Consider the following 222,488-nt stretch of genomic DNA (forward strand, 5'->3'; position numbering starts at 1 on the left):
TAGAATAGTTTGGGTTGGAAAGGACCTTTCAAGGTCATCTAGTCCATCCCCCCCTTACAATAAGCAGGGACATCTTCAGCTAGATCAGGTTGCTCAGAGCCCCGTCCTACCTGACCTTGAGTGTTTCCAGGGATGGGGAAGTAGGACTGTTCTCTCCTGTTCCTGTTTTCTGCTAACAACACAGCGGTGCATCGCATACCTGGATAACACAAGTTGGGCTCTGTCAGAAAAGAGCTGCCCAGATTAAGGGCAGCTGCTTAGGAGATGCTAAGCTACCTAGCACACCTTGTAAAACCCAAACTCATCTTACGCCCTTCTTTATATACTGTCCTCACATCTTTATCAGCTCACATTTTCCTGAGAAGACACTGCTGCTCTTAAAAACCTTAAGGTTTTAAAGAAAGCATCTGAAGGTGTCCTCCTTGTTAATTAATGCAGGCATCCCTCATCCCTCTCCTGTTAGCAACAGGTACCAGCAGCAGAGGCTGGGGGTTTGTCAGCTAGTTTACAAAAAGGAGGGGAAACCCAACGCGTGGGAGATGTTGGTGGCTCAAGTCTGCTTGGAAGGGCTGGACGGACAGACGGACGGACGGACAGACGGACGGCAACGCTAACTCTGCTTGGCCCCGACACCCTGCCCGGGGTCAGCAGGCAGCGGAGGAAGGTGGTGGGGTGGGATGAAAGCCAGCCCTTACACCAGCCAGCCCTTACACCAGCCAGCCCCGGGACGATGCGGGCAGGGGCCGGCTGCCCCCGGGCTCTCGCCCCGTGTCGGGCTTGGGCTTGGGCAGCGGGGGCAGCGGCTTCCCTTCGGGGAAATCCCCCCGGACGGCAGCTCCGGTCCCCCGGGGCTCCGGTTCCCCCCTCCCGCCGCGGAGGGCGGACTCGCCGCCGCAGCCCGGATGCCGCCGCCGGTTTCCTGGCCCGTTTCCCGGCTCCGGTACCGCCGCTTCCTTTGGGTTGCCGGCGGGGGAAGCCGGAGGAGGGGGAAGAGGGGCTTCTCGTCCCGCCGGCTTATTTTTTCCGGTCGGTGCTCCAGAGAGGGAGGTGGGAAGAGCCAAAGGCGGCCGTACCCCTTCCCCCCCCCCCCCCGCCCTCCACTGCAGCACATGGGAAGCAAAAGTTTTCCTCCTCCTCCTCCTCCTCCTCCTCCTCCTCGTCGTCCTCGTCTCTCCCCTCCGCCGGTTCCCCTCGCCCTCCGCCCAGGCGACCCGCATCGAGCCGTGCGCCGGGCCGGTCCCCCGGAGCGGTTTGCGGCTGCGGGATGGAGCTGCCGGCCCCTCGGCTCTTCCTCTGGGACACGGGGGTCGTGCTGCGCTTCTCGGCGATGGGCGACGAGGAATAAAACGTTGCTGGAGTGTCTTCGGCTTCTCTGAGGGCTGGAAAGGAGAGGAGGCGAGACTTTGATCGCGTCTTGCAGAGGGATCTGCGAATTTGCGGAGGAAAGGGGCTGTTGGGGGGGGGGGAGAGAATCCGATGCTTTAGCAACGCCCGGAGAGGCAGAGTGCCACATCGTTTTGCTTCGGCCCCATCATGGGGACTGGCATGTGTTCGAGGAGGCAGAAGGGGCTTCTGCAGACCGGCTTTTGCCTGGTGACTGTGGCATGTTTGGGCTCGGGAGTTTTCATGTACAACCACTTGCAGCAAAAGGTGCGGAACGCTGAAGCCCTGGCCCAGAAATACAAACAGCAGCAGGAAGCGCTGTCTGCCCAGCTCCAAGGTGAGTGACCTGCTCTGTCCGTGTGTGCGCACACACGCTCAACTTCCCTCTCTCCCAGTATTACCTGCTGGTGTTTTTGCCGCACAGCCCAGCCACAAGCGGGGTGCCTTTGCGGAGCGAGGTTCAGCTTTTGGCTTTAAAGAGCTCTAAGAAGATGTTGTCGCTTATTTTCTCCCCCCCCCCCCCCCCCCCTCCTCGTTGCTGTCTAGAATTAGAATAGCCTTGAATCTGAATTGCTGCTCACAGCAGCGAGGGGAACGGAGTGTGCTGGATTGGTGAGTTCAGCTGCGTCACATCTATTCCATTTCTTCTCCCTGTAGTTCCCTTTGGCCGTAAAGACTAGTCCTATGTCATTCTAAATGCGAAGCAGTAAAAAATGCAAACAGGACTTACGGAGGCTGGTTGGGCAGGCTCCGAGATGTGGAACCACTCTCCAGCCTGCAGGAGCGTCTGTCCGGAAAGTGAATAGAGAGGCAAAGGGTCCTTTAGTAAAGTTTGTCGTCATACTGTCTACTGCCCGTTGCCTTTGCAAGGCAACAAACCTATCATCTTCTCAAGAGATTGATCTGTGACTAGAAAAGTCTTGCCAGCTTGTTTGGGTCTGATTGATGCTGCGGCGGAGAGCTCCCTAAAATGGGGGGAGGAGGAGGAAGAATTGGTTTTTCTGAGCCTGCTGACCAGCACTTGGTTCCTTTGGCAAGAGCTGCCAGAAGATGGGAAGACAAGCATAATATGTATATTCCTCCTGCCCCTTTTCCCCCTCATTTGTCCTCCTTACATAAATGTCAAACTGTGGGAGAATGACATTTAGCCTATGGCGAGATCTCGGTAAGGAAGGCTGAGAACACATTACTCCATTGCAGAACTCTTATCTTCTTTGTCTAGTCTATCATTCTAGCCTTACTGCATCTGCCAAAGCTGTGTTTCCAGCACCTGTCACTAGATTTGGAGTCTTTAGAGGGATTTGCTGAGCTCCCTGTAGAGAGGTTTGGTGGGAATCCACTCTTTGGTAGCCAGCAGTTGTGTGTGTAGCGCTGGGGGACGGGTTGGTTCTGGAGTGCCCACAGAATGAATTTTATGTGGACCAAATATTGTTTGCCTGTGGTTCTAGACTCAAGGTCAAGAGATTCATTTAACACGTCCTCTTCTAACAAGTGGGTTTAGATTATACTGTTTACATCGAGAGCTCTTCCTCAGGCTAAAATCAAATACGGGGTATCCGTTATGAGCTCTGTTGACATATCCAGTGACGTTGTTTCTATAGCCTGTATTGCTGGGGAATTCTGCAGATCTGTGACTCCAACATATGTGCCTTTTAGGGTTAAATCTTTTCCGGTGTTTTTGCGTGCAGTGTTGTGATGCAAATGTAACGTTGTACATAGGCTGCTTGTGCTCAGGGCTGTGTATTTCAACTTGTAAACTGGGAAAGCAGAGCCTGGTGTATGTGTTTTGTTTGTCTCTCAAGGAAACATGCTTTAAAAAAACAATCTTGTGAATAGATCTAGTGTGTGTATAGGTTCACTGCTACTATGTTTTGTTTCCATTTCTTCTTACTCTATCGCAAGGCAGTGAAACAGCTACGGTTCCTAATGTATTGTACAGTCCCAGCGACAGAGATTTCCACCTGCATCCTGTGTTTCTGAGATGTAAAGATCAGCAGGGCAGAAGAGAGCCCACATTCCTTTCTGGTGTGTCAGTATCTCTTGCTTCTCTTGGAGAGAGGGGCTGGTTCTTCAGAGAATAAGATGACAGTGGTAGCCTCAGGGAACCCCAGTTTGGGGAACAGCAGGCTCAAGCAAACAACTGAGATGGGCTCATAATAGTTTTTCCACCCAAATATGTTTGAATAGCAGAGCTGTAGCCTGTTGCTGGGGTTTCTAACCCTCTGTCAGTCCTCCCATGCCTAAATACAGTTGTTGCCATGGATACCCTTTTTATTTTGAGAAGACACTTACTCGTCCAACAATTTTAACAAAGGCAAAGCTTCTTTTTGGATTTGGCTGGTGGGAGAAGCCTAGCGATTGGCAGATGGGAGCCATGTTCATGGAAGTCTTAAAGTGCAGGGGTATCTTGCACGGACGGCCGTGGCTCTCCTGCTGTCGTCTTCCAGCGCTGCTCCCTGCGGTGCTTTGGTGCTGGACACCGGAGAGTTGGGAGTCTGGGCTCTATCCCTGCCCCTCTGCCGGCTTGTTGAATGACTTCAATTGCCGTGTCTTCTGCATCTGATTTCTGTCCTTCCAGCTCTACAAAAGGAGGATGTGTTACGCTGAGGTGGGATTTAGTACTGTTCAGTGCTTCAGGTGTGTCCTTTCAGCTGTCAAGTATTTCCTACCCTTCTTATATCCAAGTACAATATATGGTCAGTGCTTCTGGTAGCCTCTGTAAATAAAGCTTGAAAGTGTAGGGCTGGGCGAAGAGTTGAATGAAAAGGAAAAGCGAGTGGAGGAGGGAGCAAAGCTGTCTTGAAACCAGCACTGCCTGTTCCGTGTGCTGGGAGGGCTGGGAACTGCACATGGTACAGGGGGTACTGGCTGCCTGCAGGGAAACGGATCTCATCTACTCTTTTAAAATAAGAGCAAAGCAGCTGCTGACTTTGCTGTAGGGTAAAACACATTGTGTGAGAAGAAGAAAGGGAGGTATTGTTGTGTGTGTGACCTTGTCCAACCTCTTGCCTGGTGGTTAGTTCCCCTTGTCCCGGCCAGCTCTTGCTGCTGCCGCCGCAGAGGTAGCCATTTGCTGTGACCCAGTAGACCCTCTTTCCGTATTGTGGCCCAGCTGGAATCCAGGAGGAAAATCTGCTTGGCTTTTCTGTCCCTCCATCTCTTCTGTTTCTGCTGCGTGGGCTTGGAGGTATGTCTGAAGGTGCATGAAGACACCGCGCCAAATACTGGGCTCTCCCTTGCGGGCTGTGATTTGGGGGACTCTGGTGCTGTGTCAGGAGGCTCAGAGGGGATTAGAGACGCAGTCTGGCAAGCTGTGACCTGGCGTGCACTTCAGATGAATCTGTTCTGTCTCGGCCCCCACCCCATACACGTGCCATGCTGAGTTATGTAGCAGGTGGCTTTAAGTGGAGTGTTGCTTTGCCACCTCCCATTTTCCGTAGGTGTGTGCCTGTATATGTATGAGCATGCTGCTGCCTGGAGGTTCTGAGTGAAACCAGAGAGATTTTATTTTGGTGAGTTCACTAACAACACTCTTGGAACAGATGGGAAACAAAGGGTGCGTTTATAGTACCATCCACTTGTCTGACATTCCTGATGTGGCCTGACAATGGCACATCAAACTGGTGTCTGGGACGGAGGAATTTTCTCTTGCAACAGGCTGCCTTTGCACAGCTGCTCAGCATGAGAATGCAGCACTCCTGTCCTCACCATCGGGTGTCTTTTACCCAATCTGCCTTTCCTTTGCCATCTCTCTGGATCGGAGACGGGGTATGATGAGTCTGGCTTTTGTTCTGCTCCTCTTGCTCTGGCTGATTCTTGAGCCTGAGTGACTGGTGCCATGGGCGATTAGTTGTGATGTGACTGGATGGAGACTGGCAGGAGTATCTGATGCCCCTAAAAAGGAGAGCAACAGAGAAGAAAGCTTTTTCTGGGTGATGAGAGGGGAAGGAGCATGGTACAGTCTGGAAGTTAGTGTTGATCTCTGTGTGCTGAGAGCTGCTTGGAGCTGTGAGCCACGGGCAGTATGACGACTCTTTCCACAGTATGTGCTTATTGGCATAGAAATGGCCTAATGAACTATGCAACGTGTGTAGTTTTTGCAGAACCAGAGCAGCAAATTTGATGCTCCTGCTGCCTTGCTCCATGAAAGCAGGGAGCTAGCGTGCACTCGTGGCTTTCCCAGGCAGGGTAAAATGAAACCACTTGAACAGGAGGAGAGTAAAACCTGGGACTGTTGGCAAGACTGGAATCACTCTCCCTGTATGGATCTCTTAAACTCTTCCTGGCAGATGTTTATCTTGGTACTCTGGGGTATGCCAGGCAACCCCTTCACACAATCACCCTGTTTCCTGTGGTCCATTAAAATGAGAATGAGTCTGTGGAAGGCCTGACCTGTTCTTTCCCAAAGGCAAGGCACTGGAAGGGATTTCATTGTTTCAGCAGTTCAAGTTCTGCATTTTAGCTCATTTGGCAGCAGGTGACAGTGCTTTAGTGCTGATTTCTGGCTGAATTCCAGCCTGGATTTAGACACTGACCACCCTCCATTCTCTCTTGTAGTTGCAAATTGTTAAAGACTTCCTGGCTTCCTGTCCTCTGAAGCTATACTGTGCCATTTTGGTCTGCTAAGTTGTTGCTGCATTCCACCTCAAAGATCAGTAGAGAGACTACTTTATGCAGCACTTGCTCCTTTGTGTAAAGCTGAACCCACCTTTTCTGGGCTCTGGAGACCTGGAGGAATGGCAGGAGAGATTACAACTTTTTTGTCTAGTCACTGGAGCTTACTTCAGCTTATCTTCCTTATTAAAAAAAGTGTTGAGAGAGCTGGATTTTGTCTTAAATTTCTGAATAAGCAGTCTATGATACGGAGCTGTTCGTGAAGACTCATCTGCTTTGTGGTGCTTGCATTAGGGTTTGTGGTTATGGGTGTTAGCGCAAGCCTATTGCTATTGATGCTTTCCTGTGCTTTAGTTTCCCATTTACTATGTGAGATCAATAGCACCTGGTAACTTGGGGTCATCTAAGCAGACTTTTTCTACACAAAATAGTTATTTACTTGCCAGCTCCTGTGCTGAGAGCGCTTGGCTTTTTGGAGTGAGGCTGTAGCTGTTCAACTTGCCTCCTGTGGTACCCGGTGCACTTTGCTGTTCTGGGTGATGGAGCAGAACTGTGCTGTCAGTGGGGCTGGTCGCTGCCTCCGTTGCCCTGGATTCTTCAGCTGCAGGGACCTGGAGAGGTGGGTGACCTGCCTGTGTGGGCTGAGTTTCTAACCCTGGTCATAGATTCTGTTTTCTTTCAGTATACTCAGGTTACTAGTAAACAAAATGAAATGCCTACAGGAGAAACTCCAACGTGGGGAATTCCTCCAAGCCCAGAACCACTGAGGCAAACGCAGACTGGAAGCTCAGAGTACCTGAAAGGGCATGGTAAAGCCTGTGAATTGCTCGGCATCCCTAATAGTCCAGCAGCCATGACTTTTCATTGCTGGTGTGAGGTTCCCATCGCATCAAAGACTTGTCCTCAGGTGCTCCGCTAGATGAGACTGCAAGAAAGCGAGATGCTCGTGGCAGAAGCATGAGTGCCCAAAGCTCGCAAATCTTTTGGGAAGTGGCTGATGTTCTCAAGATGACAATTTCGTTGAACAAGGCTTTTTAGCATGTAGTGAAGAAGCACCCGCAGCCTCTTGTGTGCTTAGCTGGGCTGGGGAAGCCCTCAGGGTGATATCTGAGTAGTCTGGTGGGAAAAGTGTTTCTAAAAATAAAGCTGTCATGAAGTAGACACTTGGACAGCTGCAGTGATGGGCTTGCTGCTTACCAATGTGCTCAGCGGGGGAAAAAGTCCTCCCAGAGGGAAAACAAATATTTCTGCTGTAATGGTTTGGAGAATATGGTAGTTTCCTCACTCCAGAGGAAAATATTAATGAAGTGGCCCAGCCCAGGGGAAGCATCTTCGCCATTGGGATGTCTGCCTTTGTTAACCAGGGAAGGTAACAAAGAGAAGGAAGGAGATAGCGTGGCTGGTGACAATAGGAATTCCTGACCTAGGACACTGGTCCTTCCTGCTCCCTGAGGGAGTTCAGAAGTGACAGAGGGAATTAGGTGGGTCAGGGCAGAGAGCTTGGATCCGAATGTATGCCTGGGGAATGGCTCCTCAATCTGGGGTGGGACAGAGCTGGCACATGATGAGCCCAGGCTGGCAGACCCTAAAACATAGTCCTTGTACCTGCAGTGTCTAAAACCAGTCTAGTCCAGGAAAAGCCAACTTGTCTGTCTTGTCCTGCTGAAGCCTGCATTTCAGTATAGGAAAAGTCACTGCCTGGAGGCACTGAAGTTGCTCCAGGGGGGACAAAGGGATACGGAGATGTTTGGATTCAGTTTGTGTCTTGAAGCGGGAGCCTCAGCTCCAGCTACCCTCAGTATCTAGGCTGGTTGCCTACCTGGCTAGCTGGGCTAGTGCCCCCAGAAGGCTTAGGAAGCAGTTGTGCTACAATTGGCAAACCCCTTAGGATTCAACACTTTACCATGCCTGGCTTCATGTATCGCTGCTTCTTTTTCCCATGATTCGCTCAGGCACTCAGCTGTTGCTGGAGATCACTGTAAATATTAACAGATCCACTGCTGGTAAACCAAAGTATCGCAAAAATCCCAAGCTTGGACCTAGCCAATGTCATGAGCTTGGCTTAAAAAGCATGGAGTTAAACCATATGGAGGTTCTTTTTCGGTGCGGGAAGGGCATTTCCAGGTGGGAAGAAAAACAACAGTCATTGTGAGGGTCCTGATAAAGCCACCAGACTTGGATTTGTTGTGATCTAACAGAAGAGAAATATGCAATAGTGGACCAGGCTTTTTAAGAGGCTGGATAAAATTAGACTGTACTCTCAGGTCTGCCCTGCATAAAGTTGCAGGGGGATGTGGCTCATAAGGGTGAGGAATGCATCCCTTGAATGCCCAACTTTGATTAAAAAGCTCTTGAAGAACGGTCATGGCAGCAGTGCTTTGCTGCCTGGTGAAATTACAGTCTTCCATGCGCTTAGTGTAATTAGGAGACCTGCTGTGAGGAAGACACAGCGTAAAAATGTAAGAATAGTTGCCATTTTGCAATGCAGAAGGAGGAGGTGAGGCATAGGGAGGCTGTGGGTTCTGTGGAGTTCTGAAGAACTGGGTGACTTGAATTCCCTGCCTGGGGAGAGATGGGTGGGGCAGCAAAAAAAGTGGTTTTCTTTGGGTTTTTGTTTGTTTTCCTTCAGGGGCTACAGAGGTGTCAGACTTGCAAGGAATGGGTTAGCGCTGTTTTATGCATGCAAATATCATCCCGCTTTGTTCATTCTCCTGGAGAGTGCTCATCGTGGCACGATTTGCCCCCAAAGATACTGGCTCTGGAGGCAAGTTTCTTTCATTGCCCTCCCGCCCCCCGAATTGCTGCCCAGTGCCATTGTGGCATGGTGGCAGTCTCTGTGCAGAAGGGATGGAGGAGCCTTATTGCAGCTGAGTGCTGTGACTCAGGGAAAGCTCTTGGTTAGCATTCAGACATCAGAGTGGATTAAAATTGCCATCCATCAAGAAGCTTCTCTGGCACTTTCATTTGTCATGTGGCTGCTGTATGAAGCAGCCTCATCCCTGAAGCAGCCTCATCCCTCTCCCTTCTCGGCTCCTGTGCAGAGTACAGATGCTTTTTTGTGTGTAATGGGAGAGCGAGCTGCTTGGCTCACTTTTCCTTAGTGGCCTGAGGGCCAGCTAATGGTTGGGTTGTGGAAGGGGAGAAAATGTCTCTCCCGCATGCTGCTGATGCTTTTACAGAACAGATGACCCGGAGGGCTCTGGCTACCTTGAGCCTGGTAGTGGGCTTGGCCCTCAAATATACAGTTTAGCCACTGGCCACTAAAGCCAGCTCTTGGGCTTTGCAGCGTAGACTCCAAAGCAAAACCTGAGTGCAAATACTCACAGGATGACAGACTGGTGTGTCACATCAGGAATATCCATTGTCTCTAGTCCAGCTGTCCCACCCTGCTCTAGACCTTATCTTTTCACAGTTGACAAAGTGCAAACTGCTTGTAGCTGGACCTGACGCTTTCATTGTTTAGGACATTGGATATCTGCATGTATTTCAGGACTGTTGATTTGCTTGGTCTGGATTTTACGTGTGAACTACTGTATGCTTAAGCCCAGAAACCCAGGGTGATGCAGGCCATTGAAAACAGGAAAGGCTTTTTTGCCCAAGTCTGCTCTCTTGGGCACTTTCTGGCCCAGTCCATGGCAGAATTTAAGGTCCGCTTGTGCCCCTGGTTTCATGACCTGCGAGAAGCCTGTTTTAGGGGAAAGAATACGTGGGACGAAATTTCAGGGTTTATCTCATGCTTTGCCTCTTTCTGCTTCCGTAGTTGTGTATGAGCACAGATCCCGGCTAGAACGATCCTTGCAGAAGGAGCGAGGGGAACACAAGAAGACGAAGGAAGGTGAGTCTCTTGCATGGATGGCATAGTGGTGGCCAGCCAGGCCTCCAGCTGTCCTGTGGGGAGATGTGTGTGTTGTACCCCGAGTGTTTTCTGCCTTCAGGGCCACGTGTGGATGTTACTGAATGTCCCTCAGGTGAGACTCATCCCTGGTTTGTACTTAGAGAATAGTTAACTGACTTGTCCAATGCCCATGGGCAAAAGGTGCTGGGAGGTGGGTTCTGTTCTCTCATATTCCTACATATGTTCTCAGTCTGATCTGTGAGTAACAGTACCCATGAGGTGGTGCTTGAGCACTTTAAGTGATAGCTAAACCTGGCACTAGACCATGCTTTTTCCTGGAAATACATAAACTTTCTTATAAAGGCGATCTGAAGATGCTGAGCTCTACAAGTGCTTAATAATATTAGCATCACTGCACTCCGTGTCCACTACATGGACAATACAGACTGATTAGATCCTTTAAAGTTGATGTACAAAAGTAGATACCTGCAGGATATTTTAAGACCATGAAATACAACAGGAAGGAGAAAGCTAATGGATTAGCTCAGGTACCTTTCAGTGGAGTAGTGTGCTTGGATGTCAGACCCCTTTGCACCTGATTGTTGTTGGCAACTTAATAGCTTGGTTTTTAACTTCAAAACTGGTATGTGGAGTAACATCATTATTCCTTACCCCTACATGCACTGTGTTTCTGGAAATGCTGACAGACAGCATCCAGGTTTGGCTGTAGCAATGTGGCTACATAGCTAAGGGAGAAAATGCATTTCTGCCTCTTTCATTTATTTGGTGGGGACTGACTGAGAAAATGAAGCATCCTAATAAACGTTATCTCGTCATGGGACCCTCCCGTTTTAAGAAGGTGGCGCACATGAGATCAGCAGATAAGTTCCTTTTGGTCTCATGGAAGCTTTGATTTCTCTTTTCCAGAGTCATCTCTCATTTCAGAGCACCCCAAATCCTTACACGGCTTCAGTGACATCAAAATGTAGCTGTTTGTGTGCTGAAGTAGGAAGTCACCAATGCACTTGCCTATAGAATGGGAAAGGAAGGACATTTGGGCCAGATTAGATGGGTGGACAGCTCTCATGGAAAATACCACCATCCTTCTGAGAGCATTGCGTAGAGTCTCCTAGCAGCATCTGCATTCCAGCTTGTGGAGTTGCAGCCTTTTGCTCAGCAAGGGGCTGATTCCCATCTTCCCTCCCCCAGCAAAATATAAAGCAGATCCTTGTTAAATTCCAGCTCATTAAATTGTCTTCTCTTCTTCCATTTCTAGATTTTTTAGTGTATAAGTTAGAAGCTCAGGAAGCTCTCAATAAGGAGAAGGTAGGTATGGTTTATTCCTCAGAGTGTGTGTGTAATAATGGTAAAGATTTTTCCAGTACCAGCACAGTCAATGAGGCCAGTGCTGCTGTCTGGAAGGCATGAAAGACTTATGAGTGTGTATGGTGCAAGATGAACTTTGGCTGACTCCACCTTGCAAGGCTGTTGGCGTGTAAGGATTTATTTCATTTTAGGGAAAGACTGTTGTGCTAGAGCCATTCTGCCTATTCTCCCATGTGTGATCGCAGAGTAGATGACTTCATTGTCAGCTCCCGGTGTAGCAGGGAGTCCTGTGCTGCAGTCTGAAAAGGGAGTTGCCGTTTCATGGTACAGAAGAGTCCTGGGGAAATTGAATGCAGGGCACACCACAGGGAACATGGAGAAGAAAGACCATGGTGTTGTTGGGGAAAGCATATCCATTGTTTTCTGTCTCCGGGGACTGTCAAATCATTTCCACTAGCCTGTGGACTTCTCAATCGGCAGGGAAAAGAAGGACTTTTCAGTGAGCGTTAGGAAGAAATGCATCCCTGGGTTACAGTCTGTCCTGTTCACTTGAAGTTATAAGGCTGGTTTTATTCCTTTCTCAGAGCATCTGTTGATGAGATGCTAGAAAAGAGGAATTGCTTTTAGCCTGCTTATCTGTGGGTGAATGTCATCCTGTTACAGAAAGAAACTCATGGATGAATATCTGAATACTCCATGGCTGGGCAGCTCCCTTGCAGTTTGTGCTCATTTGCGGGTAATATTTCATACCATATTGAGTATTTATCGTGTAAGTTAAATTGTGGGTTGTAGTGGAAATCTCTGCATGGCGGTTAGTTTGCACTTCCGTGGTGCTGCTTAGCGTCTCAGCCACGTTGCTTTAAGCTACCCAAGCAGAGATCCCAGCAGATACTAGTAAAACTGCATGTAATGGGAGACGCTGCAGCATGTTCCCTCTCAGGTGCCACTACTGCTGTGGGGACTTAGCCTTTGAGCACGGGTGGCTGGTGGCTTTCACGCCTGCTGCGTTGAGATGCTGGTGCTACAGTGAAGAATGGTACCTTGTGGACAACGGGGAAGACCGTGACCCTTAACAAGGTGTAAGCAGATTTGTTAAACTGGTACAGAGCCTTCTGTGCACACATGTAAATCCCTCTTTGCTGCTGGTTTGTGTCAGTTGAGCTTAGTTTGGTAGCTGTACCTAGTTACAGGAGTTTGCTTTAGGCTTACTCAATTGCTTAGTGATTAATTTTTTTGTTAAATGGTGCAATTTGTGCACGTAGGTGAAAGCCTTAGTTCTGGTGCTGTCTGCCTCCCCCTCAGCTGCTGCAAAGAGTGCTCAGCCTGCTTTAGCAGGGGGGGTTTACTGTGCAAAGCCCTTTCAGCACTGGGCCTGTCCTAGAAAAACAACAGAAGACTGGGGAAAACTACTCTGAATGTGAATCAAGAGAGTGCAATTAATTAGCTGGTGGCTAGGTTGTTTTGAAGGGGTTCTTTTCCAGCCAGGTTCAGGCTGCATGTTCTGCTGGTCACCACCTTGGTAGGCTTGTTCCCAGTCACCGTGCGTGTGCCTGTGTGTGTGAAGGGGCAGCGGGAACTTGTTGTTGGTGCAGTGGCTGGGCAGGTGCTCGTGTGTGTGTTTCTCCCTGCATTAAGTTTTTCTGGGATCTAATGGCACTGTTGAATCTTTTTCTTTCCAGCAAGATTCTATGAACAGATACGGGGCCCTCAGTTCCCAGCACAAGATACTGAAGGTAAGGGAGGAGTCTGGTTTCACGTACTCACCATCTGCTGCGTGTTAAAGAATGCTCCCTGGATGGAGAGTTGGTGCTTTCGCTTGCCGGAGATGCCTAGGAGAGACCAAGGGTTTCACGCAGCTACTGCCAGCACAGAGGGAGGAGACCACACAGTGGTGTTGATCTACATTCCTTCCTGACTATTCAGGTTCATGGGAGTTTCCTATTTATTCTGTTGGGCTTTGCATCAGATTACAGCCTTCACCTATACCTCATTTCAATGGTAGTCTTTGTGCACTTTATCGCACAGGAGTTCTGTTGTTCACCGTGTTCTTTTCTGGGTCTTTTAGTGTGAAAATGGGTCTATTCATTGTAGCTTGCCCTTTGGGCTAATACAATGTATTCCAGTCCATGTAAGAGGCTCAGAGGGGGGCGGCTTACAGCATTCTGTAGCTTATCGCATGCTCTACCTGAAGCATATCTTGATGTTAAAGTTTGCTTTTGTTAGAGCAATGCAACTGTGGCTCGTGATGGTGGTTTTTAAATGTTTTTAGTTAGAGCATTGGCAGTGAAATGGTAATTTAATTCTGGGATGTAGAAAGAGGGCTAGGTTCCAGCAACCCGTAGCATTGCTGGGTTATATTTCCTGAGCAGAGTTGGACCTCCAGCTGCCTGGCTTTTGGATTCAGACTTCGGGAAAAGGGAAGTACAGTTCTGTCTCTTGGGTATTATCTAGCACTGTGGATTCTGGGAACGCTTCTCAATAGTAACGTTCCTCTTCATAGCAACTGCAATCTGAGCAGAATGCTCTGGTTTGCTTGTCTCAAGGGGACAGTGAGAGCATTTCATCCTGGCTCCCTTTCTCTTGCTTCCTTTTATTGGGGGGGGGGAAAAATCATCTGTTTTTTTAACTACATTTACAGCTGCTGAAAGACAGGCCAGCCCTTGGGACTGCAGAGTGGTAGATTTCAGCCCCCCCCCACCCTGAAAAAGCAGTATGCAACTCAATTCTAGCTAGTTATGAGACTGTGAGTAACACTTCTGTTACTGGAGCACAGATGATAAATGCTTCCCACTGGTAGCATCTTCCTCAGGAGAAAGATTGCTGCCAGCAATATCATTACCTAGGAAGTAGACGTGTAATGCTGAACAGAAGCAACTAACTCTGCTAAGCTGGAGGTCCCAAATATGACCAAAGACTTCCATGAAGCCCCATCAGCATATCTGGCTTTGGAGTTTCTGGCCACTGCTGTCGTTCTGGTATGTATTGAAGTCATCTATGTCTGATAAACATCTGCAGCTGGCACACCAGGCTCCAAGGGTCAAGGGGCTTGACTTTGTCCAAAAATACCAGCTGCGGTAGTTGCCTGTGTCTGGATTCCTGCTGGGGCCAGGCTTCATCTTACAATTCCTTTTGTCCTCTTGAGCGGAGATTAAAATTTTTTGTTAACATCATTCTGCAGAATGCATCCTAGCATTCATGAATAGGCAGGCAAGGAGGCGGGTGGCTTTGAACAAAAGATTTTTGACATGGACTTCCTGAAACTGCTGGAACCTGGAAACTTGCAATGAGGTGTGCCCTTCCTTTGCTTGTGGGCTAAGCATCTAGTTACTGATTCCATTTTGTACAATGCTATCTACAAAGCTGCTTTCTAAATCATGGCAGAAATCTGTGGTTTTGAGGTACTCTTATTTTCGTCTTTCTCTTTGCCTGCCCCCCCCCACCTGCCCATTTCCCCTGAGACCTCAGTGAGATAGAGCTACCGCATAGCTGATGCATCTTGGGCACTATGTGTTGTCTGAATAGCAAAGGGAAGGTGGGATGAGAGGACTTGCTGGCCTGAAGTCATGCAGCTGAGTTGAAGGACTCCTGATTTTTGAAAGATTAGCTGACTTCCCGAATGATATGATTTCCCCCATATTGCGGTGTTGGGCACGATGGGTAGTGGCACAGAGTGAAATGTCGTGACAGCGTGGCCTCTCTGTATGCCCTCACCCCCAGCTGCATTTGTACATGATTTGCACAACGCTCGTGTGCTGTGTCTTGCAGTTTCTGCTTGACTGAGTAAAATGATATATCTATGAGGTAGAGAAAGGAATGACATTACAGTCAGACGGGCAGCTCTGGACATGAGAGGTTCCTGGTTTTCTTGGGGCTGTCAGCATAGCTAGCTTTGGTAGAACTGACTGGCTCAAAAACACTCTGCTTACAGTTAAGTTGCTTTTTCTGAAATATAATCATATGTAGCATGTTCCAGACCTCCTGTCCTGCAACTACAATAAAACAGCATCTTTAGATTCCTCTGGAGGTTTGCATATGTTGGTCACAGCCATCCTTAGAAAATAGCTGAGTGAGGATGCTCTGTGTGCTTCATGAGCTGGACCGGGCCTCAGGTGCTTTGTGTGACCTTGGTCAAGGCACTTATCTCTCTCTCTTCTGCTTCCTGCTGTTATCAAAGGATGAATATTCTCTCCCTGACTGTGAGCAGTCTGGGGACACACATTACGTACATCACCTGCCAGACAGAATATGGGCTAGAAATTAATTGACCTGAGCTGATGAGGACTTACAATTCCTTGAATTGCTTAGAGTTTCTTGTTAAAATCAATTCTCACTTGCTAATGTTGGTGGCTTCCGAGGTGTTTAGTATCAAAATTATTTTAGGGATGTGGTTCCTCTGCAGTGCTTTTTGCTGGTGGCTCTTATGAGAACTGTAAGTACCTAATGTCTTTGAAAGCCAAAGCAGGAATCTTTTATTCTCTTTATTTTCCCTCCTAATCTTGTGATGTGATTAACCTGACATCCTTGTCTCTCCTCTTTGTTCTGTCCCTGGGACCCCTCCGTACCAACAGCTTTTTCCTCTACATTGCATGTATATTTGGAGCACAGTTATTTCTTTCCTTTTAATGGAGGATAATTGCTTCAGGGGGGAATGCCTGGGCCACAGATGCTTTGTTTTACTGGGGATAAATGCAGTCATCGATAGCATTTAGAGGTTTGGGTTTTTAAAAAAAGATGTGTTTACAGGAAGGCTGATTGAAATTGCTGCCTGAGTCCTGAGGAGCTATTGTATGGAAGGGCCAGGGTTCACCTGTGAGCCAATCAATCTGCATGCATAATTGGTGTTGACAAACTGAATGTGGAAGGACTCTATAGGTTACCATGGGAACAAAAAAGGAGGTGAATTCTGGTTCAATGGGTCTGAGCAAAAGGATGTCTCAGAATGTTTTGTTCTTGGCCTCTGCAAGAGGGGAGGGGAGAAGAGAACAGCTCTTCAACCCACTTCTATCTGATGAATTCTTGGCCTGCTCGAAATAGCCTGTGGTCTCGTGAGAGCCTCTTGCTATCCTGGCATTTTATGCCTGTGAGTCCCATGTTCGTATGGGGAATGTGGGTTCTCTCTAGTCTCACTATGTGAGAAGATGTGGTGTCCTTGCAAAAGGTCTCCCTCCTGTTCTAGCAGCTTGGAGTGGCGGGTGGGAGAACAGCCAGGCTATGGGGAAGCAAATGAAGCAGAGAGAACTACCCGAGTGTTTAGGTGTCTGTGTGTCCTACGTGACTAGCAATACCTGCACGCAAAGACAATGGGAATTAGACCTTAGCCCTACTTAAAGGTGAACTACTTCTGTAAAGCAATGTGCAGACTGATGCTACGTGCGCCGTGGAAGCTATCCTTGCAGGTAATGTCCTTCAGCGTGTCTGGGGCTCCGGAAGGGACCTTGGATTTGTGCAGTGTTCCACAGGCGTTTGGTTTGATATCAGCAAGTATTATAGCCTGCGTTGCTCTCGGAGCAGGGTGTGCAGGGAAGTTGGGAAGGAGTGGTAGTAGTTCTTGGCTGTGTCCCAGAGTCTCCATCTCTTTTTCAGGCAGGAGTGGACTTGCTGCTACGTTCTGCTTCCAGTTTAGTGGCTTCCAAGGAGACCTCCCAAACTGCTTCACAAAGCAGAGTTTCACTGGCATGTCACATTCCTCCTGAGCCACTGAACACAAAGAGTATTTTATCATATCTGGGATTTCTAGCTACCTTATTGGAGGAACGAACATCTTTTCTGCCTCCCCAAGCAACTTATTAAACAGAGGCACTCGAATAGCACTTGGCAATAGCTAAATTACTGTTCTTCTCCTCGTACTGACTCTTTGTGACTTCTTTTCATATTCAGAACCAACATGAAGATGTCAAGAAGCAGCTGCTTGACCTGCAGCTGCAGCACAACAGCTTGAAACTGGAACATCGTAAGACACTGGAGACCCATAGCCAGAAATATGCCCAGCTGCAGCAGGAGAAGGACAGTGAAGTCACAAACTTGCAGGGTGAGTGTGATGGAGAGCTGAGAAAACACCAGGCAGAGAAAGGACTGAAGAACTGAATTCAGGAGAGGACAGTGTTTCTTCTACAGGCCCCCAAAAGGTCTGCAAATACTGTAGGAATGTTTCTGTGTGACTGTGTGTAGTGCCTTAGCCCTTCTATACCTCAGTTGGAGCATTGTCCTACCTCAGGGTGGTGGTGCGGGAACAAGGGCAGTGTTAAAACTGGCCAGGTGTCCTGAGATTTCATTGAGGGGAGGTGAGAGATGCAGAGCAGGCTACCAAGCAGCTTCCCCATGCAAGGGAAGCTATTGGGGCTCACAGGTGGTGGTTTTGGGTAGGAAAACACACCACAAAAGCCTCTGGCTGCTTGGGCTCTGCAAATGCATTGATCAGGCTGCAATTGCATGGTCAGTGTAGGGTCACAGAGGAGGGGAACTTCCTTTTTTGTTTTTTTGTTTTTTTTTTTTTTAATAGCCCCACGGGAGACTGTGTGACTTCGGGTTTAACCATACTTTGAGTTCTCTGGGGTTCAGAGACCCCTGCACTGTTATACTGCGTGGGGCATCCCTGGCTTCTGTCAACACCAGCACTTTTGTGGCATTATTTTAAAAGCCTAATTGACTTTTGATGGCTGCTTGCTCTTACTGCAGCTGCTACTTAGCTTATTTGTGTAGAGCCAGGTAAGATAACAAATTATTGTGCCAGATGCTGATTGTATTCAGACTGTGAAACAGTCCATGTACCAAGGACGTCACGCTCAAAATGAGTAAGATAATCCAAAAGTAAAAGGCATGAGGCTAAGGTAGAGGTACATGCCTGTGGTTCCACAGTAGGCTGGGGCAGAAACAACAGGTTCATCCATCAGGTAATACTGCCTTACTCTATCCTTTCTCTGGTGTGTGAGTTAGTGGAGATGCTTTTTGTGGCAGATAAAACATTGTGACATTTAGGTATCTCATCTATTTCAATATGTATTTTCCACTTCTCTGTACACTTTTGACAATGGAAGCCAGTTTCTATACTACTAGAATCCTGTAAATGCTAACATTTAAGCTTGGGAGCAAATTAAACATACTTTTTGTAATTAATGGTGTAGGTTTATAAAATAAATTTAATAATGCAAGTATTGCAGAGAATGCTGATCCCCTTAATTCCCAAAGAGTAGTTTCTATTTAGTCTGCTGTTTAATTAGATTGTGGGGCTTTTAAGGTTCACATCTGTTCTTACTTGGATTAGGTCTGGGAGAGTGAAATCTACTGATGTTTTGTTTGGGTTTTTTTTCTCTGATCAACAAAGCCCTAGTATCTGATGAGCACTCCTGGGTTAGAAGGGGGGAATTGAGCACAAGCAAGTGAAACCTAAATATTTATTTGTTTCTCTTCTTGAAATATGCCACCCCCAATGAAGTAAGAAAACAAATTCTGCCAGAGGAAGGAGAATAACGATCAGAAAAACAATTCAAACAGGGAATCTAGTCAGGAAGGTCAGCTTAAGGCTGAGATATTAATATTCTCTGTCCATCTTCCCAGGCTACTGTTCACTTGGTGCTGTCTCTCTCCTGTGCTTTAAGCTCAAAGCTGGCTAGTAAATCTTCCCTTAAGTATTGGTAACCATGCCATACAAAAGAGCAAGACAGTCTCATGAGAGGTGGCAAAGACAGGGAGCATTGCTAATGTCTTATTTTCTTTCCTTATGTTCCACCAGTACTTTCTATATATAATGTGCCCTCAGGAGGCGTGTGTTGGAAGATGAGCCTCTGTCAGTGAGTATAATAGAGAATAGAAGATGTATCTGAGCAGTGGACATGCTGAGGGCTGTTAAAATGGAACGGAGGGAGTTTTGCTAGATTCAATTGCAAAAATGAAACCCTCACGCCAGGGATGCTGGAGGAAAGCAGGACCCCACTGGGAAGTATAAGGGATTGCTTTCACAGGTGGAGCTGGGTTTGGTAGCTCCTCTTTGGTGGTCCTGGTTGCTTTACAGCTTTGGGGCAGCTCTCAGGTTGGCGGCATAGCTATCTACATGCAGAATGTGCTGGGATCTGGGGACGATGCAGCTGTTCCGTGTGACCCAATGGTTGGGGTATCTGTGCTCTGTTCCTGAAATCCCTTCTTCTGGAAGTGGTTTTTGAATGCTGGTTAATGTGTCATGAGTATATGCTCAGATAGCTGAAGCTTCCTGGTCTTGTTAACTGGGGCCTGTTTAATCCTGTTTGCCTCCTCCCTCTACTCCAGGCCCTCTCCTGCTGCAGTATGAACTAATTTCTCCTCTGCTTTATAGGAACTGCAGTCTATTTATGCTGTATTTCACACCCCCAGCACAGCCTGTCCTCTGCTGTGCTCCCCCACGCTAATTCTGTACTCTCCATTTTTTTTCTCATCACACACTGGCAGTCTGCTCTGAAGGCAGAGTGATAGTTTTGATCTTTGAGCTTCTGTTGGAGATAAGGACCCTTTAGTTACAGCTGAGATTTTCTTCCCATTGACACCAGTGGTAAAACTCCTGATTAGGTCATTGGGACCAGGATTTCATGTCTGCCATGCTGGTGGTAGAGGAAGGACATACAATGGTGTGAAGGTTTTGATTTCCAGTTTCTGAATATGCTTTGAAAACCTAGATGTTACTGAGGTATTGGCTCAGTGAAACTGCAGGATTCTTTTGGACACGTCTCTCCCACGCTTGAGATGCCTTTGGTTCTCTTGAAGGCCTGGGGGAATGTCTGTATTGTAGTCAGAGGTCTTAGCACTAGCGATCTTGTGCTAGCTGTCACCTAGCCTGGCCTAACTGCCTAAATGTCCTGTCCCAGGGATGAATGTTATAAAAAAAGATATACCACTGTAATCAGAAATATCTATAACGTTGAGCTGAAATCTTGCATGCAATTCAGCCTACAGCAAAGTGACCATCCTGTTAGGGGAAAATTCCCATCCTTGTCCTGGCAGGTGCAACTATGTTTGTAGAGAAGTCCCAGCGCATGCAATTCTAGTGATGTTTTAAAGGAGCTTCAAGATCCAAAAAAAGGCTGACTTTTTTTGACAGTCTTTTGTTTTATTGGAGGATACACAATTATATTCAAGGCAGTGAAACATAAGTGCATTGTGTGTCTTGTCACTGAAGTACTTAGGAATGTGCGAAGAGCTTGAAAGGAGCCCAACCTGGGGGCTGCAAGGCACAAGCTTGCTACTTAACAGCATAGGAATAAATGTGCCTGAGGACCAAGTTGTCCTGTGATTGCTTTCTGTAAGTGGGTTGTGGGTTTTTTTGTTTGTACCATCCTTTCAAGAGGCAGCTTCCCTATGCAGTAGGAGGGAACCTCCTTACTGGATCTGCTGTGGGTTCAGGAGACCTGACAGACCTCTCCTGTAGTTGTTTCTCAACCTTCCAGTTACCACAGGTAGGGGCAGTGACCACTGCTTGCTGCTTTCCCTGCTATTCAGCTGCAATGGGTAAGGGAAATGAAGAAACAAATATCTTGCTCTGATAGCAAGCACAGCAAGAGCCTGACCCTGATAGCAATAGTTAGCAGAGACACTCTGGAGAGGAGAAAGTTCCTTGGATGGTCAGGACTCATGAGTGCTGAAAGGAATGATGATTCAGGTTTGTCAGTGTGTTTGGCTAGTCCCTAGCTAGTGCTCCACTGTAATTCCTGGGCTCGGAGAGATCGATGAGGTCAAGAGGAATTTATGGTAACGAAAATAGCCCTCTTGAGCAAATCTCTTCTTCTCTTGCAGATACAGTCTTTAAACTCAGAGAAGAGAGCAAGCTTCTTCGGAAGGCCCATCAGGAAGTTCACTCTCAGCTCCTTAATGCCCAGGTAATCAACAAGGGGGTGTCTGTGGCTGCACAGGACAATCTTTCGCTGGGGTCTGGGTGCACCATCAAATATTCTCTAAATTTATTATTTATTATTTATTATCAGCTGCATTCCAGTGTGGTCAGTTGCCTAAAACAGTGCTGGTAGGCGCTGGTAGTATAGATGCATTCCGTACAGGTAAAATTCTCCAGCCTGAAATCTGTCCCAGTAGCTGAAAATACACGTATGCTACACAAGACACTGTGGGTCAAGTGAGCATGAACCAGCATATTCCCAACCATGGAATGCCTCCTGTCATTTATCTATGTCTCAAATACTTCCACCCTAAATGATGATGAATTGTCTCTGTTTATGCCTATAAAATTAATTGCAGAAATAGCAAGGTAGAGGTGCCTTGCCTAGCTTGCTGAGACTACAGCTAGACACTCAACAACCCTGGCACAAAGGTCCCTTTCTGCATCTCCCTGTGACGCCTTAGTAGAGAGGGAGACCTATCAAATTTTGGAAGGAGCTATGTAAAAAAGAAGTTAGTGTTCAGTAATAAGTGTTGGAGCGATGCTTTCAGAGGCTGGGGCAGATGTGCAAGTGGTGTTGGCTTAAGACTAGAGGGGCAGAAAAGCACTTTTATGCAGGGAAGAAGAAAGTTTTGTTGATATGGTGTTGTGCTCATGCTATGGAGATGGTGTGAGGCTCTTCAGCGTGCTGGAAGTCCTGACCTCACAGAATACTGCTCACCCAGCTGAAGCTGGGAGCTCCCAGATGACTTGGGAGAAGGGAGGAAGCAGCGTATGCTGGGAGAAGTGGGAGGACTTAATGTCTCTACAGTGTGTGTCTGAGACTCTTGGCCTGAGCCAAGACACAAGCAGCTCTGGAAGTACACTTTAAAAGTCAGGTTGCAGTCTAAATTAGCCTTTTCTGTTGTTAATTAACAGTCTTCTGTCAAGCACTCCCTTGAATTATAGGATAAGCCCAGAAGCAAGGAGCTAGCCGTGGCTAGGTGCTGTTGACAACTGATTCTTACCCTGAACTGGATGCTGAGCTTGAACTAGGCGGGGGGGGGGGGGGGGGGGGGGGTAGTGGGTTTTGACTTCTACAGGATTGCTCTTAAGTTCTGACCTGATCTGCCCTGCAAAATAGCAGGCACCAAGTGGCTCTAGGGCATTGCAAACTTCACAGATAACTGGTTGCTCCAGGCAGGAAGCCCAGGTTACTGACATTGCAGGCAGCTGTCATTTCAGAGCTCTTTGGCTCATGTCAGATGTGGTTTGAGGGGTCTCAGGTGGACAGTCAGTGTATTTGACTTGCCTGCCTTCATAATCATGACTTACCACTGAATGGCTTTTTTACTCTGCTCCTCCACGTGGCTAAGGCAGACTGGTAGGATTCTCTGCAGTGATACTGCCTGCAGTGATACTGCCCGCAGTGTACTTGCTGGAAACTAAACAAAGACTTCTAGTCTCCGTAGGGGTCAGTCCAGCAAGCCCATACCAAGAAATTGAAACAGCGTGTGATTACAAGCTTCTCGAGTGCCCCTGGCAAGCCTACATTCACACCTCCTGCTATCAAAATGGATCTCAGCCTTCATTTTTAGGCCTCCTGACCAAACTTTTGAAGTAGCTGCCAATGTCACTGCTCTGTAGCTTGTTCTCAAGCAACATAAGAGATCCAGTCAGCTCCCAATCTCATACAGGCCTCTGCCATTGACAGCTTGGGTCAATATCAGTTGAGCAAAGGTGCTCTGCTTGTTGTTACATATTTCTACTTTTGTCTTGCTGGGTCAATGCTGAGTGCGTTTGCATCTGGCACGCCATGTGGGACCAGTCCTGAATTACTCTTCAGCGGAGTACCCTTAAAATGCTATTCGACTAACTGTGATGCATTAGAGAAAGCAATCAGCAGTTCAAGTGTGCAAACTAGCACATACTCTGAAATTAAAAAAAAACTTGGCTAGAGATGGCTGAGGCTACAAAGTCAAGCACTTGCAGACTGGAAAACAGGGTGGCAGTTTTTGTGCAGCCAGTCTTAACTTTTGGCCCCTTCAGTGTTGTGACCAACGGGAAAAGTAGTTTGCAAGAAACAGCTCGCTGTCATTTCTTGCCAAAATTAAGAGAGAGCAAGAGTAAAAGGATTTGCCCTGGGTGTGGAAGACACAGCTCAGCTCCCCGCTCTGAATGTACTAGACAGTCGTGTAACAAAGTTGTGCTCCAACCATCTGTCTGACTGCTATTTCTGGCTCTTACAGAAGTGGCAGTGGTTGGTTCCAATGACTTCAAAAAATACTTTGGACCTTTGTGACAATGAGCCTGGTGTTAAATCTTGGTTTTCTGTTCAGTTTTCTGATCAGTCCTTTGTAGCGTCTAATCAGTGTTTCATAACACAAAGGTGAATGGAATTGCATTTGCCTTCAGTGAGGCGAGATGCCATACGTTAGAGCAGACACCCACAAGGGCTCCCACCTTCTTTATCAGCACTGCAGTTCTTCACTGCAGTGTCGATTTGCACTGAGTATCCTGTTGTTGAAGTTTAGACGAGTAATTTGCATTCTGGACAACATGTTCATTTTCCAAGGATTTCACAAGCGCAGCCTGCAGTGGCTGTCGTATCAGTTGGTCTGCCAGGTAAAATGGGGCACGGTGGCATCAAGTGATGTATGCACAGCTTGCTGTGATGGGGTGCAAACAGCATGTGGGAATCTGTGCATTAAGGCTAGTCTAAAGCTTCTTTTCCTCTGGGCTGACCACCTTAACAGGCTTTTGATGGGTACAAGTTTTGCTTCCATCTGGCTTGTTCTGACTGGAAGCAGTCTCTCACTAGCTAGAGCTATATCCCATGAACTGTTCTTGGCTTCCTTTTCCTTTCCTCATTCCTTTTATGTTAGCTTTGCTGAGTGGTTTTATTGCGTTTTGTTTTTTTAATGTAATTTTAAGGTCAAATTTCAGGGGGAAGAACTGAAGTCAACAGAGCCTGCTCAGGAATTAATTTCCTGCTAAACTTGCCTTGCTGCTTGGAAGCTTTCCTGCTCTGTCCAGTCCCTAATTTGGTCCATTTCCAGTTACCCTGGCAAGCATATGAAAAGCTCTTCCCCCCTCACTTTCCTATAAATAACTGGGGTAGGAGTGGGGAGCTTTTCCCGAGTAGTTTTTCAAGCCCTACTTTTCAGGGTTGGAGATGGAAGAAATAAGCTGCAGTAGAGAGAAAAGTGTCGCATTTGCATAACAGTCCAGGAGAATCAATATTCATTTGTCTTGCAAAGTAAATTGGATTGTCAAGTAGGATTATGCCAATTATTGTCAGCCCTGCTGAGATGAGCAGGATGAGGAGGAGAAATGCCTCCACAGGAATAAAAAAAAAGCTGACCTGAAGGTACATGTGTGTGAGGCACAGGAGGAGAGGGAGTCACACCTAATGAGACCCAGGATGCAATTCTTGTGCAAAGGCAGGAGTTACGTCAATGGCTCATGCACTAAATAACATTGGGCAAAGAATCGGTGTCATGGGTCAGCACTTCCAGGGTAAAAGTATGCAATAAAATAATATGCAAGAATGGCAAAGGGGGAATACAGAATGTCCATGAAATCTGGAGGGAAAGCTGAAGACTAGCTTGGGCTTGTTGTTAATGGTTGTGGATTATCTCCCGCCTTTCATATATATAAAATAGCTTCTTTAGTAGCGTATCTGTGCTGAACAACTGGCCACAAAAGAGTGGTTATTCTCAGCAAGGAGTTTAGCCCTGTTATTGTGTGAGGCTTCTCTGTACCCTTCTCATCCCCTCAGGCCCAGATGGAAGAGTTCAGGCAGCTCAAGGAAGCTCTACAGAAGATGCCAAGTTTCAAAGGAGGAGGAGCTGGGAAGGGGCAGCAGCAGTTTCAGGTGCCGAAGGAGCAGCCCATGGTGCCAGCCAACAGCCAGTTGCAGCTCGTGAGGCAGAAGGTGTGGTAGTCCCAGAAAACCCCAGGGAGGAGAGTTCTGCAGGGCTTCTGTGGGTTTTCAGCATGGGGCTTTGAATTGGAGGGAGCTGAGCTTGTTCCTTTAGAGTTTGCTGTTGTCCTTTCTTCCTTGCAGGTTTTTCCAGTCAATCAGGAGAATCGCCCTGTTGGGAACCCGGTGGCATCACAAGTCTCTGGGGTTCAGAAGCAGGCAGACGGCCCTCTGCTGCAGGGCCAGAACTTGTACAGTAACGATGGCCCGAGGCCACAGGCTAATGTGCTCTTTACCCATCCAGTCCCACCGCAAGATGCCAATTCGCTGCCAGATGCTATGCCAGCCTGGCCAGCAAGACGCGAGGATGGCCATGTGATCCGATTCACCCGGACCATGAACAGTCTACCAAATGGGAACCCAGTAAGTTCTGCACACTAGCTGCTCGTTTTGTGTAGCCCTTGCTTTTGAAGCTCAAAACTATGATATTTGTAATGACATGCATATGTGCATTCCACTTCCCTGATGTGGAAACTGTCCTGGCCCTAGGTTTCAGACTCCTGTGCACTCTTTAAGAGTTTGTGGTTTAGTGGCTGGGCTCAGATTAACAGGCTAGGGTTCTTGTTCTGGATCCTGCCAGATCTACAAAGAGTAAATCATAAAAGCAGCTCCCCTGCCTCCTGGTGTGATTGAGAATGAGCTTATGGAAAGCAAATCTCTAGAAAAATGACAATAATTGCAGTGTGGTTAGACTATAATTACAGTAACTATTACACTGGCAATGTGTGGGGTTTTTTTTTAGAGGTGGTTTTGTTTTTCCTCTTTTCTTGGAGATTCACCTACCCAAGACAAGCTTGGGTCACATAGGATCCAAATTATTTCCTCTTGGCTGTGTGGAAGGAGAAGAACCTCTCTTACTGCAGGCTGTCTGGAGAGAACTGTAGATTTGTTCTGGAGCACTGCTGAATCTGTTGTTTTTTGATAAAGGATTTGTCTGACCCATAAACCTGCCCAAATTCAAAGGACATCTGCAGGTATCTGATGAGATTAGGAGCTTGTGTATATCCCAAGCGTATGCATGTGTCTTCTCTGCAGGATCTAAAGATGGTGATGCGCATTCAGGTGAAAAGCAATGAGGAAAGCCAGGCTCCTGGATTGTCACTGTCTGATCTGAAACAACCCTCTGCAGCAGAAAAACCTCAGCTGCCAGAAAACCACCACTCTACAGGGAGCAAACAGGTGCAAATGCAAAGGTTGGTGGAACAAAACTCCCTTCTACTCTCAATGTTGAGGCTGAAAGGTACCATACAGGCTCATCCCTGGTCTCTTTCTTTTTGTGTTTATTGTGGTTTCTACTTGCAAGATGGTTGAAGAAAGTGTTAGTTATTTGTTCCACTGTCATCTAATTCTTGTAACTGAATGTTCTTGCCAGGTCTCCATCTCAGCCGAAGCAGAAGACTAGTCATGTTGCAGGCAATGTTGCGTGACTGAATGCACAGACTGCTGTGGGTGCTGTGCTGACAAAAAAAAAAAGGCTCTTATGTTATTGGTACATGCTCTGTAGGCTGCCTTTCTGTTTGAACTGTTTGGTGAAGTGTTTGTGTGGGGAGGAGAGAGAAAGAGGAGTTACTGCTGAGTGAGATCAGGTCAGCACAGATTTCCTACTAGCTAGAGGAGAGGGTGGAATGGGGGAGTTAGTTCAGACTTCAAGAAATCTCCTCCCTTTCAGTGATGGTGACTTAAATATCCTGTTTTGTTTAGCAAACTGAAGAAATTCTGCAGGATGGAAGCAACCCATCTGCAGCAGCAAGGGTGGCTAAAAATTCCTTCAGTTTCTATAAATAAGAGGCTTTAAGTTGTATATTAGAGCTGCAACTTGCTCATTTTTTCCACTAAATAATCTGCCAAGCTCTGCAGGAACAACCAGACCTTGAAGATCTGAAAGCTTCTCATCTCCAAGGTCATATGGTAATCTAGAAGCAGCAGGCAACCAGCCCTAATTAGGTACTACAGTTTTTTCTGGTTTTGCTTCTCTGTATTGTCTCGTCCATGTTTTCTTTCCTCCCAGGGAGTGGAGCTTGGGTTCCTGTTGCCAGTGCACTTCTGAGGTATGCTAGGGATTTTCCTTCACAGAGCCTGATTAGAAAGTGAGAAGTCAGACAGGTCTGAGCCCTGTGATCCCAAAACTGTGGGGTTTATCCAGAATGGGGTAAAACAGTTTACAGCGATAGTTTATGCCAGAAGTGAGGACACAACCAGAATCCATCAAACAGCCCAGGCTTTTGTCCTGTCTATGTTCCTGCATACCTGCATTTGAGATGATGTAGTTTATATCAACTTCAGCTTCATATGGAGAAGTCAAACCAATTCAGCCATATCAATAAAAGGGTCGGGGTTTATAATAAAAGACCTGGAACTGGTACAATCTTCTGAGCTTAGCTGAAACCTTGGTATTAAAATTCCCTGCAGCTTGGATCTGTTGCTCATATCGGACATCCTCAGCACAATGTGTTCTCCAGACCTGTTCTTGGGGTAAACGGGAGAGGAGAGCTCTGGGGAGGGGAGTGTCTTGAAAAGGGCAGAGGTTCAGAGAATGGCATGAACTTACCCGTTCCATGCAGGTAACAGAAAGGATAATTCCTACAGTATGTTATTTGTATTGCTGTAGTACCTGGGAGTATAGTCAGGGACCAGGATCCTGTTGTACTGGATGCTGTACAGGCACAGGAGAAACTGTTTACAGTCTCAGCAGCATTCACAGAAGACTAGTCTGTTTTGTAAAAGGAAGAAAATGAGACTGCAATTCATCAAAGTCTGGCCATAATCCAAAAACTGACTCTGAAAATAGAGATTCCTCATTTAACTTATTTATCTTCTGTGTGTGTCCAGGTCATACCTGCTCAGTTTACTGGATCAAACAAGATTTAACTTCTGTTTTATCTGTAGAGGAGACTTCTGGATTTCATTCTCAATTCAGTCTGATCCTACCCATTCTTCTCTGCCATTTTTGTTCGTTCACTTAACTTGTAATCTTCCCAGGTCAGAGATTGTGCTTTGCATATTTCTTTAAAGGGCAATGTCCTCCCAATACTGCTTTGATAGATAACATCTACGTGGACACACACAGTAACAGCACAGAGGATATTCTGCCTTTTTACAGGGAGGGACTTGTATGGGTGTAACTGAAGGTGAGGGTTGAAGTTGTGATGGCAGAGTGACCTTTCCTCAGCTATGTAGAGCCTAGTGAGGGTACTGTCACGACTCAAATAGAAAATGCAAATAGTGGATTTGTTTGGCAAATACCTTCTGAAAGGACAGAGATCATGGTATGTTTGGTGTGCTTTTCTTTTCCTGGATCTATCATCGAGAATTACTGAGCAGCTGGAGGCTGTTATTTACACTGCATGAGATTTGTGATAAGGAGTGCATAAACCAACTTTCTCCAGAAGGTGTCAATGCCAAGAACAATATCATGCCGCAGTAGAGTACAAAAGAGGCCATGCATCCAATGCCAAGAACTGTTGCATTGGGTGGCTGAGACCAGCAGATTCCAGATGAGCTCTTGATGGCCAATTTGCATTTTGATGGTTTTATAATGGAGAAATCTGAGCTGAAGGCTGGGTTATGATTTTTCGTACTGAAAGTTTTGTGTGGTGGTAGTATGCTGGCATTAAAAAGCTGCTAAAGCTAAGGCCACTTGTCCTTTCTCAGCAGTTAAAAACTTAAATGTCTTAAGTAGACTTTAAAATCTCAGCTGGCTCACGTAGCAGGACAGGCTAAACTAAGCAGTAATCCTGCTTGAAACTGGTGGTAGCTTACTCAGATTAAAAGTTTGTTTCAAGTGCTTTTGAGAGTCCCTGTTGTTGGGATTTTATTCCTTCCTTTACCCTTTGTTTCTGAAGGTGTCCCTGAGTAAGGATATTTGGGAAGAAAACATTCCTTGTGAGACAGCCCTGCCTTCTGGGCTTTTCAGGGGTTCACTCAAACCAATTTGAAGATAGTCCGTTTCTTCTCTGACCTCCAATTAATTTCCGTGCAGTGGAATGGTGTTACTAAGTACTCTGCTGCAGAGTGTCCAGCTGAGTATCCACGTGAGCTGTGCTATTGCTGCAGGCAGAGGAGCATCAATGAAAAATGTGTTGCATTTGGCATATACCTTGATATCAAGTACTTGTCCCTCTAAGGCACTTCTGTTGAGAAGGAAGCAGACATAGATATTGGTGTAGACATCAGCAGAAGTGTATCTGAGGTGGACCCATTACAGAGGAAGGTATTCCTGACTATGATCTGCCTGAAAACGGTTGCCTGAACTCTCGCAGATAGATCTGTGTATGAAGATTGACTTTTCAGGTCAGCAGATGGATGAAAAAATTTGGGGGGGGGGGGGGGGGGGGGGGGTAGGAAAAGCAGGAGATCATATTGGAACATGGCTTCCCTCACTGAATGAAGAAATGAAACTTTTTCCCATGTTCACTTAAAAAAAAAAAAAAAATCAAAACAGTATGTGAATGTTTCCTTTCAACTAGTTCTATTTTCACTGTTTGGGTTCGTACAAGGGACAGATGCATGCTATGGAAGAGTTTTATAAACAGATGCTGGTTAAAGTATCCATCCCAGTTGCAAAGCTTCCTAAAGAGCATGTAGCTTTAAAAAAAAATTATCAGACAACGGAAACTGTCAACTTTGTATTGCAGCTTTCCTGTTTATTTTGAAAGGGTTTTTTCTCCTTGTAGGCAAAAATTCTACAGTTTTACTTTAGTAGCATCTTCATTTTAAATTAAGTTGGAACAGTAAAGAGGATTTACGTTTCTGATATTTCTTCAAAAACTTAGATTTGTGTATTTAGGTATGCATGAGGCATGAGTAAGTATCTGTTTAGAATTGGAGTTAATTGCTATGTGGATATGTTACTGTATCATATGAATAATATTAGAGCAGTTCTACAATAAATTATGTTTACAAAGCATAACTTACTTTGTAGTTATGTGGCATATTAAATGTTCTTTCAAGCAGATATCACAGTAACTAATGCAATCTGCTAGTTTTGCCAAAAAGTTAAATTAGGACAAACTTCTGCATGTGTTGGAGTTTTTTTTCCTTGGCTTGCCGTTATGGAATAGCATTATGAAATATCTCTTGATATACTGAAGCAGGGGGGGTTCTGTTTTGTTTTGTACCCTTGTTGCAGCTGGAAAGACATAGTTAACAAAGTGAATGCCCAGATGGATGAAGAACAAGTGCGCGGTTACCCAAAGAGCCTTCGTTTTGATCCCAAGCCTGGGCAAGAGATGCAGAAAGGCAGCCCACAGCCACCCAATCAGAAGAGAGGGGAAGAGCATCAGATAGCTGTTCAGGAAGGCGAGAAGGAAAGGACAGATGATGAGGAACTCGAAATGGGTATGGTTTCACTAATCCTATGCTGTACAGTACTAATTTGTCGCTAATCGAGGTGGGGAGTGAGAAAAGCTCTCTGCTTGTGTTAAAGGAAAACCTTACAACTCTAAGTATTCTTGTGCTTTTATTGTCCTTGGTCAAATGAAAAGCCTAGACAGTTTTCCATTTTTGTTCCCTGTTGTCCTGCATCCTCACACGTTCCCAAGGTAGTGGACTTAAAATCTGTGTAAGTAAAGTCAATTCTTCTTTCATTCCTATGGGAGCGATGGGGAAAATGTCACTGTTTTTTAAGACTTGATCGCAGTGTCCCATAGGAATTAATTTAGTTTTTTTAGAAGTGGGTTTTCTAACTTAGAGCAGAAAATTTCCCAACTGTCCTTAAGGGGCTAAAAGCAAATAAATTCAAGGGCAGCTAGATGTATTTGTTAGTCAGCCAAGAGAGCACCTACAGCTATTTTAAAGTCTAGTAAGTAACTGCATTTGGGCAATTAGAGGCCAGCTCTTAGAATAGTGTGTTAGAATTCCTCAGTCTTCTGATCTGGATCTGTTCAGACCCCTGTGCATTGACTCACTCTGCTAATAACTGGTTGGGAGAAACATTTGATTTAGTGTAAAGTTCATCATCACACCATGAAACCAGCTAGTGAATAATCCATTAGATGATGCATGTGAGGGCAGAATCTTTTCTTTGCCTCATTTTCCAGGTGAGGTTTATCAGTTGTTGTGTGAAACAAAACAGCTGTAAAATGACTAGACCTTTCAGAAAATTACAGTGGGTGGGTGGGGGCTCGGAGCACTTACATAGGTCCAGTAACAAAGGGAAGGTTGATTTAATTGCAGCTGTATGTCTACAAGTGTAAGAGGGAAGCTACAAACTTCCTCTGGAAGCAAATAAAGACGACATCAAAAATGTATTGCAGTAAGCCAGTCAGGCGGTGGAGAGCTAAAATGGGCTTTCAAGTAGAGGTGTCAAGTCTGAGAATCTGTGCAGAGATCCTCTGCTGTGCTCAAGAGGCCAGGATATACAGTGTGAGTACTTTGTAAACAGATTTCTTTGCTGCAAACAGACTCTACCATCAATTTCTCGTGCACATGTGGAAATAACCCGTAAGATCTGGAAGCTAGCTAGTTACCTTTGTCAAAAAGAGACACTGAAATGTAGATATGACTAATGCTAATTCTGTATGTTGCTAGTCTGAGGTAGAATGACTAAGTAGGTGGCTTTTCATGTGGCTAATTTTTTGCTGCGGTCTTGAATGCATTAAGGCAGGGAAGCTGGGAGCTGAGATTCCTGTGAGAATCTCATTTGAAATGCTGACTTGCATCCTCTTAAACGTTATAAAGATAGTCTCAGCCTGGTTTCTTGACAGTAGGTTTTGGCTCTGGATTTGGAAAAGAGGAGGGATGTCATGGGGCAGAGATGAAGGTCAGTAGTTCTAACTGAATCTTGGATCAAAAGGCTGAAATCACCCAAGATGGGTGATTTCCTCCCAGACTACTGGCTCAGTTCACTCTGTGCACGTAAGTCCTCCCTTCCAAAACAGCAACAGTTAGGTACCTAACAGCTAATGTGCATACAGATGCCCGCTTGGAGAGGAGGTTCGGTATTCCTGTGCTTTCCCACAGCTATGTTTAGCTGCTATTTCATGTTTTGCTGACCTGATTTTCAGCAAGTCCCCTTAGAGGAACTGAACTAATTGGTTCACATCAAAGTGAATTCTACCCTGAAAAGAAAAGGCCTCATTGCAGGTATAAGAGAGCGTGAGGACCAATAGCCCTTGACCTCTGTGTCCTAATTGGAATTAACAACCAAAGTAATGACTCGACTGCCCTGGCTGTGCTGCTGTCCAGTTGGGAACGCTGATGTCCAGTTGGGAACACTGCTGTCTCACAGGCTCCTTTAATGTTTTTTAGGAGAAGCACTCAGCCTGTGGTGAGTGCCAGAGCTGGGACATGTCAGAGCCATATCCAATTCGGGGTGAGGATTAGGCCTTTATTTAGTTGAAAGCAAAGGCTATATTTTTAAAAGGCTGTATTTTATTTTTTTTTTTTTTTTTGTCTCATTAGTACTCCTGCCCTGACTGTCCCTTTACCTGGCAGAGGAAGCCTGCCTTTTGTTCTTGTCAGCAGCTGTGTGCCAGTGAAGGGGAAGGTGGCAGCGACATACTGACCTGCCATGGTCAGTTTCGTTCCCGGTGATGGTGTGACCAGCTGCATGGCTGGGTTGCTGCTATAGATGCTGCCCAAACTTAGCAGTGGCATGAGGGAAAGATGCATCTTAATATAGATTAGGGCCTGAATTCAGAGCTGGTTTTTGTCTTCGTATCATATGTGTATCATTCAGTAAGTTACGGGCATGCTTCAACACGTACTTACGCTCCAGCCTTGGGGACAAGGAAGCAGTTTGGGCAGCTGTAGGAGCGTTGTGCTGCTTTGCCCTGAACTCTTGCAAACAGCATTGAAGAAGCATTCCTCTAAAAACTTCAGTGTTGAGACAGATTCCTGCTTGGCATAGAGTTAATACAGCTGCTCCCCAACAAGTGGGAATCTTAACTGGTGACACTGACTTTTGAGAGAGTACACTGATAACTGTCCCTCTTCCTTGCAGATGCAGGAGTGATTGAGAGAGAGGAGAATTTGCATTCTCAGAAAGAGACTGTTGCCCAGGAACCAATGGTAAGTAATGCTGTTATCTGGATGCTAACCCTAGCTCTGAATAAGAATCCAGCTTTCCCATTTAAGTCGATGCTTTCCCAGAAGTTTCTATAACATGCAATTCCAAGCTCCTTGGTTCTGGAGGGATTCAGAGGGATAACAAAGACTGGGGTTTTTGTTTTTTAGAACCACTAACATGCTTGTAGAGAGGTGCAGCTGAAGTGCTACAAGCCAGCACGTTCTGCTTACTGGTGAAGGCGGCGAGCCTTCTGTATCCCAAGGGGATATCCTGCCTGGTATTCATAAGAGGCTTTTCTTGTCCAGATGCCAGATGATGCTGCAGATCCTGCCCAGGATCCCAATAACCAAGGTGAGGATGAGTTTGAGGAAGCTGAGCTGGAGCGACCTGACTTTGAAGAGAAGGTGGGAGGTTTGGAGAAGTTCAAGGAGCCCAGCGTAAAAGAAGAGTCGAAGGAGAAGCCACTGAAGGTGACTGACCTGAGGGCAACCAGCAGGGGCCAGGGAGAGATCCCCAGCTATGAATGGGGGGAGGCAGAGAGCTTAAGGACTCAAATCAAAACATCACGTTCCTGGATGGATCCATATCCCACTGCAAGGATATGGCAGGCAGGAGAAACCTCTTTGAGTGCGAATCGGTGGGTTGGTCAGTACCAGAACTTGTTCTGGCCCTGTCCTCTCTGCTTGTTGAAGTCATCCCTAGCATTTGCAGCACCTACGTGGCTGGAGAGACATTTTATAGGAGATGGCTCGCTCCACAGCTATTATTGCAGAGGCCTGTGTCTTCAAGCACTTGAGAGACCAAAACCAGAGACAATAATATGCTATGCTTGGGGTCTGGTCGGTGCAGCCATTGCTGTTCCTGGGGTGGGTGTGCAACAAGCTGTTGGCAGCAGTGACAACACGTGAGAACTCTGCCTCTTTGTTTGCCTGCTTGCAGATGGAATCCATTTATTTTGCAAAGTGCTGCTTGCTGTCTGAAGCCAGACTCTGCATCAGGGAAATGTTAGCTTGTTTTGACAAGCAGCTGAGTGTTGCTTGTTTTAAAAAGGAGTGTTTTATCTGTCAGGCTCTAAAATCATGATTAATAGGAGGTTTAAAAAAAAAAAAAAAAAGAAACCCAGGCCAATGAAATCAAACAAGAAAGAGATGCTGGCACCAACAGAGCAACACCTCCTTAAGATTACTGAAAATGTGGAAAGAATTAGTGACATAAATACCTGAGTTTCACATAGGGCTGTGCTGTGCTCCCTAAAGCTCCACCCTAAGTAACTTTTAGATTCCCTGCGGCCCTGGAACTTGATGCAACAGAAGCATGTGCAAGGGTCCTGGCCCTGGGACCCTCCTGCTGCAGGAGAGGCCTCTCTCTCCACAGGGGAAGGAGCTGGGCAGTTGCTGCCAGCAGGTGAGAAGACAGACTGGATGGAGAAAGTACAAATGGAGTCTGGGTTGCCTCATGGTCTCTCTGCTGACGCGTGATTCCTACTCTGTAGCCCAGTCTTCCAGACCTGGGGCTCTAATACAAGAGCTGTATCCTTGGCTGGGAATGGAAGTAGGATGGGGCACTGTCAACAGTGTCTGACTTTCTGTATTTTTCAGGATGCTGGCAGACCTGCCAAGCCCAGGGAAGACCCAATGGATGACTATCAAGAAGATCAGGAGCAAGAAATTGTACGACACCAAGGTTCTTCCTCTTTTCCTCTCTGGTGTGATTGTTTCCTGGGTATGTTGGTAGGCAGGAGCTGAGTATGACTCAGCTTTTGGGAAGCCAGATGTGAGCACTGACTTCAGTTTTGTCTCTGCCTGCTCAGTGAGTTGGATCTCCAGAACAAACCTAGAGTCCACATACCTCTGCTTCCCTTTTCTTTTTCTGGTGTTCAGAGTACCCTTTATGCTCTATCTCCCTTCCTCATTTCTTTCTGCATCAATCTGCAGCAGTTGAGCTGTGAGATGCTTACCAAACAGCAGCTGGGGTGAATTACAAGCTGTGCCAGTGCAGCTAGACAAGATCAATATGTGTTTCTCCAAGCATTACCCTGGGTTTATTCCTGTGGTGAGAAATTCACTGGGAGCCCTGTAGTCTGCTGCTGCACAGGTCCTACTGGGTCTAGCCTGTGTCTGTGGAAGAGCTGGGGAGAACTACACCTGTGCTTTGAGAAGGGTCATTGGGTTACAGCCAGCAAGTCGAACAAAAGTATGGGTGGCAGAAGAATGTGATGTCCCACTCCTGAAGGAAGTGTGGGAGGTGGTGCGTTTGGGCCACAGTTGCCAGGAAGCAACTGCTCCTCTATTTGGCTGAAAACGGGTATTATTGCTGTGTCGCAGAGCCCCAGGACTGCTGTAGTCAGTGACAAGTTGGCATTCCTCTAGGAGAAAGATTGGAGGCCACCAAAGATTGAGAGCACGAGTACTAGACAGGATCACCTGGGGCCTTCTGGCCCATATAGGTAGAAATGAAGGATCCTCTTCCAGTCTAGTTCGTCCTCTCCTTGCCCTTTGTGAGTGGCTGCTGCTGGCTTTTTCTGCAGTTTCAACATGATTGCTGAGGAATTGAGGGTTTGGGCTGCCTGCTGGGAATGAAGGGAGTGGGGAAATAAGGAGTGGGCAGAACAAAGTTGATGTCAGGAGCTATCCTTGCCCTGTGTAGAACCTGGCTTGTATACTGGATAGTCAGACCTAGAAGTGCCAGTGCAGGCTGTGCTGACTGCTGCACGTTACGGGTGGGATTTGTTACACAGTTTTAAATGTGGTGGATGTAGGATATCTTCTATTCGTGTAGTAGTAGCAACAGGCGGAGATCTTAAAATGGCATTGTAATGCCAGGATATTAAATGGGCATAAAATGAACAGGCTGATCATGGCAACACAGGCTTCTTACCTCTCTGTCTTGGCTAAGTGACTTGCCAATGACACCTAAAGGTCCCTGGCAGAGATGGATTCTTCCCTGTTTCCCTGAGTTTCCCAAGCTGGGCCGGTATGGTAGAACAGCTATATTGAGAAGCAGCACGGTGCGCTGCTAGTTAGGGTCTCCTTTTCCAGACCTTGCTGATTTTTCCTTCCTGGCTCTGTTCCCTCTGCACCCAGGAGGATCATGGAGGTGAGGTGGATGACAATGATGACCTGGAACTTGTCCAAGACCAGAAGAACCATGCAGGCATACAGAGAGCTGATGGCAAGAGGGATGACTACTACTGAAAGATGCTGAAGGAAAATGGAATATGCTAGGAATGAGGGGATGGGAACTCCTCCTGGGAACTGGCTCCTGTATTAAACACTGCCCAGAACACACAAAGGCAGGAGGAGATAACTGTCTCCGCAGGCACTGAACAGGGTGCTTGCAAATGTGCATTACATCTACATGTGTGGGGCCATTGCTGCCTCTCTGGTCAATAGCATGGAAGTGCTCTCAGACTGTAGGAATGATTTTATCCTGCTGCTTTTCTTAGAAGCACTTTTTGATTTATTGTGTTCTTCACCTTCTTGTTTTCCCTATCCCCTCCCAAGCTGGAGACTTTCTTATTTTTTTTTTTTTTTTTAACCCCCTGGGCAGCGGAGGGGTGCCTGAACTTGTCCTTGGACTGACTGGACTGATTGCTAATACAAAGGAATCTGTCTTCATAAAATATTTTGCTCAGTAGTGTTTCTTTAAAACATCCTTTGCTCCCATCAGAGTGAGGTGGAGAGGAAGTTAGCCTGCTTTTTGTCTGGAGTAATGCAAGGGTGATGGCTAACCATGACCACCAACAGAAATGACCACGTGCCAGCCAGTGTATGTGTGTGCATGTGTGTATATGAACAACTGGATCCTCTTCCTTGTGCAGAGACCCTTCCCAGTGACTCAGAGTAGAACCCTGTAGAGTTCTCCTTTCCTTGGCTTTGAGCTCTGACTGTCCTGCTGGGCTTGGAGCCTCCCCATCTAATGCTGTGCATCTTGTCTTGACATTGCTGCCGCACCCTGGGTTCCAGGAGATGTGGGCTGGCCTGAGCTAAGACGGGCTTTTCAGTGATGGTGGCAGGGACTGCCACCAAGAAACAACTGCATCCTTGCAGTAACCTCTGCAGGTCACCAGCTGTGGTGAATGAAGTGCTTCATGGCACAGCTGCCAGTCCCTCTAATGGGGTATTCTTTTTACTTTGTGCAGCATTTCGGTGGTGTAGATGCCCTCAGTGGGACGTCAACAGAGTCTGGGAAGGGCCAAACTATCCACTGCTTAAAGTTCTCACCTGCAAGCAGCAGGACGGGAGCAGACATTCATTTCTGTGATGAGTGTGTTTGCTCAAACCTTACTACTATTCCTGATGCAGCTGCAGCATCCCACCACAGCTGTCCCTACTCTGCCCTCCTCAGGCTTTTGGCAGAAAGTATCAGAGCATATCCCAGCCTGCGTCTGCCTCTCAGACCCGTAACCTCCTCCCTCCCTATCTTCCTGACATACACTCAGCTTTTGGCACCTCCCTAGGTGCCCTAGGTTGTTCAGGATTCCCAAGCAAGCATGAAAGGCTTGCTAAGGATGAAATCTGGTGCACAGGAGGGGAAAAAAAAAAGTAAGGAAAAGTATTCATGATGGTAGATATGAAGGAATATTTGGAGCCCAGCTAATGCAATTCTATCCTGTTCAGCTTCTTTCCAGTCTCCCAACATTTGACAGGGAGCTAAGATAAATTTTGCTCTTTCTAGACAGGTCTGGTTTTTAATCATCAAGTTGGGGTATTTCTAGTGTTCTGTTGATCAGTAGATTGAAACCTGTGGTGCTTTGCTTAGTCTCCAAAATGCATCTTGCCTGACCTCAGATAGAAAGAAGGAATGAGTCAGCTGGAGTCCCCTGGAATTTAAAAAGGAGGCAGCAGAAAGGAGAATGGGCTTAATCATGATATTGCAAAGCCTGGGAGCTGGTTTAGTCATGAACAGGGCAGAGCGCTCGCATCTCCTACCTTGTGCAAGACCCATGCATCTGAGCTGTCTCCTGCTTCCTTGTCACCATGTCAGAAGTCCTGGACTCTGGGTCCTCATTTGTCAAATGCAGCTTGTGGTTGAATGTTGTGACCTGATAGAAGATCAGAGGAGAGACCTTTGTTCCCTATTTGAATTACTTAAGCTTTTTTGTAAAACCTTTGTTTTGGGGCATATTTTGTAAGCACTTTTAGACACTTGGAAAAACAATATTTGTCTCCCAATAAGCTTGCTCTTTTTCATTCAGACAGTATTGATCTTTTTCTTCCACTGGTTCTAATGGAGCTTGAAATTAACATGTCATAGGACTTCTTGGTTCTTTGTTTTTGTTCTGCTTGTGTTTCTTACCAGCACAATCAGCTGTGCAAGTCAAACTGTGGGGTAGACTGGAGTAGTTAATGTGGCTGGTGCTCTGCTTGCTTTGTGTGGAAGCAACAAGAACTCTGCTTTTCCAGATGCTGCCCTTTCTAGAGCTACAGCATCAGGTCAGCTGGATGGTACTGCTGGTTATTACAGAGCCCAGTAGAATCATGTTGCTAGGACCTCAAATACCTGATCTGCTGCTTGCTGAAATTGGGGAGGATGTACTTGTGCGCCGAGACCACAAAGAGCCCCATTGCAACAGTTTTGAACTGTGCCTTCCAAAACCATGTGAGAATACAGAACTGCTCACAGGTGAATACTGATGATACTAGCTTTTGCGAGGACATGAGAGAGCTCCTGGCTACAGAGTTCTATCTGCAGCCATGCCTAGGCACCTTCTCTCAGCTAAGTTAAGAAAGTCAAAGATGGAGCACCCCAGCCACAGTCACTGTAGAGCTGTTGTCAGCAGCAGTTCAGCTGCAACTCACCACTTAAGATGAGAAGAGCTTTCTCAGGCCTGGAAAGGAGCATTCAACCTGCAGAGCATTCTCTGCCTTTCTTCTGTTTCTCCCAGCTTTCTCCTGGATCAGAAATCCGGGAGTGATCCAGCTCCTATTTAAATTAAGCTATTTCATTTGAGAGCTTCAGCAAAACCCCCAATTTATAAATAGTTTTTTGATCTTTCCATTTTGTATCGCTACCTAGAATACCCTGCTTTAAGTGTAGAGGTATCCAGGCTTCAGTGTGCGCACAGATCTCCAGAGAAGATGAATGCTGTTCTAGGGGCTCTGTACTCATCCTACTTGGTATCTTTGGGCAAAATTTGTGGGCAGAATAAGCAAAGGTGCCAGAGTCAGAACAGCAGCCAGAGGCTGTTCCAGGGAGTCTAGGATAAGGTCTATTAACCAAGTAGCTCACTGCAAAACTGTTACGTGGTTTAAGATATCCAAAGTGACTTGAAATGGTTAATGCTGTGTTAGTGCTTTATATTACCAACCTTGCTGTATGATGTAAGACTTCTCAGCCTCCACCGTCTGCTATAAATAGCACATTCAGAATAAGATTAGCTGGAGCTGCAGTTATTGGTTCAGATACACATCCTGATCAAAAATGCCTCCAATTCTCAGCCGGGCTAGTAAGATGTCATTGTTTCAAAGTTCAGTGCAGGATCAACGACCAACACAGTCTGTGGCACGAACTTCAAACCTGCATGCCCAAGCTGCCCCAGTGAGATGTGTAGTACAGCTATCTGTCTGCTGAATTTCGTTCACGCCTCTTCCATGCTTCTCTTAGCCTGTGACTGTCAGAGTATGTAAGTTCAGACCTTACTGGAAGTGAATGAAGTGCTGGAAATAGAACCCCAGTGGGGGTGAGACTGCATGCTGATTCAGAGAGACTGCAGGAGCTATTTAAATGAGGGGGCAAATTCTCTGCTTTTGCATATCTAGGATGAGTAATCCTCAAAGTTATGACTTGGAGGGAGCTGTAGCAACTCAGCCCTAAATGTAAAGCTCCCTGCTAGGAGAATGCTTTAGCAACCATATGTCTCATGCTGCCCTTAACTGAGAACTAAGCATCTCTGCTCTAGGGATTGTCTGCCCTGGCTGTATCCAAGACTAAAATTAGCACAGTGTTGCATAAATTGTTAGCTGTGAGTGGTTAGTGCTTCCTTGTCTGGCCTATAGCAAGTTGCCCCCCGTTTTAATACTAGGTTCACTGTTTTCCTCTAACAGGAGATGAAACAGGAGACTAAACCCAGCGGGAGAGAACCAGAAAAGCAGAAAATCTGTGGTGTTGGGTCTGTCTGAAGGCCTATAAAGCAATATGGGATGTTACTGATTTTGGTATGCTGCCTGGGGGTTCACAGCTTAAAGCAAATAATAGTGTTTTGCCGGAGCGGCAAACTGTTGAAGCAATATGCATGAGAAGTCCAGGCTGAGTTTTATTGCAGACTGGGGCACAGAAGAAGGTCTTAGGAAACAGCTGGATTACTAAGAGAGCAAACAATGAGAAAAAGTATTCATATGAAGCCAGTGCTGGCAGACTGACCAAGCCAAAGCATATGTTTTTGCTTGTCTCTTGGATAAATAATGGTCTTTTCCTTAGAGACATAGTGCAAGGCCAAAGGACGCAGCGCAGGATAAGGTATAGTTAACCTGTAGTGTTGTTACAAATTTTTTTTATGGGTTGCTCTTTTATTTTCCTTTGGACTCCAGCAAGATGATGTAGATTAGATTTCTGTAAACAAACATATTTCCAGGGTTCACATGATGGCAAAGTATTAAGTGATTTGGCCACATCTTCAGCCAGATGATGAGAATTAATAGTACATTCTGTACCCTTACAAATAAAGGCATGGATGAGGAAAACATACGCATATTGATCAGTTAAATGAAATTTCTATTTAACGAAGCCTACTTCTCTGTAATCAACTTCTTACATGGAAACTTGTTTAGGATTATTAGGCTTGTTCATTTACATGGCATTTTTTAGGGGTTAAAATGTGACAATCTAATAGGAGTTTAATGAGATGTTTTCTGTAAGACATCTGAAATAGTTGGGAGGAGAAAATGCCCTAAACCCTTGCATACCATAGGTGTGAACTGTCTGCATATCCTCAAACCAAGAATGTCCTCTCATTTCTAATTATATATATATATGTCTTGCTTAAAACTAACAGCTGTTTCTAAGGATGACTATTGTTCAGATTCTATATAGTTTGAGTGAGACTGGCTGTTGTAAAACTTAGGGATTAAATATGAATCTAGCCTAGACTGATGGAGTATAGGCCTGCCAGGGAAGGAACATCCTTCAGTGCTCATTCCTTCTTTGCACCTTGCAATAATGTATGTCTTTTCACCTCTGCCTACATCTCTCAGTGCCATTTTACACTTGACCACTTCTGGAGTGAAGCTTGCTGATTTTGCCGAACTCTGTGCTGCTTTAGTATTGGAGAATATCAGTATATGTAGAAAAAACGAGGTAGGCTTAAGTATCACTGACAGGAGTTAGGGTGTTCTATAACCTTACATTCATGTGCCTGAAGAAAATCTGGAAATCAAAGGAATATGTGTTTAGTCAGATGTCTGGTTATAAAGAAGACTGTGTGTCTCCAGTACAAGGGTACGCCTGTAAGCCAGAAGGTCTGAGGATGACAGTGATGGCACAGGGATATATTCAACAGCTTTCATCATTGTTTAGGTCAGTTCACTGTTCCATTCAACAACGAACTTGTTCCAGCCTATAATCACAGAACCAGTTATTGTGGTCATGCTATGTAAACGGCTAAGTGAAAGTCAGTATGCAGGTATACTACTGCCTTACCTGAGTCAGAGGTTCAGGACTCGAACCCAAAGGGAAGAATATGATCATCTATTCCAATTCCTGGTAATTTTGGCAGTCATTCTGGGAAAGACATTTGAGGAGGCTTCCACAGCTTTCCGTGAAATGAGGTATCTCTGCTTAGCTTGTTTTTCCCTCTTCTACAACTTCAAATGCAAGTGTGGAACGAAGCCCAGAGCTAAGCGATGTGGCACATGCAATCAGGTGTCTTCACTGCTGTGCCATTTTCCTTTTCTGTCCCAAATGCCAGACCCTTCTGTTGCATCTCTCAACAGAAGAAATCAAATTGCGTTGCAGATCATAAGCAACATCAGAGGCTGGTGCCAGATCTCTTCCCTCGTCACTGAAACAATGACAGCTCTGGAGTGCAATCTGCCCTTAATAGTAGTTAGGAGAACGGCACAAAGTTTAAGGAGGCAAAACTTGCTTGGTTTGGCTCCAGCCATCTCCTTAACACCCACACATTTTCCAGGAAGGGCTGTCAGATCTTCAGTTTTGCATCCTAGCCAGAACTTTCACAGGTAAGTTTGCCTCAGCCACCAAGAAGTGCCTTCAGCAGCACAGCACCTCCTATTGTTCTGTGATAACCAAGTGTTTTCTGAGGAGAGCAGCCATTACTATGACTTCAGCATCCTTTTCTATGCTGATCCTGTTTTTTTCATTGATTCCTATTGATACCTCTTGGTATCAAAAGAGATTTCTAGCAATGTTCTATAGGCTAGCAGACGCCCTCTCCCCCCAACATTAAATTTGGTTAAAAATTAGATGTGGAAATAACTTGTAATATTTGGTACTGTTGAATTATGTTTAAAGTGTTCCTTAAGAAAACCATATACTTTAAAAAGGCAAGTCTTCCAGACAGGAAAAGGTGTCCTGGTATGAGACCACTTGGTCGTGTTGATGTTCAGTGCATCAGAAAACAAAACTATTTAAACAAGTTCCACATTGCTACAAATTACATTTTGTATATATTCAAGTTAACACCTTCAATGAAGTCCAAGTTGTATGATTCGGGTTTGGTTTTTGTTTAGGCTATGAAATAAAAATAGGCTTCAGAATCTTATTTTTGTTATATTTTAAGCTTATATAAGTCAATAAACACTTTTAAAGAAAACTTGCATAGTAATCTGTAGATCTTGTATTTCCAAATAGGTAACACAGTGAAGAAAAACTACACCCATGTTTTTAGGCACATTTCTGTGGTTTTTAACCATGTAACCTGATAACTGTTGTACTTTACAAGTTAAATATAGACAAATGCTTATGTTCTGCTATAAAAACTGGAACAGGACATTATGTAAAACCTGACCAAAACACAAAGCAAATAAACCCCCGCAATTTTTTGCGTGGAATGAAATCTGCAACTCGGAAAAGACAGGACTTAAAGCAGCTTTTTACCAATTTAACTGTTCAAGAATCTTCAAACATTGCTTAGGTTAAGTATGTATTTTTTATTATTGTTTCATTAGAGAGCCTTTGTTTCCACATTTGGACAAGTCCCTACTTTAGTGTAAATCTTTCAAGGTTGTTCAGAAAGCAGTACGCTGTAATGCTACGACAGGGCACTGCTCTGTCTCCTTCAGCCCTCTTCTGTGCTGCAAAATAAAAGAGCTGCCTTGAGATCAAACGGATGGACTGTGGGTTGGTCCTGCTGCAGCGAGGGAAAAATGGCATTTGTTAGAAGACAGGAGTAAGAGAAGTATCTTCTTCCTGTGGCCTGACAGGCTAGCGTGCACTGAAGATCCACAGCTTTATCACTGCTATCAGCTGGCCTCCTGGGGGACTCACGGCTTTCTCCCTCGATTACATCCTTGCCGCGTTTCTCTGAATTTCTGGTCTCAAGGGGTTAAAGCAGCCTCGGTCCGCAGACATAACCATTAAAAAAAAAAAAAAAAAATCCACGTAACCCCCACGTCTTTGAACGAGGTCTGCTTCACCTGAAGAGGAGCCCTGTAACTTTCCCCAACCCTGCCCTCGACCGAATCTCTTGCTGGCAGCGAGACCCCGGTGGCAGAGGCACCCTCCCGACCACCGCTGTCCGGCATTGAACCCGCCTGTGCCCCGCGTTCGCCAAATCCCTTGGGGACGCAGCTTCCCCCGGGGGCCTGCGCGGAGCATCCCGGAGCGGCGGCGAGCCGGACAGAGCTGCGCCGGACGGGCACGCAAAGCCCGGGGCGGGGGTGGGGGATGTCAGCCGCCCCCCCCCCTGCCGGCCCTTACCGGAGGGGGGGGGGCGGGGGCAGAGCAGCGGTCGGGACCCCCGAGAACCGCCCGCCGGGGGCTGCGGACCCCCCTCCTCCTCCTCCTCCTCCAGGCAGGCACGGCGGGGTCGGGTCCGCGTCCTGCGTGCGCTGCCCAGCGCGGCGGGTGCTCCGCAGCCCAGCGAGAGTTAACGGCGGAGCCGGCTCTCCATTGGCGGCCGGCGGAGCGGTTGCGGAGCCCGCGTTTATAACCGGCGCACGGGGCGCCGCAGCCCTCCGCCGGCACCGCGGCTGGGCTCCATGCCGCGGCAGCCGGCATGCCCAGCCTGCTGCCGCCCTTCCTCGCCCTGCTCTGCTTCGGGGCGCCGGCTCCCGCCCTGAGGGGACCGGCGCCGCCGCCGCCGCCCGCTTCGCCGCGGCAGGCCGGGCCCGAGCCGGCGGCGGAGGAGCCGTGGTGCCCCTACAAGGTGGGGACCGAAGGCGCGGCGGGCGGGCGCCTCTGCTTCCGTCCGCCGGCCCGCGGCTTCCAGTGGCGTCGGCGCGTCTCTTCCGCGCCCACCGCTCTCCTCTCTCCTTGGTGGCCACGTGCTGCTCACCAGCGTGCTGCCTGCATTTGCCGCCTCGCCCCCGCCCCTCCTCTCTTCGCGCTCAACTGCTCCTGCTGACCCCTACCGCTCCTTCCCCTGCGACTGCTAGCTGGCGCCGCCCCCTCCTCGCTGCCCCGAGGCGCACGGCAGCGTGCGCTACCGCCTCTGCCTGCAGCCGCGCTACGCGCCGCCGCGCCCCGCGCCGCCCGCCCAGTGCGTGGAGTTCCGCGTGGAGCCGGCCGCCATGCGGGACATCGTCGTCGCCATGACGGCCGTGGGGGGCTCCATCTGCGTCATGCTCGTCTTCATCTGCCTCCTGGTGGCCTACATCACCGAGAACCTCATGAGCCCGGCCCTCGCCGGGGCCGCGGGCGCCGCCGCCGCCCCGCGCCGCGCCTAGCCTTCACCCCTGCTCGGCCGGGGACCCGGAGCGGGAGCGGGACCGGGACGGGCCGCCGGTTTGGCCGGCGCCGGGCCCCGCCCCGGGCGGGGAGGGGGCTGCGGAGCCCGGCCCGGGGACCCCCGCGTCCGCCGGTAGCGGCGGCGGTGCCGGTTCTCTTGGCAGAAGCGCATCTTTGCAGCGCGGCCGACGCCGGCTTTCCAGCCCTCTCAGGGGCGGGGGCGAGGTTTTCCAAACTCTTCTCGCAGCGGTTTTGCCCAGGGCCTCATTCGAAGCGTTGGGCGTCTGGGGTTTGCCTTTCCAAAACGTCCGGGATTTGGGTTTGCCTCAGTATTTGGAGCTCTTCTTCCTCCTAGGGCGGCTTTCCAGCCTGAGCCATACGTGGTTACTGAAACTCATGGGATCTCCGTGGATTAAAAGTAAACGATGGCAAAGGTCCGCAAGTGCCGGAAAAGCGGCTGTTTTTAAAAGCAAGCGGCAGATCTTACAGAGGGCCTGTATGAGAAGACTCTCCAGAACACCCTCATTTTAAGCCTATGCCTAAATCCCCTTGCTCTTAGACGCGTGCTTGAATTCTTTCCTGAGGGGGAATGTTGTTTGAAGTCTGTGGGAGAGCAGACCGGTGGAACCACAAAACCCATAGCTAAGTGCGTGTTGGATCCAAAGCCCACCTAAATCTCGTGACTTAAGTGGGTTTTGTATCGTGCCTTACGCTGTTCACAAATTCTGGGACCTAGATTGGCCGCTGTCCAAAACGAGAGGGGTTTTCTGGTCAGCTCGAGTGGCCGTCGACATCCTACGCTGACTAAACCTGCTTTTCTCCCTTTAGAACTGTCATATCGGTAGTTTCCACAAAGAACAATGCTAAAGGGACAAATTTAGTATAAAAATGCCATTTTGTTGTGCAAGTATGAACCGATCCCTAATTACAAAATAAGTACACTGTAAATGAGCACCATCACTGCCCTCTGAAATCCCATCTCTTAGGAATGCTGTGTGCACCTACACTATGGTAAAAGCGTTTTAAACACAGAACTCACTAATGTTGTAGCCGAGCGTTTTGAGCATAGGAACACTCCTTGTTAACTGCTCACTCAATGCTGTAGTAAGTAAGGTTTTAGCCATATTCTAGTATTAACTATTGTGCCTTAGTGCTGAGAATTTGTCCCATTTATATTGGTGTAGTCCTCGTAGACAACTGTATCTCCCCTAGTGTTTTTGTCTCTGAAACTAGTGGTTGTTGGTTTGTTTGTTCGGTTGTTTGGGTTTTTTAAAAAAAACAAACTTAGGCTGGTCATTACTTGAACTTTAATATATACACAAAATAGTTACCTTCTGAGAGGTATTTATTTAGTGAGCTAGTTTTTATTTAGTGTTGTTTGTATGTAGTTGACTGCTGTAACAGAAAATGACTTTATATCACTTAAACTGAGCACCTAAAGCAAAAGTAGGGGAACAGCTCTTCTGTAAAGGGGTATTGCTATTAAAATACATCAGTTTCATATGTGATCTGTTTGTGTAAATGTTTATCACTGGTGAATGACCCATACGCTTTTCTTTGTGAAAGTAGTTTGTGAAGTATAAACTTGATAGTAGAGGGTAAATATAGAAAGTATATGGAATCCTTAATAAAATGCAGTTATTTGTACTAGTCATAATCCCTTCAATAATTTGAGAGTGGCTGAGAAACTGAAGGTCTATATTTCATCAGGCAGAAATACCTTTTATTCGTTTGTTATTCTTGCTTTGTTTTCTTTCTCACATGCAGCTGACTCTAAATTTAACAGTGTTCTCTTTTTATTAACTTGCTTATGTGCTTGATTTAAGCAGCCTGACAATATCTAGCATCACAGTAACAGGAAGATGGTGTCATTCATTGATATTGAAGGACAATGTCATAATTTTTTCTTTTTTTTCTCCCTAAGGAGATTGACTGCTCGAAGAAAAGGTAATCAGTTTTTAAGAACATTAAGACAAATTGTATCTAGTGGTTTAGTTCACAGAGTAAATTTGGGTCAGACGTCTTTTAAAGGTTTCAAGTCAGTCTTTCCTGTAGCTAGTTCTGCACAGGACTATTACCGTTTCACTGTTTTTGTATATCTCTGTCAGCTTCTGTCAACCAGTATTACTGTTTTGTTCTTCATCTTGTCGTGAATTTCCAGATGTGAAAATTAAATGTATAAATAATGAGCCTTGTACCACCTTGGCATTGACCTTAATAAATTAAGAGAATAATGAAAAGACATGAAAACATCACAAATATTTAATGGTTCAAGATCTTGATTGACTCAAAGTGAGCAAATCTGCCCAAAGACTGGTCATAATGATATTCCATTGCCTACTGTAAAATTATGACAACATTAATGGGAGAATGAAAAGAGATTTATTCTCTGAATACTTGATTTTTGTTTATTAGAGGTTTAGACTATAGGATCACAGGGTGATTCAGGTTGGAAGGGACTTCTGGAGGTCACCTACTCCAGCTCCTGTTCAAAGCAGTGTCAGCTGTGAGATCACACTGGGTTACTCAGGGCTGTATCCAGTGTTGCCTTGAAAACCTCTGGGGACAGAGTGCCCAACCTCTCTGGGCAAGCCATTTTGCTGCCTGAGCTCAATCATGGTACTGTCCATAATTGTAAAAAAAAAAAAAAAAGGCTTGGGCTAGAGAGATCATCAGGTCCAGCCTAAAATATTCTTATCAAGCAGGTCACAGCACCTGGTACAAGGAGCTCATGATCTACATGCCCAACAGCAGGGGGAAAAGAGGCGCAATACTCAGCCAGATATGAAATTCTGTATGAAAACTCACTGAGCCAAAGCCATTCATTATGGTGGCCAGGTGTCTTTGGTTTTGAATATAAATGATCCCTATTTGAGCTTTAAATGAGCTGCCCTTAGCTCCTAAATCCATCTTTGTTTACCAATTCAAGCAACTTCATTTTGTGTGCAGCCAGCACTGTTCATTGCGGTAACGCAAGTCTGAGGAAACCGAGCACCAAATTTAATTTGCAGTTTTGCATGTGACTATCTTCAATAAGACACCTCTGCAGGCATTGATAGGATACAGTTAACCTGCTAAAACAGCACCCTGTAGATACTACAGAGATGTTATTTGTAGTCATCTCACATCTTCATGCATCTGTCTCTGTGGATTGCATTGCAACAGCATGCTGGGCAGAGGATAGACAAGCAAGAGCAAAGTATGTAGAACAAGAATGTAAATCCTGATGGAGGAAATTCTCTAAAGGTTTATTTTTATCGTTTTTTTTCTTTTCCATGCATTATAAACGGGAAGTGGGAAACAGTATCTCATAGTTTCTCATTCATTTTCAGTGGATTAAGTTTTAATTGGACACATCTTGGTGTCTGGAAAAGAAAATCAGATTATTCCCAATTTCATTTTGTGTGACAAACATCTGCTGACCCATTGATAGCTGTGGGTTCTTTTCCTCCATCATGAGTAGAGACATTTCTTTTTGGCAATAATGGGGAAAATTACACGTACATTGACTTGATATTAATTTGACTCCCACAAGACTGCACGGTTGAAGAAAGCTTTATGCAGTATTTGCCGCAATTCCCAAAACATGCAGAGTACGCTGCAGAGTTATAATCAACCCTGGCCTGTCCAGGCATCAATAAAGAAGTGGCTGATTTATAACTGCCAAGAAGCTGACTGTTATGCACCTAATGCTTTGGGAAAAAGTGGAAATAGCTTCTAAGGCAACTACACATTCTCCGTATTACCATACAACTACCTGGGTATCAGCCATGGTATATACCATGTGGTACACTCTTAGGTGGTACGTAGTCTTGCATTTATCTGGTAATTTCTAGTACAAATACCAAGCCATACCCATTTCTGCAGGAGTTAAAATAGTATATGCTTGTTAACAAGCTTTTTTCCCCTTGCCCTGTGCTAAATGTGAGGAAAACAACTGTTTAAATGTGAGCAGCTCAAGCTCAGCCTACCCCAACTTTGAATCTTCTGGAGAAAACAGTCTGTGTCTCAGGCAAAGAATCTCTCTTAATTCCATTATGATATTTTTTTGTGGTACATAAAAGGAAAGGCTGCTTGGCTTTATTTAGAGGTGCAAGTGGATGTTGGTATTTTGCTTCCATGGAGACCTGGACTTGCAGTCTTACAAGACCGCAAACTGCTGCTTTATTTTGCCAGTATGTTCCAAAAGAAAGGCTAGAAAGAGTGGGCTGAAAGGAGAAAAAGTGGCAGATAACAGATAACTGTGTCACATTCCTGTTAAAGGCTTAGGAATTATAGCAGTGATGCTTGGATGGGGTCTTTTGCAGTTTTAGCCTAATATACCCTGACTGGTATTCCTTCATCATAGATCTGGTCACTGCCTCTCCTGTCTTTACAGATTGTCTGATCTCATCTGGGAAAAAATTTCCCAAACTGCTTTTTTTCTTTTCACCTGAAAGAATGTGATTTGATGCAGAAATTTTCATATCACGGTGTTTGGTTTGTCGTTTTAAATTCACTGACAGTATTTTCAGCCTGCTTTAGAGACATGTAAATGATGGCATAGTGCAGTACAGTATTTATACAATGTGCCAAGAAAACCCCTCCAAAAGCGATTTTGGTGAAACATTTTCCAGAGGAGATCTCTGGGCATTGACCCATAGACCCTTTGTAAAAGCAGACATACACATTCAGATAATTACTTCAGTACCCAGATATCCCAGAACTACCAGATGATTTGCAGGGTGCCTTCGCAGAATAAGAAGTAACAAAAGAGCGGGCATTGTAGCCAGCGGGGCAGGTTTAGCAAAAATGGCTGAGAGGAGACCCAAGGCAAGAGGTTTTTCCAGAGAGGTCTGAGCAGAAATATAGACAGGTTTCAGCGCGGAGGGCAGAGGGGGGAAACATGGTCGGGCTCTGCTGAAGAGCAGCGAAGGAAAAGAAGGAAAAAAGTGTTTTGCTGGGAGGGAGGCAGGCGCTAAGGAAAGGAGAGGGGAAAGGCTTTTCTCGGGAAGCGCTGAGGAGGGAGAGGGGACGCGTTTAGGCGGGAAACGCTGGGTGCCAGAAGGGCTTCCTCTGCACGCGCCGCGGCGAGACGTGAGGCGGGAAGATCTGAGGAGAGGGGAGCGGTTTGCCGTAACGGCTGAGGGGAGGGAGAGGGAAAGATTTTGTCGGAAAAGTCGAGGGAATGGTGAGGAAAAGGCTTTTTTTTTTTTTTTTTTTTTTTTTTTTTTTAATGGGAAATGCAAGAGAAGAGGGGGAGAGGTTTTTACCAGGACGCGCTATGGGCGGGCGAGGCTTTTGTGCAAGGTGCTGAGAGGAGAGCGACGGGTTGTGTGAGCGGATGCTGAAGGTGCTGAAAGGCGGAAAGAGGCTCCGCTGGAAGTGCTGAGGGGAGGTAGAGAGAAACGATTTGTCAGGAAGCGCTGGATGTATGAGGGAGGAGACGTTTTGTAGGGAAATGTCAAGGGGGTAGTGGGGAAAGGCTTGCTGAGGAAAGCGCTGGAGGGAAAACGCTTTTGTGCGAAGCACAAGGGGAGGGAGGAAAGAATTAGCTGGGAAGCACTAAAGGCAAAGAGGGGAAAGAGATTTGTGGGAAGTGCTTAGGGGAGAGAAAGGAAAAGCTTTTCTCAGGAAGTGCTGAGGTGATAGTGGGGAAGGAATTACTCAGAAAGCACAAAGGGAAAAAAGTCTTAATGGGAGGCAAAAAATATTTTAAGAAAGCCCTGAAAAGAGAGAAAGTAACCCTTACTGTGCAGGCAGAGTCCTGCCTCACTAGGTGAAGTTCAGCTGGGCTGGGGAATAGAGTTGTTTCTTCGTTGTCCTGATCTTGTCTCCTGTATTTCTCTTGCTCCCGGTTCCCCGCTCCTGCCATGCAGAATGAGCAAGACGAGGAAGGCTTTGGAGAAACTGCAAGCAACGAGCGAGAAGAATCTGCAGGCTGTTTACAAGGCCAGTGATGCAAGTCCCAGAAGAGGGAGGAGAAGAACCCAGGACAGTGGCACTTCTCTGAAGGTAGGGACTGGGATGCAGATCCGCATTGCCTGTTGCTCCCGAGCCCTTTTGTCACCCAGAGCAGCAAGGCCTCTCTGTAAACAAGGGCTGTGGTCTCTGCTCAGCTGGCATTTTGCCGTGCTGCAGCTCTTCGTGGCCACTGAGAGTGATGACCCTGTAAGGAGGGTTGAAGTCACCATGCTGCCGTCCGTCTTCTTGGGGAGAGGGAGCTCCTGAGAGGCCTGAGCCATAGGACCGCCCAGTAAATGGAGTCCCGGTCTCTGCACCGGTGGCATTATGCCACGCAATGCCAGCCTGCGTAGCGTGGCTCCCCTCTCACTAGGGTGGAAGCTGCGAGCTGCCTAGTTGTAGGCCCTCAGTACCCTGAAGGCAAGAGCCTGCTCTGTAATTGGGGTCGAGGCATCTGTCTGCAGGACTTCAGGCCCATGTGGCAGCTAAATTTCAGCAGGGCTCACCTGTAAGTCAGGTGCGTGGCCCGTGGCCCAGCTGCCTGTTGCTCTGTGGCCTCGGTGGTACCTTGGGCCAAGTGCCCACTCTGTAATCGGGGTCGAGGTGCCAGCCTGCGGGGCCTCATGCCTGGGTGGGAGTTATTTCTTCAGGGACCACCTGTACCTCAGGTATGTGGCCCGAGTCTTCACGGCCTCAGTGTGTGCCATGTGCTGCACCTGGAGAGGAGCTGTGAAGACCTCTAGGGTCAAAGTATCGACCACCTCGCGGTAGGCTGGATGTAGTTTTGTGCCTCTCTCCCTTTGGGAGGCATTAGTGTTTGAGATTGGCTGGAGCTGGTGCTGCAATGAGGTCTTTTTTCTCTTCTGGACCACACACGTCTTGAGTGTGTGTTGGTATGTATGGGATTGACTCAAGCGTGGTGGATTGCTTTTTTGCATGTTTTTGTTTCAAATTGTTGCAGTATTAGCTTTTGATGCTTCACAGAAGCAGAGAACAAGAAATGTTGTGCACAGGAACCAAAGGATCCTCCTGTGTTCCTCCCAAAGGGCATTTCTGTGGGTACAGACCACATCCCCTTGCTGCTGGGGAGAAGGCAGGCTCTTTATGAACGCCCTCGGCAGATACTGAGGTGTGACCCGCCAGTAACCCAGGAGCAGGTCAGCCCGCTTTGCGTATTGCGGCCAATTGACGTTACACTTGGCGTGCCAGCGCTGTAAGGAGCATGCCTGGCACAAGCCTTACATTTAAGGGTTGTATGCGCATGCAAGACTTATGTCTTTGAGCTGACTGACCTCCCCGTAATTGGGGCTGAGGTCTCTGCCCACTGGGCTTCATGCCCAGGTGGCTATTTGCCAGTCAGCGAGACGGATAAGAGACAAGATCAGGACATCAAAGAAACAGCTCCATTCCGCTGCCCAGCTGAACTTCACCTAGAGAAGCAGGGCTTTCCCCACCCAGCCAGTGTATGGCCCAGAGCTCAAGCTCTAAGGCCCCCCCCCAACACTCTCCCCTTTCTGCTTCTCGGTGGGTCTTTGGGCTCCCCTTAAGGCCCCCCGCTGGATGACAGACCCACCAAGGAACTGGCCTGGCAGAAGCCCAGCTCCACGTGCAGCCCGGGCACCTGCTCCGTGGTGCCCTTCAGAAAGTGTCCGGGGGAAAAAAGGAGGCTGCTGGTGGGCAGGCAACATTCACCCAGGCCTGCTCCACAGACCATGGGCTGGAGGAGCTCCCGCCAGGGCCTCCCCTCCGGCCTGCCCGATGATGCCCTTATCAGCCTGTACTGCAGAAGCAGCGTCCTCCTCCAACAGCGTGAGAGGCTTGACGCTGGCCGGGAGACACGCAGGTGGGTTGGAGTCCAGTGTGTGAGGGCTGGACCTCTGGGCACTGAAGGCTGGGGAGGGGCCGGGCAACAGCATGCGGGAGAGCCTCACCCCTCAATTACCCAGGAGGCTTACTTTGCAACAGGGCTTGGAAAAGTAGCCTCTCCTCAAGAGAGGCTTCTGGGAAGACATTTTTTATTCTCGTGTTTAATATCTCTTTTTGTATCTTTATTTCCTAACTCCTTCTGTAGATTTTATTTATGCTTTGTAGACATCAAAAATGATAAAACACTTTTTCACCAAGAATAAAACTTTTTTCTTGGTCTCTGCACCAGTTTTATTTTTTTAAGATGGTATTCTCCTTTTGTCTCCCTCGTGTTCCTTTTTTGGTGTGATTTTATCTGTCTTTAGTCTTTGTCTTATTTTCTGTATTTCCCATATTTCCTTTTATTCTATAATGTAGCTGCAAGATCTGTGTGAAAAAGTGCGTGTAGACGGTATATCTTTCATAACTGTCTCTAGTTATCTATGAGAAAAGTTCCTGAGATATATTCAGCTAATTATTTTTTCTTATGGCCTGTTATATTCTCCTTCCTTTAACCACTGTATTCCTGCTGTCTCTGAATTTTCAGGTTATGAATTTTGTCATTTTTTCATTTCCCCACATATCCTTTGTTGGACCTTGTTTCTCTAGGGGTACTTTTTAAGAGCAAGCAAAGGCATGTGAGTACTGGGACCAATGTGTAATTATCTTAGGTCTTTGTGTCCCAGATTTCTGCTCTATTGTAATAAAAAATTTCCTGGGATAAACGCAGCAGGAGATGGTTATTTTGGTTCTTGCTTTTGGCATATATATGTCCTAAATTCTTCTGCCCTCGGTAATCTCACGTTTGCAAGCATTGTGTTTCGAGTTGTTAATTCCAGCATACAATAATATTAAAGGTATATCTGGAGCTCTTGTCTTTGGAGCAAGGTTTCTGGAAATTGTTTTATAAAATAATTGTGGGCATCTTAAGGAAAAGCTCATTTGTAAATGTCCTATCAGATATTCTTTTGTTATAAAGATTTTTCATTTTTGTAGAAAAAGCAGGGATTTTTCCAATTTAATTTTTGCTCTTTAATCTTAATCACTTGGATAGTATTGTTTAGGAATTTGATTTTTATTTGCAGGCAGTATTGATCTGTATGATCCTCTCTATCTCATAAAAATTCTTTATTGCCATTCTCTTTAGAGGCCTAAGTCCTACATAGTTACTTCAGCTCTCATTCTTCTATTGCCTTCCTGAAATGGAGCTGGAGTCATATTCAGTTAAGCTTCCCAAGTACTTTCAGAGTTTCGTCTCTCTGCTGACCAGTTTCTAGTGATCTATTTTACTTAATAAATCTTACAAGGGTAGGACTCTCATTTCTGTCTTAGACCAAATAAATGGCAAACTAACAAATACTGAAAAGAAAATTAATGACAATTAAATAACAGTTAACTGTACTATCTTCTTTAACAGTCCTTGTATATAACGCTCGCATTATATTACAAATTTCCTATCATCACAGGAATACATGGCAAATAGCTTGACCTGCTGTGTGCAGTCTTGATGGCAATTTGTCTGGCCTGCTAGAATCATGACACTAATTTGGTAGAGTGTAACTAAACATGTTTCGCTTGTCAGCAACTCTATTGTAATTGCTCCAGACAGGACTGAGATGGCACTTTTAAACTCAAAGGGTATGGCTGACACAGGAGTGGAAGAAGAGGGCTAGTGCATATGGTGCTCTGCCCATAGGCAGCCGTAGCGGTAGACACATCATCTGTCTTAGGCTGCTTTTGGAATCTAATTTGGATGATGATTCAGAAGATTGCAGTTAGATGCAAAAGTTTCATATGAAATGGCGGTCAGAGGAAATTTTTTGTGAGAGAGGAGAATTCAGAATACCTGAAGTTAAACACTTAAAATGAGTATTCCCCTGAAGATTAAACTTACAGTTACAGAATAATAAAAACTTTCCCTTTCTGATATTGTGCAGTGCCACAAAAAGGGTAACCCCAGAGGCCACACCACCTGCAACCTGATATTGATGAATCTAAATCTTTATTGCCTTCCCCACCCTGTGAAATGTGCATTCCTGATATGAAGCATATCAGAGCTAAAGGGAAACTGATCCAACTTCATGGGCAGAGCTCTTGGAGTTTCTGAGGTCTGTGTGGAGTGATGACATAAACAACTATCTTAGGAACAGACTGGGCATGTAGGCAGCTGTTCCCACATGGTAATCAAAAATTTTTTATTTACACCACTAGTTGTTTCATCTTGTATTCAATGTGAGGTAGAAAGAAGATGAGGCCCCAGCTGCCATTTTAATATAGTTCCAAATTTCGTAAGTAGTTTTTAAGACCCCGTCCTGTAAAATACTCATTGTCCAATGGCTATATTGAATTCAGCAAGAACATAAGATGCTTGTTCCCTTGGCAGGAAGCACTTATCATCTTGATGGATCCATTTAACTTGCACCCATTTTAATATCAAATTGATTTTGTCACAGAGTTGCTCTCAGATCACAGTTCATAGTAGGCAGTTGATAAGAAATTCATTCTAGCTGTCTGAGACCAGATAAATAGAGCTAGAGGGCTATGAGAAAAAGTAATTTCCAAGCACTTATCCTGGCTGTGATGCAGCTCGGGGCCTATGCAGCCAAATCTGGCACAAAGTAGCATCAATGGAAGATTTTTAGTAATGAGCATTCTTTCACTTTCAACATTTTAGAATTGTCAGGAGCTGGGGAGCAAGTGTCTGCTTAATACAATCTCTCTTGTTACGACTATTCACTTCCCTCCAATTACGTTGATCATAGTGGCACCAAACAGCTTCTCAGCTCCACTTCCAGCAGTGGAACCGCTAGGGTAGGACCTGTGACAAGATGGACGAGACTTGTGCTTAGAGCATGTGGCCATTGTCTTGGTGTCCAATTTTAACAGACAACTTTTGTACTTGGAGTCTATGCACATTCAAATTGGAGTTGGTTTCCTTTGTATTCTGCACTGACAGCAAAAATGTCCTTGTATACTCCAAGAGATAAGCTTGCACCTCACCAATCTGCTAATGTCCTCTCACTGTTCTAAAAGGACCTTTTCTGGAATGAAGAAAACATCTACATCCTGCTGAGGCCTTGGTTTCTCATCTCTCCTAGCTGTCTCATTGCTCAAGCACTGAAGAGTACTGGAGTCAGCTGAAACAGTGCAAGTAAACCCAGGTGGGAAAGCACAATGACGTGGAAGAGGGAAAAGATGACGAAAGTCTCAGAGGAAAATGGAATTGGTCTGGGCTGAGCAAGGAGTGCCATGATCATTTTGACCTGTATGTGAGCAAAACAATCCTGAAATCAGTGTATTTTACCAGTCAGTGGGTACATAAATAACTCCTAGTTTTGGTCATTCTTATTTGAACAGTTTTCAGTAAAAGCGTGAATTAAAACGCAGAATTCCGCGATTAAGCATAACAGAAAGTATATGTCTCCTCATCTTCACTACAGAGTCCTCAGCACAGAGTGTTCTGTGCACAGACATGGAGATGGGATTGATCCAGGGTGCCAGACCCAATTTACTTCTTCTTAGGGGTGATTCAGTTCTCCATTCAAACGCTTTCTTTCGTCCGTGGTCCAGCTCAGTGGACTCACTGCAACATTTGGCTGCCACCTAGTGCTGAGAAAGAAAACTAGCCAGAAAACTCTGCTTTTCAGGAAAAAAGTGATTGCTTGAATCACATTCTTCTGAAAACAAAATAATGGAGTATGTAGCCAGGCAAATGGGAATTATATGGGTGTGAAGTATGGAAATAGGGCATATTTGGGAAGACCCAAGACCTGACATTGCAAATTTGGAGTAATTTCTTTCTGGATGTTGGAAAGTTGCCTGTATATTAAATAAGACAGGGTTGTGTAGCAGCTGTCAGGGGACTTGGAGCTGGGGGTGATGAGAACGTCTCACCTGTTGTGGTCACAGCAAAGCGTTGCTCTCTGGCATGCGTAGATGAAACCTAAAGGCACATGCATACGTGTACACGTGCCTCAGACTCTTCAGAACTACAGCTGTACTAAATAGAGAAGCTGCTGTTGCATTCAACTCTGAAAGAGCCACTTGCTTATACAGTAACAGTACGAGGCCACGGTTAGTTGTGAAAGCACTAACCCAGACGGGTATGTCATCGGACATTTTCTACACCCCTATGTTTATGTTTAATTCACACGAGGGGTGTGGATGTTTAGCCAGGAAAATATTGTATACGCGTCCTTGTTTACAGTAAAGGAGAGCAGCACAAATCCACAGCATGTGATGGTGATTAATAGCGAAGCTGGACCTTTTCTCACAGCTACTCCCTGTTTTGCATTAGCCCTCCCTCCGGCAGTTTCATTCGAGTGCCTTTCCCTGACTCACGGTTGCCCCTAACGTTGGAACTGCAGCAGTGGAAAACATCTGGTAGCTGAATAGTCCATCAGCACAAAAGTTTTATCATTTAGGAATAAAAGGCTGTGTGCCGATAGCGGGCTCTCCCGTGGGAAACCAGAAGTTGGGTCAGAAACAAACCGTTCGCGCAGCGCCGTTTCCAACCACTCGCTCCTCTTGGAAAACTGGGAAACGCAGTTGGACGGGAGGAAATAAAATTGTGCCGGGCTTGGCTCCGAGTCGCCCCGGGAGCATCCGTGACTCTTTGGTGGCTTTTCTCTCTCAATAAGCGGCTGACGAGTTAGGTGGTATTTGTAGTTTAACAGCCCGAGCAATCAGCAAGATTCACGAATTCATGCTAAACGACTCGTTTCTTGTGTAAACGCTCGAGCCCTTCCTTGCGGGCTGGGCCCGCCGGTGCTGCCCGGGAGGCCCCGGGAGAAGCGGTTGTTGACTGAGAACAACCCGGGCTGGCGTATGCAGAGGCCCGACACACAGAGGGGCGGTGAGGGGCGCGGCAGAGACCACCAGGGTCGCTCCGCTCCGGGGACCGGCCTCTCGCCGGGCGAGAGCCGCCCGAGCCGAGGACCGGCACCAGCGAGCTGCGCGCCTCGGCCCCCGGCGCGCCCGGCCTCCAGCTCTATGGCTGGCGGCGCGCTATCTCCTCCGCCGCCGCCGCCCCGCCTCTCTCTCGATGGTAGGCGGCGGCCTCCGCCCCCTGACGCCCGCTCCGCGGTTGGCCGCGGCGGGGCGGCGCGGCCCTGGTGACACGTCCCGGCACCGCCCGCCGCCGGGCTCCCGCCGCCATTTTGTGCGAACCGCGGCCGGGGCCGAGAGGGTTTCGGAGCCGCGGGGAGGGAGCTGGGCTCTTCCCTGCGCCGCCATGCCTTCCTCGCCGCTCCGCGTGGCCGTGGTGTGCTCCAGCAACCAGAACCGCAGCATGGAGGCGCACAACATCCTCAGGTAACCAGGGCCTGCCCGACCCCCCTCTTCCTTCCTTCCTCCGCCCGGCGGCGGCGGCGCGGCCTGGCCCAACGCTGCCGGGCTCCGCGAGTGCGTCCTAGGCCCTGGCGGCCGCCTTCCGTGGCGGGCCGCCCCTCCGCACCGCATCGCGGCCCCTTCCTTGGCCTCTGTAAGTGCGGACGCTGGCTGCCTTGCCTGCCCACTCGACTGGGCTGTCGGGGCAGCGGGGCGCCGCGCCGGCTGCGGTCGGAGGCCGTGCTGGGGGCCCGCACCTGACCCCGCTAGGCCCGGAGGCCTGGGGACCTCATCCTGTCTGCATCCTGTCTCCTCCGGAGCCTGGCCCGGGCTGGGTGCGCTGGAGCGGCCGGGGCGGTGGGGTCTGCTCCACCATCGTTGGCGGACCTCGGGATCCAGTGCTGCAAAACACGAGCTGGCGAATTCGACAGGCGCAGAACAGCTCCCGTGTCTCGGCATCTGAAAACTTAAATGCTCCTTTTCTCTTTTTTTTTTTTTTTTTTTTTTTTGTTTTGTTTCTTTAATGCATCTGAAGACTGGAGCCGCTCTGTGCACTGAAAGGGAGCCTTTTCCTGTTGCAGGAAAACTGGACAAAGTGTTTGGTTCAGAATGTTAAATGTCTTTGAGATTGTGAGGGTTTATCTACTTAGCACTGCAAGTATTTTCAGCTTGGCTGAATTCAGAAGGGGAGATGGGAGACTGGGGATGGACTGACGGACAGGAGAGACCTGATCTGCCTGAAGTCATGTTCCTAAATCTTCCCTATGCACTGCAGGGACACGATGAAGGTTTGGGGGTTTTTTGTTAAAGTTATGCAAAGTAACACTTGCGTTAAAATACACATATTGCTAGCATAATAAGCCAAACAACTACGTGTAAATTGTGTGCTACATTTAAATCATAAACAGCCACCTTGAAATGAATAAATAATCGAAGCATCTGGTCTGGCAGCCATCTTACTGTGAGCAGCATATGATGCTGTTAATGCTTAAACTTGGCATCAGATGTTACCTGTGGCAGTTCTATGAAGACATGATGTTACCAATAGCTGCTTGGGGGGGCTGCTATTCTGTTGTTTTTCTGCTAATAATACTGGAACTGAGTTTTAGTTGAAACCTGAGTACTAAGGACAAAGTTAAATTTACTTCTAATGTCTAGCCTTCCTCTCTGTTTTTGCAGAAGAAATAAATCACTTCTGGTGTGACTGATGTTCTTGTGGCAAATGTGGCAGGGAAATGTTATTTGAAAGTCTCTTCTCCCTTAAGATTTTAATTAAAAATTAACAAAATATATGTATTTGGAAAATGTTTATTTTCAGCAGCAGCCTACATAATTATAGCAAGAATAGCGTAAATGGTAAAATCGAGATGAACTGCTGATGCTGTTCTAAAGAAATAACTAGCCCATGCAATGAGAATGGTCATTTGCCAGTAAACTTCACGAAAATGTCTGCATTGGCTCAAAGCCAGTCTGATTTACCAATGCAGGGTAATGTCTTCCTCTGTGTTGCACTGCAGTTTGAAAGAACACATGATTAAAAGAGGAAGAAGAGTTAGGAAGAAATTTAGGTATTATGAAACTTAAAGGTATTTTGTTAAGGGATTACAAGACTTTAAAGGATACAAATTCTATAGAACTGCAGGTGACTATTTGAAAACAAAGCCTGGAGTCCAGTCTTCAATGTTGAACACCTTAATGAACATACATAAACAGTGCTTTGTAATGTGTAGCATGAAATCTTGCTGTAAGTGTTTTATACAGGCTTTTTTGAAAATATTTATGCTAGGAAATGTATAAAAATGAATTTTTTTGTTGAAGTGTTTGTCTTGTATTTGAGTCTTTTAGATTTTTGTAATGCTGTAAGTCAGGTTTCAGAATTAACTTCTCTAGTCTATTCAGTGTTTTAATGAATTACAGGTTTTAGTTAATCCAAATTTTTTGTGTAGAATTTTTATCAGTAAGTGTGCTTTTTCCATTCTTCAGTTTACAGAGAAAAATATCTATCAGTAAGGCAAGCTTATTTTACTTTCCAAATGTTAGGCCTACTTAGTGCCTACTAAAAATCGAACTTAATTGTATACTACTTCCTTTTAAAGCAAATTTTAACTTTTGATGCATTTGCAAAACATAAAATTTAGCCCTCTACGTATAACATCTAGCTGAAATGTTCCATTTACATGGTATGCTTTTCTTGGAAGCACCTGCAGTCCATCACTTCTTGCTTTTATGTTTCTTCTTGGTAGTTTATCCTTTTTAACGCATGAAATTTTGAAGTGGTTTAAACAGGCTTGATTTAACATCTTAATGTACTTACATTTTATAACATTCTGGTGTTCTCTCTCTTTTGGACTCAGAAAAGCAAGATTGTAATACATACTTTCTTTGCACACTTCAACAGTTTGGGGGGGTGGGTGTGTGCTTGGGTTTATTTTTCTTTCTTTCTTTAAACTTAATGTACTAGGTAATAAGAGTTACCTTTTTTGGACACTTACAAACTTTTTTTCCTTTTAAATTGCAGTGGTTCATTCCAAAAGAGTTTGCAATGAGTCTCACTTACCAACCTGAATTTCTCATTCATCCTTACTGTATTTGATTTCTCTGTGGTGCCACTTGTGCTTCTGGGAAGCAAATGCATGCATTAGATCTTTTTCATATCTGAATAATCAATCTATCAGTTTGTACTGTTATCTTGGTTCAGTATAGTTTCCGTTTGCTTTGTAGTGTGCATGCATATTTTCTAATTAACCAGGTTTGAAACATTTTGTTCTAATCTTCCAACAGAAGTCAGACTGAAGGTCTTTTGAAGTTTGTTGATAGAATAGTTACCATCACCATAGGGGTATGCTGAGACACTAAAGCAAAGGGGAAAGAGGAAAAGCAATAAAGACTATGCAGAAAGACATAATCTTTCCTTAAAAGCTGTCAAACTGGATATCTGTCTGTAACCAGTCCCTAGGTCAAATCTTACTCATCTTAAATTTCTTGCTTTTACAAATATAATTTGTATGTAGGTCGTGGTTTGTTTTTTTTTTTTTTTTTTTTTTTTAAGCCATAGAGTGTGCAGACTTAGGCCATGGTTCTCCTTCAAACATAGAAGACGAAGGTGGAAGGGTAACACTTCTCTTGCTACCAGACTTTATTATACAGCAACTTCAATGTTTCCGTTTGGGTGTATTTATTTGGCAGTACCCTGATGGCCTTTAAAAGGAAGTTATAGTTTCAAACTCTCCCAGTGTGTAGGAGGTGCTCCGGTGACTTTGTATTTTCAGGCTCCTATGGTAGAGATACCCTATCTCAGGCTCCTGAATTCAGGGTCTCAGTGTTACTCCTGATAATGAAAACTTGTAGGATGCTGATATGTGCTTAAGGTACATATATGTTCCTTTGTTTTAGGAAACTAAATATGTTAAGAAATTAGCAGTGTGAATATGAGATAGTCTTAGTGGCAGTGAACAGATTTAAATACTGAAACCCTAGTAGCTGAAACTTAAATTTCGTATTGATATTATGATTTGTAGTTCAACGTTGACCATGTAAGAGAACTGAAGTTGCACCCTTGCAGTTTACATAAATAGCTAGTCACAGCTTCTGTCAGCAGTTAAATGCAGTGAGGTGTTGAAATTTGTAGTGCTTAATTTAAGAAATCCTAAATTGTATTGGTAAACCATCAAGAAGAAGGAAATGTTTAACATTTTTATATTAAAACCCTTTCATTTGACAGCTTATCAGTGATAATGCAAATTACAAAAAGTTGTTAATGTTTTAATCAAAGTTAGTTAACAGTGCTTGTGTTCCTGCTGTTCCACCTGTGGGGTGGGGTTTTGGGGGGTTTGGGTTGTGGGTTTTTTTAATATTGATTGGATGGCCTAAGATGTTTTTGAAGTGGTCTAGGAGGAGAGCACTGTTGCTAGTTATTTTCCTGCTACATGTTGTGGAAGGGGTTGTATTAAAATTAGTGATTTGTCCCCTGAAAATATTTACCACTGTGAGTGGTAATGCAGGATTTATTGCGTTTGCTGTAATGTTTAGTGAAACTTATTACTGGCCGTTGGAAGAAGAGAAGCTGTACTGTTACGACATTACAGTAAGCTGAAAAATACCTTAATGTAATAAGCACGTGTGAGAACCCAAGATAACAATGAAATGGAAGAAAGGTGTGGATAAAAGTTCATGTCAATCTGCATGGATTAATATTACTTCTCCTCTCAGTGCCTGAAACTGAGTGTTAACAACTCTGTTGTGTGTTAGTGCTTTGTTAGTGTAGTCCAATGTTGATGTCTGCTTTCAGCAGCAGTTGTATCCCAGGTGAGAAGTAGTATTTGCAGTGAGCTCTGAGATTCTTCGGAGGGAAATGGAATGACTGTTTTCAGGTTCTTCAGTTAAAAGTCTATAAACTCATGGGCACATGAGTGGTGCATGTGATCTCATTGTAATGAGCTTTGGACTTAAACTGAGGGGAGCATACTTGCCGAAAATGAGATCTGTATACTGGCTTATATTTGTACTTAGTATATTGATAGTTTAGATACACTGGTCTTAATAGTATTAATAGAAACAGCTTCCTGAAATTTCATAACATTCACAGGTCTGCTAATGTTTAAGCTTCACATTTTCAGAAATCAGTGCTAGGATAGTATATTAGTATATCTTACCCTTCACTGTTTATGGTAAACTTGAAGCTCATTATTTTCCATCTTCTGGGTAGTTTTATTAGGCCAAGTGCCAATACTACATATATTTCTTGTAGAAGATGTTCATTGTTAAAAGGCTGTGCTACATTACAACAGATACTTGATGACTCGCTAAACTAGATCTGTCCAGCTGCTTAATAAAAGCAGGCTCTGTTAAATAATGGTTCTGTGCAGGCGTTCTTCCCTCTCCCCCGCCCTCCAATTGTTGCAAGAAATGTGTTGAAACATTTTCAGAATATTTCATAATAGTACACCTGGTGCATTGTTGTGGTTTAACCCCAGCCAGCAACCAAGCACTACGCAGCTGCTTGCTTACTCCCCCTTGGTGGGATGGAGGAGAGAATCAGAAGGGTAAAAGTGAGAAAACTTGGGGGTTGAGATAAATACAGTTTAATAGGTAAAGCTAAAGCCGAGCATGCAAGCAAAGCAAACCAAGGAATTCATTCACTATTTCGCATCAGCAGGCAGGTGTTCAGCCATCTCCAGGAAAGCAGGGCTCCATCATGCCTAATGGTTACTTGAGAAGACAAATACCATAAGTCTGAACGTCCCCACCCCTTCCTCCTTCTTTCCTCAGCTTTATATGCTGAGCGTGACGTCATATGGTCTGGAATATCCCTTGGGTCAGTTGGGGTCGGCTGTCCGGGCTGTGTACCCCCCCCAACTCCTTGTGCCACCCCAGCCTGCTCGCTGGTGGGGTTGTGTGAGGAGCAGAAAAGGCCTTGGCTCTGTGTAAGCACTGCTCAGCAGTAACTAAAACATCCCTGTGTTATCAACACTGTTTTCCACACAAATCCAAAACACAGCCCCATACTAGCTACTATGAAGAAAATTAACCCTAGCCCAGCCAAAACCAGCACATGCATAAATAGTGTAAAAACTGTACCCTCTAGTCTCAAAGCATGAAATTCCATGTGAGAAATGCATATTCTGGCTGTTCAAGGAAGTAATTTTCAATGGGTTCTGTGCATTAGAGGCACAAATTTTTGATGTGTGGAACTTCAAATGAAGATTTCTGTTTTGCTTTATATGAGATCGTGTGAACTTGAAGGACATTTCTTACAGTTGGAGATGGGCTTCTTAATGTGTGTGACCCAAGTAGACCTATTTCAAAGAATAACATTAAAGGAAAAATTAAAAGTTAGGAGGAAAGCATAGAAGAAAATACTTTTCCATCATAACGTTACTGCTTTGCAGTAATGTGGGAGAGAAGGAAAGAAGGCAGAAAGTGCAAGGTGCCAAAGCACTATTTCTCAGTTAGTTGGTATTAAAATTCTTAGCAAAATAGCTTCAAGTGGTAGATATAGAAAGGAAAGAAGAAGGGTGAGACACCTGGAAAAACATAAATTTGAAACATTAACATTTTAGGACTGCAGTTTGTACTGTACATGTTATGGCTCTCTTCACGTCCAGCAGAAGAATAAAAACTTGGGTCTGGAAGTATTGCAGGGAAAATAAACTAAATGTAACTGGTGCAGTTATGAGTCACCGTTAATGTGATGGAGGGCTGGGAGGGGGAAAGAATTGCACTTTTTTCTACTTGTATCCGTTTTCAGTCATTAGTCCTTCAGAAAGAAGCAAAAAATCATCATGTATCCTGTCTGTTTACAGAAATAGGAACCTATAAATAGTTGCTGGAAGAAAAAGTGTAGTGAAGCAAGAAGAGAGAAAGGAGGGGCTGTGTTCCAATAGGACAGATTAAGGGAAATAGCACTTGATAGTTGCATAGCAGTGTTTGAGCTTGGGGCAAAGCTTGATCACAGTATCTCCATAGAAGCTTTTTGGATCACTTCAAAGACACCGTTTGAAGGCAAACATGCACTTTGAATTGGTGTCTTCTGTTGAATTTCTTTGCTGTCTTGTATGTGAAGACCAAGGAGTCAAGGTGTGACTCTTGCATTGGTTCCCAGTCTCCTGTTTGCTCTTCTCAGAAGAAGGCTCTACAATTATTATTTTTTTTATTTTCAGGGGAGGAGAGGGCAGGTGTTGGGTTGTTTGCTTGCTTTTTGTTTCTGTTTTAACGTTCACTCTACTCAGTCTCTGCTAAATCATTGAAGCTGAAAGTGTGAGTCCTTAAAAAAAATGAGATTAAGCCATGGTCTTGATGTGTTTCAGAAGTTAGATTGTCATTATAAATTCAAATGTTTCAGCATTCTAGACAAGTGGCAGTATTTTACCATGTAACGTTGTCCATTGGACCACCAGAAAACAATCTCTTTTTGGTGCTGTTACTCAACAAATATATTGTAATGTTTCTTAACATTACTGAAGTATTTGTTGAGGTTCAAGTAGGTGTATTTAGGTTAATCAGAAGTAACATTTTGGCATTACCCCTAAAGACAAGCAGGTTCCTGCCTCTTTTTTTTTTTTAATTATAATTATTAAACAAGAAGTTGTTCATAAGAATGGAATGAAGCTATCCCTTGCTTATCCAAGAGTTTTAGGTACCAGCCAGCAGAATATCTGCCCCACTTCTGTAAAGGTAATTACACAGTATGTTTTTCAGTCCACTTGAGAAAAGTGCCAGGCACACAAATGTTTGTACTAGGCTAATTAAATTACACTAGAGGTAGTTTTGGCAGCATAGTGAGGGGATTAATGTAGTTAGCCCAGCAACTTTAGCAGAATGCATAAGTGTTGATCTGTTGGTATTGTTACTTACTTTCTTATATCAAGACAAAACCATCTCTGCCTATAGTGTATTGTCCAAGAGTGAATACAGAATGCATGCTTGTTGCAAATCCAAGATGCCTGAAAGCATGAAAGAAATATCCAAAACACTATGTACTGTAATTCTAAGAAAATTTCATAAAAAATGTTAGTGCTCCTTTAGAAATGGTGTGTGAGTTTCAATTGTGACTGCAGTTGTAACTGCAAGGAAATAAACACATTGGGTATGCTTGGCAATTTAGTTGATAAGAGTTGCCCAGCTGTTTGGTTGTGATTTGGCTGATCACCAAGAGGTGTTTTTAAAATTCCGTATGTGTTCTTCAGCACTTTGGCGTTTAATGTCCATCCAGTCTAATCATCTTTTCCCCCCCTCTTCCCCTCTGTCTTTCAGCAAACGAGGATTCAGTGTCCGATCCTTTGGAACAGGGACTCATGTGAAACTGCCAGGACCAGCACCGGACAAGCCGAATGTTTATGATTTCAAAACAACATATGATCAGATGTACAATGATCTGCTTAGGAAAGACAAAGAACTGTATCCCTGTGGCATGGCCTTTTTAAAAAATCCAATATGGTTCATCCTTGAAAGGTGTAATTCATTATTTGGCATTATGCAGTAGGAATATATAGTTGCTTGACTGGCAAACTTACTGTTTTAAGTTTATAGGAGGTTTTTTTTACAATGGGCCTCTAATGCTCCCTTGTAAATTGCTATTGAGTTACAATGCACACATTCAGAATGCTCTTTTGTAGTGTGTTAACATGTTTAGCTCTTGAATGAAAGCACATTAATACTATCACAGATTGTCCATTACCTCCACTGCACTGTGGATCGTATTTTCTCAGTGCAAAGACTGTCCTGATATTGGATATGCGAAGAGCGACCACCTCGACATTAATGTTGTATTTAGCTCAGACAAACTGACAGGTAAGGTTTACAGTATACTTTCTCTGGGAGAGAGGATACCTTTCATTAAAGAGTTCACCCTTCTCAATGAGAATTTCTTGATACACGATTTGATCTGTGCACTGAAAAAAAATAAAAATCCTATAGTATATTATGAAGAATGGACATAGGAGAGCCCAATAACGTATTTAGTCCTGGAGAGCAGAGGTGATCAAGGTTATGCACACTACTTAAAACCATGACTAATGTCAAACTGCATGATTTTAAAACATCTATATTTAAAGTTGATTTTTTTTTTTTTTTTAAGAAAACCCAGAAACCTACAAAAATTAGGGTACTCATTCTAGATATTCTTTTCTCAACAAGGGATGTGATTTTTTTATTATTACTTTATTTTAATGTTAAATATGAAAGAGAAAACTTACCCTAAATAAGAGATTCGGTATATGCTGAATTTCTACTTAAAAGATAGAGGACCCTTTAGAGTCCCTTTAGAGTATCCCCAAAATTAATCTTGGGAATTTAATAGAGCAGTCTCTGCACGTTTTAGCAGTATAAGTTTGGTTTTTTTTTTTTTTTCCTAAAATCTTGGGTATGGTCATCTGAAGATCCACCAGGAGTATTAACGTGGTTTAAATGTCTTAGTTGTACTCAAACAGCCCAGTTTTCTTGCATCTTTTTGAAAAAATTGGAATAAGACTAAACAGGTTGTCAGAGACTAGAAAACTTGGAATGTGGTAGAAACCAGTTCAAGCTGTTACGAAGGAGTCAGCAGACTCAATAACTTTTTGAAAGGTAGCTCTGCAGTTGTTTGGTAGCACAGATTATACTATGGCTTACTACTGCTACTCAGCAAATTCTTTGTTGTATTTGCTGACCAGAAATAGTAAATTTGAGCTCCCCAAGACCCAAGAGCGGCAGCTTCTTTTGCTTTGGGCATTGAAAGACTTCTGTTAAGGGCTGGGCTGTTTGATTAAAGCTATACAGCACAGTGAGAACTGATTAAACATCGGAATACCTTTCTGCCTGGTGTTCCACACAAATGGTATGCCTTGCAGAGTTACTGGTTTCCTAATATCTAATTAGAGGTCCTTTTTTAAAAAAATTCAAAATGTAGGGTATAGTTGTAATGAATCACATGTGTTATGTGCTGGGTTTGTTTTTTTTTTTTTAATCCCTCTGCCTATAGAGAAAAGGAAAATCTTGCAAACCCATCTTAATGAGGTATGCCATATCTTGATTAAAAAACATTTGCTTCAAAAGAAATTATTTGGATTGAGAAATAATTTTAACAAGCACTAATGACTTGTAATTTCCTTGTTGCCTTCCTCATTGCTGCTGTACTGAATAGAGCAATGCTTTAAGATTAAAACCAACAGAAAGCCTACCTAGTCCCCCCCATTCAGTTTATTTTGGAGTTACCGTTTTGGTTCTGCTCTATGCTGGAGATGGTTGCTGTGTTCCCCAAATGTCATTTAAACCTTTTCTCAAGATAAAAGAAAGCAAGTTTAAACAATAGCCATTGCAAGGAAAATATGGCAAGAACAATTGCCTCTACATCTTTGCGTTTTTGATTCTCGGATAATGTAAATTAAGGTTTTTGGAGTGAAGACTGTTAGTGCATAAAGCAACTCCATTTCCAGAAATGGGTTTTGAGGGTAAAGACTTTTACAGTAACCAAAACCAGACCTACTCTCATCAGAGTTGTGGAGTAGTTTTTTGTGAACCAGGGTCATGTGTACTCTCAGGTTTTTTGGGTGAGCATTGCTTCATAGAGGTGATGGGCATGCAGACATTACCTGCTGAAGGGTGGGAGGGCCTGCTTTTCTCATGGGCTTTGAGTGTAATTGTTATGGGGAAACAAAAGAAGGTGTGGTTCTTCATATGATTTAGCTGCTTGTTCTGTTCCCCAGCCTTGCTTTCATCAGCTAAGTGGAGATGATCATCATCTGTAGCCTTTCCATGTGGTTTGAAATAGTGTATCTTGGTGACAACTGTCTGCTTGTTCCCACATTCCATTGATGGGATGCATGCAGTGTCAGTGCTCAGCGTTCAGTACTGCATCACTTAGGAGTGATGTCCTTCCTCCAGTTCTGCATGCCAGCAGGGGTCCAAAGCATTATGGACGCTAGATACTTAGGGAAATTGTGGCTGTAAGGGACTTAGAATGTTCTCTGGCCAGCCAAGTAAATTACCCCTGTTTCAGAAAGCTGTAGTCTCAAACAGAAACGAGCTGCTGCAGTGTTGGACATCAGTCAGAGCAAGGTTAAAAGTGTGTTAGAGTGAGAAGATCCATTGAAACTCTCTTATTCGTTTGTGGAAAGGGGGGAGAACTATCAAAACCCCACTCTGCAGAGACTAAAAGCACCTTCATTGCGGCTAATTAGTGAAATACAGAGCATAAGCTTACATACCTTGAAGGCATATGTTGAATTTCAGAAGCACAGAAATAAGGGATTAATGGGAGTCAGGCATACAGATTCAGTTGAGTAGGTGGTTACAGTATAACTAAAATGGAAGTACTTCAAAGCTTTTTAAGATGTGGTAGTTAAACCTTACAGTTAAAGTAAGTACCCACATCTACCATTACATTTTTAGAATATAGCATTTAAATTCCCTGAGTCCTAATAGAGGGCTGCGACAAAATCATTTAAGGATGTTCTGAATGTGGCTTTTGGTTGCTTTCTAAAATATTACTCTATTATTTCTAGGAGAACAATAGAGAGTTCTACTACTAATTTGTAGGAGACATGACCATGGTCTACGGTACCTCTATGGGGCTGTGCAGTGTAGTATAGATACATTACCTTGCTGTATTTGCATGTGTAACTGGACGTCTCAAAGATGAGCCACTATGATTACTTGCCCCTTACAGCTGTGTGAAGGGGTTTAAGGACTCAGTTCTAATTATATGGTGGTGACTTTAAAGATGAAACAAAAATAGAGGAAGACTGGTGAGCCTTGCCTTCAAGTGAATGCAAAAACTAGTCAAGGATGAAACTTTCTAAATGCCAATTTCAGTCTGCAGCAGCAATTGATTTTATGCCCAGGGATAGGAACTGTTCAAGTGGGAATTTGACCAAAATTCTGCAGCTGTAGCTCCTGGGTTTTTTTATCAATATTAACTGACTCCATGATTGATTGTTTCTTTCCCTTTCTCAACACTGATGTATCTGTGTTCCTCAGATGGAAGATACCTAATGATTTCCATAGATCAGTTTCTTTATTAGAATTTCTAGGCAGCCTACCTCTACTCTGCAAGCTTGGCCTCCTGCTCTGTTTCCTACTTTTTTGACCTCTCCTTTTAATTTGACCTGCTCTCTAACTGTAGATAGTATTCCAGTTTTAGATCTGTAGATGATATAAATTGGGGGGGGGGTCAGAACATGTCCTCAAGAAACTACTAAAGGTGTACTTCAGTTAGCAAGGAAAATGTTTCGGAAATGAAGAAGGAAAAACTGGCTTGGTACGTCTCACTCAAAGACATAAAGATTCTCTTCTGTAAAAAAAAAAAAAAAAAAAAAAAAAGAAAAAAGGTAGTGATAATCTAGGTGATTGGGATCTAGTTTTTTCTCTGTGAACTCCCTATTTAAGCTGGATAGCCATATGGTACTTTTTGTGCTGTTGCTGATGTGCGGTGGTTGGTTGGTTTTTTTAATAGTACCCTTCATGTTCAGAACAAGTGGAACCGGTTTCTTCTGCTATATACAGACCACTTTGCCAGTAAATATTCGCAGCATTATGGTCTCCCCATAGCTGACACTTATCCTTGGTTTATCTGCCAGTCTTCCATCTGCCTAAGAAGATGTGCTCTATTAACTGGTAAGATGCATTGTGGTAGAACATCAGTAGAGGAAAATGTGGTGGCTTTCGAGCAAGCATAGGCTTGAGTGACTATGTATAGCAGTTCCAGAATTGAAGGGCCGGGGGGGGGAATCTGAAGCAGGTTCTGGCATGCACAAGATCTTCACAGGGTCTAGATGAACAAAGCTGAAATCTTTATTTCCCTACAGAAGATGGGGAAGGCCAATGGAAGTATATGAGCTAAATTGGCTTCACTAGAACTGTGTAGGAGAAAGTGGGGGTTTTTTTTTGGTTTGTTTTTTTTTTTTTTGTGCCTTTCCCAAAACTTTTCAGTCTCACTTGAGACACCATCTCCTGTGCCCATGAAGAGGAATAAACACAAAGAGGACTGGGACTAGCTGAGAAGAGGGGGCATCCAGAAGCAGTGAGGCTATATTGAGGAATAATTTTTCTGTCTTTGTAGGGTGGTAATGGAAGATCCTTTAGTGCTGAAATCTTAGTCAGACATCACTGCAGTTAGGCTTTCCTTGCAGAAAAACTGCATTTCCTGTCTTGGAGTCAAGCTTAGCTTCATGGGACGGTACAATCTGAGTATTAATAGTCATCTCTTCCAGAAGGTTTCCTCTGCTCTCCCTTAACTGGAAGAAAGGAATCAGTTTCTTGTGCTGTGTCTCTGAACTGTAGTAGAAAGTTACTTGGCATCAGCCACAGAATTGATAAGCTGACTGCTGAAATACTGCATATCTGTTGTAGTGTGTGTTGCTGGGTTCTGCTCAAGGCAAGAAACAGAATTTCTTGTTGGACCATGGTCAGACTATCTTACAGGTCAATGGAAAGTCATTCTGTATTCAGTCTGAAGGGTGGAGTCAATAAGAGATTAATATTTTTAAATTGGGGACTAAAACTGAAAAGAAATTGTCATAACACACCTAATAAACTAAAATTCTGTAAGTATGCAGCTAGTCCAGGATTACATCTACCACATTTTCCCAGTTAGGTGTCGCATATATTGTGAGGATAGTAGCATCCGTTTGTTACAGCCTTGGTCTTAGTTGTTTAGAATTCCAGGGTTCATATAGTCAGATTCTTGAGAATTCTTGTTCTTGGATCAGTTTGCTCTAATGTATCTACTTAACATTGGAGTAAACTCATGTGGAGAAGCCGGTTAGTAAGTAGTGGCTTTAGTCCATTTTCTTAGCCTGGTAAATAAGGGAATAGATGTAAGGATTTTGATTTCTGATATAGTTAGTCTAGAGCATAAACCAGAATTTTTTGTCTGCGCTTCACATCTCTCAATTTGGTTATGTAAGACCTTCCTTCCATTGGGCTTACACTTTCATTTTCTTGAGAGATGTGTAGTATCAAATAATATCTTGGATCTTGCTGCTGAGTTGTGTTTTCCCACTTTCAAAAAAATGGCATATGATACTGATACCCAGATGATTCATGGCTGGAGCTGATGACTGCAGGCATTGATAAGGAAAAGCTGTTGGAAGAAAAGTTGGCAGTGACAGGAATATCTTGCTCTAAACCACTTCCCCAGTTTCTTTTGAATACCATTTGTTTGTTGCAGAAACTTCTGCCACCTGTAACAAAGCTCTAAGATCCATAATACTTGAGTAGTAATTCCTGACACTTCTGGATCAATGAAATACTCTAATACATGGAGCGTTTATATTGGACCACTTTACTGGAGGCTGTACAAAGCAACCTTGAGTTGTTAATGGGGAAAGTTACCACTGCATGGGTGCACAGGAGGACTAGTGAGATCTGCAGAGCATCTGCGCCCTGCTTGTTGGGGCCTTGTAGCTCAATCTTGAGGAGTAACTTAATTAAATTCCAGTTCAGGTAAGCTCTTTGTGCATGTATTTATCTTACATTTTCATTTGGTTTTCTTCATGGATTTTGAACCGATAAACAGTCGTCAGCTTCTGTTCTGAGCTCTCATTCCAGTGGTCAGTGGGGTAGTTTCTGTATCTCTGTAAACCACTTTAGAATGTTTTATTTTAGATGTGTTTGGGGTTTTTTTTTTTTGTTGGTTTTTTTTCCATTTTTTTGAAGCCTGACCTTGCAAAAGCTAAAAATGGTTGAAATCATGGCCCGGTGCCTGTCAGTGGCAAAACTTCGGAGTGCAGTGCAGTGCAAGTCTCTCTTTCTTAATGTGTCTTTCAAACTACTTTAATACTCCTAGAAATGGAGGGAAGGGGTGAGGATGGAGAGTAGTGTTTAAACTGGATTTGAACAATCTTTTAAGAGGCACATTTCTGCAAATCTATATGCTTCCAGCCATAAGCTGAGTTCCAATCCCTTTTTCTCCATGAAGAATCATAAGACCAAAACACTTCACAGAATCTCAGGCCTTTCAAAGGCAGCAGTTTTCAGGACTTTTTAGTTTGGCTTCTGATCAGACTGCCATTAATCTTGGTTTCATTCACATTAAAAAGGAAGTATTTAAAATTATTATATATTTGTATGTTTTATATATTTTTTTATTATTTAAATATTATTTCCTCTGTATTTGAACTTCTGGGACACCGTAGGAACTACAGACTCCAGTATAATATTAAATGTTTTTCAGCATATAAAACATCCTCTGCCATTCTGTCTGTCTTCTAGGTAGTCTTTGGAAGGTTTATTTCCTTAACCAAGGTGAGTTCTGAACAGATCCTCTAAAGAATTCTGACTAAAGGATCCTGTCCAAGGCTGATAACTTGTAAAAATCCATTTAGAATTTGAGTGATTCCATTAACTGTTTCAGTCATAATGTATGAAGTCTGTGAATGAACACATATGTTTGAATCTTTAGGTGTCTTTAAAAGGGCATTCTTGGAAGTAAAGGTGACACTTGGGTCTGACACTTCACATATTTGAATGGATGTTAAAAATAAGGCTACTTTAATGTCTAGCCAAAATATGTCCTTGCCGTTTGCTGGCCTCCTGAATGTACCATGCACAATTAGCATTGCTTAAATATGTTCTGCTGCATAAGAAGATCATAATGCATTGGCTCTGTTGCTTGTGATGCAGCACAGGAAGCTTTCATAAGTAGTGTTAGCAGTAAATGCAGCAAGACGTTGTTTGCTCTTTGCATAGCTAACTCCTTAGCATGGGTTTTCTTTGTTTATAGACTATCGTCTTTGTAAGGGGCTTTATATAAGGGTAAGTAAAAAATTTTGCTGTTTCCATTCTTGGGCATTTCCTTAAATCTTACCTGATCCTGTTGTAATCTGTAGTTGATAAAACTTAAAAGCAGTCTGCAGCATAAGAATGAGCATAGCTATGTTTGGTCCTAGTTTGGCAATTTCATCCCAGACTTGAATGAGGGGAGAGAAGTGACAGTGGACTACTGTTTCTTGCCTTGAAGAGGTTACCTCAGATTTAACACAACTTCTGTGCCAACGTAAGGGATGCTTATACATATTTTTTTCTTATATTGACTCCAAGCCAATTTCCATCTTCAGGACAGTGACTAATTTCTTCAACTAGCATTAGTTGCAAGAGAGTAAAACCTCTTTGCCTGACTTCTGGGATGTTAATGCCATTTTTCTTGGACAGAAAGACAGTGGAAACATTTAACAGATGGACTGAAGGTATATTTCCACACAAAGCTTGCAAAGATACGTTACCCCTTGTTCTTTGCTTTTGTATTTGTAACTAAAGATAAGGAATTTTTTGCCAGAGCATTTCATCTTGCAGCATTTTCTACTTAAAATTCCTATATGAAGTATTAGTGTCATGTCTGCCACCTTTTAAAATGGTAGAGCTTTTAGGTATAAATCACAGTTATTTCCATTTAGGCAAAGCTAGCATTCTCTTGCTGCCAGCATTGCTTCTTACTAAAGCTCCAAGTTAAGCAGCTCTGTCTAATTGAGTCTTGTGAAATCATAGCTTCTACCTTTACTAAAGCATCTAGAAACTTGCAGCAAAACCAACAGTTTTAGAAGATAGCTCTGAAAAATGCAATTGTGAAGAAAGAAATTTCATTTAATTTACTGGGAAGAAATAAATCTTCATAGGTTTAGCAATTAATTTTAATGCTTTTGACTCTAGAGTGATCAAGTTATGTTCTTGTAAGACAAACCTTAACTCTTTTTGGTATCGGAGAGCAAGTGAAAGTTTGATGCTTCATCATTTTTGTTTAATGACTCTGATCTTAAAAATTTCTCAATACTGCCAGAGATACAAATTGTAGAAATTGAGTGAACTATGCCAAATTTTTCTGACCATCTACATCTGAGATGGCTTATGTCACCCGCTTCCATGAAGCGTTTTGAAAACTCACTTCTGTGTGGCTTGCCCCATGGCCACATACTGTGGCATAAAACATCTTTCAGCGACTTAGAGGAGCGTTTTGAAAACTTCTAACAGATAGAAATGAAAGATTGTTTGGAAACTTTGGATGCATTTGGAAACGTTATCAATAACCCACATCTTGATGGAAGGAAGATCAGAAAAATGTGAAAGGTAAGAGAAATCTGAGTAAGATGGCCATTGTTACCATTTTACCCTGGTCATATTCATTGTACTCTTAAGAGTATACAAGAGTGTGTGCAGGCATGTGCTTCAAGCATTGGCAGAATTATTTGGATCACATCGTTTTGTGAAGGATAGCATATATCCTTCTATGTGTTTCAGATATAATTGTTCTGGCACTTGGGGATCCAGGTGGCAGATTTACTCAACTAGAGTAAATATAGCAAGGTTTCAGCAATGGACCAACATACAAAGAAGTATTTAGCAGCACAATTTAGAAGTCTAGCATGGGAATGGCAGAAGAGGTGTGTGCCAGTTTCTTACTTTCCATCTCGGTAGAAACAAGTTGTCTGACGCAACTGTATTTATGAAATCCCACTCAATATAGAGAATAGTTGCTGGCATGGAATTCTTGTTGGAAGATCTTGTTCATGTATTCTGCTAGTGTACGTGCAAGAAGTGTCTGAAGGGCTTCATATCCCAGATAGAGCTCAATCAGCCACAAGAAATTCATATACCTGAAAGCTCTTTTCAAAAAAATTCCACAGTAATCTTCTGAGAGAAAGTCAGCGAAAGAGGGAATCTAATATAAATAGAAATACGCATTTAGATGCCTGCCTTTCCCAGATGTGATGCTGCTACTTTATGGTATGCTTATTTTTGACTGATTTGATACAAGGTAGCGAAAGTAGTGTTACAATCTGAAGTAGTGTTAATTACTGAAGTCTGTCTTCGGGGGGTGTGAAAGAAATTCAGACTACCTTGCTGCCATATACCTCTGATGGGCATAGCATAGATACATTTCAGGAAAAAACCCAAAGTGATTAAAGTACTATATTTTCAGAAGATAGTGAGTTGGGGTGGGGGTGAGGGGGAGAAGGTGTTCTAGCTTTGTTGCTGCCCGGTGTCAGAAATGGCAATCTTCAGGATCTTTAGAATTTAATGCAAGAATAGAGACATATTAATGACTAGTGTGAGAAGGGCTTACTGTGAGAAGCGTTTACCCAAGGCACACAAGTTGTGTGTATGTAAGCTTTGTAAAATTGGTTGTTAATCAGACTGTGGGTTAACCACATCCTTCTGTTCTTCAGTATCCTGTTTGTAGTGTTGCACTAAGGAATGTTTGCCGCAGACCTCATCCAGCATGATTCTTGCTCTGCATGCTGCTGTTTAAAAGTGGTCCTGCTGACTTTATGAATGTGTTCTCAGGTTTCCCAAATGTGTTAAATGAAATGGCTTAATTGATTTAAGTTTTGTAATACTTGCGTTTTGCCTTATCCGAGTTACTCTATCCAGCTATAACTATTTAGTTGAAAATTGCCTTTGAGTGTTACAGTACAAAGCAATGACAAAAATGGAAACCAATTTGAAAATAGTTGTTGCCGACCCTGTTTCTCTGAGACATTAAATGGAATGACTAATGCTTTTCTCACAGACCTCTCACAGCTGCCTGAAAGTACTTCCCCCCGCCCAGTCCTACGACATTTGCTGCTCATCTTCTGAAATCTGGCACTTGTTTCTAAACCTGAGAAGAGCATCCAAAAGTAATGTGTGATACTTACGAATCCTCTTACGATTTCCTCTTGCTTGCCTACTGGTCCTGATGATGATTTCTGTATTCCTTTGTTACATGTCCACGTCACGTACTGGACTTAGGAGTAGTTTGAGCTGTCTTGCCAAGTGCCCAAGACACTGTAGATTCCAGCAATCAAAATCAAACTCCTCTTGAAGTACACATGTGGGTGAAGTGCATAGTCAGCTGTTTGATGGCATAGTCAAACATGCCCCATCTCTGAAGTTATCTTGTGTTCTGTCTCTGGTATCCTTGTCTTTCTGGTAGTCCCTTCAGTATGTCTGTGAGATCCTTTCTCCAGCTCTTTGGCAGTGGACTTTGCCATTGTGCCTGTTCTTTTCCCCTTTGACAGCTAGTATCTGTCCAGTTTCATCCTCAAATATAGTTTCAGCTGTTCAGCACTGACAAGTCATTGTCTGGCACTCGAGTTCTAGGCTAAACTAAAGATTTTTCCTTCTTTCAGTGATGTGTGGGTATGTAGCCCTCAGCTCAGCCAGACTTGAGGAAATGAGCATGGCTAGCTTGTATTTGGACCAACTACTGTACGTGTGCTCAGTTGGATTTTATCTGTGCAGCTTGTAGCTTAGAAATGCTATGTAGTTGTCCTTAGCGATGAAAAATAAGTGACACTTCAGTTCTTTGCAAGTCATTAATGCTGGCACAAATGTTATCAGAAATGTTATTTAACCCAAATTAGTATTTTTGTGATATTTTTGGGATGGCATATTCTCAGTGTTAAGACTATAAGTTACACAGTGCCACAAAAGACTTGAGCAAACTCTGGTTTGTACGAAAACCACACAATTTCAATTCCAGATGAAAGGCAATTTGCGCTCTGGATGTGGAATGTAGGCAGTTCTTGCAGTTGTAATCACAGTTGCTTGGAAAGTAGAATTCGTAGTGCTGATGCCTGTTTTTAGTCTTTTATTCCCTGTAAAAGGAACTGATTCTGAAGGTGCAAGAAGGTTGGGCAGTCTCACCCCCAGACACACTTCCTTTAAGGAAATGTCTAGTTCCAAGGCGTTTTGCTAAGCAGTGTTTAACACAATGTATCTTCTTTTTATAATGCAGATACTAATAAATAAATTAAGATGATAGGGAAAAGAGACCTGCAAATGCCATTCATACTAGTGTGAGAATGCTGTTTTTTCACAAAGAAGAATTGCAGAATTTGAGTATGATGACAGCTGCACTAAAATGAATAATCAGCATGTCAGATTTGTTTGAAGATGTAGAAGCTTTGGGTGCCAGCCATTACTTCAAAGATGTTTTTTTCCCTAAAAAGTGTGTATACATTTTAGCAAATGTAGTTTGCCCAATTATGTTTAATGAATTGGTCTCTAGTATCTTTTAGATGACTATGTAATTAATTTATGTACCCCAAAACTTTCAGCTCAAATCACTTGTAAGTTTCATTTTCAGTTTCACCTGGGAGTTAAACTTACTGAATACTTTGATCAGTAAGAGATCATTTTTCTTTCATCATCCAGGATTTTAACTTTAAATAGGTCAATATATTGGTATATAAATTGTATAAGGCAACACTTAATCTGAGTTTAGTCATCTGCAGACCAGTTGTCTTGATGGGACCTGGCTGGATGCCTTTATGCCAAGAGGAGAGGAAGGGGTATTTTTGATGTCTCTTTTCGTGGAGGGTGGAAGAATTAAAACAGAGTAGCTAGGCTACCGATACAGCAGATTCTTTTTCACCGACTATCAAGGAAGACTTTCTACCTTGATGACCTTAGATGTAGATGTTTACATACAACCATCTAAACCTGCATGGTTGAATTCATCTAAATTTCTTCTTAAGGTATGAAAAATACTTCTGAAGGTAAATTGCCCGGGTGCAATGATTACCACCACTAAAATGCAGCTCTATAAGCAACAGTGGTAAGAAATGAAAACAAAGAAGCCTTTGTCTTAAAATGCAGCACCATGTGCTGAAACATGAAGAAGTAGGCATGAAATTTAGTTTTCTTGCTTGTATTTCTTACATGGTGCTTGGTATCCAGATGGTGTTTTAGAAGTTCTAAAATACTCATTCCTTTATAAACATGCAACTTAGATGGCCTGAGGTGGTGGTCATTCCTGTCTATCCATTCCTGAATATCAAGCTCGGAGGTTGAGCTACTGTTGAAATCTCCTTGCTTAATTAATCGGGCATTCTGATTGCAGTTGGATGCTGAGCTCTGCAAAACAATAATTTAGTGGGAAACAGAACTCATCTGGCTGTGTCCAACTCTGATTTTAGTCCCGTTTTCCTGAATTTCTCATTCAGAATTTTGCAGTCTTGTTTTATATCTGAGATGGTAGGTGGATGCCCCATCATCCTAGTTACTGGGGAAGAAACCTTACCATTAACTAGATTTATTCCCAATGAAGTTAATAGCTATTCTTGATTCCTACTGCTCTGGGAAAAGAAGCAGTGATCTTGTACGCTGACAGATTCGAATGTGTCTACTGTTGTACAGTGTACCTCTCAACCTTTAACTGTCTGATCTTGGGTTTTATCAAAGCCTTCTGTTTTTTCTTTGCTAATATGTTGCTTTTTGTCAACCTCAAGTACAGGTTCTCTAAACATAATCCATAATAATTTCTCTGCAGACTAGTTGTTTTCTGTACCCTGTATCTCGCCATATGCTTTGTGCCCTAACAAGAGTATCTGTTTTTATTTAATGCAAATAAAACTTGGTTTTCTTACGTAATTTTCTATAAGCTTGTTTGGTGATAAAAATGCTCAAGTTACAGCCAGTACATTATTGTAATCTTGTCTTCTGTTTCTGAGCTTGCTTGCTTCTTGCTGTCCTCTTGTGCTTCTACTTGAGAAGTGTATTCGACATAAAACCTTGAGGTCTGGAAGTGATGGAAGGTCTAAGGCTGGGTTGGGTGTGACACATAGATAGCACTTCATATTGGGGGGGTGAGGGGGGCAGAATTCTTGTTAATGGGAAGTCAAATCTGATGCATTTGGCTATTATTTTAATGCAGATTATTTAGTACTCTTTCAGGTGCTGGCAGTCCACTTTAATATTAATGTATTGGGGGAATTGGTCTCAATATGTAGTTCTTTAGGGAATATGCCATATTTTATCCAGGAGCTCTTTTTAAAAAAAAAAAAAAAAAAAAAAAAAAAAAAGTACTGTCTATCCCTGCAGAGAAACTCCATGTCACTTTCCTACTAGATTCTGCTGTTTGATGTGAAGAAGAGAATGCCTAGACTCCCTTTAATTCTTCATAGACAGATTTACAAGTTGTTCTAAAGACCATCTTTAGCTTCCTAAAAAGTGGGCTTCTGAAATAGAACTTGGAATAACTGCTGTTCACAAGTGTGGCTAAACAGAGGAATAAGTATATTGTTAACAGGCGTAGATGGGGAGATAGTGCTACATTTTGAGTCAATAAAAAAAATTAATTACACCATGAGTGATTTTTATACAAGTGTATGAGCATATTCAGTACAACTTTAACAGTTACAAAAATACAGACCAGACCCTGGAAAACCTAAGTAGGAGAGAGTGTAAATATGCAAGAGCATGTGCTTGAGTGTTTTGTTTTGTTTTTCTGTTAATTTTCCTAATACCTGAATGGAGTAACGTGTAGCATCTGTAGGAGAAATTTTTATTGTTGTCATTGTTCTAAGTCTGCCTGTCACTTCTTTTTAACATGTTTTACCCAGCTGACCTCTGTCAGAGGTAATCATCATACAGTGTTAAGGGGCTGACTGATATTGAAAAAGCTACATGCATTTTTTTCCCTAGATTTTTTTTTTTTTCTTAATGAATTTCCAGCAATAGTTCTCACAAAATTATAGCCAGAAATACCTTTCAGGTTTGTAAGGATCCAATTTCCTAACAAAAACAGCAAACTACATTTTACTGAATTTCATAGTCAGGTAACCACCAAGTTTTTGTCACTCTATTCAACTACACAAGAAACACTATCAGCAAAACAGGACATTGGACACTTGTGAAGGCAATGCAATTGTTATGGTTACCTTTCAACATGGGAGTGGTGTATCTGGACATTGAAAAACAGTATTCTGGGATAGGGAGAATTTTTTTTTTTTTAGCCTCATTGTAGGTTTTATGACATACAATGCCAGTTTGGGGAGGTGAGAGCAAGGAATTACTCTAATCATAAGCAATGTGTGAAGATAATTATGAGAATACATTGAACAAGAAAACACTTCTGCTTCTCAGGATTATCTGCGTTATTCTGTGGATCTTCTCCCATATGCCACTTTCACTTTAACAAGAGTGCCTGTTCACAGTTTCTACCAAGACTTACTCATATTTTGCAAAGTGGACCTATTAAACAGTTACTTCAGTGCAGCAGTGGAAGATGGGTAAAACCAGCAGATAGACTTTCAGTTCTGTAAAACCTCTTCTGGGTATTACTAGTGTTTAGGGAGAATAGTTTATACAGTATCTTTAATTGAAATTGCTTTCAGTAGGGACTTTTGGAGAGGACTTGGCAAACTCAAAACATTTTGGTATTTTAGAACTTGTAAACTACCTGGGGGTGGGGGGGAAGGCATTTAGAGAGGATATTGTGGATCATTGGTATTTTCTTTGGTGGTGTTGCACTGAACAACTTCCTGTGTCCATGATTTTGCCGCATAATATTGGCAAGAGGGTTTGAAGTGCCCAGTTCAAAGCAAACGCTTGCATGAAAGGACATCTGCAAAAGCAAACACCAAATGTGAGAGAAGAGAGAGAATGCATCAGTATTTCTTGCTGATATTCAGGCAGTTGGTAGAATCTGCTTGTTCTTGCTTTGTCAGTGATCTAGGTTTCCGAACAAAACCAGACTGACCGCTGTGTGGTCTGTTAAGTACAGCCACCGCTGGCTATGCTGTGCCGAAGAAGGGGGGGAAGAGACTGTACTGTCTTGGCTATATGCATCTTTCAGTTACTGCTCATAGCTAGAAGTATTCTCCAGGTCCTGTCAGTGGACAAGTTACTGATAAACTGATTAGAGGGGTAAAGGATGGTTAGCTATGTGTATTGGGCAAAGACCTATCAAATGGATGGTAAAAGGCATTTCTGGTGTCTATGATGGGAATTTTAAATTTAGGTAGCAGAAGCTCTGAAAGCTTTAGGGGTTTAATCTGAACACACACACACACACACATAACTATTTTTTTAAAATACATGTGTATCTTCAGTTCATTGTTATGGAATGTTCTTAAGTAAATGGAGAGAATGCACAGTCAGTAACAATAGAAACAGCTGGGTATAGCTGTCTCCATAAGAATGAGCAACAATGCTGTGTCTATTGGAAAAACTCAACTTGTATTGCAACATCTTTTTATATCAAGTCTTTCCATTACTGAGTTGTCATGCATAAATTTCATTATGTTGTGGATCTGTTTAGCATAGTTACTCCAATAAAGGTGATATCTGAATTGGACTCGCTGTAAAAATGTGATGGATTTACTATACCGATAGTTTGCAGTAGGTGAAGGCCTCTTAGATAAATGTATGCATGTTTTGTTGACTTTCTGAGCATGGTAGTGTTAAGGTGACTGCTATGGCCAGACAACAGCACTGAAAGTCAGGTGAAAATTCTGTGAGTACCTTCTGAAGAAGTGACTGCTGGAAAGAAAGAGCAGAGATGCATAGGATAGGGAGCATGGAGTCGAAATCTGTTGGAAGGAGAGCAAAGTCTGAGTTAAATGATTCAACATCTGGCAGTATAGTGGAAACCATTAATAAGTTGTAATATCTTTGCGTTCACCTAAGCTCATGAAGAGAGAGAAGCTGGGTTATGCTTATGCATTGAAAACAATCATGCAGATCACATCCCCCTGCTTGCTGAAAGGATGGTATGCTGGTTTTTTCCAGGTGAAAAAGATTTCAGACGACCAAATATGAAAGCGTCATGAATCTTAACTGCTTGTTTCACCCTCCTTTTATAGGCAGATGGGCCCTTGGAAAAAAAATAGTTGTAAGTTGGCAGCAGAAAGCTCGACTCCATAAAGCAGAAAGCTTGACTGTGTGGGTTTTTTGCATATGCATAATTCTGTCTCCAAGCTCAGTCAGGAAAGCTAGGGGACAGATGCCAGCAACATTTTATCCTAGAAAGGGGGGAGGGAAAGAACCCAAAAAAGTGTGTGGGATGTTGTGGATTTTTTTTCCTTGAACTGCACGATGTAGAAATGAGGACTATAGAGCCCAGAAAGGGCTCACCTTCAAACTGAACAAAGCAATGCAACCAGATGTTTACAAGTATTTTGAAAATGGCTGTTGCAGTCATTTTTGTGCTCTGCAAATAACCAGAGGTCTGAAATGGCTACATTGAAGTGGATTTTTTCCAAGCATGACAAACCCAAGGAGACTTTACAGGGGTGCTGTGAGGAAGCAGTGGCTGCTGGTGTACAAGAGCTGCTTGTGAGATAGCTTTGGGCTATAAAGGACAATTCTTTTAATTACATAGGGATAAATCTTTTGGGAAAGAAGAGTGGTAAAAGGCTTGGGGGTGACCTGAAGAAATGCAGTAGAAGTCAGTTGGCTGAGAGAGAATTGACAACGTATATTTGTGATAAACAACATATTATTCAGTTTGTGATTCAAAATTGAAATTTTCTTTAGTCAAGTAGTTAAAGTGCAATGATGCAGACGTGTAAGAGAACTGAACATTTTTTCCATATAAAGTAGACTCTTACAGGTAGAAAGATGGGTTTAATTCTTAATACAGCTTAAACACTTGAAAGACTTAAAAGCTTTGGAGGCCATTTGCTTGAAAACTGTGTTCAAGAACACTTTGAAGCATGTAGATTAGCAGGTGCAGATCTGGCTATCTAGAGCAGTAGGACTTGAGATACCAGAGGGCAGCTGCAAAAAGGTAGACAGAAAGTTCTCGGTCTTTTGTGGAACTGTTCTCTGAAAAGAATTAAGGTACCTGCTAGGTATGTGTATGACCTTTTTCAACAAGGAAATAAGCCAAGTTGACCTCTTACAGACTTGCTACTAATGATGGAATTTTTTTTTTTCTCAGAATCCTTCTGTTATCTCAAGAAATTATAGACTGTTATCCTTACTGCTATTTTGATTTAAAAATATATACTTAGATGGCTAAAAGTACTGCTGCTTCAAAGCAAGGAAGAGATGCTTCAGTTTCCAGGCTTTCTTATTTCAAACTTTTCCTGGTATTCCTAATTTACCCGTAAAACTTTACCTTCAGAGGGAGTTTGGTTTTAGTCAAGTGAGCAGATTTATGTGACAGTCAATCCTGGTGCGCTCCTAATGAAACTGCATGTCCCAGAAGGCTGAGAAGACAGTGGGATTAGTGAATCCTGTCTGAAAGGGGGATACAGGATGTAAATTTGAGCCTCAAGGTTATGCTACCAGCATAAATATAGCTACCAAGCGGCATGACAGATTCCTTTCACACAGTGACTGAAGTTCTGACAGGCATAAAGTCAGTGGTGTTCTTCATTCCCATTTATGTATCTTGGGATATTTTTAAGGGATTATGCTTCCGTGATTTATTCCACTTTCTTTGGAAGTTCAGTTGCATAAACCTGAGGCCTGCGTAGGACTTCATGCAGATGTGCAGTTGACACTAGAAACGCCACATAATTGACTTTCAAGATAGAGGCCCCTGGAGTGAGGGGCAGTGACTTAAGTGAATGTAGGACATTCTGCTCACGCAAACAGCTAAGTCTGTGTGTTCCAAGCATTATAGATATAAAAATAGTTGCCCAAGAAAAGTTGTCCTTCTGAGGAACTCAGCTTTTGAGGGCCTTTTAAAGCTGTCTCTGCCATTGTACTAATGACAGTGGCAGGTCTCTGAAGATCAGAAGCTGCATGAATTACCCTGATGGGGATCGTGCTGCCACCTTAGGAATCTATTTAGTGGTCACCAATCTTTATATTTGCAAACAGAAAGAATCTAATTTTAAAGATACAGTTATAATTTAACGTGTACTGGTCATTTTCTCAAAAACATGACTTTTCTTAAAGTAAAGGTACTTAACTCAAGCAACTTCAGATACACACAGAATGGGATTTTACACATGTTGGACAGAAATAAGAGAATCAAGCCAAGACCAGAAAGATTCCAGAACTGCAAAGATGTTTTTGATTTGATCCTAACGTGTGAAGAAAGAGTCTATGATCAAGTAGTAGAAGGTAAGGAACTCGAACTGATAAACGAAGTTAACTTTGAGTGCTTTTTTTTCCCCTCCTCCCTGAAGTCTTTCACAAATCTGGAAACACATCTGTCTCCTCTGACTACTGCTGCTGGAACACCAGCACGGACAAGAGCTTGCAGTCCATTGATGTAGCCTTTATATATCAGAGAAGTGATGGCTGAACACTTATTTCTAAAAGATGCTGGTGTTGGCAGCTGCACAGAATGTGTATGTATAGCAATTTTAAGGGCTGACATAAGGAAATAGCAAGCATGGATCTAGAAAACTAGCAAGTTGTACACGATGAGCATTTTTTCACCCTGGGTTGATGGAGACGCAAAGTCTAAGCTGCCTTCCTTATGCAACTTCCCTTCCCTTCTCTGCGGAAGACTTCCTGTGACCTACCAAGCAGTTTATCCACAATAAATACCTTCTGTACAGGTGGAGAAACTGTTCTTGAGTGTGGTTAACACTCTGCAAACGTGCTATGGCTTTGCCCTTAAATGAGTCAAAGTGAGATATGCCAGAAGAATCTCAGTTGGGGATTGGGTTCTGCATGAACACAATGCAGCAAGCTTGATGTGAACTCACTGAAAGTTATGGGCTTTCAGCAGTGACTCAGCTCCTGGGCTGAGAACCCTCTCTCTGGAAATGCCGGATACAGGCTTATGTGAGGTTTAAGGTGTTTCCTTCAGGTTGAAAGACCAGCCAACTGAATTAGTATCGTACACGTAATTTAAGAGGCTGCTGCCTTGCCTTTTCAGTCCTCAGTGGTCATGCACAAGCAATACAGAGCACAACACATTTGGGCTTTTGCAAGCTGAGCAATTAGTGTTCTGAATGTTTAAGTGAAGTGTTTGAAATGTATTGGTAAGTTCTGAGAGCATCTGCCCTGGTACTTGAATGGATCTTCAGCAAGTTCAGCATGTCTCGCATAGAAAGCAGCTTTCACCTTAATGTTTTAGGTGAGTATCCTGAGGAAGGGAGGTGAAGAGCAGCCACTTGCTAATTTTCTAGTTGTGCATCTCTCAACTTCATGGTAATGCCCTTCATAATTGACCGATGAAAGGAAGAAGACTTGAGTGCTACCAAATGGCTCTAGATGTGAAAGCTGAAATTTTAAAATGGAGGCCTCAACAGGTTTGCCAAAATGAAGTTGCCGAATGGGGTTAGGAGAGAACAACTTGTAGCTTAAAAACTGTGTGTGTAATAGGAAGGTTACGGGAGAGAGGCATAACAATAATGCATGGGTGGATTAGTAGGAAAAGGATGTTTTGGTTTTCCCCCTTCACCCCTTGTTAACAAGTGGCACACATTAAAGCTAGGGTTTTTCTAACGTGACTATCAGTGCTTAACTTGTAGGAGTTCACCTTGCAGTTTAATTTTCAGAGTGTCGGATGTATAGTGGTTGGTTTTTTTAAAAAAAAACCAGGCAGTTAAAACTCTGCAGGTGAGGAAGCCCAAAATCATTCTTGACTTTTGAGAATCTTGATCTTGGTCTTTAAAGACTGTCAGAGTGAGGTGAGCAGTAACTTTTCTTGACCAGGTCAAGTAAACTGTCACGAACCTTCCACAAAACAGAATTCTTTTGTTTCCAAAATCCATCTCTTATTTTAAAAACAAGAGGGACTATTGTCTAAGACAATATTAAATAAACAATTTTCTAAAAACAAGTTTGGGGAAGGCAGAGGTGGACAATGTCTATGTATATTTAAAAATCTTACGAATACTCTGTGTAAAATACGATACCATTCCACCCAAAGTTTTGCTGTTTCGTGTGTTTTGTTTTCAAATAGATTTAAATTCCAGAGAACAGGAGACATGTCAGCCAGTACATGTGATCAATGTGGACATTCAGGATAACCATGAGGAGGCAACCCTGGGTGCTTTCCTTATCTGTGAGCTCTGCCAGTGTGTAAGTAGAGAGGGCTCGTTGCCTGTGGGTACCTTGGACCCAGCTGACTGCACAGGGTTTGGGGTTTGCTTAGTACTCCTTAAAGGTGCTGCATATTGCACGCCTTAAGTACAATCTGTGTCAAGAGACGTAAGTTTCCAAATTCTTGTGGTTGTTTTTGGAGCTGTTGTGCAAACATGGTTTCTGAAGTGGACTCTGTGCATTCAAACCCAATGCATTCATAGCTTACGTGGAAAGCAGTATTGCAAAGCGCTGTGCATAACCATTACACATGTTGAGCCCATACTCAAAACACTGTTTATGGCAAAAAACGTCCATTTTGAAAGCAGTTGTAATACGTGGGATTTAGACATCAGAGTTGCATTCTGAATCACGATATACTTGGAAAACATCCTATGTAGGTGTATTTCATAGTACCACCCTGTTGTGTGTATGATGTGGAAGAAAAAAAATGGTGCTTTCTGTCATCCATATTCAGGGGCCCTAGCTCTTGAAGTAAGACTGAAATAAGCTGCGCTCAAAACAGTCAATGTAACTGTGAAGAGAACAGAGAAAGGATCTGTGTCCTTTTACAGCGTGCAAGTTGATGAGTTCACCTATTCCAGTGTGGCAACAGGCTTTTTTTTTCACTCCAGCCTGTGTGATCTATTCTGGTCTTAAACCTTTCCAGATTCAAAAAGCCTAAGAGAGTTCAAGGACTTGAAATTTTAGCCATCTGTTCAGTGTGCTTGTAGCTATTCTGAAGCTTCCATTTGTTACCTAGTGAGGAGGAATGTTGCCTACTCAACAAAGTATTAGTTAAGTGCCAGTTCAGTGGGTTGGAGAAGGAAGGATATGCAGATAAACATGATGCAGAATATATGTACATTTGGGAATGCTGGGAATCTCAGTAAAGCACCCAGTGCTGCACTATTTGGTACAGCCTGCTGGTTTAGATTTCACAGGAAGCCAAAAGCATTGAATTATTACAGTTTTCTAAACTATATCATATCCTTGGAGTCCGGTTGCTTAGTATTTTTTCTCTTCTAGATACAGCACACAGAAGACATGGAAAATGAAATAGATGAGCTGTTACAGGAATTTGAAGAGAAAAGTGGAAGGACTTTTCTTCATACTGTCTGCTTTTATTAAAGCACATCTGTCTCTTAGGCCTTAATACAGATGAGGGAAGCATGTGTTTAAAGTTCTGATTATACTGTATTTTCCTGGAAAATGAATATTGAAATTTTTTTGTTTCAGAACTCCTTTTCAGTGTCTTTTTGTTTTGTTTCAGGTATTCTGTCACAGGTAGGCAGAGATACTGGCTGGGGTTGTACATATGAGATGATTAAAAGTATACACAAAGGCCACCTATTTAAAAAAGAAAATCAAGTTTTTCTTTAAATCCTACTTTAATTATTACAAGTAGGTTTTTAATTATAAAGAGAATGTTTCTTGAATATAAGTTTATAATGTATTTTTCCAGCTTACAAATTTATTTTATTTCAGTTGTGCTTTTTTTTTTTATTTTAATGTGACAGAATGGCTGAACTATGTGAGGATATGAATGGAACAATGAAAAACGAGTATCTGTATATTATTAGATATAAAGTTGGAAGCATCCAATAAAAATGAAAAACCTGTAAGTGTTTCTGTTTTCAAAATGGAAGCTAAGTAAGTGTGACTGTTCTCTGTGAGGTAAACCACAAAGTATCTGAAGCAGCACGAGAATGCTCATTCATCCAGAGTGTCTTGGAGAGGGTAGTGACAGCAAGAAGATCTTGGTAGGAATCAAAAGACCCGAACTGTCCCCCTTGTTCGGAGAGGCTGTGTATTTGGGCAGCTTATAATGATTTTTGATCCTGTGTTGAGCTAAAGTGAACTGCTTCCCCTGCATGAATTAGGGCACTACCACGAAATCTTTTGGGATCTTAATTGCTTTTGAATTATCGTGTGTGAGATTAATAAGACCGTGAGGCTGTAACTGTAGCAGTGAGGGCCAATTGTATATATGTCTTCTGTAAGAAAGATGGGGAGAAATGACAAACTCCGCTGTCAACAGAAATAGTTTAAAGCATTCTTTTTAACTGAAGTATGTCTTGAATAGCATTTTCCTCCCATATAGCAATAATAAACGTGTTTGTCATGGCTCAAAATCCAGAAACAGAGTACGTGTATACAAACAGAGCAAAAGCTCAGACTTCTGTTTGAACAAACTGATAAAAGTGAAAACAAACCAAATTATTAGAAGTTCAAAATGTGAATGGTAAAGTGTTGCTGCTTACAGGCAAGAGAAGATCTTGAAAGTTGTTCTGTTAAAGGAACCTGTAAACGTGTTCGAGCAGATGAGGTCTGTGTGCTCTTTAATACTTGGGTATGTGAGGACAACTTTATAATCATCATGTTGAAAGTGCAGTAGCATGAAATGGGGTTTGAGCTCCTGGCTTCTTTCTCATTCTATCACTGCTGTCTGACAGCTCACATGGACTGCCTAATTTTCCTTAACTTCACTGTTTTGCACATGCAGGAAGTTAGTGCTAAGTACTTTCTCTCAATTTAGGGCAATGTTACCCATCAACGCAGACGACTTCAGCTGTGTATGTGGTAGGTCATATGGCAATGCTACTTAACCTCTTTCAGTGAACACACTCACTTACATTAAAAGGTATCTGCTCCACACCTGAAAACTCCAAGTCTGTATCTGAAAATACTTCTTTGCAGTTGCAAATCTTGAAGTCTGTCGAGTCAGGTCCCCAAAGAAATCTTATACCTCTCTCTACTCCTGGGATCTGGGGGTTGACTGTGGTTTCAGCTGCCTTGTGGGAAAATGTAGACCTCTGCCAGCTCAATCTGTGTCCTGGACAGTGTCCAAATGGGTCATCGCATCATACTTGGGTCCCAGGAATCTTTAATATTTCTGAATTACCTGTGCTGTTTTTCTTGTCTGTTAAAAATACTTAAAGCGAAAATTTTTTGGAGAATGAATGAATAGATCAGAACAATTAGGGGATGGGGAGTTCAAGCAGCAGTTGTGATAAGGTTTGCAGAGTGTTCGTTTTCTGATTAGCTTGTCCTGTCCCATTTTGATTCTGGAGATTCTGCATTTGAAGGATTTCATTCAGCCTCCTCTGCTTCTGCTCATTTGTCTGTCTGATACCATCGCTTGTTACCATGGGGATATTTACAGCCAAAGGAAGAAGATGATTCTGAACTGCTTTAGTTGATCTCTTTAAAAAGACATTTCAAGCAAGCACGGTAGTGAGTATTTTGAGCAGAGTTTTCCTTCCCTATACAGTATCAGTACTGAAGTCTGCTCTGTGGTAAGGTGAAACTTGGAGAGCATTTGAAAGTGTTTTCTACTTTCAACTTAATTCATCCTAAACAGAGCTCTTTGTTGTTATTTTATTGAAAGGCAGTAAAAACACAAACAGGATGTTTTAACCCGTGTTTTGTGTGTATGTGGAGATTTACAGCAGTGTCCTTTTTATTACATAAAGATTATACTTTTCATGTATGTAACTGGCAGAGAATTCTGGTTGCTGTAGTGGTAAGTATGGATTAATTAGTAGAACTTCAGTTCACTGCATCTCTTCAACTGAACTGAGAAGCCTTGGTCTAAAAACGTGATGTAGTATACAGGACGTTACAGAATTGTTCTTTCTATCCTAAATGTTCTGTTCGTAAGCAAAAGCAACACTGGGAGCTGGCCATTTGTGATTTGTTTATTTACCAACGTGCAGATGGATGGATGGATGACTGACCTGGATGGACAGGCAAGTATTCCGAATGATCCACAGTCCAGTTCAAAGTATTTCAAATTTCTGTGAGTAAAACTTGTTCTTCAGCTAAAGCTGTTCTTACTCTGACATAGTACTTCTCATTTAACTTGCAGGTTAGTGAAAAATGTATGCATTTATATAGTTACTTTGTCTCCATATGCTTCATTTGCATTGCAATCCACCATGAAGCTCAGTTTGTACAGGAATTTTATGGGGTCCTAGTCTTGTTTGAGAGATACATATGTTTATACACACACAAGTATGTATGTAGGTATAAAATAAACTCTGGCTAAACACAAGGTCAAAGTTACTTTCTGTGTCCAAAAGAAATGTCAAGAGAAACTTTCAGTTTAAAGGAAATGGGAAAAATAATGTATTTTTCCTTTAAGAGTGGGGTGGCATATATATGATGATGGTGTGCTCTTCCCTGCCTTGTAGAGACATTGATACTCCCGCTGATGAGCATCAGTGCTGAAAGATGGTCCATTTCTTTTTAAGTCCTGTAGTTGGCCTTCTTCCTGTTTAACGAAGGAAAGCAATGAAGGGTTAACGCCTTGTGAACGCAGACTGCGAGCGTTCCCAATGTGGCTGTGATGGGAGATTTCTGCTGTAAATGAGTTTTCAGCTATCTAGGCTGTTCTCCCAGTTTCCATAAGGCCAGCAGAGGTGGCTTTAAAATGCAGATTCCTCCCAGAGATTTCCCCCCACCTTTCTAAATGTAGTGATCATGTTTTGTCAGCATTTCTCTCACTTTTTTGACTTTCTATGAAAGGCCATATTGATTAAGGAACAGTTGAAGTGCGTTTATACGATTTTGCTCTCTTGCTGCCGTGAAGTTGATGCTACTTCCTGCGTGGGCAGATCTTTGCGGAGAACTTCTTGAGGTTTCCATCGCTCACGTATCAGCCCTCTGCAGATCCTATCCATAAGGCACAGAGCAGTAGAGCCCTGTTCAGTTCTAGTTTGCAGCCTGTTTTTCTTTCACGCAAGTCGCTCTCGATTTTGCGTCTGTTTTCTGTGTTTCTTGTCTTGCTGAAGGCCTTCGTAACATCCACGAACATTCTTCTTTCTGTCAGAGCTGTCAGCACATCTTTTAAATAGGTTTATAGAAATAAAAGTTTGTGATTAAAGAGCAATGCCTTTTCTCCCCTCTGCACTGCTGGTGTCTCATCCCTGAAGTTCTCTGCTTGTTGGCCTGCCTTCACTTGCCTGTAAGGCTCACCGCACAAAGTAAGGCAGATAACGCAATGGGACTGCATATGGTGGAAAAGAGCATTCTTCCCTAGGTTTCCATATTGCTGGATCCGACTGTGCAGAGATCAATGATCCTAGCTCGATTTCCCCAATGCAGCAGCCTAATGAATTTGTTGCTAGGCAGATTATTCAGCTTCAACTTCTCTCTCTCATACATGTAGAAGCTTAGGAGAAAGTATCAATAAAGACAAACGCAAAATGCTTGTAACAGCGCAGGAACTATGAAAAGAATGGGGGAACAAAAAACAGCCAGTGGAGTATAGGGAGGGTATAGGAGAGCTGAGTGAGTTCTTACGGTAGAGAAAAAAATTAAAAAGGAGAGAAATGCTAGCTGTAGTTGTTGTTAGACTCTTCTATAAATTCTGACTTGTGTGTGCACCACAGAACGCTGGCTGAGGTCTGTGCTTCCTTCAAGAGGAAAGTAGAGGGAGTCAGTTCCTGTGAATATGACTTGTGATAATATTCCTACCTGGGGCTGCATACTCACAGGGCAAAAAAAAAAAAAAAATCTGAGGTGGCTCTGATACAGGTATCTCTGGTCTTTTTTATCATCTTAGCCGGTATTGCTGGCATTTAAAAAGATATTTTATACGGAGGGAAGGGTACGTTCACTGTATGCCCTCAGGTGCTGAGAACTAAAGGAGGCTGGGTGGCAGTGCCAGGTCACGCAGCAGGTTGGGTCAAAACAAAGGAAAAGGCAGTGGTCACTTATCAGGGACTGGCCAAATGCTGCTGAGATCTTGTAATGCAGACCGTGGACTTGCCTGCGTGAGGATGGTGGTGACAGGACGACATGGGACTTGGAAGCTGAACAGGAGCCACAGGTAGTGTGGATGCTTGTTTTCAGAAAGGAGCAGCTTACTTCTAGCAACGTTAAAGTGAATAGGAACAAGTTTAACAAAACCATTGCGGTTGGCAACCCGAAACTGTCTAATCATCTGTTAGCACCTACATTAAAAAGACAGTCTTCGCTCATACAAGTATAATGTCGCTTTGCTCAAATAGAGTCAGTCCCTGCTGCCTCTTTTCATTAGATGGAAGTCAGTAGAGAAACTCTTCTTGGCCTTGTTTCCCCTAAACACGCAGACGAAAGGCCAGCGTGGCTGAACACTGCGCGTGGCCTCGGGTTGTTCTCGAGTCTCTAGCTAATCGGGCTGCGAGCAGCCAGGAGTTCAACGTGTGCTAGCGCGGAATGGCGCAGAAACGTTGCTGTTGGTTTGTTCCCGCAAGAACAGGCGGTCTGTTTAGGTCTGCCCCGGTTTGTCTCCGGTCTGATCCCTGCCTTGGCTGTGCAGAACTCCTCATTTCCACCGTGAAGAGCTGCTGCTTGAAAAACTCTTGAGTCTGTACCAAGGCTAGGGAGCGAATCTAGAAGTAGCAGGGTCAGGAGGATGGGACAAAACAAGCTTTGCAGGGTCCAGCCACGTCTGGACGTGTTGAAAATGGGCCAGCAAGAACAATGAGGAAACCTGTTTGACTGACGCTGCAGTAAAGCAAGTGTGAGATGTTCCTGGCTGCAGAATGGCAGATGTCACTTGGTACTCCTGCCAACTGAAGGAGGCTGAAGTGGAGAGAGGAGAAGGAATTTCTGGTATAATTCCGTGCCACAGAAGATCATTGACTCAAACGTTCTGTGAGGCGACTGCATTTAATAAAGACTGTGATAATTTCATGGCTGCTATCCACATTTGCAGCCCTGTGAGCCTGTCACGTTTAGTATAAATCCTGTACTCTGCGTAGTGCCAGTGGGTGCAAGAAAGGACCCTTGCGCTACCCTGTATGTTAGCACCATTTTGCGCAGGACTAGGCTGAAAATGATCAGAACGGTGATGTTTAGAATCCTCATCAGCCAGGACTTTTGGTCCAAAAGGACGACAAGGGAAGACGGCTCCTCTGGAGCTGGGCTGAGAAATTCGTCTTACACCCGAGTCAATGACAAACCCTTTGCTCGGTGCCTCAAGGCCAGCTGAGAGCTGACCCAGCCTAGTTTGTGGGGATGGCTGGGAGATCAGAAACGTCGGCTGATGGCCAGGCAAAACTTCGGTTGCACAAACCGAGGCTTGTCTTCAGATTGTCTGTTCTCTCCTGTGATTTTATTTGGCCGTTACTTTAAAAACGCCAATGTTTTCTACAACTAGCAGAGTAACTAGCTGCATTAGCGCTGCGTTACTTTTACCGAGGTCTGCATATAGATGGTAGAAACCATCTCCTAGCTCAGTAAGAAGTGAAAGCAGCTCAGGGCAGAGGGCTGTTGAGGAGGGAACGCTGATGGGTTGGGCAGGATTGCAGCGAGAAGCGCCTTTCCAGCCTTGCTGCTCTTTTGCATGAAGTGCCTGGCTTATCAAATGTTTCATGTGTGTGGTTTAATTTAAAAAAAAAAATCTGCAATGCAATCTGTGCTCTAATTTGAGGACACCATTTAGTGATTTTAATTGTGTGACAGTATTTTAGTATTTTCAATACCCAGTAGTAGGTTAATGACTGTTCCTTGAAGAATGGAGTTTATATAACACAAGTCATTACATAAGAAGGCTGATTGTGGCCTGAGGAAGAGAAGGAAAACAAATATGCAAGAATGCAAAACCCAGAACGAGCAAAGTCTACTTTGATGTCCCTGCGAAGCCTAAAAAATAAATGATACTTGGGTTCCAGCAAGGTGAAACTAACCCTGAGGAAGGCTGAGGACTTGGAGGTGAAGGCGCTGCACGACATAACAACCGTCAAGCTATGTGCTGCCACGCATTTCCCACGTGGTGGCTGTAATCTCTTCCGTTCATCCAGATTGCACGGTTTACATTAACAAGAACAACAAACAAGCGAGAAGGCAGAAAGTTATTGGCTGGTCACTTCTTTTATTTTTCCCAGAAGCTCCTAAACATGGCCTGAGTTGGACTGCCCAAATAGCACGGTGAAATAAAACCGTGGGCGAACCTGAAGCACGCACGACCTTTCGCTCGGACCTTAGATCTCCGGTTTGATAGACCGGACAAAGTTGTAATTTTATTTCTGTCCCCAAAATGAGTGGGTCTCCTGTGTCTGCATCACCCCAGGTTTTCTTAGGGGGGACTGAGTCCAGGAGAGATACTGGTCAGAGGTGGGAATTGCTGTTGCCACAGCACAGAGCGCAGGGGACCCAGGCTGACCTGGGGCAAAGGGCTGGGGGGAACCCCCCCTGGTCCCCAAGAGGGGCTGTCGCTCTCCCAGTGGGAAGCGCGGGGGACTTCGGGGCTCCCATCCATCCATCCATCCATCCATCCATCCATCCCACCAAGGGCTGTGCCCGGGCTTTCACACTGCCCGGGACTGGGGAGGTGCTGGTGGTTGGTGGTGGTGCTGGGGGGGGGGGGTCCCGTCTGTCCCCTCCGGGATGCGAAAGAGGACGGGACCGACCCCCGGGGATGGGGTGGGGAAGGATAAAAGGGCGGGATGAGGATGGCGTGTGGGATTCAAAAATGCGGCCAAAGCGCCTCTGCCGGGGTTCTCCGCTCGGGAAAAACGTGTGGCTGCCAGGCGGGGGGGGGGGGGGGGGAAGAGAAGCCCCGCAAGGGCAGATCCGCAGAGCTGTCGCTGCTGCTGTCGCTCGCAATGAGCCGCTCTCGGAGCGGAGCCTCCCCACGTAGGTAAATGCCCGGGGTGGGGAGGGGGAGGCCGGCTTTGCCTGGGCGCATCTCCCCGCTGCAGCCCGCATCCCTTCCCGGCCCCCCCCCCGGTGGCAGAACCGAGGGGCTGGGACCGTGAGCGGGGCGGGGGGGGGGGGGGGGGGGGCTTCCAGCACGGAGCCGAGCAGCGGGGACACGCAGCCCCGAGCCGGGAGGGTTTGGGGTTGGTTTGGTCGGGGTTTTTTTTGGTTTTTTTTGGGTTTTTTTTGGGGGGGGGGGGGGGTGGTTTGGGGCTTTTTTTTTTTTTTTTTCCTCACCCATCGGGGGGGGGGGGGGATTTTGGGGAGGGTCGGGGAAGAGGATGCAATGAGGCTCCCCCGGACTGGGTGATTTTTACAGCCTGCCTCCTCCTCCCCCAGCCTCTCCCCCCCCCCCCCCGGTTTTGGCTGGCTCGCTTTCCAGTTGCTGCATGAAGGGCTGTGCTTGTGGCGGTGTGTGCCCGCTCCCGGAGACGTGGCGCACCTCCCTCGGCTGAGGCCGGGGAGAGGCCGGGGGAAAAGAGATTTATTTTTTTTATTTTTTTTATTTTTTTTTATATTTTCCTTTTTTTCCCTTTTTTTTTTTTTTTTTTTTTTCCTACCTGTCACGTTTATCCTAGAAAAATAAAAAAATAAAACGGCCAGGGCGAGGGAGCCCGAGGCATCCCCGGCACGGGGGGAGTGCGTGTGTGTGTGCGGGGGGCTCCCCGCCGCCCCCCGCCGCACCGCAGCGTGCGGGCACCGAGCGCGATGCGCCCCGGGCTGAGCTCTGCGGAATAGCGCGGCCGCCGCCGGGCTGGGGGCGGACGGACCCGACCGCTGGCAATTCCCTCTTGATGTCCATGAATGCAAACACCATGATTTTCATGATCCTGGGCGCCTCTATCGTTATGGTAAGAGATTTTGCTTATTTCCCTCCTCCCCCCCCCCCCCCCCCCCCCCGCACCGTCCCTTAGCCCGTGCACCTCTGTGTGTATGCGTGCGTGTGCATGTGTGTGTGCCCCATTAAACACCGAAGATTATTTTCTTGACGACTGCTTCAGTCTTTGGCAATCAAACTAGAGTCAATGTTTTATTCCATCATCCAGAGTTGACCAGATGCCTTGGTTATGGGCTCTTACAGGCAATAGCTTGCTTGATGGACATGAATGCGTTGTTGGACAGATTTCACAATTACATCTTACCGCATCTGAGAGGGGAAGACCGAGTTTGTCACTGCAACTGTGGAAGGTAAGTTACCCGCATAAGAGCTCTCTCGCCTGTCCCCCCCAGCCCCTTCCCACCTCATCTCACGGGGAAAGGCACAGCGAGGTGGTGGCCGGCGGCAGGGTGCTGCTGGCTGGACTACCATTTTTGCATTCTGGCTGTGTCTCACCTTCCTCAGCAGCTCCTGCATGAACGCAGGGGGGGTTTTGTTTTTTTCCGGAAGAAGAGTTTTCTGTGGGCCTGGAAGTCCATTTTCCTTTGTGTGCATGCTCGTGTCTCTGCATCTGCAAGCCCTGGGAAAGTGAGTAACTTTCATTTAAACGCTTGTCATTTTGCCTTTGTTGTCACCGGGCTGCGTTGTTTCTCGGCGCGTTCGTGGTCTGGGTGTTGCGGTTGGTGGCTGTGTGCCGTAAACGGAACGGGGTTTGGAGAACCGAGAGGATCTGTATCCAGGAAGGAGTGGTGCTGTCTAGGACAGTGTCACTTTGAGGCTTTATAATCTTTGATCGGCTTTTAATTCTCTGTGGCTTTTCTCCCGAGAGTTGTAATGATGCCGGACAGAGCACACCGAGGTAGCCGGTCTGTGCTTTTGTGGAGCGTTTAGGAAGCCGAGGGCGTCGGGGTGGCTTCTATGCCAGGAGTAACGCCTTTGCTGTGTACAAGTTTATGACTGGACAAATACCTACCTCTCTCCAGGCAATGCGTAATTCTCCTAAACAACGTAGCACTTCGGGTGCTCAGCTCGTAACCGGGCTTTGGCCGCGCTCTCTGTTAGAGCCTGGGGACCGGGTTCCGGGGAGGTGAATTTCTCTCTTCCCTATGGGACTGCTGTCAGTGATCCTTATCCTGCCTTCCTAGAGGCCTCGTTCCCCTCCCGTGCCTGGTTACTCACTGCCTGCTGGAGAGTTTCTTGTCTGTGGGGGAGTAAAGCAGCGTGAGGCCGTGCCAGCTAGAGGACATGCCGGGGGAGCCCTCCCCTGCCACGTCCAACGTTTAGGTTGAGCTTTCCTCCTCTCTGAGCTGCCCCTGGAACCGGCTGCATCCCGTCTCCGAGGCGTCACGTTCCTCCGGCGTCCCTGGTGTGGAAGCTAAGCTGAAACTGGGATGTGCGTAGCTTAACGAAGGGAAACTGCTTTGCCCTTCCACTCTGCTTCGTTCGCCGACGGTGATCGTTACCTTTCTCCCGACGGTTCCTCCTCGGATTCCCGTGGCAAAACGGCAAAGCTGGTACAAGCAGCACATCCAGGGCCAAATCCAGCCTGGCCCTGAGCGGTCTCGTAAGCAGAGCCTAAATACCCGGCTCCTTGGGCACCTCTGTGTTAAGGTCAATTGGGAAGACTCTGGACAAGAAACGTCCACGGCGTCTTTGACTTGCTTTGGGAGGGATTGGCTTTTTCTTAGGTGATGTTTTGCAGCCTTCCCAATGTTTTTCACTAGTTTGAGAGTTTTCCTCTGCCTTTTCACCCAATTTTTCTTTTTTACTTGTCACAGCTGTGTTCAGTGGTGGTGAAAATTGGCTGCTGGTAACAGACGTTAACATCATCCGGAGTGACTGAGGAGTGTCAGGTCTCACTGGTGGTGTTGGCAGAGTGTCCCTTCTGCCCAAATCTGAGAAGGTGGCAGGGGCACTCCTCTCTCCTCTGACTGTATGGCTGCAAAGATGCTGTTGAGGCAGATAAATTAGCCGTGGCACTCTCCCCAGACAGAGTTAGGTCATTTCTTAGAAAGTGCACGAAACAGCTTCCAGATTGTCAAGCGTGGATCTGAGAGGAGGCAAAAGGCAGAAGTTTACCAGTTGCCTTAGGTATGTAGGAGCAATGGCTCTCGCCAACAGAAATAGCATACCAGTCTCCACTCCCGGGCACGGGCTCTTGCCGTGCGCGAGCATCGGTTTCAACGTGTTCGTGCTCTGATGTAGGAGACGCTTGCACAAAGCATCCCTATACTATGGGACCGTGTGGCCTCATGCTTTAGTCTGTAATCCTCACCTGCTCTCTGTGAGCTCTGACCTGCTGCCTGAATGCCAGTGTTTCCAGTTCTCCCATTTAACAGGCAGGTGATGCCGAATGCGCCTTTGTCCTTTTTGTCAGCTGTCCAAGCGCTCCGAGTGCAGGCCTTTAGTGCACATAGCGTGAGCCACAAGCAATTCTGCCTTGCGCCAGGCAAGGATGCATCCTGAAGCATGCTGTGAACGGCGGTACCAGGGATTGATAAAGGGCTCTTAATTTGCCAATAACCAAAGGGAGTCCTTGGAGGAGCGAACTGGCTGCAGTTCAGTGTGTTGCAGGGAGGAGTGGGGAAAATAAGTAAATGTTGCAGAAGTGGAAGGGAAAGAGGAATTGGAATAAATGAAGATTGACGTGCGATAGGCTGAGCTGCTGCGATTACCGGTTTTGCCTCCTGCCCTGGTCAGTCACACCAACTAATTCATTCAGAGACGTTTTCCTTCGGCTCTCCTATCCTGGTTTTATCCTTCCTCAGGGTATCAGAGTGAAGCCCTTCCCCAGGAATGGCCTACCACATCCTAAGCACCCCAGGCTGGACCGTGAGTACCTGGCCTTGGGCATCCAGCGTACAGCAGGACGTGCTCTCCAGAAGGAATCAGAATCCGCGCCGAGCTTATGTCAGCGTGAGGGGCTGGCAGCTCTTGCCTCGCTGGTGACGGCTGTGGCCAGCGAGGGCTGACTCTGTGCGTGCCGCAGGTGCCGGCTGAAGCCGGGCACGCCGGGGGATTTGGGGGCTCCCACGCCTCTTATGTCCCACCTCATCCCTGCAAGGCTCCGGGGGAAAAAGCCCAGACTTCAGCCCTCGGCCGCTCTTTGATGCTAGATGAAGTCCCTGCCGCTCTTTGATGCTAGAGTGCCCTTCCCGGCCAGAAGACGGGGAAGATTTTCAGGCAGCCCTTGGCTTTCGGCTCCTGGCTGGGACCAGGGCAGGCGGGAGGGCCAAAGGCAGACGTGTGTCGTTAGTGCCTCCGCGACCCGGCTCTCCGCTCCCTGGGCAATGGGATGGGAGCCTGGCTGTGTTTCCAGCTCCCTCTCCTCACTCGTTTCTATCCACGCTTTCTGCTCCCCGCGGAGGGGCGGCTGGGACGCGGTGAGTCTCCCTCCGGTGGGTTCGTTTCTGGTGGGAGGCTGGCAGGCAGCGGCGTGAGCCATTCTGGGGGCTGTCCCAGGCTCTGCCCACATTTTGGGGGCTCCAGGCTCATAAGAGTTGCCTGGGTGCACGGCCAGCAGGGCAGACCGTCCTGGCTGTCTCCTCAAAGAGCCCGTCAGGTTGCGTGGAGGCTTGGTGGCTGGGGGTCTCGCCTCGTGGGCAGCGATGTGTCTTTCCCCGGACTCTGCCCTTTCTCCTCGCCACGGGGCAAGGAGGTCCCAGGACAAGCGAAAGGGAGTGCTGGCTTACGGCACCCTGCCCGCGTCTTCCCGAAATGCCCTCTGCCAAACCTAGCCTCGTTTCCTGCAGCGGCGGACTGTACTTTGGTTTTTTTTTCCCCACGTTCCTAAGCCCCCGGTGTGTTAGCAGCGACTGGGGTGAGTCACTGGGGTCAAGACATTTGGGGAAGAAAACCAGCCCCGTCTTCAGGCGCTGCTGAACACTGGACGCTTGGCACTGCTAGGGCTGATCTCCACCCTCGCTGTGCACACCCCCGTGGGGGTCAGGGTCACTGGGGCTATTTGAGGCTGAAGCTGTTGCTTGCCGCTTTATGCCAGGAGCAAGGTAGCAATTTGTCGAAGTGACCTCGCCATGCCGGGCCCTGGCAGGTGCTTTTCAGGTCTGTGATGGCAGAAGGGAGTTGTGGCTTCTTGCTGGACACAGCAGAAGAGAGAAGGTGCTTGTGAAGGCTGTGCCGTGCAAAGTTTTCCGTGACTGCCGGTGGCGGCGGGGACTGGACCCCACGGCTGCGCGGCGCTGGGAGGTAACGCTGTTTGGAGTCACACGTGCGAGCCGCCCTTCTCTCCCGCCCGGTGCAACGAAGCAGGCGGTCGAGGCCGATGCGTATTTGCGGTCTGTTAAGTGGCAAACATCCACCCAGCCGCGCTTTTCGGTCTGAGCCAACCCGGGCCGGACGGTGCCTTTGCCGTAGGAGTGGTCCTGCTCCGAGAGCCGAGACGGATGCTCCTCCGGGCTGGGAGCGGGAGCAGATGTACTCATGTGTGCAAGTGGGGTGTCACTGTCAGGCTGGACCGGTGCTTTCCCACTCAGCTGCCCTTGCTGGCAGCACTAGAGCCAGGGAAGGCAAAGCTGCCAAAACCCCCGAGGCCAGTCAGAGTGCGTCTACAGCTGTTCGGTGGGAAAACGGTCCTGCCAGTTCCCTGGGAAGGGAAGCTGGTGTAGTGATGGTGCGTGGAGTGAGAGCATCAGCAGAGAGACGAGGCTGGCCCTGGTACCTGCTACTGATACGGAGCCCGCGCAGACACGCCTGCTATGACGGGGACTGTTCTTCTCTTAACATCTGCCTTCTTGCCGGGGGAAGAAGGGGTGACAGCCACATTTACACTCCTGCTGGCTCCTGTTGATGCCATGCGGGAATGTGCCTGCTGGAGCGGATCCGTGGGGGAGCTTGGCACTCTCTGTCCTCAGCATGTGGAGATGTTCAGGCCGTCCAAATCATTATGCTTGCATGCAGGCAGCCCAGCCCCTCTGGTCCTACCTCCTCGGGATGCACCGATTCCCAGGAGAGAGCAGGGCTCTGGAGGGCCGCGGGAGTGTAGCGCTGCCCCAGTCCGAATGTCTCTGTCCCAGCCAGTAAAGGGTCCGCTCTGGAAGCAGAGAGCTGGCAGCAGATCAGGAGCCGGGTGATGTCATGCAAAGGAAAAACACCAAAGGGCGTCCGTGGAGGCAGGGTGAGCTGGAGAGAACAGACCGGACACCTGCGTGGAGCAAGGACCCGTCAAAACAGCCTGGGGGCCTTGGAAGTTCCCCGCCTGGGAAAGGACAGGGACCTCGGGAGCTCTGGCGCGTATTCCCTTTGCCACTGACCTTCTGAGTGACCTTGGGTGAGTCTGTCCTTCCCAGGCAAAGTCTCTCCCCGTGAGCGGGGTTGGAAAAGGACGGGGAGGAGTGTCAGCCTTACCTGAATGCCAGTACCCTGCAGCAGAGCTGGGGGCCCGGCCAACCCTCAAGTCAGCTCCTCCTGGCCGAGGGACACTTCAGCCCTGCTCTCACGAGGCTCTGATCCAGGAGGGAAAGTCTCAGGGCAAGGCTATGCCGGAGCTCTCCCGAAAGGCTGGCGTGCACGGAGACGCTGCAGAGCAATGGGCTGCTTCCCAGGAGAGTGGCTGGGCACGGGATGGGAAAGCGTGAGGTGGCTGCTGGCTGGGGCTCTGCCCCGATGCTGGGGTCCCTGGCGGCACCGGTGACCCCGGAGGGTGGCCGGTGGCGCTGGAGCAGCGTTGTCTTGCGGCGGCGTACGTTCCAGTGATGCTGCTCACTGGGGTCTGTCGGTGAGGGGCCAAATGCTTCCCTCCGCACTCAGAGGAGGGACGGGCCGATGCTCGACCCAGGCCAGCAGCACTGCTGTCGGGAGGGACACAGAGAGTACATTTTTGCTCTGTTTCCTCCTTTCCCAGCCCCTCTGGAAAAGTCATGAAACCTCCCTGTCCCCAGATCCTCTGTGGAGGTGCTGGGAGCGCTCATTGCCTAGCGCTGGAGACCACCGGGGCTTCTTGGGCTCCTGGTAGCCGCTACAGTGCAAAGAGTCCCGGGGAGACGTTTTCACCCGTGCCAGCCACGCCAGTCTGCAGACTGGCTTTGCCGGCAATCTGAGAGGTGCCGGGCTGTTTGGCACGCTTGGGGAGAGGCTGCAAGGTCAGACAGGGATGCAGAACAGGGATGCTCTTTGCATCCCTCTAGCTCTGCTTGCAGCCCCTGTGTAGGGCATGCCTTGGGGGCTGGCCAGCAAGGCAGGACGAGCCGTGTTCCCCCAAATCCTGCTGCAGCTGGGGATGGGGAATGGGTCAGTCCAGCCAGGCTGTGACAACCGCAGCGTGAGCCTGGGAGATGTGACGTGTCTGCTACCGACCGAGACTGACACCCGCCCGGGAGGGAGCCAAGGCGAGCCAGAGCATCAGTGCGCCGACATCCCCAGCGGAAGGGTGAAGTGGAAAGCGTAGAAGCAGCGACGGGCTCTTTGCATTTAAAATGACAGATCGGTGGCTCTTTTGTAAAGGCTCCCGTGCTGTGCTTTGGCTGCAGCAGCCAGCAACACACGCAAGGTCACTGGAAGGGACAATAGCGCTTTGGGCAGCTCTGTAGTGAAACTTCCCAGCCACGCTGGCCAAGGCTCTGCTCCAGCCCGCTGCACTGCTTGCCCTGGGAGGGAAGACGTCTTCCCCCTTTGTCAAAAAGACGAGGAAAGGGGACAGGGATGCTCCAGCTCACGCACACGTGCACAGACACGAAGCTCCCTTAGCGCAGCAGCTTCAGCTTCTCACCTGAAGCGGGGTTACGTTTCTTTTCCTACGATTACATCTCCTTCCCGTGGAAGCTCCACCGCATCCAGGGTGGGCATGGCTGTTAGAGGTAGCGCGTGATTAACCTAGTAGGAATAACTCGGCCGGGATCTGTTGCGACAGCTGATACCAGCTTGAACTGCCCAGGAATTGGCCCTCGGGTTATTTGGTACATCTTTTTCTTGTAAAGTAACATGGTCAGGACGTGGGTTTACCTTACGAGGACCACAGGTACTTGGTGACAGCTCTCTCGCAGCCGAGGGTGCTGTGAACCCCAGAGTCCTCACATCCACATCAGCTGTCTGACTGCTGGCTAAGGTAACGCAAGGCTGAAGGAGACTTTTCGTCTCTTCTCAAAGGTCTTTGGTTGGTGAAACCGGCACTGACGGGAGGGTTATGTCAGCCCCCGGGCGGCCACGTTTCTGAAAACAAGGTCTGGCCAAAAGCATTTGCTCTGAGGAGCTGCCCTGCCAGAACGTGGGCTCCAGCACTGTCTGCCCTCCCTGGAAGCGCGCTGGCGTGGAGCTGGTGGTGGCTTGCTGCACCCACGTTGTGCTCATCTCGGAGGTGATACGTTCCCTCGCTGGATCCAGCCCCCAGAGCCATCCAGGCCACGTTCCAGTTTCCAATTCCCTTGATATGCGGTGGGGACCCTGGACCTTTGCGCACTATTAATAACGTGCTGTGCTGATGTGCCGGTGTCTCTGAATCACTCCTGTCACATCCCCAAGGACTTGAGCTGCAACAGAAAACTTCTGGGGGTCTGTCCCTGTTCTCCTCCCGATCTCAGTGGCACCACTCAGTCCCGTCAAGCCGAAACAAAGCATAAAAGATCCCTGCAGCCCACATCTCTCAACTGTTGCACTAGCAGGAAAAATTCATCTTCCCTGAGCCTTTCTAAAGCCTTTCCAGAAAACTCTGCAGAGTGGAAACCTAGCACTGGCATCTCCACTGCATAGAACTATTTTGGTAACTCAGGGTTCCCAAAAGCTGCCTGGAAGGTAGCAGTGCAGGGTCTCATGTGCTTTCCTGGCATGCTTTAGTGACAGGAGGCTTTTCTTTGAAGGCAGTTTGCACCTGGGATCCAACTTTGATTTCTGGTACTTGGAAAGTTACGTTGCCACATCCAGATAGGTCAAGGTTTTTGCTCTCTGTTGAATTTTGCCTGTCATGAATTGTCTTTGGACTTCTTGGTGGCTCACCGTACAACAGGATTGACTCCTTTCTCGCCTGGGCATGACTGTTCCGCAGCATTTCAGGCTGTACAGGCAAAGGGCTGGCACAGGGGTACTGTGAGGACTGAATCCCTCCTTACGGAATGCTGGAAGCCAACGGTCGCTTTGTGTGTCCAGCCCCGGCCCACACACGAACAGTGAGAAAGGTTTAAACCAGCCATCATTTTCTGGAGTTTCCTCCCTCCGTTGTCTGTCTGAGATGCGCCTTATGGCTCATGGGTACGCAGGGATGTTGGTGCAGTCACGTTAGAGAAGTTGCGTTGAAAACAGTTGTTATCGACTTCAGTTGCACCCCAGAGCTGGTTATGTTGTCCTTCTGTCTGCCCCATTCCGTCCGCAGCCTCTAGATCTAAGTGACCTACAGACCTAGACTCATTGTGCTGTGGAGCCTGGAGAAGAGAAGGCTCAGGGAGAATCTTATCAATGTATATAAATACACGAAGGGAGGGTATAAAGAAGGGAGAGCCAGGCTCTTTGCAGTGGTGCCCAGCGACAGGACCAGAGGCAACGGGCACAAACTGAAACACAGGAGGTTCTGCCTGAACATCAGCAAACACTTGTTTACTGGAGGGTGACCGAGCTCCGGGACAGATTGCTGAGAGAGGTTGTGGTCTCCCTCCTTGGTGATATTTAAATGCCGTCTGAACATGGTCTTGGGCAACTGGCTCTGGGTGGCCCTGCTTGAGCAGGGGGTTGGACCAGATGACCTCCAGAGGTCCTTTCCAACCTCAGCCATTCTGTAATTCTGTGGGTTTATGGAAGCCGCCGGGCAGAAACGGGGACTTCACATCTGAGCCTGGACTCTGAAATCACTGGGCTTTGGGGACCGTCCCCTGCCCACGGAAAGGCAGCTGCAAACAGAAAAGGGGTGTCAGGCCCTGACTGCTGCCCCCAAGGTGCCATTCAGTCCGGTGGTGACCAAAGAAAGTTAGGAGAGCTGGAGGAGATCCCACTGCAGTGTGCAGAGTCAGCCTGCACCGAGGAGAGGGACGAGGCAGGGAAGAGGTGACAGTGTCCCTTCCCTCAACGCCCTGCAAGCAGAGAACAAGAGCTGTGAAGAAAGCAGACTGCGCTGTAGGGAAAAAAAAAAACCAACAAACAACCCTCTTGTGAAGCACGTGAGGAGAGTGCCGTGTCCCTGGATTGCTGGCCGCGCTGCACGCGCGTGTGTGTGTGTGTGTGTGCGCACACGCGAGTGCTACGGGCACATCCCTGCTCCTGAGTACTGCGGAAATTTTGGCAGTGGGAGGGGGGTACTCCGGGACTCTTTTCTGGTAGAGGGCTGAGCCCCTCTGTGAAAACCACCCCACGCGTGGAGAGATGTCTGCACTCACTTCTGGGAATGGGTCTGTCCTTGAGGCGCCTGGGAAGTTTTGCTTCTCTCAACTCCAGAGATGGCCGCGTGTTGGCGATGCTCCGCACGGGGAGGCTTTAGGTAGGGTCGTGACACAACGACGCGGAGGAGATACACGTACCAGCTCCGGCCGGGGCACTCAAGTCCTTCATCACTTCAAGGAGTCTAGGTTTCTGGAGGTGTTTGTGGACTCAGCCCTTAGGCTGCTTCTGTACTGCGGGAGGGAAAAGGGAGTAAGTTAAGGACCTGCCAGGCATCCTTGGAAGCGGCTGGGGAAGCGTGGCGCATGGGAGGTGTGCGTGAGGCTTGCCTTTTCCCCTTCTGCAAAGCTGCTTGGCTGTGTTCATGAAATTAACGGGAGCCCTCCCATTCATGAGTGAGAGGTCCCTTTTTGGGAGCCCTCCCATTCATGAGTGAGAGGTCCCTTTTTGGGAGCCCTCCCTCACACCCCCTTTGCCCCCTGGATTTTCCCTAGCCAAATGAGTGGGGGGGGGGGGGGAAAAAAAAAAAATAATAAAAAAAATAATCTCTGGTTACAAACCAACCAGCAAGATGAGGCGCGAGCAGGGCCTGCCATTAGCCTCGGAGGTCACTTTGAGCCGCCGTCAGATGCATCTCCTTTCTGCTACTGCCCCGGTCTGGTCCCTAATACTGGGACCTTTGCCGAATGCAAACGGGGAGCCGTACCAGCCAGCAGGAGCATGGCTAGACGGGCTTCCCATCGGCACCGGGTCGTACGCCGGCCCTGCGTGCCTTGATCCGCCGGGAGCTGGTGCCTCTGGTGCAGGTGGCCTCCATTAAGTCATTGCTGAGATTAGGGCTGTTTTCAGCAGGTTCCTTTGAGTGGAGGTTTGTTTGTGTAAATATTTGGACGTTTCTCAGGCATGATTATTGAGCAACCTGCACCTCATGCATATTCAGAGGCCTCCAGCGATATTGCCTCCTCTCCGGCACGTGGCAGCAGGGCTGGGTCCGCGGACGCGGGAGGGATGCGAGCGAGCGTAGGTGATGCCGGTGGGCAACGCTGGGAAGACCCCTTCCAGCTCTGCCCCGGCCTTGAGCTGGGAGCACCGGCGACGCATCCGCGCTGCGGTACCAGGACCGTTGCGGTGGTTTGACGCGTGCGACCTTAGCAGCGCTGGCAGGCACGCCGGGGCTGCCGAACGCACCTCTCCGTGCCTGGCTGGCCGTTCCTGGGCTCCCTGGCAGCAGCGGCGGCTCCTAAATCAGGCAGTGGGAGGGAGCAGGATGGCTAAGCACAAGAGCCTGGGCAGCCTCGTGGCTCCTGGCTGCTCTCAGGGAAGGTTAAGGGCCATTTCAAGCAGACGCGGAGGCTCCAGAGCAGCTTGCTCCCGGTTTTGCTTTTGCATCCCGGATCCTGGATCACCCGGGATCCTCCTGTCCCACACGCTCGGCTCACCTGTCACGGCTGGTCCCCTCCCACTCAGCCCCCACAGACCTGCCTTATTTTTTCCTACTCCACAACTCCCTCGCTCCAGCCCTGCCGTTTTCCTGCTTTTCCCAAGTTAACCAGGGTCTTTCGAGCAGTTCGGCGTCAGCCCAGGCTCGGTCTCCGTCGTCTCACTGCACAAACGACCCCAGCTGCCCTTCTGGCGTAAGGCACGGGGCCGGCCTCTCCAGAACCCCCGAGAGAGACGTACGTCTCCGAAAGCCCCAGAGTCCATGCTTTCCCTCTGCCGCGACGGGCAGTTATCGCTGCCTCTTCCCTGAGGAGGGTGAGGGAGAGCCTGCCTCCCAAACCAGCCCAGTCATGCAGTAAGAGAACCCGAGACGGTCTTCGAGCTCGCATGACTTTTCCAGGAGCGATACGCTGCAGGGTCCCTGCCATCTGCTGTCTGAGGATGAATTCAAGGCACGCTTTCAAGTCCTTCCTCCATGGCTGTAAACATGCTCTGCTCCAATATGTGAAAGATATGATTCGCGTTTTACTCCGAGAGACGGGACATTAAGCAAAACAGCACACGTCTGGAGACATGCCACGAGGCTGCTAGCACTGGCGGTCCTGCTTAGCAGAGGATTTTTTTTTTTTCTAACAACTCCCGTGGAGCGGTAGGTTACGATTGCGCTTGCAGGGCTACGCAGCCGCGCTCTCAGACTGCGTGTGCTCACAGGAGCAAAGCGTTATTGACCCCTGCCTGTGAACATGAACGCGGTAGTGCCCTTTACGTCTCGGGGGGGGCGACCACTCCAACCTCCCGCTGTCCTTAATATTATCGTCCGTTTCACAGATGACGAACTTTTAGGCACAAAGAGCCTGTGTCAGGAACGCGACGTGAGTTCCAGGCGTGGGTTCGGGTTTCTATACTTTTCTGCCTCGCGCTCTGCCAATTTCTATGCTGACATAACCTCAAAAAAGCCGAGACAGCGCTTCTACTCCCGGGGACCTTGGTAGAAACTCGAAGGAATGGTGTTAAACCAGCCCCTGGCCTCAACAGCAGGCGCTGGACGGAAAAAAACGTACTCTGCTCTTCTCCACTGATGCTTTTCCCTGTTTCTGTTCCCTGCAACAGGCATCATGTCCATTATGTTATTCCATATGATGGGGATCAGTCAGTGGTGGACTCCTCGGAGAATTACTTTGTGACTGACAATGTAACCAAGCAAGAGATTGATCTGATGCTGGGACTTTTGCTGGGCTTTTGTATAAGCTGGTTTCTGGTGTGGATGGATGGGGTTCTCCATTACGCAGTGCGAGCCTGGAGAACTAGCCGACGGTATGGTAAGTGCAGCCGCATGGGCTCCCTTCTCTTTCCTCGATCCCTTGCCCTGTCCTCTGAGGCTGGTGGAGAGGGAGGAGGTCGACAGCCTTGCAGCGGTTATTCCGTGCGGATTTGGCACAGGCCTGACCAGCCCTCTTTATACAAGCAGGAACGTTTACGTGGAAATAGCCAGCCGAGCATCCCAGCCTCGAGGGCTCTGCTTTGGAAAGTGTAAAGTATGTGTTGGTGCAAAGGGGTGGTTGATGGAAAGCGACGTGTTTACCCGCGGGCAGGCTGGCAGATGGTGGTCGTATGGCTGCACATGTGGGCAGAATATTTTCAGGCCAGACAAAACGTCCCTGAAATCTGGATTTTTCTGTGCATATAATTTGCAGCCAGGCACATGCTCGTGGAGTGCAGCCTCTTGTTGTTTGTATAAACGTATGACGATGTGCTGACAACGGCAGACATTTCTGTGCTGTGTCACGGATGCATCAGCTGAGGTTTCCCCATCCTCACTGCTGTTCCAGATGTGTTAATTTTTTTTCCCCGTAGTGACATCAGCCCCACAGGGAAAAGTGTTAGCCATACTAGTTAGTCTTTGGACCACTTAGCTTAGCATCCTGAATGAACATCCTGAGAATGACCAACAGACGCTCCTTCAGAGGCCCTCTCTGCCCCTCTTTGCTCTCTCAGCGTCGACATCCCGTGGACTTTAATTTTTGGAGGGGAAAAAAGACAGAAAAACTATTAAAAGAGTGAATGACTTGAAATGCCGTAACAGTATACCCACAGATCTCAGTCTAACTCTGACTGATGGTGCCTGGTAAATTACAACTCAGAGGAAAAGGAGAGTGAGCAAGAGAAAGATTCATCTGTAAACCTGTAAGAAATTTTAATTAGGGAAGCGGACTATCTCTTTCTAAAAACTCAGATCAAAATGATATTAATTTCTCATTAGTCTTCCCAAATCCCCAGCAGCCTGCTTGAGCAGTTTCTGAATCAGGACTCTCTTGAGGCTATGTTGCTGTCATTTCCCAAGCAGAAGGCTAATTGTCAGCGTTTCCAGCGAGATCTAAGGTACCGAGCCAATCTTGAGGCCGTGACACCTGTTTTTGATCAGACCACCTGTGGCTGTGATCTCATCAGTGCTCATATAGTCAGCAGGGCTGGCAAGAGCTATCCTTGGGTGAGATGCTGTAGTGAGTACAGCAATATCGTTCTTCAGAGCTGTTGCCTTTCGTTACAGAGCGGTGAGCTACAGGCGTGGTATTGCCATCTAAACTACCTTCTTGTGAATTGATGCTGCGTAGATTTTTATTTTTAGTAATTCAGGGTGATGCTAGGAATTGATTTAGTATTTAATCCGAACAATCTTTTTTCTTTCATTTTTTTTTTTTCCTTCATTTTTTTTCCTCCCTGTGTACACATATTCTAAGTTTTTAAGAAGGGGGTGGCCAATGGCGCAATATACTGTGCAGATACATCTTTTCAGAAAATGAATGCAGCGTTACGTCGCGCCCGGCTTTTTCTTCCCTTAGCAACCCCGCCGGCAGTGCTCCTTTCACGGCGCAGAAGGCTGACACCCGCTCTGGCCTGAGATGTTGTCTCTTAGTGCCGTCTTTGTGGTGTCGGACCAGTCTGCTCTTAAACCAGGTTGGTTGTTCCACAGCCGTGTGCTTGCGCTGTTCCCACCTCTGTTAACAACCAACCCTGTGTCCTCATAATCAGATGTGTGGTAGAAGAGACCCTGGAAACCCTCCTCGTCTAATCTGTAGGTCAGGTTTTGTAGCATATAGTGTGCAACGGGACATGATGTCTCTTTCCAGTAAAGGTTTTTACATGCCTTGAGCTGTTCTGTCCAAAACAGTGCGCTTGTGTGCTATGCTGAGTGCATTTCGCTAAAGACAGGCTGGAAAATCACTGGGGAATTTGGAGCAAAATAATGAACGTTGGGCTTTTAGGTATTTCCTATTCATTCAGATCAACTATGCAAATCTAGTCATTTTAAAGGCAATAAGCAGAAAGTATACCTATGTCTTTGTTGAATGAGTACCTAAGCTAAAACTTCCTTCTAAAGAAAGAAATGGTGCCTGCGACTGAGAGATAGGGGTAGTATAAAATACTGTACTGGTACAGAATGTAGAGCCCTCCCTGAAATACATGAGTACCACTTAGCAATGACTCAATGTCACATTGTGGCCTGATCAGCTTAAATTTTGGTCTATTAGAATAACCTATAGCTCCTTCCTGATGGAAGAGATTTCTTAAAATAGAAAATATGCTATAGAAATTCAGACATCCCATTGCGCTTCATAGTAGCTGCAGTGCTGGTCGGAGCAGTCACATACCACCTCATGCTAGTTGCAATAGTTCGACTTTATACAATCTGTTGTTCTCTGGGACTTTCAAATTCTGCTTTGTGGGGTTGGGCTAGGTGTATTTCTGGGTGGAACGACCCAAAGCTCTCTTGAAACTGAATTGGCAGCTGCAACACTGGATTCAGGAAATGTTCGTGGGCTGAGAGCTGAAACACTGGATTAAAAAAAAACCGATGCTGTCCAGCCTGCACCGGCTGTGGGGCAGAAAGTGGCTTGTGCTGATGTTGCACGAAATCGGCCAATGCTTCAGAAGACAGAAGAAAAGAGCCGGGATTGAACAGGGATGACCCGTGTGCGGCAGCAGCGTGCTGCTCTTTCCCTGGCAGCTTGGTGCCCGGAGCAGCTCCCTGCTAGCTACGGCGATTAGCAGAGATCAGTATGAGGTTACTACCTTCGTTGAATCTTGCCCCTACTGTTAGCCCGACGCTCAGAGCGTGGGTAAGGCACAAAGAGGGCTGGAGGATAGGGCTCATCACAAGGAGTTGGTTCCTACCAAGAGGAGAAAGCTGGAGTTTGCCTCTTCTAACTAACTCCCACCTTCGCTGTCACGATAGGCCAGTGCAGCCCGTCTGTGCCGCTCTTGAAACGAGCCGTTCCTATAGCAGGCACGACCCACGCGTGTTTTGCTCGGGGTCGTGTCTGAGGGGTGGGTATCTGTTGGTTGCGTCCAGGGCACAGGCTGTTGCAAGCCTGGGAGAGGAGCGGGCAGTGCTGTGGATACAGCCAAGGCATGAAGTCTGGCTGGGGAATAAGCGTGGTCTGAAGGGAAACCTCGAGGGTGGCCTTGCCGAGGCCGTAACTAGTGCCCGATTTCTGGGGGGCACTCCAGGAACGGGGCTAGGCAAGGCAGGAGAACGTGGGTCTCGCCAATTCCTGTAATATCTCATCTTCCTTCTCCTTTCTGCCTTCCAGACAATTCCTGGTCTTGGATTCCAAAATTTTGTAACTTAAAGGAGTTCAGAAAACGTCATCACAGGCAGTACGAGGAGGCGACTGGGAACATGGTGCACATCAAACAGAAGCTGTACCATAACGGGCACCCTAGCCCACGGCACCTCTGAGGAATGCCTTCCCCTCCAGAGACTGCAGTGAGGTTTTAAAAAGGACTTTGCTCTTCTTCCAGGGGAACAGCTACTAGTTTGCTCCTCTATGGAAGCCAACCGAGGACACAATTTTACTTATCCATCCTGTGTGTTCCTGTGGCACACCACGATGCACAACTAAGCCAGTCCTGGATGCTACGCAGCCAAGACATTGCACTGTGTTCCACATTTTATTGTCAGACTTGTGTATATATGTAAAAAGCAGACAAACAAAAACAAACAAAAAAGAGAAAAGAGATTTGCATTATACTTTCAACCCCCCTTTCCCTGGCATTCACGGCTGTCCTGCACATCCAGCTACCCTCTGGGGAATGTTGGCCGAGGGTACGGAGGTGGGACAACATGAAGAAGATGCAGAGTTTCTCATCCAGGAGCTCAAGTCCCCCGTTTCTTTGGTCCTTTGGCTTGGTTTTGCTGTGCTCTGTTCCTTCCGTTGCTAGAATGGCTTGGCTGGTCACAGGTTTGGATGGGGACTGCTGCCAGCTGGTCGTGAAGGCACAGTGTCTCTTTTGCTTTGGTTCATGTTTTGGGGAGTTGCTGGGGGGGAAGGAAGGCCTGGGAATATATAACTGATTTGTCGTTTGCATTGCTATACCCTGAAACCTGCCTTAAGCGATCCAAGAAATCTTAGTACCAGGGGAACAGCACTATAAGGTATTAGTCCATTTAACAGGGCTGGTGCCGGCTGGGTTACGCCACTTTTATATTGGTGGTACCTTGCTGATGTCAGTGCTGTTATTCTTCACTAATGCTAGAGAGGAGTCCCTCCTGGTGTGCGGGGAGAAGCGTATCGAGCTGAATGGTGTTAGATCTGACTTGCACCCTGATCATACCCCTCTGCTGCATAAGCACGACCCCCCCCCCTTGCCTGGGAGGAAAGGAGCTACTCTGCCCCTCTTTTTAGAGGGTGAGAGCCTGGGGCGCTGGTTAATACCACCCTGAGAAACAGTGCAGCGAGAGGGTCCTGTTAACAGTCCCACTCTTCCTGCACGTAAACAGCCACATATCTCCTCCCGCTACTGCTCCAAGCTGGAATAGCACTTCAGCAGCAGGTTGGGCTTGGCTTGAGGAACACAGAGAGGCGTGGGCCTGAAGCCAAACTCGTCTACGGCATCAAACGTCCCAATAATGGGTTGAATCAAAGTACGAGGAAGCTCTAACATGGTTTTGCCTTCGCTTCCCCTGGTCGCAGCTTAGGTGTGGGTTTCGAGGTAGCTAGCAAGTGTCTGAAACCAACCTCCACATCCCAAGACCTCCTTCGCTTCCAGTCAGAGTTGCCCGAAGGAGTTGATAAAGCCCGTGTGTACCTAGACGGCACAGTGGTATCCGATTCCTGGAGCAGTCATGTTCTGCTGGGGGAGAAAAGCAAATGAATGCACCCAGACTGCATTGCTTTTGCACATGCTGGGCAGCAGTCAGCAGTAGCCCTGCTGGCTGCAGTGGGAAGAGAGAGATTTTTATTGAGAGGAATAAGGGAGGGAGGCACTAGCCCCAAGAATTTAAGGTGGTAGCCCTGAATCCCAATCATTTGTCCTTCATCGATCATTTTGTATTGAGAGGGCTTGTGCTTAAATGGGGAAAACATCCAGAACGAAAGGATGATGAATATTATCAGAAACTGCTGGTTTCTTCCATGGATTCCTTGACTCTGCCAGTGGCCTCCTATTGTTTGATTGCAATGTCTGTGAAGAGAAAAGGACACCATGACTCCCAGCTCTTTTCCTCCCTGCTTCAGCTTCTGTGTCTTGGGTTTGCTTTTTTTTTTCCATTGTTTCCTATGCCCAGGATCAGTTCAGTTATTTACACGCCCCAAAGCTGGCCAAGAGCCAAACTCACCTGTTTTTCTGCCATTCTTACCTTTGCTATTCCCTAGTGCCTCTTGTCTTGGAGCCCCAGTTTCTGTCTGGGCCTAATAATTGCCTGGTCTATACTTATGTCTGTCTGCTTGACTGTCTGTCATTCAGGACTTCCTATGGTCTGCAGCCACCTGTTAGTATCTAAAGAATGACTTTTCCTTAAGCAGCTCCTTTCCAAGATACATGGCTTTGCAACCTCCCTCACTGTAGGAGCTTTGCGCATTTGACCATATGGGCTCATCCTCAAGTGGCATAAGACGCTCACTTCAATGGAGTGTTTCTCGTACAAGGCCAGATGAGAGCTGGCCAAACAGCTGTTCTGTTTGCCCTTGTGTGATGGCACACACTTAACTGACAGCAAAGAATAGGTACTGTATTATAAAACAGGTACATGTCACGGACATGTCTTCAGATGGGACAACGTTTTGCGGGGGAGAAAATTCCATCGTGATAAGGACAAATACTGAGTCTCTGGAACTAGTTGTGGGGAAAAAAAGCACTTTAAATAATCTTCCCACTTGGAGCCTCTCACTAGAGAGACTTAAGGCAGTGACCTAAACTGAGACTGAACTGAAAGTCTGGTTCTGCCCTGCTCTAGCAACTGACCTTAGTTGAAATGTCATTAAATATTAAACTTACAACTGGAAAGAGTGAAGTGATGGCTCACACTGATTAAGTCTGATCCACACCAGAATTTCAGAAGGATACGAGGCTCTGGAAGAGGGGAAAAAAAAAATCCTACATAGTACATATACCCATTGTTTAAGAACAGACGTTTTTTTAATCTGCTGTGTCTGCAGCTATTACCTTGTGAGCCTCTCTCTTGTTTACACTTAGTCAAAAAATAAAACAAAAAATACCCTCAGTGCAATTAAATTTACTGGGAGTAATTCACTGGTCTTAAATCCAAGGAAACCAGAAATACCCTCGTAGAGCAAGGTTTGTCCCAGCACACACTAAACCAATGGGATTAAGCCTGGGGAACTGACTAGGCCTTTGATTCTCATCCTTAATAAATAAGGGGCAAAGTTCCTTCCCATGCAGGAAGGCCAGGTCCTATTCCTGACCCGAGAGATCTGATGCATCTTCTGTGCAGGGGTGATTTCAAACAGCCAGCTTAATAGAGACACAAGGTCAGATTCCCGGTGCGAGGTGCCTTTTTCCTCTGAGTTTAGGAAGCTACTGTAGATTTGACCCTGTGTAACAGAGATCAGAAAATGCCTGTTGCTGGGACTGGATAACTTTACACACCAAGTAAGGCTGCAGCGGTGAGAACTCCCAGCACAGGAGCAGCCCAGGTCCCACGTGCCATTTAACCCGTGTTGGTATGCAAAAGATGCCCGTTGTTGCCAACAGCCAAGTGTCCGCCGTGTTGCCTCTTTGGGGAACGAGATGACAAGCCCCCCCAGAGAAGCAGAAGGTAGAAGAGGCAGCTGTGTTTTGAGCATTGCAGAACCCCAGTACCAGTTGTATTGCCCCAAGCAGCACCTGCTCTCTCTCTGCTTGATATCAGCACTCTTGTCCCCATCTCATCCCCTCAGCTGATTCTGCTCGAGGTGTGAGCCTTACCAACAACGTCTGACTTTGTGGTCTCTTGTTCCTCTGTCCAAGTGAGGTTGCTACTGTCGCTCGCAGCTCGGTTGTCTGTAAAGTCTGCCGTCGCACTGTCTTCTTCTCCTGTGCTTGTGTTCGTTTTGCTTTTGTCTGGTTGTGGGGGTGCTTTCTCCTTGTTTAATTGTCTGAGGTGTACTAGTGTTGACTTGTCTGTTGTTCTCTTACCTCTGATCCAGTCTTCACGCACAAAAAAAAACCACAAACAAACAAACAAACAAAAAGAACACAGATTGAAACAACAAAACCCAAACCCAGCAGCAACCTCAAACAAAAAGGGTTCAGCTGGGAGAAAGCGACTTTGGCATCAGGGAGTTGGCGCAACAAGGTCAGGGCTAGGCAAGATACCGGTCGGAACCTGTGGAAGAGAAAACACGGGGACGCAAAGCTTACAGCTGGCAGCTGCGTCGGTAATGGCAGCTCTGTAGGGACAAAGGAGTGGGAAGTGTGCACCATGTCTTAGCGCTCATCCGCCAGATGCTTTGAGGGAGGCTTCTGCAGAATTAGATAGTGGGGGGAATTTTGTGCCGCCTCAGGATAGGCTATTTTTAGAGCAGAGACAGAGCTTTAAAACCGTACGTGCCAATTCTCCAGAGCTGGGATCGGTACTGGAAACGTTCTCCCGCATTTTTGGTGCGAGGAGCCCAGGTCTGGCTGCCTGCACGCCGAATGGGTGCGTGCTGGCGGTGGGGATCTGTTGCAAAGGAGAGGTGTGGAGACACAGGTGGAGAAGAGCAGAGGCTTGTGAAATCCGTTATACCAATGAGTAGCTCCTTTTTGAATTCAAGCAGCCACTTACCAGCACTGCTGAATAAACCCCTTGCCCCTCAGTGAGATCCCTGAAGGTAGCGTAAAGCTAAACCCGTTCTATGCCAACCTTCTTTCCATTCTTACCACCTTCTTTCTTCTCAAGAGAGCCACACATTAAAGAGCAGGCCTGTCAAGCTGGTCGTCTCCTCCACTTTGCTTCCTATCTGGCATCTGTCATTCCGCCACGTTCAGTGGCTCAAATGGACGCGGGGAAGGAAGAAGTGACGGGATGCCAAATTCACCGTAGGCGTAAGAAGTGCCGTGCCGGGGAGGGGCTAGCGGAGCTGCATATTGCTTCAGGAACGAGAGGAAAGGAAGGGCCAAAAGCCACCACACGTGGGATTTCAAGCGTAGCCCAGAGTAGACCCAGGTACTATGCGTGCCTTCTTCAGCCTGCTGCTCCGACACAATGAGAAGGAGCCTTCCCCTTTGAGGAACAGTTTGGGAAGGTGTCTCCTGTGATACCAGCCATCCATCCACCTACCATGCCCTGTTATTTCTCAGCTAGCCCTTGAGCCAGCCAGGGACACATCAGCCGGCCCATCCTGGCTGAAGTATCTGGCAGCACCTATCGATAAACAGTAAAAGACCAGAACAGAGCCCAGAATGCAGGTCCCAGGCATTCACAGCACAGTGGAGTGGTTTTAGTTACTCTCACTGCTACTCTCTACCTCATTTTCCAGTTGCACTCAGCTGGGAAAAGAGAATCCCTGATAAAAAGGGGTACTAAAAAGAACCACTAAGATGATTAAGGGACTGGAGCATCTCTCCTGTGAGGAAAGGCTGAGAGAGCTGGGACTACTCAGCCTAGAGAAGAGAAAGCTCAGGGGGGTCAATGTATATAAATACCTGAAGGAAGGGTGCCAAGAAGATGGAGCCAGGCTCTTTGCAGTGGTGGCCAGTGACGGGACCAGAGGCAATGGGCGCAAACTGAAACACAGGAGGTTCTGCTTGAACATCAGCAAACACTTTTTTACTGTGAGGGTGACCAAGCGCTGGGACAGGTTGCCAGAAAAGTTGTGGAGTCTCCATCACTGGAGATAGTCAAAAGCCAGCTGGACATGGTCTTGGGCAGCCTGTTCTAGGTAGCCATACTTGAGCAAGGAGGTTGGACCAGATGAACTCCAGAGGCCCCTTCCAACCTCAAACGTTCTGTGAAAAATAAAAAATGCCACGCAAATGGTGTCAGGTGAGCTGAAGCCCGCTGGCTTTGCAAGAGACCAAGAGTTGGTACTTCAAGACCACAGCAGGCAGTGCAAACACAAACATCGATAGCCTTTGCTTACCTTAGATAAGGTCTAGGCAAGCCGAGGCAGGAGGAAGCCCTGGGGGAGCCAACGAGGGAAATCCTGATCCAAGGTTATTCCCCAGCTCGGGAGAAAGCACATCGTGAAGAAAACATTTCATGTGTACTGGCTCCCCTGGAAAAGGGAGGTCAGTGTTCACCCTTCACCATCCTTCGTATGAAGGCTAGAGGCTTGCAGGCAATCAAGGACACAGGGAGCCTCAGTCTCATTTCAAATTTCTCTTCGAGATGGCTTCACAGCAGCAGTTTAACATTCAGTATGGCATTGATGAAGAGCGTGTGTGGGTGAACATGGAGGTGATGAAGGCCTCTTCTGCATTCAGGGGGCTTTGAAGGTAGAAATAGCCAACAGAAGCTCCCAGAGCACCTCTGGATGTAAAAGAATAAAAGTACTTCTACTACCAGAGCATACGGTACAAATAGAAAGACATTCGGATCAACTGCTTTGAACGTGGCTATACTGGTGAAACAGATGTATGTTTCAGTGACAGGCAATGGGATGTAGAGTAGGGGACAGACAGGGCATTATCTGTTAGGCAGGGACACAGGACTGCTGGTTCTACTTTTGGGTGGAGTGAAGATGACATGGTCCTCTTAGACGAGCCCGGCTCACTGTGGTGCCCAGGAGGGCATGAAGAAGCAAGTGAATTTACTGAAGGGAAAAAAAAAACCCAAACCAAAACAAGCCAGGCCTGCAACCTCCATGCGTGTGGGCTGTGGGGGTAAAAGAGAAGGAAGCAGAGGAATAGGAAAACGTGGGCAGGTATAAGGAGAAGCTCTACAGTGAGGCCGGGCTGCCAGTTTGCTGCATCCTGGCTAGGCTCTCAGGATACTGTTCCAGTTTTGTGTGTGTGTGTCAGTGTGCGTCTGTGTGTTTATATCTGTGTGTGTCATCATGTGTTCACTGCATGAAGCCTATTCCTCTTCTTTAGTACCTCCCATTCATTCGCACTCTTTCTTTTCCAACGGGGTTGCTAGTTTTAGTGCCCTCTTCAAGCTGAGCCCTGGGATTTCCACCAGAAGGATGGCTCAATCCTGCAAGGCACTAAGCACCCTCAGCTCACAACGACTAAGGCAGCGGAAACCCTTGCAGGACAGAGCACACAGTTTAGGAAGATTTTTTTTTTCAATAGTACTCTGCAGTGAGAATACGAGAACAAAACTTGGAGTGCTCTTTTCCCTGATTGTTAATCCTTCTTTTCTTTTTTCTGCACTCAAACCAATTTTGCATGCATCAGTCAGGAAGAGGTGCAACACACGTTGATACTAACAGAGAGAAAGAGATTATACTCCGCTCTGAGTCTAATCATAGAATAATCTCTACTGTGGTTGAAAAGCAATAATGGCTAATTTTTTTATTAAATACACTTGCACAGGCAAACGTCACCTACAGTCTGTGTTCTCCAGCGGCCATGCTGGGAGTGGTGACGATGTTGTGCTGAAGCTAAGGGGAGCAGCCGAAGGCCGCAGAGAGCTTGAGGGTGGGGGAGGCAATAGAAAAAGCACACTGTGATTTTATTTGGGTCAATGAGTGAGTGTATTTCAGCCATTCCTTCCCTTTCAATAATATGTTTGTATAATAGATAACCAGTTCAGCTCCTGAAACTAAGCCCGTCCTTTGCTGTTTGTCAGTAAAATAGTTTTTTGCACGTTTTGCATCCGAGTGTTTTTTCCAACCCTTTGAACCGAATGATACTCCTGGCGTCAGAGGCTGGAGGTCTGCTAGGGGCACCGCAGACTAGCAGGTCACCAGCTTAGGGTCAGGGGTTTAAGAGAGGAGGAGGTACAAACACGGCTTGAATGGTGGGGGGAAAAGCCGTGCCCAGCCTTGATCTATGAAGAAGGGCTGTGCAGTTTCCCCCGCATTATGTGACATCATAGGACACTGTCCCAGATTTTAGCCTGCTTGTCTCCCACTCACTGGGAACACAGGAAAGCGCTAAGGTCCCAAACTGATTTTAAAAGAAGATAAATATTTTACTGTTAAAACCAAATTCTGGGTGCAGGCTACCTCCAGAGAGGAGCGTGGGCCTCTCTTGCCTACTGCCTGCAAGGGCAAGCAAGAAAGGCAGGGTGCAGGCAACCGAGGGCTTTGGCGCAGGCAAGGAGAGGCGTGCTCATTTCCCATTCTAGCAGTACCAAAATCTGACACCGCGAGCCAGTCCTTTAACATTCTTCATTCTGCTCTTTTCTCTCCTAGAACAGGACCACACACACACAAACAGAGCAAGTCTGACACTGAGTGGGACTTCAGTCCTTATGTGCAAAGATGCTGATGCACGAGTTGTTCTACAAGTCTGGGCAAATCTGGGCACATCTTACTCAGGCTTGGTGGAGACGCTACGTGAAAGCAGAGCAGCAATAAAAAAAAGCCCAACACCCAAGCAAAGAAACCCCCACAACAAGAATAAAACCCACAGCCTACAGCAGCAGGAAAGAGAGGAAAAAACCACCGAGGCAGCAAGGCAGGGAGCTGTTGTCATGGAACTGACTGATAGTTGCAGCACTGGCATCTCAAATTGTATCTGGGGGTAAAAAATGACCAGCAACAGAGACAGATGATCTGATTTCTCTTGAGGTGAGAACAATTAGAGATAGGGCAAGAGCTGGAGGACTGCCCGAGGACTTCTCTGAGCTAGCCATTCGCTGCTCCCCTTTGCACATCTTATAAAAATAACAACGTCATGTAGCCTGGTAATGCTGCTAGAGCTTCATTCCAGGAGATGCTATGTATCAGAAGATATGACCAAGATTTAGTAAGGCTGTGCTACCTCAAGGAATCAGGGGAAAGAGAAGGAAAACTGGCCAGCAAGGATACACTGCCCCAGGTCATTCAAAGCAGGATCTGACCCATACCTGTCCTTCACCAGGCACTCTATCTCTGCTGTCGGTGCTTGGTAGGAAAAGACAATGAGTAAAGCAGCCTGGTGGCACTTACTGAGTATCCAGTTGATCGAAGTCCTTTGGTTCCTCTTCTACCGCAGCTCAGGCGGGCAAACTTTGCCTTATCCCAATGCCTGAGTGGTTGATGTCAGCAGGAGAGATGCTGACTGAATCGCAAGGTCCAGCAGAGCACCAGGAGTCTGTGAAAGCATTGACTAAGGGATGCACATCATGAATGGCCTGGAGATTGCAAGAGAAGCAGGGTGGAGAGGTAACCGTTAGAGAAAGGTTTTTCTATTGTCATTTTTGGCTTGTGAAATTCTTGTGGGACAGCTGACTTACAATGAGCCCTCAAATTCAATCCTAGCTCCTTGCTCCCCAAGTGATGCAGTTACAGTTGTGCTGCCTCTCAAGATACCCCAGGACCATATCTGCATTTTCTGCCAAAAGCTGACACAGCAGCTGGACTGCCCACGCATGCCCGTTTGCTGCTACAACACCCTCCTTGCGCAGGGGTGACTAGTCATCCCTACTCTTGTTGCAGCCACATTACCCTCCAGCTCTTCACTTGCAGATGGGTTTGCTATGTACAATCTCCTGTGTTTGTTTTGGTTTCTTTTGTGGTGCTTTTGTGCGTCTAGGCCTTTGAGCTGCACTGACACCAAAGGGCTGTGCGTGACTATAAGCCAGGCCCAAGAGAGGAGAACCCCCTCGCAGGGAAAACGCAAACCTGGCAGGTTGCACACCAGGTGAACGTAGGGACAAACCACCCCCAGGAAGCTGCAAACTCTGGCATGTTTTTGTCAGGATCCCTCCAACAGATCCCCATTACTTATATCCACGTGCCAACAGCACTCAGTCAGCGGCGGCAGACGATGGGCTGCCTTCCATAAGCAAAGAACTTCCTGGAGCAGCAAGGCTTCCCAAGGCAGGCCAGTGACTTGCATTACGGGCTGGGCAAATGAATCAGATTTTTTTAAAAAAAAAACATATAGGGAGCATAATAATGTTGCGATAAAATGGAGACAGCCACAGACAATGGATTATAAAAGAACCTGAGTGCTGCTTCTCCATTCAAAACACAAGTTGGCAGGGAAATACTTCCTGGGGAGACGCCCGTCTCCCATAAGTCCTACAGCGTGGGACATGGGCTGGTGAGAAAGTGCGCAGCACTCGTATCCTTGTACTTGCACAATGGAACTTTCCTCCCAGTGTATCACGTTCGAAAAGAAATACTTTTATGGATGGCAGCTGAGAGTAGATAGATGACCACGTTATAAATCTGTCTCCCAGCTGCAACGTTGAAGCACAGAGAAGGCGTTTCAGCTGGCAATGGCAAAGCTGGGGAGTGATGGATTGCTTGCTAATCCATCTGCTCTTAGATTTGCTCTCCAATAAAAAATACTATTTTAATAAAGTGCTGTTAGCTCATAACTCACTCAGTGTCATAGAGAGGAGATAACCTCAGCCTGGGGTTGCCATCCTGTATCCCTGCACGGAGTGTTAACAAATAGCTAGCTGGGTGCCACCTCCACAGGGACATCATTCATCCTGTGAGCTGACAGCAAACCAAACTTACTGATGAGGCTGGCAGAGGTGACAGAGGCCCTGCATTTAAATCTTTGATGAGGCAGGAGTTGCACAATGACAGGTGGCCTTTTTTCTCCTTTCCTGTTGCCTTCCACACGAGCAGCAGCAGTGACAGCAACTGGCACAGCTATTCAGCGGGCGGTAGGGCATGAAATCACCTAGCTGGTGGCTAGGAGCGACGTGCATTGCAAGAGGAACAAGGAATCTCTTTTCAAAGGCAGGATTTAGAGAGCTGGTAGCAATAGTGCCTGGGATGCATTGAGGGAGCTGGCTTCATCAGTCCAACAGCACATGGCACATGATGTGAAGGAAGGAAGAGTAGCCTGCAAGTGTGAGAGAATGGATGGAGAACTTTATTTCCTGTGGAAATAAAAAATGAAGTGTCAACACTGAAAAAAGCAGCACTTTCAAGCCTGACGGCTACAGTCGTTCCAGGCTGCGCTAAGGCTGACCAGGTGCAGAACTGCAGTGCAGCAGCTACCCGTATTCCCAGCATTCCCCGTGCCAGTAACCAGAACACAAGGATGTTGAGCTCAAACCGTGGGATCATTTGCCTGGAACCTATCCCACCAGCTCCCAAAACACTCTCAGGGAAGAACAAATAGCATCAGCTTGTACAAGTGGAAGCCCATGCCATTCTTTCAATGCAGCGGGAAGAGATGAAAACAACTGGGTTGGAATATTGGACCCAAGCAAAACAAGTTGTCCTCACCACTGCTGCCACTCCTTACCCACCTTACCTGACAGATGTAGCACCCCAAGTCTCCTCAACCCTCTTGAATCAGGCTCATCTCTGGCTTTTCTGTTCCACCTCCTCAGTTTTTCCCAGCCTAGGTGCCACCTCCTTCTCTTCTTCACAGGTGGGAAGTAAAACATCCATCATCCAGCAAGGGTTTGATAAATTATGTATCCAAACTACTGGGTAGAAGTGATTGTGGACTTTCTGGCATTGTATTAATAGGGATCTCTCAGAAGGGGACTGGGGGACATGCCTGCTCTGCCCAGAGCCACAAGCTTCTCTGGAAAGGAAGAGGAGAACTCACTGTGAATTTCAGACACACAGATGCTGTCACAATCTACCAGGCAGGGGCTGTGGAGGGAGATTGTGAACAGAGAGAAGAAAACAACTGAGTCCTGAAGCGCTCCGCTCCTGGCTTTTCAACTAGCACCAGGGTTGCACAAGAGCCTGCAACACGTTGCTCACAAAGCACGAAGAGCACAGATGTGCAAAGCTCTGACCAGCTGATTGTGGATTTTTGAGGGTGAAGCGAGGTTGAGACACACAGGACAAGTTCTGTATATTGAAGAGCCCTGTTCCTAGGACTAAGTTCCAAGTATAAAGTATAGAAATGGCTCTACTTACCCCTCTCCCGCCTCTTAAAGGAAAATAAACTAAAACCAGACTTCATTTAGTAGAGAGAGCATCATCTTCCAGGCTGCCCAAGAAGGGGAAAGAACTTTGCCCCTTGGGATACAAGCAGCACCAGCTAGTGAGTCACACCAGAGCATTTCTCAATACACACCAGAAACGCTAAGGCACCCACGTGTTCTCAAAAGCACCCATGTGTCCGTCTTCAAGACAGACAGTCCTTTCCATTCATGTGAAGCCCAGGCAAAAAAAGCTCAGGTGAGGACCGGTGGTATTTATTGTTAAGAGTGGTCATTAAAAGCCCTTAAAAACTCACTGGAAAGTACTTCTATACTCAGGCAAACCTGAGAACCCTCAGGTCAGCCTATGCCTCCTGCTGTCTTCCCTGCCACAGCAAGAGGCTACTTCTAGCTAATTGATCTCCCGAACCTGCAATTAATCACTGTTGCGCAGCGCAGAAGCATGGATCATAGCTGCATTACAAGCACTGTGCTCCCTCTGCTTTCATGTAGGGACCTGATGCAATCCGAAGGAGGAATCGCATGAAACAGCTGAGACAGCAACTGCTGTGCCTTTCACGGAGCTTTACAGCAGGATTCTCTTCCCAGCTATCAGCATCAGCAAAAGCACGGTCAGACAGCATAAGGACAAGACAGAATACCTTCCCCCTCCCCCCAACTCCTTTTGTGCTTTACGGAGATGATTATGGAAGAGAGGGGAAAAGTATTGAAGGTGTGTCACAATGAGAGATTTTAATCACACAATTTCAGACTGCTCCCTCACGTAATTCATTAGCAAGTTTCTTTCAGCAGAGTGTCTCTGCTTAGGTCCCTTCCAACTCTTGGGGCTTAACAGAAATATAACTGTAGTAAAATCTAAATAGGAAGGGGAAAGCCTAGAATAGCTAATCCTCTAGTAAATCAGTGGACTAAAGGACAACTCCACCTAGGCTGAAGGGGAGGGGAAAAAAAAATGGCGTTCAAGTTTATTTCAGTCCTTCAGAACATAAAAGTATGCAGTTTCAGTTTATACAGTGATTCCTCCCTTTCCTCTGCAGCATGCTTCCCACAGCAACGTGCCTTGCAACAAGTTAAGTGTTAGTGGGGCATGCAAGCCTGGGCATACACTACTGCTGTGGGACACCTGTGCTTAACAAAGGAGCAGCTTCTAAAATGCGTCTTCAAATTCTCCCTTGGCATCCAGGGGAAAATATCAAGAGAACTACTTTGAGAGAAGATGGCAGCCCAAGACAGTGAAAGTTCTCAGCCTCAAGAACTATTTCTTTCCTGATGTGCCACAAGGCTGCCTATTCCGAGGACCCTGGTGACCAGCCCTGTTCCGCTCCCATGCTCACAAGCTCTTGTCAGGGTGCATCTCTCAAAACTCTGTAACAACCACCAGTGAAATGGACAAAGCAGAGATTGCTGTCAGTTCCTGTCAGAGAAGAACATCTCAGCAAGGTACTCAAGGGCACAGATTTAGGTCAGGCAAATGTGCTTGCATAGTGTAGTTCCAGAAGGGGACTCAGAGCAGAGCACAGAGTTCAAATCCAGTTCAAACTCAGAAAAAAAAAATCAAGAGATTTTTCTGACCTGTCTCTTGTATGCACACAGATAGAACAAATGTCATCTGATCGAGACAGGCTTGTGTTCACAACTTGACAATGGCACATTTCTCAGTTGTTCCAGAAATGCAGCAGAAGACCCATGTAGCAAGAGCAGCTTGATGGCAGGCAGCCAGCAGCAAAAAAGCCCCACTCCTTTCTCTCTTCAGACCATGCTGGACACCTGTATGCCAGACAGACTTATTGAGTCTTGCTACTCACCTCCTTAAAGAGAGAGATGATTTACTTAGGGGGAGGGGGGGGAAAAAAAAAAAAAAAAAAAAAGAAATCTAGGGCTGCTCTCAGACTAGCTGTAGCAGCAAGTACCTGGCTGGAGAAAGCCAACAAAGCATTGTGGGCTGTTTAGTCAGAATAGACACATCAGAACCTGGGAAGCAGTGGTTCCTGCTGCAGCTCAGCAGTGTCTGAAGGGCTACCTAGCATCCCGAGCAGTGCTTTCAAGACTGTGCTGTAGGAAGTGCCAGTTGCTCCACTGCAGTTCAGATAACCTTTTGTGATCCAGGGAGTGTGTGCGGTTATTCTACAATGCTACGCTGGAGGGGCATAAAAGCTCTCAGGCTTGGAAGGAACACTTAGTGCTTCAGCACTGAGGAGTCATGCTCCAGAGCTTTTAGTCCCTTGCAGTGCACCGCTGCAGGCCGGCTCTACAGCCATTCTCCAGGAGACCCAAGCACAGAGAAGACAAAAGGCAGCAGCCAGGCACGAGCAGGTGTAGCTACATCACAAGGAGAGTCCCAACGCTTATAAGCCAACCCACTGCACAGTTGTAGTTTCTCCTAAGTGTTGACTCCAAGTTAACCAGGTACAGCTGTGAACCACACCAAACACACCTCTGTAACACGAAGTCTACCCTGAGTCTGTGCAGGGGTGACAACAAGAGAGCAAGGAGTGATGCCATACAGAGATGTGAGGAAGGAGGTATGTCATGGGCAGGATCTGTGGGAAAATGATGAGAAATACCTCTGCTGGAGCATAAACCCGACAAAGTTAGATATATGGGAGCAGCAGGCTTGGATGGGCCCTGGGTTCCCACAGGCCCAAGTCACTGGGACACTCCGAAACAGTGTCAAATGGCTGAAAACAATTTGGAGTTTAGGCCCCTCTAGCAGGCCAGGCCATACAGACTAACACAGTCAATGGTATTTCAGCAAGGGGGTCCTTTAATACAGTTGCTTCTGCCTCATTTAAACCATTTTGTTCTCTGGTGTGCTTTAAAAACATAAAATCAAAGGCAGAGTGAGGCAGTACCCCCTTCCCTTGGACAAATGGACACATTTCTCACAACACATGATTCCACCAAACACTGGCCCAGAAGACCCTCCCGGATTTCTCCCATGCCCACTTCCCCACACATGCTGGTCTGAAGCCTGCAGGCTTCTCACACTGGTGTTCCTTTGGTGAAAGGCAGGAGTGGGTTTCTGCCAGTCCCTTTGCTTGCTTCAGCACCCTCTGTTTTCAGCCACTCCATCTTCTGTTTGTGTTGCTGCACAGCATCAGCTACCCGGGCATCAATCATGGCCTCTGTAAGAACACCGTCCTCTGACGCATAAGCTGCAGCCTGGAGGGGCAAAGGCAGAAGAGACAAGTTAGTGATGGCAATTCCTAGGATCAGTGAAGATCTGACACTGGTCCCTCTCTCCCATTTTCTTCTCCATGCATGTTTGCCCCCCACACTACCTAGCACAACATCCAGTCTTGTTCTAAGTCAGTGGTGGTACCCAGAACAACCTGGCATATCACCATCAGAAAGGTTTTTCTTGATGCAGCTGTACCAGGGACTGAAATACATCAACTGCCCAAGCACACAGAAACATTCACAGCTACACTAAAGTCTTTGTCTCTGAGCTACTAACAAGCACCTTCGCCTACCTGCCTCTGGATTTCCTGGGAGGCAAGATCTTTGCATTCAGAAGAGACAAGGCCACAGGTTCATAATGCTGAACATAGCCAGTATGGTTAGGCTGCAGTCACGCTTGGCTTGTTTAAATTTCCTCTCCTGCTTTAAAAGCGCTGCACATGTGAAGCCAGTAAGGTAAAGAGTAATAGGTGCATATGGTGATTGAATGACTCCATCCCAGACAATAGAAAACGTTTTAAACACTTACAAAGGAGAACTAACATCAGTGCTAGGGTGAATATGGGCAACGTGGCACCTCTAAAATGATGTCTACTGTGCACTAATCTTGCTTTCCTCATGGGTTCTGCTAGGAATCTCCCCTGCACCACCTCTGTGCTGTGTCAGCTCCCACCCCACACTCATCTGCAACATGGGACCTCCCCTTTTCTCCCCCCTCCATTCATACCCCAACTCCTGTCTCTCCAATTCTGCTTGGTAAATTCACACTTTGTCCTGTTGCTACTTCAACAGGCAGTACAAATTTGATCATAGTTCCTTGCAGAAAGGGCTGAAACTACTGACATCCTTGCCAAACAGCCCACAATACTTCCAGTGGCAGCTTAGGGGAAACAGGACTGCGTGCCATTTCTCTTCAGCTGCAGCAAAAGTATTGTCACTTTTGACCAAACATGCAGGACAGCTAGGACTCCAGTGATGGACATTTTGCAGATGACAACACAAGCAGCTGTACCCTCCAAGGAAGGGAAGGATGCTTATGCTGTTAGCTGTACCCATCTCCAAGGTAACAAAGCAACTCCAAGCTACAGATTTCTAAATCTGGTTACTCCCTATGCAAGTGCTCCTGCAAGCAACTCAGTACTGTGGTTCCTTGTACAGCTATGCTAGCAAGGGAGCTTGACACCAGTCATGGTGGAAACCCCCTCCAGCTTCTCACATCCATGCTGCCTGCCCCAAATTTCTGTCCACATCTCTCTCCTTCCACAGAGCTATCACATCATGGATTGTCACATGCCAACCCCTCTGTCTGCAGGGCGTTCCCCAAGATCCCAGACAGGCTGAAGGTATTACAGTCTAAGGTATTACATACAGGCTCCATAAATCATTAATGGTGCAAAACATCAATTATACCAAGCAACGAAGTTTACTGCAAAAGCACCACAGAAAGAAATTACAATTGACCATTTTATACACCCACTGTCCAACGATGTAGATGGGAGAGAAGACAAACCCCAAAGTAAGTTGTTGCACTGGTCATTATCATCACAGTACTGACTAGCCCAGTACAGTAAGTACAGTAGACTATACCTGCTTATTAGATTATTCCTTCTGCTGTGAGGTAGCAGTAATAATCTCAAGAAATGAGCAAAAGGTTACCCAAGCTGGTTTTCAGCCTCCCCTAGCCTACTTGCCAGCCCTTACTTGGTAGCCCTCTTTGGGGAACTGGTTAGATCACAAGAGGTCTCACTGCACAAGCCACATGTAACCAGAGAGCTAGCAGGCACTGGTTTTTACTGCAAGAAGCATCAAAACAGATCTTTCCCTGTGCAAAACCTTTGTAATCCTTCCTTAAGGCAGAGGTGACAAGTTAGGCTAATGCTCATACTTCAGGCTAGGAGTAAACACTGGCTGCAGGCAAGGAGCGCGGAGAAATAGGTGGTCTGCAAATAGAAAATTCACTTTGCATAAAGGCACTTGTCCTCTGTATTCAACAACAGGACAGGAGGCATCCGGAACACGAGGCAGTTACTTCCCACAAACACCAGAAGAGCACTGTTTCCAAAACACCTGCCTGCTGCCACAAATATTTATACAACGCGTATCACAACATGACCTGTCTTCTGTCACCACTGTAAAAGGGGCATGGTGCAGAGGTTCTGTTCAGTTGAAATATCCTCTCTGACTCACCTCCATAACATGCCCCCCCCCCCCCCCATTTTTTTTTTTTTGCAGGACATGACTGGGGACTTAAAGCTAAAAGAAGCCAGCACCCTTTTGTCAATGCAGCCCTCCAGCCAGGAGGATTTAGTGTTTTAAAATGGAGTAAGTGTTTTCCTGGGATGTGTGTTATGTGCCTCCACAGAATAGAGAGGATATCTTCCCTTCCTCCCTGGCACTGCATAGACCACAAATTCAACTGTGGAAACTCCTGCAAAGCTGTGCAGTTCACGCTCTGTTGATTTTCTCAATGACTTTCTATTTATAGAAAGCCTCAGGCCCTAGCTGTCAAGAAAGCAAATGGGAGAAGCAGCTGTCCCTTCTGGGAGTAGCTTGCACACACACAAAAATGGTACTGAGCTTCATTTATATTCATACCTCTACCTTCTGCATGGACAAATTTTAACCCATTTTCCCCAGCACAACTATTCATGTTTTATAACTCAAATCCAATTATGAAATAATCTGAAAGCAAGGTATTTCGGGAAGAAGTGGAGGGATGAAGCACAGATGACAAGTCCAGCCTAGATGACCTAATGGTTCATTTCAGCCAAGAACCATGGTTTATTTTAACTTGGCCAAACTAATCCGTATCCTTTGAATCACATTTATAGTGCAAACAGTCTGCTCAAAAAAGACCCCCAAAATACAAGCACCCTCCCTGCTCCCCCACACTTACTTATAATGTTCCTTCAGCTCAGACCACTATAGAAACATTAAATTCTTCCCATAAGTTGGTCAGGTTTTTATTTTTCAAATATAAACAAGGTTCAGGGAACAAAAAGGCATTTATGTCAGTGGCACACAAGGCAAGGAAATGACAGGAAGCTCACCTCTATCGTTAACACTGGGACATAAAACTCCTGGGAATTCTCTTGAAGTGTTGCCAGAACAATTTTCCAGAGATTACAGCTTGGAATAGTGAAAGGTTGCTTTTCTGACATTTTATCTAAAGCATATCAATGGGTTTAAGTACAGGGTGCAGAACTAGAAAGTCTGCACATTACTATAAACAGGTCTGAAGGGAATTTTTAAGTGTGTAAATGTATCTAATCCATACTATACTCACAAAGGATTAGATATGGGGAATGGAAAAGCACAAGGACAAAAGGCAATGCTCAGTCTTCTGCAGAAGAGATTAAAATGGATTTCTAGCATGCAGACTATTAGCTGTGCCAGACAGCAATATATTTCCCAGCACTAGAGGTTACACCCTCTGCTTTTCTCCATCTTATTTTTTCTGTTTGGTAAATTCAGGACAAACTGAGCCAGACTGAAACAACAGTGAACTAGAACTTCATGTAAATGACAGCCAATCAATTTCAAGCCCAGCTTATAGTGGAATTAAGCCTATGAAAGCTGCAGCTATTGCTCAGGCTTCTAGTTTAACAGAGATGTTTTTGTTGAAAGCAATTTTGGCAGAGCACACCAAAAACATCTTCATGGGAAATGACTGTGAGGCCACGGGACAGCAGAGTGGCCATATGCTGTTGTTCTAGGTTACTCTCAACAAAAGCCGATAGCTATGATAGTTTCTGCTCCTACTGCTTCAGAACTTCACTTTTCCCCAAACCATCTCTGAGGTTCAGTTCTGGCCATAAGAGATGACCCCAGACAAGCTAAGTAGAGCTGATGAGCATCCTAGCATCTCAAAACTCCATCAAGTCCATGATAAATACCTTCCTGTGCTCCCTGTTCATTTCCTCCAGCACTTCTGCAGATTCAGGAATGGAAACAGGAGTAACAATGCAGATTCCTCACTGCCTTTCCTAGTACTACCTGTGCTACATGGGTGATTTGATTAGGTTTCATCACAGAGGTTAGGACTAGAATTGCAAGCGACAAGGCTTCAGTCAGCCTGAAGTAGTAGCATAGACCCTGTGGGACAGGGCAACACTTCACCATAGATTAAGACTGCCATTCTGCTCCCTCTGCATTTGTCTCTGTTGTCCAGACACTGGCTGAAGTTTTGTTCCAAGACATGTCTACAGAGGTATAATGCATACAGACAGCAACACTGCAAATGGCTCTTGGGGGAATAAACTAATTAAGAGAATATATATAAAAAGCTGAGGTGAAATAAGTGACAGGTATGTTGCAATTAAGCCTACACTTTGAGGATTAGCTCCAAGTCACATCAGGGTACTATGCAAAAAAGCTGAAAGCAAAAGGCAAACAAAATGCTCCCACCCAGCTCTGTGCTCCAGCATTCACAACGAGCAGTTTTCACTGGGGCTTTGTGCTGTAATCTTCCCCAGAATGGGTCAACTGAATTTATTTGTTAAACAGAGACCTTAGGCATAGTGCATTTCAGCAGCTGTTGTGATGAGCCTATCTAGAAAAGTGTTGGAAGCTTAAACATCTTGAGACATAGTTGTCTCAAGTCTGCTTTGAGGACTTCTAAAGAGCACTAGGCTCAAGACATCTGCTGTTTACCAGCTCTGTAAGGTGTTAATAAGATCAGAAACAGAACTGTTAAGAAAGATACCTTGTTCTTCCCTTTTCTTGGCTCTTCCTGCCCTTCATCTTCTCAACTTGTACATCATCTCACACTCTTCCTGCCTGTGTTGTTAACTTGAAATAATGCTTTGGATGAAGAGGGGTTGGGGGGGAAAAAGCAACTGCAAGTAGGGAACTGAGTAGGAAGTCCAGATGTTCACCTTAACTACAGTCACACAAGAGGCTCCCTAAATCCTCAGGTTAAGCCCTTTTGTGCAGGAGCATAATCATGGACTCAATGACAGATCAATATGATCATAGTTGAAGACCCTTTACTAGAGCGTCAGACATCATTTTATACATGGTTACATCCGTACATGCGTTTAGCTATTTTACTATTGGTTACACACATTATTCACGCACTGTCCACGCGCCTAGTTACACTTAATGATTGGTTATATCAACACTGTACACACGCATAAACATAAGACATAATTGGTTATACTAAAACATGTGAAACTTGTCTCAGTCTAATTGGTCAAGATAAACTGCCGAATTGAGGTTCTTTGTGCCAAGTTCCCTCTATTGTGGAATGCGCACCTGTGTTCTTCTAATTGATATCCTTCTTATTTTTGTCTTCTTGTTTATTCTGTTCAAGGCCTTCTAAAGGCGTCTGGAATGCTCTTGTGACCGTTAGCTAAATATGTTCCCACACTTTTGTAGATTCCTTATAGCTCCGTACATCAAGGCGGATAAAAGTATAGCTTGCAAACTGGCTAAAATTCAAGTGTGTGTTCATAAAGGTGCTGCTCGCAACAGGTTATTTCCCTCATCAGCCATCTTTGGCATGCAGCATCTTGAATCAAAAGTTCAGTCATACAGGAGTTTAAAAGACCAACAGTTCAAGAGTTAACAGTCCTATCTATAGTATATAACCACTGTACAGCTGTTGCATCCAACTGAGGGAAGTCTGATAAGCATTTTCTTGAGCCAGTTATGTTGGTTCATATAGCCCCTACCTACCCTGATCCAACCCCTCAGATGTGCCAGGACAACAGTGTAGCTATGCAGTTAACTTGTCTTGCCAAGCTATTTTTAATTCTGATCAGCTCCCTGACCCAGTTCATAGTACAGCCATACAAAGACATGTACCAGTGCAATGGGATGGATAGCAGAAAGGCAGGAATATGAAGCAGGACTAATGCTGCCAGAAATGCTTGTAAAACCGCAGCTTTAATCCTTCCCTGATAGGAGACAGCATTGTATCAGCTACAAAGCTACCTGTAACAAGCTGTTAGACCTGACCCAGGCCCCAAAATACAGATACCATTCAAGAGATCAACTTGCATCAAGAGTACTTAAAACACCTGCTTACAGCAAGGCTTTTAACCACAGCTACCAAAGTGCCATACCCTTGATACTTTACATCGCAAAAACAAAGGCAGGGCTTAACAAGTGTTGCCACAGTCAAAAGTCAGTGGGCCAAACCTGACATAAATGCAGCCTTCTGTAAAGCTCTAGTCAAGCTCCAGTCAGTTACAGCTCCGAATTCCTTGACCCAATGACTGAAGAAGAACCCTACTGTAGCACTTAGGATCAACAACTCTGGCAGGCAGCTCCCAGGGCAGTGTTTAATACAGAAATCTTACCCCTTTTAGGATGCCCTCACAAACCTGCTAGTGGACTGTTTTCTGACCGCAGAGAGGAACATAACCTCCTGCTGCAATTTTACATAGAACCTTGTTTATGGTTCTGGCACTATGAGGTACATTTTAAAAAGTGATCAGAGCAACAACACTACGGAATTAGTCACCCTCCCCCCTTTCCCTTCCTTCAAGATTACTTAAAAGATAAATGATAAAAGCTGAGGTCATTCCCAGGGAGTAATGACAAGCTAGGAGATAAGGGGTGATAAAAAGCAAAGCTGATAAAAAGCAAAGGATCATTTATCACAACTTTTTATTACAGGAAATGCCTGGCAGCAAAGCCTTTCACATACATGGGTAAGGGGGTCTTTTCTAAATGAAGAGAAATAAAGAAATTCTACAACAATTAGTGGTCTGCTTTCTCTCCCACATCACCGTCACTCAGTTTAAGACAAACACGCTAGGTCTTTATCCTGAGTTTCAAAATCAGAAGCCCACAAAAAGCATAGCTGTACTTGGAAAAAGTGCAGCCATGATCTACTGGCTCTGCGAAAGGCAGAATGGCCCAAGATTCTGGTCTTTCTTGCCACCTGTCAGCTCTCCAGAATGGTGTCTGAACACATGCTAATTGGACACCAGGCAGTCCACCTAACACCCATCAATATGCACTACCTTGCTCTGAATCTCAATTACTTGTCAAGCATCTTGCTAAGGTTCTTGACTGAACTGGTAACAACACTAATCTGGTATGTTTTCAGGCAGTTACAGAAGAGAAACAAATTAAAAGTAAATAAAGCTTTATATACATTTTCAGATGACAGCACACATTTTGAAATATGTTTCAATAATACAAAATTCACACAGTAAAATTCACCAGCTGTGTGCTAACATACAAAGAATAAGATAAGAACTAATAGCACTCAAATGGCTGATTTGGACCTCAGCTCATGACTACTGCAGTTAAATGGCTTAGGATAAATACTTACTGTACCTTAAAAGGTAGAAAAATAGTAGAATCAGAAATGAAATGCACAAACTTTGTAAAATGTTTGTGAACTGCTAAAAAAAATAAATATTAAAACACCCCCAACTTTCTCTTTACAATACCTGAAAGGAAGCTGACATTATTAAGTTACATGACATACAATTTGGAGCATATTCCTTAAATTTATATTACTAGTTTATAAAAATACACAATCCAGTAAGAAACTGGCAGCTGTGACAAAACAAGGTGAAAGCCTGATTAAAAAAAAAAGTGCTTAAGATTGTCAAGCATGTGAACAAGTGCACTCAAAGTGATTGCATTTCTTATTTCTACATAGGTACCATGCATGTAGAAGTACCTAGTCTTTTCAGCTTCATCTTCCAGTTAGTTTTGTTCCTTCAATTACTCAAGTTGCACTAAAAATATGTTAAGAACAAAGTAGGGCAGTAGGATGTTATCGTGTCCTAATGCTGTCATACCTATGGGCAACAACATTAGGTATCTCTTTTACTGAGCTTCTTGAGCTGAAACATGAGTAATGACGAGCATGATTTGCCAAAACCCATTCCTAACTCACTCGCTTTACTTAAATTCAGTAAGGGATTTCCCATTAATGATTATAAAAACTGTTCCTATTTATGATATGAGGAATTATGCTGATATTCTCACACCCACCCCAGAGCTAGCAGCATTCTAGCACTACCATATGGACATAAGGAAACTTCCAAAGCGAGACAAGATCTGAGACCCCAACATCAAACACTCAAACCTTCCAGAAAGGGAAAACAAAACAAGAAGCCCAGTGATAAAAGCCCTATTTACCTGCCATGCCACAGCAAGCTGAGAGATCTCTCGGCCAGACATGCCTTCTGTCAACCTGGCAATCTCTGAGCATTTCTTCCCATAGTCAAACTGGGCCAGCTTCAAACGTCTAAAAAGCAGAAGAACAAGGATTATTTTACATGCAGCCACATGACAGAACAGGAGAGTGAAGGAGTCAGAAGTAGGCTTTGTAAGGAGCAACACTTCCAATGAAATCAAAGATCAGATCAGATCTCTGTAGAAAGATCCAGCCTGAGTACAGAAGTTGTTCTCCTGGGCCTAGAAAGCCCGATTTTGTGGCACAAAGAAACGTGCATACCTGGATTAAGACCAAAAAAGTACAAGACTGCACAGCACACAAGGAAATGAGTCACTTGGTCTGATTTGCCTCTTAAGCCAAGCAAAGACAAGTGCTTGGATATGAGGAATTCCAACAGCGTTCCTACTTGCATTATTGCCTCCAGTGCAGTAACTGGTCTCCTAAATTTTAAGGACACAACAAACCATGGCATGAAATTCTAGGATGGCATCTCATCCTGTAACAAGATAGCAAGAGGCATCTCTCCAACTCTTATCTGTACTACTTGTTTAAAGTGGGTTTATAGATAGTGTGACAGAATACACAGAAAAGGAGATGAAGAAAAACAATTAAAAAAAAGAGAATCCTATAGGGTGGAAGAGTTCTGCAGGGATACTCACTGTTTACCCTCTGTGGCTGGCTTCAAGACATGCCTATCAAAATACATTCTCACAAGCCGCTCCCGTTCTTCTAGCTGGGGCAGATCAAAGTTCACCATTTCATCTATTCGGTCATTGATAGCCCAATCAAATTGCTCAGGCTGGTTGCTTGCTAAAACAAGCATAAACCTGGAAGTATGAAAAGAGATGAAAGACTGAAAAACCTATAAAAATAAAAATCAGTGAAACAGTCTGAACATTGGGAACTGCCATGGCCAGTATCAAAGACATTTCATCACCTGACACGTCTGAAGATTCCTTAGAAACAGCTTTGTAACAGCATCCGAAGCGACATACTAAAATGCAGTGCAGTTTAAACTCTTTAGAACTGAAATGCGTTTAACTCAGTACTTAGCCTTCCAATACCAGCCTTCCCCAGTCTGTCCCTGCCATAGAAGCCTAATTTATCACTTTACCCACAAGCTCCCTCAAGTTAGGAATATCACAAACATTTAGCAAGAGTACAACCTCCCAGAGACCTCTAAGTCCGAAACCTTGGAATAAGGCTGGACAACACGGAGAGATACCCATAACAAATATCTCCAAGTTTAAATCCCAGTTTGGGGAGCTGACTTCAAGCTGCTAACTGCATAGCACCCTAGAATCATGAGGCGCTGTCTTAGTCCTGCTTTGAAGGTACGAATGGCTACCAAACTGAAAGCCAACAGCGTTACTGAAACCTCAGCCAGCAGAACAAGCTGCAGAGCATTGAATGGATTCAATCTGGCCTAAGAATAAGAGGAGTGTACCACTGCCGGGTCTGTGTATGGGAAGGTCATTCTTCAGTAGCTGGTAAAAGTTGTTTCCTTCAAGCAAGCCTGATAACACATTCCTGCTACCAAGTCTAATGCGTGCAGAAAGAGAGGCATTCACAATGGGTACCATAAAACAAAGGTGGTTTGTTTTACCAAGCTTTGCTCCACGGTACAGATGTGCCAGCTTCCAGGTCCTGCTCTCTCCTGCTGCATTTTGAAGCCAGAAGCTCTTTCTTTTGCTATGTAATAATGGTTCTTCCCCCTGCCAATTCTACTGTAATGCTTTAACTGATGTTACCACCTTAACAGTGCATTACAATTTGAAATGGGTTTTTAACCACAGCTATTGGAACACTGATACTCTTGCAGTCTATTTAAATCCTAGTCTACAGGTGGCTGTGTTCTTTGCCATCATTTCTGACGATAACTTCGCCAACCCAAGAGCCACACAGGCATAAAACTGTTCTTTTTCTACCAACAAGGACTTCCACCAAATCCATGCAGAAACACAGCTTGGATAAAGGATTGACGTACAACCTGATATTCGGGCCTTGCTCATTTCTATTGTGAAAAATGATACAAATGAGCAAGAGATGCAGGCACTTTCAGCTACACAGCAAGAAGATGCAGAAAGTTCTTTGGGAAGTTTAAGCCAGCAGTTCACAATACTTAGTACTTAAGTTACGTTGGTGACAATTCACTGGTAAAGTAACGGTACTCTTCAGGGTCTCACCAAAACAGCTAGATTTACATGCACTATTAGACTTATTCAAGTGAACTTCCATTCATGCATACAGGACTCCTTATTGCCCAAAGCAGCAATAAGGCTGTTCAGAAGTAAAAAGCAGTGCATGAATCACAAGGACATGTTCAGTCTCCTAGAATGGCTCACAGTTTAAGTTAGGGTTGAATTCAACATCTGACAGAATGACAGCCCAGCTGTTTTGAGTGGAGGCACAGCACCCACCAGCACCAAACAAGCGTACCCAGAGCTCTGCTAAGGTAGTTTAACATCAGAGGAAAGAACCGTCCCCTTAACACCCCCTGCCAATCATTTGCTTGCAGTGCCATTATAAATCTGGTCAAAACCATAACTTTGCTAGATCCACAGCAATTGGACATTACAAGTCTGAAAAGGACTATTTCCTAGAAAAAGGGGGAACTATCTAAAGCTAAAACATACACGTTATTGTTCTTAAAAGTTCTGCAGTTCCATCTAAACATCTTTATCATTTTTGCAGGTACAGGGCAAAAAACATTTCTAGCGATCACCTAGGAGCTCAGGATATCTAGTTTTCATCTTGGAAAACAGTATTTCTATCTTAAGCACCATTTGCTCTGGGTCCTGCAGAACATACGTATTTTGCCAATACATATTTATTACATTTATTCTTGCAAACAGGAAGTACAACATCATTTAAGTAATAATTATACTCAACTCGGCATTTATAGTGCAATTCTATATATCATTTCAGAAGAGACTCCCTATCCTCCCAAAGAGAAAACCAAGGATCTTGCAAGGTTCTTGCAAGCTCAACACCTTGCTTTCCAGCAATCTACTCATTTTGGAAAGTCACACCTTCCAAGGCACCTCACTGTGACAGAGAAGGGTACAGAGAAGCTACATACAAGCAACTATCTGTTAGAGCTGCATTGGTTTTAACAAGTTCAAGAGAGACCCCATGGGCAGAAAATGCCCTGCTGTTGTCCTGAAACAATGACCTTCTAGAATATTTATTTCAATGTCATGAGGTTACTATAATAGGTGTTTTACTACAAACTTACTAAGGGAGCCGTTCATCACTGCGAAACTCACCTTCCCACATAGAGACAACTTTGCTTTTACAAAGGAATTGAGCCAACAAGAAGTTTAACAACTAAGTAAAGTTCACGCACACACAAAAAAATCAAATCAAAGGTTATTTAAAAAAGGTCAAGGAAAGGTCACCTCTTTATTATGATAGCCAAGAAATGGCTCTTGTTAAACTAAGCAGTGCTCTGCAAGAAGTTAACATTAACGTGACAAAGTGAGCATGGATGGATTGGCAGTGAAATTCACACACATGCATCTGTCAAGTCAGCCCTGCAATCATCTGTGTTTAGCAAATCTATTAGCAGCCATGAAGGAAACAGCTCTGGGATTCCTACATTTAGGCGCAACTTTGCACACCAACATACCGAGCAGACAGCTCATGCAAGAGAAACGGGGTCAGATTTAAACTCATTTGCCTCAGTTTCAAACCCACCCCCACTGCACACACATGCACAGCATAGAAAGAGGCCACCAAAGCACTGGAGAGGAACAGCAGCTGAAACAAGCACCTGCTGATGCATTTTTTAAGAGATCGTGAAACATCCAGACAGTATCAACCCTGCATTCTCTTTTGTGATACTGATTTTCATGGGCCCCATACTGTCCTTGCATAAACAACAGTAACTTATCAAGAAAGAGAATGTACTCATTAAGACAATCGATATGTTCAAATACCATCCCTGTTTCAGCAAACAATTTCCCTACAGTGCTGGAAGGGAGCCACACACAGTATGGATGACACATGAAAGGGAACTGCTCACCACCACATACCATATGCAGAGGAAGCATTGCCCTGAAAGGCAGTTCAAGGTCCCTTCTGCGCATCTGCTAACATGGGCCAAATGAACACCCTTTTTACAAGCACTGATCTGTACCCTGTGTACAGCCCTTCTGAGTTCTAATTTCCAGGTCCCAGGAAGAAATAAAGGAGGAGCAAGTGAAAATCAAAAATTCAGTATATAAACTGAACTAGGGATATTCTGTGCAGATTTTTTTCAAGTCCTTAGTAGCACAGATCGTATATTTCCAACTTTCATTTGCACACCACAGACCCTTTACGGACTTTCCTCAATTCAGGGAAATATCGACTGCTGTAAGGGCTGAAACTGGATACTTACTTGTTGCTGTGCTGCCCTGTTCTGTGCAGGAATGCATTTAAAGTTGCTCTGAGATCTTCACTAATTTTCTCCTGCAAAGATGAAATCAAAAGGAAGATCAACTGCTTGGGGACCTAAGACAGGTCACAGCTTTAAGCAGCATTATTGACAAAGTGAGTTCTGTTATTGTCAACCATTTGCATTACAGTAAAATCCAAAGCACTGTAATACCTTGGAAAAAAAAAAGGATCAATTTATATACCCAGGAAAAAGGTTAGGAATTAAAGCTTCCAGCAGAGAGATTAAATATTTACCCACAGTCATTCAGTGATTCTCTTGATTTCAAACCCAAGGCTCTAACCATTGGCCCAGGTGTCTTTCCCTGCTGAACACTATTTTAGCTGGGAAGTCCATTAAGCTACTTACAGGAAAATAATCCACAGCAAAGAATTCACTTACACATTCAAAGTAAGCTTCTAGGGATAGCTCTTTAAATAGACTATTGGGGTTCAAGTAGCAGGTCCAGATTCAATGTACAATATGGTGACTTACTTTGAAAATATAAATCATTTGTATGGGGGAAGATGCTAGTGTAGCTTTGTTAATGTAGTGAAAAGCAGCTGTTACGAAAACCTCCCAAGATAAGTATCTGTTGGGACAAAAAACAAACCCTGCAGGGTATCAGCTCTGCTGTGTGAACAATCTTCTCTTGTTTTCAAGATAAGCCTCTTTCTTTCCTACAGTCACTTGCAAAACCTCCAAAAAGACTGTGTCACCCATCTCTTGTAGGGAGGAATTCTCAAGTCAGTCTTGAGATGCTCATTCTATTCAGTTGCAAGATGCTAATTTCTTGTCTCTCCATCACTGAATTAGGTGAGTAGTAAGGCACTTGCCAGTTTTACTCTTTTGCCTGTTGAAGCTAGTTAATCAAGTTAAACAAGAAGGCTGTTGGCTGACTAACTCTGCAGCATGCACAGGTAATGGACATAGAGAAAGTACTTACTGTTGCCCTCTTCCGTAGAAACGCATCCGCTTCATCCACAAATAGCAAGAGGCTGTAAAAGGAAAGCACTACACAGTAATAGGAGACAGGTAAGTTGAGGCTCAAACGGCTCAAGGATTCTCCTGTCCCACTACCAGGCACCCATAACTGTGACCAGCTGTAAACCCCAAGGATTACACAAGCAGATTCATTTCTTAAGGCAACATTTCTCAGCTAAGCTACAGCAACTTTTCCATTGCAAGCATTTGGCCCATCCCAACAGTTAAGAAAGAGGTATTAGCTTAAAACACCTTAGGCCATAAATCTGTCTCCAGGCCTCTGGAGTTTTGTTTCCTGCTGTGCAGAAGCAGATTGAACAGAAGCAATTCTAGGGCACAGGACCTTAACTTCCTCCAGAATTTTAAATATAGATGGGAGTTTTCATAGGCATGGTTTGGCAACGGGCTTGTATCTAGCAGTACTGGTATGTTACTGCCAAGTTGGAGTAGATGTTTGAAATTTAGACTGGCTCCCCAAGTGTTTGTGAGAGTGCTTATTTTAGCATTCCCTCCTATTTAGAGAAATGTGCGCAAGTGTACAAGACAGGTACACAAGCATACAAGAAATCTTGGTGACAATGGCATTTCCTGCCATTTTTCTTCCTTGTATCATTGTGAAAACCTCAAACCAGAGTCCTCCCCTGCAATTTGCTTTGTTATTTTGGGGGGTTTCTCCTTTCCAAACTGCACTAGCAATAACATAATGGTTTTACTACCTGTGGAGAAGTGAATTAATAAAGTCAATGAATAATTCACAAAAATAAATTCATTTATAACCCAAGGGTAGTGCTCTTCCCAAGAGACAAAGCGTATAAAGATGTTTATCAATAACAGAACCAAGTTGCTCATAAAGCTGTCACAAAGCTCGCCTAGCTTCAAAACCAGCTTTCTTTCAAGGGATTTCAGGGCCTATTAACATCTTTTACTCAGCTCCAGCTTTTCTGAAAATATTCTCAGCTACAGTCTCTGCAGAGAAGTGTCTTCTATCACAACGGCTTTCAGCTAATAAAGGCAACACAGAACTAACAGCTAATATTGTTGCATACCCAGAATAAAATCTGCTTAAATACTTCAATGTTCCTGGAGGTTAGAATATTGATGTATATGGATACGTGTAACCTTTGATCACGACTTTCATAAGATGGCTATCTGAAGCTTATGAAGTTCAAATGCACAGAAGTTTTTATCAGGACAGAGAATAAATTCAGACCCAGGCAGTGTTGTGAAAGAGAACTCTAGTGAAAGCATCCAGCAGTCTTCGTCCAGTTGAGTATCTTCATATCTCTTCCAACTTCTTTTTTCTAAGCTCACTTTAATTATTACACCTTTCCTTCTCTAACTCCTCAGGGTAGGAGAAGCTTAAAGAGTTTAAATCCTTAGGACATCTACTCTGCATATTTTTGGGTTTTTTTAAAGCGGAAATAGAAACATTTAGATGATGAATGCAGCAAGGATTAAAACAGACACTGGAAAATAATGCCCATCTAAAGCAATCAGAGAACACATAAATCACCAGTTAGCCACATTTACAGAAGACCTGCGATCAAAACAGCACAAAAACCCAAACTGACACCCACTGCAAGTTATCTATTGAATTTTAATATACTGGCTGGACAAGCAACTTCTTAGCTACCTCTGGACTGCAAAAATCCATTTACACTAGTATGAACAAATTAACTACTCTTACAAAATACTCTTACAAAATCAGCGAGCCAAGATTTAGCCTCAACATGAATGCTTTTCTGCATATAAAAGTTTGCTTTTAAAGGTGACTGAAAAAGCACAGCAGCTTGTGACTTTTATACCTATCTAATGTCAATGCCTTTAGCATCCGTCTCCCCTTATCCTCTTTTATTTCTTGTCATTTGCTACTTCTGCTTGAGACTCAAAAGTAAACAAGAAGCTGGATCCAATATCAGAGCCTAAAATCTGAGCAGTCGCAACAGGGAACATAATATCCAGAGACTGTAAACAGCTGGTTGCACCTCCATTTGTGCTAAGTCTCCTAACTACCGTCAAAAAGCTAATCACTCTGAAAGAAATGTGTCCCAGCCTTCAAGCAGGCAATATCTCTCCACCTGCCTGGTGAGATCAGCAGAGAGTCAAGCAATGACTGATCTGGAAAATCTGAAGTAAACAAGAAGGGTTTGAAGGAGCAGAAGAGCAAAAGCTTTCAGCCTTTTAAATATTACTAAGCAGCAAGAATTCATCCATTCCAGGAAAACTTTAGGAGATGTTATGCCTGGTCAGTATTACCTCATCTGTGCAAGAGTATCATTCAATAACAAACAGAGATCAGGGGTCTGAACTACACCATTGCAGTGAGTTTCTTTGAGCAAGAAACCAAATTCAGTATTCAGAGGAACCTCTACTTACCCTCTCCTACTGGTGTTTGCCCAGTCAAAGAGCTTATGCATGGCAGTGACTCCTTCCCGCCCCATGGGGGCAACATCGCCACCTGTCATGATGGCATAATCCATGCCCGAGTGCACAGCTAATTTCTGGAAGGAAACAAAAACAGTGAGTTAAGCACTCTCTTTCACTGCAAGACCACGGAAGATGAGAAGGGAAATAAAAGTAGTTTAGTCCTATCAGCATGCTTATTTGCAGAGGGAAAGTATGCTCTTAGAGAAGACAATACTTCTTTAGTCACTTAGGGGCAGCTTTCAGCATTGCTCTGAATGGGAATGAAAGATGGAAGTTTAGTCTTGTGGCAGTGCACAAAATTGTAATGCTCAGAGTGCTTAGACCTTCATCTTTAACTTGTGTATTGTTTATTTCTTCCACTGTTTTCTTCATGGTCTAGTTTATAACAGGATTCTACTCTCTTTTAGATGCTTAACTAATACAACTCAGAAAATTTTATTCCTTTAAAAAAAAAGTTAAAAGCCAGGAATTAAATGGTCAGTGAACCCGATGAGTATTTGGACAAAATAACAGAATTTTCCCTTTGTGTTTTAAAGCCTGCCTGTGTTTTAAAGCCAGACTCATTGGTATGGTGACTACTAAGTGAAAGGTTTTGATGAAGCTCCTGAGGCATGCTGGAAATACCTTCCTTAAGCCTGCAGGTAAAAAAAAAAAAAAAAAAAAAAATCCTCTTTGATTTTTTGCTAGGACAGAAAATGCAAGTCTATCCATAAGGCAAGTTTGACAGGATGTAGCCAACATTAGCCAAGCACATCAGAAGAGCCTATGGCTTGCACTGACCAAAGTTTGCTTAGGCTGTCATGTCACTGCAGGGCAGAACTATAGCCTTGGCAATGCCTCCCTCTACTTCAGCCCAAACAGGTCTACTAACAGCCATGTAACATTGTAATTAAGGTCCCAGCTTAAATCTGCACTCTATCTCACTGCAACATCTCAGTGGCAAATTAGCCCACAAATGCCTGTATCTGTAAGAACAGACTTCGCTAGGATTTGAAGCCAATAAATAGGAAGATCTCTCTCTCTCCTCCATTTCAGTAAGCAGTTCACAAAGCAGCTACCAATTGAGCTCTGCCATGGTAACAGACAGCAGGCTGAGTTAACATACTATTAGCTGACCCAGACCTGGCTATCCAGTTCTGCCGAGTAAAGAAAAGTCATCTGAAGGTTAAAATGAACAAGTCAGCCCAAGCAGATCAGCAACAGCCCCACAAAACATGCTTAGCTGAATCCAACCAGTTACCTGCTATGCAGCAGGAGGCTGAAAAAAAGCTTTGCTCTGCCCATTAAAACCACCCAGTTCCTGCTACTAATGTTTAGTGTTTTGTATCAGCCCAAAGCTGGAAGCTTTGACAGTTGCATCCAAGTGTGTTTACATCTGTCTCAAGAATCCTGTCATACAGCATTACTACTTACCACCACAGACTCATATATGTCTTTGCCCTCCAGGAGTCAGAGAAGACCACCACACTATGACATGTTACCTTTTTGGAACAGCAATAATAGCAATCTGTATCATCACTACCGTTAACCCAAGTACAAAAGTCACAGCTCAGAAAACGGTCAGCTTCCCAGCATAGTATTCTCTCCTCTATAGAGCATACAGGTCTCACCTTTATATCCATCTTCCTCCTGACCTGCTCCAATCTTTTACAGCTACCACCACCATCCCCTTGGGAGTTTCTATGCTATTGGGGAAAAGTGTTAAGAGAACTTCTGGACTGTTTAATAAACTTCTTTGTCCACTGCCAATCACTTCTCTCAGCTCTTACACTTCTCCTTTCTCCTTGTGCTGCTGTTGCCATTTCCTATATCTGTCCCTCTCTACTGGCTTTAGAAATCCAAACTAGGTGGCATACTGTCAGAGCAGGCAGCAAAACACTATTGGGATATGGGTTTAATGTACTGATAGAGGAAAAAAAAATTCAACTTGCATCAGCACGTCAAACCTGCCACTGTTAAACAAGTATATGAAACCTCAGATCTAGTGGACAAGCACTGAAGAGCAACTCAAAAATCAATTCCTTACTCAAATCCATGCAAAAACCATCCTGGTAGTGCACATGCTCAGTGAAGCCATACCTATCTCTTCTCTGCTCTGGGATTAGTAAGCGACAGCAGGAAAGACCCTATTTAGACAAGTGCATAAAATTAACAGAGGTGGAAATGGGACAATAGGCTGGCATTGCAATTTCACAAGTCACAGTCGCCAAGTGCCTCTTCCAGATGGAAGGGCTCTTCTGCCTACACTTAGCAGTAGAACTCAAGTGATTGTACTAATTTAAAGCTGAAGCAGGCTGGATGCCCTTTCGTCCCTTCCCAACAGAGACACAAGAACACAATGTTTATGCAATACTACAGCAACAGATTTCAGACTAGGGAGGGTGCTTGGACCCTGAAGTTTTCAGAGCACCCCGCAACATGCAGGTTGTCAGAATCTTGGCAGAGTTTTACCTTGGCAAAGAGCGTCTTTCCAGTGCCAGGGGGACCATACATCAGAATATTCCTGTATAGGCTTTTGTTCTTTTTTGTATTTCTTGTTGCTATGGCAATGTCTCTCACACGTGCTTCTAACTGTGGCTGCAAAAAAAGGGTTAAACTTAAAGAACAGAAAGTACCAACAGACCTGCATCTATCAGCTTCACAGATCAGTACCAGCAAGAAGTAGGCAGCACTCCTACAGCCTCAAGTTTTTAAGCCTTAACTTCAGCTGCTTCTTACTTCAGACCAGGGTCATTTCTCCCTCTATGTCAGGATTTACTCAATTTAAGGTTCTGTCCGCTTGGCTACAATTCTTTTATAAGAAAAAGCAGCAGTGCAGTAACTACTGTAAGAACTGCTAACACCTAAGTATTCACTTCCTATTGGATACCATGGGAGGGATATGTCAAAACATAAGCAACTCTTTGCAGTACTAATTCTTTCATATAAGTCATAAACATTCATGTTCATACTTATTACTGCATTTATAGAGATACTGGGAGAAAGCTGCTTCCTGCAGGAGCGTTTTCTCTCAGCAGCTTCAAGAAGCACTTAAATTTGCCTGATATCCAGGAATCAAATTCAGAAGCAAATATACAGAAGCAGCCCTAATTAGCAAGTTAAGAACCATTCACAAGATGGGCAAATGCTTATGCTTCTTCGGCTTTTTGGCTTACAAGCAGATCTAGGTTCAGTAATCCTTAACAGATTAGATGAGACAAGTGGAAGTCTGTATATTAACATGCTGACTACAGAGAAAAACTGTAGCAGGGCAAGAACTGAACTAAGACTTCCAGCTGCTTTGCACAGAGGAAAAAAGGTTAACAGAGTGCTTAACACGTGTCACACTGAACACAGGAGCTTATTTACAGTCTCAGTGCCCTGAGGGTGCTATGTCTCCAGAATTACTGGAATTACAGCTTTTGAAGTGAGCTAAGGAAACAGCCGTTCTCATTTAGATTCCAAAGTCATCCTTCACAGACCAAGACAGCAAAATAAGAGTACTCACACTGAGAACAACTCCTTCAAGGGCGTCCTGAGCCTTGCTGGTAAGACGCTTACCAACCTGGAGAGGACAAATTCAATTACTGACATGTAGATACAAACCACAGTTTTGACAACTCACCTAGAAAAAAAGGTCATGTGAAATGACAACCATCTCAGCCCACCTATGCTATCTCCAATAGTACATTTATTCACAGAGCCATTGACAGCTCCCTGCCTGACACAAAGAGCAGCAAAAGCAGTTTTGCATCCTCATGGCTGAGTGCAACACAAACCCAAAGCTAAACTTTACCTTGATAGGATGCTTCAGTGCCTCCAGTACAGTAATGCGCGAGGTTTCTCTCACCAGGGAAGGTTTGCCCAAACGTGCTTCTATGTATCGCCCTGCTACTGCAGTGGCATTCTTGGCAGAGTAAACACCCACTGCCAGCAGGGTTAGGCCTGCCACCTGCAAAGAAAAGGGGGAAGGATTAGGAAAAACACTTGGCAAGGCAACGCTATTGTGTGTAGCATGCCCTGTGGTGGGGAATTAAGATTCAGGACAAATGCTGAGCAATAGGGGTTTACTTTTGCTAAGATGTTTTATTGCTGTTCAGTCAAGGTCTTACATTCCCTATTCATAGGGCATTTAGTGCTCTTGCATCTCACAGTGTGAAAGGCAGCAGAAGCACAAATAATGCATATAGTCATATATCCGGAAGTACGTACTGCCTGCTCAAAATGTGTGTGGCTTTTCAAACTTTTAACTGAGTAGAGTATGTATTAAGACAAAGAGCCATCAGGCTTTGCTACAAACTGCAGTTATAAGCCTCCTATGAGAAAACAGCATCTCCCATAAAGCTGAAGCTTTAGCTTCCAGTGTTATGAACACAAGCACATTGGGAAAGTGGCATGGTTTGGGTTTTTTTTCAGGTATTCTGTGCAAGCAGTTAAGAATAAGCCTGCATCAACCAGGTGCTGTCTGCCACACTAACCTTCACCATAGAAGAAAATGTATGCTGAATTAAAGATGCCAAGACAAACGTCTGAATTGTGGCTGCCACCAAGGCAGTACAGAGTAGGGAGCAAAAAGGACTTAGCCAGAGTACACCTGCTAAAGGTGAACAGTCATGCCAGACCCAACACAACAGGAAAATAGGTACTCAAGAGGAGCTTCAAAGCCAAAACCACCATGGGAATTACGATCACTGCATCAGAGACTGTTATTTCAGAAACCCCAGAACATGAGACATTCTTATCAATTTGCCGGTGAAGCAGAATCCAGGCTTCTCTGTGGTTTATGGTTGCGGCTTGGTTCAGCACTACATTGGCTCATATTAAACCAAGAGCCCTGCAGGCAGCTTCTTCCACCAGAGCTAGCTGTCAGAATAGACAAGGAGCTGTGCTGACAAAACTAAAGACACTCCAGGAGGTTGCTAAGAATAAAATTTCAGGACAGGATTTGAAAGCAAGACTTTACAGAAATCTTTAGCATGTATAGGATTGTTTCCTTAATTCTCAGAGACTGATAGCACTGATATATTTTTTAAAACTTCACTTCAGGTGCACAAACATAAGCCTCCAGTTCCATCTGTCTGTACATATGCAACTGAGTCAGTTGATTTACCAAAAGTCCTATTCACCTGAAAATACAAGGGAACAAGGGGCATTACTTTTAAACCAAGAGGTGTTTGGGAAGAGGCCAACTGTTCCACACAGTTCTGAGTGCAAGCAATCGGTTGTGGTCAGCTTACAACTAGATGCCAGTAATTCCTATCAGAGCAAGCCCAGATAGACAAAAGAGCAAGCTGCAGCAATTGCTTTTAAAGTAAGCAGACTTTTACTACAAGTACAGAACAAGGTCAAAAGCCTCAAGGACAACAAGGATGGCATTGTTAAATAAACCATGAGACACCATATGTTCAGTTTCACTCTGCTTGAACATGTGACATCACCTTTGCTTTGGATGGAAACATGAACAGCTCAGAATTGTGAGTTCCAAGATGAAAAGAGTAAGATTACTTCCACAACTGATTTATCTCAGTTTACAGGGACTTTAGAACACAAAAGAGACTCCTCCTTTTTAGCAGCCTCCCTCTAAAAAACAAGGCACCATGTCTAAAAACATGACAAATGATCTCATGCACTCTTATACCATCTGCTTTAGCAATATCCAGTACTAAGCAAAGTTACAGGTTGATACATCAGATCCATCCAGGCAGAGAGAAGTATTTCAGACTTTTGGACTTCACTGAGTTCATGGTACAAGATACAGAGAAATACAGCTTTAAGACTGACAGCTATGTATCCAAACAGGAAAATTACTTGACTCTCACATTCACAGAAGAACCCAACTACTATGCCAACTCCACAAATCGGCCTGATTACAGTGCCTATCTGTTTATCATGAAGTATCTAGCAAAGAAATGAATCTCTAACTGATAAGCAAAGTGAATTCCACTAAAAAACCCAACAAACTCAAAAATCTTTGAGCAGAACCTTTGGGATTCTGCTTGGATGGGAAGAGGCAGGAAAAAGGCAGCCCTTACAGTAGGCAGGAAGAGCTGAAAATGCATCCAGGGCTAATTTAGAGGAACCCTAAAGTAACTGGCTAATTCTTACCTTATAGTCACTTTTCAAAGCAACAGAAAATATGCGTTCCAGCTGTGTTATCTCCTTTCCAAAAATATACTTCTTTTTTTCTTTTTTTTTTTTTTTTTAAGCCAGATGTCCCAAATTCACAAGACAAGAGCTTGTCAGAGGCAAAAATGACCATAATGCAGGAAACCGGTATCTGGGTCAAGAGAATATGCAGCTAAAAGCACCAAGCACTAACCTGCAAAAGGCTCTGAATAGTGCAGTCATTCCAGGTACAGCCTACAGATTACAAAAGGATCCACTAAATGCATGTCTTGTTCTCCCCAGCGCACTCAGGCAAAGTGTCTTTTATATCAGCCTGTGCGTATAAAACCGGAGGGTGGAGCAGATGGTGGTGACTGACTTAAAGCAAAACGTCCATTTTAACAAGCCATACTACTAAAAATATATTTTCACTGTAAAGTTTCGTTTTAAGTAGTACACTGAGAAACAACTTTATGTCCATAAGAAGCTCTTTTGTCCCGTGAAAAGATGTTAGTCCAGCTTTTAATCAACTTATTTTGCACACCTAACAGTTCTCTAAGTGCTCTCTAGGCTACATCAAAATTAGATATAAAGTTGTGAGATAAGCAGCAAAGTGAGTTTTAGATCATGTCCTGCAAGGTCTTGAAGTTCCAGAGACTAGCAGTGCTCTTTATAGATGAAAATGGTACCCTCAAGCATCCTGATCACAGAGAGCTGACAGTCTGCTATCCACCTGGGATGAGAGTAGCAGGCAAGTTCTTGGCAACTAACTTGGTGGGAAGAAATTGCACTCAGAGACAGAATGCACGCAAAAGGGGAATGCGGAAGAATTTCTCTCTGTGGCCTTAAAATCATATTATAATTTATATTATAATTTAAAAACAAAACAAACTTTCATGATGCATCTCTTACTGTTTTCTGGGGGAGCATTCTCAGAAATTTTTTACTGTAAGGGGTACGTGATCAAAAAATTTTTGAGACCACTGGTTTAGAGGGAACAAACCCCTTTTGTGTCCACCAGATCGACTATTACACATCTCCAATATAGCTTCCCTAATATTCCTACAAAAAACATTTTCAGTTTGTAGTTTAACTGCAAACATACAAAAGACATCGGGGTGGGAGGAAATGGGGATTAGATCCCTGTTCCCCAAAACCACCACTGGCAAAGTCGTCTTGTAACAGCAGCATTAAACATTTCATAATGCTCTGTTCCCCTACGAACATTTATAGATGTTCGTGCATCATGAAAGTACAATGAACATCAATCATTAAAAACCTGAATGAAAACTTGTCAGCTCAGAGCCCAGTCAAACACAAAATTTGCTTTCAAGATCTCGAAGAAGAAAAATCTGTGGTTATCTCTAATTGGCTGTTAGGTAAACCCCTTACTCCCCTACATACATAGAGACAGCAATTTCTAGCACAATCTGTGGAAAAAAAATCCCAACCAACCTGTGAAAAAGACTTATCTACTTTTTTCACAGATTCTGCATCTATTACTTGTAACAGCTGGCAAACTTTCAGGAAATGTGTTTGTAAAGGTGATGGTGCCTCCAAAGACAAGACAATTATATGCTGTTCATCAATCAAAGCCAGAACTTTTGTGACCAATGAGAAACAAATTATCTATACAGAGAAGACGAGAATTAATCTGAATAAAAATCTGAAGCACAGCATCTCCTTAAACAAGGACTGCAGATAGCACTAAGTGATCAGCAAACTCCCGCCGTGGTTTACAGTTTATAAACATATCAGAGCAAAGAGTTTAACACACATTTACAGACAGACTTTTCTGGAAGTTATCGATACATGTCACAATCTTACCGTGGCTGTAACTTTATCCCAGTCTGTTACAAAAGCACGGAATCCTTCCCCGAAGAGCATCCCAGCTGTCCTATGGTAAGCAAGCAGCAAGGCAAGCAGAAGAGAAAGGGATTTCAAAGACTGTATCGAAGCGATTTACAAGACAACTTTATAACGATCTTTTTCAGAACCAGTCAAAGCTAATTGAGGGCTCACCTGGGAACTGAAACATGAACAAGCATGACAAATATATTTATAATCATCTGATGTCTATACCTGATCTGGGATTAAATCCAGAAAAGCATTTGGCATTAAGATGATATCAATGTCTGTCTTTAATACATTGTTGGTGCTGAACTGTAATAAAAGGTATTTAATTCTAAAGCTTTTTTTATTCAAAATCTCCAAGGGCCTAAAACTAAAAAATTACAAACCTAAATGCCCACCCCTTTGGAGATAGACCACTTTATACCTTTATGGCATATATTCAGAAACAGAAAGGACTCTCAGTTTTCAGAGTAATTGAGTCTCAATCTTAGCAAATAAGGCTTGAAGTAATTTGTTAGAAAAACTGTATAACATTCACAACTCTATAAATAGTCTCTTTGGTTCACGTTCAGATGACAATGTAGCAAGACAAGTGAAAAAGAGGGTTCTCTAATATAATTCCTATTGTTCAGAGTACAAGAGTATACAAACTAACTTCTGATATTCCTCAGAGCTTAGAGGAATAAACAGCAAGGTCGTCTACATGATGGGAGAAATCTGCAAAAGCAGTGAGGCAACCCATGCCCTTCTCCTGGCTCGCACATACTTGAGGGACTCCAACACTGTTTGGCGATGTTCAGCAGCTTTTAAACGGATCTGCTCCCGAATGATGTCTGCGTTCTCCCGCTCAGCCTTGGCACGAGCTCTTGCCTCTGCCTCGACACGCAACATTTCATTCTTATGCCGCAGCTCCATCTCTCGCTCTACAGTAGCTTTAAAAAAAAATAAAAGGAAAAAAAGAGGACAATCTTTTGGGCTGGCTTAATCCCAGGTATCAGGCAGGTGAAAGAGATGCATTGCTTCATCCTGGCTTCGCAACAGCTGTGTGTAGTCCCATAGCAGCAGACTTCAAGATCTTAATTCCCTCCCCCAAAAGGCAGCCAACCAGTACAATATCACAGAGGACAAGACAAGGAATTTTCCCTCTGTACTCAGAGGGATCACACACCTAATAGGTGGCCTTCTCCAGATGGCACACTGCAAAACAATAATCATGCTTCACTTCTGGACATTCATTACCAGAAAAATTGCTCAGGGCAAACTTTAGTCAGAGATGAGCTAGACAAAGAATAAAGCAACAGAGAGTGAAAAACCACACTGCTAGGCACTGCTGCTGCTCATTAACATAATTTCAGAGAGAAAGGGTGACATGCTACAGACAACAAAGGACAACCCTGGGCAAGTAACTACACAGTGTAACATACACTGCTTGTAAGGAAGAGAAGGAAAACAGAGTTGCCCATACAGTGCTGTCCCAAACAGGATTTTGGAAGCTCTGTTACTTCAGACGCACAGAATTGCAACAGACACATTAAGATTGACGTCAATGGAGAATGAATGAGAAACCTAAGAACAACCCAGGAGATGAGGACTTCACAGACAGCACCCTTTATCTTCAGCATCACTGCAAGAAGTCCTGACTGGACCACCTAGCTACTCAATACCTGGTACACATCTGAATACCTGAATGCTGGACAGGTTACCTCGACGTTCCTATCTTGGTGCCTCTGAGTAGGTGGATACAAGAGTAGAATCACCCTCTCCTACAAGGTTTCACCACTGAGCGTTGTTACATGGTTGCTACAAAACTTCCCTCAAAGATACCGACAAACACTGCGAGTACACCAGATGGCAGCAAGGAGCGGACAACACAGCAGTCCACGACTGTGTACAGAGCAAATCGGCCTTCCAGCCCCGTTTGGTCATACGCAAATTGCCTTACATTTCTAAGACCTGTGCCCTAGTGGAGTCCCACTGGAGTTCTGCCAACCCAGTGATTCTGGCAATTCCACAACAATGAAAAGAAACAAAGCAAGTTTCAGACTAAAACTTCATTACTCGGCTTTTATTTTCTACAGGAAACAGTGGAGACTAGGTGACACGGATTCAGCCGTTCCTCCCAAGAGCTATTTTGTTTCTCTTCCCTCCTCAAAACTGGTTCTATTTTAGATTGTCCCAGTACAAAATCATAATTTCACTTGCTATATCAGGAGATGCTGACAGTTCATTGGGAAATCCAAGTACCACAGGGCAGACGTTTAAGAGTACAGCCACTTCTAAAACTAATCTTGGAAGCAATGGGTAGTTCTAGTGCTACTGGGATTTACCCATTACTTGCCAACATGACATTAACACATGACCCTAATGGAGCATCAACCAATACGGACAAGGAGTCACAGATCAGTACAGAGAACTCACACGCCCACCCACCCACCCTGTCACTAGCAAAAGAAAAGTTACCAGCTTACCACGCCTCATGGCTTCCTGCTTCTGTACAGATTCTTCCTGCTTCCTCAGATTCTCTTCATTAGCCAGTTGCTACAGGCAGAGATGACAGCAGAAGATGTGTTCAAGTTGTAAGAACTTGGACAAGTAGGTATTTGTGTAAACTTAAGTACTACAAATGTTTTCAAGAAGCTAGTGCTCAAGTTGAAGTGCATTCTCCCTCTCCGCATCTCCCAGATTCATACTTTTAAGCCCATGCTCCTAGCCACTTTGTCCTAATTCCTGACCTTTGATTTGCCTGGCCAGCGCTGTTGATGCCAAGGAAATAGTACAGATGAAAGCAACTGTGCCTAGCATCAGCCATCTGGCCAGCAGAATAGGGCACAGTTCCAGATCACCACTTGGACTTAAGAAAGCTACTATAAAGTTCCCAGCTGGGTTAGAGAAGGAAGCCATCATACCTGCTGTCGCATCTGTTCATCATAGCGCTGCCTTGCCAATTTGTCCTGGTATTGGGCTCGCTTCAAAATTAAAAAAAAAAAAAAAAAAAAAAAAAAAAAAGAGTATTCAGAATATAAATATTAGGCATTTAAGAGGGAACCTAGTTCTGAGGGCAATTAGGTTTGGAACATGCTGGGGGGGGGGGGAAACACCCCCCCCCCCCCCCCCCCCCCCCAAAATAAACCCAGGTTTGAATATGAACAGGGCAAAGTTCGGTGCAAAATATCCTCAGCCAGCACCAAAACTCCTCTATGCTGAGAAATCTATATAGCATGACTTCATTTTAAGGTATCACAGGTATAAAAACAAAGAACAAGTGTGCCTTGGCCAGAAAAGGAGACTTCATCTACTGGGAAAAACATGTTTTTCATGTTCTAAAACACATTACCTGGACTGGTGATTGAAAGCAATAGAACTGTCAAAATATGCTGCCTGTCAGATGAGCTCTGTTTCTGATTGATTTTCTTGTTCCTCATTAATTTCTCTCATTGATTTTCGACTGCAACTGGCAAATAAACCCACGTCACCTACACTCAACTGAAAGTGGTCTGAGGGCCCATGTCCATCAGCAAGGAGGACTCTGTACAAGGGATGATATTATTCTCTATACCACACAGACAGCAGAACAGCTTGCAAGTTGTCTCCTCAACAACTGCAAAGCATGGCACTTCAGAAGTAAATCATGATCAAGTTTGCTCTGACTTCAAATGAAGCCCTGTGAACTGCAAGAGTTCAAGAGCTAACTCATGAACAGACGACTGTGAAGCCTGCTTCCTGAGCCAGCCCCGTTCAAAGTCCAAACTCTGATGGAATAAAAAGCAACATGTGCCAAATAAGCAGGTTTAGCTATCTTCCCAAGCTAGATAATCAATTAATCAATCACCTAATTTCCTGTGCTCTCAAAGTAAAAAGTCACCATATGTGAGCTATTAGCTTAAAATCTAGCTTACATTTCCCTGATTTCAGTATTATTGCCACTTCAGTAACTCATGCTAAAACACACCAGAAAGCACCAACATTGCTTACAACACAGCCTCTGGTAACTCTCAGATTTGCATCACTTCTCCTCTTGAGGTATTTTTTCCTGTCTAAAAGATCAAACTTGGCAGAAATAGGGTTGCAGGCTACTTAAGACTGAAATCCAAATAACTGAAGAGACACTTCATTATCCAGGCTAACAAATATACTTGATAAGTCAGTAGTCTTCAACCTTTTAACACCATCACCTGTTAGACACAAACAGGTGTATCTCAGCATGTTTAACAGCACTTCCCTGAAAGTTTCTTTAGGAAAATTTCAAAGAGCACACAATAAGGGTAACTGCTACTACCAGTTCCTTCGGACATTCAAGAATTCGGTAACAAAAGTTCAAGATGATGAAACTGCATATAACTAGAAGTCAAGTTCAACATTACAAAGCCAGGGTAGAAAATGGGCTCCCCTTTCCCCCGTCCCCCAAAGGGGGCAATTAATGCATTGTTGCCTTTTCCATAAAGGAGGACAAAAAAAGACCTCCCATCACTTGGCTTCCCCCTCATTCCCTTACTGCTTGATGCTGTTTCGTTTCTTCACTGAGTGTTTTTCGTCTCTCTTCTGCTTGTACCCGTATCTGCTCATTCTTCAGTTGTTCTATGGCAGCCTCATACTCCTATTAAGAAAAAGAGATAATCATCACAAATAAGCTCAATACATCATCCTATTGAAAAACACTAGTGACAATTATATGCCAAGAAATCCATCTGTAATCAGAGTGGTGCCCTGCAAAGCTGACCAATGACACAAGAAAGCTAAAACATGATCATAAAATATGATTGTAAGGAATCTCATAGTTAGCCATTTCAGGATTGTATACAATTTATTTAGAAAAAAACCAAACCACAACACCAAACCAACCAACACAAACAATCCCCAAATTCCTTTATAAAAGAAACAGAAGCCTGTCCTCCACCCAACTACTTTACAGTTCCCTGCAGAGAACCCTTGTCATTCCCTAAAAATTTTGTAAACAAAGCCATAAAATACGTCTGAGAATAAGCCAAATCGGCTTGCACTTCACCTTCCAGACTTTTTTTTTTAAAAAAGGCAAATAACTATTTATGCCAAAGCTGAACAGCAACAAGAAAAATTTAGCACTCTCTGCAGACTGGTAGAAAATGAGACTTCAACTCATACCCCCCCCAGAAACCTGGCAGTTGCCTGAGGCGGGCTATCTGTACAACAGGTGATGAGATCCAACATACCTTAAGCTTTGTTTGCTGTTCCAGCTGCAAGGTCTGCTCTTGCATCTGGGCAAGACTAAGAGCATCTTTCGCATGGCCTGAAATTGACGGTGGGAAGAGGTTATCAACAGTACAAAGGTCTTTTCTCCAGTAAGAAAAAGCTCGGTCTATTCAATCCAACCTGGCGCTAGCCGAGACGGTCTAGCGCACTGCTCTGAAGCCGTACGTTCAACCCTCCCTGCCGACAGGCGGTCGGAAACCTTCTCAGCACAGCCGTGATCTGAAGGCAACGGGTTTACCCTGCTGAGAAGGTGCTTTCCTTCACCTTCTGAAGGTGGAACCTGAAAAAAGTTCCTTCCTCCCCCTTCAGAAGCCCCGGAGGCGATGCTCAGAGAAAACCAGCCACCCGGAGGGCCGACCCCGGGGCTCTACAGGCCGCCGGGCCCCCACCAAGAAGCAGCAGCGGCCCCGGGCGAGCACTACAAGAGCCCGAGGTTGCCCGGGCCGGCGGGCAAACACGCTCCGAGAAGGCGGGCCCCCCCCCAGGACAGCAGATACCGACTAACCGCGGCCGGCGGGAGCTGTGGAGCGACCCCGACCCAGCCCCAGCCCCAGGCCCCGACCCCGGCCCCTCACGCACGGGACGCGTCCAACTCCCTCGCCGCCTTGGCCGCCCGCTCCAGGCCCGTAGGGTCGAAGTTGCTCCATTTGTCCTTGGGCGGTTGACGGTCTCCGGTTCCACCTCCCGCCACCGTACCGGTACCTCCTCCCGGGGCCGGTGGAAGGGAAAGACCGGCCGAACCGGGTGCCGCGTCCCCTCCGCCCGCCGGGGCCGGGCCGCGGTTCAGCCCGAAGAGCCAAGACATGACGACGCCGGCGGCGGCGGCGGCAGCACGCGCGCGGGCGGAGGACGCGCCGCTCCCCGTGCGCCTGCGCGGCGGCGGCGGCGGCGTTTTCCCATTGGGCCGAGGCGCCGTCGCTCGTAGCGCGTCACCGCCCCCGCGAAGCGGGCGCTTGGGGGAGTCTTTTTGATGGACGGAATGACGCGGCTGGCTGGGGAAAGGGGAGTGGAATCGGATTGGCTGTGGAGTAGGGGAGTGGGCGGGGAGAGCTGGGGACGGAGCGCGGAGAGGGTCAAACTAGGGCGGGCGGCGTTCTTCCCTAGCAACGGGAGTGTGGTGGCGTTGCTAAGGGGAGTGTGGGGGGGAAAAAATTAAACCCTCATGCTTGATGCAGAGGGGTATTTCACTGCAAATCTGCTCCTAATCACATTTTGGTAATGCAGAAGACGATGTGAAAAAAAGGGAGTGGAGGAAAAAGGAAGGCAAGTAGCTGTGAAAGTCAGAAAAAACACCGCTAAAGCTTACAGGTAAAATCCTGCAGCCTGAAATGGTGTAAAGCATAGAATACAGCCTAGGTCATCTTCAGCGTTCAGAAGCAGTCATTCAGGTGTCTTTTTTTTTTTCTTTAAATGTTCACGTTTCTTCCCAAAGGCACGCTTGAGTAAGTCTCTCCCAGAGTTCCTGCAGAACGCTTGATTTTTCTATCAGCCATCTCTTTTTTTATTATTATTACTAAACTATTGTTGACCTAGCAGATTCACTGCTTGTTCTAAAAATCAGCGTTGGCTCTGCTGTGTGATTCCATGGTGCCATGCATATGTTTTGGAAAACCAATGCAGTGGCAAAGTAGTTAATGTCAGTTACAGGGTAATATATCCCAAGCACTCCAGCCTTTTTCTTCAAAATAATTAATCGCATTTTATCTGCAGTTTTCTAATTTACATTTTTAATCTTTCATCTCGGGGCAAAGAATCTATATTGAATGTTTAATAAAGATTTGATTGCAGTACTACTTAGTACAAAAGGAAAAAGACGAGCACTAAACAAACATCTGTAATTGCACTTCTGAGTGCATTTCACTTCTAGAACAGAGACTCCCCACTCAGCTTGTACAATCAGCACCAGTTTTATACTGGGTGGAATCTTTTCCTTAATCTTGGCAGTGGTAAAAACATTCCCTGAACCTTCATACCTTTGAGGTGTATGCTGGCCCGTATTTCTTAGAAAAGCTGTCAGTTAAGTCTATTTGTACCAGGCAGTCATCGACTACAGTAAATTAAACACCCTTCTGGCTGACAGTAGCCAAGTGCAGATATAACCTCCATATTGCTTTGAGAAATTAGCTAGTGAATCCTAATTATAGTTGTACTTTGGCATCTCGGTGAGCCTGGGATTATATAGGGGAAGGCTGCGAGTAGTACACACTTAAGAGCAAATTTCTTCCAAGTCAACACAAACACTCTAGCAAAATTCTAGAACTGGAGAAGTATGCTGTCTTCCTTCAGAAAACCATTAGGTGTCTATCTAGCTAACAGATCAGCTGAGCACGATAACCACTCCAGTTCCTGACAGATCAGCACCTTCCTGCAAGGTTGTGTTCAGAAAATCCATGGTGTCTTGATACAGGATAGTAGGCAGCTTTATATTACTGAAGAATGGGAGAACCCTCTCAGCAGATCACACCAGCAACTCCAAGTTAAATCTTTAACAATAGCCAACACCACGTGCATCAGAAGGTGGAAGGACCCTAAAGAAAACCTGGTGACAGCTCATCTACAAATGAAGGTCTTTATAGGCACCCCCCCCCCCCCGCCAAACTTAGCTCCTACTGGGAGCCCTGATGGTTTGTGCTCTCATTCTACATAGGGGTTTGTGTGTCATACCCATTATATCGATACAGATTAGATGCTTAAACAGCCCTAGAAATCATTAGGCTTTATTTAAAAAAAAAAAAAAAGCGGAGACATTATTGAGACTGATATATTTCTACTTATATATATCTGGCACTTTTTTTGGGGGGTGGTGGGGGTAAAGTTCCATGTAAACCAGACTATGAATTCATAGGTGGAATGCTTACTTTTCAGTCATTTAAAATTGAGATGAATACCAGCTTTTCAACCCATACCTCTCATTAGAACAAAAGCTACACTTAACAGACGTGCCGTTATTGCCATCAAGAATGAAGTAATCATTCAATAGCTCTTGTATTGTATATTTAATTGTCTTCAAAAGGATGCATTACAATTGGGGGGGTGTGACATGTTAATGTATTAGTAAACTATGCAGGGAGTTGTGCAAAATTAATTTCTGTCCTACAGCAAGAATGAACAAGATTATCTAATTGCATGAGAGATTCCAGAGGCTTTATCTTCCCCTCAGCACAGAGTCTCCATTAAGAATAAACAGTCACAAAAGCACATTCCAAAGGAGAACACAAATCATACGAAATCATCTTCTTGAGTTAATGAATGACTCACCTTGCTCCTACCCCTTCCTCCTGTACAAGGAGACAGCCCAAGGCAAATGCTCCATAAACCTAGACATGATGAATTCAGTACTCAGGAGATGAGGTCGGTGACAAGGTTCCTCTCAGCTCCGGGAGGAGCTGCTTTAAGAAGTCCCTAAGCAGAGCTAATGGAGGGTTTGCAGGATAGAGCAACACTGCATGGGGGCTCTCCAACATACAGCACAGCTTTAAAAAAACAAGTTCCACATGTAGGACAAATAAGCAATAAATTTAAAATAGAGCAAGCGATACCGAGAGAAGGTGTTCCCGCTGATGCTGGGTTTTCTTACCAGAAAAGTATATACGTTTCTTTACAGCCCTAAGCCCTGAATTTTGGAACCATGCTGCTCCAATGGCTTTGTCACTAGGTATTAAAATTGTCTTCTTGTTTTCCAGCTCCCCTTTCCTTTGCTTAGTGACAGCAAATTCAAGCCTGGGGCCAAAGGGAAGGAATCAGATTTACTCTTCTCCTCTAAAAACCTGATTAAGGGTAGCTCAAGCTTAGCACTGGGTGGAAGCCCAAGGCAAGACACTAAAGCTGTGCTAGGTGTTTTCAGAGTGCAGAGGATGGAGCCTGGAATGATAGTGCTGGAGACTTACTGTCCATAATTAGTCACAGAACAGGCCAATTAATCTCCATACAGCTGCTCTGATAGCAGGACTCATCCAATTTGGTGAAACTGATTGCAGGTATGCCACGGTAATTCAGTGGTCATGATGCAGGCAGTACTGCACTGTTGTTTGGAGGTGTGCATTTGAATGAGAAACAAAAATAACTGCTTTAGGTGGTCTTGCTCTCTGGCTTTTCTTGACTCACTGCTGCTCCTTGAGCTCAGCTGAGAGCTCTAGAGTAGAATAATCTGCTGGACAAGCAAATTCCCAAGTTTTTGAGTTTCTTGCTCTCTCAGACTGATACCAAATCCCAAGGCAAATGACTTGGGGGAACTGAACCCTTCAAAGTCCATCTGGGCTCTGTATGTCATTGCAGCAGATGAATTTAATACCAGTGCCAGAGGGAGAATGGAACAGTGTTGATTAGACTCAAGAATTCAGCAGGCTGGCAGTGAGCAAACTTTTCTGCTAGATCACTCTGACAGTGCTCATCAGCCCTGGCCCTATCGTTCCATTTCTGAGAGTTCACCGACCCAGCTCTGCTATAAACCAAAGACCAACTGGGAACACTAAACTGTCCTTGCACTTTATAAAAGGCAGGATGTCTTTTATAAAGTGTCTCCATGTCCCGGCCAAAGGCCAAGTGGGTTAACAACCTCTTTTCTTCTTCTTCTCAGAAATCCTGGTGGCTCTGACCCAATCTCCTCTGCATACTCTACATGTTTGTATTATGTTCTTCTTCTTCCTCCTAATGCTTTTCCCTTCCATCCCCAAGATGCTATACTTTTGGGATGCCTAATTTGAGCTACCTGGTGAGTACACTGGATGAGTTGGAGGAAAGCTGCTCTTTGTCAAGTGTGTCGGTTTCAATGGCTGTTGACAGCAGGAATGGATTTGGCCACATGTAATCTTTCTCTGAGCGCAGGTGCCCAGAATGAAACGCCAGGGCAGTAAACAGCCGAGTCTTGAACATGCTCATAAGCTGCAAAAATGAAACTGTATCAACATTTAATAAATAGAGAACAGGCAGTAAGCAAGCAATAGTGAGGATTCATCACTTTGTCTTTTGTTTGTTATTTGTCAGGCATATTTATATAAAAGAGGGTACAGATTTGGGGTCTATTAGTCAGATCGGTTGTTCCATCCAGCCAAGCCAAACCTTTAAGCTTTGCGAGAACTTGGCTGAGGAGAGCCTTTAAGCTTGACAACCAGGACACCTCAACGGACAGTGCAGGCTGGGAGATGATCTGTGAGCTTTCCAGTTTCCTCTCCTGACCCCTCCTTTTTGTCCATGTCTTTGTTCAAGCAAGATTCCTTGCTCTGCCGGGAATCAGTTCACTCCAGAATCCGTCACGCTCTCTGTCTGTGCTTATATCCTTGGGCCTCTGTAGCTGGGAAGAACACAGGAAGTATAATGTCATCTTTATCCACCCATTCTCCAAATTTGACCGAGTCAGAGATCTCACATCCCTGTGGTTATCTTCACTATCCCTCCAGCCTCTTGCTGGGAAAAAGGCTGTGCTTCTGCACTGTCACACAGCATCTTTTTAGCTCTTACTTCACTTCAGCCTATGAAGAATCCCTTTGTGTTTCATGACAGTAAGTGGCTTCTGAGTAATGGAAGGAGGAAAGCAGATGTGTTGTGCCTTACAAGCTAACCGTTAAACACAGCTACTCCCTGCCACGTTGAAAAGTGAAGGGTAGCCAAGAGTTCAAATGACTTTTAAACAGCGCTTCCAATGCCCATGCCAACTTTTAGCAGTCTTCCCGCCCTTGTTATCCCAAAGTAGTTGCAGGACTGCCTCCACTGTACACTTTTTCTCCTGCCTGCAAATATAATGCCACTAGGAGGAGTATTGCTCCTAAAAATGGGGAAAGAGCCCATCTTTGGACAGTATCTTTTGGGCTGATACCTGTGATGAAGCCCTATTGGCAAGCTAGCTGATGAGCACAGAGCATTTCAGCCATGAGGGCTCCTCTGTGTTGGATCTCCAGCACCTCAGTGCCCTTCAGGACACTTTCCCTTGGCTAAAGTGCCCCAGGATTCTGCTCACCTGGCTGCATGTGCACCATGCGGCATAGCCGTTTGCCTGGCTGGTTCTTGTACATGGGCTTCACGCACACTTTGTTAGTGGTGCCTGAAGCCAGGTCTGTGAGGATCACGCTGTGGATCTGCGGTGAAACGCTGATGACAGATGAAGGGCCAGTTTGCCGCCGGCATCTGACTCTGTAACCAAGGACTTTGCCATCAGCAGAATCCCAGGAGGCTTTCAGGGTGTTGGGGCCCATGTCTTCAAAGCGAAGGTGCCTCACTTTGGAGCCCTCTAGAGAAAGAAGATTCATGTTACTGTGGGCCATTTGTATGGAGTGGTCCTTACTATCTAGCTCCTTGTTCCGCCCGAGGGGATTGCTGAGAAGGGGCCAGCCAGCCTGGTCTTCCTCTGTTGTAGAGACACAATAGCCCATCACTCTACATCTCCGCACTGGAGGAGCTCAGCCTAATTAGTCCTTAACTTTGTCCTGGTACCAGCACAAAATAACTTTTGTTGGCACTGTTAGGCACTGGCTGGCCACCTCCCACACCCTCAGCTGCTGTCATTCTCTGAGCTCCTCACTCTTGAGTCCTAATAAGAGCTAGATTTTGCCTCTTGCAATATCTTTACAGGTACCTCTTCAGAGCAGAAGCTTCTGCCAATGAAATTTCTACCCCTCTGTTCCTAAATCACACCAAAGAACAGCCACTGAGGAGATAGAAGGGAAAGGCAGTTTTTTTTCTTCTCTAGGGAGATTCAGGGATCTCCAAGTTTGTTCAGCTTGTGACTGCACCAGCAGCTTGGCAGTACACACCCTGTAATAGCAGTCGTGTTGTGCGTGTCTGATTTTCTTTCAGTCCTGTGCCTTATACATCTGCTACATCCTAATGGCATATCGTGTGCTGTTCATCAGAAGCTGCAGCTTTCCCCTTCTCATCCCTCCCCAGTAACTGGGCTGAACGAGTTCTCTGGCTTCACCTAGAGGCGGATGATCTGTGCAAAGAAACAGGCACACTTCAGAGCCCATATAGTTTCCTATCAGCAGAGTGCCGCTCACTCACCTTCCTGAGTGCATGCTTTAGCTGACAGGGATTTCTCCTTTCCCGATTTGTAGACTGCAGTCACTGTCACTAGATAGGTTGTATTGGGTGCCAGATTCTCCACCACAGTGCTATTGTGCTCGCCATCCACCTCCAGCAGCTTCGCTGAGTTCCCAGGGAGCGGTCCATACAGGATCTGATAGCTGGTCACACTGTCTAGTGTGGGAGCCCAACTGACGTGGAAGCTGTGTGGCCCAGACTCCGAGATGAGAACCTGAGCTGGGCTTGTTTCCTCTGAAAGCAATGTAAAAAGATGTGAATGAGTATGTAATTCAAGGCATAAGAATGCTGTCAGAGGAGCATAATTGACCTGCCCCATATTTGGCTTCCAGGAGGTGGAAGAAAATCCATCCAGCAAGTGGATGTTGACAGTCATCCAAGTCAGCACAACCCAGGTCAGCCCTAAGAAAACAGTTTCTCTACCTGTGCAGCATAGAGTGGGCAAAACTACTCAGCCAAAACTGTTCTTGCATGCAGAAAATTAACATTGGATGCAAGTTCATCTTGACTTTGTCACCCCTCCTCAGATTTTCAGTGTGTCACTTTTTTGCATGTTGCTCTCCAGCAGAAATCTGAGTTATTCTTCCGGCCCAAATGACTGGTCTGTACAGAGGGGCTGGCTTCTGCTCTGAGTGATCTTCCTCTCCTTCCCTCTTACACAGGGATTCCCCATCAGTGAATACACCTGCCCAGAGAAGCAGAATCACCTGCTTCAAGAGCATTACTCTCCCCTAGCTGCACCTGCAGCCTCAGGTAGGAGACAGGGATCTCCTTGTTCCCGTAGGAATGGCTCAAGCTATGAAGGTCAAAATTCCCCTTTGGCAGTAACCCACACAAGGCAGCACTGCTTCTGCCAGACTATCATACTGGGATAGTAAGTTACGTGCAGCAGCCTGTGCTTTATCCCCAGTGGGCTCTACACCTCAGCCCTGTTAAATATTTGCAAGCTGCAGCTCCCGCTGCCTTCTCCCAGGGCAGTGGGCTCTGCTTTCCTCCAGACTGATAGATTTTTAAGGTTGGAAGGGCATCTTATGACCATCAGACCTGATTCCCTGTTCTGGGCAGTCCAGAACATCTCTCTAAGGAAAGAACTGCCAGCTGAGTGCCAGCATAAAGCAGCTCATTATGTTCTGTCCTAACCACAACCATCTGCCTTTTCCAATCAGACCATGAGGCTGTGGGATGCAGACCAACGACTGTCCTGTTTGCTTTATATATGTGAGGCTCAGTACAGTGGAGACTTCCCCTTTTGTCACGGTTGTGCACATTTTACCTGCTAGTGTAGTAACCCTTGTTGTCTGGGGAGGGAAGTAGTGGACGTTGGATTCAGGAATGAGTGCCACCTCATAAGTAGTTTCTGGTGCAAGGTTGCTTAGCATGAGGCTAGTGTGAGCCCCAGACACTTGCTTTGTCCTCTTCCTTGCTAGATCATCTATTGGGGCATACTCCAGGGTGTAGTAGCCAGTTTCTTGGGAGAGGAGTTTGGGCCACATCAGACGGAAGCTGCTTGAAGTGATATCTACTGCATGGAGCCGATTTGCTTGGATAACATCTGGAAGAGAAACAGGAGCAAGAAATCACTACTGACATTAATACAGAGAACATGGCACATCTAAAATACAGGCCCTTCTGGATGGGAGATGTAGCCTACAGCAAAACTGGATGACACCTGAAGTCACCTAGGTGTAGCCAAGCCCCTTCATAGCAATTCAGTGAACCAGACCCTCTTTGAAAGGTTCAGGAGCACAAAACTAAATCCTTGAAGCCAAGCATAAAGCTAAAAAAAATGTAAAAAGTGCATCAACTGAGGCAGCAATATTTGGATTTTCGCACCACTCCCACCTCTCAGACAAGATCCTTTCACTGAACAGAGCTCGCAAAGGAAATGCATATGTCCCAATGGCCATAAGGTAGCATTTTGGCTAAAGGAATTGCTCAGGTGTGTCTGCACAACAGGCTTCAGCTCAAGAATGCTATTGCACCTTGCCTCCTAGGCATCTCCAGCCTCAAACCAGTTTGCCACAAGCCTCCAAGTTGCTCTGTAAAGCCCCAGCTTTCCCTCTCCATTCTCTCTGCCTAGTCCTTTTGTGCTGGTGATCTGCTGTGACAGAGAGGCCTGGCACAGCAGAAACCGTGCCTCTGCCCATCCAAGCCTGTCTTGCACCACCAAGAACGAATCTGGAGCGATCCAGCAAGTTCTGGGCAGCTGCTGCTGCTCAAGAGATGTGTGGGAGTTACTGTGCCTGGCCAAACAGGCAGCTTCCCACACTCAGCAAGACGTTACCACGTACCCAATATGGCAAGCAGCACTGGCACTGCCTGTGACAAAGCTGGAGACGGAATTTGGGCATCCAGGTTCCGAAACTCCTGCGGTCAGTTCATCCCAAGCTCCCCGTGGAAATCACCTACTAGTGAAACCAAACTACTAAAATTTGTCATGTATGCGAAGCAGCCCAGAGTGTGAAGAAATATATTTCTCCCTGCTCTCTGCCTGTACCCAGTGGCCAGGAAGAAGGGGCAGCAACTGGGGACTGTCCAGCATTTGCTGAGCCAGCTGCATTCATCCCAGCTGAAGTCACTCCCTGCAGTATTTCACAGAGCTCCATTGTTTTGTGACATTCAACATTCAGAGCCACTCTTGTGCTATCTTGCCTCTCTCTCCCCCTGCACAGAGACTTCTCTTCAAGGCTCATACTACCTTTGAGTTCTAGACCCCAAATGCCAGACACGAATACCTCTTCTGACACTCTGCAGTTCCCCCAGCTTCCTCTGCTACTTGACCCTTCCGACACACATAGGCTCCTGAGCCCATCTTGGGCAGAATTCCACTGTTCTCTGGTCTTCCAGAGGGGCAGAAACACACAGGACTTTGTTTCTAGCTCCAGGGAAATGGCATAAAAAGATATAAAGATGCTCTTTTTTTTTTTTTTTTTTTAAAGCACCCTGAGCCTTAGAGAAGTGCATTTGCTCTGCACAGTGTCACTCCTGAAACCTTACGATAGTACCCTCCAGCTCAAGCTTAAATACTTCACTGAGTACTCTAAGTAGCTCTCCCTGGCTGCTCATTACACAGAGGTAAAGGGAGGCACGGAAGTCTGCCCAGACCTGCAAGAGAATAGGGGATAGCCTTGCATTCTCAAACTTGTCCTTTAACTGAGAAAAGATCAGCTCTCCTCCTCCGAGCCCCTGCCAACTTCCCCGTACCAATAAAGCAGCCTCAGTTTTTCCTCTGAGCTGTTCCTTGGCTCTCCCAGACAGGCAGGAACATTTCCCTTCTCCATGCCCTGCCCGCTCCTGTCCACGCATGCTGCCAGCCAGCAGCACTCCACCCGGCTGGAGCTTGGAGGAGGCAGCGGGTGGGAAGCAGCACCATGGGACCTGGAGCACTGCACCCTTCTGTGAGCCCCGCAACTACCAGTGGCCAAGCCACAAAGGAACAGTGAACAGAGGAAAGGCCTCAGCGCCAAAAGTCCTGCCAAAACCTCGGGGAATGGAAATAAGTGAGCTCGGAGGCAGGGCTCAGGGACACTGTGAATAGATTGGGCAGATTAAAGTGACAGGGTGCAACACCTGAGGGACATGTTACAGGAAGCCCACAGCAGATAGCTCTGCCCCTTGTTGCCAGATTAGAGATGCCTTAAGCATATAAAGAGGGCAATAAGCTCCAGAAGATAGATGCCCATGGTACGCTTCACAGCACCTCCTTGTTCCCAGAGAGAAGCAGCAAGTTAATCTCTTGCATTAGACCCAGGCAGTGCCTTCCTAGCAACACTCAGAGGCAGCTTGTGACACACTTGCCTTCCACCTCCTACCTCTTGGTGACTTGAAACACCATTTTGCAGCCACAAGCTTGCTGGCATCCCATGAATGCTGTCAAGGTCAAGATTAGACTTGCGGAAATGCTGCTCCTTTCATGATGTGCATAAGAAATGCAGCCAGGCAGCAGATGAACCTGTTCTAGTCCTGGGTACGTGATCCCCTCTCTGCAGAAGCTTCAGCTAGGACTTGGGACAAATCACTTCTGCTTCATGGCTCTATTTCCCTACTATGATATGTATGGGGGTAGGGTTCCAATTCTGGGAGGAGGGAACACACTTCTCCATTACCAGGGTGGACATTCAAAGTCTGAGATCACTCCCTCTGGTCAACCTGCTTATATTCAGTGCTAAGTGAGAATGTCAGAGGACTCTAGGCTCAAAGCCTTCACCGCAGCAGAAGTTTTCCAGAACTTTGTTTCGGATCAGAAATGTGTTGCCCTGAATACACATGGGAAGTGGCTGATGTTTTGTGACTGCTGGGCAGGTGGGCTCCTGCAGAACTTTGGCTCAGAAGATGGTGCCAAAGGATGAAACAAGTCAGCAGTTGTCAGCACAACTGGCTGAGTGGAGAGCAAGTGGATGCTAGCACAGAACCTGGTGTCATCTCAAAGGAATGCCTTGGTTTCACAATATTTGAAGGTCCTTTCCCAGAAGGACAGCACCAAATGCCATATATTGGGTACATAATACATAAGATGCAATGGAAGAAGGCTGAGCTAGTGTCCCCTTTCCTTCACAGTTGGAAAGGCAGAAGTATTTGCCAGGAACCAGCTGTGGCTATAGCCAGGCTGGCTGGGAACTGTAGCCTGCTGCATTCTGCAGACTTGTTGTGTCAGGACCATGTGCCAAGGAAAAGGAGGGGGACTGAACATACACATCCATCCACAGTCCCTGTCTTGCACCCATCTGCATAGTAGTGTTACTGGAACTATTTCAGGTCCACCATGTCTAAGAAGTAGTCCATCTTCTCTGACACAGCCAGGTTTTTCAAAAAGGGAACTGAGGCAGAGACATCGCATCCCTTGGCCTCAGCAGAGCCTGTAGCAGGACAGAAATATAGTTTGGAAGAGTAAGTCACCTTCCTTTTGTCTCCCTGTCCAAGTAGCTGCTGTCTTGCTGTCTAGGACTGAAAACCCTTGCTGTGAACGCCAGACTCTGCCCTGACAATTCATTATATTATTTATTATCTCTGATCAAATTTCTGAAGGCAAAGAAAATGCTTCTTAACTGAGCAACCCCTACATAAAGGTGCCTACCTTTGTTTAGTGAGGTACAGCTGTGGAGACTGAGCTGTTCCATGGAGGGTTCTCAGCCTACCTGAGACAATAGCAACTTGGTAGCCAGAGACCATTGTGTTGGCATACCTATGGAACAGGCATGAAACACCCCATCCCTGGATAGGAGGTGGAGGGAGGAGAGCAACTCTTGGCAAAGCTTGTTTATGCATCTACAAAAGGCTTTTAAAAAAAAAAAAAACAAACAGTAGCAAGAGATGAACATAAGATAGCAGTGATAATAAAAACAGTCTGGGCCATTCCAGAGTTGGAAAGGCCTAATTTCTGCTTTCCAAGGATCCTGTCTGTCCCTGCTATTCCAGGGGCCAGAAGCAGGAAGGGTGGTGATGTGGGCTGCCTCCTCCAGGCAGGGAAGAGTGGACATATGTGGCTTTATTAAGGCTTAACTCAGGTGATGTTACCAACGTCTGGTATTTTGCTTAAAGCATCAGCTCCTGGATTCATGTGAGAATCTCACCTTCCATTAAAATCCCAGACTAGTAACTTTTAGACCCAGTGGATGCACAGAATACTGCCCTCAAGTGCAACAGAGTATTTATTACCTTTGCAGATCTTACAATCTTCAAGACAGTCTTGTGCTGCAAGGATATGCAGGTGATTTCTCATTTTGGGATGCTATTTTACACTATCTGGATTCAGGATGCACTAGAAGCTGAAACAGCCACTTGAAATGAAACGTCTGGGGGTCTGTGTGGCATCTGGTACAGTAGAAGGACTGCTGGTACTGCCCCATACTCATACAGGAGAGAAGTGGATGATTGGAGGAGAACATGGTCCCTGTGTGTGATTTGTTAAATGATCATGGTTGGAACTAGAAAGAAATTGCTATACACAGAGGATTCTGAGGAAAGGGTTACTTGGACACTCCAAAGCCAGCTCAAACCAACTCACATAGCAGAAGCCAAATGAGGAATTAAAACAGGATTTGCAATGGAGAAAGAACCTCCAGAAAATGAATGGAAAGTCTGCAAAGTCATACTAACGCATCTTTCCAAGCAAATCCAGAGAGGAGGCTGAGGCAAACCCCTGCTTTGCAATCACAGGCACTCCCACCGTGATGGCATTCAAGAGCTGCAAAAAGAACATGCATTGTGCAGTGCAACATGAAGATTAGCATGAGATATTCCTCTTGGCTTCCAAATTCCTGTCTTCTGGCCCAGATTATGGCTTTGGGTCTCCTCAGACCCTTTCCTGGATGCTTTAGAAAACAGGACTGCTGAAAAATCAAATCTGCTGTTTGTTCCTGCTGTCTGCACAGCAACCGCCACAACCATGCTAGCAACAAAGAGGTAGCAGTTGGCCTGCTAAACCTAACAAGTTAGGGCTGGGATTTTCTTCCAAGGGCTGTGCTAGCCAAGTCAGGCTATAGATCTGGCAGACGTGGAACACGTTACAACAGGGGATTTATGGAACAAAAACATTCCTCTCCTACAGTCTTAATGTTGATAGCCAGCAGCATCTTTAATTGCTCTTTGTAAAAGAACAACTGCCAGCCACTTGTAGGCAGGAGTCAGTGTGTTCCAGCCACTGTGCCTGCACATGGTGGTATCTATAGGAAGTCAAATCTACTGTAGACAAGAGTTTGAGGGAGCTGACAGGACCAAATCCTTCCCAGGCATACACATCCCATTCTGTGTATGTAATGTGTTCAACACATTTGTGTCCTCCACCTCCATCAGATGGTACCTAGCCAAACAGCATTTCAGAGAAAAAAATCTGCCCTGAATGTGAAAATCGAGTTCAAGGTGCTTAGGCACCTTGCTCCCACAGTCAGCAGCCTCTTACTGTAGTTAAATCATTGCCTGTTTGGGAAGCCTTTGGTTAACAATTAACCTGTGCAGGTGGGGGCATTTTCATCCTACACTTGAATTGTACAGATGTCTGTGACCTGCATGATTCATTTCAAAGTCTTGTGGGGTTTTAAGGAATCCAGATAATATGCTGCCTGAGCCTCTTTCCTTCATTAACAACTGAACAACTCATAACAAACACAAGTTTATCTCTTGAACAGATCTGCAGAAGGGAATTTGTCCCAGTCAGTCATGAGACCTTCCAAGGGGAATAGAGACATTTGTCCCAGACAGATATTTGTCCCAGACCTCCTAAAAGCCTTGGTTTATACTTGGTCCTCTAGCATTGTGGACAAAGCACCTCGGTTTGCAAGGGCTGCAGCTGTGTGTCAGGAGGACCATTGGTTTTAGGGGATTCTCACACTGCCTACATGGCAGAGCCAGGCATTATCTCATATTCAGCCCTGTTACAAACTCCCAGGGACCACAACCCAACCCCACTGTACCTAGGATAGCATCTCGAAGCTCCTTTGTGATGATGGGTAGGTCATCAACATCCACAAAGTACAGGTGTTTCTCAGGAGGCTGGCTGGCAGCAGCAGAGAGTTCCAGGTAACTTCCCCGTCCAGTGCTGACAATGAAGACTGTTACTCCCATGTCCTTCAGGAGCTGCATGGGTTCAGAGATGTCATCAGTGGAGAAACCATCTGTCACCCAAACCAGTACCTTGGGCACATCTGGCCGGGCACCAGCTTCATCACTGAAGAACTTCTCCTTGGCATAAGAGAGTGCTTTGCCTGTGTTAGTGTCGCCCATGAGCTGTTGAGTGTCCCGGATGGCTTTTTGCAGAGTCCCACTGGACAGGTACCGGTCAAAAGGGAACTCCATGGTGGGCGTAGTGCTGATGTGGATGATGCTGGTCTGGACATCTCTGGGGCCAAAGGTGAAAGGTTGCACAAGGTCCCACATGAATTCCTTGACCCTGGAAAACTCATAGTAGGAGACGCTGCCAGAGCTGTCCAGCAAGAAGAGGAGGTCCCCCTCTGAATTGGAAGTAGACGGCTGGGGACCTAGCAGGGGAAGAGAGAGGGAGGTGCGTTAGCGGAATGATGTGAACCCATACCTGCACAGGCGTCTGCTAGGAAAGCCTGGTTATCTTGTGCCAAATCTCAGCATTCAGTGAGAATTTTGCTGGGTAGAGACCTCAGGATTTGCCCCTTTTTATTATTATTTGCATCTAGCGTGACGGCTCCTGGGCTTTATTCTCAGTCCCACCGTCAACTGTCCAGGAACTTCTCACCCCATCTCCCTAGCACCCCGTCTAGCTTTGCTTAGACTCATCTCTTTGATCACAACCTTTCTCTGCGAACACTTTAAGATGCTAACACTGAAGTGTTAGCCAGAGGTCTGCCTATGATTGTTCACAAACTAAGTTCTCTTAGCACCTTTTAAAAGTACATTGCCAAAAAAGCTGTTTCTGTTGTGAACTGTTTCCTAGGTACTCCGAGGTCCAAGAACCTGAATTGGTTACAGGATCACAAAGAGCAAGAGGAAAAAAAATTCATGATACCACCCCACTGAATAGCAGGATTGTGACCCGTGTTGGACTATTTGTCTCCCACTGCTTTCTTTTGCGTTCAGTCTCACTTTGGGACGTCACAGCTGCTCAGCCTGATCTACGCCCTGCCCAAGAAGGTCACTGCAAGGAAAGAAGCCAAAGCACTGCAGTTGAGCTGGAAAGAGCTCTTGGAGGCACTGTGGGACAGCAGCCCAGTACTGATCTGCCTGGCCACGGGACCCTCTCAGCAGCACACTTCAAACACACCACTTACCCCACAGGGTTTTACACTGGCCAAGAGAGTAAGAGACATGCAAAGAAACAGTTGGAGGATCTCAGCAATACAGCAGCAGCCCTGAGCCCTGGTGGTATGCTTGGTCCATCGCAGCAAACAGTGGCACAATATCCAAGCACATAAATATTGCAGCTGCCATACTCCACATACTTCGGTCAGCTGAGACAGACAACAGAGACTCACAGTAGAGTCAGCACATCTCAGCCCTGCTGTGTGCAGCTTGCCCTCTGGCTCTTGGCAAAGGCCAATGCTACAGACAAGTCTGGCCTTTTGGAGCTCGCTTCTTTTACATGTTCTGCACCTCACCTAGATCAATCACCGTTCGACAGAGGTGAGGCTGAAGATGCATCTCATCTAGCTGCTGTGGTGAGCTCTCCAGGAGCGGGGAGAGGAGCTTCTCCTGCCTGCACTGACTGCCTGGTCTCCAGGCTTTGTTGCCAGGTTTGTTTTAAAGTCATGTTTTACACATTTGCAAAGATAAAGACAGTGAGGAAGAGCAATACTTACTTTTTTTCCTTCTTTCCATTCACACGCATGATCCCTACTATTCAAGGAGTTACTTGGATGGCCAGAACAAGAGCCCGTGTCTCTCAGAGGAAAAAGGCCAGTCATGGGAGAGGAGAGGCAGGCCAAAAGACTGAAAAACTAGGATGAAATATGCCTGAATTCAGCCTAGTGTCTGACTCCTGAGAAAAAACAGCTCCTCAAGGAATGAGGGCAGGATGAATGCCTGATACTCCTCTGGTCCAAGTTCAGTCAAGATGCATAACTTGGTGGGAGCAGAAAACAGCACTGCAGCAGTGAAGGGAAGTAATTTCCCAGGACTTTAATCTCACCTCCTCATTCTTAGGTCCTGCACAAGGATGGGGGCTGGAACAGAGCAGGGAGCCAACACAGGCGAGGTAGAACAGATGCCCCAGACCTGACACTGCAGGAGCAGTGGGAGCTCTGGCTCCTGAGCACACCTAGCACTTGCACACTACGCTCAGGCAGGATCTGCAAGCACTGCACAGACTTAGGAAACCTCATGACAGTCTTTCCAGGCACATGTTATTAACCCATTACAGATAAACAGAAAGGCCAGGGCAGTGGAACAAGGCAGGAGCTCAGGCACAGGAATCAGGGTAGAGCTAAAAGTACAAACCGCAAGTCCTGGATCCTGCTCTCACTGCTGCAGAAAAAAATGCCTCTGAGCTACATCAGCTTGCACTGACACCTCTTATTACACAACACCAGGCTGATCTTGAATACTTTCTGCTCCAGGCTGGAGGTGGATGTGTTCCAGAAGCTGGGAACATTCCTCACCAGCCTGAGCCAGCAGGTCAGTCATGCCTCGTGCCAGGGAGTAGCCTCTGCCATCCAGAGCTGCTGCCCTGGGCTGACAAGCAACAGTCCCAGAGAAAGAAGCAAACTGCTGATCGCAAGACTGAGAGCAACTGCCCGAGGTCAGGAGCAACTTTTGGGCCTAAAACAATTTCCAGGTTTATCCCATCTTATGACAATGGCAGTGCCTGGAAGAAAAATGAGCTGTATTTGGAAAAGAATGAAATGATAAAGAAACTTGATGAGGAAAACTGCTCGCTCTGCTCTCCCAAGAGAGCAGGCTGATTCTCAGAACTGGCTGCCTCTCTGTTCAAAGGCTACGGTCTGCACAAGACTGGCAGAAAACTCCCTGATTTATACCACTGCTGGCAGGTAAGTCTGGAGTGGAGGGACTCCTCCCTAGATCACTTTTTAAAAGCTAGGCTAATACTATGGTTTTGTGCTCTTCTGAATACATATTGACCTCCCTTCCCAGATAGTCTTAGGAACAGCACCTCAAAGGGGCTCTGGGACAAGATGTCTGGGAAAGGGCTGCACAGACACATTTGTGCAGAAGAATGTAATATGTCAGGAAGAACATGCTTCTGAGGGTGTGGCCTGGAGTCCCACTCCATTTGACTCATTTTCTTACGATTTCAATTAAACTCCTGTGTGGGAAGCACAAACACATAGTGGACTCCTTCTACCACTCTTAGAGCTTGGGAGATTTGCAATAGCTGGAATATCAATAATGAATTTGGACTTCTTTTAACCACCCCCCTGCTTTTTGACAGCTTTTGAGGTGCAAGAGGGGAGAAAAAGCCTCAGACCAGAGATTCCTGCCTGCACGTTTGGGCTTCTCTATCAGTGAAGGGATCAGGAATGTGGGGTGGCCAAACAATGTGGGCTCTGGAGCACAGATGGACTTGGTGCAGCACACAGTGGTTGAGTGCTGGAGCCACGTGTGGGAGCCAAAACCACAAGGCAGTAGACAGCTGAATGGAAAGGCTCCTGTAAAATTAATTGCTCCAAGGAGACGACTCATGCAAACAGTTCTCCCCCTGCAGAAAGCCATGTCAAGGCAGGCCCAGAGATAGCAATGAGCCTGGCAGAGATGAGAAGGGGGTTGCTAAGCCCCCACTGGGGCACTACTCCAAGAGGCAGATAGGAGATGGCAAAATCAAGAGGAGGGAAAGGACTAGGGCAGGAGAACAGAGAATAGGTGCGAGGTGTCTATTACACATCCTGCCAGTGAAACCTAATAACCTGAGCACAGAAAAGATCACGAACCAGCAAAAGCACAGCCATTCAGGGTACAACACAAGGGGCTCAAGGGGGAAAACAGAAAGCGGAGAAGTGGTTCAGGCTTGAGCCACAGGGGAGCTGATCATCTTTGCCCAGTCTTCATTTGGACAGTCTTTACCCTGCTATTTATTTCCCTCACTGGATACCATTCAGATCCCTGCCTGTGCAACTGGGTCTGTCCATTGGCAGAAGCGTTCATGTCTGTGTGCTCAGGAGCGTCAGGGGGAGGTACAGTGGAGAAAGGGCCAGCTGTGCTGGGAATGCCCACAGGATGGGGGACAGAAGTGACATATGTGAGTCAGGACCACACTTATTGCGTGTGTTACAGTATAGGTGTGCACTGGAAGAAAGCCAGAGTGCTTGCACGCATGGTCTGTAAACATGTGAATAAACATGCTGACTGCAAGGCACTGTGCTGCTCCAGAGACTGAGGCAGCACAGGAACCACTCTGCTGTAGTAGGTGCTGGCTGAGGTAGCAGGGGCATACCAGATCTCCTGAAACAACAGGAGAAATCAGATGGAGCCTTCAGAAATGGAGCCTTCAGAAAAGTTACTTGGATGTGACTAAGCAAGAGATGCTAGGAGGAGGCAGGAGTGGGACCTGCAATCTACATGGATTACAGCCAGTTCTGCGTGACCCAGCACAACTCAGCCCTGTGGTGCAGACACACACACCCAGCAACTTGGCATTCAGAGCTGAGCAGAAAATAAAAGTGAAGTCCAGTAAGCTTTCCTGCTTGCCCAGAGCAACATGCAACTTCATCACCACATCACACAGTAGAGCTGAACCTGTGACCTACAAGTCCCTGCCTGGGTCCCTACTGGTTCCTAGAGCTCCCTACCTCCTAACGGCATTCCAGCAGGGCAGAGCAACAAGGGCTTTGTTTAGAGCTTCTGGCTGCATGAAGCAAGTCAAACACAAATAGCCACAGCTTTGTGCTTTCCTCTCCACTGGAAGAAGTACAAGCCACTTACTTGGCTGGCAAGCCATAGTGAGAGATCGTGGCAACAGGACTGCCACCTCCCAGGAGGAAAAAATTGTTTCTCCCCTCTGCTCCTCACCAGTATGAGGAACATCACTCATTTCCCAAGTGTTGCAACAAACAGCTATGAAAGCTTCTGACCCTGGCAGGGCAGGGATCAATGGCCAAAGGACATTGCCCACAAGTGGGAAACAAAGTCACATGCACTAGCACTCTGGGAAGAAAATTCAGAATTTATCATGAGGGAGCAGATGCAAGCAAAATCCCACTAGCGTCAGAACTACCTGCATGGGGGAACACACGGGTGAAAACCAGCATGGAACACCAGCTCAAAAGAGAAGAACATCAAAGGAGAGTCAAGAGCCCTGCCCCTGTCAAATTGCAGTGTTGACTGTACCCCGCAGTTCTGGGGCACCAAGACAGCTGGGCACAATGTTAACATCTTTCAAACACTGGTTTGACCCACCATATGTTGCTGGAAATAGCTGTGTTAGTTAGGAGGCTCTGCAGGAAGAGCTACAGCTTGACACCACAATGTTCTGCCTGGAGGGTAGAAAGCATTGGGTAACAGCAATTGGTTAACAACTGGTTAACAACTGGTTAACAAAAGCAACAGTTACACTGGTGGGCAGGTATATCTTTTGGAGCTAAATGGATTGTCTGTGGGTGGAGCAGAAGGCTAATTCTTCATACAGGCAAATACCATAAGAGTTACCTCTAACACTCAGCCCTGCATAAGATGGAAACAAATTCCTCCCGTTTAGATTTTGTCAGCAGAAAGGATCCTTTGTCTAGATTTTTTTTTTTTAATGGATCTCACTACATCAGGAGTGTGGCAGCACTTATAATGTGACTGGACACTCCATCGTCCTTCCCTTCAGGTTTAGGTTTTCAATTCCCCCATCCTTCTTCCTGTTCTTTGTCCTTCATCCAGTATAAACATGCCATCCGTGCCAGAGGTGGGGCTGTGGAGATTTGTTACCAGAAAATCCCTGCGTTACGCAAGCGGCTGCTGTTTTCAAGCAGTTTCCTTGCTTTATAGCAAAAGAAGATCGGCTGTTTGGCAAGATGCCAGATGAAGATTTCTCACTTTCAGTGGGATTCTGAGAGAAGGGGCATCCATTAGCACTTCCCTGTCTCCTGAACTGTCAGGCCTTTGCTTCTGAAGAGCTGAGGAATAACTCTGCAGACCTCGTATCATTGCTGCTTCTGTGCTCTACTTAAGTCTAGGAAACAACAGAGAACACATGGCAGTATCCCGTTATCACCTTCTAGCTGATACGTGGTCAGTAGTCGCAGATCAGTCATGCAAAGAAGTGTTTTGAAAGGATCGATATGGAGCAAAATGTCACCACGGAGTCACAGTGCTGCCTATATGAACACTTGGCTTTTCCTGGAGAAAACCAGCTGGTCAGACTTCCCTGTCTTTCACTGAGCTGCTGACAGGAGACATCCGCTTCATGAGTTCCCTGCACTCTCAGGGGGGACCTGAACACATACCACATGCCTGATTTATATGGGACTTGGAACTTGTAGAGCATAAAGGATCTAACAGCCAAAAAAGATCATGTCCTGATCCGGTTAACTATGTTTGAAATTCCATGTTTGTCTTCCCTTCTTATTGTTTGGCCATGCAAGGAAAAAAGTTCTATGAGTGGAGCCAGGTTTGGAGGCTGAAGAACACAGCCTGTGCTTCCCTGTGGCCCCCTGGGATCACAGTGAGAGGCAGGAGGAGAAAGGCACTGCCTCTCCCAGAAAGAGAGAGGTATCCCACCATGCCAGCCAGGAGGTGTTTTACACTTAAAACTGTGTCAGAGAGAGGCCTGTGCCATGGGAGACGCCTAGATCACCTGCCTATTTAAAGAGCTGAGCCCCACCAAGCAAAATATACTTGTGTGACAAAGCCCAAATTGCCTATGCAGGTTCCAGCTCGTCCATGCCACAGATTACAGGCTGTAGGCTGAGAAATGGCCCTTCAGACAAATTCCTCTGGCACAAGGAAGCTGGGTTGCCATCTCTCATGATCTTTTCAGGAGTTTCATTATCTCTGCTGTTTTATTTAGAGCCTCGAGAGTCGTGGAATCATGGAATTATGCCAGGTACTGAGCTGTGCTTCAGAGATCAGGAAGTGCAGGGCTCTCTACAAAGTCCGTACGGATGGGCCATATCTTTATTTTTCACTTGCTGCACCCACAGGGACAGCAACATCCCCATCATTTGCTGCTGATGCTAGTCCAGAGTACTCAGGTAATGACAACCCAAGTTTCATTTATCAAAGCCCAAACTATCAAATGGTCGTACTTTACACTGATGCAACAGAGATCTGAATCTGGACCCAAAGAAGAAAGCGGTGGAACCGGTCATGCGATGCTCTGCCTTGACTTTGTGCCTCGGTGAGCTAAGTCCGTAGCAATTGCCCTGAAAAAGCTAATCATTCCTGAGCGTGTAGAAGCACCACTGGCCACCCAGTAGCTTCCTCACCTTGTCCACTGCAGCTGAGAACAAAGCCACAATCACTCACATACAGTCAAGTGTCTAGGAAACAGAGTTATGAACATGAATCCCTACTTCTCAAACAGTTCCTCTCATTGTGTGATCATGGCATACCACCATAGCACCTCCAGCCCATGCCCAGGAGCCCTGCCAGACTGGCTGTTTGCTCAAGGTTGCTTTAGGGAGCACCCGGGAGAAGCCTAGGAGACCCCCACATCAAAGCTGCTGAGGAACGGGCACCTTGCCGACCAGCAGGTTCATTTCCTCTAAGGGTGCAGCGTGCAAGCCAAAGTCAGCACGTCAATAACATGACGCGCACAGCTTTGCCTCCGGAGCAAGGTGTAATCCTTCTGGAAAGCCATGCCTTGCTTTTTCACATACTCTGAAGGGTCTGAACATTGTTTTTAGCCTGGGCTGGGGAACTGCCACATAGACTCCCATGGCAGCAGAAATGCATGACAATAGGAATAACTGCTGCCTGTGTGGACATGGAGCGTTGTGACAACGCCAGAGGCAGCAGTACCGTTCCTGAACCAGCCTGTGTCACCGAGGGACACAATCCAGTATCCTGTAAGGGGATCTGAGCAACAGACCCAGTCTGCTCTGTGTACCAGAAGCAGAATCAGACCCCAGCGGTCTGGGCTGCTGTCTGAGTCTGAGGACCTCCTGTCCAGATAGACAAGAGGTTCACTTCTCCTTTCACGCTGGATTACGTTTGCCAGGTGCAGTGAAAACCAGATGCAGCCAGCAGTAGCCCTGCAGTCAAAGAACAGAACCTTTTTCTACTTGTGAGCCCAAGGCAGAACAAAAGCAGTTGCATCAGCATAGTCATCACTATGTGGGCTAAGTCTTCTGCCCAGCACTACAGTGCAGGAACCAAAAATGAGACATTCATGTCCTCTGCGTCCCTTTCCCTGCTGTCAGTTCTGCGAGACAGACCCATAATCATTTTCCCTGAACAGTATCCAAGAGAAAGCATTTTAAAGAGGAAATAAAATGATTGAATTACAGAGATTAGCAAGAGACCAGCAAGACAGGTATAGTATCAAACACTGGTTTTACTTCTCTTAATTGATGTGCCTCAGTACATAGGTAACAGTGAGGAGTCAGGACTTTTTCCATATGATTGCACTAAACTCTGCAAGTTTCTGAAACGGTTTCCTTTCCAATACTGGAAACAAGATAAAATTTCTTTCTGATACGGCAATTTTAGAAAGGTTTTTTTGTTTTGTTTTGTCCTTATGCCAGCAAAGTAACATACAAGCATAACTATGCAGCTACAGCAGCAATATAACTTCAGCTTTTATTCTGAAAAGGTTTTATGAGAAGCTCTAAGGACGAGGAGGTATTAAATGGGGGAAAGTAGTAACGGAACGCCTTGCCTTTTCAGGTACTCACCTCTCTCAGGTGTGTTCTGTCCCGCAGCAAACTGCAGCCAGAGACCAAGAGAAAGCACTGCCTTGGCCAACATAGCAAAGTCTGGTCCTGGGCACACTACCTTAAATCCAAAAGCTCGGCTCTGTGAAGGCAGATGAAAGGCTTAAGATCAGTCATATTACATGCAAGGATCCACCAGATCCCAGGGTATCACTTCTATGCTGCTCATGCCTTGAGATCCGACTGCTTCTTTATGTGTGTTTTGCTGGGCTGTGGTGTAAGCTCTGGCTCCTGTAGGCAATTTTCCTCCCCCCCCCCTTCTTCCTTTTAAAGTCATAAATCCATCTTGACAGGAATAGCTGGAGGAGAGGCACAAACAGCACCCCTGCTGCTGTTCCTCTCCCGAGTTAAACTTGCCCCAGGAGTGTGGATTCAATTGCAGGCAGTCTGCATGCAGCTGGGCTCGTTTGAAAAATATATCCCTATAGATAAAACTTTGGCCCTGCAAGACTCTGGCAGCAGTCCAGCTAGGAGGGGGGAAAAAAAAAAGAAAAAAAAAAAAGCTCAGAGAAATCCAAAGCTGCTCTGCTCTGGAATGAACTAGAAGAAGGAAAAACACGTATATAGAGGAAAGAAAAAGTAGAAAGGCTGGGGAGCGTGCCCTGCCCTGGGAATATTGGCTAATCTTCTGGGAGGAGGCAGGCTGAGCATTCCCCCAGGTCCTAGCGCTACCCAGCGTGGGTCCCGTCCCCTGTGCTGCCCCACGGCCCGGGGCCAAACACGAGAGGTACAAACAAATGCCATGCCTTACTCCTTTACCCTGGAGAAGAGCCGGTGCAGAAGCCACCACGAAACGCAGAGCCTGCAGGAAGCGACGACTGCCGAAGTGGGGAGCGTCAGCCGTGGAGAAAAGGGCAAGAAGCGAGATTCTCTGGTGCATCAGCCTGTGACGTGCCCACTGGTTATCTCCCTTCAGCGTGACGTTTTACATTTTCAAGTCTGTGACTTCCCAGTCAAAGGGGACTCACATGCCTAAAGATAAACCTGTGACAAATATCTTACTGGATGGAGGGGCCGAAGGGTTTGGCGGAGAGCATATACCAAAGACCCACATCCAGCCTTCACTGGTATGCAGCCTCTCTATTTCCCCTGTGTGCAGGAGACTTTTGCCAGAACAAAAACCAGACCAAACATAGTTTCCCTTCTCAGGGCTCTCCTGCTGCCCGTGTGTCTGCTTTTGGCTCCTACCCATCAGGTAGAGGTGACTATAGCCCCTTTCCCTTTTTTCACTTTAGGTTTTAACATGTGCTACTTCTGGACAGATCCAAGACATTACTAGTAGAGAAAAGCTGGAAAGTTACACCCAATTATGAAGAGGCCGATCATCATCTCCCTTAACATGGGGAGTGACCAACAAGACAAGCTAAAAAGTAGTAAAGGACAAATGTTTAGAAGCCTGTGGGATTTCTGAAACTGGTGAGCAATATTTCCTCCAATTTGATTTTCTCTCTCCTGGGAACTGTAAAAAAAGCGAACAGGAGTTAGCAGCCAAGGAGCAGTGCAGGGTGGAAAAAGAGTTGTATCCAAGCCCATCAACCAAATGGAAAGTCAGAACAGGCTCAAGAAATCAGATCTAATTGAGAAACCATGGATTCAGTCAGCTAGTTAAACTTCCTGGGCACTTGTTTGTGTTTCCCATCCCAGTTTGGTACCCAGCTGCATCACAAAGGAGCTTTGCAATATCAGGTAGTGTGAATACCTCAATCCCATGTAGCATAATCCTGTATGAGTAACAGCCTCACCCAGTGATTCATGCAGGCTGGAATAATCATTACCCAGGTACTCAAAAGAATTAGATACCCCTGCTCTCATTCCAAGAGCATGTGATTTGTGAGATCCCCTCAGAGATGGCATCTGGATCCTGGTGCAATAGCTACGGTGACCAAATACTGTTGCTAGCTGGTGTCCCTGACACACAGAGAAGAGTTTCTTAATGTTACAGCCCACGGAAATCAGTCTGGATATGCTGAGTTATGTCCGACCATAGGCAAAGCGGGCTTGATCACTGCCTTTTGAAATCAAGAGCAGACTTTTTCCTCTGAAGCAGTGGGGTTTGGGCCTGCCCCTGTCAGGGTTGTGCTTATTTACCAGCACTCATAGTGAAGTCGGTAGGAAGTGCAGGTACGCTAGCAGTGAAGCTGTCAGTCTGTAGTCTCATTTGGCAAGCAAGTTTCCAGGGGAAAAATTACACAGCAAAGCAAATCACACCATGGTCTAAGTCACCAATCTGAGCAAATTCTTCGATTCTCGTTGCACAGATCCACATTCAATTCAGTTGCTGGTGTATTGACCGTGATGGCAGCCAAGAAGGCAACAGGCTTTCAAAACCACTGTTGAGTGAAGTACTTATTCACCAGCAGAGAACAAGGATACGACTGAACATGTCCTACTTTCTATTCTTACACTGGTTGTATTCTGGAGCTGGGATGTGGAAGGGATGGGCTGGAGGAAGCAAGTGTTGCCCCATTGCAAACCATCTACTTCTCATCAACTAACCCAGATACCCACCTGCTCCTGTCCTATCCTTCTTCTGCCCCATTGCCCAATGACCTGTTCAGGGAAAACGATTGCAAAGACAGTGGGCTAGAAATGCTATGGGTCTGGTTCCCAGGGCTCATAGATGCGTGTTCAGAGCCCCTGGATTAGAGCTGGTGCGTGTATGGAGATGATTTCCTTCTATTACTCACTTCCCATGGAAGTCTTTCCACGGAAGCATTGCTCATCTTAGATTAATTCCCTTTTTTGTCAGTTTATCAATGTGAATGCCATTTGGTCTCACACCCTGCAGCCTGGAGAGATTTCAGCCTTTATCTCCCTGCAAGTCCTGCTGGGATATGTGGAAGCAGGAAAAAACAGCCTGGAAAATAATTAGATCTTACACAATTTTGTTTTATTTTTAAACTTTACTGTAACTGACAGATCCTGTTTCCAGTAAGACTGGTGCATGTGCATGCTGATTCTTTCTCCTAGTTGCATCCTGCACTCTGAAGCCAGCAGTATCCCTCCAGACTTGCTCCCATTTAAACGTGATCAGAATCTGACTGCAGATCTCAGCTTAGGCTCAGCTCCCTATCACTGCTAAGCTTATGTTCTGCACCTGTCATTGACTTGACCGCAATTCACTCAGGATGATCATCTTCTTACCATGCCATGTTATGGAACAGCTCAGGAGCAATTAATGATTGTAAAAAGAAAAAACAAAAAAACCCAAATGAAAACCACCAACAACCAATCTAGCGTATTTTGATTGTGATATTACTGAGACTCAGACATGTACATGCATATATTGTAAAGCACAAACCATCAGTACTGCGCTACGCTTCAGCGTTTTGCACGTGGGAAGGCTTTGATGGCATGCTGCAGCTGCCGTGACATTCTGGGGATGTAAACAACGCTCAATTTCTGAAAAGATGCGATACCCTTTCTGAGACAAATTACCACGGCTGGAACAAACAGGCTTTTGGGAACACAGCCTTTTTTCAGCTCTACATAAAAGTTTTTGTTTGGAAGGGCTATCTATATATGGCAATTTGGAAATTCCCCATTTGGAAAGGAAACAAAGCAGCTCTGCAGCACTGGAAGAATGAGGTGAGTAAAAGCTCCCCCTTGAACTCCAGGGAAGGCTCGTGCAGCCCAGTGCAGGTGGGCAGTTGCCCAAGGTGCCAGTAATCCAACTTGACTGCATGCACCAGGGTCTTGGGCTGGAAGGCAAGACCGCTGCCAGCTCATGCTGAGATATTCAGCTCCATTCTGACACAGAAGATGCAGATAGCAGCTGAATCACCGACAACATTCACGGCTGACTCCGGGTTTTCCTCCGAACACTGACCACGCATGGCTCACCTGACTGCCCCGCTATGTCACAGTTAACTTTTAAAAAAGCTACAGGCTGTGTGGCTGGAGGGCATGAACTTGAACTCCACCGACTCCAGAAATGCCATTCGGACTTACAGCAGAGAGGATCAGGCCCTGTGTTGCCAGTTCTCAGTTAACAGTGTGTCATGCAGTCTCCAGCCTCAAGTCAGCTCTTATTTTTGTTTGACTTGGAAGACAAACTACAAAAATAGACATGTTTACTCCCTGCATTCACCAGTTTTATTTTTCTCAAAAGTTGCTCAGTGACTAGGAATGACTCCGCAGTGAAGTAAAGGCTAGCTTATAGATGATCTCTTTCATCCCAAAGCATCCTAAAAAGTCACCCAGCACAAAAATACAGCCACTTCTGGGGTGAAGTGCAGTAGCTTTTCAACTACTTGCAGCAGTATTAAACTAAAGCTTAGGATACATAAAAACATTTGCAGGACAGATCTACTCTGGAAGAATGCAACCGCCCAAATTAGAGTAGTATCAGTATACTGGGAAAGGCTGCCTCTCATCCTAATATTGAAGAACTAGCTTCAGAGTTACCAGGACCCTCTTAAAAATAGCCTGGTAACATCCAGCAATAAGAAAATACTCCTCCAGAAGCAGTGCCATGGATGGGCACTCTTCCTATTTCCCTTCCAGCATGGTGCTATGCCAGGACACAGCATCCTAGTTTTCTCTCGCATACATTTGCAGCAGCCTATTTCAAAATGAAAGAATTTATGGAAATAACACACAGGTAGACACAAGCGTGTCAGATGTCTAATGCACAGAGAGGGATGAGGTTATCTAAGCAATTGCTTGCTCATGCTAGAGGCTTCAGTTCCCTCTGGCTCCCAGGCAGCATATAATTTGCTCCTCAGGTTTTATGAAATTTTATGAAATGTGTGCTTGGATGAGCTCTGAAGGAGTCAGCTTGTCACAAAGCATCACCTCTCAGACACCAAAGTGACTTTACAGCCCCCAGGATCCTTCTGAGCTGAGATGGAATGGACCAACAGCCTCAGTTCCTCTCCAATTCCACATCCTAGGCATCTCCTGGTCTCTCAACACAAGTCTGCCTTGAGGAATTCCAGACAGTATCAGCACTAGACAAGGGGCAGTGGAAGCTGGACATCTGCCCAGAAAGGAAGAGAACCTAGTCCTTCGGACAGGCCACGAGACAGCCTTCAGCTCTTTTGAACTCCAGCTTCCCAAAGAAGTTCCTAGAGCAAACCAGCCTCAGCACACGATGCCTCCTTACCTGCCATCTCTTGTGGTTTCAAACCTGCATTGAATCTGTGGGTAACGTTATTGCAGAGAAATAATATCAGAGCAAAAGGAGATGGTAATTAATGCTGTTGCCAATTTATCCTGAGAATTAGCATCAGGTAGATAAACTGAGTGGGGAGGGAGCAGTTTGCCAAGCAGGATGCCAGAGCCAGAGTTAGAATCCGGACAGATCCACGGTATATAGTGTCTCCTCACTGCAGCTTATTAGTGCCAGGTTGCACCAGCTGTGCACTTGACATGTCTCTTGGGACTGAATCCAATTTGTCTGGTCCATTTTTACTTTTCTCGTGCACATTTTCATCTAAGGTTTGGCTCTGCTAATATTCTAGACAACTATAGCTGCCCACTAGGTCTTTGCAATGGCATTTAGAAAGAGCATCACAGAGTGACTGAAAAAGCACACAGTCATTTGAGTCATACCACAGCATTTTGGGAGTGGAGGCACATTTATAAGTGACATGACTTTTCATTTATAAAGGGCCATTTTTTCCACTTTTCAGTGAGATGATGTAGCGGCTGTCAGTGCTGGAAGATGTGAGCAAGCTACTGAAGAATATCTTGACAAAATGAGCATCTTGACTGCAAGCAAGTTTTATAGCTAGGTGGGGGGTGGGGGTTGACCCCAGCCAGCAGCTAAGCATCCACCAGCAGCAAGAAACGCATGGGTCAAAGTAAGAACAGTTTAATGAGTGAAGCAAAGCCACATGTACAAGCAAAGCAAAATAAGGAACTTAGTACTTCCCATCAGCAAACAGATGTTTAGCCACTTCCTGAAGAGCAAGGCCTCAGCACATGGAAAAGTTACTTGGGAAGACAAATGCTATTACCCCAGAAGTCCCCGCTTTTATTGCTTTTATTGCTGAGTGCATCATATCCCTGTTGTCAGTTCAGGCCACCTGTCCCACCTGCATCCCTCCCAACTTCTTGCACACTCCCAGCCTACTCAGTGGAGGGGGTAGTGGGCATAAATGGAAAAAAGAAAGCCTCGACAGTGTGCAAGCACAGCTCAGCAATAGCCAAAACATTGGTGCATTATCAATGCTGTTTAAGTGACAAATCCAAAACACAGCACCATACAGGCTGCTGTGAAGAAAGTTAACTCTGTTCCAGCCAGACCCAATAGACTAGGGCAAATCATGAGACTGCAAAGTGCAATAAAGAGCCTACATAGGATGTTGAAGCAATGGAAAGTGATGCCTTGTGCACCCTTTTCTTCACAGCATCCAGGAGCTGAGGTTGGATTCCAAGGTGTCAGGCAAGAAGAGCAGGACCTGGGATCCTGTGACAGAGAAGTAGTTCAGCAAGAAGACTCTCTTCAAGGCAAGTCCAGCGTCCAGGGGGACTGGGAAAGTGGTGGACTTGACCCTCCTCTGTCCATCCAGTCACCTGTCCAGGACCAGAATGCTGAGTGCTCTAGCTGCCTCGAAAATGGGCTTGTGACAGCATTGGCAAGGCAGTCCCAGAAGGCAGGTCATAAATGCTACATGCGTAGCAAGCACTGTTCCTTTATCACTGTTTTTGTTTGTTGACATTTAGTGGATATGAGCAAGAACCAGAGGGAACAAAGTAGAGTCAACTGGAAGGGAGAGACAGGGCCAGCTTCAGCCGGTAGGACTTGGTGCTGCTGCATTGCTTCAGAGCTGATGCAGAGTTGTGACCCTGCAAACTCCACCACCTGTTGAAATTGCCCCAGCGCAGCTTGTGGAGCAAAGCTGCCGATATCAGGCCAGCTTATCTGCAAGCCAGCTCCCATCACCAGTCCGTAAAATTGTCCCAGGTCTGAGAAAGTGTGCCCTAAGTGAGTAGACCATTCCAAAATTTAGCTGCATCTGATGTAATCCATACATCAGGGCAAAAGATCACATAATTCTACTGTCGGGCATACAGGAACTATGTTTTAATGATATAATGCTCCTATTGTCTTCAGGACAACTGGCCCAGAGCTAAGAGCAGCTGCTGCTTCTTTCACATTTGTAAAGGCATTTACAGTCATTTAAGTAAAAACTGCAGTTATGGACTGGTATGGGGCTTTGCACTGTTATTTTTGAGCCAGCCATAAAAAACAGACTTGACTTTTGTTAAGAACCAATACATACGGTTTCATCATGGGCTGAAAGCAATGATATTAGGAAAAACAGACCTCTGTATGCAGCAGCACTTTGAGTCAGGCATGTTTATGACATAGCCGTGCAGCAGGCTGACTTTCTGAACTGCAGCTGGGCCAGTTTTGTTTACAAGCTCACCAAATTGCATGGAGTTCAACCAGCTTCTTGCTTTCACCTTGCTTCTGGGTTCTAAAGTGTTTTAAATTTGCAGGAACAAATGAAATCATTTGCAGAGTTCCAGGAGCAGGTCAAAGAGCAACCCGATACAGAGGGGAGAAAAGCAGGAGGGCTGGATGCCAGCAACGCAACGCGGAGCTGAAGCACTTGGGCCTGACTAGTCTGCCACAGTCCAGGCTCACTTTCCCATCTGAATTCAGGGTACCTGGGGCCCAGAGATTTCATTTTCTCCTTGCTCCTACCTGGAACTGTTGTAGTTCCTTTGGCTTAGCGTAACTACTCACAGCTAGGGTAGGCTACCCCGCACAGATACGTAGTAGTGAAGGGGTAAAACAGGAGAAACACCAAAAGACAATGTAAGTGGCTCACTGCTCATTCAGAGGCTTCTGGATTTCTCCTTTTGTCAGGTAGGTCAGAAATAGGTAACAGCTCTGGCCTTGTCTCTCCCAGTTACTGCGGAGGCTCCTCTTTTGTGTGCAGCAGGCTGAATTAATAACCGTTGGGTTGTCACAACACATCCTCCACCCCACTGTGCTAGTGGCTGTCCACATGCATCAACCTCCCTGCCAAGGGAGAGCTGACAGACAGAGCTCTTTGCTTCACTGCTTCAGTCCTGTGCTTTCAGCTCAGCCCAGGACTAGGAAGAAGAGCAGGCTAGGGAACGCTAACCCCTCAAATAAATAGGCAGGACACAGGCTCAGCCATCCTTGTGTGTACAAAAGCCGCAGAGTCCCCCAAAATACACACTGTCTGTGCAGTGATCACAAGCCCAGCATTAATACTAGGGGAGGAGGACACAGATGTGCAAAAACAGTTGACTTCTGGAGCCTGAGTCTTTACAAGAACTGGGTTCTCAATCCCTGCTTTGCAACGTTGCCATAATTAAGTGGGTAGAAGTTACAGGTAAAGAGCTAAGTGCCAAGAACTGCAACCATCATAGTCCCTAGCAGAGACTAGGGGCCAAATCTCTTTCCAAGGACTGGAAAACTTGTGTTCTAAGCTTCAGAGCTGCCCAGTCACAGAGGATTTACAGAAGAGTGGCTGATTCAGACCACAGAGATTCCTATATCCTTGCTGAACCAGCTTCTCCATGCAGTTCATAATACTTCCTTGGACTTAGCTGGGCACATGATCTTAATGGCTCTGAAGAGGGGGGAAACCTCTCCCGTTTATCCCTGAGAAACCATGGGCATTTACAAACAAAAAGGGGGCAAACTCCTGGGGGAGAGGTTATTGTGTTTCCTCCCGAGCTGCAGAGTCTGGCAGGAAAGTGCAATGTCATCCTACTATCAGGATGGAGAGCAACAGCCATGCTATAGTTTAACCAGAATATTACTCTGCAGTGGACACCAATCCCACTACAAGCCCAGCTCCAAAGCACTCTTAACACCTGGCTTCAGTAGGGAGGAAAATACTGAAGGGTTTTCCCTGCAAATGCCTTTCATTCCAGGTCTGACATTTCCAGCAAGTGGTCCCTAGAGAATATAGCACCCTTCATGTTAATGTCAAATCTGTTCCCTTCCCAAAGCCAGGCTGCACTGCAGCCCTTTGGTCAAATCCAAAACAGCATCCTTGCCAATGGGACACACTGGACAGGACTGACAAAAGTGCAAACAGGATTTGTGGCTGGTTGTAGAGGACTTACCAGCATACTGGCTCAGACTCCGCTTTGCATGTGGAATCAGAACCTGGGAGTTCTAGCAGAGATTCTCTAAGACTTCAGATTTCTGCTTCATTTTCTTCACAAGACAGGATTTTAGTGCATTTTTCCCAGCTGGACCCAGACTGTAGTCTCACTTTGCTTGCCAGGAACCAGAGTAGCTTTGAAAATTGGACCTACTTCTAAGCAGTAGAAATGAGGTCTGGATGCAGCAGTCAATTTTTAACCAAAGGCTGTTCTTTGGAGTGGATGATTTTCCTTATTGCTTGACTTTTATCCCCTATCTCTATCCTGTTAGGAAAGCCCAGACAATTGGGAAAAGCCAATTTTAAGAAAACCTCCTTAGAACTGGGTTTCCTGAGGAATTTCCAGCTACGCAATAAGCTGCAATTTCCTATTGAACAGCAAGTTCTCAGTCTTGAGAACTCTCAGCCTCTCTCAATAATTGTAATCTCTTAACACGTCAGCCTGCAAGAAAGAAGACAATTTGGAGCAGCCTGCAGGCACACACACGAGAGCAAGACATGGTGGAGAAAACATTCTGCATGAATGCAAAGGAGGCTCATGCATTCAGACAATCTTTCTGGGCTTGCTTGTCTGCAGGGTGTCTAAGGGAGGAGCCAGCAAAAAAACAACAGAGGCAAAGGATATCAGCTTCTCTCCTCCAGGAGGCTGGATTGTCATCTATTTTGTTTATTTCAGCTCCCGTACCCAATTTCTTTGAATTGCACCAGTAATTGTTAAGACAGTTTTACAGCCTAATACCCATTGCAGCTCTGCAGGGTCTGAGAGACTGCTGTGTGTTTTCTGAAGGTCTGAATTAACTCTATCATGACTTATAGCAGCTTACTTGGACAACGGCACTGTTCCATCCATCTCTGGCTCACGTTTCAAGCAGTGGCAAGTAGTGGTTGCATAAGGAGAGGCTACCAGGGCAGTAGCCCACCCCTCACAAGCTCACGCCCTGGTGCTACAACCCATTCAAGGTTGGGAATAGAGCAAAAAAAGCAGCATAGGATAGTTTCTGTTCCTATCAGCAAAGCGGCTGCATTTCAGGTGTGCTCTATTTTTAGAGGCTTGTCTAAATCTTGCCAGGCTCTGCTGAGTTCTTAGCTTTGGAGGGGGAAGCAGACAAAGACATTGATGAATTGGCCTCCGAGCACCCATCAGACCTGCATCCAGTCACAACAGGAAAGGGAAGCAGTACGGGGCTTGTAAGTTCCTATCAGAAGAGGCTGCCTGACCCCACTTCAAGCACAGCTGCGTGAGTGCTGGCCAAGCTATGCTCTCTGCTCACAGCCTGGAATTCAGAAGAGAATGAGGCTGATTTTCCATCAGCCTCAATACCCAGGTGACAGCTCAGCAGGCCTCCTTCTCTGATGAGGGGCAGGAGAGCAGAGCTACCAGTCTTCTTATTTTTACCCTCATGCCAGCAGCCTTTGAGACTAGGGAAGCTTAGTTTCAGAATAAGTGTACTCTGAAAACTGGCATGCTGGGATGGAACAGGTTCAGCACCTACAGCAGAAGAGCACAACTGGACCAGTCTGGCCCAGGGATTTCCAGAGTCCCGCTGTAGAGGTCATTTCTTTGGTCCAGGCTGCCAGAAAGGAACTGACCTTCAGTTTCTGGGTTTAGAACTAGACTGCCACTAAGGTAGGCTTTGCTGAGGGCTCACTTTTCATCTGAAGCTTTTCACCCTCCCTCAGTAATAAGGCAAAAACATCTGAGCAGGAACAAGGCTTCAAGCACAAAAAACAATCACCCTTTTTGTCCAAACCCAGCAAGGCAGCTGGGGAGTGAGTGGGAGGAAAGGGAATAACTCCCTGTGCTGTCTGCAGGGCTCCTCCAGCCCAGCTGACCTTGGCTAGCTCACTCTGTGCTCCTGTAACGCTTGGAAACTTGTCCCCCCATGCTGGTTAGCATCAGACTGGGGATTTTCTCTCCAGCCTCCACGGCAGCCCCTGAAAGCCCTTGGTTTACAACTGTTCTCCTGCCATATGCCCTGCCTCTCCTTTTCACAGGTCATAGCATGGGATGAGCTGTGAGTCAGATCTGAGTTCCTCCTTCAGGGCACTGATTCTTCATTTTCCACATGTTCAGCAAGTTCTAGAGATGTAGATGCCTTGTGGATGCAGGCTTTGGTGCCTAGAAGCCGCAGACAGGATGAGACAATCCACATGCTGCCCCACACAGCAAATGCTGGAGAAAAGTACTACCTTCTGTCACATTAAAGCCAACACCACACCGAGCGAGTGGACATCAGCGCAGTCAAGCATAAAACCACACAACAAGCTACCACCTTCCCCTACCCCATATCACCATCTCCCACAGTCTTTCCACGTGGGAGTCTGGCTTTTCTGGCACAAAAGAGCAGAGCCAGTCGGGCTTCTGGAGCAAAGGAAGACGCTTGCAAGCTCAGGAGGGAAAGCACACAGAGCAGCACACGCTCTGTCCCTGGGCAAGGCTGGCACTCCCCACACAAACCAACACTCAGGAGCTGGCAAGAGTCTCACATGTCCTTTTTTGGCCATCACAGGCTCCATTTGAGGTCAGTCGTTTTATAAATTAAAAGGGTAGAGGAGTGCTGCTGGGATTTCCAAGGACTGCGCAGTAGGCTTCCGTCTGCCGGCTGAACGTAAACTTGCTGCTGAGAGTCAGGGACCAATTTCACCACGGGCCACCTGATGTGGGCAGAAGCCTAACTGCATCTGATGCCGTGTGACAGTCAACATGTGGGTGGCCTACTGGGGACACAAGCCTGTATTATTCAACTTGAACTCATTACTGGAAAGAGCCATACCGAGATCTGAGAGGGTGGGACGAACTTGCTGAAATCTATAAGTAATGAGAGGGGAGGGGAAAAGACATCCTACCAACAGCAAGTTGCTGTTTACAGTTGAAAGAAGGCAGGTGGGGCACGGGGTCCTAGATTAGAAAACCTGTTGCATAAATAAGCCTGAAGGAAGCAAAGGGTTCTGCTGGGAAATGCTACGTCTGACAGCTATCCTTCCCTTATTGCAAGTCCTGCCAGCCTTTTACTCCTCCCACGTCAGACTAGGGAAATAGTTGCAATTCCAGTAGTCCATAAAGAAAGAGGTGACTTGATGCATGCAAAGCAATCAAAACAATTCCCATCTATTTTGGGGATAAGAGACTTTTGTTCTAGAGCTGGGTGCTGTAATGCCTGACCCAATGATGAAAGAACAATGAAAGCAAAAATATTCCCCCGCAAATAAGTGGTACTATTAGACAGAAATATCCTCTCTGCTCTCCACCCTTCCATGGAGGCACAGGCTCCCTCTGCAGAGATGAATTTTTTTCTTCAGTCAGGAAAGAAGAGACAGGTGATGTGAATGCAGAACTCCATCCAGCCATCCACCAATGGAAACATCATACACTTTCTCTCTCTGCAAAAATATTTAACCAAAGCTTCTCTTGTTTAGCAGGCTCTATCCGTAGTTTCACATCTCACACCCAGGCCTGGTCCCTGCTCTTCAGCTTCCCACAGCAAAGATGGTGAGCACAGAAGGCTGCACCACAGGCTTTTCAGGAATACTCTCTCTAAGCCACCAGCCCTGTACATCGGTCTATGCATGCTTAATTTAAGAGCAGAGAATAATTGCCATCATTCACGAGTTTTCTTAGGACTCTGGGAAGCTTGTAAACACTTGGGCATACATTACATAAACACTTGGACATCAAGTGTGCCAGAAGAACTAGAATTGGAATTGCAATCCACGGCAGTGGAGTACTTCACCAAGCTTACTGCTCTCAGTTAGCAATACCAGTAATTTATTTACATTTCCAAAGCTTTTTAGTTTAATTTTTCATATTGGTAGGATTATCCAGCCCTAGTCACACCCCTTACATCTCTAATTAGATCTTGCATATACTCAACTTTAACAGCAAATGACCTAAAGCTCCGCCACTAGATAGCACTGACTATCTCCCATACCTTAAACTGGAACATGGAGAACTAGAAAAACGCTGCAGATATTTCCCACTAGATTAGTCAGTAAATATATGACCAGAGCCACCCCAAAATACCCTGAAATAAATGTACTTATCCTAGGAGTCTCCCTGGGTAAGCTCTGACTCACCCCTTTAGCGTTTTCAACTAAACACACCTTACCTTCTATGCCATCATCTGCTCAAGTTACCTGAGGACTGCCACTGTCAACCTTCTTTACACGGCAGTTCTTACCCACATCTGTTTCAACAGATGCATGAAGTAGCATCAAATAGCACTAAGTAACAAATATATGCTGACATCTGGATCTGTGACTACACTCCTTACTTCCCTACAGGAGAGGAAAGAGAAATCAATCAAGTAAGAAGCATTACTCGGATTGGAAGGGAATTTAAATCCATTGTGGGGTTTCTGAACAGATTAGCCTTGTGGAAGTCTGCCACTGCAGCAAATTCCTAGAGAATGGTCCTAGAAACCACTCAAAATGTGACAGGTCACTGGGAATGCCACTAAACATTCAGAGAAATAGCACATCAGAAACAGCAACACAGAAACAGCTAAACACACGCTAACACCGACCCACATCTCTATAAATGTTTATACTCAAATCCCGGTCTTTACTGAAAATGTGAAAATTTGCAATTCCAGCCATTCCTCCGCTTCCCAGCTGCAGTACTGAACCATGTAAGAAATTAAGTCATACTTACCACTTCCACAGTCATTTTCCAAGAGAAGTGGCCGGGAAGCTTCGTTCAAATTGGGCTGCTCTAAGTGTGGGGTCTGCCCTAATCGCTTGTCCTGCTTGCGTGTCTATCATGCAGAGGAAGTCTGGCAGATCCTGTTTAGCAGCGTTCTCCCACACATGAGGCTTTTTCTGCCTCTGCACCGCTTCCTGGCACCTGTCAAGGATATTGCTGTTCTGGTATTTTCCCCATGAAAGACACTCAGAAGTCAGTTAGAGCTTCTCTTTTCATGTGCTCTTTTTCCTCATCTCTGTCACAAGTTCTTGAGAGGCCATTGCAAGCTTGTCAGGAATGGAGATGGTGCATGAAGCGTGATGGAGAGGTGTCATGGAGGGGTAAAGAAGAAAAACAGATGCAGAATGGAACTGTGAAACTGAAAAAAAGGGCCTTTTGTTTGCAGTCTTCCCCTGAGGCTGTTTATGTTATTGCTCGCATCATTATGCATGTAGGCTACCAAGACCTTCTCTCCTTGCACAGAATTCCCTGCAGATCTCCAAAGCAGCGGTGAAGCTCTGGGAGTTCTTCATTCTTCTCTCCTGGGCCTTCAGACTAGGCTATGGCTGTATGTGAGGAGACACCCTTTGCCCAATTTTCATCAGCCTTTGATAGCTGGAGAACCCAGCAAAACCACAGTCTTTTCACCCCTATATTTTAGACCTCTGACCCTAACTGGAATCAAATATTTTCCAGTATTTTAGATCAAAAAGCAGACACTCAGTTTTAGTGCGGTGATTCCCAGACTCTTTCGTGTTACGGTTGCTCATTAATCAGTGATGACAAGACTTCTCTGTGTTGCAGTTTTGGAAGGAGCATGAAAGTTGGAGACAGAGCCTATGTCATGTAAGCTGCAGTAAGTATCCTAAATCCTTCTGTGGCAGACATAACCGTGTTAAAGAGGATGCCAGCAGGAATGCAAAGACAGATATGTCCTATGGTAGACCATAGCAAGGCACCCTGCATGTGAGGGGTCTCAAGCCCAAAGAGAGATTTTTTCATTTCTGGTTGTGAATGATCTAGACAGTGGGAGGAACTCCAACAGTGACCTCATGAAAATGTCTTGTGCCAGAGAAACACTTGGCCAGGCTTTGGAGAGAATTTTTCTTGTCTCCAGAATGTTCATGGGGTTTTGCTGAACAGCCATATCCAGCAAGATCGACTGTGAGATGGTGCATCTGTTCTGAACAGCCGCTGCCCTGGGTTACAGATAGGTACACAGGAGAACAACCTCTCTTGTCTGTGTGAGCCTCAGGCTGGATTGCTTTCTTATATCCTTCTAGTCTTTCTTAGGACAAGAAAGGGGACTTGCTGGTCCCCAGGTTTTCCTTCTAACCATCGTTAGTAGGAGTCTGCGAGTTACTGTGCAATGGTTCGGAAAGTATCTTTATTGCTCTAGAGAAGCATTTCCTTCTTCTGGAAATGGAGTTGTTCTGTGCATAATAATAGCCACTGAAGTGCCAGCATCCACCCCAGCGTCTTTCCCAATTCACATTCACGATGGCAAGAGAACCTGCTGCTGTAGCACTCGGCATTTTTCACTGATTGCAAAGCACTCAGCAAGCTGCAAAATACTGTGTACTGATTCCAGAGAAGATTGCAGTGTACGGTACCCTTCTGCTACCAACAGCAACAGCCTATAAAGAGAGGCAGCTGGGGGCTCCAGTATTGTTGCCTTGGGATTTGACCTTTATTTAAGCCCACATATCCAATGTATATAATCCCCTTTTTGCATCAAACCCCTGTATTGAAATGCTGGCAGCTATGCTGGGATGAGGGTTAACTTTCCATCACTGACAACCATTACCCAAAGTACCCTTTCTGGTGGAAATGAGGGAATTCTGCTGCTACAACATTTGTACTCCAAGAGATCTCAAACTGTATTTTTCCAGCTTACGTGTAACAAAACCCCCTGTTCTCGATCACTGCTATCTTGATGAGACAACCCTGAAGGTGCATCGCACCCTTTGGCTACATTTGTGTGGCTAAAACGATGGCAAGGAGCAACAAGAAGTTAAACGATCAAGGCAAGTCCCAAAAAGCCCAATGAACAAAAGGCCCTTGATCAGAGAAACCAAGCAGTTGAGGTGAGTTCCACCCACAGTACCTTTGCAAATCCCAAGGAAACCTGATTTGCCAAGTGCTAACAGGAATGGTCTAGCCCACGGAGACAGGCAGGCACAGAGCCATGCCTAGCTACTGAGAACAAACTAGAAAAATAACAAAAGTTATCCACACCCTTATTCAGCTGCATGACATCCTTAATTGCAACAAGACAAAAGCGTTATTCTGTCTTACCCCTGCTCACTCTATTTATGTAGGATATGGAGTATTGCATTTTTAATAAGAAGTAAATCAGAAGGCTGAATGAACTCTTTCCCGGTAACCTGAACTAAAAACCTCTTGTGGTCTGAAGTCTGACTGATTGATTTCCTCTCTATGCTTCTTTTTTTTCCTCCAGATTTCTAAGTATCTGGAGTCCAGTTGTGGCTAGAAAGCAGATGCCAGAATATCACAACCAGAGTGTTTGCCTGGTGCATTTGGCTCAGATGGAGCCAGGAAGCAACAGCGAATTAAATGGGAACTCCATGTCCCGCAGCAGTGTGAAGTGCAGCTGGTGCCTGCAAGAAAAGTGGTCTTTGTAAAAGCATCTGTCCCCAAAAGCTGATACAATTCCACCCTCCCTGTCCATGGGTCAAGACCTCATGAGGGGAAAAGCAGTGTAACAAAGGAAAGCCATCTCCAAGAAGAAAGAAGAGCTATCCAAAAGCAGTTTGCAGAAAACTGGTTGGATCTTTTCTCCCCTTCCCGTGTACTGTTATGGTAAAGCCTGAGTCTTTAGCAGGAAAGCCAGTCCCTGAACGTGCTGCGTGGCTGAGCTCATTTCAAGAGATAAGGATGTTTATTTTCCAGCTGGACTCAGCTAACACTTGTTCCTTTGAAATAGTGAGTGCTGTGTGAGTGGAAGGACTCTGTTTACATCTCAGCAGCAGACATAGCTTTTGCAGATGATTTAGGAAGGCTAAGGGATCCAGGATGGCTGAAAAGGTGGGACTCTCAATGTAAGGGCTGGCAGCCAACATGGGACCACGGTCACCACAGCTAAAATAGAAACCAAAAAGAAACTCTCCCTGCTACCACTGACCTCGAGGACAGGCTGGATCACAGCAGTCTGAGGACTTTCTAAAGCGATTGGTGTGGAGTGGCTGAACTAGGCCCCCATGTTCTTTTCCATGGCAAGCGTTTCTTCATTTTTACCAGCACTCCCTCTAAGCTCAGCCACTGACCAGCTGCAGTGGCCTTGAGGAATTTTCCTCTGGGTGCCCCATGATGCAGGGCTCTTACAATCCTTCGCTCCTCGCATGTGCTGTAAAATACTGTTGCAGACCAAGCACTGTATTTTTTACTGCTAAACAAATGGGTCATATCAAAACCGTATCCAGAAGAGTTAGTCATGCTGCTTAAATACCTCTCCCTCCATGTACATCCCCCCACACAGATCCACACGCAAAAGGAGTGAGATACGCAGCCTCGGAGGAGCCCTGCTTAATGCTCGCGCACGTGGCACCAGATTTCAAGATAGAGACAGTGTCTTTCAAACTGGACAATAACCACTTCTGTAACTCTGCTGATGTCTGTGGGAACAGGTTATGAACAGTCTACACTGGAACACTGGCTCAGCAAGTCTTTCCAAAATGTGCTAAGCAGACCCCCAGCCTCAGCATCACAACCGGTGCTGAAAGAGACTGGATCAGTGAGCAGAAGCTGGTGAAGGAGTCAGGAGGACTTTTCAGGAACAAAGCAGATATTCTTGGCTTTCAGCAACAAGAGGCTTACGTCTGGGAGGAAGTCTGCTCCCCTGGTTTCTATTTTTACTTCTGCTCATCTGTTTAGGGTCTAGGGCTTGGTTTCCTTAGCTCTACACTATGTGCTCGGGAAACAATGAAAGCAGGCGCAAGTGCAACTGGCGGCAACTGAAAGCAGAGGAGCAAACCAGACAGCACCACTGTTTTCCTCACTGGTTTGTTTGGGATTTTTTTTGCCTTGCTTCTTATCTCTCTCTGAGGGTCACGCAAACCATTGAAAACCAGGTCCAGCCCTGCACGTCATGTCTACTTTGTACCTGCTGGAGGATTGCCCACTGAGTCTCACGGGGCAGAAGCATGTCAGCATCTTCTGGTTTGACCCAGCGGTCCTTCCCAGTACGGTTTGCTTGGCCTTTATGATGCTGAGCCCACCAGTTGTGCTGACAGCGGAACAGATTGCTTCATGCGGAGATGTCCTGTCTTACAAAGTAGCCCCAAAGACAGGATGTCAAAACAATCTCCAGCACCTAAGAAGAAGGCTGGGAATGGCTTTTCAGCTCCCTGCTAAATATCCAGTGAGATAACTTGTGCCAGTAGATCTGGTCAAAGCCCCAGGTTTCCAGAGCCTGACGAGTATATGCTGAAACACCACAGGAAAAGAAAAAGGACAACTCTGTTTCCCCTTCCTCCTCGCCAAATGTCTGTCCCAAAAAGTTACCTTCAATGGTATTAAAGGTGGGCCACAACTGGTCTGTGCCTATGGGAAATCCTCAACAGCCTTTAACTGTATTCTGCTCAGTCTCACACCATGGAGATGCCAGGGATTTGCTAAGTGGCTCACTAGCAGCAAGGCTTTCATGAACATCAGATCCCAAGTGCAGATTGCTTTCATAGTGACACCCACTAGAGCCAACTGCACTCCCATGTTTTCTTCTGCAGACAAGGGACTTGGAGCCAGCTCCCTTCACACTCTCGGCCACCTGCCCTTTCAGTTCCCAAGCCGGGCCAGTCGCTTTCTCTTTGCAGTTTTCACTGTGTTATCTAAAACCATCTTCCTTAGGCAGGTTCTCACGCCTTTACACTCACTGGAGAGAGACGAGATAGGTGCAGGGGCTGGGAAGTTGCAATTATCCCCTTGCACTGATCATCACCCTAGCTGCCAGCCTGCACAGATGGGCAGTACAGTCATAAACAATGTAATCGGGATTGCAACATTTCATGAAGGCTTTAACATACTCCAGCAGCCTCCTGCTTGATGCCATGCAGATAAAAAAGTGTTGACAAGAGACTAATTTTAGCACAGTGCTTTATTAACCCTGTTGCCGGAGGGCAGGAGCAGAACAGTGCTCTCAGGTGAGCAGCAGGAATTAACCTTCCTGTTGAGCACCACGTCCCTGCTGCCACGGAGTTAGACACAGAGCCAGCACCTCTGTAAAATGCACGCTGGCTGGCTGGGTAGCTGCGTACAACTCCTTAAATGCTCACCAGCTGGCACGGCTCAGCAGGTAACTCAAAGTTAGGATGCCCTTTAAGGGGCAGTGCCCCTTTCAGTAGCTCTCAGTCATTTTACTGAATGTAGGGAATGTCCTGAGTAAACATCCTTTTGCTCCTCCTTGCAGTTGGCTCAGGAGTTAGGCCTGTGTTCAGGGAAGGAATCCGAGGACAGGTCCCCTGGGTAGCGCTGCCAGCAAACCGGCATTCCTGGAGCACAGCTTTAGATTGCACTTCATTTGGTGTGACTAGCGTAGATGCTGAGCGTGTCCCTCGTCCTCCCCTCCATGGTCTTGGTTAATCAGTCACTCGTGCCTCTTTGCTGTGTGGCTAGGGAGGAGCTGGCTTAGAAAGATGACCGGGATTCAGTTGCTTCTGGCATTCAAGTGCACCCACCCACAGTATGGTCTGGTCCCCACACACTGCAGCCTGTCCTGCTTGCCCACTGCCAGCATTTCCATGAACTCATGTGCTGGCAGAGAGGATAAACGCAAAGCAAAACCGTGGCAGCGGCAACAACCCTTGCAGCGCTGAGCATCCAGCGTGGACAATTCATGGCTCTTTTCATGAAAAGCTGCTCTTTTGTTGGTCTGATAAATGTCCCTATTTTTCCCAGTGAGAGCAGGCCCCCAGTCAGGGCCTGGAGAATGGGGTGTAGATCCTTTGCTTGGGTTGCCACCGCAAAACCTGGGACCATTGCCCAGCCTGCCTCTGCATTGCTCTTTCACGTGGCAATGATGGCAGCCCCTAACAATCTTGCTGCCACAGATAGGCAGGGTGAATATTCCCGTCAGCAGCTCAGCTCTGTGAGAGTCGACTTCGTATTCAGCTGCGGGAAGTGGTTAGGCTAAGGTCAAAGGGAAAGCAATGACGACTAGCTTGGGAGGTGATTGCTGGCAGTTACAGAAAATGCGTGCATTGTGCCAGGACACACTGATCCCCTTGAATTTTCTGTTGTGAAATGACACTAGTTTCCAGCAATAGATCACAGGAGCATACCATCATATACTCCCTCCCCCTTTGCATTTTTCAGCCCTCACCAGCTAAATAGGACCAGATCTGGCCAAAATTCCAGTGACAGATGCTGTTAACCAGAAATGGCCTTGCCTGGTCAGAAGGGATTCAACCCAAAATCAATGCCCAGGTGCATGGTTGGAAGGAGAGCCTGCAAGATGGCAACATTGAGCCAAGGCTTGAACTGAAACTCTGATCCAGCCTGCTCAATGCCACTTCCACCAAATCCCATGACTTTGTGGGTTCTCAGTCGGGACATAAACCACTATGAAGCCAGTCGCGTATTGCCTTCCCGGAATCCGTGGTGCCGGCTGTAGTCACAGGTAGGAAACAGCACAGTGTCCAGGACCGGCTGTCCCAAATCAGAAGGTCTCAGCTCTGGTCTGGATGGACCAAAAGGCACTCACATGTTCCAGCCTCAGCCCCACAGCACCATCTTGAGGCCTGGGCACACAAGAGAAGAGCTGCTCCTCCAGGCGTAGAACAAGCTACATCATGCATTTGCAAACAATGTATGAAATTAGGGGAAATTCCGTCCGGGAAGATGACAGACAGCTAAAGGGGGACCAAAAAAACAGAGGCCAATCCAGCTATGCACTACCAGATGCGAACCCAAGAAACACCATGGTCCCGATTGTCCCAGTCCTGTCTCCCGGCCCCCGCATCTGCTGTAGCTGGTCACAAAACCACAGCTCATGCTCCTCTAGAGCATTGCTGCACATATTCAGCAGAAGGTTTTGTGGCGCAGAACGGAGTAGCTAATCTGAAGCTGCTAGGCGAAGCGTCCTTTAGGAAGTCCCAGACAACACTTAATGGTGCATAACGTCTCCATCCACAAGAGCTACATAAGCTGATGAATAAACAGATATAAATCTGACTTCCTTGAAAATAATTCCCCTTCTTCCTCCTTGAGAAACAAAGTGATTTTTTCCCCCTTGAAATTTCTTATGAAGAACTAACGTACCATGAGGACTCAAATGGGTGACAACTTCTAGTGCATGGAGGGGCCAGGCAATATCCTAGAACACAGCAGGGACCTCCGTAGTCCTTGGCAATGTCTGCACCCAGCCTGGCTGGACCTTGGGAGCCTGGCTATTAACACTCTTCCTCGAGGAGGGAAACAAAGGCACTGAGTTTCTTGGGGCAAAATTTGCTTGCACTTAACTCCCCAAAGAAAAGGTTTGCTTTTCAGAAACACTTATGTGTTGGTGATGCCCAGGTACTTTTCTTTCTCTAGTCTGTCAGTTTTAAAGTGAAATCTTGATTTCTGGTCATCACAGACTCAATCAGCCTCTTTTTTCTACTTCTTTTCCAGTCTGTCTTTTTAATGTGCAGACCTCTGAATAGAGATGAGTCATGGTAATTGGTAGGGTTTTTCTAAATTGCAGTCTCTAGGTCTCAAAGAGACCTGGGAAGTACTGTCTACAATGTCTAGCAGATGTACCCTTCCAGACTTTCTGATTTTTTTTTTTCTGTATAAAGTTTATTTATTTTCACATTCTTCTGCAACTCATAAACAACAAGCCCTTTGGCAATGCGTGCTTGACAGATGGCTTCAGACTGGTATTAGCATTTTAACAAAGCTACACAACACACTTGAAAAATTATAGAGTTCCTCTGTTTCCTTCTGCCATTCAGAACTTCCTGGGGTGGGGAAAAACTGTGGGCATTTTTGCTGGGAGGGACTAGTTTGATGTAGGTGGAGGCATTGGTGTACCAGAAACCCAGGTTAAATTGCCACTTTCATTCTCACCTTTGTCCCTTTCATTTGCACAACAGCTCTCACAGTTGGCACCCCAGACAAGTCCCAGGGGAGTATTCCCAGGACAGGGCTGCAGTCTGCGACCCATTCTGCCGGCACTTCTGCACTAGGAAGATCAGCTGAGTGAAGGAGCCCTTGGCAGGCACTCCCTGATTATTCTTTCTTTAATCGCTTCCATTCATTCTAACCAAATTTTCCAGCAGGGCTGGAAACAATCATCGATGACTAGTTAGCTCAGTGAAAGAGAAGGGAGGTGAAGGAGGACAACGGAAATTTTCCCAAAGACATTCAAGTTACAATTAAGCAGTCAGCAACACAAATGCAGAGAGCAAAAGAAATTGTCCAGTACATATGTCATTGGAATTTTATTACCACGCAGATCCCTGCCAAATTTGCCTAGAGAGTTATTCACAGAAAACTAAGCACATGGAGTATTAAACTGCCTGCGGTGAGATTGAGAGCAATAGCCAATCTCCTAAGAGTACTTTGCAAGAGACTAGTAACTCTTACTCTTAGGAAGAACCAGAACTCCTGCGAGTGTAAGTGCTTGCAGTTCGCATTGAATTTGGTTCCTTTTACTGCATCTTGCTGTGCCCTGGGTGGTGGAGGAACTCTCCCAAGAAGAAACCCCGAGCCCCAGTCCCTCTTCTTCAGTACGTGCTGCATGGCTGTAACTGGGATCATTCTCACAACCAGGCTCACTGCCTGCACCACTCCCAGTGCTGACGGAGCATCCCTTGGGAGCAGGTAGGATGCTGTTTTCAGTCTGACTCAGCCTTACCCTTGGATCTAACGGTCTGCGTTAAACTTCCTCTCATGGTATGTGCAGCAGGTTCCAGCTTCCTTTCTGCTAGCCTCCCTCAAAGGAGGAATTTAGCATCCTTCCAATAAATGCTGTGTTGTCCTTGGCTCTAAAAGAAGATCTTCCTGATTTCAGTTCAGCTTGACAGATGGTTCTTATTTGCACTGCCCCCAGCTGAGTACTCCAATAACTGAAGGCATCAGAGGACCAATACTCAGCTGAAAGCACTGGGAAATGGCTTAAACGTTTCAGCTAGAATTTTTGCTGGACTCAGAGGCTTCAACTGGCAAATGCAGGGAGGCAGGGAACCGGTTATTCAGTTCCTGGTTTCCACTGGTTTAGAATTTCCCTGTGTTTTGTACAGGTTCTGCATTCCCTTGGGCTGAAGCGTGCTCTCATTTACCCTGCTGCAGATCTAGAGTGTTTCCACTGATTTCAATAACGCTAGGCCAGACCTGTGCTTGTGCGAGGGAAGAATTTGTTCTTTATTTCAGGAGCACCTGGGCTTATTCATCACTAGCTCTAACACACAGTACAAATCAGAGAAATTCCTTAATAGGGCTGTATGTTGAGAGAAGCTCTTCCTCTTGCCACATGTGGAAACCTGTTAGTGCTCGCTTCTGTCATACTAAATCCATATATAATCTGCATTTAAAGTTTCCATAAAAACTTATCCACAGTGATGCTAAAGCCCATGACAAAGTCTGCCCATGGAAGTGGAGGGGTGAGGTAATAAGCTCAGTGTCGTCAAGTTGGACAGACTGTAACAGCACTTCCTTGCGAGGAGGAAACTTTTACAAATTAGGACTCGTTCCCTCCCTTGCAGCTATATTGCACTTCTCTTTTACTTCCATAAACCTGGCTCAAAGAAGCTGTCTCATAGAATTTATACTAAGAATGTATCCTGCTATGGCTCAAGGTAAATTGCCTGCTTGGCACCGACTGTCAGCACTTTCAGTTCTTTCTGGGTTATTTTCTATCCTAGGAATTCACACTGCAGAAATTAAATGCTCCTGCAATGTTGGTTCGTTTCACGAAGCACAGAGTAATGTTTTCAGCATGCCATTCTGGATATTTTTCATAGCCTTGAAGAGCTCTTCATGTCTTACCAGGCTGGCTGGGTCATACTCACAGATGATAAAGAACTCTCGAGCTGATGCTTATAACAAAGAGGAGGGTTTGTCCTAAGGACAGTGAATGACTCAATCACTGCAAGGCAGGGCAGGAGAGCTGTGTGCCCTTCAGCAATGGCTGATTCAGAAACCTTGTTGTCTCTTACCGGACGTGATCAAAAAGAAAATAAAAAAGAAAAAAGAAAGGGAACATGAAAATCATATGAGTAGGACTGGAAGGGACCTCAAGAGTCTGCTTCTCAGCCCCCGGAGAAACCCAGTGCCACTCACAGATATGTATAATTAGTGCTTTAAAATGCTCCTGGTCTTTCTAGGCAACTCCACCATCCTCCCCATTCTCCTAGCACACCGAGACTCTTCCAGGGCATGAGAGGTTGCTGTCCCTGCAGTCGTGTGCATGAGAGCGTTCCAGCCTCGTGGCCTCTCTCATGCAAAGCCAGATAAAATATTATAGTAGGTGCATCTACTTTTAAAAGCGCTGCTATTGCACAGTATTGGCTGCAAATACCACTTTTGCCTAAAAATCCATGATACATGCTCACAGCACTGCTCATTTTTACCATGCTCTTTTCCGAGGGCTGCCCAGCAGTTAAATGCCTGATGTTTGCCTTGAAGCCTGGCTCAAAGTCCAGAATGCTGGCAAACTGGGACGCGTGTGCAGGCTGATGAGGAAACCTGTATTGCTATAGCAACTGAGCCCTGGACTGTTGAGCCTGGGCTGCAGGACTCCTGAAACCTCGTCTAGGTGGATGAAAGCTGGTCCTTAGGTGCTCTGGCTGACTATGCAGCAAAGCCATTTAGGAGCGGTGTGAGCAGCTGATAACAAATTAAGAGGAAAGGAATAATAAATGAAATACTAAATACTGGTAATCAAGCGTACCCTTCTGTGTTGGAGAAGCCACCTGGAAGGGTGAAAGGGAGGCACATGAGCAGTCCTAATGAACCCCTTAGTCATATTATTAACAAGAAACAGGTGAAAATATATGAGCTGTCTCATATATTTTGCTCAGCTGCATGATTCCCCCTGGTGTACATTTTTTTGTGTGGGTGTGTATTTAGGAGTCCAGCTCTGCATTAGCACCTGGTCCGCTGCATGTTCCCAGGCATGACGTAGAAGTGGCTGTGCAACTGTGTTTCTTCTATTTTCCCTTTTGCCAGAACAGCTGCTTCCAGCCCTAGTATGAAGGACTAAGTCATGATTAAACACCCACTGAGACATGGCATCTTTCTAGTGATTTCATCGGCTTTGGATCTGGACCATTCAGTGATGACAGAGGAGCAGGGAAGCACAAATAAACACTGTACCTGACCAAAGTCTTGTTGGGTGGAAGTATATTTAATGTCTTCTGAGGTACATCAGTACCAGGTTAGTGCCATGGCTTTGAATCATGGAGATGATGTTCCAGGGAAATTAAATCCGTACATAGTTGGACTTTAAAAAAAACCAGTTAAAATCCATTTCCTTCTGTCTTCCTTCAGCATCTTGCTAAGCAGAGCTATGCTCTGAACTCCGCACTGGGTCGGGAGCTCACAGAACAAAGCGCTGTCTGGGAGAGTTTAGAAGAAGCAGGCATTGCTCGGTAGCACGCTTTCCCCTCAACATCTGTGGGCACAGTCCCTGCCTGGCACATCAGCCCTGCAGAAAGCAGGCCAGCACAGCTGCCCTCAGGATTTGATCCAAGGCTGAGGATATTAAGGATGTCTCTGTACTCTCTACAGGAAATTTAGGATCAAACCAGTTTCACGTCAGAGCTACGGCACTGCCAGGACACCCCTGAGGTACAGCCTGACGTGAAGTTTGTTCTGCTACAGAGAAGAAGCGTGCTTTTAGATAGATTCATTTCCCCTTTGTTATTAAAACTCTCTGTAAAGTAAAATACCAAATTAAATCAATTCTTGTTTTATTAAGAAGGCTGTTGCCAATAACTCTTAATTTCTTCTGCAGAGGCAGCAATGGGAATGGTTCACTACAATACTTGCACCATAGCTAAGTTTAAGAATATTTTCCTTGTAAAAGCAGTTGGATTAAACAACAGGTGAGCAAAAGGAACAACAGCTCATATCGAATATCTGTACCCAGCCAGCAAACATTGCCTCCAGGCAAAACCTTATTGTCCTGTAGCACGGTATCTCCTTTTCATGCAACAGAACTTTTTTCCTCAGTCCTGTCAGAAATTTACGACTGTTTCTCTCCTTTTAACTCTTCAAGATGAGACAGAGACTGACAGGAGAGGTGTAGGGAGGAAACAGAAGGCCACACCAAAAGGGAAGAATGGCAATGAACACAGTCGGCAGTATGATCAATTGCGATTTTTTTTTTTTTAGGGATGTTTCCCTTCTCATGGGCTGAGGCACAACATGAGATGATCATGTGCTCCCGACCCTAAGCTGGCTCTTTATTAAAGGAACTAGTTGAAGGAGGACTGCTTTATTAGCCCTGGGGCAGACCAGCTTGCTGATGCCTTCTCCAAATTTTTCTCTCCTGTGTGTGTCTCTCCCACCATATTGCAAGCAGATCAAAGGGGGAGTACAGCTCTCCCTCAGGATTTTGTCACTGCACGGATGCAAATGCACTGCAACCTGCTCCCAAAGCACCTTTTGGAAGAGGTTAGAGCAAACCCACTCCTGTCACCCCAGGGGAGAAATCACAGCAGAAGGTGGTCGCAGGCAGATGAGGGCACATCTATCAGATGATCTGCAGGACACGGGAAAGACAGCAATGTTTATTTGAGCCTGGATCTTTAGTTTTAACAAAGGACAAGCAGAGACAGAAAATTTAGTGTTTCGGGGACCTTTTAGAGGGTGGTATTCGTAAACACTGTACACAGTAGTCTGCATGGAAGCCATACAGAGGCATGTGTCACCCTCATCATGTTTTATGTTGTTTTTGCTAGGAGACAATCAGCCAATCCACTGCTATCTGTGTCCCACAGTGAAGTGGGAATGTACAAGTACCGCCTTTGCCATCCACTTCATCTGTCAGCTTCAAAGTATTTACAGAAAAGAAACTTCTTCTTACTGCTTCAAAGAATCCAAAGATGTAACAGTAATCATTAAAGCCTGGCGCTTCAGAGTAGACATCCTTTTATGGAAGGACAGAAGTCTCTAGCTTAAAGGAAGAAGCTCAAACCAATTACTTGCTGCACTTTTATTTCCCTTTTCAAGTCAGGCAGTCCGTTATGCTCATATAACAGGCCTGAGCAAATGCTAATGCATTCTTGCTCTCCTGAATGGCATCAGAACAATTTAGTCAGCACTTTCACCCTGCAAAATCCTAGAGCAATGGAAAAGCATTAAAATGCAAACTCCATATTCCTTCAACCACTCAGGTTCTGGGATGGAACAATCTTGTTCATTCCTCTTTGGTACACAGAAACATTAAGCAACAGCTAGAACTGTAAGTGAAAAATATCATATCAGTTGCACCTGAAGTATTGTGGAGGTGGTTTGTTGAGGCTTTGGTTTAATACAGCTGTCAGGATGGGATAAATAGCAATAAAGGCTGGCAGACTGACTCAGTTGAACACACACGTGGAGCCAGCAAAGTAGATCTATTGCGCTGCTGCCCATCTGTTCGCAGCACAAATAGCTGCACAGAGATGCCTGCTTGCCTGAGTCCAAAGCTAAGACTGTGACCATCACAAGGCAACGTGATGGCCAAAGCCCAAACCAATGGCTCTAGTCTCTCAACACAAGGTGTCCAACAACAGTACCGTGCTTACCTCCAGCTGTCCCTGTGTTGTTCTTGTCTGTTTTGGTGCCTGGACCGAGTGTCCCGCTGTCCATGCACTGGGTGTTTCCTGCCAATTCAATTCACTTTCACCTGTAGCCACCGGTGGTTATTTCTCTGGGTGGGACTAGGGCTCTGCAGGCTACATAGACTGGAAAAATCAATCCTCAGAAAGAAAACAGAAATTACATTTTAACTTCCAGTGATATGTGCTGTGGTACAATGGGCATCACTGATGCAGCCAGCGCTTTGAGGCGGAACAGAGAAAAACTCCCTCAGCGGAGATTTGGCATGATCTTTATTTATACATAACACTTAAAATGGTTATATTTGGGAGACAGGGGAAAAACAGCCAGTGGGAGTACACAGCTTGCAGTGATCAGTAGCACACAGACCCCACTAACTGAACATTAGAGCCCCACAGCGATTTGAAAGGAGAGAATCATGCATCAAGCTGCCATGCTTTTCCCTACCTGCCATACCATCTCACATACACTGTGCTTTTCACTCAGTTGTAGCATTCAACAGTCAGTTTGACCCTTTCCAGTTTTCCTCTCAAACTGCAGCACTAAACCTAAATCTAGGTATCTCTGACCCTCAAAACAAGGCATTATACACTGTTCCTCACAGGCCTAAGCTCTTAGCCCAGACCTGGGAGAACTTGTAGTGCTCAGCAGCCACCGTGATTCTTCAGCTCCTCCTGCCAGGAATTCTAAAACTGGACCTGAGCCGTATTTAGCCCCAGACAAAACCACCTGACCGCAGCATAAAGGACAAGGAGCTATTTGCTGATTAATAACCATCAGCCGTTACCAGACAAGCATATTTCAGATCAGCAGCTGTCAGGGAAGAGACCCAAAGATCAGCATTTGTTTCCACAGCCAACCCAGTGACCTGACTCAGGAACAGTGAAAGGAGGACAAGCACTACTAGAGACTATGGGAAAGAAGGATTGCTAAGTGGGGGAAGGATATCTGACGTGTAGGAAAGCGGTGGATCCCCAAAATCACAGAGGCAGTGACCTACAGACACCTTTGCAAGAGGTTAGAAACATTGGCAGTCCAACACTTGGGAGAACCACAGTTGCTTCCTCTTGGCTGGATGTTTCACCAAAGGTTGCCTTTCCCAAAGAGACCTCTCTGAGGCAGGTAGCAAAATCAGCAGCCGCTCCCACCACTGTTTAATCCTATAAACCTGTACTCTATGTCCCATGTGAGGCAGAACATGCTGTCAAGACTGGAAACAGTGCTGGCCTCTTAATGCAGCAGGCACTGGGAGGAGTCCCTGTTCTTTTCAGAGCTCAACGTTGTCTTTACCATCAAGGACTTGTGTTTTCTGTATTTCTCTCATCATGGGCAGAATCCTACCCACTTACAAAGCTGTAGGAGATGGCTCGTTAATGGATCTCTCTTCTTCTCGCATCTAGGTACTACGCAGCCTTCATCTGCAGAGCCCTCAGGATGGTGATTCTGGGAGGCGATGGTGGGGAGGGACAGGGCAGGGAGAAGAGGGTGCCGGCTAGGGCAGGTCTTCTGGTGCTGGAAACTCATACCCAGGCCTTGACTTGAGTGTTCCAGCCCTTGGCACAGCTGCACAGGCCTCCCTCCTCGTACCAGCGCCACTTCACCCCCTTGTACACGGCCCTGCTGTACGGCTGGAAGCACATGAAGAGACGGAGACGCCTTGCCAGGCTGCAGTAGATAGCCATGGCCACCACAATGAGAGGGGACATGATGACGAAGCCAAGGATAATGAGGGCAGAAGAGCTGTTGTCATCCAAGATGCTTTTGCAGTAGCGGGCAGCTGAGTGCAGCACCTGTGGAAAGAGTGAGAAAGAGCTTGTCACAGACCTGGTGGTGGATAGGAATGGTGACCAAAGTACCCTTGAGTTTCTAGTGCTTTCAGAGAAAGACGCACCTCTTCCCTCTCTCCAAGCTGAGCTCAGCAATCTTCAGGCTACACCGTGTGACCGACAACACATTTTAATCAAGTTTTCAATTATTCCAGCATCACTGTGAGACAAGAGCACTGCACACTGATCCTGAAGCAGGAAACACTAAGCTTTATTAAGTCATCACAATAGCACAGCTTAGCATTTGATAGGTAGAAACCAAATAAAAAGGACTCCTGGTGCTACATCCATGTGGGTGGCACAACACACTGGAAATTATAACAAAGTAAATAAAAATACAGGAAGATGTTAGATTCTGCAGACAGACATTGGTCATTCCATAGCTACCCGCTGGCTGGAGACTCTCCAGACTCCTGCCCTGGAACAGACCCCTTTGTGTTCTGTCTTCTGTGTACACGCTGTGCTCATTTCTACCTCCTAGCATCTCTTTGCACTGCAAAATCTGCCAGGAAAGCCCGTTCACCCCATGAAGCTGCAAAGCATCCAGCACACTAACCAGTCCTTGCTGAATGGTATTTAAAGCACTCCTTTCATCCTGGCAGCAGGAGATCCCAGTCAAGCCACTCAGTTGTTCTGCATTAACAAATGCTACAGGCAATCCCCATGTCCCCTAGCTTCCTTTCCTTCTGCCATATTCTTTCAGCAGTACAAGAAACACAACCCATCATACTAAAAAAAAAAAAAAAAAAAAAAAATGCACCTAATGGATCTGCAGCACAGAAATCAGCCTCTGGCTACTAGGAAGGCATTGAAAAGCAGTAGCCCAGAGAAAGGACTGCTCTTGTCAAGCCATACTGCCCCAATCCCTTTCTATGCCTATTAAAGTCTGTGTTAAAAGGCTCCACGCAGCTAACAGCAACACAGTTGCTTTCAGTTCTAATGTACTTGGCTGTACTCAAAAAAACTTTTGCATGTCCTCAAAGCCTTCGACTGGAGAGCACTGTGTGTGCAAAGCAGAACCTGAGGTTTTCCAAGATGAGGGTCAAGCATAGTGAAGCTGGAAGAGGTAATTCTGGGAGGCGGTCCTCATATTATTTCCCATTTTGGGTCCAATTTGAAGTCCCTATTTATGACTTTCAAAGACCAGTTTCAGATCATAGGAAAAATTGATTTAAGGGCTTTACAGGCAATCTCCTCTTAAACCTACCCTAAAAAGCCTCATGTCTTACAGAATCTGCATCCACGCTGCACTTATGGAGACGAACCAGCCATTTTACCAAGGCAATGGCTCACACTGCACTTTCTCCCAGGGAGAATTTATTAGGTTATTTCTTGTGAAGACGTACCTTCAATAAAACAAAAGTCATTCTACTCACCTGCCCTTTTGTTTGTGAAAATCCTAACAGCCATGGACTGTAAAGGGCAGTGTTGCGACCCACAATGAAGAAGGGTTGCATGACTATTCAGGTAGATCAGGACCCCTCTGAGCTACTTTTGCTCTCTGTAGGCTCTCCAGAGCTTCCAACTTTACCCTGTTGAGCATCACATACATTTGCATCCCATAGTCAAACACTTCCAAAAGGTGTCAGAGCCCCAGTGGTAATTGCCTGACCCAGACATACATGATTTCTCTATGAATTATGCTTCGCTCCAACTAGCAGCAGCACTTGCGTCTGCCCTGTTCTACAAAACAATTACCATGACAGATGTCTCCCTGTTCATTAGTTTGCAAGATCACGAAAAGCTCTTCAGTAACAGCAGCTATGAGTTGTCGTAATTTCAGGGCAATAAAAAATCAAAGCCAAACTTCTCAGACCAGCAAATACATCAGTACTGAGAAAACAATAACAGCACAGTCCCTTTGTCAGGGAGCTTTGAGACAGGGAGCTGTGGGCTGACAACTCGTGTTGCTAGGATGTCAGCTGAAAAATACAGTGCAATGGCTGTATTGGAAAGTTACAGCACATCCCCCAAAGCTATAAATGTTTGCAGCCAACAGTATGTCTTAGCATGCTGTCGTGTCCCAGGGTTTAGAGGCCTCAAGTGAGCAAACTAAGATTCCACCTACAGAATGAGCACCTTTACCACACACACAGCTCCTGAGAATAAAATCACAGGCACTAAAAGTGCTGCCAAAGAAGCTGTTCTCCCAGAGCTGAGTGACATTTTACACATCTGGGAAATGTGATTTTACACTTCAGCTAGGCAGAGAAGGTGTCTCGTCCTTCACTGTGGAGCGAGATCTCCACAGGTATATCCACATACAGCTCCACAGAAGTCAGCAGAGCCTTACTGGATTAAACTGGGCAAATGGCTGACCCCTGCTGCATGGTTGGATCCTTTCCTACCACCCACGCTAGGATCTGCTCACTCAGACAGAGGTCCCAAGGATGTGGGTGATTAGCTAGGATGCACAGATTTCAGTAAAAGGAAGGGGAAAAGCTTTCTTCTTTCAATATTTCTCAGGTAAATACATCAGTTTGAGAACATTTAAATAATCTTCCCTTTAGTTCAGATTCTCTGGAATGGGGAGACGAATAGCATCTATATTTTGAGTCAATTCTTCCTGCTGGGAGAAGGTACTACAGTGTGTGGGGTTTTTCCCCAAAGTAGGAAGTAAAAGAGCTCTTCTAACTTAGGATAATGAGCAAGGGAAGTCATACTGAGCTGGTCTAACAGTTACTGCCTGTAAGGAAAACAGGAGAACTGTTTTTTCACATCGACGCTTAGTCAAGTGATTCCAAAGATATTTATAGAAATATACCAAGAAGAAGTTTATAAGTAATGAAATAATGAAATCCAGAGGACAACAACCAACTGGAACAGACATGCACACAGCCAGAGCCCTTACTGACAAAAGTAGGCTCATTTGTTGGTGTGAGAAACTGTACAGCACATTTGGGAAAACACATGAATGTTAGACTGGCGTAAGAAGGGGATTATATATTCTGTTAGACTTTACTAGTTCTATAATTAGCCATTAGGCAGATCAAATATGACAAACACTGTAGAGGGCTTACTTAAAAGGAAAGTAACAAACCCTATCAGTGCCCATGTAGGGCTTGTGCGAATTACAGAGGAGTTCAGGTTGGCAGCTCTCAGAGGTCACAGAAAAGAGACAAATGTTGTGACGTTAAAATGCAAACAGCAACTCTGTCAAGCCAGGAAGTGTACTCACCTGACCCGTCACAGCTGCTTGTTATTTTCACGGGAATAAAGTCCCCGAGAAAAGTCGTTCTGTGCCAACTTACTGACACTGAATCTATAGGTGCCAACCAACTGCTTTAAGACAATTAGTCCAGAAACCATAAAACGTGTACTTCCCTAGACAAATGCACGTGCCAGCCTTGCTTACAGCTGTGCCACAGGCACCAAGCAGGAGAGACCACTCCCTTGTACAACCAAGAAACTTCAAGTCAGCATGAACCGCCATAAACCTGTTCTTGTCAGCCCAGTCTATACACATACCCTGCCCTTATGAAAAAAATCTATACGCGTACACACCCTTTATGAAAACAAAGCCAAAGCTCGGGGAGTCTAGCCTTGCCTTTACAGCCACTGTTCCCCATGGGCTAAAACAAAACCCTTACAGGTGGCCCTGCCTTAGAGGTGGCTGTTAGCAGCCAAATGGAGCAAGGCTTACTTACCCGAGAGTGGCACTGGAAGCCAAAGTAAACCACCACAATGGTAGGAAGTAGCACAATGGTGAAGATAACGAACATCAGGATCAAATTCATGAAAAAGACCAGGGAGTTCATGGTGACTACCAGCAGGGTCCATGCCAAGCAGCACCAGGCACTCCGTGGCTCCCTGGGAAGGAGCTGGTCATCCATGTCATATGGCGGGAGGGTAGCAATCATCCGAGACTTGTCTGAGAGGTTTTCTGATCCAAAGTCCTCAGCGTCCTGGCCAGACATTCTTCAAGAAGATTGTTAATCAACCCACGCTCTTATCCAAAATGGTTTCTTTGCTTTTGGCAACAGACCTGGGAAGTAATTTGCAGAGGCTTTTCCTGCTTCTTCCACACGTGGACAAGAACACTTAACCAGAGATCATAATGGAGCAAAGAGGGAAAGACCTCTTTTGGCCACCTGCTTTCCCAGGACCTGGCCAGCACAGGTTGTTTCTTTTCAGAATGTTTTCCATCAGTGTCCCAACCTCAGTTTCAAAGTAGATGTGGCTGCTGGCAGTTTGGCAACAGCTATTATTTTGCTTTTGAAGCCATAGTACTCCTGAATTTGTTGCTGTTCTTCCTAGGACTGTGATGCCAAGAGGTCCCAAACAGTTTCTGTCTTAGCTTTGATAGGTGCTCGGTTCCAGAGAGTGCCTAGCTTTAGTATCCTCCTCCGCCTTTGAGCACTGCTGTTCGCTAAGAATATCAGGCTTAGGCACTTTCAGACAGTTCCTTGACTTCAGATCATCTTTCCATGCTCTTCACCCTGTACCCAAGTAAATATTCCTACTGAACTCCCATCCAAATGAGGTGACCGGGAAAGATAATGAACAGCAGCAGTTTCTCCACTCTCTGCCTTGCTGGAGTCCTTGCCCACACCTTGCAGAGCTGGAAGCCAAGACTGGAGCAGCGTGTGGTTTCGCCGCTCTCAGCTGCCTGCAGTCACAGGCACTCAAATACAAGCAGTGTCTTCCTCTCTGAGCTGGCGCTCAGAGCTTTGCAACACTGCTGTGTTTACAGAGTAGATTCTGAAGCTGCTCTCTGTGCTAGCCAATCCTTTACATCTAGCTGTCTCACTATTGAAGTGATTTAGCACGCAGCACCCAAGAGTCACACTCGAACCATACATTCCCAGGTCAAGATGGTCCCTCTTCAGTTTTAATTATTCTGTCCCTGATTAGTTTTCTACAATTTCTCTCTAGAATAAAAAAACCTTAGAGAAATTGGTAATAGTCACTATATACCTCAGAAATCTTCTGTTCTCTGCAGGCATCACTGTTATTGTTTGCAGAGCATATTGATATTCTTGTAGTGAAGGCACAGCAATTATCAATTATTTCACCTGCCTCCTATGATCAATATTATTCAAGAATTTCAGTGATATCTGCACATTTATGTAGCCTTTTAGATACACTCATACATGCATGATCATAGTACTGCAGGAGGGAGACAAATTCCCTAACTTCAGAGGAAACTGAGGTAGCATAGGTCTTAACCAGGAGGAACAGCTTGTCTATGGCACAAGTCAGGGAAAGAATTCAGGACTCCTGTGTTCCACTCGATGCTTTTCTGCCCTAGTAAAAGGTTATCAGAAAAAACGAGGCTCACACAATGCTAAAGGTAAAATGATTTAATAATACAGTCGAGTGCTAGCTTTCCTTCATTAAACACTTTTATTAAAAATTGCACATTTCGGGTGCCCATCCCCCTGCCATTGTTGGGTGTTTCGGTATGTTTATCTGCCTTACTTATTTACTGGCTGGCTGTAGCAATATGCACAGCAGAATTAAAGCTAAGACAGTTTTCTCCAAGGACTCAGACTGACCTGCTCATGAAGCATTTACCGGTGGCCCATCAGAAGAGCTCTACCAGATGATAAATTAGGGCTAGCAGACCTCTGGGCAGCTGCATCCCAAACATACCACAGCTTAACAACAGCCTCTGACAAAGCCATGCCACTAGGAGAAGGTGATGAGAGCAACACAAATGCAATATCCAGGCTCGATATTCATCACTCATGGGTGAAGCAGACTGTTACTGATTTCTGGTATTGCTTTTAATCGAAGTTAGGCTCCATTGTGCCAGGCACTCAATAGATGTTGACTAAGTGCACAGCACAATATTTTATTGTGCAAGCTTTAGAAGCAGGGAACAGGCATACAAAAGGTTAAAAGGGTTGCCCAAGCTTCTTTCAAAGCTAAAATTTGGATGCAGATTTCCAAGTCACAGGCCACTATTTCAATTAGGAGGCACACGTATGTGTCATATGAGTTATTTTCCTGACTGCAGAAAGTAGAATAACACCCTGCAAAGATACAGGCCCGTGTAGCCAGAAGGATTGCCTTCTAATTGAAATAAAATATAATTGAACAGACTCTGTCCTCTTGCCGCTGAAAGTACCCCGGAAGAGTGTTACACACTACTTGTAGAAAGCAAGCAGTGAGACAAATTGAGACTATTTGCAATCTGCCACATGTAATCAATATCAAAACAGAGGCTTTAAAATTGAAGTGAGTTGAAGAGCTGTGTGAGAATACAGGTTTCAAAGGTATAATGGGTGATACCGGTGAGAAGGAAGCCTTTTGAAACAAATAAGTGGTTCTTAAACAGCTCAACAATACCCACACTTGTTATGCAGTTCCCCAGCTATGAAAATTATCAGTTGATCCACACTTGCCACTTCTTTTTTTTTTTTCCCCATAGCTCTTCTTGTAGAGCCTCTTAGGCATCCAAAAGGGTGTCACAAACTTCAGCTCTACCAGCATCCAGCAGTAAAAATTCATCTGGCTAATCTGTACCAGATCACAAGTCAGGTGTATCATTCTCACTAACAGCAGAAATTACTCATAACTACGTGGTGCACTTTGTTCTGTGCTTTCCATTGACAGATCTCAAAGCCCATCAGCAAGATAGAAAGTTTCAGCCACAAGATGCTGCTGGAAGCTCGGCAATAATTAAGTTCTTGCCGCTCCCTAAGAAATAGAGGGAATAGGCTCCCTCCCACAGTACCCAACCAAGGTGGAAACAGTAGACTCGGAGATGGTAGTCAGGTTCAGCTAAGAGTCCAGATCTTCAGGCACACTTACAATTATAAGACAGGTCCAAGGCCAACCTGGGAAGTCAGTCTAAGGGTCAGAGTCCAGAACAAGGTCCACAACCAGCCTCGGCTGTAACCCAGCTAACCCCAGAAACAGGTACACCTACACCAACAGCTCAGGCAGAAAGGCTGTTCCCAGGCTGAGCTTAAATGCGCCCCCAGGGGCACTAACACCCCATCTCTTCCTCAGCCCTTGGATCCCATCTCCTTTTAAGAACCAAAACAGATGAACTAATGAAAAGTTTTCTGTTAATTTGCTGGAAACTCACCTATCGCCGCTATTGTCAGCCAGCTCCCTGGGGAACCAGGGTACAGAGCTGGAAGGCACATGGAGGTGTGGGAAGAGATATGTCAATATCTTATTACAGTGCAGTGATCTGCTTAAGAGCCTAGAAAAGTTACAAAGCCTGGGCAGTATTCCGCAGTTCTCAGAATTAATGGCTTTGCCGTGGAGATAATTGTGTACGCGAATCAAGGGTGTTCACGTCCATGGGCACACACTTCATTCTTCAGGCTCTTAGATAGTTTCTGAGCTGCAGCTCTCTCGCCATCCCAGCTTTGAGTTGGGAAAGGTCTTTTCAGACCAAATGGTGGCAACGATGATGAAAGGTTTATTATTTATGCAAAATTCTAGCTTCTTCGTGATGTTTCGGGAAGGAGAAAATAAAAGTGGGAGCCAGTATCTCCAATATAATCCTGTTTATTTACCAAGTGGCACAAGAGTAATTTTTTTCTTAAATATGACAGGGAACAAATAACAGGAGGTATTTTTTTGCACAGAAGGCTAGTCCCTTTCTAGCAAGCACTCTGCCCAAAAGGATTCTCTAGAAGCCCTGCTCGTAGGGCTTTCTCCAGCTGTGTCTTTCTCACTTCTTCCCTGAAGCACATTTTCTTTGGAATGTCTTCTGCATCTCTCCTAGACACAGCAGCCAGACAATAGCGAGGAAAATCGCTTTGCCTCTCATGCCCTGTATTTTGCCTCTGTTTTGAGTGAGGGCTGTTAGTTTCACCTCCCATTCATCCCAAGTGGATAAACGGTGGCTATTCCCCTGGCTACGGTGGGGTTCGGTTGGACTGGGTAGGCTTTATGGTTTGATGTTTCCTGACTGGAGGGAAAAGCCTCTCAGCCCCAGGGAGCAATAGGGGAAGGAGTTACCCTCGCTCAGGAGCTAGAGATCCATTCTCCACCCAAAGCAGAGGGAAGCGGCACTGTTCCTCGCCAGGGAATGGTGCTCATGTCTTAAAGTAGATTTCTCTCAAGTAATTTTATTTCCTCCAACTTTAGCACTGAAGGTGACACTGAATTTAATTAATCTGGTTTGGTTGTTATTATTTATTCCTTCTGTTGAGTTCTCTCACGGTGAAGGAAAAAACCCCGTTGATGTGCCAAGAGAGGGGAAGAAGGTTAAAAATAGACTCTGAGACTGACAGCACTGCCAGTAGCCTGTATCCTGATTTGTTCCAGAAGGAATATACTGGTAAATAAGAGAAAACATTAATTTGTAGCACGGATTAAAGTCAACATCTGCCTGTTTTGAACTCAGCTGCCCTTGAAGGAGCAGGGTAGGGAAAAGAAGTGTGAAATCCAGAAAGCAATTACTCTCCTTTGGGCAGCAGGCACCAAGAGTTTCTGGTACTGGACTGACCAAAGCACTAAGCTCTTTGTCCACAGCCAGCCCACCAGTTTCCCAGCCACAAAAGGGAGGTCTGGACAATCTCAGCCTGCCTCACCGGAGAGAAGTGAGACCAGAAGCACAGAACTGAGTAGAAGGGGTGGAAGGAACCATGGCATAAGCTGAATTTCACTGTGGAATACTGCCCTGAGGAATCCTATTTATTTCCTTCCATTGAAAGGTTATTCTTGTGTTTGGTTACCCCACCTAGCTGGAGTGCTAAAGAACATCTTGGGTACCACGGTGTACTGCACGCTCTCATCACAGAGAATAACGGTTTCCCTTGTTTTTCAAACTGAAAAATTCATCTGAAAATTACTTCTTTAAACTGATTATAAACTCATTTACCACAGCTCTGCATTGTAAGTCAAAAAACAATAGACAACTGTGTCCCAAATATGAAGATGTTCCTCTACTTTTCCATTTTTGACTGTCAAACATTGAAATATTTTTGAAAGGTGTACTAACTAATCCAAACGTTTACAATTGATTTGAAAAGCCCTTCAGCTGACAGATCAATTTTGATTTTAACATGACTGTAAACCCCAGGACCAGCTCTGTTTGGACAGCCACTTTCCTGGGAGAGGGTGAAAGAACTATGACCTTTTTTTAGTAATAAATGCATGAGAGAGAGAAAGATTAAAAAATACAGAGAGAAACAACCTTTAAAAGAGTCAGCAGAGTATGAAAAGTCCATTTTCATCTTTTTCCACCCATTTCCTTCACTGCACTCTCAGGCTGAATGGCTCCTAGGGGACAAGGTAGGGTAGCAGCCTTCTCTCAAGCTGCAAAGTGTGAAATCTCTTCACAGATCTATCCAGACATCCAGAGGGAAATAACTATTGAATCCACCCTGCTTTCAGTGGTTGCACAGGCCAGCCACAGTGTTAATAAAGCCCCAAATCTGTGCAGGAAACCAGATGGCATTGGATGTAATAAATGTGACAAATGGCATGGAGGCTACTAAAGAGTCTCAGTATTTACTATGCCTGTCTAACAACCGCTGATTTAAATATGTAACATTTTTCAAGCTTGACTTATGCCTTCTAAGTGGAGAAAGGATAAGATATGCACCACCACCCCACCCCCAAACTATAGGAGGTAGAATCAAGGTTAGGCTTAAACCATGGAAAGATGGCGAACTCGGTGCTGGGCAACTAAAAATTCCACCCAAAAATCACTTCAGCTGTGTTGTGTTGGGGCACCACAGAGCTACTACAGTTCCATAAATAGCAGGGTTTGGCTGGTCTATGCAGCTTGCCATTCTGTAATTTTTTCCTCACATCGAATTGCATTTCTACCAGAGCCTTACAGAAGGATCACCTATGGACTGAATTTCTGTGCTGGCATTTAACCTACACAAGCCTGGTGCAGATGAAGCCAATCCTGAGAATTTTCTAAATGTGTGTGCCTGATTCTCAGACCTTGAAGGGCACAGAACAACCTGAACTCTGTGTTGAAACGTGTAGATGACACCTCCTTCCCCGCATCTGTGCTTTCCAGTACAAAAATCATTCTTCAACACTAAACTCCCATTAAAACAAACAAACAAACAAAACCCCAAATGAAACCATCAATAATTCTGCTACTGAAAACAGCTTAGAATAGCCAGGCTGACGGAGTCATATGGACCTGAGGAATTTTTTACCACTTACATTCTTTTTAAGCATTTTCTCATATTCTTATTCTTTTCAGATCCAGTATGATCTGTTTCATGATGTTCATAACAAATTTCGCCAGTCTCACAGGCTTCCTGCTGATTTGTGTGACTGTTCCTTCTTAAAGATACATGCTTCAGTTAGGAGGAGGGATAGGAAAAGGAAAATGAAACAGCTTGATATTTGTTGATACAATAAAATATTAAGTCTGCATTCCTTTCTCTTCCGCACAGCTTTTACATTTTAAAACTTTCAAAAACCTAGGTTTTGTCTGCAAGTATCAGTATAAAAATAAACTGTGTGCCAAAATTAAAATAAAATTAAATTTTATCACCAACACCTTTTAGAATAATATTCATTTTAGAATAATACTCATTTATATGAAATCTAACAACAGTGAGAAGCAAAAAAAGAATACTAATACAGGCAGATATTCAGGTATTTGTGAGTGCTGAAAGTACTAACGTTGCTAGAGAAGTTATAAATAATGCTTAACTCTTCAATGACACTTTTATCTGTATAAGGCAGCTTGGACACATTATTTTACCACAGCTTCCTAATGGAAAGCCCCAAAAGCCCAACTGGCAGCCAGTGGCAGCCTGAGCCTGGATTATACTCAGGGTATGAACTGGGCAGAAAATAATAATGACTAGCTGGAGCAATATCTAACAGGAGCATCATTGCTTTGAGATGCTGAAACTGGTAATGATTGAAGATGATCAGACAAATTCATTATTCCTCTTCTCTGACAGCAGAGACCTCTGCTGCTAAGAAATAATTTTTCGTCTGTCTATAATGACAGCACCATCTTGTGGTTTGTTACAGTTCAGAAATTTTCGTTTTACATCTCTCAGTCTCTTACACACAGAAGGATACTGTAAGACAAGCTACCCAGTACCCAGTATGGAATTCTTCCAATCACTGAAAACAACCCAAAAACTTTTCACACTGCTTTAGCATTGCCAGTTTGAGTGCTGCTAGCAATATAGCCCAGCAGTGCAGAGATGGGTGCTGAACAGTGACTGTAAATGGGGTCCAGCGTTCACATAACTTCATTAAACAGCTCCAGTACCTCGCAGGACAAACGACAGTGCAAAATGGCAAAACTGCTCCCTCCTCGTGCCTCTATGGACGCATGGATTACTAGCTCACTGAAAGCACTTTATTGAGCAAATGTGATTACCTGCCATGTCTAAAGAATTAAAGGTTGAGCCTTTGCATACTAATAGCAGGTTATCATGTAACAGTGTCTTAGACTGCAGAGACAGGTCACTGTTTATCAATATGTCTGCAGTTTAACAGGAACATCACAATAACCTTTCTTTGACTACAGTTCTTGTCTAGTATCATTTGGTCTGTTGCAGTTGCATTTACCTTCGAAAGCTCTCAGCAGCTTACACCCAACTCAGTGATGGACTGAATCTATCATTATCTTTGACTGGAGAAGAGCTTAGCCAACAGCAACAAAAAAATAAAAAAAAAACCTGAAAGCAACAGACCTGCAGATTCTTACTGTAGAATGGAATGCTGACAGCATTTCTGAAAGGAGTTTGATGACTAGAAGAAAAGGCATTATCCTGTTAACCACAAGATAATATTACCAGCGACCATAATGCCTTCAGTCTCTTCGTTAAAAGCATTTGGCATCATGCTACAGACAGAAAACAAAGACAATGTTTTCAGAGCCTGTATACCTCAGTTCTGAAGTCTCTGGTCATTACCAGCAGTAATCAAGCACTACTAAAGAAACAATATTGCACCTTATCCCCAAGTATCCACTAAATCCTCCAGATCCACAGTCCTATACAACTGCTGAGGTGAATATCAACCAAAAAATACAGGCGCAGCTTAGACCGAAAAAATTTCCTGGCTGAGAAATTTCAGTGGTATGGGCATCAGAGTTAAAGATGAAGGTTGAAAGGAGTAAAGGGGTAACTTACATGGTCATTTCCACACCTGCTTTCTACAAATGCATAACAGAGAGATTTCAAAGCTTACTTTACGTGTTAAAAAATATCTCGACCCAGAAAAATGCTTGAAACGTTAGTGGAGCGGAGGAATGGTAAACAAAAGTAGAAGTCTTTGAAAATATAAAATTCCAAACTTCAGAACATAAAACTGAACTATTATGAACAAATCTTAAAGGCTAAGTTTGAGAAATTAAACCATATAAAAATGTACTGATTTTAATAGAAACTATGAAGAATAATGAACAGGCAATGATCTCCAGACAAGTTGTAGAGGCGTTCTTTATTAACAAACCAAACAGATAATGCATTACATATGTGTACTCTCCAAAACATTCCTCAATATTCAACAAATGCCTTAAAATAACTCATTTATATGAGTTCTTAGTCTCACATTTGGGATTCTTCCATGAAAAGAATGACTACACAGAAGGCTTGAGGCTTCGCTGCAGACGTCCAAGAGGGTTGGAGGCCAGGGCTCTGGACACGCAGGGTCAGGGAAGGGGCCACGGGCTACGCACGCAGAAGAGCCTCACCCCACACTTAGACAGGGGGGAGCTCGTTCCGCTGCCGCCTCAAAAAAGCCGCCTCTTCCCAAAGGAAGGGCCAAAGGAAACAGCTCGTCCCCTGCACCGCAGGGAACCCTGGCGCTCAAGGCACCACGGTCCTGCCCGCTTCTCCGGCCGGCAGCTCTCGCGACCGTCACTCCGGTCGCAGAGCTGTCGCTCGGCCGAGGCCGCCGGCGTTCAGCGAGAACAGCGAGAAGGCAACCGCCATCCTCAGCTTACAAGGCGCTCGCCCCGGCTGCCTGACAAAAGCACCGTCAGCCAAGAGCCCGCACAGACCCACACGGGGAGCACGGAGAGGTCTTGCCCTCTGGCCTCTTAATTACGGGCTTACTCGCAGCGCGCAACAGGCTGCCGCACGCGCGGGCGCGAAGCCCGGCTGCAGAGACCTCCTCCCCGATTAGGGAGCGGGACAGTCCGAATGAGTTTGGCATAAAGCGAGAGACACACAGCCAGCGCCTCCCTTGCAGGGAAGGCTTGCGGGACGGGATCTCCACGGAGGGCTGTCACGCTAAGAGTGGCGTCAATCAGCAGCTCGACTCAAAGGAGGCTGACCTGCTCCACGCTTACAAGCCCGAGTACCTGCCACAGGGGCTCATACGGAGCCCGCCTGCTCCTCGGCAGCGAGGCGATGCGCTCTGTACCCATCCAAATTCCACGCCGGGGGAAGGCAGGAGAATCCCTCGGGTAGCGCACGCAACGCTCCTTGCTTTCTGCTTCTGGGAAGAGCAAGGAAAGCACGCTGCGGTATGGCAGGACCTAAGCATCCCAACCAACGCCTTCCGCAACAGCCACGCTCCTCCACCTGCGCGCACACGCATACCCCAGGTCACTTTTCCCAGAAGAGAAAACGAGAGCACGTTGCAGCACCACCTCCAGCCTCCTCCTCTCCCAGGTGGATGCAGGTACAAAACTACATCCAGCCTCCCGTGAGGTGGCCGATCCTTAGCTACTACAGGTCTTCACAGCTCCTCTCCAGGTGCAGCGCACGGCATGCACCGAGGCTGCAAAGCCACGGGCCACACGCCTGACTTACAGGCGAGCCCCGCTGAAATTTAACTGCCACGAGGGCCTGAAGTCCCCCAGGCAGACGCCTCGACCCCCATTATGGAGCAGGCTCTCGCCTTCAGGGTACCGAGGACCTACAAATAGGTATCTCATGGGTTCCACCCTGGTGAGAGGGGAGCCACGCTACGCAGGCTGGCATTGCGTGGCATAGTGCCACCGGTGCGGAGACCGGGACTCCATTTACTGGGTGGTCCCGTGGCTCAGGCCTCTCAGGAGCTCCCTCTCCCCCAGAAACGGACACCCTGGTGACTTCAACCCTCCTTACAGGGCAGTCACCGTCAGCGGCGGGCAAAAGGGGTAGCTTGGCCACAGGCCAACCGAGCAGAGACCATAGCCGTCCTTAGAGAGAGGCCTCGCTGCTCCGGGTAACATCGGGGTTCAGGAACGCCAGGGAAGGCCAATCTGCATCCCGAGCCCTGCCCTACACAGAGGTGCCAGCGTCAAGGGTCCCTTTGCTTCTCCAACATCTTCTGGGACTTGCATCTTCGGCCTCAGAACTTGCTATCTCTGCCTTTTGTTGTCTTTTGTTCTTCTTGTCTTCTGGAAATAGTGATAGCATTATGGTCAGCTACTAGGCAAAATATTTTTCTACAATTTTCAATATCTGTTTTATAAATAATAATAGATATTTGATGGAATTACAGTATTTTCAAGACTGCCATCTAATCCTGTTGCACTGTTTAGACTTAGAGTCAGCAATACCGTTCATAACAAATTCCCGTGTCTCCGCTCTGTAATTCCTTTAGAGAACGTATTTCTCTGCTCAATTCTAGCAGCCGATCCCTCTTTCTCGCTGTTGTTCACATAGTCTTTACATCATTTCTTCTCTTAGTGCTTTCTCAGACATTCTTATCTTTATATCATTTCTCAGCGCTTTCCTTAATTTTCTTTCCCTGTCTCCCATCAGCAATTCCCACCGCAACCCATTTCCACGTGTCTTCTCAGACAGGCTTCAGTTTGTGTCCTTTTATCATCCTTGCCCCTCCTTCGGGCAGGCACCCAAACTTGTCAGGTTAATGAGCAGTTTGTGAGCCTTTGGGCTTGCGGGTCGTTT

General features: G+C 45.7%; 7 protein-coding genes and 3 long non-coding RNA genes across 17 annotated transcripts; 6 read left to right on the forward strand and 4 right to left on the reverse strand.

Moving 5' to 3' along the window:
• Positions 1 to 1,179: 1,179 nt before the first annotated feature.
• On the forward strand, positions 1,180 to 42,752 carry LOC115342724 (Golgi integral membrane protein 4-like). 2 transcript variants are annotated; one of them, XM_030017504.2, is made up of 14 exons: positions 1,180 to 1,720; positions 9,758 to 9,832; positions 11,109 to 11,158; positions 12,838 to 12,891; positions 17,036 to 17,186; positions 20,915 to 20,997; positions 24,772 to 24,927; positions 25,060 to 25,338; positions 26,011 to 26,168; positions 30,104 to 30,312; positions 32,918 to 32,985; positions 33,289 to 33,453; positions 34,582 to 34,666; positions 36,067 to 42,752. In XM_030017504.2, the coding sequence occupies exons 1-14, from the start codon at positions 1,534 to 1,536 to the stop codon at positions 36,081 to 36,083; spliced, it is 1,737 nt and encodes a 578-aa protein (XP_029873364.1). In that variant the 5' UTR covers positions 1,180 to 1,533; the 3' UTR covers positions 36,084 to 42,752. The 2 variants fall into 2 exon arrangements, with proteins under 2 accessions (XP_029873364.1, XP_029873363.1); XM_030017503.2 differs by having other exon boundaries at positions 1,182 to 1,720; positions 34,582 to 34,653.
• A 1,055-nt stretch (positions 42,753 to 43,807) lies between these two features.
• FNDC10 (fibronectin type III domain containing 10) lies at positions 43,808 to 47,069 on the forward strand. Its single transcript, XM_041124172.1, is given in 5 exon segments — positions 43,808 to 43,818; positions 43,953 to 44,369; positions 44,372 to 44,478; positions 44,480 to 44,497; positions 44,499 to 47,069. Coding segments are annotated over 4 exon segments (666 nt in total). The 5' UTR covers positions 43,808 to 43,818; positions 43,953 to 44,156; the 3' UTR covers positions 44,827 to 47,069.
• A 2,381-nt stretch (positions 47,070 to 49,450) lies between these two features.
• LOC115343392 lies at positions 49,451 to 56,088 on the forward strand. Its single transcript, XR_003924106.1, has 2 exons — positions 49,451 to 50,821; positions 55,774 to 56,088. It is a non-coding gene; the product is annotated as an uncharacterized LOC115343392 (long non-coding RNA).
• Positions 56,089 to 57,798: 1,710 nt separating this feature from the next.
• On the forward strand, positions 57,799 to 87,798 carry SSU72 (SSU72 homolog, RNA polymerase II CTD phosphatase). The gene is made up of 5 exons (XM_030016843.2): positions 57,799 to 57,988; positions 65,756 to 65,899; positions 84,120 to 84,259; positions 86,058 to 86,176; positions 87,206 to 87,798. The coding sequence occupies exons 1-5, from the start codon at positions 57,909 to 57,911 to the stop codon at positions 87,305 to 87,307; spliced, it is 585 nt and encodes a 194-aa protein (XP_029872703.1). The 5' UTR covers positions 57,799 to 57,908; the 3' UTR covers positions 87,308 to 87,798.
• A 6,801-nt stretch (positions 87,799 to 94,599) lies between these two features.
• Positions 94,600 to 118,511, forward strand: TMEM240 (transmembrane protein 240). Of its 2 annotated transcripts, XM_030019019.2 has the most exons (5): positions 94,697 to 94,808; positions 95,446 to 95,718; positions 95,949 to 96,055; positions 107,607 to 107,815; positions 111,089 to 118,511. In XM_030019019.2, the coding sequence occupies exons 2-5, from the start codon at positions 95,662 to 95,664 to the stop codon at positions 111,235 to 111,237; spliced, it is 522 nt and encodes a 173-aa protein (XP_029874879.1). In that variant the 5' UTR covers positions 94,697 to 94,808; positions 95,446 to 95,661; the 3' UTR covers positions 111,238 to 118,511. The 2 variants fall into 2 exon arrangements, with proteins under 2 accessions (XP_029874878.2, XP_029874879.1); XM_030019018.2 differs by lacking the exon at positions 95,446 to 95,718 and having other exon boundaries at positions 94,600 to 94,804; positions 95,914 to 96,055.
• LOC121233378 lies at positions 101,046 to 105,563 on the forward strand. The gene is made up of 2 exons (XR_005932641.1): positions 101,046 to 105,458; positions 105,496 to 105,563. It is a non-coding gene; the product is annotated as an uncharacterized LOC121233378 (long non-coding RNA).
• Positions 111,437 to 121,144, reverse strand: LOC121233377. Its single transcript, XR_005932640.1, has 5 exons — positions 119,801 to 121,144; positions 116,843 to 117,231; positions 116,406 to 116,708; positions 114,705 to 114,926; positions 111,437 to 112,961 (listed from the first exon to the last, which is right to left on the reverse strand). It is a non-coding gene; the product is annotated as an uncharacterized LOC121233377 (long non-coding RNA).
• A 4,326-nt stretch (positions 121,145 to 125,470) lies between these two features.
• On the reverse strand, positions 125,471 to 155,916 carry LOC115343259 (ATPase family AAA domain-containing protein 3). 2 transcript variants are annotated; one of them, XR_005932618.1, is made up of 17 exons: positions 155,628 to 155,916; positions 155,009 to 155,085; positions 154,315 to 154,416; positions 152,729 to 152,788; positions 152,291 to 152,360; positions 150,589 to 150,754; positions 149,796 to 149,865; positions 145,660 to 145,815; positions 145,372 to 145,428; positions 144,336 to 144,461; positions 141,834 to 141,958; positions 139,420 to 139,471; positions 138,438 to 138,508; positions 134,713 to 134,880; positions 134,014 to 134,122; positions 126,198 to 126,338; positions 125,770 to 125,886 (listed from the first exon to the last, which is right to left on the reverse strand). XR_005932618.1 is itself a non-coding variant. In XM_030019010.2 (16 exons), exons 1-16 carry the CDS (start codon positions 155,851 to 155,853, stop codon positions 125,707 to 125,709), a joined length of 1,815 nt encoding a protein of 604 aa, XP_029874870.1. In that variant the 5' UTR covers positions 155,854 to 155,914; the 3' UTR covers positions 125,471 to 125,706. The 2 variants fall into 2 exon arrangements, 1 of the variants encoding a protein (XP_029874870.1); XM_030019010.2 differs by lacking the exon at positions 126,198 to 126,338 and having other exon boundaries at positions 125,471 to 125,886; positions 155,628 to 155,914.
• A 2,113-nt stretch (positions 155,917 to 158,029) lies between these two features.
• VWA1 (von Willebrand factor A domain containing 1) lies at positions 158,030 to 192,439 on the reverse strand. Of its 5 annotated transcripts, none has more exons than XM_030019013.2 (8): positions 192,113 to 192,439; positions 179,109 to 179,341; positions 178,319 to 178,439; positions 169,490 to 170,053; positions 163,354 to 163,632; positions 162,042 to 162,314; positions 161,002 to 161,271; positions 158,030 to 160,332 (listed from the first exon to the last, which is right to left on the reverse strand). In XM_030019013.2, the coding sequence occupies exons 2-8, from the start codon at positions 179,235 to 179,237 to the stop codon at positions 160,298 to 160,300; spliced, it is 1,671 nt and encodes a 556-aa protein (XP_029874873.1). In that variant the 5' UTR covers positions 179,238 to 179,341; positions 192,113 to 192,439; the 3' UTR covers positions 158,030 to 160,297. The 5 variants fall into 5 exon arrangements, with proteins under 5 accessions (XP_029874873.1, XP_040980095.1, XP_029874874.1 ...); XM_041124161.1 differs by having other exon boundaries at positions 158,030 to 160,338; positions 192,113 to 192,436; XM_030019014.2 differs by lacking the exon at positions 179,109 to 179,341 and having other exon boundaries at positions 158,030 to 160,338; positions 192,113 to 192,434.
• A 13,722-nt stretch (positions 192,440 to 206,161) lies between these two features.
• Positions 206,162 to 212,419, reverse strand: TMEM88B (transmembrane protein 88B). The gene is made up of 2 exons (XM_030019197.2): positions 211,380 to 212,419; positions 206,162 to 207,696 (listed from the first exon to the last, which is right to left on the reverse strand). The coding sequence occupies exons 1-2, from the start codon at positions 211,647 to 211,649 to the stop codon at positions 207,427 to 207,429; spliced, it is 540 nt and encodes a 179-aa protein (XP_029875057.1). The 5' UTR covers positions 211,650 to 212,419; the 3' UTR covers positions 206,162 to 207,426.
• Positions 212,420 to 222,488: the final 10,069 nt, after the last annotated feature.

Source organism: Aquila chrysaetos, chromosome 6 (assembly GCF_900496995.4).
Source record: "Aquila chrysaetos chrysaetos chromosome 6, bAquChr1.4, whole genome shotgun sequence".
NCBI classification, from domain to species: Eukaryota; Metazoa; Chordata; class Aves; order Accipitriformes; family Accipitridae; genus Aquila; species Aquila chrysaetos.

Coding starts and splice junctions, on each gene's coding strand:
- LOC115343259 (XM_030019010.2), bottom strand. CDS start 155,853: ATGTCTTGGCTCTTCGGGCTGAACCGCGGCCCGGCCCCGGCGGGCGGA. Junction 145,429..145,659: donor CACTGAAGCATCCTATCAAG/GTAAAGTTTAGC, acceptor TGTCCTCTCCAG/GTTGGTAAGCGTCTTACCAG. Junction 141,959..144,335: donor GAAAGACGCTCTTTGCCAAG/GTAAAACTCTGC, acceptor GTTTCCTTCCAG/AAATTAGCTGTGCACTCGGG.
- VWA1 (XM_041124161.1), bottom strand. CDS start 179,237: ATGCACCAGAGAATCTCGCTTCTTGCCCTTTTCTCCACGGCTGACGCT. Junction 162,315..163,353: donor AAGGGTTACTACACTAGCAG/GTAAAATGTGCA, acceptor CATTGCTTTCAG/AGGAAACAAGCCCAGCTCAG. Junction 160,339..161,001: donor CATGGTGCACATGCAGCCAG/GTGAGCAGAATC, acceptor TGTTCTTCCCAG/CTACAGAGGCCCAAGGATAT.
- SSU72 (XM_030016843.2), top strand. CDS start 57,909: ATGCCTTCCTCGCCGCTCCGCGTGGCCGTGGTGTGCTCCAGCAACCAG. Junction 57,989..65,755: donor GAGGCGCACAACATCCTCAG/GTAACCAGGGCC, acceptor TCTGTCTTTCAG/CAAACGAGGATTCAGTGTCC. Junction 65,900..84,119: donor CTTAGGAAAGACAAAGAACT/GTATCCCTGTGG, acceptor AAGCAACTTCAG/ATACACACAGAATGGGATTT.
- TMEM88B (XM_030019197.2), bottom strand. CDS start 211,649: ATGTCTGGCCAGGACGCTGAGGACTTTGGATCAGAAAACCTCTCAGAC. Junction 207,697..211,379: donor GCTTCCAGTGCCACTCTCGG/GTAAGTAAGCCT, acceptor CTCTTTCCACAG/GTGCTGCACTCAGCTGCCCG.
- LOC115342724 (XM_030017503.2), top strand. CDS start 1,534: ATGGGGACTGGCATGTGTTCGAGGAGGCAGAAGGGGCTTCTGCAGACC. Junction 17,187..20,914: donor TGAAGTCACAAACTTGCAGG/GTGAGTGTGATG, acceptor CTTCTCTTGCAG/ATACAGTCTTTAAACTCAGA. Junction 20,998..24,771: donor CTCAGCTCCTTAATGCCCAG/GTAATCAACAAG, acceptor TCATCCCCTCAG/GCCCAGATGGAAGAGTTCAG.
- TMEM240 (XM_030019018.2), top strand. CDS start 94,615: ATGAGGATGGCGTGTGGGATTCAAAAATGCGGCCAAAGCGCCTCTGCC. Junction 94,805..95,913: donor TCGGAGCGGAGCCTCCCCAC/GTAGGTAAATGC, acceptor TCCATCATCCAG/AGTTGACCAGATGCCTTGGT. Junction 107,816..111,088: donor GAGAACTAGCCGACGGTATG/GTAAGTGCAGCC, acceptor TCTGCCTTCCAG/ACAATTCCTGGTCTTGGATT.